Source organism: Manacus candei, unplaced genomic scaffold (genome assembly GCF_025592945.1).
Source record: "Manacus candei isolate 608988 ecotype Guabito, Panama unplaced genomic scaffold, ASM2559294v1 h1tg000052l, whole genome shotgun sequence".
NCBI classification, from domain to species: Eukaryota; Metazoa; Chordata; class Aves; order Passeriformes; family Pipridae; genus Manacus; species Manacus candei.
Window position 1 is genome coordinate 1,497,271 of NW_026138100.1, and position 202,948 is coordinate 1,700,218.

General features: G+C 38.3%; 3 protein-coding genes across 13 annotated transcripts; 1 reads left to right on the plus strand and 2 right to left on the minus strand.

Moving 5' to 3' along the window:
* Positions 1 to 3,946: 3,946 nt before the first annotated feature.
* On the minus strand, positions 3,947 to 158,774 carry TULP4 (TUB like protein 4). 8 transcript variants are annotated; one of them, XM_051801544.1, is made up of 18 exons: positions 147,158 to 147,970; positions 133,212 to 133,390; positions 132,784 to 132,926; positions 131,497 to 131,582; positions 127,504 to 129,786; positions 60,969 to 61,097; positions 60,522 to 60,683; positions 43,211 to 43,391; positions 40,832 to 40,966; positions 36,391 to 36,557; positions 26,943 to 27,167; positions 24,471 to 24,705; positions 23,839 to 23,983; positions 22,448 to 22,592; positions 21,202 to 21,295; positions 19,656 to 19,799; positions 13,556 to 16,137; positions 3,947 to 11,821 (listed from the first exon to the last, which is right to left on the minus strand). In XM_051801544.1, exons 5-18 carry the CDS (start codon positions 127,753 to 127,755, stop codon positions 11,705 to 11,707), a joined length of 4,713 nt encoding a protein of 1,570 aa, XP_051657504.1. In that variant the 5' UTR covers positions 127,756 to 129,786; positions 131,497 to 131,582; positions 132,784 to 132,926; positions 133,212 to 133,390; positions 147,158 to 147,970; the 3' UTR covers positions 3,947 to 11,704. The 8 variants fall into 8 exon arrangements, with proteins under 8 accessions (XP_051657504.1, XP_051657502.1, XP_051657505.1 ...); XM_051801542.1 differs by lacking the exon at positions 132,784 to 132,926 and having other exon boundaries at positions 131,497 to 131,576; positions 133,147 to 133,390; XM_051801545.1 differs by lacking the exon at positions 132,784 to 132,926 and having other exon boundaries at positions 147,158 to 147,969.
* Positions 158,775 to 170,137: 11,363 nt separating this feature from the next.
* On the minus strand, positions 170,138 to 173,377 carry GTF2H5 (general transcription factor IIH subunit 5). 2 transcript variants are annotated; one of them, XM_051801583.1, is made up of 3 exons: positions 173,272 to 173,377; positions 172,989 to 173,108; positions 170,138 to 172,298 (listed from the first exon to the last, which is right to left on the minus strand). In XM_051801583.1, the coding sequence occupies exons 2-3, from the start codon at positions 173,021 to 173,023 to the stop codon at positions 172,118 to 172,120; spliced, it is 216 nt and encodes a 71-aa protein (XP_051657543.1). In that variant the 5' UTR covers positions 173,024 to 173,108; positions 173,272 to 173,377; the 3' UTR covers positions 170,138 to 172,117. The 2 variants fall into 2 exon arrangements, with proteins under 2 accessions (XP_051657543.1, XP_051657542.1); XM_051801582.1 differs by having other exon boundaries at positions 173,254 to 173,325.
* Positions 173,373 to 200,883, plus strand: SERAC1 (serine active site containing 1). Of its 3 annotated transcripts, XM_051801558.1 has the most exons (18): positions 173,392 to 173,429; positions 176,818 to 176,906; positions 177,438 to 177,574; positions 178,260 to 178,296; positions 178,628 to 178,764; positions 179,072 to 179,161; positions 180,062 to 180,193; positions 182,134 to 182,255; positions 184,238 to 184,366; positions 185,710 to 185,823; positions 187,435 to 187,597; positions 190,338 to 190,488; positions 191,279 to 191,420; positions 192,186 to 192,286; positions 195,246 to 195,343; positions 195,883 to 196,065; positions 196,547 to 196,690; positions 198,546 to 200,883. In XM_051801558.1, the coding sequence occupies exons 3-18, from the start codon at positions 177,475 to 177,477 to the stop codon at positions 198,680 to 198,682; spliced, it is 1,980 nt and encodes a 659-aa protein (XP_051657518.1). In that variant the 5' UTR covers positions 173,392 to 173,429; positions 176,818 to 176,906; positions 177,438 to 177,474; the 3' UTR covers positions 198,683 to 200,883. The 3 variants fall into 3 exon arrangements, with proteins under 3 accessions (XP_051657521.1, XP_051657518.1, XP_051657520.1); XM_051801561.1 differs by lacking the exon at positions 177,438 to 177,574 and having other exon boundaries at positions 173,373 to 173,429; XM_051801560.1 differs by lacking the exon at positions 173,392 to 173,429 and having other exon boundaries at positions 177,397 to 177,574.
* The last annotated feature ends 2,065 nt before the right edge of the window (positions 200,884 to 202,948 follow it).

Genomic DNA, 202,948 nt, shown 5'->3' on the forward strand with positions numbered 1-202,948 from the left:
GTGGTCCCCCACCCTGCAACAGCTTCCCTGACTTCCAAGAAGCCTCTACTTTCTCAGTTACTACGGCCTTGCTCTTTGGAGAACTTTTTTATGACGCACATACTGCAGTATTCTGATGATACTCAGTCTGTGTCATTTTACTGTTGCTTGAGTTTTCCACAATCTTCAAAAGTGGAATCTAATTGTGGATTCTGGCAATTCTCCAAATGATGCTCTCTCAGTTTATGGCCTGAGGGGATGCTCTATCATCATCTGGGACTTCTGATGTTCATAGCAGAACTTCACAGTGTGAATTATATATATGCTATGAGTTTTGGAAAGAGATCTTCTCTCTTTTCACACTTGCTGATATGTTCTGTTGACACAAATCTACTAAAACCTGTTTATTTTTTAAACTGCAGATAAAATTATTAGCATCATATAAATAGGAATACTAGCAGTGGATTTATGAACAAAACTGGAATCTTGGTTTTAGTGGCTCTCTAAGCCATACAAATAAAGCCTGTCAAAATGAATGTTTGCCACCTCAGATTACACTAGCTCCCACACTAGCTCAAGCAGAAAAATCTTAAGGTATTTTCATAGATCTGATGAAAACAAGGTTGCTTCCCTCATTAGAAAACATCATAAATGAGATAGAGAAGCCACTTAAAAGTCAAATCGCAGTTACATGACTTCTACAGATCAAACTCTCCATTTGGCTGTCTCTGCGTGAGGCAACTAGAACACTCCCTGATGTTTAAATCATCTTTAGTATCTTCCCTTTGCTATAACTGCCTCATATAAACTCTTCTCTAAAATAAACATCTTTCAGATTACAAAAAATTTAAAAATACTTAAATGGCTTTGAAAGGAAAAGGAAGAAATTAATCTCACCTAAACCGTGCAACAAAGGGATCAAATAAACTCTTGTTTTAAGAGAGAGGACTATTACCACAGAGTGCTATGAGGAAGGAGAACAAAGAAGTTTTACTTCTGCAGTTCAAATCTAACTTTCCTCCTTATCTGTGGGGAAGTGATAAACGGAAGAAAATAATGTGGAACAGCTGGAAAGAATAAAACTGTCAGGAGGTGCAACAAAGCAAAATATTCCCCCAGAGGAACAGGTTTCCCTTTGATCATACAAAGATTGGAATTTTTTTCTGTTTTAAACAGAACAGAAAATGAGGATATGCAATAGACAGCTATAATGGATAGGAGTGAGACAAAAGGTCTGAGATGAATCGTGATTGGTATGATCACCCAGTTGGAGGTGACCCCCCCCCAGGTTGTTTTTTTTTTCTGATCTTGTACAACTCCCTCACCAAGAGGTAATTACCTAACTCCCTAACCCATTAAGATTGTATAATGAAAGCTGAGATGCTTTTGAAAAAATTAGTAGTAAGTAAAGATTGCCATTTTATTATTGATAGCTTTTTTGGTAGGAATGCCAATAAAAAAATGGAATATGTAATTGATGAGAGAACACCAACAGCAATAACCTGAAAAAGTTCATGATCTAGCCAGCAGTTATTAAATCATATATAGAAACCTAAATATATGTATAGTTGCTGTATTCCCTGCTTCTTTTTTAAAAGCCCCTGCTAAAATATTGTTCCCTCAGTGTCTGCACATGTCTACACCAGGCAACGCTGGGCAAAAATAGTCCTTGTGTTCATCCAAATCAAAAAAATAAGACTGTACTATTATCAACAAGATCACAATCATATATAAAAAAGAATAAGTAAATGCTATTAGTCCCTCTACAAGGCAAGAAAACAATTACAGGAACCTTTCTAGGATATCTTCCTAAAGATCTACATTTTAATTTGTTTACTGCAGCCCCTGTTAATTGATAAACTACGCATTTGCATCACCTGCCATTTCCAGGCAGGTGTGTTTCAGTAGTCATCTCCCCAAACCAGCCACCTCCCCATATCTGTTTGCTTCCTTTTATGCCTCCTCTCTCTCAAGAGCCAGTTAGAGCTCCAATGTTCTCCTTTACTCACAATTCTGTTCTGACATGTAGAGGAGAAGGTGATGCAACAGGCTTGAAGTTTATTTACAAACTACAAGTGACAGCATGTGCTAAACTTAACTGGTTGCACCCAGCAGAGAGGGACCTTCCAAAACCGATCTTCCAGAACAACAAACCAAACTGCATTTGCTCAGTTCCCTTGAGCAGCGCAGCCAGATAGTTACTGTGATTGAATCAATTACCAGTGCTGTAGCTGGCAGACCCCCAGTACTCATTCCTTGAGTTAGAAGAGGACTTTTCACAGTTGCATTGCAAAGCATTCAGACATTAGGTTGGGAGTCCTTCCTCTTCTCCTCATTCCCAGAGGTTGAAACTCCAGGTTTAAGCTTGGTTTAGAAATGCTGGTATACAAATGGTGACAATCGTTCACCGTGAGATTCCAGTTAAGCTCAGTGTTTCGTCTCCTACGATAGCCATTTGCAGATTCCTTGCGAAGAGTGAGAACAGAGCAAATTCATATGGTACTTCCCCTAACACTCTCCCAGTCTCTGACTATTTTCAGCTCAGAGAACTTTCTGCTCCTGTTGTAGCTTGTTTAATGCCCCAATAGATATCTCTTTCATATCCTTTTCCAGTCTTGCTTGAATTCTTGTAAACTCCTTGTATCAGAGCATCCTTTGGCAAAGTGGCTTTGGCTAGTCAGCTTGTTGAAGAACTGCCTCCTTTTGTTTGATTTCCCATTCCTCTAGTATTTCACTTTATTTTCATTTTATAGTTCCTAGTTTTTCTGTAGGAAGAGACAACAGTAATCCCTATCCACCCTTCAACACTACTCCTATTCTGGTGGGTCTCTAGCTATCTCTTTTCCAGGGTGAAGGGTCCTAAAGTTCACACTAATTCCTCATGTAGAAGTTGATTTGTGCCTTCTGTTGTGCTTCTGTGAATCTTCTCTAGATCTCTACCTTTTCTGAGACAAGGGGACCAGTACTGCACAGTACGTGAAGAGTGGTGAATTGAAATTTTATAAAGTGATTCTGCATTTTTTTGCTTTGCTGTCACTTCTTTTCATTACCAATATTTTATTTTCCTCTTTTGACTGCTGCTGAGCACCAATTTGATGTTTTCAGACAGCTAGCTATCAATCCATCAAAAGGTCTCCCTGGAATAGTGGAGATCACTACAGAGACCATTACTGCAAATGTGAAGTTAGGATTGTTTTTTTGACCCATGTATCACTTCACTTTTACCTACACTGAGTTTCACCTGCCATTTTATTGTCAAGTTTCACAAAGACTTTCTGAGATTCTTGATCTTGCTTCACTATTTTGAATAACTTCATATCATCAGCAAACCTTGTATGGTGAAGAGGTGAGGATCCATCACAGACTCTTGCACAATTCCAATGGCAAACTTGGAAGTCCATTATGGGGATCGATGCCAGGATTCTCTCATTTGTGCCATAGCTGGGATGTTTATTAGGCAAGTTAAGATACTTTATGACAGGTTTCATTTGTTTGTTTGTTTCCTCAGCTCCCAGAATACTTTTTGTTAAAAACCAAAGAATGAACACTGGCCATCATAGCATTTTATTCTTTTGTTAAAGATGACCGGACAGAGGAATCCCTTGGTAAGGTTTCCAGTATATCAATGACAAAATGAGAAGTACCAAAAACCCCAAAGGTGATTTCCTTAAAAATGAAAGCAAGCAGAGGAGAAATATCATAAGAATCAGTTGATATCCAGGCAGATAAGAACCTCATTACCACAAAATCCATGCCATCTATCCTCCCATATGAATGACTCAAAGTATGGTGGGCTGGTACACGCATCAGGTTCAGTGGAATTTGGGGACACAGTTATTGAAAAGAGAAAGCATAACAACATCTGGCTAATTATTATTCAGGTTGTTGCAGCACAGATTTGTCATCTGCTTTAGAAGTATTTAAGGTGCTTGGCAAAATGCAGAATGCAACAAAAACAAATCAGGAATTTTCTAGTCTGCAAAATTTTATTAAGCAACAGCTGGACAACTCTTACAACTCCAAATCATCAAGGAAAAATAGGGCAATCAGTCCATCTCTCAATCATGTAGACAGTAAAGAATCTGGACAAACCACATTTTTATAGGGAAACCAACAATACTTTCTAGGCACCTCCTGCAAAAACTATTACACAAGACACAAAAAGGCAGATCAGGGTAGTTTTTAAGTACAATGGAAACCAAGTATACCATGGTATATTGAGGAGAAAAAAACTCCAAAACTTGAGATTCAAAAAAATAGAATTAAAAAATTGTCTGGGTAAGTAAAGTAGACAACTGGTGTACCAAATTTTCAAAAGCCTTAAGTAAAACATGCTGGGCTTACTTGTTAAGAATGCATGCACTCTCATGACTCTGTGCTCATCAAATTAAAAAAAAAAGAAAAAAAAAGAAAAAAAAAAGAAAAATAAAGAAAAAAATCCCAATTCACGTTCAAAGTTACAGTACCAAAATAATGCATTTATAAACAAATGCAACTCCCCTTCTTTTCCAGGAAACACTACAGTGCCTTTTCAATCAAATGCATCCTCATGCTATTCCACAACACCACATATTTTATCTACAATAAACAACGAGATCTTGAACAGACACACCCTTCCGCAAACACACAACACACAAAGAGAAAAAGAAGCAGTGAATGCAGAAATAGTGAAATGGATGTGAAAAGCAACCTAAGGCAACACATGTATCAAGCAAACAAAAGTAACAAAGGGAAAGCAAGAAAATTTCTGAACAAATTGCTTGAAACAACACAGATAGGAATTACAAGCTGTGTTATTCCAGTGAAATACTTGAAACTCAGGTGTCTGCACACTGTTCAAAAATGTTTCTCTTTATTACTTTGACCTTAATCCATATCTTAAACCATCTACTTGGCCAGTAAGATAAACATTTCAAAAACAAACAACATTTGTCAGGATTCAGAATTCAGATCATATTTTCAAATTGTAAACTGGAGGGCAAGGATTAAGAACAGACTGGGAGGCTTTAGCATCATACCATCTAATTGTTTCATTGAACACTCTGGATAGGCAAGTATTTGGTGTTTTCATGTATTTAATTTTGTCTCACAAAATCATGTTGTTTTGAACCTGCAGTCAGCAAACCTGTGCACTTGCATAGTGCTCCCAATCAATCAATTTGCCTTAAAGCACAAATTTCTTGTTATAGATTCATTTGCAAAATCAAAAGTTGAAGGGTTAATTGCTTTTGTCTTAAAAATTTTCTAGATGCAGCAACAATCAAACTGCCCAAACAAACTCCTGATACATTTTCAGAGATATCAGGCAACAGGGAAAGCGGAGTCTTTTCATCTTAAAACATTTCAGTGGGATTTTTTAAGAAGAAAATTAAATCACAGATAAATACAAAGACAAAATAATTCACATAGCCTATTGTTCACTAGTAATAATTAACCTTATTCCTTTGAGAATGGTGTATGTAAATATCAATTCTGCAAAGAGGACCTGTGGTGCCTACCTGCAGACTACTCCTAAGGGTAGCAGGACTCTAAATTGGTATTTGCTAATGAAGGATTATGCCTTGAAGGTGAAGGGACTTGAAAACAAGAAAACTTCGTCTACTAGAATTTTTCCATTTTTGTAAGCAGTATAGCTGATTTGCTCTCTTATGGGAAAACCATTATGCCAGTCTCTAAGTAACATAGACAGCTTGCTCTCCTGTCCTGTGATGGAATCCTAGAAATGGGAATAAGAGTCAAAAATCTGAACTACTACTCTGTGGCCAGGATTTTACTTCTAGCATTCCTCAAAGGGGTTATATGGAACTGTCAACATAGCTGTTGGCTAAAATGCTTTAGAATTTTCTTAAGTGAATACGGGTCATACAAGTAATTTTTACCTTATAATCACACAGTAATGGGTAAATACATTTTGGATTGGATTCTGCTCCCTTATGTATCTTGGTGTAACCATGTAGTGAGGCTGGAAGTTGGTCCCCTGTCAGCATGCCATGCAAGTGTCTCATCTGTTACTAATCTCTAAGTCAGATTTAGTGGTCTGGAGTCAGTCAGGTCCTACAGAAATGTGCAATTTCCAGACAGTTGCTCTGGGAAACACGTTCTTAAAAGCTAGTGAAAATTTGTTCTGTCTTCTCTCCCTTTCTCTCCATCAAATCAGTTTTTGCACTTTCTGCTCTTTTCATATGAGGAATTAAAATGTTTCTGACAGGTAATGGCACCAAGATAACACAGGATCACACACGCCAGGCTGCAAAAAGCAAATGCACTGAAACTGTCTGAGGCAACCATCAGGCAAGCTCAAAAATCTGTTTGGAATTTCTGAGAGGACACTAAAAAGATATATCAAGGAAAGCCTGGACCTATGTAAAGTTTAGGCTCAAGCAAAGTCAGATATCCTTGTCTGACACCTGTAGACCCTCATGCATCTTTGTAAAAACAGAGTTTTACTTGTGGCTGCACCACAGAAAAATTTTCTAACTGAGATGAAACTGTGAGGATTTACCGACACTCAGGCAGCCCACAGCACATGTTACTGCTGCCTCTGGAACTGAGTGCAAAATTATTAATGTGATAATTCATTTTTTCCTCCTTCACCCCCCTCCTTCTCATAGTTTCTTAGGATGTTGCAGAAATGTGTTATTCTTACTGTTTCAAGCTAAAATTTGCCAATTCATGCATAGTGCAATTCATACCAGATTTTAAAGATAAATTTTTAGACTCTGTTAGGAGATCTATTTTGAGGATATCAGCTTTGTTTTTTCAAAAGAATTGGGCTTTCAGTTGCATCCCTTTGCAACTCCATCAAAGCAGATTCTGACTTCAAATGGCCACCATGGCCACTGACTGGCATCAAGGCTTTCTCTGCCCAAAGCTGCTGCAGCCAAACTCCACAGCAGCTTCATGCTGCTCTAGGAGCAGATTTAGAAGGGTGAGTGGAGGAACACCTGCTCCAATAGGTCTCCTATGGAGCATCCTGAAGAGGTAAAGCTGCTGCAGCCAATGTCAGGGCTCAGCTTCATCAGCTCTGTGCAGCACTAGCTCACCTGTCAGAAGCACTATGGCTGTGTTGGAACCAGCTGAACCCAGCTGAAAAAAGAGTGTTATTAGTCTGAGCAGAGGAAAATGCTTCTACTGCCACACACTTGTGCCTCAGCTTATTCCAAGCTCGCTTGCTTGTATCTCCATGTAGCACTGAATTACAGCACTGCCAAACCCTACTGAACTATGCAATGAACTTCTTACAAACTGAGCCTACATCATTATACACTCTTTTATCACGTAACCCACCTTATTTAATATCTCAAGAAAAAGCACTATACTAAGAAGAGGGAAAGCAAACGAAGACTTCTATTTTTTAAACCACTCCCAACTGAAATATAGGTAGAAACAAAAAAGAAGAGATTTCTGCAGGTCCCAAAGAAGTCACCTAGACTCTTCGTATTCTACACAGTTCTCCATAGCAAACTCACTGCATCTAGCTGCCAAAAAATATATTTGCCTGCCTGCATTATGAAATTTTTGTATATTATGCAGCAAAACCAGGTCTTCCTATATGCATTTTTAATTTCTTGCAGCAAAACATACCTGCTACCAAACAATTACTTACAAAGATGCTCTTTAAATATAAATAAGTGTGTGTAACTTACTGATACATAGTAATAAAATAATCCGTATATCACTTATTACATTATGCAAGAAAAATAATTTGTCTTTTGGACATTAGCAGGAAATCTACATTAAATTATCTTTAAAAAAACCACTCAAAACTTCCTAAAGAAAAATCAAACTCAAACTAAAACAAACAAAAAACAAACCCAACAGAAACAAAATAAACCCCCTAGACTGTTACAATTATTGCACAACTGGGAAAAAAAAGCTTTGGAAAAAATATCCTTTACTACCAGAAATTACTGCATGTAGAAAATAACTATGTATTTCTGAACACTTTGCTACATTCTTCCTAGAAGAATTTAGTTATCTACAGGAAAACTCTGTTTTACTAATGAAATAGAAAATGTAACATCTACCTTTTGGCTGAATGTGATAGCAAATCTTAAGGATTTAAGTGATTATTTGGGGGGTGTTCTTAAATTTGTTTCCTATATTGTATCTCAGTGGAAAATAAAACAACTTTCACTTGTTCTGTGTATAATTTAGAATCCAGTTGCACACCCAGACTTACATATTTCCCATTCCTTTCATTAAAATTCTATATATTTGAGAATAGTTTCTCTTTCTAATACTGGGTATTCTCTTTGCATTATAATCCTCAATTAAAGGGACTCTCTTAAATTATTTTCCAAAAGATAAAAGATTATCTTATTCTATAGAATTTCCTGACAAGTAAATGGAAAGAATGATGGAAACAGCATTTATTTTCCTATTTTTTTATAATTATTCCTTCTGCTTTGCTGGGGTAGAAACCAGGGCTCTTTCTTTGTCAAAGCTTTTTGTGAGTGCCATCAGAAGGATGCAATCATGACCCGGACCAATGAAGCCAACTAACTCTCCTAACTTGTTTTATGGGTTTTCATTTCTTGGTTCTCCATTAGCACAAAACTTCTGACAATCAGAAAAATTTGGCAACGAACCAAGTGAAAAGGAATACTGTTCCCTGGAATGTTAAAGAAACTGCATGCAGAAGTCCTTCTATTTAGATTAGATTTTCTTAAGAAAAGAACATTCCTGTAGTTTCCATGTACTAATAATTTTGGCTTAAAATTACAGGCAATGTTTCTTCCAGTTGAACATTTCTGACATGTGACTAAGTAGCTCTTCCCTCAGCAAGCAAGCAAGCCAGCCCTCATATATTTCTCCTCTTATGGTGTTCAGTGTGTGCCTGTTAAACTCTAATTAGGGTATGACTGGTTAGCACAGACCTTAGGGCAGGTGAGGATTCTCATCAGCCAACTTTCCTCCTTGTGTTTTGGGATCAGTGGACTAAGAATTCAACCTACTGCTTTTACAGTATATAACTCAATAGAGACAAAGGGCTTAATTGTGTTTCCTCCGCATAAAAAAACCCAAGTGAAACATTTCCATTGATTTTTAAGGGACCAGAACCAAATCAATTTTGGTTCCTCTCTTACACACACATAATACAGGCACTTAACCTGCTGAATAAATCATGCATGTGAAAAATAACACAAACAGGCCCAGACAATTAGTGGAAAAAAACCCTAATTAATTAAAGCAAACAAGATGCCAACGGGAATGTTGTGCCTGATCACTCCCATATACAAGCCTAAGCCGCTGAGCTTTGGGATACAAGCATGGTACCATCTACTTCCCTGCTCCTTTCTTTCCTACATCTGCTTCCTCTCCAATGAAACCATCTTGAAGGTGGTTTTTCCTGGACTTAACCCATGGGGCATTACCCAATCTGCTTTATCATCTCCCTTGGAAACCCTCTGAAACTCCTCTCTGACTGGCAGTGCTCCTCTGTGCTGTACAGCTCTAGTAGCCGCAGAAGACCAGAAGTTAGAAGCTCACTGCATATTATTAATATCTACTACAGCAAGGTATTACGTGATATGTTGCTTTAGAACAAATCAAATGCAACACACATCTGCCTTACTACTAGGATTCAAGAAAAAGAGAGGAAATCACACTTGTTCTCTTAAGTTATATCAACTTTTTCAAGTAAAGAAGTTAAACCATGGATGAAAGACAAAGTATCCACTGACATCTCAACTAGCACATCTTTCCCAGTGTGCCTTTAACTTCAAAAGATTAATTTCTGAAGAAAATCTGCAGTGATGTTTTGTAATCTAGCGCCCAAATAATTATATGAACAGTTCTGAGGTTTGTGTATTACTGGGTGAACTACTTCCGTATCAAAACATATTCCGTAGCAAAATGCTGACAAAGAGGAAAGAGAGAAAGCAAATAAATATGTGCACAATACAAGGACAACACAGAAACTCTTCCGTGCAAGCAACCCTTCTGAAATGCTCAACAGGTCTGCACATCCACCAGAAAGAGCTGCAGCCATGCTACTGTTATAAGCCTTCCTCTGTAACACTCTATGTAAACTTTGGCTTCCCGCTCTTATCTGGAGCATTATATTCTCAAAATACAGTCACAAAGGCTACTCAAGTAGTAAGGTGATAAAAGGCATCATTCTGTCCAATTTTTCCTTCCTCTTTCAACTAATTTGTTCTCCAGCCAGCCATGGTGTTGTTTCCAATAATTAATTTGCTTTCCTGATGAAACTGCTTCTTGTAATGACTTATTACACTTCTGTCTCCTTCCTAATTCAAGCACAGATACACTGTTGTAGAACTTGATTCATACTGATTGCTAAGACTGGGCCTTCTCATACTGGAAAGACTTTGTTTATAAGGTGTAAACACATTGAAACACGAGGAGCGTGCACAGGCACGGCCTCAGAGGTACATCTGATCACACTGTACCTCTCCCAACTACATGTCAAATCAGACAATACTGCTGACCAGTGAGAATAAAAAAGCAATGCTCATAATTTATTCGCTCCTCTATCTTTTGTCACCTACTGAGAGATGTTTATCCCCAATAACTGCACACAAAACAAGCAGACATCAACTTCTTTGATACAGTGGGTTTTTAAACCACTCTCCTGGTTTAGGCCAGGACACAGTTAAATTTTGCAGTAGCCAGGAGTGGGCATGGCTAGGCCCTGGAGGTTATTCCATACCACCTCAGAATAACCTCCTATACCACCTCATACCATTTTCCGACGGGGAAGGGGTCCCTACCAGGTCAGGTAGCACGGTGCCATGGTAGGGTATTGTCAGGGGTTTCCATGTGGTGAGCAATCACGTGTGAATAGCTTGCCTCTTGTACATTCTGTTATTAATATTGTTGCTGTTACTGTTCGCTTTCTTATTTCATTGCTGTTTCCAGTAAATTTTTCTTATCTCACTCCTTAATCTTTACCTTTTGTACCTCCGATTCTCCTCTCCAGCCTGCCGCATGGGAGGGGGAAGTGAGCGAGTGGCGAGGGGTTTGGAATGTTTCAGAGGGAACAATAAAATTGGGGAATACCATTCCTGAACCATGACAACCACTCACTGGCAACAATTTTTTCTCTTCTGAATGATACATCATTATTTATAAATTAAACATTGACCTACATATGTCTCCTTGGAACCTGTGGTGCTCAGTTACTAGCAGATCTCAGAGAAGAAACTTATGTGTTCAAGTATTATAGCTTCTTTTTTTCTATTTTTTTTGCTGCTATCATTGATGTTTTAGAAGTAGAGGAGGAGGAGGAGTACAAACTGGACCAGAAAAAAGTTATGTTCCCTGTTTTAAAAAGAACAGCATGATATAAGGCAGTCTATCAAAAAGAGCAGTCTGTTTTAATCCCCCCATGAGCTTACATCAGCTACTGTAGCACACGTGGCAGAACCACCACAACAAGCCAAAAGCCACACTTCTTCATGTAACATGGAATGGCTCTCAACCCTTTGCTCTTTCTGACACCCAGCACAACACTTAAAAAGAAAAAAAAATAGAAACAAAACAAGCTAACAAACAAATAAAACAGAAAACAGCCCCCCACCCTCCACCCCATGACTGATTAGAGTTAATGCCCTTCTGGCGGGCACCAAAATACTTTTCCAGTTTTACTGTCTTCTTCACTCCCAGGCATCTCTGCACACCTAAAGCAGGCTGCCCTGACATTTTCCGGTTTGGACTTTGTGAGAAGGTTAACATTTTCTTCTCTCCAGTCTCTGCTTGTTCACTTGAGACGTTGAGTCACATTAGCCAGAGCAACAGCAAAGGCTTGTACTGCAGAAAATGGATACTGAAAGTCCAAAATGTAAGCATTGCCATCAATTCTTCCAAACTGCATCACCTGGGAAGCAGGGGAAGAGGACAAGGGAAGGAAAAAGAGAAAAACGTCAAAAAAAGTGAACCACGGAAAAGGAATCAGAGAAGAATAAAAGCAAAATCTTTTTGGTCCTTTGTACGAACACCTCACCTACTGAGGTAATGTGAATGGAGCTACTCACAGAATGGGGTTTGGTGCTGAAGAAGAGTAAGAGCACTGTACTATGTCTGTATAGAGTATTTGACTGCAATATTTGACTCTACAGAGCAAACTGAACTTTAAAATATGTTAGACTGCATACAGCATTGGTGTAAGTAGATTGTCACCAATTACTTCAGCAGATGTGAGGTACACCAGTATCATGTTTCCTGCAGGAAACTACCATTCTCTCTCTTGTAAAAATCCTATCATCAACCCATCAGGAAAACAGATTCTGCTTTCAAAGAAAAGAGCTTCCAGGGAAGGGGAATAACCAATTTTATCACTGTAGCACTTCATAGGCAGTAAGCTGTGCATTCTTTGCAGTTCTGTTTCCTTTTGCATAAACTTCACTAGCACATAATTACACTGAGAAAGAATTAGCAAAGGGGTAGCGAGAGCTGCTTGAATGCAGGGCTAGTCAGGTTGTTCATTGTTCTTCTGCAGGGAATATCTGAAGTTTGGCCTATTATTACTGCTTTTTCATTCACTTCATCAGAAGCCCAGACTGTATTTGCTCAGCAGTGAAGCTCCTTGAGCTATAATGGAGACTGTCTGTGCAAGTCAAGTCAGGCTCTGTTCCCTCACCACCAACAAAACCTGTGGTTGGGTGATTTCGCACAGCTGCCCATGGGCATGTATCCATAGCCATTTAACTGAAGAAGAAAGTGGTATAAATGGCTCTGATCACTGCCTTTGAGCTTTTGTTACAGACAAGCAAAACCAAAAGACTACCTCTGGTCACGCATGTTGGATATTTAAGATATCTAACTCCCAAGTTAAATCAGAGGAAATTGAGAACCTTGATCTCTTTAATAAACCAAAAGTGACTTACAGCTGGACAAGGAACTAAATATGAGTCTCCTAAATCTCAGTCCAGTGTCCTGCTGATTGGCACCACTTAATAGGCTGGTGTACCATCCCACTTGGGCCACATTAAATGTTTTGATTTTTTGAACTACCTGTCGACCCTTCTACCCATGGGTGGTTCAAAAGTGGCCCACAAGCACTTTGTTCTGGGGAGGGTCAGTGCCTCCCTCCTCTAGCATTAAGAACCAGCCCCAGGGGCCTGGTAACCCACAAGGGGAAATTTTGGCATGGAGAGAACCAAAGTGACTGTCCATTGTCTCTTCCTTAGCTATCTACTGACTGGCTAACCTTTGTGAGCAGGGCAAGAAGGGAGCAGTGTTCACTAACTAGCTGCCATCCACAACCATCAATGATGGCAAATGCAGCTACTGTTGCAGAGATCTGTTGTGTTTATTACAACACTTTCAGTAGTGAAAGCCAGTGAGACTAAAGTTGGCCCTTATTCCCATGTCTGACTGCAGTAAGACTGAACATATTTTGTATATTTAGTTTACAATTGAACTTCACCCATCATGCTGAATCTAGACCTTTGACAGCTGTTTTTTATCAACCACATGGCAAAGCTTTTTCTCACAGAGCAGTTAAATCAAGCAGGAGGCATTCGGCAGCATGAGAGACAGAGCTTATTCCTAGCATGGCTTTCCCACACCCTGGCCCCCATTCCAACACATGTGCACCAACCCTTCCTACCTGACGTCCTTCCAGCTCAATCTGAAAGTTTTTTGCCGACTCCTGGGTCACCCGCCCTCCAAAGTCCAGCTGGTAGACTTGTGTCGCCTCGTTCCACAGTGGCTGCTTGTTGGCCATCACGTACACAAAGCCCTGGCTTCCCAGTCTCCCATCCTCCTTCTCGCTGGCCTTCCGGCACTTGAATTCATCCAGCTCACTGGCTGTTCTCAAACTCCTTTTGGTTTTCCAACCCTTTTTGCTGCCCTGGCTCTGGTTCATCAGTTCATCTCCACTGATAAAAAGCTCTGGCTCACTCTCCGAACTGTCCTGAAACTCATTCGTCTTGTTTAGCTTCTTGGACTTCATCTGATCTTTCTGGCTCTTGACCTTCTTCTTCTCCCTCCCCAGCCGAGGGCTGGATATTAGTGAATTGAAGTCAGTCAGTGTCCTTGCCTCCTTTTTGACCTTGCCCTCGGTGATAGCTTGCATGTTTCCTTCCTCAGCTCGACTGTCCAGGCGTTTCCGGCTCTTCTTGCCAAATTTGTCTGTCCTTTGAGGAACAGGGCTTTCTGTCAAGGAGAGCACCTCCTGGAAAGTGTCTGCTGTCTCCACCATCACCTCTGTGCCCACGTGGCCCTGCAGCTCTGCTGGTGGGGGAGACATCACTGGCTTCTCCACCACGAGGAGCGGCTTGGGGGGCAGGGTGCCCGGGGGGTTCTGTACGGGTGGGCAGGCGCTATAGGAACTCCATGGGTGCAAGGCGATCGGTGGCAGTTGTAAACTAGAGCAAGTGCTACTTCCCGGGTACATGGGTGGCAAAGGGCAATAGGAGAGGTTGGATGGATAACCCGGCTGAAGGACAACTGTGGGCTCCTGCTGTGCAAACTGTGTTGGGGCCAGAGCTTCTTTGGGGGAGCAGGGGGCCTGCATTCCCTGAAGGGGAGGGGCACTGTAGCTTCCTGGGTAAGGTACTCCAACCCCGTAACTTGTCTGGAAGGTGGCAGTGGGACTGGTTGGAGATTTGGGGGAAACGAATGGCACTCGAGACATATCCAGATGTTGAGCTTGACCAATGATGAGCGGAGCAGGTTTTAGAGGATTGGGCACTGAGCTCTGAGATGTCCTTTCCTGAGGAACCCATATCTCTTCACTCACCATAGGGTCCCACTGGTATGGTGGTGGCCGTTTTACAGTAAGGGTAGCCTCTGTCAAGGACACAGGCGCGTGCCGTATTGATTTCTCCACTGGGCAGTGCTGAGAAAGGGCCTCATCCTCTGTGAAGGCGGAGTTGATATAATCTGCTCGGTCACGGGAATTGTCAGGTGGGCTCAGCAAGCTGTAGGAGGACTGGGAGGCCAGAGGTGAAGTACTGACAGAGTGAGCAATCACAGAGCTGTGCTGGGAGCCACTCCCTGTGCTCAGATCAGGTCTCACGCCACCAATACTGGAAGTGCTGCTACTAGCACTGGCACTAGGGATGTTGCCCGCACCACCAGCACTTGCATTGCTGCTGCCAGCGCCACCACTGCTGCACTGGCTGCAGGTGTACAAGGCGGTGGGTACTCTCTGCTGGTACTGTGCTGTCACAATGCTGCTCTTGGGTTTTGGGGGAAGTTGCAAGGTGGCTCTCTGACCATCCATCAGCTGAGCCATTTTCAGGGCTGCCTCTCTGCTGTTCCTCCGCAGAGTAGCATGAATGATAGTGTTGTCCAGCCTCTGTGCCATGCTTCTGCCCTGGGACAGCTGGCTGGCAATGTCAGGGTAGGGCGGCGGGTCCCCGGTTGGGATGGAGTAACGGGGGACTGTGAGCCGGTTCAGCGTGGCGCTGGCACAGGGCTGCTGCATCTTCTTCTCAGCAGCTGTGATGCGCAAGGTGGCGGAGCTGCCGGGACCCGGCAGGGTGTAGGTGCTCTGTGCACAGAGCATCCTGGTGCGAGGCCGGCACACCTCTTCCACGTTTCCGCTGCTGTCGAACGTTGTTATCCGCTCATACCCCAGGGGTGTCTGGTAGTGCCCCGCCGGGTAGAGTGAGAACTCCCCCTTTTTGAGGCAGAGATCAAGGGGTGGCTGCGGGGGGCCAGGCGGGGGTGGAAGAGTTGGCGGGGCAGGGATGGTGCCGGGGTAGGGTGGGGGCGGGTTCATCTTGTTCAGCTGCAGCTCCTGAGTGGCCCCAAAGATGACGGCGTCCCCTTCTACCAGCTGTGGCCCTGGCCGTGGGGCCTTGGCCTTGGGTGGGGGCTCATGCTCCCGGTCACTGTGGTCCCGCAGTTCAGTCAGGGCGATGGCAGGGGGTGCAGGGGGCGGCGGGGCCAGTGGAGGTGGCGGCGGGGCCGGGCGGCCCAGCTCCCCCACAGCCAGCGCCCCTGCCCCTGGGCCGGGAAAGCGGCCTGGCGCTCCCGGGAAGGGTCCCGTCCCCTCGCCCCCCGCTTCCGCCGGTGGGTTTGCCAGCACATCCAGCTGCACGTTCTGGTTGGCCAGCAGCGACTGGACCAGGCCTATGCTCTGTGTAGGCGACATGGCCTGTGCGGAGCTGTGGATGGGGGCGATGGGGATGTTGACGGTGCATGGCGGGCTGCTGGCGGGAGCACCAGGGGCACCGGGCACTGCAAAGAACAACAAAGCGTGTCACCCACTGTCTAGGCCTCCTCTCCCCATCCCAGGAATCCCTCCCATGTGATGACAAGGTCTTTGCTGTGGGGCAGCCCCAGTCATGAAGGGACTTTTTAAACTAATTATTACCTTTGTGTACTTGCCTAAGCACTCTGTTGTATCTGGATGGAGTGCTATTGGTTCCCAAAACCAATGGATCAGACCTCAGTTTGAACATGTAAGCCAGCCCATCTCCCCGACTCCCATTGCACAAGAGCTACTTGTAACAGCTGCTGATCAACTTTAAAGCCACTTTTTGGGAGTGACGCTTCAGAGGTAAAGTTCTGAGCTTGCTTTCAGGTTACACTATAATCCCCATGGACTTTCATGGTCTGAATTACCACTCACTCATCTGGTTTTAACTACTTCTACTCAAATCAATAAAAGTTTTGCTAAATCAGGACTCACTGGTTTTCAGCAAACAAAAAAAAGAAGTGGAGGGTAAGAAAAAAAGTTGAAGACCTGCACTGCAGGCACTGTATAGTATCTTGTATAACGTTCCTAGATTCAATGAGCTTAGGAAAACTGGAGAATACAGACAACAGTTGGGAAAAGGGAAGTACTATAATCTCATGAGTCCAGTGTGTAACAAACCAACCCATAATACAAAACCAAGGAAGCAGAAAGGAATATGATGGAATGAAATGTGGACAAAACTTATAAAAGTTTTTAAAAGAAGATTGGTAAGGAAAAGATGTGAGGAAATAAGTGGGAGGCCAGATGGGAAATGTAAGGGGAAGATGTGAGGAAAGAGATGGGAAGCCAAAAAGATTCAACAGTGGGCACTGTAGTCAGAGTGACTTCAGCATCAATGCTTGGGCATGCTGCAATCCGAAATGTGAAAAGAAGTAAATGCATGTAGGAAAAATTTCCCACATGTGGTGGTGGCGAAAAAGGGGCAGTGTGGCAAGAAGCAACTCCCATGATTTTAAACAGAAGCATTGAGCATGCTCAATTGTTTGCAATCCTTTTGCAAAAAGTGGTGAGAGTGTTTCCAACAGGAACTACCACTGAATAGCTGAAGCAGGGAAATGAGGACACTGGACTCAAGTACAGGTGCAGAAGTCAAGATAAGAAGGAACACAATAGAATAATGAGGGGAAGCAGTAAAAACTATATTAGAACTCCCAAGAATATTGCAAGTTCTTTATCTTTCATTAATCTTCCTGTAAAAAACCACACAGAAAATTATAAGTGGTGTGTACCAGCAAGTTTGTGGAAGGAAAACGGATGAGATAAAGGATCCTTAAATCATATCCAGGATCCTTTAAGTTTGCCAAATTCTGTGGAGACCTCAGATTTGCAAGACCAGATCAGGCAAGAGATCCATTAGTCAGGACTCCTGCAGATGCTGCCCAGTTCCTAATTAAATTCTAATTAAAATTCTAGTCATCTACCTATGCCCTATAATATATTTTCAATAGCATTATGCTTTTATCAGCATCAGAGATGAATGTGGTAGGTGTACAGACAGGACTGTGGCTATGCTGGCAAATATTTATGGTAGTTCTGCTCGTTCCTTTAGAAGAAGATGGACAGCTAAACTTAAATGACCCTAAGGCAGTGTGGTTCTGTGCTTGGCCGGCAGGCCGTGCTTTCATCCTGAAATTGCAGTTTAGCAATTTAGCTGCCAGAGCTTGAGGTTTGATTGTTAGGTTGGCTTAAGCAATCATGAATGTTGCTGTCATGGGTATTAAGTGCATTATCAAACAAAATCTCATTTGTTGTGGTGCTGCTTAATATTCCAAAGTGTTTAAATCCAATGTTTTCTTCATTTCTCCAATGGTTTTTAATTGATTTGTTTGCATACTTTGTAAGTTAAATCAATTCACTGTGCATTTGTCTTTCCAAATCTTTACTGACTACATTAAGAAACATATGTCCCAAGGGTACCTCACTATGAACATTCCACTGCCCAAAAGCAGCTTTCTACTATGTTTTTTTTAATCTGCCATGTAATCATTATTTACACTGCAATATTTTTCCTTCATATGTAGACTTTAAGAAAAGATGTACCCAGAAATATTTTTGATTATTTAAGTAGCCACCATTTGCTAAGTCAGAAATGAATTTTCAGAAGAAACTAGAAAGGAAAAAGTGGACAAGAAAAGGAAAGCTATTATGAAAGGCAGGGTAGTATGATTCTTTTACTAGGCTTCTCAAAGAATTGTAACAAAACTCTCTAACAATTTTCTCTCTGTATGTGGTGTATCTGCAATTCTGACTACCATTTCATCTCTTCAATAAGATAAAAGGAATTTATATTCCAGATCCCATTCAATCTTCAGGAAGACATGCGAAAACTTTATATTAAATTTTTTCTTTTCTATTTAGTTTTTATATTACTTTCTGTCAGCTTGGACCATGTTTCATAATAGAGAATGTTGAGTGCTTCCTATTAATAGAATATATACAATCATCAATGTCTCTATTATTTCTTCAGAACCTACAGGTGAATATCATGTTGACAGAAATGAGGCAAGCCAAGTCTCCCAAATTGTGTAAAAATGGGCTTCATTTTAAACATACAAGTATTTCTTTAGAAGTCCAGAAGACTACTCTGATGCTTGGGTCGGACACAAGTTTAAGTGCTTTCAGTAGTTGAAACCCTGGTCTGAAATAATGGGAGCATTTCCATTTATTTCAATAGACTCTAGCACAGTAAAGACAACTTTAATTGCTCTGCAGTGCTCACACTCCTTCCTTCTCAAAGGGTACTGGCATGATGGCCACTTCTGTAGTTCCAAACACCTGTGATTTGGCAAAAGGAATCCCTCACTGATATGAAAATTCTGAAAATGTATTAATTTATCTTCTTGTCTATTATTTTTTAGTTTTACCAGCATGATTATTTTTTTGATCAGAGGAGGTCCTGAATTCTTCCAGTCCTTTTACCTGCCACATCACATCAACTACACGGCTTGAATCTTCTGCTACTTTAAATCTCAGTGAAATGAAAAGTTCTTCCTGATCCCACTTGTTGATCAGCTACTTCACTATTTTAGCCTCTTAATATTAATAAAAGTCCAAATAGGCATTTATCACTTCTCAAAGGGTGGCTAAGTATTATGGGAACCTGTCCCCCAACCCAAGCTCATCAGCAGGCTGTGGTTTGATGCCATCAGGACTCAAGAACCATCTGTTTGGGCTTCCAACACATTACAGTTCTGTCCTGTCAAGATGCAGAATGCAAGGCTTCAGTTTATGGAGAATTCTTAACAAAGATGAATCAGCAGATGACTACTTTTCCAGTGAACCTGAAACTTAGCAGCTCTACATGGATTATATTTTCCACATGTATCAGAAAACAATGCCTATAATATATATTAGCCTTATTCTAATTTGGTTTTACAGGATCCCATCAGACTAAGGGATTTTGATTTGTGTGTTTACCACAGGGGACCATAACACGAATGACCTGTCCTTCATCTAGCTTAACCCATAACATGGCAGACCTCCAGCTCTTCCTTACCTGGTAAATCATCTTCATCTTCGCTGAAAACATTTGGATTAAAGACAGGCATGTTAATGTAGTCCATTGAAATCTTCCGCACTTCTGGGAGATATATGGTCATTTGCCTGGGCTGCAGATGCAGCAAACTGGTTTTATATATTACTAGAGAAAGAGTATAGCAAGAAATAAAAAAAATCTGTTACACAAAGAGCATCTAAACCTAAGAAAGAATCAATTCAAAGCAGACAGAAGGGCTATGAATATTATTATTTACTATATACATGTGCATGTGTGAACCATTATTTGTCAAATTACTACGTAACACTTTGCATAAACGGGATAAAAGAGATTGTAACTTTCAGCTATTTCTCTTTAAATGGAAGCAGCATCTCTGTAGTTAAATAATACACAGAAATAATGAATTACTTTATCTTTTATTCACATCTATTTTTATGGAAGGAAAATGCTTTTTCCATTCTACTTTTGGAACTCTTCACCACAGGATGCTACTGACTTACATGACATCAGGGTAAAACTGGAAAGTCTTCAGGAGGGAAATCTTTTGAAGATTACTACATGCAAAGAAACCCCTCATGGCTCAAGAAGTCCCTCCAAACATTGGAGACTGGGAGAACATTTGAAGAAAGTATCACTATACACTTACACTACACTTACATCCTTCCCTACCTATCTGTCACTGACAATGAGAGAATTAGAATGACTTTTAGTCATTCTACTACTGATAGCAGTCAACATAGCCACAAAAAGCATCTATCTAATTCTGCATCCAGGGAATCATTATGTGCTCCTGATCTAACTATATAATACAACACAGGAAAACATAAGTTTTCCAAAGAGCTCATTAAACTGCTACACTTGCGTTAATATTTCAGTTCAGAGCTCAGTTCAACTAGGTGGTACCCTGCTCTTTTCTCAGACTTCTTCCTTCCAACAGAACTATCTGGGTAGGACTGGCCTACCCAAAACAAGGTTGATAGTCTAGACAACTGCTACTTTTAATGAAGGCTACCAGATTACTGATGCTCCAGCAGGTGAACCTACTCATGCTCCAGCAGGAGAACCCTACGATAAGGCTATGTACTGACCTGAAGAATCTTGAGCATGATGCTGTAAGAGCTTTTTTAACATTATTTTTGCATAATTTCTAGCTAAATTACTACAAAAATCTGACTATTAAAAATATTTCTATTACAGTAACTTAATACCCATGATTGTTATACTCCTCTTGCAAAAACTTTTTTTTATTTGTGTGGGTTTTGTTCAAATAAACTGTAAAAATAAAGGTCCGGGCTTGAATGTTAATTAATCAGTTTATTACAAGTGAGACTTTTAGCATTTTATTGATCATGTCATTATTGTATTTATAGATTTTGATCTCCTTTAGTTACAGTGAATTTCATAAAATCTAATTCCTATTGTCCACAGAAAATAACTGCTTTGTTAAAGAAGTCTTTTGATCACTTAAAAAGAATGTCATGGCATAAGTTTGTTGTTTGTTAGAAAGAATTTGACATGTAAAAAAATCAACAGAGTTCACTTTTACCTGCACCAAGGTTAGTTGGTAGGAAAGCAGCCAAACCCACAATTTTAAATTTGGTTCCCCAGATATTAGATGTGACCTGAGCAAGGTAGTTGTGCTGCAAAGCAAAAACAAGATCATTTTTACCTGATAAAATCTGTATCAAACTCTAAGAAAGAACTGCAGAGCAATCAAGCTATTGCACGTGATAATGCAATTTCAGCTTCTCTTGTTTTTATTGTATTGAAACAGCCTAATGTGCCTTTGTAGCAACTGAACAACACAATGTCTGCTCAGTGAGAGTAGGTCTGTTTTCAAATGCTTGCTTTTCTGTACAGCAAGAGCATGGCTGTTCTGTATTTCAGAAAGTAATACACCCTGCCCGTTGGTTCTATGCTTGAGTCACTTTACAAAACAATAAGGCACAAATTAATTACTCATAACAGCAAACATATTTTTCCCTGGAGCTCCTAAAGCAACTTTCCAAACCATTGCTGCCATGGTGAATATATTATGGGTCTGAAAGACCAAGAAATTTTTCTCAAAGGTCAGGAGTTATGCTGTCAATATTAAGAGCAGGATCTAAGCCTTGGGTCTCCTGCCCTATTCAAGGGACTTTTGGTCCTATCTCTGTGTAACTATCTAGAATTTTTCATAAAAAGGAAAAAGTGAAACAAGAGAGCAGAAAAAAACCAAAGCAAACCAAACCAAACTAAAAGAATGCAGGCTGTTATTAATCAAATATGTAATCCAGATAGTTCTACAGCCTGCTAAGTTTCATTTACCCTGAGGACATGAACACCACAAAGAGTACAAAGTGCCAAATCCTTGCCTGCCTTCCAGTTAAGACTGTTCCATGTAATTATGAAACAGAGAACATTGAAGCAGAGAACTCTGAAGCAAACATTTCCTTATCTCAGCAATCCCTAGCAAAGCAGAGAATTACGGTGGTATTACGACAGCTCTGAGAAACCAATGAAGCATTTTCACATTTTTACAAAGCCAACAATATCACTTGGAATAAAACTTCTCACATGGATTTGCATTGACAAAAATTAGTGGTGATGGGATTTCTCAAATAACACCTGATACTCCACTGGCACTTTTGAACATTAATATTTAACTGGAAGATGCAATTCTCTAGTTGTTCCTTCTAGTAACTGTAATTTGATGACATTTTTTTATTGGTGAACTTTGGATCTCTATCACAACTTGCTGCCTCTTGAAGAAAATCCATTTGAATCGGGTATGGTAACAATAGGCACAATACCTGGGTAATATCTTCTAAAGGAAACTCTCTTCGGGTCAGGCTTGGTGAACCAATAGAGGGTTTCCTTATTGGTAACCTTGGTGATCTTGATATCTCCTGTGCAGCTCGGGACATCTTTGGAGATTTGCGAGCTTCTATATTGATTCTGCAGATAAAGCAATAATGAGAATCATCGGTGGGCACAGAAAAATGCACAAAATTCATGTCTTTGAGAGTAAAGATGTAAGGAAGACAACTGGTGTGGTGTTCTCTAAGTGGCTAATAAAGAGTCTACAGGACAGAGAATTACGGGTTAAAATAAAACATGCAGAAGACCTGACACGCAGTAAGTCATATCTCCCTCTATGCAAAGGGGGTCAAGAATATGAGTTCAGCCACTTGAAAGAGCTCAGTCATAGAAAAAGTAACAAACAGAAGTTGCATTTCAAAAGTATGCTCTTAGAAAACCAAGGGTGCAAGACAGTTGTTTTTCCTGAGCCCATTCAGGTTTAGGCTCAGGAATTGATGGCTCTTTTGTCAAGTTTAGTTCTTTTGCCAAACTAAAACTTTGGTATTTCACACATGTGTTCACACATAAAAGGATGCATTTGCTCTCCGTGATACCAGGGCAAGCTCATAATACAGTCTTTGGAAAAGTGTCACCTGCAGCTAGAAGGCATCAGGGCCTTAATTCTGTAACATGAAGCTGGCATATAGAGGTCAGTGCCTATGAGAAACACCACAGACATCAGTAAGGCTTTGTGCAGGTTTGGGGATTCTATCTATGCACATAATGAATATAATGAAGAGCTGTCAGGAAAACAACTGGACAAATTAATAGCTTGGAAGCTTGGTTTGCATATTGTTACAGAACCTTGTCAACACTGTGTTTAGGAGGCTCTGTTTGTTAAGGCTCCCTCGAAAGGCCACCACAGCATCAGTGCCACTTGTCAGGATCTATGCCACCTATGCATGGACATATGACTGAAAATATCTCTGAGGAAATAAAGGTTTTAACTAGATCAGGGACTCTAAGCACTGAGGGGGTAAAAACACAGTCTGTTTGAAGGACAAATATATTCCACGGTGGCAAGAGTTCATATGTGGCAAAGGCAGAGGTGGGAGAGTTCATAAAATCTTTCTTTGAGGCCTAGGGAGAAGTGGTGTCCTATTGTTTCCCATTACATTTTGCCCCAGAATCTTCCACGAAGTCCAACTCTACACCAATCTCTGACATCATCCCATGACTGCACACTGAAGAAGACCCCAATCCTATGATTCCTATCTACCCAAAGGAGTCTGCTTTTAATTTTACAAGGGGTCAAGAGATAGAGAGATAGAGTGAAAGGGGAAAGAGACAAAGATAGAACGAACCCATGGGGAAGAAGAAGAAATATCCAAGAAATTATTACCTGGGGAGTTTAGGTGATTTGCTAGCTCGACTGATTTTTGGAGATTTCTTTGCTGCCCAGTCATCACTGAGTTCGATATCGCTGGAGTCAGAGCAGTTGCAGCTGTCAATCACAGTGGAAATCAAGCTGTTTCCATAGATTTCATCTATCAAGACAGGTCCCAGAAAATTTAAGTGCTACTTCAGAAAACTGGTATAAATTACAACTCTCAGTGACCAGAAGCATAAACCCAATTCACAAGCAGTAATTGAAATAAAACTAGGCAGAGAAAAAGTAAACATTCTTCACCCTGCCTAGTATAAACTCCATATTTGCAATATTTTGAACTCAAGTGAACATGATTCAGAGAGGTGAATAGCATTCACCTGACTTCAAAATTCAGACTAAAAAATATTTTCTTCTAATTAGCAGTCTATTTTCCATTACAAGAAGTTTTCTTTTGTAAAACAAAAGGCAGCCTGGTATAATTTCAGAGGCTTGAGTCTAGGTCATGCTAAAGGTTTTTTCACATAAGAAAAAATATCAGACGCCACCATTTATGTTGCATATATATATATTTTTAAACTCTTGAGGATTAAATATCAAAAGTATTTCTAAATAATTTTTTATACAGAACAACAACTCAATTCTACCTGCTTTTCCATCTGTTTTGGGATCCATGATGACAAACTCTGGCCGCAACTTGCTGATACGACGTCCTTTCAGGATAGGCACCAGTCCCCCAAGGTATTCCAAGTACAGGGTATAACATGGACCACCAACCTCTGGGTCATCTTCTGTCCGCTTCATTGTGCAGTGAAGCCGTTCATTGCCAGCTGTTGGGTAGCTGACAAAGTCTCTCATATTGTTTGGGTCTGGGATAGGAGGCTTAATTAAATGAAGGAAGGAAAGAGAAAGTTTCCTATAGGTTATTGGTTGCTTTTTTTCCTATGGTGACTTAATCCCAACAAAACTAACTGAATTTGAACCCAGCTCTAATTTGGTAGGTGAAGATTAGTACAGGTTACTCTTTGAGTTATGCAGGACCCACATGCAAGAAAGACAGTGTCTGTGTATTATTTGGTTGGATCAAAAGCAGTTGTACACAGAAAACTACAACTAGTTACATCAAAAAGGATGGTTGAACCTGTGGTCAAAGAACTGAATTAGAAAATAAACCTATCTTCAAGTTTTGGCTTGTATCATAGACGTCTTTTTGAACTTGGGTAATGTGGTCAAGTCAAATATCAGAGTATCTTGTCTCTTGTAGGCCCTCCAAGCGTATCTGGCCACTCAGATTCCCACTGCTGGTTAGTAATAGTACATGTAATGCCACTATGCTACAATGCTGTCAGCTCTGGAAGAAGCTTGTACTTCTTATATCACTTCCAAGCACATCTTTGCTGAGGGTCTATTTGTGTGCAATGTCAAGAAATGCAAGCACGTAGCTCAGGGTGGGTTACTTTGCCCTGCTTGCCAGCCACACTGTGTTAATCCATGAAAAACTTGGTTCTAAAGCAGTAGGACTGCTTTTGTGTAGGACAATATAGCCTGTATGACACAAATACTATTAATATGTATAAGTCAACACAGTTTCTTTCAAAATGAAAGCATGAGGAAAAAAAAGGTAGGGAAAAATAGGCTTTCTTAACCTTGCAAGATGGATATAGGCTGAGGAGTGACCTATAATGTAGTCTGTGAACTGGAGGGGGAAGAGGAACGTGTGCATGAAAGAGGGTGCCTTTGCAAACACTGAAGGCATGGCTGACAACGTAGGCTGAACATGTGGCTGGGTGAGAGCCCAGGGTAAAGTATAAATAAGTGCTGAGGAAGCTCCAGAAACACCCAAGAAAGAGCACAAGAAAGGCTTCTGGAAACCCTGCTTCAGCCTCTCAGCTTCAGTCTTGCAGCCCCACAACTGTTACCCATCCAGCATTGCCTCTGGGAGGTGACAGAAGGGTTTTTGGCAACAATGTGCCCCTGTACTGCCTCTGCCCCTCTGAGTTCCACCATGGCTCCCAGCCTTGCTACAGCCAACTGCTGTCTTCATCCCCTCCCCTCTCCTACCTTCCCTAACAGCCAAGCAAATGTCACTGCTGCTCTGTAGAGCTGCAGGGCTGGTTTGGAACAACATGGAAAGAGGCATCCTGGAGAGAAGGAGGCATTCGAGAAAGAAGTGAAGACCACTGGTTATTTAGATGCTCTGCATCTTTGGGGATGGAGGTCTTATGGTTACAGCAAGGCATTTATTCTTCTCTGACAAGTGAAATGTTTTACAGTTGCACAAACTGCCCTGATTAGCAGTAGCCAAATGGAATCATGTTGAATTATTATCTTTTAGGCAAAATTTGTTCTCATTTAAGCTAGGCCAGCCCCAGTGATTTCAAATTAGTTGTTCTAGCTCTGCAATGTTTTGACAAGAACCTGAAGCTGGCTCAAGAGAATGCTGTAGCACGTACACAAAAAAATCACAGAAAAGCGTGTTTGAATGTTGAGCATTTACCAGCTGATGCTCTGGATTATAGGCTGTGATAAAAAGTTTGGAAATCCAAAGATGTTACTGAGGGCAAAACCATGAAACAAACACGTTGTGCAGACGGTTCTGCTCGCGGTACAGGAAAAGGTGTAATATCTGGTTCATTTTTCCATAGCACTGTTGGAGCAGCAAGGTAAGCAGAACTCATTGTTAGCAGAAATACTTGGGAGCCCCAGGTCTTAAGTCTAATTTTCCTGGCAATATAAGCACTCGTGACATGCAGGGAGGCAATAGTTTTACCCCTGTGAATCTCTCCTTATAACCATGACACAGTATTATCATCAGCATGAGCTTCTTCACAAGTCTTTGTGAGTCACCAGCATATTTTACCCCTGCAATGTACTTGGAAAAGCCATCTCCATGGAATAATGCAGATCAGCATGTGTGAGCCTTCTTTTCAGATTTTTCATAGGCACCAAATGCATCACAGGGCTCTTGAAGAGGACAGGAATGACCCTTAATCAAGCTTCTAAAATGATAATTATAATAATATCTTATAATTTAGCCATCGTCACTTAGGAGCACCATGGGGGAGAAACCTAGTAACCCTTTCCTCCTCCTCCCAAGACACACATTTCTTTCCTTTTACCTTGATTGTTGGTATAAAGGCAGTGGTGAGGTACGAGCAGAGCCGAGGGGGCAGGGTGAGTTTGCTGATGTCCTTGTCATCCCGCAGGCAGCTAGCTATGGTCTGCTGGCACAGCAGCTGCAGGCTGGAGACCCTGTGCTCGACTCTGACTACATACAATGCAGGTCCGGAAGCCATCAGCAGGCGTGAATCCCTGTGACCCCAACAGATGGAGATGATGGGACGCTGCATGAAGAGCAAAAGGATACTACTTTAAAAGAATTTCTTAAAAGATCTTTTGCCAAGATAGCTGCACAGCAAGTGATCACATGAATTCAGCACCGATCACATTACCCTAAGTCTTGCAGAAACTTAAAAGTGCCTGCTACTGCCCACAAAAAGGGAGAAGAACGGGAACATCTGAAATCATCAATAACAGCAGCTGATGTTTACATAGTGCTTTTTACTCAGAAGGCTTCATCACACAAGAAATCATCTACCAAATTCAGTACCTAGATAAGTGACTTTAAAGTCACACAGTGTTAAAAAGTAGGATCTTTTGATGCCCTATTCAAACGATTTTTTCAGTCACCTAATCAAGCCTCATCCACTGGTAACATCTCACATTTTACAACTGAAAAGTTAAATTAAATGCCCAGAGACAGAAAATGAGTAGAGAAAATCCAATCAGCTTTCTTGTCTTGCACTGACTTTTCCACTGCACAGTGTCTCTTTTGAACTATTCCCAGAGGAAATGAACTGTGAAAGAGCACTAGGAACAAAATAGAGAACGGCCTTCTGTCTTCTGCTTTTCTACACTCAGAAATGTCTAAATCATGACAGTAAAACTAGAAAGAGTGAGGGGCAACTGATACTAGGTGTTACAATGCAGAATAAATTACTACTGTTTTAGACATTATTCCCTGTTTGCAAGGAACCCTCTAAACTTTCCTCCTAAATCCCATTTTTTTCATGTAAAGTACCAGTCTGTTGGGACCTCTTATAGCTCTATCACCATTACTTTTGCCCTTCATAAGTGTTAGTTGCATCCACCTGTCATCTCTTGCTTTCTGAGTTACAAAGCACCTGTATTTGCATATACGCACAAACCCCGTGGTATTTCAATCCCCTATCTGCTATCTCTTTACAAGTAAACATCATGGAGTAAAGATGAAACTCTCAGTCCATGAAGAATACTATACAAGAGGCTGCGATCAGCGAACTACAAAAGGTTTACTCCTTCCTGTGAAGGGCTTCCTTATTTTCACAATCTATGACACTCAAAAGTTTAAGCAACCATGTTTTTCATCTAAATAATGAACTGTATTTACTGAAAGGTCAGGGTATCTTTGGAATATCTTTTCATAACAGATGCACCAAACAAGAAGATAGAGTCAAGGCACCACCAGTAATAGCTTTTATCCACTCCTCTATTAGCAATATGGTACCCAGATAGCAGGGTTACATCAGCCCAGAAGTTACTAATCTAGTCTGGGGGAAAATCTTTCCTTTCAGTTACAGATTCAAGATGCTTAAAGGTGAGAAACTGGGAAAATATGTTTTGATATGAATGATATGAAGCAAAATGTAGCTGCACAGCACTACCATCAAGATAAAGCATTTGATGAAAAACTTCACAGAAAAGGTCTTCCCTACTACATCATCTTATCCTAGACTCAGATTTCAAGGAAAATATTGGTTTTAAAGTGGGAGAAATGAAGAAGCTTCATTTTAATTACATCTAGGCAACACCACACACACACACACACACACATTCTTCCACAAAGGCACAAATCTTCAGGCTGACTGATATGCAAATAAAAAGCAGTAACATGTGAACCTTGTAATTTTCACAGTAATTGCTAAAGGCATTTTGTAGTGGAGAACTTCAAAAGAATTGAGAAACCCTTTGTGTACCACTAGTAATTACTACATAGCTTGTCATAACCATAATCTGTGGGATACAGGCTTAAATTTAAGGAGAGATCACATAAAGTATCCCCTACTGATTGGTATTTTCATAATTTGTGAGTGTGGCTCAGCCCTCATACTGTCTGGCAGTAATGAGACAGTTCAAGCTGCTTGCAAAATAAATGCAATTGAAAAGGCACTGACACAAGTTAGGTACCAGCCATGTCTACTATATGACAGTCTGAGAATGGCACTAGTAGAAGTGACCTTGATTTCCCCCAAGGGCTAAATTCCAGCATGGGCAGAACTATTCACCTGACTGTTACAATGGGATCCAAACGTCATCCTTCTATTCACCTTGCATCAACTACTTCCCTAGCTTACCTATAAATATAGTGAGGGAACAAACAAGTATGTGACTTGGTACACAAATGTTTATTTATTGTGTAGACTTTGATGCCAAAAGAGAAGTCTGATATCCCAGCTATCATAATCCAATACAGCACACCCAGACAGCCCTACCACAGTATTGAGTATTGCAGCTATTATAACCCAATATATCACACCCACTGTGTGATACACACTGTTCATACAAATAAGAGTCAAATGAAACCACTTCTTTTCTCAGGTTACTCTGCATGCAGAGAACAGCAGAGATGCAGACAGTACCAGTGCGAGAACCTCTGCAATCTTAAACACAGTCTCAAGGAAAAGGTTTTTCAGAAGCTTTGAAGCACTGGGTGGGACCTCCAGCAACACAGCACCATGGAGCTCAGGAAGAGCAGAAAGTCAGAAGCTGAAAGACATTGCCTTCCTGCCTGGCTTTACCACAGTTTTCCAACGGGCAACCATAGTTCAGTCACCTTCTAAACTTCTGAATGTATGATGCCTTTACATTCTGTACTTTCATGCAAACAATATGTGAGTAGGTGCATGTTTAAGTAAAGACACAAACATACAACACCTACAAGTGTAGTACTGTTTGTAAATAGTGACATTTCTACTCTTCCCTTTGTACAGTTCATATCCCCACACAGCTCGTATGTTTTAATATTTTCAATCTCATCAAAGAGCGCTTGTACCACACTGGTTTGTCTTTGCTTACTGATTCACCAGACACACTTTGCCTTCCTTTTCTATGAAATGCTCAGACCCTTCGTACCCCTCAAGCCTAGTATTCAGTAACACTTCCTTTATGATTAAAGGCTAAGATTTAAGAGGAGATTCAGGGAAAATTAGCCTGTTGTTAGAGTCTTGGAGAAAGAAAAGATCACCCAAATGCCAGAGCTGACTTGACCTTTAAGTGTATTGCTCCAATAATATTTTTCAATAACTATGCTTCCCACTCTTCCCCTTGATGGACAGGGGATATGAATCAATTACTATCGCAAGTCAGTTATGAGCTGGCCACAGCTTTCCTTTCAACCTCTACTGAGAGAAAACAATTGAACTCCAACATCCAACACAAAAGTATTGCTCCTCATAAAGCATCCACTTATTTGCACTGTTTTAGCAAAAAAAAGGACAAAAGTTGTACCCAAATTGCACCTGTTACAAAGTGAACAAGCAGACTCTAGCACAGAAGAATTTTCTTTTCCATGTTTGCATAGTTGTTTTTTTTCTGCTAGGAACAAGGAAATGCAGCTACAAATATAACATGACAATTTCTAATCCCACTTTGCATATAAAAATCCCATCAGGTTTTGAAAAATCTCAGCACAAACTGTAAATACCTGAATGAATTCCAGGGTTTAAATACAAACATGTAGGAAAAATAATCATGGAAAACCCCTTGAACTTGATAGGTAGGATTCCGCTCTACCACAATTAAGTATTAGAAATAATTGGCAAAAGGACAAAAAAAAATAGATGCTTTATCAGGAGAAATATTGACTGAAAACACATCTTGGCAAGTGTCCAACAAGGAGCTCTTTTGCCATTTTTTTCAGAGTCAGTTTGAAACTCAGAAACATCTGCTCAAATCTGTACCCCAGCTGGGATGTTGGATCCCCTTAGAAAAACATGCAGGAATAGATATGCCTGCTCAAAGCTCTGTGGTCGCTTCTTGTAAGTCACTCATCTGTCTCTCCTACATGAGAGAACATAATTTATATACCTTCCATCACTTGTATGCAGTTCAGTCAATGAAAACACTGTTCAAGCTGGTTCTTGCTGCCTGCCTTGAGCTCAGAAATCCTGAGCCATGAGGCCTGCCTGCTGCTTGAACAAATCCCTTCTTTGCTGGCACTTGGACTCCCACTGGTAATGACACAAAAATGGTATTCTAGGGCAGAAAGCCCAGGAACTAGCAAGACTTTTCTCAGGAGAAAAAACACAACTGCAAAACAGTATCTAGTGAATGGCACGTGTAAATACGTTGCTAGCTTGCTTTCACTTGAGACTGCTGACGTGGTGATGCACAATTTTCCCTGTTTTTCTCAAGAGACAAGCTGAAAGGTGCAATGGCTGCAGTGCCCACCTGGCTCTTGGGAATTGTGCGTGCACATCTCTGTACTGCCACAGCATTCGTGGATGATTGCTGGAAAGGAACATAACTCCTTCATTCTTCTGTTCCCCATATTTACATGGGAAAAATATTAACTGTTAAGAACTGATGGTGATAAAAGTAATAAAGACTGTGACATGGTCAGAAAATACACTGCTGTGGCCTTACATGATTTTTCATATAATAAACTCTTATTTGACTTGCAAATGTTTCTTACATGCTCTCTATTTCTACGGTAATTTTTTTAAAAGAAGTAACTACAACAAGATTCAATTTTAGCAGAATGAGTCTTTGCTTAGACAAGTGTCTCCACTTTCCATTCCTGATCACAATTCATTTCTGCAGCAGTCAGAGATGATCTTATGGCCTGTATGAAAAATATCAAGGTCCTTGTTGATATCCTAACGCATGTTTCATCAGTTAGTTCTAAACTGTTGCTTTTGTTTCTGTAAGAAAATAAATTCTTCTTGAACCTTTGTTGTCATCCAATAACAACTAAATAGGATTGATTTCACGCAATATAAATGAAAGTCAACATGAACGCTCAGTCAACCTGAACGCTCTGTGTGAAATAAATGAAGATAAGCTCAGCTGAGTAACATAAAAAGAAGCCTCATCTCTCATAGACTTTTGATCTGAATTTAACCTAAAATTGCACCTTCCTTCTCAGGCCCGAGTAAAATAGCTTTCACAGAACTACAAGGTTTCTGTGGGATCACATAATCTTAAATCTATTCATTTAGATGCCGGGACATTTCCAGTGGAGAAGCAGCCTGTAAAATGCTGACAGCAGCAGGTCTATAGCAAGTGGGTCTTCTTCTCAAAGACTTCTGGAAACTTCTCCCATAAAGATTTAGTGTTTACTACACCACTTTGAATTAGGGTTTAAAGATATTACAAATACCATTTTTCTGCATTTAATCTTGCTGTCTATACAACATGTGAGGCTTAGTTCACTGTCCTCCTCCTTGTTCACTACCCTTGAGGTTTAACCTGTCCTTACACCAGTTACACAGTGATATAAAATCATAAGCTAATGTAAATTTACTGTAGAAGTAAAAGTGTATAGATAAGATCTGCATTTTAAATCTGCGCTCTTGTTCCCCTCCCTCTCTGGGACATATAAAAAATTACAAAAAGTGAAAAAGGAACCAAAATATAAGGTACAACTTTGAACCATCAGATGGAAAAAAATCACAAGTTTGTTAAAGTTGGAAGTTAGATAATTTTGTAGTGTAGGAAACTCCTGTTTAAAGTTCAAGATATGGGAGGATATGAAGCAGCTGTATCCACTCAGAAGTGACAGCAGGTACAGTTAGTTGATATAATAAAGACCTGTCTGCAAATTAGATGAGAAATTCTGAAGTGACAGAACCGGGTTGCGGCATTTCCACCAAACAATTTTAGCAAGACTCTAAAATAGTCTTAAATGAGTTGATCATTCTCATCCCTGCTTGATGCCAGTGAAAGATTTTTGAGACTTAACAAACAATGTAATAAATTAATATTCTTCCAGTAATAAAATTATGACCAGCACGGCAGCCTGCTGTTGTAATCATATTTTCAAATTTTGAAAAAGCAGGACCACGGAAAAAACTGCCAGCTAAAATAACTGGGTATATTTTTGGTACATCAGGTTGCTGTTCATGTGTACAAGGACAAGTCTAGTACAAGAAAAAATGTACAGAAATCGATAGTACATTTTTGAACAGTCATCAGCTGATCAACAGCTCTTAAGATACGCCCTTTGTATAAAGCAAATAACCAGTATCAACTCTGGATCACAATACGGACACAGTTTGGTCCGGTGTGATATTCTGAAGTTTCTTCCAAAATTTTTTCATCATTCTTTCAAAGTTCAAACCAGTTTTATTCTGCGTAGCAAAAATTCAACATTGGACCAGTCCTTACTGATGCTTGTTCAGTTCTTTCCACTACATTCTGCAAACACATTCTTGCAGTATGCCAGGGTGGCAGGCTGAAGCTCCAGAGCAGGGAACAGGAGACAGTGTTACACTATGTTTATACCACTCTGTTTATGAATGCTGTTTTTCATGCAAAGCTACTGCTTTCATTTCAATACTTCTAAACAAGTGTGATTTCTCTCTCTGGGGTTTTATAGTCAGCAAACTAAGTTTATGAACTATAAATTTCTACACTGAAGGTAAAAGCTTAAGAGAGTTAATCAAATGAGACAGAGGATGCCAAAATCATACTAAAGCTGGAGGAGAAGAGAGCATATAAAACACCTTGAAGGGATCCACGACAAGAGTCATCATCAAGATGAGTAACTTGCAGTTCCCAAATCTATTCTACCTTTGGGGTTTGCAGTGATTTTATGTTCAGTAACATTCCAGTCAAGTTGCATATTTTAGACTGAGTTCTGTTATAAACAATAAAATCTCCTGTTTCCTGAATATCCTACTGAAGACAGGACAGACAAACAGCAGAAACAAAAACAATTCAGTATATTTTACTGATAAAATTAATCTTCAGATAAAATTCATTTTCAGATATCTGCTTTACCAAAGAACTGGAACAGAGGACCATATGGAAAATCAGTTTTACACCTGTAATCCACCATCTTCTATGTTCATGGCTGTTTTACTTTTTCTGGCCTTTATGTTCAGAACAGTCATTTAGAATAAATGTGCCTTTCCGGTCACACATTTCTTCTTCAGAAGAAAAAGTTTTAGCAGAGGAGTTCAAGATGAGGAAATTCTTTTATTTTCTTCTTTTTTTTTTTTCCTTCAATAACCAGTAATGAATTTTATAAAATCACATTGAAAGGCTGACTGTCATGGTACAGAAAACTAATTAATCTACTCTGATGAATTTGTCATGAGACAAATTACTGGGACCACTGACTCACTCTGTCATTGTTGCATATACATCTTTGGAGCAGAGGCACAGCATAACAAAAGTTACTAGCAATTTTCTTTTGCAACAGCGTTTTTTTCTGGTTTTGTTAGTACACCGATGACTTAACAACGTTCTAGCATATCTGTCACTTAGCTGGTAATGCTGCTAGATTAGCATTCAAATACATAAAAGAATAAAGTCCACATGAGCAGATACAGGTGTCCTTCTGAAAAACCCCTCACTTCCTCCTGCAGCTGAGTAAATACGAATTTAAATGCACCAAATAAAGAGAATAAAAGCTAATTAATAAGAGAAGAGGAGTGACTCTAATTTTAGGTAGGTTTATACACATATATTTATGGTTTTTATTAAACATATCAGTTTGAATGTTATTTTTATCCCAGTTTCCAAAGGAAATGAGACTCCATGATTCTGTTATTAAGTGGTGATAGCCACCCCCCGACCCTCCCCATCCTTCACTTCCAACCCGGCTTACAACTTCCCAAGTTGTTGGCTTTTCATCTGCAGTTGACAATGTGGGAAGAAATCTCCATTACACTAAAATACTGCCATTTCCATGAAAACTAGCAGCTGGAAAGAGCTGAGAGTCTTACATTAGTACTTTTACAATGAGAAATACTGCAATATAAACTTGATAGTAACCTGTTCTGTCTGGCCTGTCAGTTGCCCTAGAAGTACTCATATAATGGTAGAATGATTAGCCCTCACATCAGCCACAGTATTTGCTTTCTCCCAGCTGATTAAGTAGAGGAGAAAGGAGAAGAGCTGAAAACATGAAGCTTTATATGGAAAACTAGAGGAGATTAAGGTATTTAAATTAAGGAGAATTTGAGATTACCAGGAACAAAGCAGTAAGAGAAGAGCCTGCACACACTCATACTTTAAAGGCAACCTGGCCTGATCTGATCATATGCTCAAACCACAGTATGATTTCACAGCTTAACACCAGTGTTACACTGGTTCAACAGCTAATGTGGACATACTGTATTCTGGTACTAAAGTAACAGAACAAGGTTTGCTTTTTACCTAGTCTGGGAAAAAGCAACACTGATATAAATGTTTTCTTCAGAACTGATCCAGAGAGGAGAGGGCTGTGCTACTTTGCTGGGCTATGTTTAAGACAATAAAGCTGTGTTTATGGGTAAGTCCTTTAGGTACCTACATCAGCATTAGATGTCACTGTACGTATTTAGGTTGGCTTTAAGAGATCATTATTTTACACATTACACAACTAAAGAATTCTACCTAAATTAGAGTGATAAAGTTAATAAGCACAGGTTAATGCTACATATAAGCAAACACAAAGGCTTAGCAGCTGGTTTACTATGTCATCCTTTTGTATCCATCCCAGATCAGGGTATACTGAAAAAAAAATAATACATGGTATCACAATTAAACATAATTAAGTTAATATATCTATAGCACTTTCCTTCACTTTTAGATTTTAATGCTATTATAAAGTTTCACTACTAACAGCCAGGAATCAGAACAGAGTCATCCCTATTCTGCAGAAAATTAAATAGAGATACATTCAGCTGAGCTCTGAAATATCAGTGAAGATCTATCAAGCATGTTGTGCTCCTGAGCAGCACACAAACCAAGTGTTGACATTTACTTGGCAAGTTACATGACCGAGGTTACAGTGAAAGTCTGTACAGAAGGTGGGAACAGAAACAAGACTTTCTGATTCATCCTTTTCCATCTGATGCCGTAAAAAGTAAAATACTGCATCAGACCAACTGATTGTACATTAGAAAACTACAGCAATAACAAAGACTGAAAAACGTTGTAGTTATGATACTGGAGTTGGAATATTTTTGTCCAGCTCTTGGCTCTGTTACAATATTAAGCAACTTATTTAGCTTTTTTCCTCCTCAGCCACTTATCCATAAAACAACAGAGGTGTTTTTTTCCTATCTGTCTGTTCATGGCCCAGTGATTTTGGGAAACAATACCTAGCACACTGGACCGTAGAATCAGACGCAATCTTTCATGTCTACCTTAATGCAAACAATCATTATTTATAGTGCATTTTTATCTACAATGTGTTTTAGAATGAATTCAGGACATTTTGCAACCTTTTCCACATTGCAGCTCTATACCAATGAGCTAATGTGGGAAAGACATGCCAGCAAAGCATTGAGAACAGACTTAAAAAGTACCTCCTACCTGTACAGGTGTCTCCAGAGTGTAGATATGTTCCCCACGCACGTTGTAGAACTTGACAAGTGCGCTTTTCAACAGAGAACCATTGCTGAGGTCAAACAGCTGGTTTTGCTTTTCCATGCCTGCTACTGCAAGTAGGTCTCCTTGTGTGCACCACTGTACCACCACATCTGAAAGCACAAAGACGGTTTGTAATAATCACTGATCAGAATCAATAGGAACAGCATTTCCAGATTATGCAAAGTAACTTGAACAGATAAAATATGCTCTCGAAAGTTACTGAAGTACTTAGAAACCTAAATCCTTTCACTGAAACAACAGAAAATACACCATAGATGCACTTTGGAGAATGACTCTCCCTACTCAGCACATTGCAAAACGTGTAAAACCCATTCATTCTTCTCTCTCTGTGGTAAGTCTATAATGTAATCAGTGGTTGCTCCTAAATACCTAAGGACAAGAATTTACTAGAGATGTGGAACTGATGTGGAAGATCCTACATATAGCTTTGCGATAAAAAAGTGGAATCAAGTTAATGTGCAGCTAAATAATCTCCCTAAGAGAGCAGCAAAGAGTATTTGTCTGGAAAGGCCTACAGTGAAAAAAAGCAGAATATCTGGCAATGCCTCATGTTCTCACTATCTGTGAATATTAACTTCTAGCATAACTCAAATAGAGTTATAACTTAGTGTAACATGAAATTAAAACGACTTGGACTTTTGTCCATAAATACATATGGCCTCCATGTCATATGTTTTCTTTTGCCACCATCATATAAAGATGATTAGCGGTCTGGAACATCTCTATTACAAGGAGAGGCTGAGGGAGCTGGGCCTGTTTAGTCTAGAGAAGAGAAGACTGAGAGGGGATCTCTTTAATGCATATAAATATCTCAAAGGTGGGTGCCAAGAGGATGGTGACAGACTCTTTTCAATGGTATCCAGTGACAGGACAAGGAGCAGTGGCCAGAAACTAAAACACAAGAAGTTTCACCTCAACATGAGGAAGAACTTCTTTATGTTGAGGGTGGCAGAGCACTGGAACAGGTTGCCCAGGGACATCCTGGAGTCTCCCTCTCCGGAGATATTCAAAACACACTTGGACATGTTCCTGTGTTGCCTGCTCTAGGGGACCCTGCCTTGGCAGGGGGATTGGACTGGATGATCTCCAGAGGTACCTTCCAACCCCAATAACCCTCTGATTCTGTGATTCTGACTTGTGAAAATCTACTCACCTGCTTAATAGGGGTTTGCCAGAATCACACAGGGCCTGCTTAGTCTCTCATATACACGGATATGAATACACATATCAGTTACTTCTCTTACAGGCACCTCATGATAAGGAATGCCCACAACTTAATTTGGGGATGATAATTTCAAACCCTTATATCCTCTAGCTCTTTGTCACACTACAAGAGCAGCTCTAAAACTGTATTTTGCATTTCTGCTTGTGTTTCAGAGGCAGATTTGCATGCGCAAAGAGTACTGAGCTAGTCTTTAAACCTTTTTACTATTTAAACCAAAGGTGAAAGGCAGCTATTTTGTGCTGAGACGAAGTGAAGGTAAAGACAAAATTTCTGTGCTCTGGGATGCTCAATCTGCCAAGAATCTTTTGAAGACACTTGTGGGCGAGAAGCTGTCTTCAAATGAAGAAGCAGAAGAGAAATGAGAGTTGGCAGGAAGGATCTCAAAATTGTTTCAAGTTGTCAACTTGTCATTTTCAGGGACTTTTATGTGCAATTTAAAATGGTTTTGTATTATTTCAACTTTCTTATATTTCTCATGGGAATTATGCTTCTATACATATCAGAGGCAAGATGCAAGTTCCTCAAGATAATTTTACCACAGCTGGCACGGTATGCTTCTTGTTTTCTCTTAGTTTTCAGCCCTCTAAGTAATCTACAATGGGATTTAATTCATCTTTCTCAGAGAGTAAAATGATAGGCAGGCTAAAAATAAATGAGGCAAGCTGATCAACTCCACTTTTGGTAACTAGATTAACTACACAACTACCAAAATGAAAAAACAGTCTCCTTTCGATACATGTCTTCAGGTAAAACTTTCAGCTGATCCCCATACCAAGAGGAAGAGGAGTGATTACTTTGTCCAGCAGTTTTCCCTCTCACAAACTCCTAGAAATAGGTTGCTGCAAAGGCAGCAAAGGGTTGGATGTGGGCTGCAGCATCCTCCCAGGACAGAGTGGCTCTATTGCATGCTTGCACTGCCAACAGGGTCTTCAACAACTATTGAACCTTTATATAAAATAGCTCAACTGATAACTAGGTTCTCAGCATAAGCACAGAGATTAAAAATCAGATGGAGGTTTTGTCTAGGGTAATGGTCTGCAAGTAAATCAGTGGATCAGTCATCCCTCAAAACTATTTACCAACCACTACAGGCATGTGTATCAGCAAATGCTGAAGAGAGAGCATTGCAAATTTGCAATACCTCAGCAGGCAACAGTTATAAATAACAAGTGCAACTAGCAGATGTAGTTCAGCAGTTCTGCAGGTACCAGTGCGCTGAGAATCACTGAGTTAAAAAGCATAAAAAAAAGAAAGGAGGATACATCTGAACAGTTTAGGACCTCCACTAGGACTGACAAAATCACCAGTACTGTTCAAGCTGGATGAAAAGAAGAACTTTTATTTGGGTAATCAAATTATCAAAGTTTTTCTCTATCAATTTCACTGAAATATTCCCAGTAAAACGACAGCTCTGCAAAGCTAGTTGAATGGCAAAAATATATTGTTACCGCTTGAAATAGTTTTATAGTTGACTGCTTTAAAAACATATTGAGTAGCCTTACAATGGCTCATAAAGGTAGGGGTATCTGCTGCACAGACCACAAAGCAATACTTTGAGATTTTAAACACAACCAGAGGAACAAGAATTTGCAGCCAATACTGAAGACCATCCACTCTCAGCAGAATACCAAGTGCCTGGACAGGATGGAGACCCTGAACTGGGTGGTTTTGCACATTCTTGCAGTAAAATTACAATCACTTGAAACAAAATATGATATGAAGACACAGAAAAACCAGACATCTATATAAAACTATATGTAAATACTTTCCACTGTACAGTGCTTCAAAACAACAGAGTGATATCCCAGTCACCTTTCTCTGCCTCACACACACTCCCAATCCAGCAAGGTGCTGCACATTTTTAGTCTACTGATGAAAACAATGTAGCCCAGTTTATAACTCATAAAAATATTCCTACTCTAGCTTGCACATTAATATTTCTCTACAGGAGGGTGACATAATTAAGGGATCTTTTTTCCACTAGTGAAAGTCAATGGGGAAAGAGAAACAGGACAGATACCCTCGGCAAGAAAGAGCTCTGCAACTCTAAACAGAGAATAAGCTGGGGTTTGTTTCTCTTACTGTTTCCAGTTGAAAGATGGACTAGATGACAACTCAAGACTACTAAGTTTTCCATACTTTAGGCATCCTTTTGGCTGACAAAGTTTTCTCAATCATAGGGTTGCCTCATGATGCTACACTTTGCCACTCGTGCGCTTCTTGTGGTGGCACAGATGAAGGAGTGAAAAAGAAACCTCAAAGGTGATTTTTTTTCTTTTACGTCATAAGACTACTCTATATAATGGATCACCCAAAAACTATGGGGCTGGTGTTCAAGCAACTTTTCACCAAAAACATCCCACTGCTCCAGAACAGCTAAGAGTCTGCTCCAACAGCCTCATTTTCTTTTCATCTAATTTAAAACTAATTTACCTGTGCAGGTGCAAAAACATATTTAAGTTTGTGCCTGTGTGCTGCAGTGAATTAAAATGTCTCTGCAGGCAAAACACGGTAAATTGTACTGAGAGTGCTGGCAAAGTAAGAGACTTTTTTAATAGGTAAGAACAGTAAAAATTTCAATGTGAGTTAAAGATTTTACATGGAATACTGATCGAACAAACATTCATGCACATCACTTAGCAAGATGTATAGTAATTAATCAATGGCATTTTCCTTCCCTCAGAATAACTTGCCTCTTGATAGTTAATAATTCTAGCAAGTTTTCAATATTTGTGAGAATCAAAGCAGCATTGCAATTCATACTGGGTTACCAAAAGCATGGAAAACTTTGTGAATTAAACATGCAAAGGCAGTGTTACGTAGCAGAGGCATTCACGCAAAAAAGCATAAACACATTAGTACATTCAGCTGGATAACTGCAAACAGATCGATTGTTCTACAAAATTGCCATGAAAACACGATCACAAAAGCATTTTGAAACATTTTCCAAACACAAAAACTCCATCAGCCAAGCGTTGCTCTTCCTCCAGCAGGTGTCACTGCTCGAAACAGCAATAACAGCGGCCGAGTGCTTCAGGGTTAAGGAGAGACAACCACAAAAACATAATCTATGCACACATCACTAAGAATACAAGAAAAACAGAGCATAGGAAGGGGTGAAATGGTTTCTTTTTGTACCTTTCAACCCTGAGCGGATGATAGTAGGAGACAAGTCATCATAATTGTTCATTAAACTGATGTCTCCCGACGTGAAGCTGACAGTAAGCAGTGGCTTGGTGTTCTGCACCGGGACTGGATACGCAGCTGGTCCATCTGCAAAACAAGGCTCTGGAGTGAGTAAAAGGTAAAACAACCAAAAGTAACTACACCTAGGCTGAAACACACAGTGCTTCAGCCTACCATCATCAGGAGTGGTTGGTTCCTAGTCTCAAACTCCACCTGCTTACTTCTGCAACATCTAAGGGCAAAAGCAAAGCAGGTTTAGCTACTTAAGCTTGTCTGTTTCTGACACCACTGTTTTTACTTTGTGAATTTTTACTGCAGCATATCCAAGTGATTTATTGCATATACTATTATGTTATATACTGGTGTTTTTCAATCTTTCTCCATTGCCAACTCCCTAAAGTGCCAAAAAATTGAAAACCAGTGCCTCGGAAGGCTTCCTTGAAACCCAAGTTGAAAACCAGTGTGATGAACCATATAATCACAAATAATTAAAAATTATTTGTTCGACATACTTTCTTCTTGGGCAAGTGCTGGGGACTCCTCCTTAAGTCACATAGAGACATCATAAGAACTTCTAAGAGAACAATCCGACCTTTCACAAATTACTCCATTCTAAACGTTAAGAGCTAGGTAGCAGCATGAAGTTACCTTCCATTCTGTGTAACAGGATCCAATGCACCCAAAGGTCTGAGTGAGCCCAAATGGAACATGTGCCTTAAAAACCATTTCTGCAAAGTCTCTGCTCCTCTGGGCTTGTTTTTCAGCATTCACTGAAACTCCTTTGTTTAAATACTTCACGACCAATATCACCATCTGTAGCATTTGCTGTTTAACTCTTTCTGTTTACAGTTTCTGAGAGGAGAGGCCACTGGTCCCTGATTAAGTGCCTCTCAAGGCCCAGCCAAGATCTTTTCAGTCAATAAAAATGGCAGAGCCAGTTTAGAGTAGTATTGCTTCTGACTTGTAAAAAAGCTGATCAGAAAGCATTTTGGAGAAAGATGTCTAGTAATTACCATCTCTGTGTGTATATAATTTAAAAAGAAAAACCCAACAAACTTCTAGTCCTTCCTACACATCTGTGTGAGTCAAAGGCTCATCACCTTTGAGAGATTTATGCTGCATCTGCTCTCAAGAAAACACATCATGTTTGGGTAATCATTAAAATGGGCTTGTAGGCTTGTAACGAGTTCACCCACCCCCTGACTGACTCAGAAAAAGCTAACACATTCAGATCATTTAAGTTCTCATCTGTGTATTCTGCAGCTTCACCATCCTCCAACTGGAACCTCAGTATTTAAAAACAAAAACAGCAAAAAACCAATTCAATGTTGTTGTCTGTCTTGTTTTAGAAGCTTGCTATGTTGAAGTTTGTTTCTTTTCTTCTAAGATATCTCACCCAGTACCAAAAGTGAGGAACGAAAGCCAAAATGAAACTCAATTTTAAAATATGCTAACATTTTACCAGATGATCAGACTATTTCTTTCATTATTTATCCATTGATTATAAACTAAGCAACCACATCAATAGGAAGTATTAGTATTACTTAAATAAGAAGAATGGGACTGACTGTGCATGGACACTTAGGCCTCATACGTTTTTGCTACTGATGATTTTTACAGTTTAAAAACAAAGCATTTCACCAAATGAGTTGTATTGAGACTTCAGGAGAGGGAAGGATTTCTTCCTGACCCTCAAACTGGCAATCTGCTCTGAAGCACGTGAATTAGTAACTCCAGACAGCTTTAGTCATCCTGCTTCTACCCCACATAATTGCAGGTAATACCTTCATTTTCGAGCCTTCTATAGTACTTATTGAACTCTTTATGTCAGGACTATCAGAGATGGGACCGAAATAATGAGTCTTACAGAAATCCTACAAAACAGAGATAAAATTACATATATAGTACTTCACACTATGTCTAGTACTGGTGTCTTTTCATGTGAACCTATATAGTAACACATTAACTTCTGTGACTGCACTCTGACTACCTGCATACATATGAACCATTGCAATACCTCATACCTGCTTATCAGTGAAACCTGACATGTCCCTATCTGGTGTTTTTCACTCACCCTCACTGAAAACTTTGAGCTTTGTGCTGTTATCTCATTTGTGCAGAGGCAGAGCAGCACAGATGAGGTACGACCTGCAGCCAGGCTGGTGGCAGAGCTGGGAACAAACCCACTCTCCCATACCAGCTCTCTGCTCTACCAGAGCTTGAAACTGTGCCCATCCTGCTGTTTTTGAACAGCATGAGAACTCCCTGTATTTAAGATATCTTCGTGAGCACTTGCAAAGCTGAAACAGAAGGACATGCACATAACACTACCTTGTGGTGGGGAATAGTCATCAGAGTCCGTGTCACTCTCGCTGCTGTCCTCCACCAGGAAGCTGGGGTAGTTCCAGGACATGTTGAGGATGCCATCTGACTCATGAAGGAGTACATGGGCCAGCATTCGGCCATGACAGTCCATGACGATAACCTGTCCATCAGCAGTGCCAAACAGTACCTGGAAATAACAGAACAGGCCTTAGTCTTGCCAAATGTCAGCCACCGAACTCTCCTTCAAATGCATCTTATAGTTAACTAGCTATGCTGGAAATTAATTGAAGGCAAAGCAGTCAGGGATGTGAAATGGTGCCAGAATAGGACATTGCAACAAAAGATTTTTGTAAAAAATGAAGTTAAAGCAGCAGAGTCTAGAGCTAAGATCATAAAAATCTGTGAGCAAGTAATGTCTTGTGGTGGGTGCGTTTTGTTCACTTTAATATGAGACATTACATTTTATTTGAACTTGGCCATTACTACAACTAAAGTGAGCAGGTAGAAGGGCTACCACAGATTCTGCAGTATTCTTGGATTATATAGAAACATCTAAAATTGGTGGAAGAAACCAAAGTATGCATCAGTCATAACAGTATCAAAAGAAAAGGCACTGCTGACAAAAGTGAGGTCTTTGCAGAGATTTCAAACAGCTTGTAAGAAATAGAAAACTGAATAGAGAAAGACAGGTTATTCAGTTGACAAGCTGAGAGCAGGTGGCAAAACAGAGGCAAAAGCAGTATGATCAGTCCAAGAGGAAGGCAATGTGCTACACATTCAGGGAGATGAAGAAGAGCTTCCACCGACCATTTCAAAAACAAAATGGATAACCCGAGTTTTTTTCTCGCCCCTAAACAACTCCATAGCCATTGTGCACAGACTGAGGTCAGTCTGACTGGAACCTGCAATTTCTTTTTTTATAAGCATTTTCCGTTTTAAGGCTTCAAGCAAGTTAAGATCCTGCATATTTGATGAATTTTAGTAAACCATCAGGAAATAAGGATGAATAAATCTTAAAACTATAAATGCATTAGCCAAGGCCATTGCTGCTATCATGTAATTCCATAAGAGGTGAATACATTTTAAAGCAAGTTTAAAGGCACTCATCAATTTGAAATCTGGTCAGCATTAAAAATGCAGCTAAAAGGAAGGCCTATCTTATACTTGCTCTTCAGTCTGCCACCTACTTCCAATACTTGTAAATTTAAGTTACTAACAATTATATGCTCAGATCAAAAATTCACCTAGCCTTGTATCTTACCTTTAAGAGTGGTCAAGTGTTTGGTGAAGAGTAAAAGAACAGGACGCACTGAGCAGGCATCTCCCCTACACACACATGTAGCTTTCAGCAAAAAATATTCCCTCTTCTTTGATAATTGATAATTTCAGTTGGTAACCTTTAGCTCTTAATACTAAAAGAAATACAGAATAATTGTTCCCTACTTACATTCTCAACATCAGTCACAATTTTATAGACCTCTATTATCTAATCTGCTAGTCATCTCTTTTCCAAGTTGAAGAATCATAGCCTACTTAGGATCTCCCGGTACAATTGTTGTTCAAAGACTGCAATCACCCTTGCTGTCCTCTGCTGTCAGAGGTCTTCTTTTCCATCTTCCTTCTGAGGTGTAGTGTCAGACTTGCAGCATTCAAAGTGTGTATTGTATCAGACTTGTACAACAGCCCTCTCCTAGGAAGCAATTGTCATGGTTGCACTTTTGGATGTTTCAGAAAGCGAGCGTGGCTTCTTAAGTCTTAGTCAATAAAAAACAGGTACTAAAATTTCTTCAGTGATCAATATAATGATCAATGAAGGTTGTAAACTAGAATGGCAATTTAACAAAAGAACTCCAGTGAAGTCATTGAAATCTTAAGAAAAACAATGGAGTTGTTTCACATTATCAAAAGTATTGAAAAATCAGTATCTGGATGCCTTAACTATAATCATTACATGTTATGAATATTTTTGTGTTAAACAGTTGCTGGGTTAAAACAGCAGCTAAAGTTTGCTACAAGCCTCAGATTACTATTCTTAGATATAAAAGCAAGAACTCCAGTTTTGTTCATCTCACACCACTTTCTTTCATGATTCTTTATTCTTCTTTCACTTATATCATCTCATCTCCTTTCACACTGTTCATTATTTCAACTGTTCTCACGTGTATAATCAGTGCACAGCCACTTTCACTATTTACTTTCAAAACACAGCCACTCTCCTTCAGATCTCTACAAAATAAACTTCTACAAAGTCAAAATCCTACTAGCTTTTCACACCACTTTCATTCTACTCTATAGATTAGTTTGTTACCAGTTTCCTAGAAGTTTTATAACTTCAAATACCTAGACAGAGGAGGTGAAACTCTCTGTTGTTTCTGACAATAGTAGCAATTTTAGTGCTTCCTAAAATCCAGTAGAATCATTTTATAATTGGGTACGAATGCTTGCACTCATCACCCAGAGTTCAGTCCCATCTCAATCTAAAGCTAATTCTTTTGAGTAGCTATGCCCCCAAATCATTCAAAATTATGAAGTCCTCAGTAATTTCCAATTCAGATCAGAACAGTTGCATGTCAGTATCTTAATTCTTCACTGGAACCTCAGAGATCTTTAGCAACCCAGAAATGTCAGAGGGTACCCTTCATCTCTTTAGTCAGGTTGTAGGTTGCAAGAAGCAGCTAAGATTTGGGGTTATTGTAGCAATACAACCTTTAAAATGAAAGCATTTATCAGGCTGATAGCCCTGCTGGCTGAACTCCTGCTGAAGCTGTAAAAATGTCTAATGGTGTTATCATCCATAACATTACTCAAGTTATAAATGCCACACTTAAGCTACTCATGTCAGATGAATAAAACTCTCTTGACCTTCAGACAAAAGGTTGAGCTACAGGGTATGCCTGAAGGATCTAACAGAGAAATTTAAAAAGTTGCATTTTAGCTGCCTAAATTAATATTTTTTTGGTTATTTGCAGATCTAGGAGGTCAGAGGGAATACTGGAAAAAGGTAATGAACAAGTAATAGTGTTTTGTTACAAAAGCTAAATGATAATAATAGTAATTAAAAAAACCAAACCCAAGTACTTATTTTGAAGTGGTTCTTTGGCCCCTTGTTCTGTTCTTAACTCATTTCCCTTTCCTTCATACTGTTCATTATTTCAACTGACTTTACATGCATAACCACTTGTAGAATTGCATTTGTAGAATATGCATAATCTGATAACCAAATACCTAAAATCACCCAATACATTCAAAGTGTGAGTCAGTACCACAACAAAAATACACTATGTCTTTACAAAACATATCAAAAGTAACAAAGCCCATGCTACAGTGAAGCTGTAGTTGATTAAAGGTCACACAAATGCAGGGCTCCTGTAATGCCTACATGTTACATGCTTTGAAGGAAAAACTGCGGTAAACAGCATTAGGACAGTTTTCTAAGTCTACCAAGAGCTGAAAGTTTGGTTCAGTTCTGAAACACACATGTCCCGGTTCTCCATGAAATCCAAGCTTGGGGTGATTCCTATCTATTATAACAAATTTGAATCACCCTTCTCTTAAGTCTGCTGACCTCTTAAGTCTCTGGGATAAGTTTCATAATCTAGTTTTGGTAAATGAAAAGATTTTTCATCTAAAGATTTTTAAGCTATCATCCATGAAACTTATCATTCAAGACTGCAATCCCCTTAAATGCCCCAAGATATCAAAAACTCTTCAATAAACAGTCTGAAATATACCAATTTCTGAAAGACATATGGTAAGCAAAAGATGGGGTATTCTGCTCTGAAGTATTCATCTCATGAGAAGATGACAATTAGAATAGCCAAGAAGCTACAAAATTATTTTCAAGAGGAACAACTTGAATCTGTTTGGTGACTGTCACTGTTCCTGTAAGATCTGTCATGATGCATCTGGACCAGACAGAGTACTAGCAGAAAATGGTTTGACAGCACAGAGATCAACAAAGCTACAATGGAATGGCCAAAGACCTAGTGTTCAGCTCAGGAGGCTCACCACTTCGTAAGAGAAGTATAATTTTCCAACAGTGATGTTCTTTTTGCATTTTGTTGCTATTTAATTTGGTTTAATGTAAATTGAACTCATCAACAGTAAGAATACTCAAGCTTTATGTTAATTTGAATATACCAGCATTAGAAAACGGGGAGATCCTGCCATCTCACCATATCTGATTATATGCAGTACCTGAGGAAATTAAGTTGTTATGATTTTAGACTTAAGCCTATGAAACTGTCCTGACTTAAATCTGCAGAGAACCTAGCCATGGTCCATTCCTGCATCTTTGCCTGTCCTCATTGTCAAAGAAGCTTTCCAGAACTGCAGTCACTTTGACTCTTATAATAAGCAAGGATAATCCAATCCCAGTAATAATGTATTAAATGACTTGATGTATATATGTGGGATAAAAGAAAAAATTGTTTCCAGTCTCAGGTTTTGGTTGTTCAAACTGAACAGTCAATACTGTTACAGCAAGATATTGATAAAACAAGATGCCTCTCTTCATGACATTTAGTACCAACAGTAAAGGTTTCTAATGTTGCTGGTTAAACAAAACTCCCAGGAAATCTGATCAATACATTTTAAGAACTTGGGCTGTCATTCTGCATCAAGGAAACAACCGAGCCTTTGACTGAAGCCGAAGTATTAGAAGCTGGATTTGCTATTGCTAGTGGAAGAAATACAAAGCCTCTCGAGGCTACTTTAGGGTAGCACTTCTAAAGTGAGGGGTTCCAGTATCGTGATGCTAGAATGTGGTAAAGAGAACATGTATCTGCTTTACTTCTGTCGGCCCAGGATTTTTAAAAGATCCCCTCTGACTTTTTACAATTAACATAAATCTGACAACTCACAAAAGCAAAACAACTTGCAGACTTCACTAATTAAAACAGAATTTAGTAAACTCCATCCTAGTACAATTTCACTGTTTAAAACCCCAAATTTCCCCATAAAGACAGAACTTGCCTTGTAGGACTATGCAAGGTACATGAACAGATTGCCTTTAAATTCCTGGATACAATGAAATGTTCTGAAAATTAATGTCATCTGTCATGAAACTTCGAGTGCTCTAATCTTCCCTCAGCTATGGCTAAGTTGTCAATAACTCCACTGAGCAACTTCTCAAGTTATGGATCTTCCTTCTCCCATAAGACAGCTGGTAGCTGGAAGGACAAAGTGACCACACAAAGTTTTTCCAGAAAGCAAATGATCACATTAGAAAAGCAAAGACTTAGATATGTCCTAGAAGATGTTTACTGGGACACTCCAGCACACTGAGCTTTACTGGACATGAAATAATCATTCAACAGCCCTACAGTATTACAAAAAACTGTACTTAACCTGTAAATATTGGTATCCCACAACAGTAAACATTTTAAATAGCAGTATTTTAAAATTAAGAAACAATTTAAAACAGGGTATGACATAAAGGCAAACCCACTGTCTCCATTTTTAAAGTGGAAATTGACTCCTCAGTCTTCCCCTTTATGGATTGATTCCTGGCCAGTTCTTCTCCCTGCCCTGCTAATCCATCCAAACATAGTAAGTACAGTATGTATTGTTATAATTTGCTGGGGTTTCTATACCTGCCAAATCCTTCATGCACAGGATGAAGGAGACTATGAGACTAAGCCAAAGCACAGTATTTCTGTCAGGAAATCCTAAGGAGTGGGCTACTTGCATTGGAATGTGTTGACTTTTCAGAACTAAATACATAATTTCTGCTATTTTTTTTGTAGACATTACTTTTACTGACACATGCAAAGACGTCTGTGAGACTAGTGAATCATGATCTCCCTCTGGAAGAAACATCCTACTTAGGTCTTTTCAGACAAGTTTACAGTTGTTTTGTTATTCCATGTTCAGTTTTTGCTTTAACCAGTTGTGAGGTGCAGATGTAAACCTTATTTATACATCTCTTGAATGTTCCTAAACCCTTTTCTAAATGTATTGCAGCAAAATAGTGTTGCCTTTCAAGACTTAGGACACAGACAAGATGATTTCTGCTAGCAGCTATATTGTTCTTATTCAAGATCTTTCGTAATATTTGGATGTATCAGTCAGACAGAGGGACTTGCTGCATTTCAAACTACCCTGTTCTAGGATTCTCTTTTAATTTCCTCAGCCTCAGTTACGAGTCTCTGTAACAGTGAAGTAGTAGCTCAAGGCAGAAAACTCATCAGCATCTTGTGACCAAGCAAATCACAAATGACCTCACAAAACCTCTAGATTTTTGGTTTTTAACATTCTCCAGGGTTAACTTCTAAAGTTTGAAGAATTCCTCTTGCACCTACCCAATTTGCAAACCTTGCACTTTCAGCATTTTGTTTTACTCTCTGCCTCTGTGTGTGCCTGTTTGGCACACACATCTGCTAAAACCTTGGTACCATCAAACCAGGTAGTACGAATGCTGCCATTAACAACTTACTCTGCACAGCTCTGCATTTGCAGCTGCCTTCTTCAGTGTTCTGCTTCACTGACACTCCCTTTTTCAAAATTTAGACCTGTCTTAATGTTTTCTTTCCATCAGCCTCCTCCCTTACTTCCCCCCATAGGAAAAGCAGGCATTGTACCTCAGAAACTACATTCTGCAAAAATGCTAATAAAGCCAACTGCATTTGCACTGTCAGAAGATGCTGAGCAGTTCAAGAAAGCTGAATTAGTTCTGTTTGCCCTGATTTAGTCATCTGGACAAACATTAGTATTTATGATAGGAAAAGCCTTCAGAGTTGTCACCATAATGGCATCATACTAATAGAGATAAATCTATTTTGCTGATTCAAAATTAACTGAACTATAAAGTGATTAATATACAAAATGATTTATCAGCCTTCTGTTTATGCAGGTAGGCCTAGTAACATAGGAAATACTAGGAAAATTATTGCCTTTAATTATTTTCATTCATTAGCCTAATGAAAGAATGCTGGTCTTGCAAAGGCTTAGTTACCGCATTTTGCATTTATAGTATTAGCATTTTCCATTCCTTGGGTTCTTCTTGTTTACTGCTTCTCCATCACAAAGCAAGAGACAGTGCAGCAGTTGCTTCTTAGAATACATTACAAAGTGAAAGTTTGTTTTGCCTCAGTGTGATATTTTTGGCTTTCCTTTTTTTTACCTCAAAATGTAGAGAGAAAGAAAGAAGCAGAGTGAGGGAGACAGCTGGTCTCCTGCTGCATGCTTTTTATTTCCATTAAAAATTCAGTCACTGTAAAGCGGTTTCTTGAACTGACACAAAAAGAGACATCACCACAATTCACACACAAGCTCAGAGGGAAAGCGCTAGGTTTTCTTTGACTGCCTTTATGTCCAAAAAAAACTGAGAAGAGTTTTTGTTTCCTCAGACATGGGGAATTACCAGCTCCACACATGGATGGTACACCCAGGATCATTCAGTTAACTGCATATATACAAATAGCAGTGAAATTCTCATTTGAGGCAATTAACGCTTTCAAAAGCAGCACTGGTTTAGTTACCTACTTTCAGGACTCTCTTCTACAGAGTCCATAGGGCTATTACAAAGCCCTATTACAAAATGAGAAAACAAAGTAAATCCACTGGAGATCTCAGTGACAAATCCATTTAAAAAATAAGAAGTACTAAAACCTGGAGATTCAAACTGCACTGGCTTTATTTCTTTCTAAAATAGAATAACATAGCTGAATGACTGCAAATGAGATACAGCCTTGAATGCCAGTTCAGGAGTCAAAAATGTAAGTATTCTTAAAACCAGGATCTCAAGCCATACAACTACTGTGGACATGTGGGGATAGAAGTAATTGTCCAGGCAGAGATAATGTTATTTGAAAGCATTCTGGCAAATCACAGAACGACTGATTATTATATGTCTCTGTAATTATATCTGGACCAATTCTGACCTGTGTATTCTAGGAATACACATTTCTATATTCTTTATTGACTGTGGAAATATTTTTCAAGGAAGCATCCTATTGCAATTACATTTTTAATTGAAAAGAGTTGTCCTCTACTGTATTAACAATATGCCTTAGTTTACTTAAGATGTGGACAAGAGTTGTACTTTTTTCAAAGGTGTGTCATGTTTCAAATCACATTTGAAGTAGCATGCAAAATGAACAAAAAACCAACAGCTGAACACCTTCTAAAGAACATCTTCTTTAGATGGCAATTTACTCAGACAGGACTCTGAGCCTGGACCACTGAGCTCCCACAGCAGAAGTAGTCTGGAATGCTCTTTAAGCAGCACTGTTTTCTGATTTCTAACTAAACTCTGAAAGGAAAGCGCACACATGTCTATGAAAACACACATTTTTCATATATATCCAATTATATATAGCAACAAAAACAACATTTGGTGGGAAAACGCAATTAGTTTTACCAACAACTACTCAATCAGGCAAAGAAGTCAACTGATAATCTTGGCAGTTTCCCACATTATTTCCAAGCCAGGTTTTAGTTATTTCCTGAAAGATATGTTGACTGCTGAAGCCAAAATCTCCTTCAGAGTTTTAGAAGTCTGAGAGCTTCTGCTGGGGTTTTGTGGTTTTTTGTCCTAATTGAAAACGGTATTACTTAGAAAAAAGGATGACAATGTCTTTGCTGTTTTGAATTTCATCATATAAAATCAAGAAGCCTCTGGAAGTTACTCCCCTAACTTCTGCACTCTCCTTCTAGATCTTAGGTAACTCGGCATGGTCAGGAAATACATTGAATGGCTGAGGTCAAGTGTAACTGAGTCAACACGGAATCAGGCTGAGTAATAAACTGTTACTGAATGAGGCTCTGAAGAAGAATGACTATTCTTCTAAAACCAAGGAAAGCAGGGAAGGATTAATCTCTTTTCTGTTGATGCAGTCACCAACAATCCCTCAATGTCTGAACACTGACAAGAAACTGGCTCCTGGACAAAGCAGAGAGCTCCAGTTGAATCCATGCAGGATGAAACATTGATAGAAAAGGTTTTGGAGAATAAAGAGATGCTGCTCCCACTTCCCATTGGCATACTATCTTTTTTTGTCAAATCGATGGAAAGACTACATGATATCACCTTCCAAAAATAACACCTTTCATCTCCCATTTACTATGAAACTTGGTCCTTCTCTCCCAGACAAGACCTAGTGCAAAAATCTGCAAATATCTTCCTCCAGATTCAGTCACTCTAATCCTCCTCTCCTGCACCAAGGTTTCAGACTATTCGCAGGCTTGAAGACATCTGACCCAAGTTCAAGACCCCATTTGGCTCCTGGTCTTCTTATTAACTTCTAAAACATTGATGGATAAGTGATGATAAAGTTCACATCAACCATGCTGCCAGTTACATTTCTTTTGAACCGAAAAGAGCACAAAGCTCTGGATGAACCAAAGGGATCCTGGGGCCGAAGCATTCTCCGCCAAGTGGCTTTGGCAATGGAATAATGGACTGTTTCTGAAAAATGCTGTAAAACCTTGACAGTTTGGAGAGTTTTTCCTCTGTAAGAATTCCACTTTCACTCACATGCCCTCTTCTGACCAGTTCAAAATCTGAACACAGCAATTTTCCTACCTTACATATGACTTCTCCTTAGAAAGAGGGCACCTTCCCACAGAAGGTTTCATTTTTTCCCTGCAGTGCCTAAAAAGCAGCATAGGTATATGCTGCTCCCTTGCAGAGGTCTGCTGCAAAACCTCATTCTTACTATTTGCCCCACAGCTGAGCATAGCACAGAGCTTTTGAAAAAGACAAGTTCAAGTAAGCACTCCCTGTCCTAAAGAACTGAAGACTTCAGGCTATATAAGCAAAATCTTTCTGTACAAATGCCAGCAAGGTGAGAGGAGAGGTAAACAACTTCTTTCTTCCTGACGCTTCCCACACATCGACTGGTTGTGTTTCTATTTGCGCTCATCTTTACTTTGCTGACTCAAACACTTTTGCTTCAAAAATGTAAAACAGCACTGGGTAGAAAAAAGCTAAGTGGACACATTAACTGAATAGCATGACAAGTCTTCAGCTCTCCCTCCATCTCTAGTTTGTCACTGCCATCGACATCCTTGTGTTGATGCCATGTCACTGCCATTGACACGGTAGAATGTGCAGAGCTTAACAAACTCCAGATTCCAGTCAACTAAAATAGCAATATTGTGACCTGAGTGTCATAGGGAAATATTTCCAAGGTACACTGTTAAGTGTACAGCCTAGTACACTGTGCATCCAAAGGGATGTAGAAATCCATTCAGCCAATCGCTTTTTGCAGTAACAAACATCAAATACCCTGTCTACAATGATGAGCAAAACATTAAAAAAGTTGTATTACTCCTTTCAGGCAGAGTCATTAGGGGGAAAATTTCCTTGCAAGACTCATCTGAAACAGTGTTGACATGAAACACTGCAGGAGCTACTGAGAAAACATGAGCCATGATGCCATCAGTCCATAAATATCCCCCATGTTACAGCCCTCATGACTAGAACAAACAGCACCATCTTGTTAGCTCTCTCAGCGCCTTGCCTCCACAGGCTGGATGAAGAGCATCAAGGGAAAGATTAGGCAAGGCACAGATGAAGTGAGTGGGAAGAAGAAAGCACACTGAAGCATCACCTTATTGCTCTGTTCCTTCAATTACCCACTCAATAAATGTGCAGTACAGGCTAGGGTTTCTGGCAGGAAAAATCTTGTCTGGAATAAACTCACAGAGAGATGCCACAGCTCCTGAAACTGTAGATGAGCTCTGGAGGCTCCAAAGAGAACATCCTTGTTGTCTACCCTCACCAAAACTCAAGGCAAACCCTATAAAGTCCTCATCTGAGTACCGAAATTTGCAGTGTAGCTGCTCATTGCAGTGAGAAAAGGAGAGTGCAACTAAAAAAAGGTACAGTGCACCAAGCTATCTAACTCTTCTCCCTCCTTCTTTTTGGAAGCTGTATTTTCAGCAGAATGATGCATGCAAACCTACTCTGAGACAAAAACGCAAAGGAAAGACAATGTTAATACAACTACGCACTGATAGCAGAAAAAAGCAGGGAAGAAAAGAGAAATCCATAATTTAGGAAATAGCTGCATAATGCAGCTTGAAAACAACATAATAAAAAGAGATGGGAGAAAGAAAGGCAAAATAGCACTTAAAATTCACATTTCTTTTTCACACAAAATCTGTCGCTATTATGTACCATCATAAAAATCAAGTCCCCAAGCAAAGAGCAAAACCAAAGTGTTACTGAATTCCAGCGTGTATAAATACATAAAACAAGAATACAAAGTCTCCCCAAAAACATTTAAACCTTTTAAGTATAGATAAAACCCCCACATATTTTGTCTATGAGAGGCTGCAGTAGTATAGTAAACATTCATAGGCCCCTCAGCACAAGCAAGCAGAAATCATTAATTTTAATAGCAAGTTTGCCACAAAGGTTTGAAATGCTTCTAAAATCAGCCCAAAATATTAAAGACAGTTAAGCTGTGGTAGGTTTTGTTTATCTGGTTTTTTTATTTACCAAACAGATTTATCTTGAAAGACAACTGAACTTGCCTTCCCCTGCATTTTCCTTTTTTTACACTTTAATGCTGCTGCTCAATTATGCAGCATGCAAAGCAAAAACCTTTATACATGACTTAACCATTGTCTGCAGTCCTTGTGGCTTGAATAAACTGCCTACTTAATTAATGACACTTCTTCAATGCTATAAAAAGCCTCTAGCCATTTTCCCCAGTAATCTGAGTAATTCATCCATCTATGAAAATAAGACTTTCAGTTCTTTGTCAAAGTCTGTATCTTATGGTGCAATTCTGAGCGGCCCTAGTCATTGTAAACATGTATGTGGGGTCATTTGATAGTCTCTACATCCAGAACTGATGGGAGAAAAGATATATCTTTGTATGTTAAAACACAAAAATATAGTTATTCCCCAGCATTTTAAAGGCTCAATTATGTGAACCAGTAAAAATCCTTAATAGGGACAAGAAATATTCTAATAAAGACCAAAATAATTGCTTACACTTTCAAATTGTACAGGTTCCTTCTCTTCATTCATAATAATTAAGGTAAACAGCTACCTTCCCTGTACTGCCCCAGCTGCCTGTTTGTAGCTCCCTTTCATCATTCTGTCAACTCACTAAAAGGTGTCTTCAAGATTTTTTTCCACACAGCTAGATGTCTGAGAATAATTAAACTTGAACAGTGTGACTAGCACAATAGCAAGGACTGCCTGAATAAGATGTGTGCTACAGCACCTGAATACAATCAAAGAAGTAGGGTGCACAAACTCCTCATTCCAAGGTAAACGTAGGTGAGAAGATGACAGCAGGGCCCAAACAGATACAATATTTTCAAACACTTACAAAGTCCTTAGTTGTAAGCTGTGTTCTGGAAGCTAGGTAAGGCTGCTACCCCTCCTCCCAGCTTAGGAGCTGTTCAGAACAACATTTCCCTGAAAAGGTAGTAGCAAATGCAAGTTCACAGATGAAAATGAGAGGTCCAAAAGCAGACTCTACTAAAGTGGACCTAGGTAAATTCCTGCCAGGGACTAAAGTCATACCAAAATCAAGAAGCCTGAGAGACAAGCTCATGAAACACCCAGTGCCACCAGTAACCATTTGACAGCGCTTCTCATTAATCAGTTCCTACCTCCTATGAGAACTGTGGCTACCACATGGCAGCTTCTTGGCACAGCACAGCACTGATACTATTTAGGGACACGTAGGGCACCACCAGTTGTACTAGCACACAGATCCCACCCAGCTACACTGCTGGACCCAGAAATAACAAGCATCCCCTTCTTCATGTGAAGCTCCATTCTGACTCCTGGGCTCCACCCTGAAGCACTGCAGGCAAGGGGAAGGAGGTGAAGCTTGCCCCTGCCTCCTGCTTGTCACTGAAAAAAGATGCTGAAGCGTCTGTTGTTGCCATGGGAATAGAGATGGCGAGCACTGGGAGCAGGAGTACCAGCATAGAAACTGCCTTCTTGCACAGCTACTGCAAGCTGCAAGAGTTTTTTTAAAAAAACAACGTACAGAGCTCCCACACCCTGCGTTTTGAGACAAAGCTGTTCATCTACTACTGGTCTCATTGTTTGCTTCCAGTGCATTGTAAGACCCTTCAGTGCACAAGGTATCTCTTCCTAATGCAGTGTTGCTTTTCTGTTTCACCAAGAGCATAATTTTGTCTCACTAGAAACAGGAGAGGCTGAATCTTGAGGCCTGTACTTACACATTCTTAGCACTAATGCATGTTGCACTGCAATGAAGCCACATACAACAGTGTTCCCAGCAGGATGCAAATCAAATTAGCTAACTGCTTGTATACCTGTTTTCAAAGAAAACAGGAGGAAAAGCTGACAAAGTTCACACATACCTGTAGTCTGTCACATCCTGGCCAGCAAATACTGGCCAGTCCCCGAATTTCCACAAGTTAAAGTTTACAGCTGGAAAAGGGGAGGGGGGAGAAATAGAAATAGGCACTTAAAGCTGTGGGAAAAGTCTAATAATTTATACTAGCAGAGATGCAAGGAATAAATATGGATTACTAGCACCTCTTGGGATAACCTTGAATTAAAATATATTAATTTTCATCACAGCCTTCCTCTATTGGAGAGTGATTTCCTTCTGGTTCCCTTCTCACACACAGAAACAGCAACAGAAACAACCCCAGGAAGTCCAAGAAGTTACACTACATTGCTATAAGCAAAATGATAATTAGACCCCTCTACAGTTCTTAGTTCTCTGACACTGTGTCTTTCTCCATCCTGAAGAGAGATAATTTTTTTAATGGGTAAAATCTGTGAGGAGAGGGACAATGGCACCCAAAGGTGGCAGAAGTTGATAGATTAAAAAATGTCACTAGGAGCTGAGCAAACACAAAGGAAGGGAGATGAAGCACTGGAAAGATGTTTCATATAACTTGTGGGCTTAGAAAAAATCCTCAATTACTTACTGACATTGCTTCTATAATTATAAAAAAACCCTTTGACTAGACAAAAGTCAAGTTTTTCTCACTTAGAAGTCATTCAATCTGCTTGGTATGTACACTCCCTCTTCGCAAAACAAGTGTGGTATGACACCACAGAACTGTCTCAACACAGGGTAGAGCATTTTCTGATATTTCAAATTTACTTTTCATCTCAAATATACTTTCCGTCCTTACATGACCCTAGGTGAGCCTTCTCACCAGAAAAATATTCCACATGACTCCTACAGTCTCTTGTAGCCCTTAAAAACAGTGAAAAGAAGGTCTCACTCCTAAGTAATTCTATCCATCCAAGTTTAATCCAAGCATGGCACTCTGCTTGAGATACAGATGACCCAGGCTTGTAAAGTCTTCCTTTTGCATATCCCCAAGAGGCCAGTAGGGTTCTGCCTTGTCCAGGTGTCTGCTCTAGTTATAATGTACAGGAGAAAATGCCTAAATAAGCAGGACTACAGACATACAGTGAAGTGAGAAAATTAACTTCTAGTCCTCTACAATAAACATGCAGAATCACAATCAAAAGGCCTATGTATTGAATTAGTTGAAGAAGGCCATAGTTCAAAGTTCAGACTCAAGATCTGGGTGTGAACCACAGCAGAAATCTGCCAATGACCTTAATGAGAAGTTCATCTGAGACATACGATGCTGAGAAAAAGCACTGCAGTCATCCATATGACTCACAGTAAGTTTGTCCCCAAAAGACAAGGAGAAATCCTGAAAAAAACAGTCACAAGAATGATACCACTCTCTTCCTAAAAGAAAACGCAGAACAGTTTCATCTAGTATTAATAAAATCAGCCAATAACTTAATCAGGGCAGAGTACCTAACAAATAAGTTAAAAGATACAATTATATCAATCTCAGCAGGACTGTACTTCATCCTGGTCACCTCTATTGCTCTCATTCTATCTCCATGCTTTCAAAAGACTTGAGAAAGCATTAACTATGGAGTTTCATCTATGGGTGACATTAGCCACTACCTCACAGGTGCTTTTCTTCAAGCCTGTGTCAACACCAAGGACACAAACCCAGAGGCCACACACACTCTGACAAACAAGACGATGGTTGGCAATACTGCAGAATCCAACCATTTCTTGCCTCCAACAGAAAGATGGTGGTAGGAAATTATCCTCCTCTTGTAGAGTTGCCACAGAGTTGTAGTGAGGAGTGACAGAGGTGACAGTCTGCTGGTGCTGAATAGACAGATAGGAGAAAAGATGGAGGAGATAGCAGAAAAGAGGAGGATGGGTGCAGAAGGGAGTGAAGGAGAAAGTTAAGAGAACTGAAGGGTGAGGTGAACAGACATACTAAATTAAGCAATTTTTTATCAGGACAATGGAAAATTGATACTGAACAATACAATCCCCTTGGAAATTTAACTTTCAAAGATAATTGTGTTAAACTCATGGGACCATGGAGTGTAATGTTTTCCAAGAACACATTCATTAGCAACCCTCACGGCACCAGAGCGTTGACAAAAAGAACAATAGGAAAATATAAATTTAAATGTTGACATTTATCTTTCACTCACTCTACTGACGAATAGACTACATTAAGCAATAGGGAAGATGCTGGAGCTATTCTAGACCAGAGTGATATTTTGTTCTCATTTGCACAGATACAAATCAGAAGAGAAATTAGGTAAAGAAATAAGCTAGTAAGGGTATTCATTTCCATACGCACTTATTTGTGTGTAATAGATGCAATGTCCTTCCCTCTAGTTTGCTATTTTTAGTTTGAACTGAGCATAGTCTCTTGCCTAGTACCTCTGTGATTCATATCTCTTTGTGCCTCCAGAGACAAATACATCTAAATATATTTTAGAAGATCACTTCTTTCCACCAGCTCTGGAGAACAGTAAAAAGATCCATCATCACTTAACATGAAAATCCCTGCAAACCACATAGTTAGGAGAACTGTGCAGAGCAATATCAAGCTTGTGGCTGGTTTGGGTCTCTATTTTCAGTGAGTTTGTCAGCAGTAGAGTCTATAAGTCAAGCAAGTGATTTTCACATAGCTGGAATTAGCCATTATGTTCGAAAGCATTTATCTGGATGCTAAACAAGTGTTTGTTTCCTGGAATAACCACTTATGGAGCATCCAGATTAGAAAGTACAAACATATTGGCTAAATTGAATTAAAGGCAGTCAGCCACTCCAAATTAAACACTCAAATGAAGATACTTCCAAATACAGCAGTAATAACTGAGCATCACACAAATGGGGTAGCCTCACACTCAAAACACAGGACTGAGAGCTATTAGATCTACTTCTGCTGCTTGTCTCTTCCTCTTGATCTCAAGTAAATTATTCATTGTCAAGATTTACATTTCCCCAGATTCAAAAAGAGGCAGTTAGACACACTGGCTTTAAAAAGCAATGTTGCAATAATTAATTCATTATTCTTTGCAGAGCCCTCTAAAATTATTAGATGCTGCTGCAGAAATGCATATTATTAGTGCTATTATATTCCACTAGAAATTCCCAAAATAACTCTATCTTGGATGAATTTATAGTATTCTAAATTTAGTGGTACCTTGAGTCTTGAACCAGCATCTTTTCAGGGAGGTGTAAAATGAAGGGAGGAAAACAATCCAGCTGTGATCATAATAGAGTTACTCTTTGCACTATTCTATGCCCATCATTTCTTTCAGCACTGTATTATACACACATACACAGCCATAATGACAGCAAGCATGTGGAGGGAAAGACCAATCCAGTAAGCTCAGTAGTAAATGGCAAGGTGCCATTGTAAATTCTGCAGATGAAACCAGTGGCCTAGCTCAAGCCACACTATAAATGGTGATGGGTCCAATATCACATAATTCTTTAGAAAATAGTAAAGACGATTTTTTTAAACTGGCTTTTTCAATGCTTAGCAAGATTTGAACTCAATGGTTGGAAAAATGGCCTTCTTTTAAATTATGTTGTCTGCATAATGTCTTCGACACTCAGTTAATTGGGTCCATTTGCTTATATGAAGGTAAAACATAACTATATCTGCAGCTGGAACTGCTTTTGCTGCAAGTGCAGACTGGACAGATCTACACAAAAATGACCAGTCAGATGCTTAATAGTCCAGGCTGTACCTCTGCTCAAATGCATTTTCAAGACACCTGTACCAACAAATTAAAGGTACAATTACAGATTCCTGTCTCAAACAACTGAATAAGATTGTGTGTGAATCAGAGTGAAAAGTGATGATAGGTAACTTGGTACATTTTCATATTTGCCTAATGAGAACAACAGGATGAATTAAATTTTCTTTATTGGGGGGAGTAGCAATTTCGAGGGAAACTGATCTTACCAAGTGACCATTTTACTTAACAATGTTTTAAAAGGTGTAGTCTACAACATATCAATGCAACTCAATTGACACCTCTAAATGCCCCATTCATTACCTGTTGGTCATCTGGAGTCCATATTCCACAGGTGATCTGACTCTCCAAGTTTATTTCTGAAGACCAGTGTCTTTGTCCACTGACTGAACCGACCAGCACAAATCCATCTCTGTAGGAGATAAGTGCTTGAGTCCCATCATGGCTCCATGTAAAGTCGCTTACCTTGACATATCAAAGACAAGAAAACAGATATATGGGCCATGTAGGAATATAGGCAACACTGCACAGAACGAGACAGGGCACCTATTAACCCGGTTGTAGCACTGTCATGCCTATTAGAGAAAGTAACTGTGCTTTTGTGACAATTCTTGCATGTTCTCTTCAACAAAGAAATGTTTCATTTTCTCCTGTGCTTTTTGAAAGGTATAAAGCATCATTGATTGTCCTCTTCATTTTGCCTCTCAGGATGTGATCACTCTCAACTGCAGAGAAAACATGCATACCAACCTGTGCCCCACGATCATTCACAAGCTCCACAGACCATCTGCCTTCGTATTGTATCCAAACAAATATTCCTCCATCTGCATCACAGGTTGCTAATTTCTGGAATGGTTCGTTCCATCTCACCAGCACAACCTTAAAAGATTGCAAACAAATACAGCATTACCAAAACTGCATGTTGTGCTAACAGTTATTTAACAAGAACTGGTTAAACAATACTGCCAGATAAACATCATCGCATTTACATCCTAAAGATGTACAAAATAGCAATTTTCAGCACAGCATTAGGCGTCTCTCAAGAACAGCTGGAATTGTTTTTTCATGGTTGTCAGGAAACGCACAATCTCTCATTGTCAGACCTTTTTGGAAGGCACTGCACGCTTCCAATAAAATCATACTGTACACTGGAACGCAGCACTCCATTACAGAAGCAGCAAACAGGAGGCTCTGCACAGACCATCCAACAGTCCTTCAAGTTATTCCCCCCACTGTAATCTCAGAGACGTCAAATCATCACTTCTTGGTGACTTCAAATGAAGTTGCATGCACCGGTATCAGAGAGTAAATTTAAATACTCCTATTGAATACTCATATTCAAAAAAAACCCCAAAGGTCCCATATTATTAAAAACTAGAAATTTCATAGGAAAGTTGCTTTGGTACTGCATGAAGAAGGAATACAAAACAGCTTTAGGCTCTTCTCTCCACATTAGAGTTATCTGGGCTTTTCTGAAGAATCTAATGAAGTCTAAACCTACCAAATTGCTCTCTCATTTTTAATTAATATCAATTTAACAAATACACTATCTCTTGAGACTTCACTATAAAACAGAAAAAAGCATGTCATCCCAGTGCTTGAAGCAAAATTAGCAGTAAAACCATTTACCTTCTGTTAGTGACTTTTTCTTAAAAACTTTTTTCCCAAAACTGGTTGTATTTCAAAAATATGTTGATATATATGGGATGCTTACATTCATACACAAGTAAATTCCCCTCCAGCTATTCTACTGAGACACAGTGTATGCAAATGAAGTAAACATATACTAAATACTCAATCAGTAGTGTCATTTTAACTACTTACTAAGCATCCAGCTCTAATGACACTTTTTCATAAAACTATATAGAGAATTAATCATCTAAAAGAGACGGACAAGTTTTCCTGAAATATATTTTGCTGTTTACAGAGAGGGACTGATCTTCCTAAAGATTCCAGCCCTAAAATGAGCTCTAAGTAGAGAGACTCTTTATGCTTCACACCAAAATTAGCAGTCGCTTTCAGAATTAGGATATAAATACACATATATACCTAAAACCTAAACTTGACAGCTGAGGGATGATCTTACACTTATTTACTGAGTGCTACACTTATTCAGAGCGTCAGAACTTCAGAACATGTCTATCAGGGAAGCTCACCAGCCCAAAGCATCAACCCTTGAATGGTTAAATAACCACAAGAAAAGCGTTTCTTTGTTCATATGCAAAGATTATGAGGAGAAGCAAGTATGACAAACTACCTCTCTGTTTATGCATCTTAGAAGAATCCCATTTGAGATTTTGCAGAAAAACACTTGCTTCTACTTGACCATAACCTTGCAGCTGCACTCCAAGTCACTAGTACCATTTCCAGTCAGGCAGATTATACCATGCCCCTGGATGGACTATAGCACACACAGTTTTTAAAAATATTCTTTTATTGGAAGGGCAATAAATAAAATATTTCATCATAGCAACGCAAGTAGATGTACTTTGTTGGAGGTTTTGCTCTGTCCCTTCCATCTAAATAAGAATAGCACAGATTTGTCAAAATTTTGTTTTCTTTTTGGTATAAGTCCTATGCAAAGAGCCATAAAATTTCATCCACCCTGAGGCAAAATGCAACAGTGACATAACTGTACTTGCCAGCTATGCCTAACAGTATTATGAAAGGACTGAAGAAAAACCCAAGGATAACACTGAAAAATTTTCTTTAAAGGTTGGGAGCTGCCAAGGCTAATGATGACTATTAATGAGCAGAAGGTACTTACCACTGCTAAAAAACCAGACCTTTAAATGCTTAGGCACTGCTCACATTGGATATTTCATAGATCATACAGAACGAATTGCAAGACAAAATTTAGGAACAAAAAGAAAACTAATTGTTCAACTAATATGGATTTTTTAGCTAACACCATTGAAATTTTTAGCTAACACCTTAAAATCGCCAGACAAAACAGGGTAAAGATTTGAGAAGAGCATACAATTTTACAGATTAGACATACCAGTTGACCAGTAATATGAATTACGGGCAAAGTGACAACAGTTACTTTGTTGCAGTTTGTTTCTTTTCTATTTTAAATAGGAATTTTGTTAAAACTTGAAAATTTTTATTCAAATTCTGTACAACCTGTCTTTTGTTTAGACTTGATAAAACATTCAAGGTACGTCTGAATGTAAACAAGATTAGCTATAGCCTCCCTCTATTGCAATTAGATACAAATTAGTAACTTCCAAAATAAACTTACTGTTTTATATTCAGAAAAGTGAGAAAATGATTTGATATGCCTTCTGATAACAGTCTCATAAGGAAACAAATTTGTAATTTGAAAATTCAAGTCCTTCAAGCACAGAGCAAATGCTACCATTCTATGAGGTCATTTTAAAGATGCTGCCATAATTTACATTTAACATCTGACTACAGGTGCTGAGTCCACAACTGCTTTGAGTATTTCCAGTTTCATTTTAGACACTTAGCATACTGAAGAAGAGATAAAGAAAGGAAGGATTGCCTTTTGGCTTCTACATTGGCTAAAATGTAAAGCATATGAAAACATGTCCCATTGATAGCACACTTAAATAAAGCATAAGTTGGAATTACCCCTCTGCAAAGAGGAATTTTATTGCTAATCCATAAATGCAAAGATATCATTACTTTCACTAACAGCTTCAACTCACAGAGGACCAATTTTTACTTCTGCCTTTATGGTCTCTGCTTCCTACTTAACATCTTCACACAGGTACTGAAGGACTGAACAGTTATATCTTGTATTCAAAGGAGTTAGAATGCTGGTGCACAAAAGTAAGTTGTCTGTGGACAATTTGTGGTCCACACAGCCTTCTTATATTGTCTAATTATTTTTATTTTTGTTTGTTGCTCGGCTATGGGTTTTTTTAAATTCTACAAGAATTGCAAATTGTGTTCATTCTGAGAGCTCTTGTTATTCCTAATTTCATTACAGTTTTTGAAAGAGGTGACGGAAAATATGATACCAGTCAATCTTCCAAGAGCAGAAGTCCTTAATCTAGAATACCATATAACAGTCATTACTGAAATCTTACTTATGTACATACAGTACATAACTGTTACAAAAGCAAGGGACAAACATCTACAAAAAAATAAAACGGGTAAGTAACTAGGGCAATTAGTTCCTAGAGTTCCTTACCAAATTCAGATAGATTTTATTACAGATACACTGTAGTGAGTCACAGTGACTCATTTATTCAAATCTCTGATCCTCCATCCATTTTACTGGGGAACAAGCATATGCTCTAAAGATAGAGGTCTTCTCCAGCATTCATTTTCACACACACTATGGAGACATGCTTGCAGATGGACTATCGCAGCAATAGAGCAGAGAATACTTGATGCCAATATTTGATTACAGCAGAGTTTGCTACACCTGGAGGGCCACATTCCTTTATGTGGCAGGAGCATTTCTGAAATGACAAGTAGATATCTTTACAGGGTGCACAGGATGTGATGCATTATAACTCCATTGTGCATATGGAATTCCTGGCCTTTCCCCCCAAATAAATCATACTACATTTCCAGTGCTATTGAAGGTGCTGAAATAATTCCATGTTCCAAGCAGCAACAGCAGAAGGCCTAACTGTTCCTAGGACAGAATAATAAAGGAGATTAGTCTATTGCCTACACTAGCAGAGTACAGAACTCAGCCCATCTAAAGGCATCTTTCAATCCTGTGCTTTTAGGAAAGTACTTAAGCTTTCAAAGGAACATCTATCGGTTGAAAGAAAGCATTGACAAAAGGAACTCGACAATCTACCTAGAATCACTGAGCATCACCTATTTGCTCTATCAAGCAGTCCTATTATGCAATTCCCTAGTGAGTATATTGACCTTCACTCATGGTTACAGGTATAGAAAAATGTGTGCATATAGTACAGGCAACATACTAGTACATATTATGGTTTATTAACAGCCACAGAGCTGAAAAAATGTTTAAGTATATTTATCAAAGAAAAAGGATAAGTGAACAGTGGGGAATAGAAATGAAACACAGAAGTACAAGAACCAGAGAAAGCAACAGCCACTTTCACATGCTACTAACAGTTCGGTGCCTCTCTCTCCATAATACAGAGAGATACAGATATATGTATATACATGTATAATGTGTATACACATTACATAAATATAATACGGGTATGTGCATTAATACACATCCCTACTAAATCCTTGAAGGAACCTGTGCCAACCTTGCACATTTGTTAGTTAACTAATTGAAGTTAGTTAACTGAAGTGGATTTTTATAACTAGAAAATAATTTGAAAGTTACAACGAGTGCCCAGAATAAGCAGTAGGGTTGTAGTTAAAGAGCTGTTCCTTCTCATTATACTTTATTTATAACCAATATTTGGTTATAAATGGTTCTATATATGTTTAGTTCAGCAAAATGTTTAAGTGTCTTAAATATTAGTATAAAGGTTATCTAAGTTCTCTCTCTCCTAATTTCTCATGCTGCAAACAGACTGTTTGCAATTGTTCTTACTTTCACCTTCACTTACGACCTTCATTTCTTGCCATGACAACATCAAGATAATTCTCTCCATTCAAACTAATTCAATCACGCAAAGAGCATCACATAAATATTTTTCCTCCTAATAAGCCTAGACAAAAAAGAAGCAGATGTGGTAGACAGCTAGTTGGCATCACCCATCTTTCGTATCCTCCTTGTCTTATATTGCATTCTCTAATGATACACTCCCTATCTCTCCCACACCTGCAGAGCTTTGACTTTTTGTTTCCAGCGACATTACACCTGGGTGGAAGTGCTTCGTTTGTATATGGAGCTGTCACTTTCCAAGGTATGATACCCATCATGGAATTATTACTCCTGCTATTAATAACAAACATTGTGCTGCAGCTAAAGAATGGCAAATTTATAATAGTGTTTACAATTCTTGAGAAAAACTGCCAATTCATAATAGGGGCTGCAGGTTACTCAGTGGGTAAATGAATAGCAAATGAGTTCTGGGAGACAGAAAACACCATCCCAAATTTTTTGTGTTTCTTTAGCCTAAATAATGAAAAAATGAGCTCTCCTCTAGAAGGACTGGAGTAGCCTCCAGATATCTCAGGGATGGATGTCATTTAATACCCCTTACCCCTGCCACAGGAGAAGCTGTGGTCTGCAGTGATGTGCACTGAGGGCACAGCAGCCGCTCACAGCCCCTGGGGATTCGGCTGCTGCCACTCACAGAGCTGCCCATTGCCACTCGTAAGTTAGAGGTTTGACACTTTATCCCAGGATCCTACATTTTCATTGAAAAAAAAGTGTATTACTCTGCCAGCTGCTGTCATCTTGCTTATTCTGCTCTTTGAAAAGGAGTTTCAATTTTTGCAAATAATATTTAAATAAATATAACAACATTCTTGTATTGTAAAAATAAAGAAATACAAAAAACCCCAACATTCAAGGACCAAATTTGAACAGCTTTTTTTTTTTTTTTAAACTGACAATCTGATTTCATGGTATAACATTATCAATAAGCTAAGTTTGTGAGCTGGGGACCTAACCTTGCACTAACTGAAATCAGAGGTAAGGCTGGACCAGCAATAAGGTGCTGACCACAATGAAGATGAAAGGTCCAGGCACAACCCTGTACCTTCTTCTGACCACAGACTTCTCTGTGGCCTTCATATGAAAACCGAATCCAAAGCAAATACATCCCTAACTCAAAAACCTCAGGTAAGGCTCTGAAGTTAAGTACCGTGTAGGCATACATCAGAAGCTCCATGCCATTTTGTTGAATACCTGCTCTAATTTTTTCCCCTTTATCTTTGGCATTTGTTCTCATAATGCTCAGAGCACACACCAGGCTGACAAAGACTCAGATCACCTGTGCAGCTGCAGAAAGAGAAATGGCCAGGCAGGAGCAATGCAGTTCACCAGCAATAACCCCCTGAGTAAGCACAGAGGAGGTAACCATTCACCCAGCACTCATTCACTCTATGTGTGAATGGCTGGTCCCCCCTGCAACTAATAGTGTGGTTACTCACCCGCTGGGAAGAATGTTGATGCTCCCCAGCAAGTTTTGTTTATTTGCTTTACAGATGAATGCCACTCATGCCTATTTTTAAAAGGTGTCTTGGGGTTGGCATCCAAACCACCACATATACCTATTTTTGAAAGGTATCATGTGCTTGGCATCCAACCCCAGTGGAAGACAGTCTGACCTTTAAAAGCTTGAGGCAATGATTTTGGCAAATAGGCAATAGCAACAAAAATTTGTTTTGATAGCTACTTTGAAGAAGGAATGCCTTTAATGTAAGATGTTGTCTTAAAAATACCTAGACTGTCAATATCTCACTGAATACATTTAGGTGCCTTTGTAATAAACTGCCAAGATGAGGACTTGGAAAGGCTCTAAGGCTTTACAAATCTCCTTACATTCCTTAAATCATACACTTCATTTTAAGAAATACACCCTCAAACTCTATTATTAGTCCCAAGGATTTGCCACATAACCATTTTATATGTTGACAGAACATAAAATGTGCTATCTTATCACTTACTTTAGAAGAGGAAAGCATCCCCAAGACCACTCACAGGTACCAGACAAGAAGTATAATGCTCCTATAAATGAAGTGGCTCATGGAGCCAGTTTCAAAGGAATTACTCTTTTCACTTTGAACTCACCATGTTTAATTGTGGCCTCAAAGAATCACGGTTGTGGGAGACATTAAAAAAAACAACCCACAAATAAACAAACAAACAAAAAACCAAACAAAAAACCAAAACAACAACAACAAAACAACCAAAAAAACCAAAACACAAGCACTGACAGAAATTAGCTTATCCAAAGTATATCCAACAAATATGTTTGGGGACCAGAAGGTTTGACAGGTCACTTGTCAGAATGGAAAGTTCATGTGAGAAAGAGAAATAACAGTTGATATGAATCTAACATGGATGACAAGATGTTGGTATCTGGCTATCAGTTCTCATTTGAGTAAGTTTGTTAACTATTCTTTCAAGGGCTGTTAGAGCAAATAGTTGGTTATAACCCAAAGTAAAATAATTAAGGCATGAAAAAAGTGAAGACTTGAACTGAATCACCCATCTGCACAAGACATCTGCCCACTACTACGTTTTTGTAAGGGGAACAGGTGGAGGTCTGTTCATCTCCCATCTTGCAGACGACAGAGTGACAGTGATAAAGTCTATGATCTGCTTTTGACTCCCTTCCCTCCACAAGGATTCACAAGTCCCAAAAGCTCTTTCACAGAAAAGATAGCTGTTTCCACAGAAGAATCATTTTAAAGTTATGCCACACTCACCTCCAGTGAGGGAAACTCCTTTACAGCATGCACATTACTACCACAGTCCCTTATCAATGGTCATCCTGTACTCACACATTCCATAAGATACTTCTGTTTAATTGCTCATACATATTTTGTACAAATGCAGAGACAAGTTCAAGCTAAATAAAAATAAATCAAAACTCAATGTAAGTAAGGATGAGCAAAGGATAACTTTGTTCTAGTTTCCATACAGATAAAACACCATAATAAAGAGAGACAACTGTTCTAGCTAATGATGAACAACCATTTTGCTTTAAGATCAAAATACTGAGAACAATATAGTTCCCACTCTTTCTAGCCAATCACTGCGGAGCACCATTCCAGCTAAAAGTAAGGCACATGCAGTAACTGTGCAGAGCTGGCAACTCCTTAGGTTTGAGCATCTACGGTGAAATATTTTCCCACAAGAAAAAAAGCACTAGATCTAAAAGCCTCTGGTATTTAGCCTATGTTAAATTAAAAGTACATGAGCCTAATGCTCATTTCACTAACATCTGGCAAAATCACATTACAGACGGTATAAATCAGGACCATTTCAAAAACCTCCACATTTACATTCACTTTTGGGCTGTGCACAAGAAGCTCATTGTAAATGAACCTCAGGCTTTAACAACAAAAATAACACTCACTGACATCCACCTATGCATTGTCAATGCTATATGAATTCAGAGACCACGCACAACTCTGTTAGAAGTTTCGAGGGGGTAAAAAAACCCAGCCAAAACACCCCAAATGTAAAACAGATTTAAAGTACTGTCTTTTTTTCCCTGGCTAAAAATAAAGAGAATACTGAACGCAGAGCATACGGTTTTCTTGTGTCTCTTCTTCTTAAAAATATGCAATCAAGGATAAAATAGTTTGGAACTGTGTATTATAACCAAAATGATGGAACACCAAATAATTACATTAAAAAAACCCAACATCCTTCCCCCCCACCCCTCCAAAAAAACCCAAAACCAACAAAACAGAGGAGACAGGATAACAATGAACACTATTGAAAACCATTCCTACTTAAAATGAGCTAGCTCTACTCTGCTTTCTCAACAACAGCTACTTAGGAATTCCTATACTATCTTCCCACCTGGTAAATGCTATCTTCTGTAGGAATACATCTAGGGTAATGATCTGCTGGAAAAAGCCAGTGAAGTGACTGTGACACACGCGCTCTCCCTCATACTCAATCTTTCCCATTTGGTGGCTAAAAATTCCTGATCAAGTGTTCATATAATAGTGAAATATAATTTAAAAATTTTACATGTATATATTCATGCACAAAAATATTATTCAAGAAAAAAAATTGATGTTTCCACTACTAGGAAAATTTAAAGAAAACTCTTAAAAATGTAATAAAAAAGCTGTTATATAAAACTGTGTTAATTAACAGGAGGAAGGAGGTAACACAAGTTCTTCACTTTCTGGAGTCTATTCCGAGAGGTGCCAGAAAAATAATGGTGTCTCACGACCACATATGGAAAATCTCCCCATATCAAATATACTAAGTCTGTCTATATCAAATATACTAAGGTGACAGATAATTTTTTGCTCATCGGATATTCAAACTCATACAGCACAGCAATTAAGTAACATTATTCCAGTTTTCTGAATACCATCATTAGCACTTGTGGTGGAGATTTTTTAATCAGAAGCCAGCCAATTACTCTCTTGATGATTTTACAGGTTAGACTATAACTCAGCTTGCAACCGCTTAGCTGAAATCATCGTAACAGTCCACCAAACAAGTTTATATGGAACATGACTGCAGCACAAGCTTTGTGCAAGCCCTCTCCAAGGAGACGAACCTCACCCTTTAAGAACTACAGTAAAAACTTGATTTTTGTCAGCCATGTAAACAGGAAAGACCTTAAAATTCACAAAGAAAATATCAAAAAGTGTTGTCCAAGTGTGATTATTTCAAGCAGCTACAATACTTCAACCCTAAGTATTTTTTTTCAAACACAAGGAACTAAAAATAATCTAAACTTCAGTAGAAGCACAGATCAGCTCTTCAAATCTTCAAATCTATTAACATCTCCCAGGTGAAACAGCTGTGCACTAATCTAATTAAGATGAGTTATAAGGTGGATTGGAGACAGATGGTATAGCTGGGCATTTCACTGGTGAAGTGGGACTAGTTTACTACCTGAAATACCCAACTATCGTTATCCTGATCATCAAGTCCAACCATAATGACCTCTGCCTGAGTCACAAAAAATTGTAGAACATTTCTGGCCATCTGAGGAATACTGGTGACCTTAAATTAGTCACAGATGCATTTGTATAATCTTTATTGGACTGCCTGGAATGTCCTTGTGTGATTCACAGAGACTGTGCCTCCCTAATAATTTGAGAGATTGATGAAATTCCACCATGTTACTTTGCAAAGGTAGGACACCTGCTTTAACTTCCACCAAAAGGCCACCACCTGAACCCCCCACCTGCTGGCTGCCCCTGAATGGGGTTATTTATATGATTTTCAGCTAGTGGCATTTAGGACAGCTATTGAGGTGACTGTACAATTGCTGGGACAGACACAGAAAACAGAGTGGAAAATTAAATAGTGTCTACTTCCAAAGAGGGCAATGCAAGAGAGGGAGCAGACAATTAAACAGGCAATGAAGGAAGGACAGAACAGCCATTCGGCACCCACACCTCTCAGGACAGAAAGGTACAAAAAGGAGAAATGAGATTAACAATAGCAAGAACTAAAAATCACAATATTTACATGCATGCAAAACATTCAACTTAGCCTATTAAAATAAATAAGACAACAGACGCCTATCAAGAATTACTTTGTTTATATATATATATCTATAAAATATATATATATTTATATATATATATATATTATATATATATATATATATATATATATATATATAAACTCCATGGAGGCTCTGATTCAGGCTTGAGACACACTGGCCCACCTAATTTGCAAACTGTACAACACAAACTTCTGACAATGTGAATACCAGATAAAGAAATGCCATAGCCTAAGAAATGCCAAATAGCATTTGGAAATAGATTTGGAAAATGCCATCCTTGCTTCAGCTGGCCTGCAATTCTGCACAGACTGTGTTAAGAGCAAACCCCTGTAAGAAGTTTTATCTGCATTTGTTATTTCTTCACGAAACAAAAGCTATACCATGATGCAGGTGGCCAAGTGACCAATAATTTTACTTGTTTGACCTCCCAGAGAATGCAAGGGAGCTATAAATAGGAGGTTCAATCAGTTACTCAGACAGAAGGACTGCGGCAGGCAAAGTGAAAAACCCCAGAAAGCACAAATCTATGCTATTCTTTTTTACTGCTGTGGCATCAAGAAGTCTCTACTAGAATTGACCCTCATGTTGTTGGCACTGCACAGTTTATGGACAAGTACAGTCTTTGGAGTTTTTAGCCTTGAAGACAATGCAAAAGCAGGCCAGGGAAGCTCTGCAGAGAGGGTTAGCTCTACAGAACTCTAAAATGACGATATCTGCTCAACACACTTGAGAGAGCTGAACTACAGTAAAATCCTTAAGAAAGTTGCACCAGGCAAAATGAGCAGATGTTTTCTGTCCCAAGTCACTGGCTTGTTGATGAGTATCTGGAATATTTAATGTTTAAAATGTTTAAAATACATTGTTAGGATCATTATCAGTGGCACAGAGTCTAATTGGAAGCCTGTCACTAGTGGTGTCCTCCAAGGTTCAATACTGGTCCCAAAATTGTTTAACTTACTCATCAATGACTTGGATGAAGAGACAGAGTGCCACCTCTGCAAGTTCACTGGGAGGAGTGGCCAATACCCCAGAGTGCTGTGCAGCCCTTCAGAAGGGCCTTGGCATGTTGGAGAGATGGACAGAGAAGAACCGTCTGAAGTTCAACGAAGGCCAGTGCAGGGTCCTGCACCTGGGCAAGAATAACCCCCTTAACCAGCACAGGCTGGGGACTGACCTGTTGGAAAGCAGCTCTGCGGAGAAGGACCTGGGGATCCTGGTGGACGACAAGCTGTCCACAAGCCGACAGTGTGTCCTTGTGGCCAAGAGGGCCAATGGTATCCTGGGATGCATCAGGAAGAGCATTATGAGGAGGTCTTTGAGTGGTACAGTTCACTGAAGTTCAAATTCAAAAGCAGAACACACTTACCAAGCATCCATAGCATTACTTCAGACTGGGCTGAAGAAAATACTTCCCTTCATTCTATGCACAATCTGGTTTCTATATGATACTTTACAGATTCCTAAAGTAAGTTTTATCCTTCTTAAAAGAGTTTAAAAAGCACATAAAGTAATCCAAGTTTTGAGACATTATATTAGAGACAAATAATAAAACAAAAAATGTATACTGGCATAATGGAGTCATGCAAAGGGTCAGCAAGTACTGGAATGACATGAAAAACCAAGGAAGGTAAGATATTATTAAATATTACTGTAAGTAATAGGACGATATGCAGGAAACTATATTTTAGGTTAAATATCAAGTAAAGCTTTCAGAAATGAAAAAAATAGTTTAACAGTCTTCTAAAAGAAAAGGTGCAATGAAGCCAACCTTTGGAAACACTTCATACAAATTTTCACATAGCGTAAGAAGGTATATTGCAGGGACTTAATTTTTTTGGTGTTAACTGACTACACATTGTTATTGCATTTCAGTGGTTCTGTTATTAAAACATCATTTTCTTATTCACTATCTGAGATTTAAGAAAAATTATTGTATTTTATTAATAAACACAATAAATTATTTTAATTTTCTAATGTTTTTATAGAACAGTATCACTTTAAAGCTCAGTTGAGTGAAGAAGTATTGTACATATAAGGAATCAAGGCATATTATTTCGGGATAAGTATGTGCTAAGAAGAAAGTCCTATTCTATACAGAACAGTCCTATTCTACATAGGAGGCTGAAGGGGAATGATCTGTGTCTTTATGTAGCTACGATTAAATCATATTGTTGTGTCTGTCTATAGGCTGGGAGTATAGGTGATGGCTGTCTAGATGGTCTGCCAGCCATTTTCATGTCTGCAAGCAATCAGTCATTCCAGTAAGTTTTGCTCTGTGTGTGCTCTTGCTACTCTTCGAAATGTTAGTTTGCTAGCATTTCCAGAGTACCACATTTCCTAAGGAACAACAGAGTGAAACAGTTCAGGAAACATTAACTTTTTCAGAAACCTTTAGTAATTCAGCAGTGACATCACCAGCATGATGATCAAACAGCTCCATTTGGAAATTGTTCATATTAAGCAGCTAGTGGTCTTGGGAGGGAGGCTAATTGTATGGGTGGTTCTGAGTGCATATATCATAACAGAGAAATCAGAGGGTCTCCCTTCTCTCCGAAAAAAAGGGAGATGGAGCGTTAGGGCCACAGAGCAAAAGCATGGAATCAAAAATGGGACCCTAGATCCAACAGAGAGTGATTTTCACAAAAGTCCTCTACGCAGTAGCAAAGCATTCTGTGTTGGACTCAAGGATACTACAAGAACCATCTACAAGTACCATAATGTTTAAATGCAGGAGTGAAGGAGTCTCAGTAAGTTGACTCGTGAGCAAGCTCAGCTATCAAAGGGCTAAGCATCCTTAAACAGTGGAGTAAAGGGATGCCACAACCGCAGCTCTCAATCATTAGCTTATTCCATCACCCATTGTCCCAGAGCTTCAGTTGGAAGGTGGATATGCAGCTTATGGCAACCACTGCCTCCTCCTGCTCCGCCATCCCAGCCCATGAGCCAGAAGTATTTCAGCAAACCTCCATGTCAGCACCAACCACATCCTTGCAGTTATATCCTACTTGGCTACCATTACGATATGGTAATTCCTTCGAAGTATGTTTCTGTAGAAAATACCAACAAAAATGACAAAAATGTGCCTGGACATCCATGATGCCCACAGCCGCCTACTGCTTTATATGATCCATGGCAGGGGCATCCTGTCTAGCCTGCAACAGCATTCCCAACCCTCCTGACAATGCATGCATCACCAAAACTCAAACTCAGTATCAGAAGAATGATTTTGCTCCTAACATGCCGTTTGCCAAAGCTGACACCTTTGTCAAGGTGAATGAGCACAAGTCAGGGAGCCCTGGGCAGTGTGTCCCAGCAGAGAGTGAGGGTGTGCAGAAGAGGTAGCTACTGAGCAACCCCGGTGCCCAGCTTCACATGAGCTTGAAATATTAGATTTATCAGTACTAAAAATAAAACCATGTGATGCAGACTCATGCACTGGAGAGTCTGTTGTTATGCAGTGAAACCACGACAGCTGAGATACTGTAACCATGAGTCAGTCATCTAGAGTTAGTAGTTTTATCTGCATTTATGATCCAGTTAGTTTACACTATTTATCAGAAATCATGCTAACCTTCTTAATGTTTTTTAAATTCTGTTATTATTACTGTATAGGTATGTGCACATACATATTACGCACTGATTCCCCCAAGCTCTCAAGTAGGGTGGTTTTTTTCATACCATTTTACTTACTCCAATCAGCAGATTTGCATTATGCTTGTCATTTGAAGGCCAAATATCAGGATTTTTCATTAACATTTTGTAATTACCTTACCTTCTGGCAATTAAGCAGAGATTAAGTTTCTTTTTTTGCATATATAGCTTTCCTTTCTCAAGAGGATTTGATTTCCAAGGTCTTCTCAAATATCCTTCTCATGTCTTTAAAATCTGTATACAACATCATTAATTATTGTCTGGAATTTTTTGAATTATCCTAAAATATCATGTCACCTATAACGAGGTACAACTCAGCACTGAGATGAATGTAAGACTGCAAGTACAATTCCTGAGGAGGTTACTATTGGGTAAAGTGGCATGACTACGAACTGACTGATTGATGTCTGGCAAGTATCTGAGTCACATTCAAACACACACAAATATAATTTAATACAACCAAAAATAATGAACTGCTCATTACCATGTACTCACATACATATCCATGAAACCATGTGTGCTGGAGCTGCTCTAAGGAGATGTGCTTTTGTAGGCAAACAAAAATTTTCTTAGTTTAGGTTTGCTTATTTAGTTTGACAGTTTAACTGAAGACCAGGTAAAGACAGTGGTTGCTTACATCATGCCTTCCAGTCACTGCAAATGAAATGAACTCCAGAACACAAGTGAAGAAAGATCTCTTGCTTTAAAGGCATTTTAAGTGATGAAAATCTTTTACTCATACACATAATGCATGTGACCCAAAAAAGGCAACTCAACATCTTCTACCAAAATTTACAATGAGATCGGTTCCTGATCTCATTACATTTCTGGAATTCTGTACCTGCACCCTTCTGTTTAGCCACAGATCTTGGTGATTTCAAGATATGTTGGGAACAACCCTTACCTGGGATACTCTCTTCAGCCAGTGCCTGAAAACAGACCGTGCCACTCTGAATTCAGGCACCACCCACAAAGAGGTGCTCTTCAGCATGTTACTGAGAATCAGAACTAACTTCACAGCTTGTATACAAATGTTATACGGATTATATCACTAACCTAACACTTTAGGTTAAGAAGAACGACAAAACAGAAAGTTTTGTGACTATCTCTAGTCACTAGAGATAGTCTTAAAAACTCAAGTTTAATATTGCCTTCAAAATTGGTCAACATGGATTATGGCAGCTGTAAATATTTCTGATATCCATTAAAGTAACCTTTTAAAACCTTGCTAAATTCCTCAGCACAACACCTTACTGCTGTTACAATTTTCAGAACTTAATCAGAGATCTGAACAAGAATTTCCTTTTATAAGTTTTGGAATTTGCAACCTTCTGATTCTTTTGAATATTCATTTACTTTCATGCTTTACGACAAGGCAAACAGAAACTACCCCAATCTACCTTCTCCATTACCATTTGCTGGTTTACACAGTTTTAGCACGCCTCTTCTCTGACTCATCTTTCTAAGGTAAGCAGTCACAATTTTCTTCGGTTACTCTCCACAACTGAGATTTCCCCAATTCTTTTAAAGCTTCATCTTATGTTCCCGGAACTTCCACTAACTCTTGAATGCTATTTTGAGGTGATACAAGGGTGTTCTTGATACATCGGTTTTCACTTCTGGTAACATTCTCCATGCTCTTCTTTATTACTTTTCCTGTTCTTAACGGTATGTTTTCAAAATTACTGGGATTTTTTCTATTACTTCTGTATTTTTCAAGTCAGCTGCACACCAAAGAAGAGCTTGCTATTCTCAGGTCCAGGTCTTCCTATGCGGAGGTCTCTGTGGAGGGGTGTAGGACTTGACAGCCTCACAGCAATCAGTGCTCAGGGATCAGACACCATTTAGACAGTTCCCAATTCTGCCTTTCAGCGGGGCTAATGTGGCAGGCAGAATCACACAACAGTGCTGCTTCAAGCCTCTAAGAACAGAACGGTCCCCACCAGTTTAAAGTGGGAATTTATCAGTATACTACTGTAAGAAGGTCTAACTGGTTAATGTGCCTTTTGCTTCTGTGTTCAATACAGGTCTTGAGTCATGCCAGCAAACTGACTCTTATCCTAGCCATACCATAAGCATTTGTGAAGGACAACAAAACTTTCTAAAAGCTTTTATCAGTTGAATCAAATGATTTTGCATATCCCAAAACTGCTTCCACCCCTTCAGTTTGGCATCATTTTCTTCTGTGCAATCCCGATGCCTGCAACCTATGAATTGTAACCTGTCAGTAACTATTATTTCAGCTAATTTGCCAACTACCAGTATAAGCTTAGTGGGCTTTAATTCTCCAGGTGTTTTCTAGAGCATTCTAACATGTTTTGTTCCACATTCTTATAATTTCTAATAAAACTCTAGATATATTTTGTCCAACAGCTCAGTCACCTCATACTTGAACTCTCTCAGTAAAACTGGACACAAATCTGCAGTGAGGATTAGTACTAATAAATAATTTAACATCTTTGCAATATTCTGCTTTCTTGAATTGTTCCCTTTGTGCATGGCAATCCACCCAGCAGGCCCGTAAGTTCTCTCACCTACTTCAAGCTTCTCATTCATTTAAACCATTCTCTGTTCCTTTTTTTCCTTCAGCTGTGTGCTCCACTGCCAGCATTTCAGTCTTTTGGGGTCCATTTTTATCTGCCATAGGATTACCTTATGGGTTTACTTTCCTTTGAGAGTCCTAGAGCTGAGCACCTTGTGAAGACAGTGGTTCTCTTCTCTTCATGCAAGGTGCACACAAAAAACAGCCAGTTCTTGTATTCCAGCTGCAGTATCTCATGGCAGAGATACTGCCCAGGATCTGCTGTGGATGAAAGAACAGACTCTCTCTCTCCCTTCGCTGCTTCTCCCACTTACAGAACTACAGGGAAAAATGCTCTTGGTGTGTAAGCTTGTGTAAGGAATCAATTTTGCCATACCTTTCTCCCTGCTTGTTAGATCTCAAAACACAACAGAAGGTTACAAAGTAATTTCATTTACAGTTTAACAAAAAAAAAAATCAAGTATTTTAATGCGGTCATCAGGAGTAGAATCACGAACATTAACAGTTCAACAGACAAAAAGATGAAAAAGTTTAATATTTTAAAGTTAAATTTGTAAATTTTGGGTCTGAGACATGACTTTTGAATACTTGTGTAAACAAATGCTATAGGGATTTACTAAGAAACTTAAGACAATTAACGAGATGATCTCCTATAGACCATATCTCTTATCCTATAGACTCTTATCTTTTCTTATGAGATAAGGAGAGTTAATAGCTCTACAACAGATTCAGACTGAATCACTGTGTCTTACTCTTTGCCCTACTCATCACATTTATATAGTGTCTCTATGTATGGTACTCCAAACATAAGATAGTATCTCCTCACAGCCTCTAGCAGCCACAAAAGAAAACGAGTATGTTAAAAGTACAACATGTACTAAAAAAAAAAAAGGCCCATTGTTTGATCCTTTCACTCTTCTCAAGCATAACATGCCTTTATGTTCTGTGTTACCTAGGCTGAACTGTAACCAGGCTCAAAATAAATAACATTTGACTTGCTTTAAAAACACAGGGTATTGCTTTCCCTTAAAAGTAACCTGAGCTGACAGCTGCAGTATGCAATACTCCCGTTTTCTAAACAACAAGGCTGTGACTCTTCAAGTACTTCCTACCATAGTACCAAACAGAATGAACATGGTACAGTTGTAAGCAAAACAAGAAATGTGTGAAATGGTATGACTTGATGCATGCTTGCAATAAAAAGTTAATGCTGTTGAATAGTGCCCGCGCAGTGTTTAGGATCTACACAAACCCTCCCAGGTTGGTTGAGAGAGCTCTTCCAAGCATCATTCTTTGTGGGAGACTCAGGAAGAGCTGCTGTATAAATTTTCTTCAGTGGGCAAGGCTCCCAGTTCAGCTGCTTGTTCTCACTCCTGGTTCCCATCTTACTGTTCCTTCATTTGTTTCAATGCAATTGTGTGAGTGGCCACAAAATACTTCAGATTGCAGAAACAATCCCTCGCAACTATTAAGTTGTTGCTGAACTACGGTGAAGGAAAATAAACTTTTTGAATAAGTTGTGACACCACAAGGCTGTCCATGAAACTGCATTCATGCCCCTTTGGTACCACGGCAGTGACAGAAGCAGGTTGGCTGTACAGCAGAGCATATTCATCTGATGGCAGTGGCCTCTGCTGCCCAACACAGCTCAACTTCTACACTGAGTTCCACCTTGTTGAATCCCAGACCAAAGAAAGGCTACAGTCCTCCAGAGCTCCAAAACCTCAGTGCCTTCTGGAGGAGCTTTCAGCAGGCCTTGCCCCCAGCCAAGATGAAGCCTGATGATGATGTATGGCCCACGGCAGCACCAAGCACTGGAGAACAAAACCAGAGATTTCAGTTTGTTTTTTCAGCCCGGTAACCTTGACAATACCTAAACATAGAGGTCACCTCTGGCCATTAAAGGCTATTCAAAACAACAGGAAGACATTCATGAGTTAAAAGAGGATGATCTGCTCTTCTCATCATGAGGTTGATGCATGCTTCAAGACTCTCTGCTTTGCTTCCTAACTATACTTTGAGAACATATTCAGATCATGAGTGAGACTGGCAAATTTTGGGGGATTTTAACACTTCTATTTTGGGTGCAAAATTATTGGCATCTTGCCCCAAACTGGCATCACAGCCCAAAACAGAATTCATGATTGAAAGGTTTATTTTTCTTTCTTCCACAGTACTCCATCTCCCACACTTGCTATAAATAATGCACAACTCTCATGTGAACTGAATTAAAAAAGGTTGAAGGCCAGAAATACATACTGCACAAGCAGGTCCTAAAAAAACCTTTCTTTTCGGGCAGCTATGTGTTCCAGGCTAACTTACTTACCCACTCACCATGTACCCAAATCCAGAGGATATGATAATTCATCCACAGTAAAGATATTTTCTTCCAAATTGGTGTTTTGTGAGCTAAATCCATGCTGTTCTAAGACTCAAGCTGTGCATACTCTCACTATTCAACAAAACTCTGATTTGAGACTCATCCTGGTTTATACAGCCCTACCATTTGATGTCTACATAATACTTTCGACCATTTCTGGTGACTCTCAGAGTCCAAAACCTGACTCTCTGGATGTGAGATATAAGTAATTCTCATTTTTACCACTATCCAGCAAAATGGGAACCAAGCTCTAGAAATAAGGGTAAAATTAACAACAGTCACTTTTTCTAAAGAGCTGCTACTTAATGTACAGTCACTATGGGGACAGCAATGCTATTCTTAAGAATGGAGAGGAAGATTAAAAGGCTCTCATAGACCACAGACTAAGATTACTTTCTTAACCTTTTTGATTTTTTCGTCCTTTTGCTAAAACAAATCCAATGCAGTTAAATCATCTTTTCTAATTATAATCTCTATTCCTGAAGCATACACTAACTAGATTTTGGTGTCCACTTTACATCACCACTACATGATATTATCCACAGCCAACAGTACTGTATTTTGTTCACTAGTCAAGGTATCTCATGACTAATAATGGCAGATATTGGAGGTACTTATTCTAGGACAGAAGTTCTCAACTTGTGAGTCATAATTACATTCAGGAATTACAGCTACACTCTTTTCTGAAAGTAGATGAAAGGTTATCCAAAGAAAATGTTTTTGTAATGAGAGGTCAGTGTACAAAGAAGACTGTTCTACAGTACTGTACTGAACAATTTGGAGTGGCTTAGGGACTACTTTCAACCTGCAATGCATGGAGGCAAATATTATCACAACAGATAAGTATGACAAGAGCAAGCACATCAACTTGCCAGGGAATTTTTAAAGACTCTTAAGCATAACTGCAGGCACCTTGTAAGAAATGGGTTCAGCCACAGAGCCAGGCTTGTAAGGAAGAACTGTGTCATACAGCACAAACACAACAGATCTCTCAAGGTAATGCTATGCTATATGGAAATGCAATATAAAATGTAGATTTACTTCATATATTTCCAATATAATGTTTTATGGAAGTTTCTTTTTACTGAAAAAAAATTCAGCATCTGTACCTCTTCACTCAAATTTGAGACAAAAGAATGTCAAAATATTTTTATCCAAGTCTTGGCATGTGTTACCTTACAAGGACAGGTTAAAGATGAGGAGCTAGGAGAGAAACAACTAAAGAAAGAGATTGAAAGGAATATTGCAGTTGAGAAAGATATCAGCCTCTAAAGTTCACAAGCATTTCATTCTTCAAAACCAGTTGAATCGGGCTTGTTCCTGAAAAGAACATTTAAGCACTTAAATCTGCTCTCGTACCAACTTCCCAGCAGGGTTTGGAGGCTTGGTTGAGGACCAAGCTTGCAAAAACTTCTGGGACCAAAGCAGCAGCACAGATTCTGGGCTGCAGAGCCAGTCTACAGCCTGCTGGCTTCCAGCTGGGCTCACTCTCAAGAAGACAGAATCAAAGAATCTTAGAATGATTTGGAGGTTGAAAGGAACCTTGAAGGCCATCTAGTTTCGTCCCCCCTGCCATAGGCATGGACACATTCCACTAGATCAGGCTGCTCAAAGCTCCATCCAACCTGGCCTTGAACACTTCTAGGACTGGGGCATCCACAACTTCTCTGGGCAATCTGTTCCAGTGCCTCACCACCCCCATAGTAAAGAATTTCTTGCTATTATCTAATCTAAACCACTCTCTTTCAATTTAAAGCCATTCCCTCTTGTCCTATCACTATATGCCCCTGTAAAAAGTCATTAAATCTCAAGAACAAAAAGAACAATAAAAAACAGCAGGACAGAAGGAAAGATTCTAATCTAATAGGAGAAGTGGTGGTACTGCAAGATCTTAAAAGAACTAACTCTGCACTTTTCTCAGCCTTTTAAGCCTGACTATTTTCACGGACTCCCGTGGATTAGGCAATGCACTGATTGATACTTCAAAAACCAGTAGTAAATAAGACATTTTCTTGATGTCTATGTCACATATGATAGCATCTTCTCCTCTAACAAAAGGGCATACCAAAAGCTTTCTGACCTGAGTGTGTTCCTCAATTGCAATTTCAACAAAATGACAAGGGTCAGAGATATGCATAACAGTTGCGCTAAATATAACACATAAACAACTAAAATGCAGTTGCTTCTCAATGCTAGATACCTATGACATTGACACAGATTCTCATTTGAATTCAAATCCAAATTCATACATACAGATATATACTGTAGATCAGCATGTGAATCATCTACAGCACAGCACTGAGGTGCCTTCTCGGCTCAAAGAGAACTACAAGTCATAAGAAGAGCACAAATAAACATGAAATAAAAAAGCTACCTCATTCAAAGGAAGGGGAGCTGCATAAAGTTCTTCAAACATTCATGTAACAATGTATGACAATAAAATGCTATTCTGCAGTTTCTTCCTTCCTAGTCCTGTCTCTCACCTTGCCACGTTCCTGTGGCGCTGCCTGATCCCACAGCCCACAAGATCACAGCACAAGCAGCACTATCACAACAGCCACAAAACGAGTACTCAGTGCCAGGGTCCACATTGCTCACAATTACTTAATAGGGCCAGATTCTTCAAAATGATTTCACATAAACTGAGTGCCATTGGGGAGGTCTGTATGTCTTTGAAATTACTCCCTATGAAAAGTTTGAGCCAGTCCAGCCTGCAGACACAAATGCATCCAGTTTTGGCCGAGCAGTGAGTCTGGATAATAAGACAGAAAGTTGTCCCTGTTACACTATACCTATTATTCCCAGCAGTTTCTTTCTTTCTTCTCAATTTCTGTCCGACCACAGTCACACAATGGTCCAAAGAGAAAAAGGAAACAGCAACCAGTTAGATAGAAAGAAATTGACCTTAATAACACAAGCAGCATTTCTCAGCTCCGCTGTGAACTGTGGCGTTCATGAGCTCAATGGCCTTTACAGAGGGTGGTGAGAAATCATTATCCCCAAATTACTGATGGGGAAAATAAAGCATACAAAGGTGAATTAACTAGTCTAAGATCATACAGCCTGTGAGTGGCCAATTTGGGATTAAACCTAATCTAGAGTCCCAAGCCATCTCTAACAGGGTGGCAGGTTCCTACCTTAACTATACAGCGAGAATAAGGAGGATCTGACACTGCTGAAGAGTAACAGAGGGCAAATGCTGACCTTTCAATAGCACAAAGTAGATAAAGTGGTCATAATTCTGCTGATACTTTCAGGTTCTTCTCATTGGGTCAAAAGAACCACCTAAATTCTTCCAACACAATGTTAGCAGCCTGCTGTTCCCCTAGTTCCCCACATCTACACAGTGCTGAGAGATTTTACTGGTGGGCTTCACAGATATTTGCTGACAGCAGTGACTCATGAATGTTGCTTATCACAGCAACACCAGGCCATGGTGTTTAAAACTGTTTTCTTCCTTCTCATGCCATGCTTAAATTTCCTTAGCCCCTTTATATCCAAACCGTCCTTGGGTCCCATGCTATTTCTTCTACACCACCAGAACCTTGTCAAATCTCATTCTAGTCTCCCTTCCTCTGCTTCCTCATGTCCTTGTGAAGAACCATCCCTTAACCATTTCCTCTATTTCCCCCTTAACTTTCCCACTCCCAGTCTCCTCAGTGGGCTTTCCATTTCAAACCCCTCTTTAGCTATGCCTTCCCTCACCTTCCAGTATTCTTTTCCAGACAAATTCACTTGTCTTCCCCCACCACAGCTCTTGAACTCTGCTCTCCCTTCCCACCCATTCCTGCCTTCACAATGTAAAATCACTTTTATCTCATCAGTGCTGTCTGTTTTCCCTATTCCCACTCTCAGCTTGTTTGTCTCAATGCAGAAGCAACAGAAGAAGAAACAGTCTGATCTCATCCCTGGAGCATCAGATACCATCGCATTGAGCCATCCATCTGTGGGATGGATGCATGTGCAGTTTGACCAGCACAAGGAAAGATTTAACCGCTAAAATTTAAATTGCTTCTCTCAGATTTCAAGGAGTTATAGATTGGTCTGAAAGCAGACCCGGGGAATATGGAGACAAAAATCCCTATTCCTCCATACAGAGATAATAGAAGCATTCAAAGGAAAAAGAGGTATCTTCAAGCTAGACAAACAACTAATAAAAATTTCAGCCCAAGTGGTTCCAGCTGACAAACCTGTAGGCACTGGAAAACACAGCCTCCCAACAAGAGATGTCAGGCCAACTCAGTAACAGGCAAGCCTTTTAGGTTTTCCTAAGAGAGTACCTTGCTGCTTTACCCAGGATGCTAAGATAAAATTCCCCTCCCAGCAAAATATATGCTGTTAACTCAACCTGTACTTATTCCAAGGAGCAGTAGAGGACATGTCTGCTGCACCCGCTCCTCTCTGTGATTCAAACACTATACCTTACAACATCAGGTATGCTTTGCTCCTGAAATACATCCTCTGCACAGAAAATTCACAATATGGATTTTTCAAGCTAACTGCAACTGTACCAAAGCAGATCTCTCTGTATTATATTCAGTGAAGTTTCCATAGCCGTATGGGTATCTGGTTTACAGACTATTACTGTACAACTGTTTGTCTTTAGATAGATTAATTTTAAAACTGCCTAATGATAAATCTGAAATTAAAATTATTTAGCTTTGCTTTCCAGACAGTGTAACAACCACACCTTGGGAAGAAGAGGCAAAGACCCTTGTTTGCTGGCAAAAGTTTGGTGGAGAGAAAGAAACACTTTTAAAAAATCAGTGTAATGATCCCAATGCAGTTTAAGTATTCGATGTAGTCACATCACCTATTGTATTCTTTCTCTAGGCTGTGTTCCTGCCAAGAATCAAGAAATCAGAGACTTTGAATCCTGCTCACATTCTTCCCCAGCAGTTTCTCTCTAGTAAGCAGCCAAAAACACCATATACCAAAATAATTCAAGAAAATTTTGTTCCTGAGAACTCAGTAACTATGTACATGACAAAAACCACCTTGTAAAGCAGTCCTACTCCTGTCATATTCCTGCTGTAAATCAGCTAAAAATAAACAAGAAGGAAAAAAAGTATTGCTTGGATTTGTACATATGTATGTAAAGATGTTTGCTTCCAATTCAATATAACTTTTTTCCATTATGAATAATCCATTTAACTAATCAACATCTGAATTACTCTAAGGAACACTTCATTCAATGTAAAATTAAATATAAAAAGAGAGCAAAAAGTAATTAAAGGAGGACATTATTAAGCTGTTGATTTACTCATTGCTTTTTGCTAGCATAACTATTAAGTTCCAGCATTTTCTGGTTGTATATCAAAAATTAAAACTATGCCAAAAAATATTAAGAGTTCTCAATTTACCAGTTCAGTGCAAATGAATTACTTTCAAAGACAGTATTACAGAAGGGTCTTTCTGGTGTTAAATTATAGGCTATGTTTTGCTCTTAGAAACTCTCAGAATGAAAAAGTACGTAAAAAAAAGAAGACACACTGATGAAGTTAGTAGAGGGGCTTGGGATTTACACCATGCAAATAAAAACAATGCTGGATTCTTTCTTTCCAAAACTAAGCAAATAACCGTATGTGTGCTTTTTTTGCTGAACTATTGAGGCATTGGTAGTCGTTCATTCAACAATATGCCTAAAAAAATAAACACACAAATCCAGCAATCATTCAAGTGAGAGGCTGTTCTTTCAGGTACCAAAAATACACTGAGCAATACTGCCTTGACTAATAAGACAGTACACCGGGGTTACTATAGGACAGCCCACAAACAAGTTCAAAGAGGAGAAACCTTGCTGACCTGCAGAAGTCCTGCTTGACCACCAGCATTACTGTTAGAAATACAGAATACCTCCTAAGGGAACAGCAAGAACAGCAGCTGCTTTCCTTCCTCAACACCCACTCTCTCCACATTGATTTTGAGCCAAAGAGCAAAGACATATTTGGCAAAGGTGCATAACTACAAGGCATGCTTCTATTTTCTTCCAAGCTAGCACCAAATGACAAGACAAAGACAAGGAGCATATCAAAACACAACCACATAACATAGTCATCCAAACATCTAAGAAACACCAGGAGATGGGATGTCTCTAAAATTTGCTAAATGTTTAGCAATACATAGGTGCAAAAATAAACCTGGTATTGTAAGTTTAGCATTTCAGTCAGAATGGTTATGACAAACATTATTCTACTCTATTTTAAAATTTATTTTAAAATCTCACCATCTTAAAGACCTGTCCACACTACAGTTTAACTGAAGGATCCCATCAAAGGTCAATCTTACCCCTGAAGGATTAAAGAGCTATGCATGACTCTTCACGTTTCCATTGTGTGTTTATAGCTCAGGGTGACAATACACTTTTCAGGGTTTTTTTTTTCTTCCAATTATTGTGATGGTTCCTTGCAAAGAGGGAATTATAATTAGCTCTACTTAAGTTAAGACAATGGCAAATAAAAAGATTAAAAACAGTAATATAAGAATTACTCCCTTCAAAGTGTAAAGGGCAAACCTACTGAATTCAATCACGTAGCTATGCAAAGACACCAGTTTCTTCATGCAATGACTCCTGTGAGACCCCTGGAAACCAGCTTTGGAGTTTTAACAGTCTTCAGTCCGTCAGTTAAAACCTGGTATCCTTAATTACAAAAGTTTACTATATAAAAGTGCATCACCTGCTGCTCTGGCCATATGTTAATACAGTCAAAAGTGACTCATCATTATATCAGAAAAGCTCCAACATCACAGACTGGGAAACTAAGCCTACAATGGGATCACGGTTTTTAATTGCCATCACATGAGAAGCAACAGGCTCAGATCTATGACTCTCAGGAAAATGATCAAGGACAAAGGGCAAACAGTTTAAAAGAAGAAGAAGGCAAAAAAGGACAATCATACCAACCCCTTTTCACCATGAAGTTGTCTATGGAGAGTCACATCTAGATTAATTCAAGAGTCAGCAATGCATACTTCAGTCTTGGTTTATGCATCTGTATGAAGCTGCTGAACTGACTGCTCACAAGGTCCAGAGCATGAAAAGGCACTAACCAGAGACTTTTGTGTTTCCTTAGCAGGTGAGAACCACAGTTTTCCTCTACATTAAATTAACAGTTTAGTAACAGTTTAATCAAGTAGAGAAAATCACCTACCAAAAAGGCAGCCTACTGCCTTACAGGAAATCTAGCCAAAGGGATCCTAGTATTTCCAAAAAGTGACACTATAACATTGTTTCACTGCTACAATCTAAGACCAGAGACTTTCTTGTGAAATGACTCCTCAGCCATCGGGGACATCAACTTCCAGCAACTTGTGAGCTACTCCATACAGGCTAGGAGGAACACCCTGATTACCCAGATAAGTGTGAGGTTTCTCTCTTTAACACTGCTCACATTTTTTGTGTCTAAGGTATATATTATACATTGTATTGTAAAATAAGAACTTTATAAATAACCTGACTTTATGAGAATTTCAAAGCAATTTAAAGGAACAATGTGAAGGGAGGTAGCAGACAATATCTCAACACATTTTCCAGGGAATTCCAGGAAGGTGGTTCATAGAATAAGCCACTGTAAATTCCTCACATGCAACCATGATTAGGAAAGTACCATGGCATTCAAAATACTTGGGAAAACACCTTCATTTCCAAAGGGTGTAACAGGCAACACATCCTTTTATTAAAAATAACAGCATATAAATTCAGAGGAAGAGTGAGTCATTCCTCAGTCCATTACTAGCAGACCAAGCAGATTACTCTCGAGTTACAACAGAGTTCTTCTTCCAGCTATAAAGTACAACCCTGATATTATAATATAAACTGATATTAATTTAAAATTCAAGTTTCTACATCATGGGTATTTTCCTCACCTTTGTTCATCTACTTCACACCCCTGACACTTCATCTCTTTAATCAGTGTATGTCTCTATCAATTCTGTACTCCTGCCTTTCCTCCCTGTATATTTTCCTTCTTGCAATGATTTCAGTGGTTTACTTGCTTTTCAGCACCATATGATTAACTACAAAATAATTTCTTTTTGTTATCTGTGCCTATTTCAAAGCTCTAAAATAGCAAGCCTAGTCAAAGCTGATGAAAGGACCAGATGGATGGCAGTCCCTCTGCCAAGCTCTGGGCGAGTGACCAATGGGGCATGAACCACATGGTGGGATGCGGACACGGGGGTCTCTGCTGAGCACAGCCCAGGAGCACAACCTCAGAGCCATAAAGCTCTCTGGAATCAGTTGCTTACAAACACATTTTTAGGAGATTTAAAGGAAAAACAAAATCTGCAGTCCCTTTGTTTTCACTCTAATATCTTATTCCATTACTCAGAAGTAATCACCCTCATGCTTCAGCCCCATCTCTACAGGTTGGTGGGTGTATTTTTCTGTATCTTCTACACACATGACACAGTGTACTGTTCATATGGATATCTGGCTTTCTGGGTTGGTAAGCAAATAAGAAATATATATGAGAGAGAACTAAAGCTCTTACAGACTAGGAAAAGGATGAACAAAGTGAGCTTACGCCTTGCTACAGGGCAGGCTTTGCTCTCTGTATTTGGTCTCCTTCAGGAAATCCCGAACATCAGATCCTGGAAATACTACTTGTAATACCACTGGAAAAGTGAGGTTTGAGAGCTGAGAACAAGTGGAAGAGCAGTGTCCTGCAGTTGAAAGAAGGGCTCTTCTATTCTCCATACTTTTGTTTCCTTCTTGAAACCAAGGCCACTTCTGCCTTTGGTTGCTAAAGGCTAGGAAGCTTATGTTCAAAGTTAAGTTAGTGCAAAACTGTATCAAATTTAAAAGGTAAATCTTATTGACATTGAAATCAAATAAAGTTTCTGCATCTAAAATTTTTTTCTTTCTGTAAATTCTGATATTATGTCATTAAAAAAAAAAGTGGATTGCCCATGATAACTAATAAAGATCAGTTTGCTACATACTCCTCTCTTCCAACAACTGCCAAAACACACAGTTGGGTTAATGAAAAGTTAACTTCAGCATCTAGATTTTGCAAATTCAGGCACTTTAGCAAATATGTATTTTGCTTAGCATTTGAAAAATGTGGATTTCAAATAATAATCACCACTTCCACTGTAAAGGTGCTGGAGTTAATGTAATTTTCTTTTATAGGCTTACTACAGTTGGGCACACATTCATGGAAGGTGTTCTCCAAAGCCTGACTGCAAGTCTGAGTCAACTGTCTCAATCAACTGGCCCTTGAGGATTAACATTATCTAACTGGCCATGTACTAAAAACTGAAAGAGGTGAAAAGAGTGAAGAAACAGGTGGAAAGCCACTGATGGCCTGGAGAAAATGTATACTGAAATGCATTCAGGGGAAAAGCCTTCCTATATGGGAAATTAGCTTAAAAGTGTGATGTAGAAGAGTGACAGACAATAAACACACAAGATGGAATATAACATATACACAGCTGTAAAATTACTCAATTTCAGAGAGTTTTTTAGCATTTTTAAACCATGGAGCCATATTAGAGAACTAATTGAACTCTCAAGAATTAGATTATAGTAGAAGCCAACTAGAAGAACAAACTTTTCAAGCAGACAATTCAATTGGGTTACCAATATTGTAGTTACAACAGACAAAATTAGACCCTTTAATACCAAGATAAAAGTGCAGTTAATGAGGTGAATAGAAGATGATTTTTCACACACTACATAGGTTTGAATTTCATGCATCATCTGATTCACCGTTAAGAAACACTGATGTACCTTCAGCATCTCTTCCAGCTAATGACTTAAGGGGAATCCTAATCCAAAAAGTCTTTCCATGGAAAAGCACTGTTTATAGTCATTAAGCGCAGCATACCAACACCAGTATTTGTGTAAATGTGCCTAATCTTACACATATGGGCACTGTGTAGGCACTGACAGATATAGTATACTTTGCATTTAGAGCTCTGTCCATGAGGAATCATGGTCGGTAGGTGTTTGCGGCCCTCCCAGCGTACCACATGCTGACGTTGAGTGCAGAGTTAGAAACAAGTCTCAGGTTTATCCTACAAATTCAGTAACTGCAGTGGAATTTCAATATGTTTGTTGGGTTTTTTTTTAAATTTCCTTTCATCTCAATTAAAAGTAACATCCAGCCACAGGCTCCTACTCAAGAAGGGACACTGTGAAACCTGATAAATATTATGTTAGTTACTCTGGTGTCCCAGTTCTGACATTCAATGCCATGGGGGATATATCTTTCTTTGTTTTTAACTATTCGTAAAATCTTCAAGGAAGTAGTGAACCACTTCTACATAAACAGGGTGTGGTGAATTTTTTCCATTCCAGGGGAAAATTTTCTGTATGATATTGAAAAGGCTGGAGAAGAGAGCACCATTTGTTACCCTTTTTATCCTATTTAGAGGTTCTCAATAAACTGCTCTTTCTAACCAAAGTCCTGGCCACAAGGCCATTTGATTTCATTAGGAATAAATGGAATGCTATATATAAACTGCTTCATCTGTTTTTCTAAAGAGGTCTGCCTGTGGCTGCCCTGGAAGCGGACACAGTGAATGCCATCAGCAAAAGAGATTAAAGCATCCCACATGACAGCTTGAGAAGCAATGCTTCGGAAAAATAATTTAAGAATGACAAGATTATTGCACAGGCCTGCTGCAGCCTTATTACTCTTTCAAAGGCTTTATGTAAAGGGTTTATGGCATAAAAAAAATATTACTGCACACATTATAAATAAATGACACCTCTTCATATGCAAGCATAATAAATTCCTACAGTTCTATGTAATAGTATAGTAATAAAAATGAAAACATACTCCTAGTCAACAGCAGTAAAACTGACCAAAGCCCATAGGGTTACACAGTTGTACCTGGATCCCAAACATAGCACTTTCCACTAGCATTAGGAAAATAAAAGGGCATGAAGACAGCAGAACTGGCAATTGTCCATCTGATTTCTGTGATTGAATACTAACCAGGTTTAATATCTGTAAAGAATAACAAAGGCACCATTACATGAAAACAAACACACTAATGACTCTAGCTCAGTACTGCACTTAAATCCAAACATAAGCTGTGCTTACTGTAGTAAGACTGAAGTACGTAATTTAATGCTTCCATGGAGTGTAGACCATAAAACTTGGCTCTTCATCTTACTTCCTTTCCCATACTAAATATTTCATACCACATACTGTGCTATTTGGACTCAGGGAAGTTGTAGAGTCACAGTTCTTGGAGACGCTCAAAATCCAACTGGACACAGTACTAGTCTGCCCCAGGTGACACTGCTTTGGCACAGGGGTTGGACTAGACAATCTCCAGAGGTCCCTTTAAACTCCATCATTCTGTGATTCTGTATAGTTAGAGATTCGGGTAAACTTAGGTGAATGAGGCTTTATCCCATTCAAATATTGGTGTAAGAGCTTTTTTTCAGAAATATAATCAGACACAAAGAAAACCACTGAGGTCACTCTGCTCCATTATGGCCCCATACATAACTAGACATCTCATGTTCATGCACACAAATATGAAGGAGTTTGATTCTGGCTTTTTTTTTGGGGGGGGGGGTTGGTGTTCATTGTTAAAACATCCAATGCCTTTTTATATCAGAACTGCCAAGCCCTCTATACCACTATAAAAGATATACCCACATAAGAGCACCAGACACTGAAAAGATCTGAAAAGGAAAGATATTTTTTTCTTTCAGTGTATAAACCTCTTCATTATTTATTTCCAACAAGGCGCAGTCAAATACAGGCTGGACAGAGAAAATCCTTCTTTGTTAAATGTTTCACGCAATTTCTACTTTTCATGAAAGTTTGAGAGAGCACCAATTACCCGGTTCTCTAATGCAATCAATAAGTAAACGGAGGACAAACAAGATTATGTATGTCAAAAAATATTCTTAAATATGGGGGACTTCAGAATATACACCAAAAAAATGGCAATAATCTATTTTCTTTTCTCCTACCTTATCTTCAAAAGTATGTCAAACTCAGGTTAATAGCTTCCTCAGAAAAAGTCTAGTTACAGAACAGCCTTTAACATGATGGTGTTACTAAACCTCCTAATGCTGATGTGTCTGTAGAAGCACACATAATTTTAACGAAACACTTTGTGAGACAAGATGGGAAATCCCCAAAGCACTTTTCCCGTTTTTCCTTCCAATTCCTGATGTGTAAGATCAGAATGCCAGAGGCAGAAGGACATTTCTGACCTTGTGCTGACCTAACCTTTTCTCCTCTCATCACGCCCATGTCAGTCACACAACCCCAGTGCATCAACTGCCTGTACCCATCACATGTATTATTCAGGAGGTGTTATCAACTCATGTGCGTGCCAACATCAATCCTGTAACTTCAGTGGCTGTGCATTTTCCACACTAACAATGTACTCCTACAGCAATGCCCTACTATGGTAATATTCTGCATTCTAAATTTAATATTATAAAGCCAAAACATCTAAGTCTAAACAGAACTCTCCAAAAATACAGATTTTTCAAGCCTCTGCTACAAGATGAAATTTTTAACTATATTGTTCCTAGTTAGATTCTTAGTTACCAGGCTTCATGATGTCCCCTTAGATCTGAATAACACAGTCGAGCCCATCTAACTGCAGGCTACTCCTGAATGGAACTGTTCCTGTCCAACCTTTTCTCCTAGCACTCACATAATCCCTACTTCAAGGGCTAAACTGGTAGGAAAAGGAAAGATAAATAAAGAAAAAAAAAAAAAGAGAAAATAATTGGAGGAGGGACAGGAATCTGCTTTTTGCCAGTAATCAGCCACTAAATTGGCATCACTGTACTGGAGACCATATCTTGTCTTACAGTCACAACTGCCATCATCACTCTTGACCACATCTCTTCTACCAAGCCTTGGAATTATGTGACTGACCATAAAAATACTAAGGACTTATGGAACTATGTATCTACCTCTTAAACTTAATTTTCCTGAAAGTATTTTGTAACCCATTACTTAATCCTAAATGTATGCTTTATTTTGTCATACTTTGTCCTCAAGCTTTTTATTTCAACATCCATATACACTAGCAAAATCCATCACCAGCTAAATCATCAGCAAGAAAATCAGTAGGAGGAGATGATGATAATTATGGGCTAAACTACAGTCGATCTATCAAGCTCCTAATAACAATATATAATCCATGTCTAAGCTCATTAATACAATAATTGAAAGATGCCCCAAGGCCTAGAGTATAGAAGACATGACTGAATGTTTACAATGGTCCTTTCTAACCTCAACAAGCCTGTGCACCTCTGGCCAAGAAACAATCCAAAAGAAAATACAACCTCAAAGTCATAGTTCATGCCCGATGACTTCATGAGCCTACAGAGGGACGAGATAAGTTGTGTTGAAGAGAGAACTGTAACAGGTCGTGTTCCCAGCCCACCAATGGGTCCATCTTTTCCACTGGTAAGCCTCTACCACCAGCTGCCCTGCAGACCTGGCTTCCCCAGTCACTCTGCTGCCTAGAGGTACCTGTCAGGGGAACAGAAGGTACTGTTTCTGCTGCCATCCTGCCTCTCAGGCTTTCCAGAAGGGAAAAGGAAAGAAAAATAATTTAAAAACCCCTCGACCTTTGGTCATTAAGGCAATGCTAAAACAACCTTTCACTTGGATGAAACCACTGATTGGTACGTGGAAAATTCCAGCCATGGACAATCTGGCACCAATTCTTCATTTTCAAAACCTTTAAGCAGCTGCTGATTTACTCGATCAACTCCTGTATTACATCTGGTTTGTACTACTCCTAAAATGATCATTATTATTGATAACATCCTTGTCACATCCATTCCCTAGCTAGTTTTGGGCTCCTTGTTCTGCCTTTTGATTACTTACTAGCAGTACTATTTCTACAGTTGTTCTGGAAACGTTTTGCAAAAACATCTATGGTCATGATCTGCCAACATTTTCTAAGCTGCCCTTAGATAAGCCCAGCTCTCTTTTCAGTCACAATCTGTGCATGTCTCACCACTTTTAGCACTCCTTACTAAAAGATATCCCAGCACAGAATTGAGGTGGGAAGGGATCTCTGGAGATGACCTTGTCCAACCCCCTGCTCAGAGCAAGGTCAGCTGGAGCCCCTGCTCCAGCTCAGGGCTGTGTCCAGTCAAGTTTTGAGTATCTCCAAGAATGGTGACTACACAGCCTCTCTGGGCAATATCTTCCAGTGTTTGATGACCCAAGTGACAATGGAAACACAAAATTGTGCTGCAGTATCCAGAGGGCTAACTTAATAGTGCGGAGGAACAGTAGGTACTGATGGCAGTTATTAAACAGCAGTAGGTGGGCATGTTCATTAAAAATGTTATTCCTAGCCTAGACGGACTCCAAATACTCTGCATGCACGGTGTTGCTTTTTACGTGTCAGGCATTTCATCCTGCAAACAATTCAGCATATTTCAGCTTTGAGCCTCTAAAGTCTCACTGAAATAAAAGGTACACGATCCTCCTGCTTATCTTTTTCTTGCCAGCATCATTCCTAAATTATTTTACAAAAATCTTTACACACTACAGAAAAGCATAATACAGAAAAATGTAAAGGACATCCAGCCTTTTAACCCAAACCATGGGGGTTTTGTTACCCTTCTGAACAGTAGACATTAACTAGTTTCTATTTTCAGTTCTAAATTTGAAAGGCAGGAAAGAATATAAATACATTGGTTTTACCTTTACTGCTGCTCATCATTATGCTGAGGCATATTGTTATTTGCCAGAAGGTAAAAGGAAAGATGAAATTAGTGGGAAACAAGTCACATAAATGGAAAGAGATAACAGACTGTGAAGCACACTAGCCAAACTATACACATAGCACGCTTTCTTTCTCCAAGACAATAATTTTCAGATGACCTTTCTCAAATTTATACCAAGTGCTACAGATCAATAATCATTTAACTTAAAGGGATCAGCAAAACATATGGGCTATGCAAAAAGCATGTCCAGAGATTGACTATTGCAAGTACTGCATGGGAAGCTCTACAAATTCTATTTATTAAACAGATTAAGTGTGGTTAAGAGCAAAAAAAGGTTGACTGCAAGTTTAAGCTAATGTATAATAATGCAAGTACTAGGAGATGCCAACCCCTTAAAAGTTCTTGGCATTTGCTTAATTACATATTTTCAGTATTCTGTGCCATAAGACAAAATAGTCCAATGCATCCAAAAATTATTGCACGTAACCTCTCTCTCAACATTTCATTTCAGAACATCAGATTTAACTTATAAAAGTTACATGAATTCAGGAAAAAAAAATTGCTAAACTGAAAGAATGTAACATTTCCTGGCTGAGGAAAAATGTGCCTTTGGAACAGCAGGACTGAGTGCGTCCGTGCCTTCTCCTGGTTGGCCTGCCCCCACAGGCACTAAAGGGTTCTTGCCCAAAATGGCATAAAGCATTTGGAGGCACACCACTGGACCCATCAAAGTCAGTAAATGTCTTAACTTTTCTTTCTTAGCCTGCACCACTCAAAATGTGTCCTGCTGGAAGCAAAGGACCCAAAACCCTATGAAATATACTGTCTGTAATCCGATATCCATACCATATAGGAAGAAGAAAATTTGAGGAAGACTAACAGCTTTAGTTCTAACATTACTTCTCAATTTTTTCATTTCATATCCTTACTTTCTTTTCAAATAAGCAGTTCTGTGTTCCTTCATTTTTGTTTCCTTAATTTTTCTTGCTACAGAAAAATAGAGAGCTCTTCTTCTTTCTTGAGTAACCAGGACAGCAGACCTGAGTCTGTATAATTTTAGGTATGGACAGAATGCAATGTAAAGCCTACAGAGCCAGGTGTGTAAACTTATTGAGGTACATTCCCATAACACCAAGCTTCTAAATGACAACTCCAGTATGGACTCAGTTAACAGAGCCTAAGCTTCAGATAACTCAATAGAGCAGTACAGCTACCACAAAATTGAAATATGCAAATAACTATTTGCAGGTTTGTCTGAAATCTTAGTCTCTAAGACAGTTTCTTCTTTTTTTTTCTCCCCCTCCTCTTTTTTTCCCTCAGTTTTCTGCAGGAAAAGGACCTGGACCCAAGCTAGAAAAAAAAATCTTTCCACAAAATATTTCCATTCATTTGGGTAATGTTTATTCACAGGTAAACAGCAACGTTTAGTAGCAAAAATGCAGGCATCTATCACTTGATTTTCTAGGCACTGATATTTTCTAGGAAATATAAGTCTTTATATGATTAAATTCATATAGGACCATTAGCCTCAGCAATGGCAGATGCAGTGCTTTGTTCTCCCAAGGCACTCAGCTTGCTTTTTTCAACTGCAGATTTTTTTTCAGATAACCCCTAGCATGTACATCACGATTTAGCCACAGCACTAACCTGTGTATTTCATCAAATGTTTTTCATCCCTTACTCTTCCATATTAAAAGATCTTAAGGATCAAATTCAGGAACAAAGACAGTACATCTACATACAAATGAGCAGTATTCTAATCCAGTAGCTTCATTGTCTGACTCCTCTGGATAATTCAGATGCTATTTTTATTTCTGCAGCAGATTATCTCCATCTTTCAAATAAGTAGATATATTGAAGGTCTGCCCAGGTGCTTCCCTAACAGATTTTATTCACCAGACAACTTATATTTTAGCTCAGCTGGAGATCATGCCTTTAAAAGTAAGAAATGAGGATGATAATGAAGTGAGACAAAATCTGAATGGCAAATTTATGAACTGAGATTATAAAAAGGGCTAATAATCAGAAAATGAAGTATTTACTACCATGTTTTGTCTCAGCAGGCATTAACCAGTTAGTTAGTATTTCAAGATTTGTCTATAACAACACAATTATGGGGGGGGAGGGTGGAGAACACCTATATCTATCTTCAAGAACAAATTTCAAGTTTTGATTTTTCTGATGCTGCAGAAATACCAACTACCATTTTTATATGTTCCAAGTACACCAAAGATCCAGTGACAGTTACATACAAATAATATTGTATGCACCGACATCAGCAAGTGCAATACTTGCAAGAAAATGCAGAAATTAAAAGCAGATTACTAAAATGTTGAAAATCTTGCTTTAAATCATTCCTGTTTCCCAAGGGATCTTCGTGCAGGGTTCTCACACATACCATAAAAGCTTCCTGAAATCTCATGCATCATTCAAAAATTCTGACTATTTATCTGTTTAAGGATTAATGTCCATGTCATCTTCCCCCACTCCTTCTAAATTAACAGGAACTGATGACTTTTGCTCTGTAGCAGAAAATTCCATTAAGAACCATAGTGCAAAGGGATGGCCACATCCCAGTGCACCTGAAGGAATAGTGATGCAATCTGGCTTTAGGAAAGATGACAGCTCCTTTCTTTCAAATCACCTTCTCCATAAGGGAAAAAATATGTCAGATGGAAAGGCTTTGCTAATCAACCTGTAAGGTTTTCGTTTTGTTCTCTGGCTATAAACTAGGGGGGGGGGGGGGGGAATTGACAGAAAGTATAGACCAACGTGTTTGAATTAATGAGCTTTCTCTGAACTGGAATACAACACTATTATTCAACAGAGCACTATTATTCACTAAAGCACATCACAGAAGACTAGTAGCTCCTGCATTTTAACTATGTATTTCTGAGCTTAGAAGAAAGGCAAATACATTAAATTTAACATTATTTACAGAACTTTTCATGTTTGGGGGTTTCTCTCCTTGATGTCAGGCTGTATTGTTCCCAGTCTTTATGACATTTTTGTAAATTCACCTAAATTAATTGCATACATTCTGAACACAACTTTCATCTTAATGAAGGTTTACACTGGGAATATATGGTTGAAAAATTAACTCCCTCATAAATTTAACTTTTGTTCTGTTGAGTTCATATGATAACAATTTCCTGATTAAAGCCTTCAGCAGTCTGGGGGGTCTTATGCTAAGTACCGACCTAAAGAGCTCTCTTACTTGTCATAAGGTTTGGGATCATCCATAGGGAATGGAGTTTATTATTTCTGCCACTACTTATGATACTGCTCTAAGGCTTCAGCTAAGACAAGGCTCCCACAGTGCTAGATTTTGTACAAATATGCTACCATAAAGAATCCCAAAAAAGTTTAACATCTACATATGAACAAAAGGGAGCTAAAAGGGAACTGTTACTCACATATTATAATGGGAAAATCAATCCAGAAAAAGATTAAATGACTGGCCAAAACAGTCACAAAAGACTGTACAGTTGGAGCTGGCACCAAATCGCCAGCTACTGCTTACTGAAAAGACTTTTTCGCAAGTTTTTATAGAGAATGTTGAGGAACACCAGAGGTGCTGAGAACTTGTGGTTAAGTTCTATATGGGAAGAAGCTTTCTTAGTCATAAAGGGGCTTTCAGAGTGCCTAAATGAACCCAAATCTTTTATCCCCACATAAACCTACCTGTGAATGAAATGAGCAGAAACAATTTACTGCAAGAAAATGACCAAGAAAATGCCTCAATCTAAAAGACATTAAAATTGAGACTGGAAAAAGTGAAGTTTCTCCATTCCCTCTAAAAGCCAAATTTGCTCAGTTGAGCTGACACCTAAGATGCAGCTCAGACAAGAGCACCTAAATCAACAAAAGTTTATTCTGAATCTTGTTTACCACAGCCATCAAATAACCAGTACCTAATGCATTTATTATTTTGGTTTTAGAAGAGCTCCTCAGCCAGTTATTTTGCTACCACATCTCAGAAACAATGTCACTGGTCCTAAGACAACTCTAATGCATACAAGCCTCATCTATTCTATGATTACATGGGTTTAAATCAACAATTCTACTATCTCATTTAGCAATTTAGTTTATTGGCTAACTGCCCTTGTATCTTTATTCCCTGCATCCTTAAAGTTCATTTTTCTAGGCTGCAGCAACACAGGTTCATTATTTCTTTTACCCTGAACAGCCAGAACAAGCAAGATCCCAACTCATATAACTGCTTTCCACACAGAACCTTCCTTCAGTTCCTTTCCTACTTTTCTCTAAAATATATGATAATTTTGTGTTTCTCTTCCCTCCTCTAATAGCATTCAGAACTAAATACAGGCCATGTTAAAACTCAATCATTGCCACATAAAACCCACATGAGGAGCTTTGCAGGTTAATCTTTACAGTGTACAAGACTGAAGTGCCCACAAACTGCCAAGCACAACCCACAGAGAGAAAGAAATAGTGAACAGCTCATATACACAATAATCCTAACACATAAAATGGACAGCCAACTCAGAAAAGGAAGAAATGGTACTAATTCCTCCACAGAATTAGTTTTGTGGGGTCTCAACCAGTTCAGTTGACCCTCCCTCCAGCAGTAGGTCTGATGCAGTCTGATGAGAGCACAAGTGCTTTCTTGCCCCTTAAGATCATTTTACCTTTAGTGTCCGAGAACAGTACTCAAGACCCAATGACTTCAGTCACTAAGTTCAATGAGCTTACACAAATCATCTAATATTTGCTGCAAGCTAAGATCACGCACACAGAAAACGACCATAAATCAGTGTGATGCACAGCAACTCTTTATTTTCCCTAATCTGCTCTTGTGTCGAAGCCTGTGCAAACACTCACCACATTGCACCATTTAGGGAATACAGCTACAGCCCAGTCACTGGTTCCAGGAAAGAGATCATAGCAAGTATCTTCAAAACTAAGTCAACTGTGAGATTAAAGCCTATTCTTGACCTATTATTATATTATTATTTTATCATAATAATTATATTGTATATAAAACATTATTTTGTATTATTTTATATTATATTATACATTATACGTAGTGTATATAATGTATAATACATATAACACAAGAATATTTTATATTAATATATTATAGTATACATGCATTATATCTTATAATGCATTACTTTCTATTACATTATTGTATTTTCATTATCATTATGAAACTGTTATTATACTCTATTACTACCAGTGCTATTCTAACCCTTCAACACTTACTTAGGTTGATTCTTCACGTTAGCCTGTACTTACATTCTTTTAATATATGTTTCTCTAAGTATAACACAGGGTAGAAAACACAATTGTTTCAGTTTGATATGTGAAATGGGCATGGTTCTCTGTAGTTACAAATCTCCTGACATAAATTTCTGTGCTTATGTGCCACAACTCTACTAACTTTTAAACTTTGTTAACAAACCCCTTAGTGCATGCCAATCAGGGATTTAAACATTAATTTTTAAACAATTTGCCAGGAATTCTAAAATATCATAAGCAACTGGTAGTGACTTTAACATTTAACACAGGTTGGTACTTTTCCTGCACAGAGTTTTCGAGGTCTTTTTACTTTTGAGCACCAACTATTATCACAAACAATAATGCCAAGCTGGTTTTGGAGGCTTCCAGAGCAAATGCAAGCAAACCAGATATTCTGCTGTATGGAAGAGAGGAAATCCCACTGTATGGTTGCATAAAGACTTGTTCATGAAACCTGTGCATAAAGTAGAGAACTTGTGTCACATAGCCAAATGTAATTCAGGAATTTTGTAACATTTGGGCACTCAGTGTTTCATCTGCTATAGTGTTCTTTCACACTTTTTAAAATATATTGTACCCACTCATTTCAACACTAGAACAGGTGCAACACGCCAAGCAATAGCCTAGTACAATCCCATTTTAGATAAAATGAAAGCATTTAATGACTGAGAAGCAGGCATACCAGCACAGATGCTTTCTACTTCAATACACCAATTACTTTTGGGCATTGGACTTTCCTCTCAGTTAGAATAAAAGATAACCAAGACACAAAAAAGCAGCTCATTCCAGAGCTGCTGCTTCAGTAGTAATATAATTAGTGACAACAGCCATCTGTCATTAATATGCTATATGCAATAGAAGATTATATAATAATATAGCAATATTTCTTTTTTAAACTAGCTCATCTTCCTGAAGAAAAATCATAATATACAACAACTGTTACACATGATAATTTTTAAGGCTATGCATCTTTTCACAAATACATTATTTATTGTAAAGCTAAACCCATGACTGATTCTATTGTAATCAAAAGAGAATTTTAATTGTTTACAGTGGGCATCTGGAGGGTTGACATACTTCCTGTGCTTCTGAGGCCAATTTTTGTGTCTTGCTTGAGCACTATATGTTAAGAAAGGGAGAAAAATAATGCAATTCTTTCTCTTATCTGTAGCAACTGTCACCGCACAGACTGTGCAGAAGTGGCCAGTTTAGCACGGCCCAAAAGGAGATGTGGACAGTTAACTTGATTTACAGAACTATTAAGCAGCCTTCAATCCAAGTGGCTTCACTGATGTGGCTGCAGTTTTCCTGAGAGCAAAATTTGGCTCTCTTTCTCAGAGCCTGCCTGCCCAGGACTGCAGGAGCTGGAACTGCTACAGAACTGCACTGTCACTCTTCTGCTTGAAAACGAACCAGTGGTGACAGGCTCTGAAGTTAAGTCCTAGCCTAATGCTAGAGTGAGAAAGAAAAAAGAACAACCAATCCATAAGAGACAGTAATAGAAATGCATAGAAATGCTGTCAAGTTAACACTCAAAAATTAATAACTTATTTTACACTATTAAAATGCATGGTAGTACTGTTCCCCTACAGGCAAAATACAAATCAAGTTTAAGAAGGATGACCAAAACTAAATAGATTTTCACTGAGCTCCACACAAATGAGCTCTCTGCTTAGATTTTATTATTTATTTTCTTTCTTTATAAAGTGCCTTAAAGCCTAAAAATATTGTAGGTGACAATCTCTTTACCTGTTCTGAGCTAAAAAAAAAAGGGCAACATATAAAACAAATCAACCAACCAATTCACGCAAGTATATACTTCCAAGAACAACCATTATGCAAACAAGTTTTTTCTTTATCATAGCCCAACCTGAATGCATTAGTTTTCTAGGAACTTAAGATAACTTAAGTGATTTTCACACAGTATGTTGAAAAGATATAACTCAGCTGCATTGCACTTGTATTTTGATTTCTCCACAGTCCATATACAAGTCAAAACAGATACCATCTGTTGAGAAGTCTTCTCATATAAAGGACTGGTTTGGGGTTCTTTTGGTAGCAATTCAGCAATCACATGAAACACTACTTCAATTTCCCTTTGCCCAAAGGAAAAGACTGAAATAATTGATTTTGTGAAATATCTGCAGTGTTCCATTAGAACAATGACAGACACTTAAAAATACTTCTGACAGTACGAGGAAGACAATACTGGGAGTTGAGCATTGGTTATCTTTGCACACAGCCATGAGCAGACCGCCTTCAGGTCTCATTAATTCCTACCAATTAATCTGTCTCAAGTAGCCCTCTGCATTTCTCTTGACAACTACATATGAGAGAGTTAGTATTCCAATAGTACTTTGAAGCAATTAAAGATTATTGATGATGTTGCCACTAGATATTTACTTAGAGGCAAGAAAAAATACCACAAGGACTTATAATTTTCATTTTCTCAATTAAATAGAAACTTGCAACTTCCAAGAGAAAAGGAATGGAAATTTTTCAACTGCAAGAGAAAATTTTTATCTGATACAAGTTGTGTGACCAATGTTCAAGTTACTGAATTCTGCAGTGAGCTTGGGATTAAAGTTTGCAACCTACTGGTGGCCAAATTAGATGGTGCACTGGTCCACTGTTTCCTACAGATTTGAAGATTTTAATTCTTGTAATTCACAATGTAAACACTGACACAAGGATTAAAAGAACTCATCATCATTGTTTGCACTGACACGCTAATAGCTGGAAATAAATACTAGTACCAAATTAATTTTGTTTTGATGTAAATGACAACCTGCAGAGTACATCTACATTATTCCTCTAGGAAACCACATAAGCCCATTGACTTCCATAGCTTTCAATCTTTCTTTACTTTTTTTCAACAATTTCTCTAATGTTTGCCAAAAAACAGAGTTCCTTATTTGTTTGTTCCCTACTGGACTCCTAGAAAATAACATTCAAAAACAGTACTCTACAAATACTGACAGAATTGAGTAGTGCTGGCCATCACAAATCTTCCAAGAAAATTAAAACCTAGTGTTAAGCCTATTAACCACCAAACAGCTTGGTCTCCTGACTAGAAGTTATTGCAGCTTCAAGTCATCAACCAATTAAAAAAAAAATAAATTAAAAAAACAGACAAACAAAACTTTTGAAACAACTGAGCAGAAGTTTCCAAACACATGGAAAATGCGAGTACTGAAAGACAATTCATACGAAAAACAACCTACTTTTCTCCAGTGAACTAAAAAAGTAAAGCATGATAAATAAGTCTTAACAAAAATAGTATCTGCCTATAAAAAGAAACATCCAGTCCCAGTCATGAGCAGATCTATTTACTAACTATTGGAAATTCCTGGAAGACATCTGCTGAAAAGAAAGGCCATTCCCTGCTCGGGTTCAAACACTACTTTTTAACACCATCAAATGGCAGGAGGGACAAAAAGAACAAGGGTCTTGCTGAATATTTTCTCTCTCATTATTATTACAGTGCTTTGATCTTTCTTCCTCTGCTCCTATTCTTCCATCTCATTTCTTTCACCGCACTCAGAACACTGTTGCAATTGCACAGCAGCCAGAAACAGTATCCTGTATGCTCCCCGAGCAAGTCAAACTACATGATGCTTGCTACCAGACTTCTGAAGTTCCCGCTGTTAATAGCTTCCACTAATGGACGCTATTATTATCACAATTTTTTTTTCCAAGCAAACATATGTTAGACTCTCCAGAAACACTTCTTTTTTTCCACTCACTGAAGCAATCTAACTCCAACTGACTGGTTTCACTTGCACTTAACTTTTTGAATCTTTTCCATTTATGAAACAGTACAGAATTGATAATTGAATGGCTTCACTTTTAAAAACTGTAGACAGCATCTTTTCCCATAAATGCTGAAATCCAAATGGGTCAACTAAATAGTAACCAAGATCTTGCTAAATCCAATGGAAAGCTAAATATTCTTTCCTTGTTTGTTTGGGTTTGGGTTTGTTTTTTTTCAAATACTAAGATCTCCTTCAGCTTCAAAGGCATTTCCTTTCTTTCAAAGAGACTTACAAAGGCAAAATCTGGTTTCTTGGACAGCAAAAAGCAATATTCATTTCATAAGCTTAAACATTCTTTCTTATTAAAGTATTATTTCAAGTTGCTCCATAAAAATAAAATTTAGCCTGTAACGTGCAGCAAGACAGCTGAACTGCATATGGATTTGCATTCATCAGTTACAGTGATATGGAGAGGTAGTATAAGAAGCAAAATCCAGTATCTTGAAAAACAATAACTTCTATATCAAAGCAAAGATGCAATCTAAATTTCATTAAGCTTCACAGTCACAGAAGACTCAAGTGTTATGTAAATCTCTGATATGGAGAATGAGATACAATATATTTGATTACTGATGTGTCACATGTGAGGGAACTAAGATAGCATTTCATATTAGGTATGTGGCTTTGGGTTTTTTTCAAGCAATAAAAAGATACTTCTGGCAATTCAGAAAAAAGTAAAGAAATATTAAAATTCAGATTTAAACACTGGGAAACAATTTGAACCTTTGAACACTATCAAAAACAGGAGAAAACTAACTAAAATGTGAATGTATCCGTTAAGGAAACCAGCACTACCAAGAGTCATTAAGTGATTCTGAGAAAAATGATGAAAAATTCAGCCTTGCTCTCAGCTAAGTCACCTATCCCAAGTAACACAAGCTGTAGATATGAAGATAAAGGGAAATCACAGGGAGTGTGGAATTGGAGCACAAATTCATGCAAGTAAATAAATTAAGAGCAGTGGTCCAAAGATATAGCACTTTGCTCTTGCGTAGCTTCTTTCATATTCAAAGCACTGAAAACATGAATTAACTAAAATAAATACTGTGCCATTAAAAAAGCTACATTGAAAATTACAAATGCAAGTGATAGAATGAAGTTCAAAGAAGCAGACACAAAATTTCCTTTGACTGGAAGTTACTCTCTGCTTTTCCAGCCAAACTTCACAGAAAATGTGGTAAGGTCAGCCAATTGAGTTGTAACTGTCTTGGATCATACAGACTGTTCTGTGTCTTTGAAAGCAGGCTTTTCCTCTACAGTCCTCTCCAAAGTGCTTTACCTTGTCTAACTTTGTATGCCTGATACGTTTCTGTCCCTCAGTAAACCTTCAATCAGTATTTTTTCATATCCCTTATCAAAAGCAAATAACATTCTCCCCAGCCTGCAGCTCAGACTGAAGGATTGATTTTAAAACAGTATTTCTTCCTAAAGTGACTCATCTTAAAATGCCAGTGCTTCACATTTTAGTATCAATGTCATCATAATTTTAGACCAAAAGCTAGTGTCAATGGATTTATACGTGAAACCCTGCCAAATAATCATATTTGGATGGCAATTAATCTCTCATTAATTTTGCACTTCTACTTTAAAAAAATAATTTCTTGAACAAAAGGATTTAGATCTCACCCTAAGAATACATTAGTAAGCATCCCAGTGAGTCATGAACACCAAATACTCAGTGCTGCTAACAAGGCCCCACCAAGGTTGTTTCCATACATTATCTTCCATAATGAGATGTTTTATCAACAGTGCTATGCAAAACCTCCATTTTGCAGCTAGAGGATATAGAGCCCCAAATTCACACTGTGGTCTGAAGTTTCCCTTTTGCCCTGTCTTATCACGGAAATATAACAGTTTTAAACATTTATTTGGTTGTAAGGCTCATTTTAATGTCTGAAAGTGAATACATATTTTTACAAGTGTCCACTACGTTGGCTGAGCTGTTTACATTATCTGGTCCAAGCCCATGCTCAAGCAGAGTCATAGCTTGAGTTGGTTGCCCAGGACCAAGTCCAGGTGGCTTTTTCAGTATTTCCAAGGGAGGTGACTCCACAACCTTGCTGGGCAACCTCGCAGAGCTCAGTCATCCTCAAAGTGAAAAAGCATTTCCTGATGTTCAGATGGAACCTCCTATCTTTCCATTCATGCCCATCATCTCTGAGCCTGTCACTGGGCAAAACTCAGCACTCTACTCAGACAAAAAATAAAAATTAAAAAATCAGAATTTACAAATTCTTAAGGGACAGTGAAAACAAGTGCCTCTGACATTTTAAAGAACATTTACGTAATAATTAAGGCTGTGAGAACTTCATTTATGCTAATGTCTGCATTCCCTTGCTGAATTTTGTTTTCCATTTCCCAGTACAATGACTCTGTTACAGACTTTAGCTACCATTGTGTCCTAGCTTTTTTTCTGTTCTTTCCAAGTCTTTATCTTATGAAAATTTTGTTCCTTCATACATTTGCTCTAGTTTGTAGGTGCCTACGTCCTTCACCTACTCTTTGCATGTTAATATATTCTCAAGAGAACATGCTTATTATGTTGCATCATTTCCATATATTTGTTTTGCTGCATTCAACAATACTGATACTAGACATTTAATATCTTCCTCACTAAAACTTTCAAGACAACTTTAAAAAATGTTCCCTATTTTCAAGGTGGACAAATGTTACTGAATTAACTAACCTGCTAGCTGAAATTAGAGTAAGCACTATATGCAGTATGATCAAAGCCAGGAAGGTGGACACCTCTAATAAGACCCATAAGTCTTTTCCTCAATGCATGAAATCTTTCTGAGAAATGCAACAACAAAACCTAGTTGACAGAAAACAGATTAACACTTCAATACATCAGTATTACCAAGGACCAAACCTAGCAAAATAATACATACCTATTACCCGGCCAAAGAGACAAATCAAATATACTGCCTACATACACAAATTTTTAAATGTTCACATTTTAAAAGAAATAAAGATGATCTTATTTCTCATTACAAAAGTACAAGATATGGATAACTGATTATATGACAACTTTAAATACATAAAGGCTACAGATGCCAGAAAGAAGAATCTCTCAACATTTCAAACACATTTATTTCCCTTAACTCAGAAGGTGAACAGCTGCTTTGAATTGACAACTGTATAACAAGAAAACCCCTGATCTTCTAGCCAACAGGTAAGTAACTACTCCTCAGCTTCAAGGCTTGATGCCATTTTAAAAGATTTCTCCAAGATATGTAGGATGGCCTTCCTGACCACAGGCACAGGATCTCCTGTGATCCCCTCATCACAAATTCCAGTCAGAATTAGGTGCCTGGGAGGGCTTATTCTGGAGGAATGAGGGATCACACTCTGCATCCTGCTCACTTTGTGCTTTCCTAGCATAACTCCCCTACATGGAAAAGTTGCCTCTGTTCCTCTGTTGGCTTCTCTGCAGAGCTTTTACAGCATGAGCAAAGGTACAACAGCGACAGCAGCTCACCTGCCTGCTCGCCCCTCATGTGAAGTCCTGGTGCAGTGAGTGGCTCAGGAGGACCCCAGGAGCAGGGCCAGGGCTGCAAAGGTGGCTGGTGCCCCAGAGAGGACATAGTGCACGAAGGCTGCACATCTCCAAGAGGCAAATACAGTTTGCAGGAAAAAAAAAAAAGAAAAAATTCAAGAAGATATTTAGGGCAAGCTTCTTACAAGGCATGTGAAGATGCGGTCACAGCAAAGCCAGCCAGCTGCTCTCTGTGGTAGTCTTGTCAAAACAAGCTCCCTTCACCCCCATGAACAAACAGATCTCACTTTCAGGTCCCATCTGTACATACAAGACTGCAGGTCTGCCAATGTGATTTTGACAGACTCACTGACACAGCTTTTGAAGCTGTTCAACTTCTTTTATCTGCATGTGTGCATGCTGAATGCAGCCATCCTTCATGATGAAAAAAATAAATACGTATCATCACTCATCACCACTGTTATGACAAATATTACACGGAACAAAGAAGCAGGAATTGTACTGGGAGCCCATGTCAAGTCCTCTATCCATCACCAGTTAAAATGTTCCCCACTAGGCTTTCTTTCAAAGAAACACATCACCCCTAACTATAACAAGTGGCAACTGTCATTATTACATTGGTCTCCATCTGCAACTGTAAGGACGTGGGGGAGAAAGGAAAAACAGAGACCAACAATATGCCACAGTATGGGTTTTCATTTCTATTAAATGTAGTTCTTGTTCCTCTAACCTCAAAATGAATATAAGGCAACTCCAAAACACACTGAGAACAGGGAAAAAACAAGATGACTCAGATGTATGGATAGACTGGATTCTATATGTGCACTATTCAAATCAGGAAAATAAATCACTATAAAGAGATATCATATGGGTCTATTAAATCAGGAGTGGCATGGAGGCAACAACTGTTACTGTCATTTCCAGTGCAGAAAAAAAAAGAAGGAAATCAGAAGTATGGATATTCAAACAACAAAAGAACACACTTTTTCCACACAACTCATAGGTAAGTTGTACAATTCACTATACAGAACAGGTCAAAATTTTACAGAGATGCAAAAAGCAATTGGATAAATTCACAGAAGAAAGTCATAAAGACACAAATTCACAGAAGAAGTCATAAGGACACAAAGCCTGTGTACCTGTCCCAGAATGCTCCTGAGCTTCAGACTGCTGGATCTGTATCAGAAAAATGTGAATATAAGCTTACTGGTGCTTAAACTCTTTCTTATGTGTTGATTACCAGCCACTGCCAGAGACAGGACACTGTGCCATCCGGACATTTGATTTGATACTCCATGGATGCTCTTAACCACTGTGGACAAAGCCTTTAATATGTAAAATTTCATGCTGTCCTGTCTCAAACTAGAGACAAATTAATCTTAAAAATTGCCAGTGCCAGCAGTAACCTTTTTTCTCGCTCTCTACCTCTGGTAAAGTCTGTCCTGTATTTCTTTTTCACTCCTCAAAAGATCAATATTTGAAGTTTTAAGTGTCTTTTTTTTCTCATCACATCAAAAAGTTCTATTGTATAATTAAGTTAAAATCCTGACACGGGACATTTTAAGAACACTGAGTAGAATATCCAGAAAGGTCTGAAGACTGGAGTATGTTTTATCACAACCATAAAACCAGTACTATAGTAATAGTTTCCAGAAGTCTCACAGTATACTACCAGTGAAGAACAGGAATTGAGAAATGCTAAACAGAAGATTATGTACAAGGGTCTAAAACTCCTTTCATCACGCTCCTTTTACCTCCATCCCTGCATATCGGGGCATAGCATCCATCTGAGTGTCCATTCAATGCTACAACAAAGAGGATGCGGCTTCATGTGGGTATGACAAGTTTGGACTTACAAAGTCAACTGCAGTGTCTAAGAAAGCTTCAAGAGTCAGAGCTCTGCTTGATGAGACACAAATTACTACTGTACATTTTTTTTAGCTAATTCAATTAAATGAATTTTAAATTAAAACAGCCATTCTATTTTTAACTTACAAATACCAAACACATTTCAGTAAGGAGGAACTGAAATTTGCAATGTCCCACTACTTTTTAAACCTCCAGCCATACTGTATATAACATCTCTTCAATACTGGTTATAAACTGGCAGGGTCAAAATTCTCCAATTTATACAAGACTGTAAATAAGAATTCGTAGCATCTTCCTAGTCACCTGCAGACTGTCTTTGGTTACACTTTTAAAACAGAACAATAATGAGTGAAATCTTCCAGTCAGAAGACAATTATACATGTGCTCCTCATCCTGATTTATAGGAGATTCTGCATAGGAGGCACCTCAACATCAGCACTGGGGATTGCACCAGGACTGCTGGCAACAGGTGAGTATAAGGTCGAAAGAATTCTTACAACTGTCGCATTTTTCCATATCCACTCTGACTGGTATCTCTCTGATTATCCTCCAGAACAGTCAACTTCTAGCTTTCAAAAGCACTGATTTCACATAAAGAGATTCAAAATTAATAAAGGGTAAAATATGGTAACTTTATTATTAAGATATTTTTATGCAAAAGGGTGAGACTGCAAGAGGGCAGGGAGAGAAACCACAGGAATACTACTTCCGAAAAAGCAGTAGTAAAATTAAAGATATATTTTAATATTATTATTTTTATTTAATTATTTGTGCAGTTTAAACAAATACCTAAATGGGCTTGGTAGAAAAAATAACCATCGATAAGAATTCCATGAAGTGCAGCTATGCAAAGCAGAAATCACCTACAGGTTGCCAGAAGGTATAATAAAAGAGCAGTAAAATGTTCAGGGAGTGTTGTTTTGAAATTCAGAGCTGAGGGCAAGGATGTACTCTACCAAAGTACAAAGTAACATGACAGACTTTTCTTCTGCCCTCAATAATTTAACCTGTTTGCAGACAATAATTTGGCACAAGTAAAAGACAATTCAGATAACACACATGGCAGCAACACAGATTTCATTTAAATGATTTTATAACAAGTAACGTCCCCTTATGGAGAAATCTATTAAAAAGGGCATGTTAAAGATAAGCCCTTGTAGTCGATCTCCATTTGCCTATAGCATTCTGATGGCTACAAAAGGTGAGAAAGATAAGAAGAAATCACCCAGACCAGTAACATCCGTCAAAAGGATGCATTTTTTTACAACTTCTAGGCTTCATCCTACAAAACTTGGGTCTTCTGTGGTTAATGGGTGGATGAGGGCCCTAATAGTGTGATTACAACCAAAGCAAGCAAACTTGTGTTTCAGAAAAGCAGATTTCCCACTTGTATCAGCATTGCCATTTCCTTTCTTGCAGCTGGCCATCCATGGGCAGGTTGAAAAGGCCAGGCAAACCAAACTCAGACGGTAGTCTATGTGTCAGCAAAGCCCTCTGCCTGTTGCAGATCAGATCCTAGCCCAGGACACCCCATTGCACCATGACTTCCACTACTGTATAACAACTCACATTTTTGTGTTACCACTTCAGCATGCACTTCTGTTCTTGCCCTTTTCTGGCTGGCTCTACTGCAAGACTTGTTTATTTCAACTTAGCTATTTTTATCTATTTTGGGTCCCCTCCCTTTGCTCTTTTGTCTGCTACTCATGTTTTTTCCATTCTTTTGAGTAACAGGGAACTAATTCCTTTGTGGGTAGTTTCCAAGAGGTCTGGTGGGCTTGTGCCTGATTATTTATTTATAATCTTGCCTGGCTATATATTTTATTTGGCAGTTTTACGTAGAGATTTGGCTTCAGTGTTTTGTATCTGTTTTAATTCAGGCCATAGAGGCCTCACAATAGGAAACTTAATAAATGAGCTAAAATAAATAAAGAAGATATTCAAATAGTTTCACACCACACATGGGCAAGAATAGAGTTCTTGCAATAAAGCATTTCAGTGATAAATGAATTCACAGGCTCAGACAAGAAGTAAGCATCTAAAGGTGCCGTTATCTAATGCCTTTCATCTGAAAGGACTCTGGATGACTTTATTATATAGCTTTATTTATAAAAGGGAAATCATAAAATAGATTAATAATTTTAAAAGATCCAGCATGCTATTTGTAACTAGTTTCTCATATACTTAGAAGTTTTAACAGCTTTTTGATGTCAGATGGTTTGGCATCCTTGTGACTGAGATATCCTGCCTCGGTCTTTTATGCTTGACTTGGTCACTTACTGCTGGGATCCTTCACTGACAAAAACCCTGCAGAATGGAGGAAGCAAACAACGAGCTTCTGCTACAACTCAGCTTCAGGAATAGCCTGTCTCCAGGGACAGATCAACTCCAGCTATCGCCAACACAGAGTGCTACCACTATAGACATGCAGTGGCTCTTGCAGCTATGTAAGGCATAACAATTTATCAGGGCTGGCAGCAACAACTCAAAGGAGACAGGCAGCCAGATCTCATTCCTTAGCATGGCTCATTCCTTGGTACCTGGGCTCCACATACGTACCACTCTGAGCAAAGCACAGTAATGAGTGTATTCTACAGCTGCTGCTCAGGTAACTGAGGGACAAATATAAGCCACTGGTACAAGCTACCTGTTTATTTTACTAGTTCTGACAGTAGTGCCCCACACAAAGTCCAGTCGTGGCAGAGTAGGAGCCAAAGCACTCAACTTCCTCTTAACACTTGAATAAGACATTAGTTCATCTGAGTAGAAATGTTGGCCATCGCTGGTCTAGATACACTGCACTTCTCACCAGTACCTCTGAGAAATGTGGTATAAAATGCCAGGATAATCCCTTGGAAAGACACCCACTGCTTCCAGAGACAATGACAAGAAGTGACAGGAAATTTCAAAACAGCATCCAGAATTATTAGCTTGCTAATAACCACCCAAAAATGAATACAAATTGGTGAGCAGCCTTCCATCAAACAATTATGTGATTGTCATGACTGGAGACGTTCCAAAAATTTTCAGCTAATCAAAAATCCTCAAAAACAAGTTTCTTATTTTCAACTTAAACTATTACTGGCTCACAGAAATAGAAAATCTGTGTCTTCAATTTTATCTGAAGTATTTTCAAGGTTTCCCCCCTTACTTATCCGAAGTAGCAAATGAAGAAAGCAGCAGACTACTTTCTTTCATTAGAAATACAAAAAGACGAAGAAGAGTGAGCAAAATGGCTTTTGAAAACTGTATTTTAGGTGAAAAGTTCAAATACTCTAGATCTGTTAAAAAAAATCAAACAACATAAACACAACAAAAAATCACATACCAAATAGAAAGCTGTCATTATAAACACACTAGCTTAATATTTTACATAATCTAACATGTTCCACTAAAAGCAGTACCATCCTCACGAATATTTTAAAAATAATAACCCAACTTTCTCTATTAATGAAAATTTTGATTTCAAAAGAATAGTAGCAAATCTATACTGACTGAAGTTACCCATGAGTGCCACAGCACAGTATGATGAAATTGTTATTGCTAAAGACACTTGTAAAAATAATTTAGAAAATCAGCCATCAACACATAGGACAGTGAACCCAAAAAAGCATTCTCTGCAACCAACTGGAAGTATAAAAGTTATTTAGAAAGACATTTTAGCCCCCTTTTTAAAGCCTCCTGTACATTTCATGCACCTTCTGTTGAGTATTTTATGGGCCTCTGCCTCATTCTGGCAATGTAAGGGCTTTAAAATGCAGCCTTAAGGGTGATTTATTTAACAGTAGCAACTGTTTACTCAATAAATTTGCTCCCCATGTGTATTCAAAACTCACCTTCAGTGACATTCAAGATGAAAAGTTAACACCTCAGAGTTATCACTATAAAGAGAAAAGATAACATACTTTTTACTGCTTTCAGAACAAAAGGAATATCTTTACTCATAAATGCAACAGTTTTTTCCACTAAACTCACTTAGACCTGCTGGAAATACCATGTTGGACAGATGATATAGGAGAGCAAACCTACATTAATCTACCTTGATTACTCATGAGGATTAAAAGCTCAACTCGATTTTTCAGACCGCAGTGGTATTTGCAGTACTGGTGAGAATACAGTAAGTTGGCTGATAAACTGCATTTCTCAAGCAATTCTGGAGTTAATTGACAATAAGAAGCTTCACTCCATTCACTATCTGACTTCCTTCTAGCTTTCACACCTACCCAAGGGAGTCACACTACCATGTTTCAGATTCAATTAAATGCCTGTGATTCTCAGTCTTAATAATTGCTGCCGCATATAAGTACCTCACAGAATTTTTTTAGAGCACTTTAAAAAGTCAAGCTCAAAAGGACAAGTTAGATCTGACATCTCTAATGTTACCATCAACAACACTGAACTTAATTATTAAAGCCTTCCATTAACAGGAATTATGTTATACATCCTCTGGGCATAATCCACATCCTTACAATTGTTCTGAAGCTCCAAACGGGTGATTTCTTAGCTCATAAATTGACTGAATCACAGAGAGCTGGATGTAAAACCTAGCTAAAAATCTCCTTACTCCAACTGTTATACACCTAAGTTTTGAGCTTTGGAGGTAGCTATGCTGTTCATCGAGGAATCCCTCAAGATCAGCTAGATATATACCAAAAAACCCCACTATATTGATGCCCATGTGCTGTGGGGTCAAATGATCATGATCAAACTCTGAAGATGAGTCATGAAAATTTATTTTTAAATTGGCTTGTGAAACCAGATTCCCAGAAGAACATCAATATTAGACTGACATGGGTAAATGCCAAGAAATGCTGTCTACCTCTGTAGAATTATAGCAACTGATCTTTTAATGAAAATTAATTGATTCATCTTCACAGTTCCAAAGATAATAAAATGATAACCACCATTAATAAGAAAATGAGAAATACATCCCGGTTATGGTGAAAAGCTATGCTAAAAAAACCCCAATTCTCCACAGCAACATTCAGCTGCCTAACCATGAGACTTTACTTTCCTTCATGCCATTCACTGCATACTTATTGCCTTCCAAAAAAAAGTAATATAGAACTTATTTGGGTAACTTTCCCTCATCCATAGGCACTGAACAGATGAGAATTCCAAGGAGCCAAAAAGGGGGAAAAAAAGTATGTACTTGGGTAATTGAAAACTGAATCAAAATACGTATGCACTGACACATTCAAAGAAATGAACCGGCATGGTAAATCAATTGCAGCTAATGCTGACATTTCATAACGTCCGATAGCTTAATCTTTCTATGTGATACTTAATGGCTGTCTGACAAATTGCTCAAGTTTTACAAAAGAAATACAAAAAACCTATGTGTTGCTCATGACATCCACCATCACTCCATAAAACGATGAGCAGGACTGATATCTACTATCTACATTTAACCAGGAGCTATTGAAGTTGTCATCTCTGGTTTGGATCACTACAGAGGATGAAGCTATTTTGACCACATCTGATAGCTGTTTATGAATTCAGGACATCAGAACCATAGGTCCAATCTCAAAGCCTGGCAGAAAGTCACACAGAAAAGCAGCAGGCAGGCTTGCTCTCTCTGCCTCCTATCCCCTTGAGGTACTCCTGTATCTTGCATCCAAACAGTCCCAAATTCCCACCCTACCTACCCTTCAGGCTTATACCCATTTCTAACTAAATTCTGAGCTGTTTCCCTATTCTCATGAAGGTTGCTATCAATTAACATGCAATTAATTACATATTAGAAGCCTACATCAAATTAGTAAAACCTTCGGCTTGAACAAATGCCAATAAAAATAATAATGGATGCTCACCATGTAAAACTACCTATTTTTCAGCAGCACAATAATAATATTGGAAAGCTTACAATTTCTAGAGAGTGAGTAGAAATAATACTAGAAATCCAGGTGCTACTAGTATTTGCACTAGTAATTTAAATATAAAATTTTAATAGCAAGGTATTTCTAATACTACTAGCAGTATTACAAAAGAATCTAAGAAACTAGAGTGACTTCAGTATTAAAAAGTTTTCAGATTTTTGTCCTGAAGATTACAAATGTAAAGGCCACAAGAAACTTAAAAACAAGAACTGCCCAAAACCATCAAGTTTAAAATCTTTTAACTCTTTGTCTTATTATTTTCAAACAGGAGACACACTTGCAACTAAACCTCAGTGTATTTCAGTATAAAAATCCCATGCTCAGAAACTACCTTGAAAAACTATCTCAAATTAAGTAATAAAATGCCTAGTGCATAGCAAGAATTTTTATTCTGTGTATATGTAACAAAAAAGTGCTTCTAGTTTCGTTTCAGTTATTGTCATTAATTCTTCATGCACCAAAAAAGGGGAATTTGTAGGAAAGAAACACTGAAAGCACTGAACAGCCACAGTAAAATCAGATATCATTTCCTTCAAAACAAAACAGATGAACAGGCAAAAAATTAGGACAAAAAGCTTACTCCTTCAATTAGTTTGTGAATCATGCCTATTCACAACAGATTTGAAAAACTGTTAACCAGAAAATAGGAATATTCAAAGGTCACTAAAAAAAATGCTATGCTCTCATTTAAAATAGTATCCTAAGTTATGGCATGTCTCATCTATTTGCACTTTTATCAAGCTTCATATGAATTTTTAGCTCAATAGAGAACATTTGTTTTATACTTTATTAAGTTAACTGAAACTAAAGCATGAAACATTAGAAGACTGTAAGAGGTCCCTAAATCAAATGGTTTAATTTCTTGTTAGTGTACTTTTCTGTGGAACAGAACTTTTCTATGGTCGTTATTTTTTCAACAGCTTTACTTACATGATTTTTTTTTTAATCTCACAATATATTACAGCTCTTATATATATGTAAGTAAAATAGAATTCTAGATGGTTTAGGTTGGAAGGGACCTTTAAAGGTGTTCTGCCTGTCATGGGCAGGGGCACCTTCCACTAGACCAGGTTCCTCAAAGCTCCATCCGACCTGGCCTTGAACACTTCCAGGGCTGGAGCATCTGTAACTTCTCTGGGCAACCTGTTCCAGAGCCTCACCACCCTCACAAAGGAATTTCTTCCTAATATCTAATCTAAACCTGCCCTCTTTCAGCTTAAATCCATTACCCCTTGTCCTATCACTATATGTCCTCATAAGAAGTCCCTCTCCAGTTTTCCCTCTTCTTTCTTTAGGTACTGGAACGCTGCTATAAGGTCTACCCAGAGACTTGACTTCTCCAGGTTCAACAGCCCTCTGACCATTTTTGTGGCCCTCCTCTGGATCTGCTTCAACAGCTCCATGTCATTCCTAAAACATGTAGAGATGTAAAATTCAACTTCTTTGTATTATGTTTTCTAGTCTTATGAACATGCTGAAGTTCTTCCAATCTGACAAACATGTTCTGATTATTGTTACAATTATGCAAAGCTGCAGAAAGAGTAATTAAAATAAGAACAAGACATTACGAAAATATTCTGTATGTACAGAATCAAAATTACATGTATTTGTCCCAAATGGTAGTTTAGGATCATCTGTTTTTAGAGAAGGCATCTCCCTCTCCCATTTCAGGGATTAAATGGCTCATTTTAGTTGTTAGCAGCAACTCAAGAACTTCAGGATGGAAAAGTGACCTACCCCTGTAATTACTGACACCTGCTTGCATGCATTAAACATAGTCATCTCCCTGGCCAGTGTAATCACAACTACATATCACTTCTTCATTCTGAGGCAACTAGGGGAAGCTGGCTGAGGGAGACAATTATTACACATACTCAGTGACCACAGAGACTAGAACTGTTACCACAATTAACCCAATGAAATTCCAGCCTCAGGCAGGGCCTTTAATAATACATAATAACATTGTGTCAAAACCTAATTTGAATCTGTTTATTCGACAGAATGACTTTATGGCAGCCATAAGACATAATAACAAGGTATAATTGGTTGCATAAGTAGTACGTATTAAAATGACAATATTCTAATCTAATTTGTTAACCTCCCTGCTGGATTTGCTTCTTCTGGAGAAAGAACTTGGAGCAGGACAAATTTTGTCATTATGAACAACTCTTAATTTGAAGCACTGCTTCAAAAGACTTCTGATTTCCCTCAAACAAGAACATCTATGTCTATGCCAATACATATTTCTCAATAAACAAGTTTGCATTTTTATAACTTGCATAAATATTGCTAATGTTCAAGAAAGCTTATGACATGCAGACTCTCATGTGGAGTGTGGAGTCTGGAATCTCTAAAGAAGATCTGAAGAAAGTATTGGGGGTATTATTCTAGATATTGGAATAAGTAAGAATGCTGGAAATGTAATGAAGTTTAAATGAAACATGTAGATGATGATGATGATTTCTCATAAGAAAACAGTAATTCCTACTCTAATATCTATGATCAATGGGGTCTCTCGTGGGCAAAAGCTGCATTGCTAAGATGACATGTAAAAAAGCATTTATTTTATGCACCAATAAACATAACTTAATGACTCACTTTGTACAGTAAAGCAATCTGAGCCTGTAACCATAACATCAAATGTTCTTCCATTTCATACACTTTATTCAGTATTGGTCCCATTTAGGTCATGAAGTATATGCCTAACATATTACCAGAACAAGAAGTGACATGTAGCGTCAAAATGCAGCCTTTCTCAGCCACTTAGTCCTCTGCATACTTTTAAGACACCTTATTTCAAGGAACTAAACATTTTGATCATCCATTCCTTACAACACCCTTTATTAACTAACCAGGCATTTAACATTCTCACTTCTCTGCAGCATCGTATGCTCCCAGAATACTGCTCAACTAAGGAGCAAGATATTTGTCTATTATCAGGCTCAAAAAACACTGCACAGGACCAAATTAGAATTAGGGGAAGGAAAAGAAGAAACACCTTTTCCTTATGATAATTCTAATAGAACTGCCTTGTCATATGCCTTATAAACTAAGCTCTCTAGTATGCAATCAATACTCCTTTTACCAAAAGCAGAGCATCAGAAAGCAGTTTCTTTGTATCCTTGACTGAGCCTTCTGGGATATCTTCACATGTGCATACTTTACAGATAAGGTCATTCCTCAAGGAAGGTCCTCATAAGGGTAGCTAGAAATTATTAATACCTCCATTTTTAGTATTTTGTAATCAAATAATCAAGACTATTTGATTCTCCTTCATACCTCTTTTTTTCCACTGACATAATTTTCTATTGTGTCTCTACCTGAAGAATGACCGTGATATTCCTTTTGGGGAAATCCTTTTTTCTGTGAAACTCAATCTCCCCTAAGTCTTTCAGGTTCAAGGCTTGAGAGCTGTCTCTTCCCTGGGTGGGAGAACTCTTCTGTCATTTTTTTCGCTTTACTCAGAGGATGGATTTCTTCTTCAACAGATTGAAATACTCCCTCTTTCTCAACTTCTCCAGGACCTCTTGCAGGTCCTTATGTTTGGCCCCCTCTTCAGGACACCACTCAAGACACTAACTTCAGGATGTCACCATACTGCTGATAATCAGCTGTCTGCTGCTGGCCATTGTCCTCTCTGGAAACTACATCTGTGGTACTGATTGCTGCCTTCTGCTGGCAGTGAAGGTCAGATCCTCCGCACATTTGCTCAGCTTCACAAAAGCCAGTGTCATTCTCTGCTTGAACAACATTTCCGAGACTGATTGTACTCCAGCTACACCTGTTCCTCCTGCACATATTCAGGTACATACTTATCGTAGTGTGCATCTGCTGCTGCAGGTTTCTTCATAGTTTTGCCTTATCTGTCCTCAATGAAACAGTTACTTGCCATTCTCTCATTTTATAAGCAGATGAGCCAACTCAATAATTAGGCCACTGCTACTTTGTGATTCAATTTCCTCCAGAAGTCTCATTTTTCATTGTCTACATTTAGCATTTTTTATCACTTTGTTCTAAGTAGGGCTGTAGATTTCTATAGTTTACAAGAGACTTATGCTCTGCAGCTGCTTCTAAAACTTTTCCAGCCGCATGGTTTGTGCCACCTAAACAGTTCGTTCTCTTCTTCAGATCAATGACAATTTTCCTTCCTAAATTCTGTTTCTCTTGTGAAGTTACCCTCACATGCAACAGCTTCGACTTTCTTCTGCATTTTAATTACCTCTGCCTTCTTACTTCAAGAGGATTTTGACTATGCTCTCCAACTGCTTGACTACTTGGAAAATCATCTGGATTTCTCCTCAGAAAAGAAGCTTTCTCCTTCCTCTAGCACATCAGCTTGTTCTTTCATTTTAGCCAAGCTTGAATGCCTTCTCTACACACTTTTGTATATTCAGCACTTCCTGCCTGCCTTCAAGAGCTGTTTTTTTGCTATTGCTTCACCAATCCAGGTGCAAAGAATTTCACTTAGATTTACAAATAGATTTCACAGAGTCACAGAGTGGTTGGGGATGAACCTCTGGAAGGTTCAAGCTCCCTGCTCCAGAAAGGGCACAGAAATGCTTGCCCAGGACTACGTTCAGATGGCTTTTGAATAATTCCAAGGATGGAGACTCCACAACCTCTCTAAGCTACCTGAGCCAGCTGCCCTCACAGGGAAAAAATATTTCCTGGTGTTCACAGGGAACCTCCCACTGTTTAGTTTGTGCCCTTTTCCTCTGTCATCAGGAACTGTTAAGAAGAGCCTGGCTCCATCTTTTTGCACCCTCCTTTCAGGTATTTATATACATTAATAAGATCTTACTGAGCCTTCTCTTTGGCTGAACAGTCCCAGCTCTCTCAGCCTTTCCTCAGCAGTGAGGTGCTTCAGTCCTTTAATCATCTTTGTGGCCCTTCATTAATCTCTGTCGTACTGGGAACCCCACCACCACCTCTCCCAGAACCAGATACAGTCCTCCAGGTGTGGCCTCACTAGTGCTGTGCAGAGGGGAAGCATCTCGTCCTTCAGCCTGCTGACAATATTTCTCCTAATGTCACCAAGGACACCACTTGCCTTCTTTGCTGTAAGGGTTACATTGCTTGCTCATGTTCAGCATTCTGATTAGGGTAAACAAAACCATATTTTCTTCATTACTAAAGTCATCTATGTACATATCATTTCCTTAAAATGCATATAAGGATACTATTTTTCAGCATACTAGTTTGTCAAATATTTCCAGAACTGAGACATCACAATAAACTAGTACTTCTTTTTGAAAATTCACAAAACTTTCCCCAATTTAACTTTATTTTCATTACTTCCCATAACATTTTTATTACACAAGTGGATTACTTCCCTTTAAAGAAGTTCCTAATGCAAAGAGAATACTGAGAACTCCCTCAGAAATTCACACATGTTCATAAAAGATTGCTATCAGAGCAGAGATGGTGGTTGCCCAAGGATAAGTGCCTACAAAATTTCTTTTGTCTGTCCTACTACATTCTAGCTGTAGTTGACAAGCAATTACTTGGTACTCTACGTTCCATTATATTGTGAAATGTTTATGGTTTGTAATGGGTATCTTATCTGTTCAGACTATCTGTAACCTGATGAATTCCTTTGGGAACGGTTTAAACCAAGGCAGTGTCCTTAATGATTATTATGCCTCAGAAATGCCACCATAAAACACAATTTCTCCACCATTCAGATGCTCAGTATGTATGTATGCCTATACAAAGCCTTCAGAATTACACACTGAGCTCCTGATTCAGCACCTCACTGTGAAAATGCTCATATTCCAAGTTTAGGTATCAACTGTCTAACTGGTGAGTAATCTCACCTATTCAGTGCATCAATAGGTCCACATCATTAAACTTTTCTTAAAGAAAATGCATTTATTTTCCTTGAACATAGAAATTATCATGCTGAACAATTGCTTCTATCCAGAGCAATAGAGTATCTTCACCCTAATTCAAAAACAAGAAATGCCCCTCAGGTGTATCATTATCTTAAAATATGCATGTTGTTATCTTTCATCAGTTTAACATGAATAAAAGCTTAGGGCTAATTTCTGATAAAGGTGAGCTTGATTACACTTCAAACTTTAGAGTAGAATTACAGAACAACAAATCTGTAGCAACTTGTTATGGCAGGGTAAACTTTAAAACTGCATTGATGGCCCACTTACAAATATAATTGACTCTGTTTAAAAGCTGACAACACTGGTTTCATGTCATATATTCCTTTTTTGCCCAAGTTCGAGGGTGATTTTCTAGATGCTTATTAGCACAAACCAGAAAAATTCTCATCTGAAAATTTCCAAGCTGATGATCCTTTGCAGTAAACAAACTGTGTTGCATGACCTACAAAAATAACTTTCAAGAAGCACATCAATGAAGCATTACCAACTCTCATTACTCAACAATTGTAGCAATATTGGATGGTTTGCTTCAAAGTCACACGACTGCATAAGAACAAATATAATCCCGTACCTTATTAAAAAGAGACTGCACTGAGCAGTCAATGCCCCCTGAATTTGAGAGCTCCTACAGAGGCTCGAACTCTGAGGCCATTGAGGTGGATAGTCAGACAGAAAGAGCCAATTCTTTGTGAAAGTAGAAGCTGAGTGTGGCTGGAAAAAAACAGTATCACAAAGAAATAAGATACACTGAAAGTGGTCGCACTTCTTAGAGTGAAAAAACTATGCAGAAGGTGTACTGGAACAGTTTAGGCCATACTTTGGCATTTGCATACCGATATAGGGCTTGGAAATGGGAAGCAGCAGGTCTGCTATTTGTCATTTAAGGGGAAAGGATCAATCCTTTCCAGCTTACTGCTTCATTTATTTTCTTTGCTAATTCTCTTAAGAGAAGGCTATAAAAGGCACTTTTGCATGCCATAGGACATGTGTAAGCTTCATCAAAAGTTGAAAAGATTGGTAAAAGACTAACAACAAGGTTTAAAATGCCTTTTGGCTCTTTTAATACTTACTTTAAGAAATTAAAGCACTCGAGCACCCAGACCAAGTGCAGAGCAGACAGTTCATGAGGGTATAATAAGGAACCTACATGAAATCCCAATGTTTGTCCTTTCTGAAAATATGTAGTCAGAAAAGTCTGGCAATACTAGTCACAATACAAATAGAACAGAGCCAGCACAGTTAGGCACAGGACCTATTGTCCTACAAGTCACTTCCGACTAATTCTGCCTCTCTCTGTAGCACTATTTTTCTGTAGCCATAATAGTTTAAGGACAGAGGAAGGGCATGGTTTGTAGACAGATTTAGCATTGTCTCTGATAGGAGGGTTGTAAAAACTAGTGAAGCTTTCAGAAGACAAGTCCTTCTTCAGAACCGTGTATGCCCAAAAGCTTGCCTGTCTTTTCCAATTACACCTAGCTTGCTTTAACAAAGAGATTGTATTTCTGCCAACAAATATCCTGTCTTCTGTGTACAGTGACAGAAAAACAGAAAAGAGGATCTGCAGTACCACTGCAGTTTACATCAGTGTATGTCTTGTACCACTGAGGCTTCTACAGCCAAAAGGCATCATCGTGGTATCACTCTGCCTCAAGCAGATATTTACACTGTTCACCAGTAACAACTGTTACAGGTGGGTCTGAAGGTAACAGTTGATACAATAGACCCATGCTGTCAAAACTCACATGCTGACTTGATTTTTCTGTCCAGGAATCATAATAAAAATTACATTTAAGTTTCAAATGCAAGTTACATTAAAACAAAGTTTAAACAAACAGAAAAAGTTTTCCAGTACTGTTTTTCTGTATTATCACCAGTGACCTACAAAGCAAGAAACACTACTGAAAAGGTTATTTTTTTTTGTTTGGTTTTTTTTTTAAATTTATTTCCCACACAAGCAATAGACTTCTGGAAAGAATCTGCTTTGCCAGATACATACAAGCTCAAAGAGATGGGACAGCATAAAGAAAAGCTTTCTTTTTAAAACATGAAAAACAATTCGTAAGCTCCTTCCACTCTAAAACAAAACCAAACCAAACCAAGAACTGTGCAGACTTCCATAACTAATGCAGTATGAACAGCAACATATACTGAATATTTTTAAAGGACAGCATTCCTTTAAAAAGGTGTAACTAATTCATTTGACAGTCCAGCTGAGATATGTTTACATCCCTATCTATTTCTAAATCCTGTGCTAAATGAAATGGTGGTTTTTTTGCAGGAGTAGACACGCACTTGGAACACTCAAATAATGACAAATGTAAATAAATTAGCAGTTTACTTTATGTTTACAGTAAAAAATGTTATATATACTCAATAATATATTCAGTATGTTACTTAATTCACTGCATCTGAATTTGCATATTCTTGGAATACTTTTCAATGCTTCAGTCCAGCAATTAGCATACTGAATCTTATTAAATATATCAAAGATGTCTTTTCAGTTAGCACAGTCAAAAGAACATGTATACGTGCAAAACATTTTTTTAAACACTAATAATTTAAGAAACATTAAGTGCCATAGAAATTGTTACCATCTTAATACACTAGACACAACAGAAATCATTAAAAAATACCTACAACAGCACCATCCAAACGATTTGATTTGCAGACATTTTACAACTATTTCACTGGAAAGGAAGATCCCTATAAGGGCCATAAAGATAAGTTTGGGCTATTTTCTAATTATCCTTTACAGATCCCCTTGAAAATCTCTCCCCAGAAAACTCAAGATGGATCAGATGCTGAAAGCTGGTGTCTCTGCCATACTACAAAAATTATTCAGCCTGGCACTACTAGTCACTCTAGGTAAAATACTGGCCCTGCTGAAGTGACCAGCTATTTTTCATTTTATATCTAATTTATTACACAAATAATAAGTCATAAAAGGAATGTGCTCTATTCCTTTTCAACAGTTTCCCAGTGCAGCCAAGGAAAGCCAAGTTAGGTCAAAATCAAAGAATTCAAAATTTCACTCTTTAATTTCGACAAAGAACTGCATTTACCATGCAGGGGAAGGGAAGGTATTTTAGATCACCAGGCCTCTGCTCCTTGACTGCTAATTCACACATTGTGGTACAATGGCACATCTTCCTGCCTTGTAACCTTTCTGCCAGAAGAAAACCCACAAAATGCCAGCTTCTGTCAGTTTGTTCTTCTGGAATAAATGGAAAGCTCCAAAGCCAGACTGAACGATGTGCCTCTGCAGTCATTCACATCTGCTCCATCCACTACCTACCCTCACATAGAGATGCTTTTTATCCCATGGTCAGAGATGCAAAGTATTCCACCTCCTACATGTAAAACACACAGTAGCTGCACAATTGCTACATAACACACACCTCCCCTTCCTTCTGCATCGAAGTTTCTTCTGCCTTTGATATGTGCACATTTAAGTTTTCATTTTTTCAGAATGCTGACCCTTATGTAAATGAGATCCAGGATTGTAAACGCAGTGCCAAAGTTAAAAGAAAGATCTATCAAAAAGTGCATTTTTTTCACCTCTTGCCACAAAATAAAGGGAATATGCTTATTTTAACTCCTGTAATTCTTCTTAGTAACTACAAAAAAAGAAATGAGGTTGTTGCAAACTCTAAAAACCAACCTTGAAGCAATGTAAAAACGTAAGTGTGGCTCACACTACAGCACTTTTAATTCTCAATTATTGTTCGACATGATGAGTCATTCAAATCCACCACTATAATATGCGTGTCAGTAATTCAGTCCTGGGGATTCTTCATTCTTGTTTATTCTGATATGCTACAGATATGTTATTACAGTCAAAAAAGTGTCCCAAAAGAAGGTTTCAGCGAATCTCTTCAGCAATCATAAAAACATTGCAAAAATACATCACTAGCATTCACCTTCTTGACGCACTTAAAAATAGTTTCACATTCTTGCCAAAAGCACAGTGCTGCCACATTACATCTTCCAGATTTTCACCCTAAAACTGAAATACAATATATGTACAATAAATGAAGCACAAGCTCAGCCCATGGCTTGCCGTTAGTTACACTCCAAATAGAAAGCATTCAGATTTTGTATTTTCACTCTTCCGCTCTGTTCATTTTGGCATTTTATACTTTATAATCAAATGCATACTGATATCGAAGTAGCATTGTATGACTGAAAAGCAATAAACTTGACTTGCCATCCTAGCTTTATCCCAGAGAAAAATATATATAGGTATAAATCACCACTTCTAGAAACCACACAATATAATATTCTTCTAGAAATGGTCAGTGAATCAAACAGGCTCTTAAAGTTTTAGGTCAATCACATTCCTTTGGGCACATTCTGTACAACCACATGGCTTTAATCAGACACATATACCAGGATATGCTTTCAAAATTAGCATTTTACATTACGTAGCGTGGTACACAGAAGAGACAAGGTTGCTGTTGGCTTGCTTTTCAACACTAGAACGAGAAAACAAAACATTTACTACTTCTTATGCAAATATGAGCAATAAATGCTGCTGTTCAATATTTTCTTCCAAGAATCTTTCAGCAGATGGACTTAGAAGGAAAGGTGTTTTCAAAAGAAAATAATCTTGCTGTCCGTTCAACTACATACCTTTAACAAGTAACAAATCTTGTATTACAGTTTCATTCCTACTCAAATCAGTAGGATCCTCCTATAAAAGGAGAAGCCTGGTGAAGAGTGTTGTATAACACATCATCTTGTAAGAATGAACTTTCACTTAAAATGATGCTCAAAAAAACATGCCAGCAGGAAAATCTGATGGCAGCCACAGACTCATCAGGGAAAGCTACTTGCACCAGAGCCACTTCTCTCTTCCTTCAGTAAGATCCCACCATTATCAGTTTAGTAGGGCCGTAGAGAGAAATAAATTGGCAGTCTCCCCTCTGGTCATTCACGTATTTTCTGCTATTAGGAAGATTACTTACAGAAACACAACTCTATTAATGACAAGCTTGACCCAGCATATTTTAAGGGCCCAAACAACAACAAAAAGATTCAAAAAGAACATCTTCCTTTCATTTGAGAGTCTCTCTCATGCCAATCACTGCTAGGTGAAAAGATGCACAAACAGCACAGCTCAATCTGCACAGCAATGATGCAGTGACCCAGAAAGAGAATCTAATGGTGAACTGAGTAAATGAAGCAAAACTCACCAAAAACAAAGGGCAGCATGCATATGGACACGCTTAACTGCCTACTTAACTGGGAACATACTTAAACTTATTCTCATATTTCCACATTCTGCAACAAGAATTCACATTCCCATAAACAGCACTTCCTTCATTGTTTCCAAAACATCTATTATGCAAAAGAAGAAAAACAAGTGCCCAGGTTCACAGAAAAGTTAGAGAACAAAATACCGAGAAACAAAAACTGATTACTCTATCACACATTTAAAAAATAAAATGAAATTTGTAATTGATAGTTATACTGACAACTAGGTATGGTTCAAACCAAAATGCTGGATTCAAACATCATTCTTCCTGAAAACATGGCTGTAAATTTTTGAATGAACCTGGTAAAAATATATACACGAATCTGTCTCTCATCTATACACACAAGTCTACATAATTTACCATACACTCACACACCTCCATACAAACAAAGCAATTATTTCAGACTAAGTATTTATCTTCTGCTCCCTTTTTCATTAAAAAGAGGATTGTTATTAATATTACACAAGAACCAAAACCACACACTTCTGAATCTTTGGTGCAGCTTATGTCAAAAGGGCAACATATATCAAAGGGGCCACCCAAGAAGTAGCACAAAGGACAAGAAAAAAAACCACATTGTATCTTTCATTTTCATTTCAGTACATACAATGTCATTCGACCCACTAACCCAACAGCAAAGCTTTTCAAATTCAGATTCTTTCCAAAGAGCACATCCAAACACAACTAAAAAGCAGAAACAAAGTTTCACACTTGCCCAAGACACTCAGTATGCCACTGGGCATCACTTGCACTTTCCATAAAGCATTATACAGAAAAAGAGATGAGTGCCAAGAAGATGATAAAGCACAGTTGAAATATCAGTTTATACCAACAGATTTATTCCTTTCAGAAAACACAAATGGAAAAGTTTTTGTGACATTGTAGTCAGAGCAATGCCTTGCACTCTGAAGTTACAGCATTTTACTGTAGGGCATCTCAGCATTTTTCTGAGAAGTCTCACTTGGCCCTTTTTCTAACAAAATTAAACATTTTCCTAGAGATGACAGCTATCTCCTGCCACAGGCCATTGCAGTTTACAGCTTCTGAAAAACCAGCAGACTTCAATTCAGCTCTTCTCCCACTCACCTGCCTTTCCATTAGTCTTCCAGGTCAAACTTTAGTACCGTGTAAAAGCAGTCAACTATCACAATTTTTAACTCTCTTAACATGCATTTATTGAATCCGCCTGGAAACTGGGAGGCATTGGGGAATGAATAGGCCAAACCAAAACCAAAACCATTTTCAGAGAACTTCTCCACAATCAGTGTCATATGCTTGAATTTACTAGAAAGACTCCAATAAGCCCCAATCACATTTGGATTAGTCTTAAGGTCTTAAGCCTCCATCATACCACTCTGTCAAATTTCAACCAGAAATACTAAAAAAATAAAAAAAAATTAAAAAAAATAATAAAAAAAAATCTATAATTTCCTTTAAAGTGTAACACACATTTTGCTTACCTCACTGTTGTGGCCCCTCAAATTGAAGTTGATTCTCTGAGGGGTGTTCCGGTCCCTCCTGCAATGGCTGGAAGTAAAAGTGACGCCTACAACTCCTCTGCCATTGCCTGTTGCCAACCAGCCTTCCTCATAGTACCGCCTCCTGCACACTGGTTTCTCCTTCTCACTTTTGGGGACTCTCCCTTTCCAGGAGAGGCAGAGGATGTTGGAATCGCTGCAAAGAACAGGCCCATGTTCCACTGCTGCATACATGCTTTTAAAATATTTTATTTTTTGACATACGAAAGTAATATGTCTAGTGCACAAAATTTAAATCAATTTTTTTTTTTTATTGATAAGACTGACCTGGGATAGATCATTGAAAGGGAGGAGGATGGGGTCAGTGTTTATAAATATCCACCAAATGCATAGTGAAAAATTCCTCTATAAAAGATGATGGCAGTTGGCTAAGAAAAAGTAACACTTAAAAAAAAATTCAGGTTCATTTTTGTTTTCCAGTCTGTAGAGTGAGGGTGCACTTATCCTTTGGAGAAACAGCTACTTCATAAGAGGCGCTCAAGAAATGGTTAAGTCATCTTTTTGCTCAACTTGATATAATCTTTATACAGCCTGAGATTCCAGTTTAGTGTAATGCAATTCCAGAGACAAAGAGTTGCAAATGTGTAGGTTTCAAGTAACTTAAGGCTTTTAGAATTTCCTCCAGTCAGATTTTCTTCAAAAGTTCAGTTGCAGAAATTGAAACACACGCACATACATATATATGTATATATATGACATTCCTCGTTTCCAAGCTGCCCTCTGGCATATCTTTTCCATCTGATGTATTTCTGCTGCTAAAGCTGAAAGAGATTGCATAAAGGGAAAAAAAGGCACACAAACCGTGTGAAACAACAGACCCGAACTTGTGCAGGCACTGGTGTGCCAGGCCAGTTGGGAAATCCCTCTTGATTCTGAACCGCTTGTTGGACTCAAAAGTTTTTGCAATCCAAAGCCAATCCAATTTTCATTGCAGCACTTTTTTTCCACCAGAGACCCAACACAGCCTGAACTGTTTATCACGCTATCTTGCCTGCTTTCCCACTTTTTGCTGCCACACACGAATGAAAAAGAACCCCCTCTTCATTTATAGCAGAATCAAAAATGCTATAAAGCTTTTAGCATTCAAAGTAGATAAGTTTGCCTCAGGTGAACCATGAAGTTCTCTCTCCTCTGAAACAGGCTAAAATGTCAAGCTGGCTTTCCTTTACTTTTCCCTTTTTTTCTGCTACAAGGAATCAAAGACTTTTCATTCTACCATAAAAAACAAATGCCAGAGTTAAAGCACATCAAGTAAGCACTCTTTCAAAATCTTCTAAAATTCAAGGAAGGAACAAATATAACCATCTAAAAAAGAAAGAGAAGCAGCATTAAAACTCTGACTTCCTGGGTTCACTATTTCTCTAGGTATTTTCCTTGCTTGTTTGATCGGATCTTTCCTTCTTGATGCTTGTCTACAGCACAGATTCATAGTTCCAGACACAACATTTGCAGCTGTACAAGAAGGAAACATATGAAGTATTCCAATCGTTTTATTTGAATAACATTTATGAGCTCAATTAATTAGTATTTATATCACACTAAGTGAAAAGGAAAAAGGAGAGGGAAAAAGAATATGCAAGTTTGATGACCTGGTTAACTCAAGAAGGGCAGTAAGGTTTGCTCAGTTCAATGCCCAGGCTTGTCCCATAGTTCCTCAACTTATTTACTTCTAGTCATCATTATTCAACATAAGGTCACGGTTTATTAGTCCATTCACAAACTATTGAGCCCAAAGCAAAACGTGCCAAAGACCATACATTACTCCTCCGCTAGAACAAAACCAGTTTCCTCTGCCCACTGTATTCTTCTGTTTCCCTCACAGCTATTGATTTAGATTGTGGAGGTTATTTATTACGCTTTTTCTGTGCAGAGGGTGTTTTTTCTTCCTCTTCTTGCAAACTTTTTTCACCCGTGAAGACCATGTGGAAAGTTGAACATTACTGGCAGGTGTCTTTCCATGGATTACTGATTCCTGCGCTGTAAAGGTGCTCCATCTGGTTCTCAAATTAATTTTCATCAATTGCAAAGCTCTCAGGAATATGCCAGAGCAAGTCTATGTGATGACAAAAACATGTGCGTTTTCATGTACATGCAGTGCACACAGCAATCTGGTACTCAGAGCTGCATCTGCCTTTTCAGTTTAGCTGTGGTAATCTTGTAAGATGCCCATTACTCAAAACTTGAAATCCCTGGATTCTTCCAACTCTGCAAGGTAAAACACACGCACACACACAAAAAAAAAAAAAAGGAAAAAAGTGAATAAAATAAGTCATAAAACAACCTAAAGATTAAAGGACTACTGTTATAGTAATCAAAACATGACTAAGGATTTTATATTGGACTCCTATAAAGTATCTATATTTCATATAGGTAAAGACATTATTCAGAAACACGCATATGTACTTGATATACACACGAAGACAAACTACAAAATTTTCTTTTCCACTTCCAAAATTCCCAAAACTTTGACATGTATAACTAATAAAATGTATCTAGGAAGGATACATTAGGAGGGAAAAAACCCCACAACTTTCTTTTGGTCACAGTCTTTGGGCCAAACTCTTGAAGATTTCACAACTTTGGAGTGAGGATAGGCAAGGGAGATGTTAATGACAAAGCAGGCACAGAGTTAGAACCTGACGCACACAAACAGAGTCACAGAATGGTTGAGGTTTGAAGGGACTTCTGGACATTATCTGGTCTAATCACCCTGCTCAAGCAGGGTCACTAAGTCAGTTGCCCAGGACTGTATTCAGGCAGCTTCTGAATATCTCCAAAGATGAACACTTATGAACTCTGGGGAACCTGTGCCAGTGCTCAGTCATCCTCACAGTAAAGAAGTGTTTCCTGATGTTCAAAGGGAACCGCTTGTGTTTCAGTTTGTGCTTATTTCCTCTGGTCCTGCCACTGGACACCACCATGGAGAGCCTGTCTCTCTCATTTAATTTCCCCCCATCAAGTATCTGTCACATTGAAAAGATCTCCCTGAGCTTTCTATTCTCCAGGCTGAAGAGTCTCAGGTCTCAGACTTTCCTCATATAAAAGATGCTCCAAACCATGAAAGTACAGTGCTAAACTTATCAGTCTCAAAGAGACTAGGAAGATTCCTCCAGGGCTTAAACTACTACTTTAAAGAGATCTAAGGTACTTCAAAATTAAATCTTAGAAGTTTGAATAAATACAGATGAATTCTAAAGACTATTCAAATCCTGCATAAGTCTCCATTTGAAAAAGGGGAAAAAAATTCCCCAAAGTCAGTTTTATACAGAAGAGTGTAAATAAAGTAGGAGAGATCAAGAAAAAGGCTATTGAGGATATTCCAGAAGTTGTATCTTAAGTGCACACATATGCACAGTTATTGGATCTATACAGTTACTGCTAAAGAGAGGTCATTTAAATTAAGAACTGCATTCATAACATTCATCAAAGATGTATCTATATTACATACAGCACTATACCTCATATTTCGTGTAATCAGGTACTTATTTCGGTGTAGCACTGATGCACCAATAAGATTTTTTTTTTAAAGGGAAAAGATAAGAAAACAAATTTATAGACATAAAGGCAAAAAAGTAGTTTACAACACTATGCAGTTAGATTACTTATCAGAAACACTGAGGTTTGGTGAGCCACTGCCAGACCTTTTCAGCAAACAAACCAGTTTACAACAAACTGAAGTTTTAAAATCATGGCTGCTATTAATTTCTTTTTCATCACAGCATGATGAAGATATGAGAAATGTCACCTAGACTTTACAAATTTCTGGTGCTTCTTGATTACAGACCAAAGAAAGTTCTTATAAAGGAAAAGATGCAAAAACTTTCAGAACACAATGGTTTGAAGACAAACTTCTGCACTTATCCCATATGCAAACTTGATCCTCTGAAGGATCAGTGCCATTAGTTCCATACTCACTCGCGTCTTCCTAAAAGACATCTGCATTCAAGAGTTGACATTTTATATTAGTATCATGTGTATTATGATGCAAGCCTTTACTAATCCTACAGAGAAACAAACAAACAAAAATGTTTACTGAGAAAGCAGAGTCTCTGAAACATCAGTTAAGAGCAGCACGAGGTAAGCATGAAACAGAATTGTTTGAACTGTGCAAGAACCATGACTTTACAAGTGAATTATAAAATACAGGTAACTATACGTGCAGTGGCTTTGCATAAAATCTGTATGCAATTTCTGTCCTTATTCACTGCGTATAAAATTAACTATTATTATTATTATTCACTGCATATAATTATTGCATATATAATGCATATATATTCACTGCATTACTAGTAGTAGTATTCACTGCATATAAAATTAACAAGTTTGAGAAAAGGATTTGTGTGTATCTTGACCAATAACCCTCTCTCACCTAAATTTCATTTACCATCACTTTCAAGATTAGACAAAACAAAGGCTTCTCCTCTTAAAAGTACTCTGACTGCATAAGAAATGCTGGACAGGAAGAGATGAAAATCTAAAATAACTACAAAAGGAATAAAGTCAGTCATTATTCAAACACCTTTCTCAATATGATATAACCTTCAAGAATATTCCACCTTTAAATCACTGAGGGTCAACACTTCCTTTATGGTGTACTTATATTCAGACACAAGAAAAAAAACACTTTTAAGACTGCAGTGTCAAACACTCAAAATACATATGTTATATATTAAGACTTAACTCCTTCCATTTCCCTCTCCTTCATTTCCACCCACTCTGTATTTCCTAAGAAATAACCTAATTAAAAGATACCAATGCTAGTGTTCCCTCAAGAAAATCAGTAATTTAGACTCCCCTTCTTGTGTCATTACAGCCATCCCACAGTTCTGCTCCTTTCCATATGTTGAAATCAAGCTTCTTGTCTTGTTTTTCCCCCACCAAGAAACACCATGTCTTCTAACTCTATTGTAAAGCAGGTGTAAGAGCAGAGGATAAAAAGCAATATAGAAGAACTAGGTGTTACTTGCACAATCTTACCACTACTGCAAATTCAGTTCGGGTTCCCCATAATAAAAAGAACTTGGTCTTCCAGTGGCAACTCATCCAAACTAAATTTTTAACTGCAGATTTTTTTATAACCAAACTTTATGCATCTTTCCTTTCAGAGCAATGCAAGGGCTAATCACAGAAGTACAATGTTTTCTGGTAATTTTTTTCTAACGCTATTTGGACACTAAATATCAATACATCGTAGTTACCTACCTTTACTCTCACTTAAAGGGTAACTAAAAACACCTTTGCTCTGGATTCTCCCTTCAACAAAGGGAGATGATATTTGAACTCATCCTCTAATACTGTGTTTAGTCTATGCCTAGTGATATAAAACTCTTCTTAAGTACAGACACCTAATGAGACAAAAACATTAGACCTGTAACACAGGAAAGTAGGATCCACGAGTATTTTATCTCATTTTGCTTTAAAAGCATAGCTCTTCGCCAATGCAAAACCCAGCAGCAAGTTATGTTTCTGCAGTACAGAAAATTTAGGTATTAATTTTTAAAAATTAGCTTTCACACTGTAATGTCAATATTTAACTCATCATTTTTATCTCCTGTTTCCATTAACTTATATAAAAAGTGTGTTAAGCCACTGTTGGAGAACCAGAAAAATATTTGCTTGATCGCTTGCACCTTTCATTGGGGTGTCTCTTTTGTTGACAGAAGGAAGTCATGCATAGCCAAATGTACCAATACCTCAGCAAGATCTTCAGCATTTTATGTTTATTCAAAACATAAATATTTTTTAATAGCTCAAGTTTCAATAGTTCAAGGCTCCAGAGCAAGTATGTGAAGGTAAGGATAAAAGGGGCCTGGGAAGGGAAGGAAAGCAAAGAAGGAAAACTGAAGTGAGTTCACACTATTTCTACATTATTATCTTAAAAAAGTCAAACCAAAAAAGAACTCACAGTCTGCTTTTGGAAGATTCTGACTGCCCAAACTCCTTAAGGAAACAAATATAAGCTGAAGAGTCTTTGAAAATATTTCAGGACTTTTCAGCATAACCAGATTTCCTTCCTGTCAAACCTGCACGAGGTCAAGGGAAACTGTAGTTTTCCCTCCCTTTATAGTCTAAGAAGAAAAAAGTGCACACCAGTATCCCTGAAGATAGCAAGAGGTTTTAAAAGTGCTGGTCACAATTGGTTCAGCACAAGCTGATGGCAGATGATCCCACCAGCTATCAAATGGTGACTGTGGAAGCAACCATCAAGGTTACTACTGAAAACTACATTACAAAATTGGCACACTATGTAATATAGTTACTATATTACAGGCTAAATACTATAGAGCTAGAAGCTGATAAGATGATACAATTTCTTGTTTATTTAGTCCAACTTATAAAGTAACATAAATTATTAAATAATCCTATCCAAAAAGAAAAAAAATTATTTAACAAAACTAAATACTTAATTCCTAAAAAGCCTGAAGATAACTCATTTGGAGGTAAAAGATTTTTTTTCCATTAAAAACAGGCTAATTCCATAGGGAGAAAATGTAATTTTGACCTGAATAGGTACTAGTTTTCCTCTTCTTTCATTCATATCTTCTATTTATCTTTGGTTTATTCACCTTCCATTGTGGCATAACTCTTTGAGGTCAACACATTTCTTGCACATTACACAGCAAGACAAAATTAATTTGGAGGACGTGATTGTAAATAAACACCAATAAGCTAAATAATGGATGTAAAAAATGTTCTTTACTCCAAGAAAAAAATGAAGGAAGAGTGGAGAGGAAAAAGAAGTTAGAAGATGCTTGATTTTTGTTCCGTTTTTCTTTAATCATTTTCTCTCTACAATATTTGTCCTTGTGTAATTCTAGAAGCTCTTTCCCTACTTGGGGACAGCTGCATGGCCTGGGCAAGACAGTCAGTCAGTCGTTAATCAGAGATGTAAAAAGACCTGTAACTGCAGCATAGCTGCCCAGAAACAAATAAGCAGCAAAGGTGTAATGCCAAGCACTGTGATGTTAACTGCCAGCCCATTAATACAGACACTGTAATGTTAGTTATGTGAACCTATATATCCTTAAGCAAATAAAACTGACAAAAATTATTTGCTGGCATATTGAAAGAAGTGAAGCTTGTATCAGTGGCTGTTCAGCAGACATTCATTGTGAGTATTGACAAAATTTATCTCATTGCAATACTCTGACAAACTTAAAACCATCTCCTCCCCAAATTACACTCTCTGAGAAGTGAAAATAAAAAAGAGTAGTAGCTGATTGGCATTTCTGATGTGCTGAATGACTCTCCTGGGTCCTTGTAATAGCAGAGAAGGCAATATATGCATGTAGCATACATTGTTTAAAGTGCAAGATCTTTTTCATGTATAGTTCTTATACGAAAAATAAAGGAAATATTTGTATGATTTCTAGAACTATTATATATACTGCACTTTCAATTCTTGACGCTACACCATCAGATTAAATGGTAGTTAAATTAAAAAGTATTTAGAAGTAATATGCAATAAACAATTTTAAAATGCCTTCAGGAAAATATTTTTCAAGAAAAACAACAAAGGTCTTTAAGCAAACTGTAAGAAACCATTAATTGTGAGTTGCCAAATTTATATACATTCTCCAAAAGGCGGAGGCCTGAAGACATGAAATACAGCAGATTGTTAAACACCCTGTCTATGGAAGAAGTGAGGTAAATAGTTACACTGTTCACAGGGAAAAGAAGTTAGAAAAAGTAAAACAGATTCAGCCTCAAATCTAAGGATATTTGAGATACCAGAACTTGCAAAAGCATGCAAGAGAGAACAACATCCAATTTGTTGTTGTTGTGTTTTGGTTTTGTTTTGAAACCCTTTCTCTAACAACAATATACTTTTTGATGAATAAATAATATATCCACTTGTGGAAGAACTGATGCAAGTCCCTTTAATCAGTTACTGGTCAAACATGCTCATGGGAAATTTCTGAGTCAAATAATGCTAGATCTGTTATGCTTATATGGCAGGGAAGCAAACCAGAAAAATAACTGAAGGCTAGACTTCAAAATACAAAGCTTTCAGCTGTAAGACAAAGCAGAAGCTCCCATAGCTCTGATCATTTCTTCCTCAACCCCGAACACAGCACACTATGCCCTTCACTTAAGCCAGAATGATCACTCAAGGTGCTACAGTCTGAACTACATCAGAGAAATTGTCCAAATAAAAATTTTAGAAACAAAGATTTGTAACAGCTTAACCAATATATATCTGGTTTGCTAGATCAGCCACACTCTCAGCTTCCCTTGTGACAAACCATACCCTCTAGCCCCTTCTAACACAAGGTACCAGCACTCTTTCAATCGTGCAGTTCAGGAAGCTCATCTTGCCAAAAAACTTAAATTTGCCTCCAAATTGCCTCTAAAAACAGCAACTGATTTTAAGAGAGTTTCCCTTAGTGAACTCACCATGCATATGCAACAACACTATTGCCAATGCAAGAAAGGGGTTGGGAGGTGTGGCTGGAGATTTTAATCAGTTTGAACTGTGCCCAAAACCTTTTGGTTTTTTATTTTGAATCAACCCCTGACACAGCCCCAGTGCTGTCCCACATTCAGCTGCACTGGCAAATTGGAAAAGGAGGAGCTGTACAATGCAAGTGAGAAACAGAAGGAACAAGTACCTGCAACTAGTATTGCCACCTGAAGGTTACTGATGACAAAGTCTGGGTACAGAATATTTCTGGACTCAGGGGTTTGTCCTCAGAAAAGAAGGAAGCAAAGTTTTTCTCTTGAGGATGAATTTGAGATGACTACCAAAATGTCCTGGAGCCAAAGCCACCCATCAGCCATGAAAATACGCCTCATTTTCAAATAAACAGAGGTGAGCAGAAATACTTCAGACAGATTTTGAAAGGCCTGTCTCGGAAAATAAAATATACGATTATCATATACTAGTCTTTTAAACAAATTAGAGATTCACACCACTGAAACTTTAGAGATTCAAAGAAATGTGAAGTGTGACCAAGAAATTCCTTTCACTTGAAAGTGTCAATCTTCTCTCGCAAGAAAGGGTTGCAATCCTCACAGCACAGAGAACACTTAGACAATGTATACTTCACCAGACACTTCCTTAAAAAGCGGCAACAACTGTGCCTCTCTAATGACATGCAAAGTTCTTCAAGGGAGGGAGCCCCAGGTTTCACCATCTCTTTTCCATCGAACTGATTGCACTGACCTTGCCTGTAATTACAGAGCGATTTCTTCCCCGTAGGAACATTCTGCAGCCTGCAAACATCCCTCGAGCCTGCAGTTCCAGCTAGTTCCTAATTATCTCCAATATCTACCCATAGGCTCTTTGAATACTTTCTTATGAACACACACTGATGTTTCGATATTCTCCTCCAAAATTCCAATATACCTTTGTATGTCATACAGGCACTGCCACACTGGAAAAAAACCAATAAAATAAAAAAAGGAGGGGAAGATGTAGGGAGAAAACAACAGAAGTTACCAGTTTTTAAAATTCCTAAAAGCCTCATAAACAATTATTTCTGTTGGACAGCAAGACACATTTAAATCAGAAATCTGATAATTGCTGAGAAGCAGTTTGTTGCAGCAGGGAAGGACGCTGCATCAGCCTGCAGGGAGGGAGCTCTTGGTGATGCCTCCAAGCTGCACCACAGCTGGGAAGAGGACTGTGGGTATGTGCAGTCCTATGCTCACCACAGGCTGCTTGGCTAGAGCTATGAAGCAAGGCACTTCTCACAAAGACCTTCAGTGGGCTGGACATATGTGTCTGTATGTATTTTTTTAAAATATAAAAAGACAAGAGTTGCATTTTGCAAAGAAGTTGGGTTTCTCAGTCTTTGGCTTTGGGATCAAGAACTTAACTCGTCCTGACTGTCCTCAAATGTGCCACAACTGAAGATCTCAGTCTGCGTTAGAGGACCTCCACTCACCTCACAACCACTGCTTAGAGGTCTAGATGCAGTGCACGCATACTCCTGCCCTTGCAATAAAGAAGTGCAAAGCTAAAGAACAGCTTCATCTCCTCCCCATACCTTTTGTCCCCTTTTGCTTCAAGTTACGCGTTTGTTTCCTCAAGGTTCTGGAAGTTTGTGCCAAGGTCTCTGGGTTAAAGGAGGCATACAATGTAATGGAAACATACTAACTCAAGGAGTGGCCACTTTAGAGGTAACCTTGATAAGAGAGAATCACTGCAAAAGCCTTTGTAAAAGCCAGGAGCTTTAAATGAATGCTTGGAGCACAGCAAAGACTTCTGTACAGAAATGAGTTGTTTCACTACCACAATTCAGAAGGCATGAGATCAGCTGCATACACGTCTTGTTGGTAAATGAAGTTTTCAGTCTGCTCTGTCTGCAAAATCATGCCAAGTGTTGACTGGCCACCTGTCCAGACAGAAGCAAGGAGGCCAGCAAGACACAGGTGTCCTCTAGGCACAGTCATGTTCTGGTGGGTGAGTTGAAGGCAGGAAGGCATATCTGCACCTATGCAAATTCACAGAGCAGTCTTGTGTCCAAGTAGTATTACTCTGTAGAGGCCTTCACAATTCTGATTCTCTCTTCATATGAAATACCTAGGTAGATAAAATGTAAAATTTTGAAGTGGGGATAAGAAACAGCAGTATGCTGTAGTCGCCAATAGCTCAATCCCTCCTCATGCATGACTGTGACACTACTACCTTTCTAGTAAGAAGTCTGTAATAGGTAAAAATCGCCAATTACAGACGTATGTGGTGGAAGGATGGCTATCAATGACCGTGTCTTCTACTTTCTTAAGCATGAAAAATAAATATGTGTTAAAATGATCATAGATGAAAATGAATTAATAGAAGGAGTTTCAGAAACACTAGAAAAGTACATTCAAAGAAAAACAGGAGTTAATTTAAGTAGGAATTCTGAAGATTTCACTTTAATACTCTCTGTACAACTACCAGATAGTGCTTGCTTCTAACTTTAATCTCTACAAAGTTATGAAAATGCTCTTCCATTGAACAAATATTCAGGTTTCATCAAGAAAGTACGCAAATGTTAAAAATTTCTGTGGGGTGTTTTTACGTCAAAGTAATATTCTCATTACTTGCTAGCTGGGTGCTATAATTTTATTCCTTTTTTTTGCCCCAGGAAGTTATATAAGTGCAGCAACTGTTAAGCTACTTGGACCCAATTGTTTCTCTTCCTCAATAGAAAACTCTCAATGCCTCTTTAAATACACCTTTACCTAACCTATGCTTATCAGATTTTTTTTTGAAGCTCAGATTCAGAATCTACCAACAGAAGAATCAAAAGGAAAGATTCATCATCACAGTTAAATCTGTATCTTTTAGATATATCCTCACACAGAGGTAATGCATTCACATATAATCAAAGCTAAAGCTATGCATGACTAAACAGGAGGAAAAAACATTCTTTCTTCAGATTTTCTTCTTTTCCATTGCCAAGTTTCACCTTACTGCCTTTTCCAAGGAGCATGTGGATCTTCAGATGAAGAGGGTAAACTTCTCAAAACAGCCATAGAAAATACTGATTTGGTTGAAGAATGTCAGCTTCAAACATTTTCTATTTCATTTTGAAAACTTGGATTTGGGGAAGTAATATGATTGCACTTAGTAGATGCTGTGCTACTTAGCAGACAGCTTCTGCTAAATCTGACAAATATAGGTCATAGTCCTGCAATCATGCTTTGCTCAAGCACGCTTTGCCTTTCCTAGACAAAAGTAATAATAAGAAGATAAAAGCAATCTGAGGTCATTTCATAAGTAATTTTGACCTAAAATTTTATAGCTATCTCACCTAGCCACTCTTTTCCTTCTATGCCTAAATTAGATAAGCTTGTTTTAGTAAAATATTTTTTTTTATTAAATAAGTACTTCACGAAGTACCTCCAGAGGCACAAAAAAGCCTCATGTTTACTACAGTATGAGCTACTTCTGTATGTCTATGTGAAGGGGTGAAAAAGCAGAACAGTTAGAGAAAAGAAACAACATATAATCCACCTTGATAATTCCCTTTGTAAAACTCAACACCTGTACTGAAGGTTCCTATTCTGTATTAAAAAAGCTTGCTTGCAAACTATTAAAGGAAAATTCTACTGCTTTTTCTGGTAAGCAGCTTGGCAAGGTAACATCATAATCTTGCAGTATCAGTCGTCCCCTTGAGCTTGCAAAGTCTGTTAAAACAAATTACATGAAAACATCTTTTTCAGGATTTCAATTCAGTAGCTTAAGAGGATCAGTATATTCCAGTTTCTTCTTAGATTCAAGGAACATAAGACAATATAGTACTTCAGTGTCTAAGGCTGCACTGACACCTTAATACTTTCTCCATTAACTGTGTATTATGCAGAAACCACATAATAGGAGGTTACTGTGAGAAAACTATATACTTTCTTGTTACCTTTATTAACTAGATTGTATGAAATCAACAGTTCAGCATCTGCTGAAACAGAAATTACATTTGATCTGTAGCAGACGGATGTACAAAACAAAGATTATTTAGAGAAAAAGGTAACAATACACTACTTCGTAAAGCTGATACAAGGCTTCTGAAATTAAATACCTCAAGAACATTTTAAAAAAATTCTACCCAAATAAGTAAAATCATATATTACTTTTCATTTACTCTTCTACTGAATGACAGCATGAAACAAAGACAGATGATGAACATACACAAATTACAATGTCAGAATACAAAAATTCTATTCCTAACTATTAAAAGAATTAAATATCTAAATTAATATGGGAAAATCTATTACTCAGTGACTCTAAAACCTCAAATAATATCTGACACAGCTGCTGATCTAATTGAATTGTCAACCCACCAACTCAATATTAGGCTGCTTGATGTAAGATATAAAACAAAAAAAATCTATTATACTTCATCTATAATCCAAAGATTATATGTTTGCCTGAAATCAGCCTATTTCTTTATAAAAAGATACAAACCAAGACATTATATGTAAATATACTGCCTTGTTTATAACTGCAGACCATCACAACACAGTTGTTTTACTGTCACTGCTATTTCTCCTTGCATCTATATTGTAATGTATTTCTCTTGTACAAGGGGCTGTGTAATGCTTGTGTCACTGGTCAAAATAGAATACAGAAAGTTGCTAGGATTACCTGGGAGAAAAAAAAAAAGAATAACCCACTCATTGCATTCCCAGGATGAGCAATTCAGTGCATTAATAAAACTGCAAAGCCAGCGTAAGGAGGTGCCATAAACTGTTCCAAGTATGTTAAATAACTGAAACATAGAATCAAATGGATAAATGTTCCACAATACGCTTGCAAAAAAGCAAACCTCTAAAGACAATTATCATATAGAACAAATAATTTCACAAATTAAGGCACCTGAGAGATATGTAATATGCCAGTTTTATCTTCCAAATACTCCCCACACCGTCGATCCTACAGTAATCCTTCCAAAATCTATCACTAAGAATGGGAATAAATAACATTTTACTGATGGATAACCACAAAACCCATAAAACACATATTCCATCCTTTCCTGTCCATCCCTACTGGACACAAAGTCCTTAAGTAATTGAACTGCAAAAGATCCTACACATACATGACATTTAACAGACCTGCTAACAAAACCAAGTTTTCTTCCCCTTGCTCTAGAGAATGACCAAAGTATAGCATTAGGTTTAAGAACTCTCTAGAACATCTTTCCTGTTTCCATCCATGTAGAGGGAGATATTCAACCCTTAGTATTCCAAGACAGCTACAAATTATCTGCAAAGCCTTTTTGGTCTGTTGAATTATCTTGCCTTTTTTTTTTTTTGTTATTTCTATTGGGTATGTAGGTAGGAGACAATATTTACAAGTTTTATGGACTTTCCCCTCCCTTTGGGGGCAAAATGTCTATAAAATAATACAATATCCAATCTATATGATTTTATCTGCTTAACTACAGTTAGCATCTGAAGCAAAGTACCTTCTGGAGTCTTATAACGAGTGTAATCAAAAAAGGCTAGAAAGCTGTATTATGTCGATTAAAGCTTGAGAAGTTAAAGCTCACATTCACAAAATAGTTAAATTGGTATATCAGTTGACTGAAACCAGTAACAAGGCTTTTTATAGATATAACTCACGAGCTTTATTTTGCACTTGTTATGTTTACCAATTTTCATTTCAGATGAAGAAATCCATCTCACAGAAGGCAATATGAACCATAAAATAAAGCAAGACAGTGCTAGATTCTTGACAGACACATTAGAGCAACACAAAGCTACAGGGATCTGATTACAGACTATCTTCTGCTAGGCAGTCAGTCTCCTGCTGGGATGGGGAGCACATACGCTGGGATGTTCTACAACAAAGCAGTGTTTGTTTCCTATATAGAGCCTTACAGATGTCACAGGATTATTCCCTCTCAATGCTTCAACGTTTTATCAAAATTTTTAAGCAGAGCATAGCAAGGCACTTACTGTTTAATAACATTACCCCATGCAATGTGTTCTGTGATTCTTGGATCTGTTGCTCTCCTTGCAAGAGCCAAAAGCCAAAGCACAAAGCAACTGCTCTGGGTTGATAAGGAATGCCCTTTATTGCTGATTCTCAGAACAGTACCCAGAATATCAAGAGTTCTAACAGACTAAAAGCAAATCCAAGTCTATCTTCTGGAATGTCACATGCAGATGCAGACAAAATCAGGTGCATGCAGGTCATCTGCTCTGTTCAACACTTGTTATTGGTTTTTTGCTCAGAAGCAGAGCTACAAGTAACTGACACCTTATCCATTTTCAAATGAAGCTTCTATAATTACATTGCTATGCCCTACGGAAACACTACTGGGTTTCTCATAGCAACCTTCAATGATTCAAACACATAGCTCCGCTCTAACCACAAAATTACTAATACTAAGAGAGCTTCATCATTCTTCAACAGAAGAGTCAACATGTGACTGGCAGTTACCAATGTCAGTGGTAATCCAACAGCTTTATCCAAGTCTTGTCTCCTGAGAAATAAAGCTTTATGGAAAAAGTAGTAGTAAATTCAGTATACAGTAGGGTAGGATTGCTTCTATAAGATCTTTATCACTACTTGCAATGCCTTGAATGCCAAACTACAAAGTCTTTTTAGCAACTCTGTCAGATAGGTAAGTATGATTCCTTCCTAAAGGTACAGGCCCACAAGACAAGCAAAGCATTCAAAGCAGCCTATGCCACAGAAAGACTTCTTAATCTCTACCACCCCAATGGTCCACTCCAATTTCCCTTCCTAGATCTGGTTGGCCCTCATCCCCCTTTTCATTGCTGGGTGCCTGTCTGTCACGTCCTTGGGCAGACTCAGTTTCCTAAAACATCAGAAAATAAATATTAAAAAAAAAGTGAGAAATACTCTGTGGCCTTGGGGAGCTGGATTAAAACACTGATGGGTCAGACGAGTGTTGGAGTTGAAGTTAAGGAGCAGGCACAAGACTTAGGTGCAGGGAGACATTTCAGAAACAGAAAGATGTTAGCTCAGCTGCACCATGGAACTTCCTCCACAGGACAGAGCTGGAGCACCTTTTTTAATACTGAAGGGAAAGACAGCATCAAATATGAAGGCAGAATTTACCATTACTGTCTTCCAGCCTATGCTACCATCCTATCACCATTGAGTGTAGCTCATCTGCTATTTTCCTGTCAATTTCTATCTTGTTTCAAAACTTCATTGTCCACTTCTATCTTTCATTCAAAAAAAAGAGTGGTTAAATGTTCCTTCTCATTTTCTGGACCAGATGTTCTCCAAACTGCCATCTGTGCCCCACAGACACACTGTATCTGCATACATAACACTGCAAGTACTCAAGGTACTCTGAAGTGTTGTAAGACCCAGCTTAGAACAAGAAATACCACTGACAACAGTCCAAAATCCAGTGTCAACAATGTTGCTGGGGATAACAAAACAAACCAAAACCAAAACCAAACAAAAAAAACCCGCCAAAGTATTTTAAAGGATTGCATTTCAGGATTATCTTCCAAAACTCAGAACCGTATAAAGTTACTTTCAAAGGAAACTAGAATTCCATTTACAGATATCCAAGTTTTACAAGATTTAGAGAATGTTACTAATAAAATTACAGTAGATTTTTGGACTCATATGCCTCTATTAATCATGTTTTTCACTGAAAATTGAACTATTTATTTTAAATAAAACAAAGAATTATCATTAGTTTGTGTACTGGGGTGACTTTCTAGACGCTGCATCACTTCATCAGTAGAAATAGCTGATCTCAACATCACATTTCAATTTTATTACATTGTGTAGGAAGAAAACAACCCTTTTCAGTTTCTCCTTGAAAAAAAAAAATGGACAAACTATACTGAAATAAACACAGAATTTTTCATCTATGAAGAAAATCTGTTGCAGGCTGATCTGCCCCTTCAGCAAACTGAATCCAACTATTTACTCAACAACTTCCCTCACTTTAGTGGTCTGATACACTTTTAAAACTTCAGCAAAAACATTTAACCAATACATATGCAGATTATTTATCAGCAAAGATATTTTATTTAAATTTGACAACACTATAGGCTAAATTTACTGTAATAGACTAAGATTAAAAGTTACACCTAAAAACAGTATCTTTTCATATCCATTTTTAGCCACCCTGTAAGTGCTCTCTGACATATAGTAAAAAAAGACTTCTGGCAATGGTATTGTCAGAAAGGCTTCTCCTCCATCAGGGACCCACGATTTTGCATGTCCATCACAACACAAAAAGGTCCCAAATCTCAGTTTAAAAGCTGATAATGAAGATAATACCAAGCCAAAAAGCCAAATTCTAACATAAACTGCATGAGGTACAGGCACACATTCTCTTCTAATCATCCAGCAGTAGACTGGCGACAGTCTCTACCAGGTATAGCAGGAGAAGACATAGCAAACTGACAAGGTCAGACTTTGTCAGTCTGACATTTTGTCTGCTTTACAGACTAAAAAAGCAGACAAAAAATAGACGTATTAGTTTTACTTATTTAAAACTTCAGGAAAATACAGTCTTTATAATTCCAATCTCAACATCTACAAGATTTCAGATGGATGAATATGGCATGAACAATGCATATGTCCAGTTCATAACAGAGGTGCTATGCAGAAATTGGTATTTCTACTTCCCCTCATTCAAAGCCATCTACATATGCACACGTGACAAGAAAAATTGTAATGGTTATTTGCCAAATCCTGCAGTCATATGCAGCAGTGGGTCAATCTTTCAAAGCTGGTTCCAATCTGACCGGTGACTGATCTGCTCCCTTCCAGCTGAGGCATCAGGTCACGACAAACATTATCCCAGTCATGCAGCTAACGGCAGAGCTGGAGGGAATCCCTCTAAGAGGAAAGTAGAGACACAAGGAACAAGTTTCCTTCTGGGAAAATGGGATGAACTAAAGCTAAGGATGACGCAGGTGGTTCACAGGGTAAAAAGAGCACTAGATCAACATGTGGAATTCATGTAGTTTTATTTTGAAGCCACGATGCTACAGCTCTTGGGCAAAAAGCCCAAATCAGATTTCAGGCATGGTATTAATTTCCTGGACTGAGTAAACAGGTCAAGAGCCTTACATACATACTAGAGTGTCATCTGCCATCTAGTACAAGGGATGCTTAATTAGCTTAGTAAAGATACAGGGTTTGGGGAGGAGAGAGGTGGCAGAATCTGTATCCTTCAGACTAGTAATAGCATTTGTAGGACACATGCAAAAAAAAATTTAAAAAGGAAACAAAACCAAAGTTATTGAAGCATTTTTTTTATTAGCACATCAATTAAATGCTCAATTATTTGACACCAGAAATTACATGTTCATAAAATCCACTATGCAAGACAATCCTGTCTCAATAAGTTAGACAGCAGTGTTATTAAAAAAAAATGTGCACTCAGCAATTAAGCAAAACAGACACAAAATGCTGATGAAAAAATTAGGAAGGCAGTGATTCCCTTCAAATTATTCCCGTAAAGACCTAACTGATAGAAATATACAATATGTGTCTGCCTTAAAAAATTAATGCAGATTGCAAACTCCTGAGAGGAGAGAGTGTTATCCTCATGCTGGACTGTTCACAGACATATTTTTGGCTACTACTGTAATCACATAACATGACAGGGGCTGGGGGAACAGAACACGACGTGGAAAAATACCTCCTTGATAACCACTATACTTGTCTCAACCCAAAAGCTGTGTAGCTTTGCTTCATTTTTGTTTCTGTGTGACAGAAATATGCAACAAAAACAGTGGAAAGCAGGAAGCAATCTTTTCAGCAGATCAAGGCATAGGTTCAGCAAAATATGCTTTTATATTCTCAAGCTACAAACACACTATGAAACCTTGCTGATTGTGGGTATAACCACAAAGAGTCAAGGCATTTGACCCAAGGATGTTATGACTATGCTATATACAATCAATTTCTATGATACTAAGGATCTAACAAGCCCCTGACAATAAACAGTGCTTTTCTAGATGAGAAAGCAAGCTGCTGCATGGCAGCATTTTCAGGCTTTCCACTGACATCATGCTAAGAAAGAGGTAATTGTCCCAAGGCAGATTTTGACTTATCACCAGCATGAGGGAATGCCTTGTTTACAATCCTTAAAGATTTTGAATCTAGAGGAAAAAGAAAAAAAAGAAATCAAACACAGACTACACAAACCTATCAGAAAAAATTTAAACTTTTGTCCACTTAGTTTCTAAACACCAGAAAAATTCTGCAGAAGATACTCCATGTGAATGGGTGCTAGGGCAAATAACTCACAACTTGAAGTATCACATTTATTAAGCCTTTGATCCTTCAAATAGTAGAGTATGGCACACCTCTATATTAAATAGTCTGACAACCTTAACATAAGAAGAGAGACTATAGGTTTCGGAGCAGTAGCCATTTTTTGTCTAAATAGTGTTTTGACCAGAGTTCTGAAATTTTCCAAAATAGTGAACAAAAGCCTGTCAGTTCACAGCAAGAGTGCTGCAAAGTGCACTAGATAGCCTAATGCTGCCAAACAAGCTGCACACTTCTTTGAATCCAGCATCTCTCGCAACTCTTCCCTCCCTGTTATCGCTTATTCATACTTTGAAATATCCTGCAAGAAAAGCTTGAAAGAGAAGGTCTGACTACCTATGGTACAGGCCACCTAACAAACATCAGAGTTTAGAGAGCAAAAACCTTAACGGTCTCACTATGAGGAACTGTGCACAGTATCAATCACACAGCCACAGGAGCCTGTCCTGAAAGAAAAACTCAAAAATGCGGAGGGAAAAGAGAAGAAACATGACAGTGTTATCATCTTTTGATGAATTTAAATCCCTGAGAGACCCCTGAATTCACTCAGGTACTCAAAGAAGGCAAGTAAATCTGTGAAGACAAAGTATAAGCCCTTCAAAAAGTAGAAAGAAAAAAAGATAGGTGAACAAGACATGTTACAAAGAGAGGTGGCAAGCAGCTCAAGATGAGACACCCAGGGAGCTTCACACCACAATTTGAGAAACCTAGTGAAGAAAATTATTACAAAAGCATGCAATTTTGCTCACTGCATTTTTCATGGCATGTTTCATTTTTTTGGTTTAATTTGTTCAGAATAAACATTTGCACCAGAACACTAATAAGCCTCAAAACAAGGACCTTCTTGAGTTTTCTTACCCCACTCTCTGACCTAAGAAATTTTATATTCACCTTTTTATCTGGAAGTACAATTCTCTTCTTCACAGCGTCTCTACCTATATCCAGATACAAGAAATAACGGTCCTATTACCAGTTAACTGCTAACTGTACTGCTGCAGTTAACTGTTAACTGTAAATGATTAACAGTTTGTGAGAGCAAACTTCATACCTGCATCGTGAATTTAAGTCTCACTTTCTCAGAAAAAACCACTAGTTTAATGTAAGCACCCAACTTCACTTATAATGCAAAGACAGTGCTGTGCAGAAGTTTAGGCACATAACCTTAATGTTTAATTTTCATCCTAACATCAACATCAATAAATTGTATTTGGTATATTATATACTACACTGTTCAAAAATAAATCTGGGGCATCGTAGCTGAGTTAATCATTAAAGAAAAATGTTATAGGAATTAGTAATCTGTCCTCCAGAAACAATCCCAAGCAGGTAGGATAAGACTTTCCAGCAAAAGAGCAACCCTGCTTTATTTGTACTGCTTCAATAAACACAAACATTGCTGTGAAAATGAAAACTCCCACAACCTTACATAAATATCTGCAGCCAAAAAGCATCTCTGTGGATAAAGCTGAATACTCTGCAGATGTATTTTCTAATACGCAGGGGAGATAGAAATGCACTAGCTTTTCATCACAAATACACTCTGACCAATGAATGAATGATCTCATTGCTAACTCCCAACACACCATACTCTAATCTAGTGACACTGTGGACTCCTTCCATGATTCCCTATCCAGTACAAGCACGTGCAGGAATCCTTCAATACAAGACTGCTTCAGTGGATATGTCCAAATACATGCCCTATGTGGATACCTCATCCAGGTAGGCACTTTTGTCATTCTTATGGTTTTAAAGTATTGTAACCTTAGCATTGTTTCTGCGTCTGATGGTTTACAACATTAAGTGACAAGCCAAGAGTTTATAGCCTCAAGAATCAACTAGAACACCAGGAAATAAAGAGTTGCATACCTGTATTTATAGCTTAGCCTGTCCTGTTTCAGTCCCCTCTCTTTCTGGAACATTTTTAGTTTAACTGGTACCCAGCCTAATCACTCTCAATTGAGTGAACATTTGACTCAATTCAAACTACACCATGATTTCTTTTAACATGAGCCTGAAATTTTGAACCTTTTATCCAATGTCCTAGGAGTGCTTTACCAGCCTCAGTGAATCCTACAAGAAGTAGGAAAATAGCATTATTCTCATTATACTGCTGAGTAAAAGAAAATTAAGCATCTCAAGGCAATACAGAAGCTTATGGTAGAATTGAGAGAGTACAGAAGTTCTGACTCCCAGCCTGCTGCTGTAATCCTCAACTAATCCACAAGAAAAATAAAATCAAAATTTAACTGTTACTTTAGACTGATACAGGTTGGTTTTGTTTTTTTTAAATCACCATTTCATCAGAACACTCATCTACATCAGGTTGCAGTTGCCTTTTAATTTGCTGTACTTATATGGCAGCAGCGTCCTACAGCCTCCTTCACCTTTCCAACCACAAGACCCGCCAGAGTAAACACCAAACAGAGGCAGAACTTCAAACACACTAGGAATTACTGGAATACCTGGGGTTATCTGAAGATAAGCATGGCCTCCCTCACACAAATGATTCTGAAATCTGATCCAGAGGATGCATTCATTTATCTATAACGAAGGACTGGAAAAGATGTCAAAATTCATTAGGATGTCTCAAATGAAGGAAAAACTCTGGATCACTAAAATTAAGCAAAAACAAGACAGAAACCTTTTTTAAAAATAGATCTTGCTGTGCAGCCAAGTATGCCTGCATGCAATTGTTATTTATTTTTAAATTGGGGCAATTTTTCAGGTAAATTTTTAGATCAGCTAACACAATGAGGTGCTTTAAAACTAAACAACAAAAAAAAAACCAAACAAGATTTATCTCCTGATGATACTTGTCAAAACTGTGACTACACAGCCAGAGGAAAATCAGTATGATCCAAAACCTCACGACATATCTGTCCCATTATATCTTCCTTAAAGATGATGGACAACTAGTAGCAGATCTACTCCTGAAGACACTATAAAAATCCTATTGCTATTTCCAACGCAAAGGTCATTTGATCGTTTTAGGAGGATTTTGATTAAAGCAAATGCTGGCTAATTCTTGGTTTCCCCGTGAATCCTTGGATGACAAGGATGGACACAAATTCAAATCCAATTCAGGGATCAAAGTTTTCCTAGTATTTCTGAAGCTTCAATGAGCAATGCTATTTTAAAATTCAGAATCACAGAATCAGAACCACAGAATATCCTGAGTTGGAAGGGACCCGCAAGGATCCAACTCTTAACTGCAAGAGCTTGTTCTGGCACTACAGCACTGGACAATTAAATCACAAATATTTTCTCTCCAAACCAGCTAGAAGTTTCCTCGCACTAGAAATATTTAAAGCAAACTCCAAAGGGAGAAGGGGAAGACAATTAACTATCCAACCGTTGGAATATAACCTCCCTATGACAGGGACAAAAGGTTTTACTGTTGCATCTCATGGAAATAGGAGGCAATCTTTTGTGAGATCTTTCAGCATTACTGGTCACTTTTAGCCCAGAACAACCACTATTCAGGTCATCTGTTTTCTGTATTAATAATGACTGCAAAACCCACCAGTATAGTACTGAAAATGAAACTGTATTATAAGAATTTTCCATATAATCTTCTTCCTCATCTCCCTAGCTACATCATCACTATCTAATCAGTGGTCTTTCATTTAAATCCTTGGAAGAGAGAGCAATTTCCAATTCCTTTGTTAATAAAAATAAGTACTAGTTTGGTTTTGGTTTTTTCCCATTATTAACTTCTTGTCCATAACAATTAAGAAAACAAAGTCCTCTATAACTCCTTAATAAGATTTAGAAGATACCATGCAAAAGTCACCGAAGCCAGACTCTAAAATCCTTCCTTTAAAAAGCCATTGTGAATCCTGCCTCTAAGAGTCAACATGGTTATTAAATCCTCACACTGCTTCATGTCAGCCCCGTCCATGTGTCTTCACTGGCTTCACCATCTCTCTGTCATTCAGGTATTGGATATTTATCCATTGGATATGGGTATTTTTTGACTGAACATGTTTCCCTAATGAGGACAGTCAGCAATTTGCTACTAGGAAGTACATAATACACAATTCTTGTGAACTACTTACATTATGTGGATGAAATGTGTCTGTATGCATCATCTTTGCTCTGTTTCCCTTATGTCCTCACTCCATGTCCATTTCCTCTGCAGAAGAGCAGACTGGCATCTTGCTAGTAAGACTTACAGCATGTAAGCTTAGGCATTTTCCAGGAGATGCTGTCAACGCATTTACCCAGCATGAGCCCCTGATGCTTCTGGGAGGAGGGACTAATACTGTACAGCCATCATACTCCTAGCACTAGTATTGAGCTCAAATTATACTTTTTTTATACAGTACACTTTTCTCAATCTCATTACAGCTCCAGTGAACAGACTTTCAAATTCAAAAATTCTCTTTGCAACACTAGGAAATAACTTATATTGGATTTAATACATGTTCCACAGGGTTATTCTGCTGGTATAAAGGAAGAGAGAATGTCTCCTCAGTGGGCTGGCAAAATCTGGTAGGAATCCACCTCTGGAAGGTCTGTAACTCAAAGGAAGAGGACTTAACCACTTAATCTTGTGATTTGTATTTGCTTTTAATAGAACCCTGTCGATACATGAAAGTTTTTTTTTGTTGAGAGAACAGACTAATTCCTGCTCATAGTGGTTTATTACAGTTCCAAATAAGATGATATAAATATCCTTAGAAGAACCATGTCCCTTCCTCCACTGCTCTAATCTTTTTTTAATCTTTTTTATATCTTTATCTCCATTTTGGAAAAATGGCTCCAAAGTGCATACCTGTAACACGAGCTGGTATAATTTTATCACCTGATTATTCATGCAAGATAGCAGATTTCCACTGCATAGCTTCCCATGTCATTATAAAATTCAAATACATTTATTTAAATCTCTCCTAGAATCAACCACTTTCACTGTTTCAGTTAATTGAATTAATAAACAGCTAATGGACAATGGAAGTTGTGGCCCCATTTTCTGTTCTGACAAATTAAAAAAAAAATATTTGCCATAAAGGATCCTTTGCCTTAGACATCATTAAACATCATTAAAGATCTGCTAACAAATCCTAACATTTAAGAGAAGGAAGTAGGAATCCAAACCAGGGATAAGTTCATATCAAACTGCAGAAGTACTCAACAGACTCCAGAGCAATCCAAGTCCGGAAATGCCGGACATTTGATTTATATCATTGTTTCCTCACAGATTAAGTGAAAATTTGGGTATTGACCATCTCATCTCATTGCTAGGCTTCGCAAATGAAGATTTGGAAAGGGCTCTACCCACATTTGCTACAAGCGCGCTGGTGGCTAAAGAGGCAAACGCGAGGTAGACAAGTCCAGTGGCAAAAGGCACAGCAGAAAGACTCCTTAGATGGTATCGGCGAGACACAATTCTTTCTGCATTGTCTTTTCTCCTCTCAGTTATTGACCATAGGAAAGAGCCATTTCATTAACATAGTGTTCTGTTTCCAAATTATTCAGGAATGCCTTACTTTTCTCTTGAATGACCATATGACAAATACAGATATGTGTCCTCTGCTACTCAATTACAGAAAGTTCACACCAAAATCTCCATCAAAACTTCCTTTATTCTTGTAAAAAATTACAAACTTGGCAACTACTTTTCAAAGGCCAGCTTTTTATAGGTAGAATTCATATAAAGATGTGAACACCATGGTCTTTACAAAAAGACACATTGCTAAGAGCAAAACTGGCTATAAGCAGTTCTCAGGTTCCATGTTAAGATAAATGCAAGGTGTAAATAAACTGGACTTTACTGGAAGTGAGATTTTATGAAGACTTCTTTTTTTGTATTTCTCAGTAAATGAGAGTTCGCACACAGGGCCTCACATTCCATATGTACACATCAACAACTCAACTTTATCCATTAAAGTTTCATATAAAATTTTACAAATTAAAAACAACTGCATTTTACACCATATAAAATGAAAGGAGTGGAGGACTGTAACTCTTACAGTGGCAACAGTCTAACTAAAAATGGACACTTTAAACTTCTGTCATTCTTGTGTCATAGGATGTAGTAGATGCTAAAGCTAACGCAGGTTCAAAAAAAAGATGCATAAATTCTTAACTATTACAACCCATGTGATTAATTACCAAACCATCTGCCCAGAGACCCCTAAACTGCATCCTGTTAGAAATCAGTGATATTTCCCTTCAGACACTCAGCTATTTGCACACCCTATGATACTCTTCCCTGGGCATTTGCTATCATTCACTGTTAAAAACAAGATACTAATGTAGAAACATCTCTGGTCTGAGCTGATATACCATTCTTAGGTCCATATTTTTGTGCCTGGGAAAAAGGAAGGTACAATATCTAAAGCTGGTTCAACACCTACACTGTTCAAGTCCCTCATTTCCAAACACTATGTAGGGCACTTGTATGGCAGCCAAGATATTTATATAGTAACAGTTCTTAATATACTTACATGACTCGTGAGAGCTGGGAAAGACACCACAAATATAAAACTCTTCCTCCTTCTCCCTTAGCTGAATTCACTCCCCCTTAAAAGTTTTACTTAACACTTAAAACAGCTTTATGAGTAACATTTTTTTATATTTTTATACAACATTAACTATTATCCACACCTCCTATGATCTGCAAGACAGGATTTATGTTAGTCAATCTCTCTTCCGGGTATTTTATTCAGATTTTAGACAGGCAGATCTCTAGGGTTCTGTTTTATTTTTTAGGTATTTACAACTGAAAGGATTTCCTAAAAGTCATCCCACCTTTTCCTTAGAATAGAGAGATCTGTTCTTTAAAAAGCACAGGTAGCGATAACATTGCTACTAATGCTTGGATGCCCAACAGATATGGGTTCCCACCGTACTAAATACTGCACCCAAATGAGAATAAAAGTGAGAGTGCTTTCTCCCTCTCACAACTTAAGAATTTTGTTAGTTATGGTCTTTCGACAACTAAAGAGCCTCCTGTGGACTGTGATCCATTACGATCACAGCAGGCAGTCAACCTTTGCTTTTTACAATAACTTTATTTGCTACTTATCTTCAAAAATACTGCTCTTCTATCATATTCTTACTATACATGCAGAAAGATTCTCTTTTCATATTGTGTCCAACATTCATGGCTCCTTTCTATGTTTTTGTCTGCTTAAATGGCACCAGGTACCACTGGTAAAGTATTTGCACGAATTTTCTTTAAATGGTTGTGTGAATGGATTTGGTCTTCTTTGAAATTTTACATTGTGATTACCGTCCAAACTAGTCAAACAATAGATACATGAAGACTTTATTTAGAAAGCAGTTAAGCTGCAAGATATTTGCTTCAACAAGTATTTAGTGAAAAGACTGTCTTCAAAGGAGAGGAATCTATTCCACTGCACATACAAAGCAGAGGAAGAACTGATTGGATGGATTGATATGACTATTGAGAAATGCTAGATCTTTATATTCTAATGGGAGAATCATTCTTCAAGTAAATGTTTTGCAAAAAGTATTTTGCACTAGACAAGGATGTTGGAGACTGTTTACACCCAGGGAAGTGTATGACTACCAGTTGGGTCTGCTAGCTTTCAAACTATGCAGAAAGCAACAAAGGACCTCCACACTACACAAACAGCCCAGCTTTCCAGTGGGAGATTCCTAAGACCAGCTTTGATATAGCTATCAATGGTATGGCACGTAGCTGAATAATACTAAGGTCTTTCATAGGTATAAGCACAAAGTGAAAACTATTATCACAGATCATTTAAAACATACTGAAGTTTTTAAGTACTGCAAAATAATGTAAACAACAGCATTAGTTAAAAATGACACAACATAGAAGTAATGGATCAAATACAAAATAATGGTTCAGTACAAAGAGTCATACAAAAATGAACACAGCAATAGGTAGTTTCTTGAAACTGGACTTCTCAAAACATTTCCTCCATGTGCCTGAGAGTATCATTCAAAGGCTTCTTGAACTCTGTCAGGTTTGGTGCTGTGACCACTTCCCTGGGGAACCTGTTCCAGTGACCAACCACCCTCTGGGTGAAGAACCTTTTTCTAATATCCAACCTAAACCTCCCCTGACACAACTTCAGGCCATTCTCTTGGTTCCTGTCACTGGTCACCACAGAGAAGAGATCAGTGTCTGCCCCTTCTTTTCCCCTCACAAGGAAGTTGTAAACTGCAACAAGGTCTCCCCTCAGTCTCCCCTTCTCCAGGCTGAACAGACCAAGTGACCTCAGCTGCTCCTCATACAGCTTCCCCTCGAGGCCCTTCACCATCTTCATGCCCTCCTTTGGATGCTTTCTAACAGCTTAATATCTTTCTTATATTGTGGTGCCCAAAACTGCACACCATATTCAAGGTGAGGCCGCACCAGTGCAGAGCAGAGCAAGACAATCCTCTCCCTCAACTGGTTGGCGATGCTTTGCCTGATGTCCCCGGGACACAGTTGGCCCTCCTGGCTGCCAGGGCACTGCTGACTCATATTCAACTCGCCATCAACCAGGACCCCCAGGTTCCTTTCCATGGCACTGCTTTCTAGCACCTCATTCCCCAGTCTGTACGTACATCTGGGGTTGCCCCATTCCAGGTGCAGAATCCAGCACTTTCCCCTGTTAAACTTCATATGGTTGGTGACTGCCCAGTCTTCTGATTTGTCAAGGTCTCTCTGCAGGGCCTTCCTGCCTCTGAGAGTCAACAGCTCCTCCCAGTTTTGTGTCATCTGCAGACTTGCTCAGTATCCCTTCCAGTCCTGCATCCAAGTCATTTATGAAGACGTTGAAGAGCACAGGGCCTAAGACGGAGCCCTGTGGAACCCCACTAGTGACAGGTCACCTGTCTGAGGTTACCCATTCTCTATTACCCTCTGTGCTTGACCATGAGCCAATTGCTCACCCACTGCATGATGTGTTTATCCATCATGTTTATCCATGTGTTTTGTCCAGCTGTGTGCTAGACATTTTGTCCAGAAGGATCCTGTGAGAGACAGTATAGAAAGCTTTAATGAAATCCAAAAACATGACATCGACTGCCTTCCCTTGACCAGCTAGGTGGGCTATCTTGTCGTAAAAGGAAATTAGGTTTGATAAGCAGGACTTTCCTCTCATAGTTCCCAAGCTATAATCCTTCTCTTATCAAACCTTTCATACATTTCCTAACTTGTATATTATCCCCAAATAGCAATGATTTAATGTATTGTCTTGAACTTAAAAAAAGACTTTTCATCCTATTTTGCAAAATAGCAACTGAGTAGAAGACCTCAAGACCTAAACTAAACTATTTACATGCACCAATAATATAATTAGTAATAATCATCTGTGCGCCCCAGCTGATAGAGGTAGTTGGAAAACAACTTAAGGGTGTGTACTTCACACCTCTAGCATCAGAAGTTTGTTCTGCTACCAGAGCATTACAAAAATGGAACACTGATCGTGACTGGAACTGGTGGTTCCAGTCAAAAAAATGAAATGTAAGATTCTGTACTATTTCTACCAGCTCTGCGTGGTGGAGATGAAGGAAGGAGAAGAATGAAGGAGAAGAAGACATGAGGATACTGGCCATGTAACCTCACATATTCACGCACACTTTTCTTCCTGATAGATATCAAGAGACATATATACTAACTCTCTTAGCAGTCAAGCTCACTGGTAACTGAACTAGAGGCGTGCACCATTACTACTTCGATCACCTTAACAGGAACTGTCCTGAATAATTTTCTAACTCATCAATGAATTTGGTTAAGCCTTCAGCAAAGTCTCTTCTAACACTAAGAAGAGAAGTCTGTTATACGTAAAGCACAGGCTTAGCTTCCAACACTGGCATGGAAGGTACAGTATGAAATTACCTCAGTCTTCATAAAATGAAATAAAAATGCTGCAACAGAAAACTGTACAAAACAGAAAGGCGAGTTTGTGGGGGTTTAGTGTAAAAAAAGGATTAAACAAAAAAATCTGATTTTATTATTAGACCTTCTTATAGAGTTTCTTATAGCAATCACAGGCAGACAATGATCTCTTTATGAGCACTAGATAAGATGATAATAATTACCCTAAGATAAGAAGAGAATAATTACACTGAATTCTTTTGCAAGGTGCTTTGAGACCTAATAATGAAAAGCACTGCTAAAAGCTGTGTATTATAAGTATGCTTAATAATTACATAAAACAAGTACAACTTTTTCTAGAGGCTAGTTATAAACAAAATTGATTTTATTTGAAAGTTCAGCTGAATAAATCTTTTTTTGTAATAAAAAGGAATCAGGTGCACTAAAGAGCTTTCTTAGTGCAAGGTTATAACAGAACCATTTAAAGCTATTCATCACCTTACTGAGGGAAATATATTGAATATTTTAAACAGCCCATCATGAGCTCAGTATAGTTCAACATGAGCAGGGTTTTCATAGAATAATGAAACATGTTAAGGGTTTTACAATAAACATCTGTTGACTAGGTGAGAATTCTACAGTTGTTAGAAGTGATGTACAAAAAAAAATAATCATCGTTCTATGAAAATCATTTATAACACTTATAGTTGTCAGTTTTGTAAGCTATTTTTAATCTTATATATCTATCTATACACACACACCAACCCACTATCTCCTTTCAGCCCCCAAGAAACTGATAATGACCTTCTTATAAAATTCCACCGGGGGCGTGGGGGAATATGCAGTTTTTTGAAATAGCTCTACTTTGCTTGACATTCATATTGCCTGTGAAAAATGAGGCCCACTTGTGCGAATGTTCCTTATAAGAGCAATCTTAGGAATTACTGGCATGAAGCTATTTCTTGAATTAGGATTGCAAGATCAAGTTGATAGCTAGCATCCCTAGGAATCACTATGCTTTTGCTACTGTGGAAACATCTGTGATGGTATTATTGCAATTATTTTACCAGAAGTCTTGATGTAATAAGAAAACAAGTTAACCCTTTAAGCTTAAGTATAAATAGTTAAATGTTAGGGGTTCATATAATCATCTTCAAAGCTGTCAATACTGTGTTTCTGGTAAAACACCTGATATTTTGACACAGCTCTTACTATACTTAATTTTATTAAACAGTTATTTTTAGTGTTAAGATTTACATTTTGCAAATTATTTGTAAAGGCAGACATTAAAAAACAATTTTTTTATTTACAGTTTCCATATGTGTAGAAAATATCCACTGCAAATATCCCTTACCTATTCAAAACACAGGATGTTGCTCATGAATCAGTAATCCCTGGACAGGCAAATGTAATATAGGCAAAATGAAACTACCTATGACAATAACATGATCACAATTATATTTTTTTTAAGAAAAAAACTTTTCTATATAGAGGCCTTTGTCTTGCTCTTTTTTGAAAACGTGTATATATAAGTTATGGAAGAAAAAGGACTCAAATACTAAAACATCACATTTGACTCAGGCAGTCCCTTAACCTCAAATTGCTGGAGGCCTGGCTCTTTTCCCAAAGATTCACAGCACGCTCACCCTGTTGTTATGGTGTTTCCTAAACATCTGCTACGTGCCACTTGCAGAAACGGGAATCCAAACAAGGCGGACCTTTAATCTAACCCCATACAGCTGTTTTAATTGTATGTTCTAATGTCTACGTCAAATTTAAGCACTGAATAGGCACTTTTTTCGGAAACCTTTAGGAAGCCAATGTGCTGGAACACGTTCGCACACAGACACTTATTGAAAGGCACGATGAGAAAACACAACACGAAAGAATGCGAAGGAGTTGCGCTCCTTGGGCGAATTTTACCATATCGTGGGGCACATTTCTTAACCGTGTGCCCCCAGACCTTCCCGCTCCCCTCCCCGTAAGGGGGTCTGGAGAGACGTCGCAGAAAAAAAAAAGAAAATAAGAGAATAATAAGATGGAAAAGACAATAATGTTTACACATCGCGGCAGTACGGGCGGTGCGCGGAGAGTCACAGGTGCTGCCGGAGCCAGCGCTCCCCTCGCCGCCGCCCGCGGCTCCCGGACCCCCGCCCGCTCCCGAGTCTCTGAGAGAGGGCGGAGACCCCCCCAGCTCCCCCGCCCAAAGCCGTAGGTGCGAGGGAAGGCCGGGGGCTCCAGGCTACCCCTCGCCCGCCGTTCCCGGGGCTCATCCCGGCCGGTGCCCGCCGGGCGCGGGGAGCCGCCGCGGGAAGGACGCGGCTCGCGGCACACGACGGACGCGCCCGTCCCGGCGGCGCTCCGGGACCCCCCCGCCCCCAGAGAGCGGACCGCCCTGCCGGCCGCCGGCGCCCACCGGAACAAAAGGAAAACAGCCCCGGAGCCGCCCGCGGCCCCGCACAGCGCCCGGCCCATCGCGCCCCCCCACCCGCACTCACCTCGGCGCGGCGGCAGCGGCGGAGCGGGCGGCGGCCACTCGCGCCCGCGGGCTCCCTCCCCCCCAACACTCCCTGCTTCCCTCCCTCCTTCCCTGCCCGCCCTCCCGGCTCCGTCTCTCACCGCTCCCGGAACGGCGGCGGCGGCTGGGCCCGGCTCCCCCGCCACGTGACCCCCGCCACGTGACCGCCACACTGCCCCGGCCGGCTCCGCCCCCGCCGGGCCGGGGCTGCCCCGAAGCCGCCCCGCGGGACCCGGCGGAGGGCACGGCGGAGGAACGGCGGGCACACTGCGGGGCGGCGCGGTAACAGCGCGTCTGACAAGGGGAAACAGCCGCCACTGTCTCCCCGCAGCCCCTCACCCCCCTCTGAAACAGGAGTCACAATGGCCTGTACGAAATAGGGGTTATTTGACAACAAAGCACCTACGGCTGACTTATCCCTCCTGCCTTTAGGGCCGAGAAAGAAGGAAAAGAAGTTGGTGCATTGTATCTGGGGCATTGAGCCTCGTCACGTACCTCACACTCCTCCCTGCAAAAATCACAAACGCTGACGCCACTATATTCCTGAATTTTTGCTCAACCCAAAAGCTACAGTGAGTGAAAGTTAGCTGTGCTGACCAGTGTCCCATGCTAAGTGTAACCTTTGCTCCGAGAAAATCATGCTTACAGTAACGGGTCAAGGGGGTGTCTTGCAGGAGAGAATGCCTCTGTCCTCAGAATTCAGAATACAATCTAGAGATATCAACACTACAAGACCTGGGGGAGCCTCAGTAAAAAGGGGACTGGTGTTGGAAACAAATTTTGATGCTGTATTCTGGTATCACATTCAGTGCACATTCACTTTCTTCAGAAAGGACCAACAAAATGCCCAAACAAAAGAAGTGTGGAGCACTTAGTAGTTTAAGGAAACCAGGAACAAACTGTAATTATCAGCTCTAGAAAAGCCATCCAAAAAATAGTACACGGAGAGCAGGAAGTGAAAAGGCCCAATACCCTGCTGGCTTTAGGAATTACAACTTATTGAACATTTGAGAAACTAAAAGGGTAAATATTTTTCACACCATTCCCCACAGTTCCATAAGAATTTTTTATTACAACCTACAGCAATAACGAGCCAAACTTTTGACAAGGGCCAGCTAGGTATGTGAAAATCTGGATGACTTGAAGCCTGAGATAAGGTATTAGAGTTAGGCATAAATTTCATCTGTTAATATAATCTTCATTTAGAAAAAAAAAAGTTGCTTTTTTATTGAAGATTTTCAGTTACCGTACACAGACTAAACCCTGGGGCAACTCTTAACAGATCCTATAGCTAAAGTGCAGTAAAAAGTTATCAGGGAGTTAGGGCTCCATTTCTGGGTGCATTACAGCAGTTGTTCTCAACTGGTGAGCTGTGGAGACCAGGGTCCCTGAATTACCCACTAGATATCTGCAAAAGGCAACCACCACCCCCAGTAGGCCTACATTTCATATATTTTAATTACTTCTTCAGCAGAAAATTTTAAGGAGCCAAAACAGTTAAAATCACTGTATCACTCAGTTCCTGTGTTTAACTTAGCTCGATTCCTAATTTACAGGCCATCATATCATAAGAATTTAATTTCAGTACTAAAGCAAAAAATATCAGAGAGAGGTGTGCAAAACACCTCTGCTGCTTTAAACTCCTTTGTAACCCTGTCCTTTCCACCCAGGTACATTAAGTATGGTGCAACAGTATTGCCTACTAGACCCTTCTCTCAGTTGCATTGGAAGTTGTATCTGGGTTCATAATCACAAAAGAAAACTATGTGTCCCAGTTGTTCACCAGCCTTTGCAAACTATGATCATGACTGAGTGATACCTTGCAGGAGTCCCACTAATTCTGCCCTGTTACCTGGTGAGGACTAAATAAAAATGCACAGAAAAATGCACGTTTACTATTGCTGCAGCTCACTCTATCAACATAATACGTTTATGGTCTTGTATCTCTCAGGTGTAATCATTAGCAGGTAAGCAGAAACATATTTAATGTTGGCATGTGGTTAAATCTGCACAAGGCTGACTATTACAAAAACTTGACAACACCTTAGGGTTCCACAAGCTCAATTCAGCTACGTATGCTATACAACTGAGAAGCCTAAAATTGCCTTTAAATGTTGTAAAAAAAAAAAAAAAGAGACACAGAGTTCCCCTTGCAGAACACTCTCCCACAGGACCTAAATTAGAATAGGTACTGAAGTGTCTTGTGTTACAATGCAACAACTGCTTTTGTAGATGCCTCCGTTATTCTACTTTCCTTCTTCACCTCTCTCTGAATTTACAGCATAAATGACTACCCCATTTTTAATGCATTGGAGAGTTTCACATGCAAACTTACTCATTTTTTCCCATGCAAATCTATTCACTTGTACTTCTTCCACATACACACTTAACTAATTTTTGTTAGCTTTATATGCTCAAATGATTCCAAAAGGCATTTCCTTTTGATGTACCTCACCTTTCAATTTTCTTCCACCACAGAGGAATACATCAGAGAAAGAGAAACAAAGCTTGCTTGGGCAGATTCCCCAATAGAGCAAGGATATCCTCAGTAGCTGAGGAGAATAGCCAGGCTGAATGAGGATTAACTAAACCCTCTAGTGGACTGGCTGTTCACCCCAGCTGTCCTCCTGCCTCATTTTGTCATGGAAGCAGCTCCAATCTTCCATATATATTTTTGCCCTGCTTCTTCGAGGAGCTTAATGCAACCTGAACAGGGAAAACAAGATGTCATCCCAGGATACAAAAAGAACTGACATATTAAAAGCACCAATAATCTTTTTAAGTCTATCAACTCTAGCATATAAAAGAGAAGAGACTGTACCTGTATTCAACGAAGGGAACAATAAGGGTAAGCTCAGAATTATCCATCTGGTGTGAATGACACATAAGGATTTGAAAAACATTTTTAGAAAAGAACAAAAGCACTTTGGTAAATGGGAAAATGGGGCAATATAGACTAAGTTGAATAGAAATGCATTTTTCTTCATCAAATGACTGATATCCTAAACAAGGGAAATATATTCATGTGGGTTTGTTTTTTGCTTTTTTAACTTGACATAGTATTTCACATTATGCCACGGAAGATATTAAGATGAAGAAATGAGGATTAGTACAGATGGCAAGGGATGGGAACTAAAGTGTGGCAGTGGATGGTGCTCCAAAGAAAACAAACTGAGGAGATACAGTAAATGGAGTCCCTGAACAATCAGCCATGATACTTGCCTTTTCAATATTTTTGTTAGGTGACCTTAAAACAAAAACATGAGTGTGGTAATAAAGTTTGCTGACAACACAAACTTGAGAATCAACAATACAGCCTAGAATCAAAATAGATATATCATTCAGAAAAGAATGGATGACCCATGGAAGCAGACCACTAAAAAGAATAGGATTAAATATGATAGTACAAAGTTAAAAGTGATGAATTGAAGGACTTACAAATGTTCATTTTCAACTGAAGACATCAAGTAAAAAGAGAGGAGGAGAAAAATCTGTATCTTTCAGTCAGCAAGAGAATACCCACAAGGCATCAATTTGATGAGATCCTGAAAGAAGTTAATATTCCCAGAATTTCAAAGAGAGATCTGAAATGTAAAAGTGTTGCAGTGGTATTAGGAAGACTTCACCCAGAGTTCTGCATACAATTGTGATCAATTACATTAAAGCATGGTAAATTAAACTTGAAATGGGCACTGAGGAGGGCCAGGAGAGAAAGACGTGACTGTCTATATGTTACTCTATTAAACAAACACAGTAATTTTTGCCTATTTTATTTGGTGCATTGGGGTAGGGTCCCTTCTTATGCATTTCATAAAAAGTTTAGCATTATAAAACCCTAGTTGTTCAAAGTGAGACCTTTGAATATGTCTACAATATTAAAAAAATCAATTAATATAACTTGCTCAACAAAGACCACATTAGAATATTAAAATAAATAGCAGCTGGTGGAAATACTTCCAAAGTCCTGAGGCTTTTCAGACAGGTGCGTTAATGGCTGAGATACAAATTTATATCGTTTTTAGCTTAAATCTACAGAGACCCCTGCCATATGTCCTTTCTTCAAAGCCTTTTATCATTTCTAAGTGTGGTCTCATGAGGAGTTTAAGTAAGAGGACAGCACAGCAAAGCTTAAGCAGTCCTTTTTTGTTGTTGTTGTTGTTGCAAAGTTCAATGGAGACAACATTCAAATATAGAGTTCTTGAAAAATGTGAAAGAATAAGGGAAAATCCATCAAAATATTCAAGGTCTTAAACACAATTTATCACTAGAGTCCCAAATTACTTCCATGCTATCACCCTCCATAATAAAAAATACAACAGAGGTTGCTGCAAGATCAAATGTTAATTCTTAAAAAGAAAAAAAACAAACAAAATAACAAAAACAAAACCAATATAATTACAGCATAATGCCTCCATTACTGTGTGTAGTTCTATAAAGGAACATGATCAAATATTTAAGTCCTTTTACTCCACTGAAAAAATAATTTCAACCTAGACTTAAGTATAGAAAAATACACTGCAAGAATATTACGAATATACTGAGGGGTTTTTCTTTTTTCCTTATGGTTTTCACGAAATATAATACAATGATACAATGCAGCTCTAGGTCCAAATAAAATAATTTCAAAAACATCCCGTACTTTAACAAATACCTGATTAGGGATCTCACTGATCATTTTAATCCTAGTTTTAGAAGGACACAAAATGAATTCCAGATGTGAAAGGTCTGGTTAGCCTTATTAGCACCCTGGTTTCCTATGTTTGTTCCCCCTTGAAATCCCCACCACCTGCTTGAGGCTTATAATGCTACTCAGCATAAGGACTCCAAAACATCCCTTTATTCTGTAAATTGTAAGAAATATTGTTGGGCAATGAAGAGTATCTTTCTCCCAAAAGGTGAGCATACTGTAGAATCATACAATCATTAAGGTTGAAAAGGACCTCTCAGATCATCAAGTCCAACTGTTAACCCAGCACTGTCATATTAACCATTAAACCATGTTTCCCAGCTTCCACGTCCACATGCCTTTTCATGCCTTTTGAACACTTCAAGGGATGGTGATTTGACCACTTACCTGGACAGACTGTTTCAGTATGCCTGACGACCCTTTTGGTGAAGAAATTTTTCCCAAGATCCAACCTAAACTTCCCCTGGCACAACTGAAGGCCATTTCCTCTTGTCCTATTGCTTGTTACTTGGGAGAAGAGACCAACCCCCAACTCACCACAACCTCCTTTCAGGTAGTTATAGAGAGTAATAGGTTCTTCCCTGAGCCTCCTTTTCTCCAGGCTGAACAACCCCAGCTCCCTCAGCTGCTCCTCATAAGACTTGTGCTCCATTCTGTTCACCAGCTCTGTTGCCCTTCCCTGGACACGCCCCTCAATGACTTTCTTGTCGTGAGGGACCCAAAATTGTGCACAGTATTCGAGATGTGGCCTCACTAGTGTTGAGTACAGAGGTACAGTCACTTCCCTGCTCTGGCTGACCACAGCATTGCTCATACAAGCCAGGATGCCATTGGCTTTCTTTGGTACCTGGGCACACTGCTCATGTTCCTGCTGGCTGTAACATCTCCAGGTCCTTTTCTTCTGGGCCACTTTCCAGCCACTCATCCCCCAGCTTGTAGTGCTGCATGGGTTATTGCGAGCCAAGTGCAGAACCTGGTACGCCTCACTGAACCTCATACAGTTGGCCTCAGCCCATCAATCCAGCCTGTCCAGATCACTGTAGACCCTTCCTGCCCTCCAACAGATCGACACTGCTGCCAAACTTGGTGTCACCCACAAATTGACTGAGGGTGTCCTCAATCCACTTGTACATATCATTGATGGAGATATTAAGCAGGACTGGCCCCAACACTGAGCCCTGGGGATCACCATTTCGGACCAGCTGCCAGCTGGATGTAACTGTTCACCACCCACTCTGGGCCCAGCCATCCAGCCAGGATTTTACTTGGCGAACACTGCACTCAGCCAAGCCATAAGCAGCCAGTTTCTCCAGAAGAATGCTATGATAGTGTCATAGGCTTAACTAAAGTCCAGGTAGACAACATCCATAGTCTTCTCTATTTGTTTTTATGACTTACTTTGATTATGATATTCATGTAACTGCGAAGATGATGAAAATTGCACTCCTTCTCTATTTCAAATTTAGAGGTGTAGTGGGTTTTGTCTTGTTAGCAATTCAACCAATAAAAGTTCTTTATATGACCTTCAGAGTTCCCTTTGTTTTGTAGTACGTTAAAAAAATGAGCTACATGTTGAAAAGGCAATCTCAGCTTGGTCTAATTTTTCATATTTGTAGCAAACAACTTCAGGAACCAACTTCTGAGACACATACACCCTCAGAAATCCTTCCTTCCCACTCCATACAGCTCATTCTGACACACGACGAGCTAAAGCGGCAGAAATAGCTTTAAAAAATGCTACTCAAAGCCAAAAGGGGAAACATTTACTAATTCCAAGGCATCAGGTTCTCGGGGCAACATGACAGAATTGTTCAGATGCTTAGCTTTGCCCACACATCTTCCCTATTCTGTTTCTCCCCTTAAATGCTGTTTGCAGCTCCTTCTGCCCAAATGCTGACCTGGCCAGTAGCAGAAAGCTGTCACAGTCCTCTATCACACTGACCTTGTCATGGCTGTGCTTAACAATATCCATTCCAAATATTCCTTAAGAAACCACGCCTCTTTTGTCTTCAGTTTTATACTGACTTTATAACTTTCCTAAAATGAAAACATAATGTTTGTTTTGACCAAAAGCAAAATCAAATAGAGGGAGCATGCTTCATTTTACAGCTGAAGAGAGATTTTTCTTTTGTATTTTAATTTCAAGCTTTTTGATGATACAGAAGGCCATAATTATTCCAGGGTTACTCATCCCTGCTGAATCTCTAGCTTCTGGAATATGTGTATATCTAATGATATACATACAACACACGTGCAAAACACATTTTATGCTCAGTAGAGTTGCCAGTGTTGGAGAATGCAAAGATTAAAAGGAAGTAAAACTACACTATCATTGCATGTGAAAAAGTGGTCCCATCCAGGACAGGTAAAATAATAGGCATAAAATTAAGAAAACTTGCTCTCCCAGTCCTTGTGTTACATTGGCTCTGATGATAAATACAGGACCTTCTGTAAACCAATTAAGTTCTAGTTAATTGTAAGTCTATTTTTGGATACAAAATTAAAATTAATTTGGTGTAATCTCTTAGTCTTTATGCTCCTTCTGATTTTGTTCAATTTCAGAATTAACAGGAAATAATAGTTGCAATCCTAAAACACTCTTCCCCTCTTTCCTGCCTTCTTGCATTTTCATCCTCTGATCTCACCCCTCTAGCTTTAATATATCAGGAACACAACACACAAAATGGTGACAGATCATAGGGCCTTGTTTGGTATGTGCATCTCTCACTACTAACAGTGTATCACCTATGCCAGCATTGTAGAAATGCAGAATACTTCCTTATCTGCGAGTGATCTCTTCACAGCTGCAAGTGTACCCAATGTTCTGCGTGTCCTGTAATTTACAATGGGGTCCATCTTTTCTGTAATAGAAAAATGAACAACTGTATAGCTCTGACAGACAAATCCTTCAATCTATAGTCATCCAGCAATTTTGCTTGCTGTTTCTTTCCTGAGGGGCTAGTTATGTGGCTAATCAAATATCTGTCAGTTTTGATGTTGGATGGATTTTCTTTGGTGTGTTCAGGCACATTCCTGCATGGATATTATGAGTCTGCTTTTATTTTGGAAAAAGAAAAATATTCATTTGAAAATGACCTTTCAAGAACCTTATACTTGTTACTAACAGGTAAAATTGTTCAAGTACAAAAAGCTAAAAGCTTACAGTAATACTCTAAAATTTTCACTTTTAAAATTTGTTCACTGACAGCAATGTTATAATCTGTTTCTATTCTGTAGTTAATTTTCTTATTACTGCTATGCAATCAGAAGTGAGAAAATTACTTTTTCTGTTTATGTGAGAAATACAATCACTAATATTCAAAGTCTTGAGGGTTTTTTCCCCTTCTTATTAAAACTTAATTGGTATGTGTTGTGGGGGTATTTGTTTGTTTGTTTAGAGAACATACTGAATTTTACATTTATATAGGTGTAAACCAATAAAACTATTCATTTTGGGGGGAGGCAATGAGGGAAAAACTTTCCATGTGTCTCATCTCCATGTAGTGATAGGGATAGGGATCCCAAATTTTCGTTCGTGAAGCCTAGCCATGATGATGAGGGATAGGGATGCAGAAATCCCCAGCGCAGACTGAAATACAGTAAGATTGAATGTTGTATATGTCTTCCATACAGTATGGTGCTTGTGCTCTGAGTAACAGGTACGCTGCAATCACACGCATTTTGTATTGTGAAGAAATAAAGAGGGACAAAAATGCATAAATGTTACTTCTTATAAACAACATCTTCTTTTGATTTGCACCCACTAAAAATTATTTAACTTAGAACAATTCCTAAAGTAGGATCTTGGTGTGGAGATACACAGACCTACCAGTTAACATTTGAAGGGAAGACCATACTTCAGACTCATCCTTTTAATGTAACATGACTGTGTACCTAAGCACAGAAAGAAAAAATTGGATAACTAAACATCTAAGAAATTTCTGAGCTAAAAATACTACATTCCAAAATCTCCTACAGCAAATAACTTTTTAGAAGGTTCCTTTGAAGTTGAATGTTCATCTCTAGCTGAATGCCTATCTAATGCTCCAAAGCACCATAAGTCTTTGACTCACTGCAGCCCAGGCTGCAATTTTTTTAATAGCAGCTTAAAATGTTGGTAAGAGCTCCCCTTACTGGTCTGTCTTCAAATTGTCAACTGTTCAGTTCTGAAAACCTGAAACAGCAATGTGTAGAATACTATTTCTATTCCACATAAAAACACCCCAAACCAAACAAAAAACCCCAAACAAACAAAAACCCAACCCCCCCCCAAAAACCCGCAAAACAAAAAAACCCAGCTCCACATCATATTTCTGTCAGATATCCTATATTTTAAAGTTCTTATTAGTTGTTAAGTCATAAGACCAAAGATAATGACTTAGTTTAGGAAGAATTTGTTCTTCCATCACCATGACTTTCAATTTATTGAATCCTTAATTTTGTATAATCTAATTTTGTAGGTCTTGCCACAGTCTGAATTACAAAACACACACAAGACACCCAATTCTGACATATTGAGTAATGCCTCATTTTACAGTAACCACTACCAGCTTTAACAGGATCATTTGTGGGATAATGAAGGAGTCAGGGTGGAAATTTGTGTGGAACTTGGAACTGCAAAAAAATTTATTACAAAACTTTACTGTTTTCTTCAATTGCCTGATTGGAAGAGCAAAATATACCTCTCAGACTGTGTTGGTTTATATGATGAAAGACTTGTTGATTTATATATATATATAAACATATACACATACACATGACATACATTTATATATGCTTTTTAGAGTCCTACTTTTGCAAGTTCAGCCTAGGGGCTGACTGAAATTGGACAGTTTTATGGTGATGATGCCAACTAAGAAAGGTTAACACAAGTCACTTAAATGATACCATGAAATACCATTATCTTCAATTCAAAGTAAACAATCCTGTTAATGCATAAAATACATGTTCTCTAGATTGTTCTTGCATATGTGAGGTGGCCCTGCAGAGCTGAGTGAGAAAAAACAGTAAAAACTGTTGTTATGGCACATTAGGAAAAAAAAAGAGACTCAGAAGATATGCTTTTGAATGCACCCTATAAACCTGGAAAGACTGTAAAATAGGATTTCTTAATGTACAACAGCACTTGGAGAAGGTTTAGTGTAGCACATCACGCAGCCACCTAGATCTTTTTGTGCTAAATAGCAAAAAAACCCCAAACTACCATTATAAGCACATTAAACAAATAAACAAAACCACTGTAATTTCAAATGGATTCAGATGCCTCCCATTTTCTGAAGCAACACTGGCAGTTTAGATACAAAATCAAATCCACTCAGTCTGGGTTCTCTCAGATAAACTGGTAGAATTCCCTGAAGCATTCTCCATTTTCTTTCAATACAGTTTTCTTTCTTGATGCAACATCCACTGTTGGTTATTGTTGGTTATTTCCTCCTTTAGTTCACTGGACAATTATTCTTCCTGGGCTAGTTGTTGTACCAGAGAGAAGGAGAGGGGATTTATGAATTCGGCACAAGTAAACTAAGTTATTATAATCCCTATCTATACCAACTAACCAGGATCATATTCATTGTGCTGCCAAAACCCATGCTAAAATAACTCTCTCCACAATTAGCTGATCCCATAATTTGTCTAAGTATCTAAATATATGGCAGCATTTAGGCTTGTTTGCTTTTTACACGGCTTTCTTTGAAGCCCGTTAATAAACTTCAAAAAAAAAAATATCTAAGACTTGAACAAAAAACTCAGAATGCTCAATAGTATAATTTTCAATAAAAATGAGGTGCTTTAACAGGAAGCTGTATTTTCAGTTTCCACCTTTTCTTCCCATATAACATACTTTGTTTGAATTATTCAAATTCTCTTACCTTGCTTTAGAGATCTCTCATCTTTCTGTCAAATATTAGTCTTTAGCTTCTGTATTTGTGTTAAGGAAAGCAGTACTTATGACCATGTTCAAGTTACAGTAACTACCCAAGTGCAACTTGGCTTACATCACAAAAGGCAAATAAATGAACTCGCAATCTTTTTTAGATTTAAGTATAAATAAGTAGCAAGTAATAAACTAAGTTCAAATAAGTGCCCTTTAGGTAATTGTTCTAACCAAGCTCTTCTTCCAGTAGACAAGATATTTTCAACTCAGACTGAAAGCAGAAAGTGAGATAAAATTTGGTGCTTTAACAAGCAGCAACAAGAAGTCTGTTGTTCGAGTTCTCTTTTCATTGCTCAAGCAAAAGCTGAGCAGAGCGAAGTTCCTGTGCTAGATATTAGCAAAAAAGTGAGCTTATTAGTAATGGATACAGATGTCAATTTAACATAAAATATTCAAATAGAGTGAGAGCCAATTTTCTCACAATATCAACTCTATAACCAAAACATGTATATACTAACAAAGATCTCCCTCAGTTTTTTATTCTCAAATGCTTCGTCTTTCAAATGTATTCTTAACATGTTTCACTCCAAGCTCTACTCATCAAAATTTCACACCTAAATGAAAAAGTGTAAATGGTGACTACCTCAAAATGTCTTGATATTTTCAACACTCGTATCTACTTTTCTCCCATCGGAGCAATATAGATACATATTTTTTAAATTATTCTTTGTTGTTAAAGCATGCAACTTCCAGGCTTATATGCATTTTAAAAAAACCAAAACCTTTCAGAGGTCCAAGTTTATTCAAATAGCAGAAACCGTTAGGTGTTTTGTTTGTTTAATTCATATACTTACTCAAGTTTCCTCATTGGATTTCCTTCACCATCCTATGTGATTTAAGACCCTTTTTTCCCTAGGGACTACAAAGAACTCAGTCCCTTAGACCACATACAATGATACCGATTTGCTTCTTTACATCATTTGTTTATTCTTACAGTACAGAATCAATTAGGCCTTGTTAGGTTGCAGAAAGGATCAAATTATTGACAGGTTTAGAAGTTAAAAGTCCATCAACTTGTTTGCTCAAAATAAGAAAAAAAAAAGTTACAAGCAGAGTATAAGAATGCATGCTTATTTAGTTTATACAGTTTGGAATTTCTATCCGTCTGTATTACATAAGCCATTATCAACTGTAAATGTAAGCCAAAACACAGGTAATGCAACAGCAAAGCTGTGCAATTAACCAGGAGAAAAACCCAAGAACTGCAAGAAGTTTATTATAGACCTAAAAGGAAAATCATAACAGAAATGGAGCACTAGACATGCTAAATATAGAGAAGCTTAAGAGGTCGAATTCCACACATGACTTTTCAAATGCTGTCATTTGAAGGAAGAGTGGGGGATGATTTACCTTTCAGCAAAATCTGGATGGAAAACAAACAAGGATTCCAAAGAAAGGAAACAGAAATTACACGATGCTATATTCTACAAGCCTATTTGCTCATCCACATGAGCCTGAATATATGCAATTCTACAGAACTTTCTTTGGACAGCTTTTTGATTAAAAATATCTAGTGAAACTTTCTCCTGAAGCTTCCCTATTCCTGAGGGGAAAAAAACAAACCAAAATAACCCCCCCCACACACCGCCCCCCAAACCAATGAGCAACCCAAACAAACAACAAAAACAAACCCACCAACTAATCTGATAGCTACTGGACAAGAAAAAAAAGCAGCAGTGGGAGAGTCAGCAAGGAAAACTGTTCCTTACAAAAGCTTTTCAATTTATACTTGTTTTTTCCCCGAAGATAAAAACGTGTCTGATGTACATGAGAAGCTCTGAAAACCAAGTTTCCCTTTGATGTAATATCCCAGAATATCAATGATTACTTATAGATCCAATAATTTTTACTATTTTGAGTAGGAAGTAGGATAAGAGAAAAAGTAATACATATTATTCTTCTTGTTTCTGTAATCTGTATGTGCCTGACCTGCAAAAAGGAATCTTCACAGATTCCATCATCATACACTAGCTCATTTACTAAATAAGCCAGTGTCTGAACTAGAGTTACAAATACAATGTGAAAACTAAAAACAAAAACAAAGCAAAAAAACCAAAACAAAAACCAAAAGACTATGAAACTACGAAACTTTTCCTTTGCAGCAAAAAGCAATAGGGGAGGAAGAGCTAAGCTGAAGGAAAAAACACAACACTCAAAAAAAAAAAATCCCAAACCAGCTTTCCTCTTTGCAGGTAGAGCACGTGAATCTCCTTCCTGATCACATAGCTTACTGTGACCAAAGCAATTATATATAGGATTGGTCTCCCATTTCTGTTACCCCTTTAATTTGTGATTTGGTAAAAGTAGGCAAGTAGTATGGGGCATTTGTTAAACTTTTGGAAAACAAAACAAAACCACAACAATAAAACAGTCGCACTGACTTTCATTCTGGTGCATAAAACCCCTTAAGTTAAAGCACTACCTGGCCATGCCTTCAACTTACAGAGATGTTCCAACAAGTACAGATCATACTTTAACAGATATGCTTTACTTTCTTTCAGTCACACTATAATCAGAGTCAAACAATTCTACAGAAACATAGCATGTCAGAGGAGTCCATATAGCATTTCAATGCATAAACACTAATTTTTGGGTCACACCATTTTGCAAGATAAAAATCCTAAAGGAAAAACACAGAGCATGCATCAAAAATTCTTTAGGCAAGTCCTCAACTGTAGAATTTTAAGGATTTTAGTAAAGATACCATAATCTTTCAAAATAAGAAACAAAATCCAGTTCCAGAGTATTTTGTCTATGAAAATGATGCATTTTTCAGAGTAGCCACTTCTATGTAGAACTTACAAATCACAGTGTTATCTATTAAAACAACCCATGCTATTGAAATTCACTTTCCTTCCAGTAATCCCATTTCTCTTGTCTTTTCACTTCTGAGTAATAGGAAATGAGTTCTGATCCATTAACTCGCCTACTCTCTCCTGGAGGAAGTTAACCAATTCAGCTAATACAAAGACATGAGTTTCATCCAGGTCTTGTATGATGAACTTCTTTCCCAAAGCATTTGACTCATCCAAGTAGAGCAGAAACTGCTTCATTGCTGGGTCACTGTAGAGACAAACATACATCAGATCTCACCCCAGTGTAATAAGATACAGTTACAAACAAAAAGAAGAAAACACCATTTGAAGACACTCCCAAAGATTTTAGGGAAATGATTACTAATCTCAAGAGTCACTCACAAGTTAAATACAGTATATGAAGCTTTTGAAAACGTTGTTTCTTTCACAGTACTAATTTTAGAGACAAAAATAAACTGATAAAGTCTAATGACTAGAACCAGGTGCTTGATTAGCAGAGAAGTTCCCCTATGCTGCTGCTAAAGCATCTTAAAAAAACCCACAAACAACTAAAAACCAAAAATCCAACCCTTAATAAACTAAGCTTGAACTTACATTTTTGTCTTCAGCAATAGTACTATGAAAACATGTTTTCTTAAAGCATACTTTTGTTTAAGGATAACCAAAACCCAGGAGAACACAGTTCTTACTCAAAGTAATATGGCATGGAGAAAAATTCAAGTATGAATTGTACATTTATCACACCCTAACTGAACAGTCACGATGTCACCTCTTAAGTTAAATATTTAGAAGAAAACGTTTCGGAATTATGGAAATTACAGGTAACTTAAACAGTTGCATCACAACAATTCCTTTTGTCCAGACTCTTAAGTTACTTAAGGTCTGGAGAAATAAGCAGGTTTTGACACAAGGGAAGGCGGTAAGCGCTGTCACTCACCACTCAATCAGAACACCTTTCAGAACATTCACCATCTTCTCGGTTCTCTTGCAAACGCCGGGAGGGAGAGGCCGCAAAAACAACCCCTTGCTTCGGGTCGCACACGCGAATGGAGCAAACCTGCAAGCACCAAAAACAAACAAACAAACAAACAACGCTTTGGTTAAACTCGTAAATTCTTTAGACAACTCACCTCCCCGGACCAGCAGCGCTGCTGGTCCCGCCCGCCTGGGACAGAGGGGCTCCCAGAAGCTCCGGTCCCTGCCTTGCCCCCGCCTCACACCGTGCGACTCCCGCAGGCCGCGACCCTCCAACTCCGCCGCTCCCGGACGGCGGAAGCGCCCTTTCCGCGCACGCGCGGCGCCGCTCCCGGCAGCGCCCGCGGGTTGGCGTCACCGGGCGCGCGGGCGCCGCCATCGGGAGCGGCGGCGGAGGCGGAAGGTGGGAACTGCGCTGCTGGAGCGGGGTGGGGGCATGGCGGCCGGGACACGGGGACGGGGCGGGACACGGGGGGCGTCTCAGGGTAGCAGGTTGTTTTGTTTCTGAACCCCTTCGGAAAGAGGCACAGAGCCACTCCTGTGTACGTGTTTCATCGCCTAAAATTGCGATGATGTTTGTTGTGGTTTTTTTTTTTGGTGTTTTGGTTTTTTTTGGTTTTTTTGTTTTTTTTTTAAATAAGCCGCGGTGGCGCAGTCCTGAGTTAGCGGCGCCCCTGCCCCACGGTGGGTTCGTGACAGGCAGGTGGGCACCGCACCCGCGGGTGCGGGAGGGGGCCTGCAGCTGTCCGGACCGGCTGTGAAACGGGCTGCAAAATGGGTCCTTTCGCGTTATGTTTGCGTATATCCCTAAACATAAAATCCTCAATATGAGCCGGCAGTGTGCGCCCACAGCTCAGAAAGCCAACCCAAATCCTGGGCTGCATCAAAAGGAGTGTGGCCAGCAGGGCAAGGGAAATGATTCTGCCCCTCTACTCTGCTCCGGTGAGACCCCACCTGTAGTGCTGCATCCAGCTCTGGGGCCCCCAGCGTAGGAAGGACATGGACCTTCTGGAGCCGGTCCAGAGGAGGGCTGCGAATTTGATAAGAGTACTGGAGCACCTCCCCTGGAGCCTGTGAAGACAGGCTGAGAAAGCTGGGGCTGTTCAGCTTGGAGAAGAGAAGGTTCCGTGGAGATCTCATAGCAGCCTTAAAGGATTTGAAGGGGCCTGCAGGGAGGCTCTCCATCAGGAACTGCAGTGATAGGACAGGGAATAATGGGTACAAGAGGAAAAGGAGAAATTTAGTTTAGATATTAGAAAGAAATTCTTTACTCTGAGGGTGGTGAGGCCCTGCAACTGGTTGCCCAGGGAGGTTGTGGCTGCCCCAACCTTGGCAGCATTCAAAGCCAGCTTGGAAAAGGCTTGAGCAACCTGGTCTAGTGGGAGGTGTCCCTGCCCATGGCAGGGGGGTTGAGAATAGATGATCTTTAAGGTCTAATCCATGATTCTATGTGTGCTCTTGGACCTGAACAGAGGCTCCTGGCAGCAGAGAAATGGCACTCATTTTGGCCTCCTGTGTTTGCAGGTGCTTGTTTCAGATTGAAGTAATTGTGGCACCTGCTGTCACTGAACCACATGTTTATTACAGTTATAGACTGTGGCTAGGGAGAAGAATAAATGCATGTGATTCTGTAAATAAAAGTAGTAAAGGAACTGCCATCAGACAGAGTTTGGAGGCGGGAGAGGTGTCTCTAGAGGACTGATTATCAGTGTCTTCAAAGTGTATCAGTGTTGTGTACTCTGCTGAAGTGAATGGATAAGCACAATGTTGAAATGACAGAAGTCAAAAAGTAGTCTCCTGGCAGTGATTGTGGGAGTGCTGGGGTAATACTGACGTTTTTCAAAAATGCCCCAAACACAAGCAAGAGACAAGTGAAAAATCAAAACTTTTGGGGAAATGAGAAAAGAGGAAGACACGTTAATGGAAGGAAACAAACAGAAACCCCTTGTTTAGAGGAATTGGACATTGACAATAAAAGTGATATAAGTGTTTTTCTTGGTCTTAAATTCAAGGAGCTTATCAGGCTCCCGTGTTTCAAGATCAGATTTACACAAGGGACATATTAACATTTTGAGTTAATTGTGATTGTGGTGATAGAGACTTAATTTGTTATTTAATAAGAATGACTATGTTTCCAACATAAGAATTTGATTGATATGGGAGAGATATTGGGGTGGTTTTAAATCCACTTAAACACATTAACTCAATATTTCAGTTAGTATAAATGCATCAACACAGACACTAAAATTTCACTTATAAAATACAAGTTTCATGTCACTGCTGCAGTGTATGCAAAAATGGTTTTTTTGCGTATTTTTGTGATTATTACGTTTCATATTCTTTCTGGGTTTTTCCATAATGCTTGTGCTAAAAATACTATATGTTCTATCAACTAAGACTTGAGAAGAGGTCTTCGTCAGAAATAACATGCAGAACTTTGTTGTTATGGGTTGCCAAAGCCAGTTTTTAAATTTTCCTAATTTAGACAAGTTGTTCTTATATAAAGAAAGTAACTTCTTATATAAAGGCAGTAACTTTTGCTAATACATAAAATGGTAAGTATGTGTGAGTGGTAGGAACAGGAATTGGTGCTTTTGCTTGGCCTAAATTGACTTGGTTTTCTGTGCTTGACTAATGTAACTATATTTTCTTTTAACTTCCTTGTGCAGAGGTTAAGATACAGCCTTGATCAGTGGGCTAAAGTGCATAGTCCTTCATGAATAGTCCCACTTGTTACAAGAGTCAAGGTAATATCTAGAAAGTGTATGGAAGTTACAGCAAATTTTTCTTTACTCATCTTCCTGCCTATAAAACCAGGAAAATTGAGTGCCTAATCATATATATTAGAAGAATAAATCTTTTCATAATTCTGAAGGACTCTCATATTACCTTCATGAAGACTGCTACTGTCAAGAAAATTCATGCTTGCATTGGCTTGCCTGTACATTCAGAACTTTGATAGTTCTAATATATGTATGTTTGTGACTTCGAAAAAAAATCTGGTTTTATTTCAGCATTCAATGAATACAGTGCAGTTATTCTGTTGTTATCTTGTGACTTCATAATGTTGAATTGCTAAGGTCTTAATTTTAGAAAGGGTTCTCTTCTTCGTGACTCAGGCTACATTCTCGTTCTTTTGCACATGTTAGAACCTTTTCAGAATGAGATGCATGTTTTACCTGTAAGCATGCCCTGTGAGTTTCATGAGCCCATTAAGTCAGAGCATTTGAGAAACAGTACTAATTTTTAATAACTGCAGAGGTTTCACATTCTTTAAATATTAGTTAGATTTGCCATTTAAAACCAAAAATATGTAGTAGTTCCTTGAGCCTTATTAATCAAAATGAAAGACTTACTTGCAAACACGATCAGTTATAAACTTTAAAAGCAGTTGGTTGCTGAGTTGTATTAAAGCCCATGTCATATAGAGTAATGTCTTGATGGAGACATGAGCATATCTGGTATTTTAGGGGGAGTTACTAAGAAGTAGAAAAGGAAATTTAGAAGCAGAGAAGTTAATTGGACATACGTGCTTACTAAAATCAACAGTAACACATAATTGATGAAAAACTGCTTTAAACTTTTCTTGTAATTGAAATGCAGCCCATTAAATTAAGGAGTTTATAGACTTTTTTAATTGGAGCACTTTATAGGGAGTAAAAGGACACAAGTATGGTTTATTGGGACATTTGCTATCATGACCTTTTCTGTAAAAAGACAGGACAATCTGCTGCAGGTTTTCTGCTGTAACTGTCAAATCAATCATTGCTTTTTTTTTTTTTAATACGCAGAATGTCAGTGTCTGCTTACTGTATATTTTGCTACAGACAAATAGGAACCTCAGGTTCAGCCACGAAAACACACCTACCCTGGAATATCAGTAAGTACAGTTCACTATGTATTGATCTGAAGTGTTAATAAAAAGGAATGGTATGATATCATACATTATTTAGAACTAAAGTTCTAAATCCCTGAAGACTTTGTGATTAAAAGCTCCTATTAACCTAAAGTGCCTATCTGCGTCTGACCTTGCTTTTCATAGTGATCTGTAAAAATGACACCAGCAGATTATTTGGGAACAGATACAAACATGATGGGAGGTCCTCTCCTCACTAAATGTGGTCTCATTGAACTATCTTAAACCTCACTTGTATCTGATTTTTTTGGTAACTTCTAGAGCCATGAAATAATTACATCAATAAATGGGGAATAAAGTTTGTTTCTATTATTTATTTTATATCGTGTTGTTAATTCTGCAGTCTTTCTTGCTTAGTCCCTGCTTTCTTTGGTGCTTTCTGCATAGAATGACGATTCTTGCAAATTTTATTTCTGAGCATTAAAGATAGGATATTTCAATTTCTACTCTACAGAAAGCATTGCATTTTTTTTCTTTTTCAAACTTCTCTGCCAGTTATTTCTTCAACATGTAGCTGCTGCCTCTTGTCTGCATGCCAAATTCTTATGGTCTCACAAAGACGGAAGCTGGTAGCAGTGGTTGTGGGGCAAATCTCCCAATTCATGCTGAGGAAAAGAAATTATTCATGATAGGTGAGATGGGTTCCATTGGGTTTGCTGCTACTGGTAATGATAAAGAGTTTCTCTGTATAGAGATCCTTATATTCAGATAATCAGATCAATGTGGTAGGGACAAAATAGCTGAGATCTGACAGGAATTATTAGACTTAAAAGGAAAATTGTTGCAAGTAGTATGTGTTTATTAGCTCTTTGCTTTATAAATTAGATTCAATGGAATTATTTTTAAAAATAATTTTCTTATGGAGACTGCAGGACTTTTCAAAGAATGTACATACTCCTGTATGTAATAATATACGTTGAAGATATAGCTACACCATGTAAGAAAAAATTAACTTCTTAAAATAATTTAGAGTTCAAAATGATTGCTAGTGATACAGGCAGAGAAAGTTTACTGTTGATTCCTGCAGCTGAGCAATGAATGCAATTGAGAGGTAGCAATACTCAAAGTAAATAGCAGTGGCAGGATACATGTTTTATCATCTTGCTTAGGAGAGCAGGAAATTCTAATCAAGTAATGTTTTCTCTGGTTGTAAATTTTGGTTAATGATTTCCTGAAAGGTGGAGAGCAATAGAAAAATTTTTAAAAGCTTATTCTTAGTGACTGGTGTTCTTACTGTTTGATAATCACATGGTAATTATGTTAATATTGAGGTGATGCACACAACTTTGTTTGACATGAGTTTTTCATTTTTTCAAGGAAAAATTGGAAAGGTAACTGGATCACTTATACTAGGGTAAGTTGTAACTGACAAGCATATAAGTAATTTATGTACACAGTTAAAAGTTTAATATGTGTGTCTCTCAAAAAATGTGACAATATCAGAGGATATTGTCCATTTCACCACAATAGACATGGTGGAATATAGCTGGGAAGCATAATTTCTGATAGTCATTACTTATTTCAAGTATTTTATAGCCTTTTCTCTACTTTGTGAAATGAAAATAATTTGCAGACTATTATGTATGTGGTAAAATCTGGATTATTTATAGCAAAGTGATTGTTAACTTTTTTTGCCATCATATTTTTTTAGTTAATATTCATATGCAGTTCTCTTTCCTTTAAAGAGGTTTTGTATTCATTACGTATGAAGTCCTGTCCTTAAATAAGTTGCTGCAAATTGATACTCAAGCTCTACATCAAGAAAAACTTAAATCGTATGTATACGTACGTACAGCTTCTCTAAATCCAAGTGAATATCAAGGTAAGGTGCATAATTGTTTGCGTTTTAAAAACAGAATTTTAAGAGAATAGAATGTTTCTGGAAGTCACCCTTATATAGTAAAGAAAGTTATATTTCCTGAGATCTGTGATCAAAAAATGTCACCAAATTTATTTTAAGCTGGTGACTGATTATTTTTTTTTAAGATTGTTCCTTCTATACATAGTTCTCTATATATGAGATAATTTTCTTTATATATGTCCATATGTATATGTGTGTGTATTTTTTTTCATGTATTTACAAGGGAACTGTCTTTCAGACTTCCAGTAATACAAAAATACTCTTGTAGGGATCACATACAAAGCCAGAAAAGAAATCCATAAAGCAGTGAGGAAAATTCTAGAAACTGAAGCTAAAATATTCCGGAGACCTTTTAATGGTAGGTATTGAAAGTATGACTTTATCTATTATTATTGTTTTTTAACAGTGAGAAGTAAGACTTTTAGAAAGTAAAATATTTTTTCTCACAAACTTAACATGTTCTTTTCTGTTTGAAACAGTGATAATATAATTTATAATTTCTATATTAATATGGATTATCGGTTGTCTATTTTCTATGTATTAAAACCATTCTTTTTCTTAAAGTAAACAAAAGCAGAGGTTAAGAGGGGATTTGAGGTTTGTTTTGTTCCTGTTTCAGAAGAGATTTAAAGCTTAAGATACCGGGCTAATATTTGATACCAGTTTTGTGTACAGAAGGTATTTGTGGGATGAAATACTCTCAAAATCTGATTATAGAAAAGTATGTTATGTTTTCATCAGAATTGATAATATTAACTGAAAGCAGCACAGTCTATTTGTAACAGTGTCACTGCTTTTTAGAGTAATTTACAATAAGAACTTCAATTTGTATAAGAAACTCTGTTTCTGAGGCATACTGTCTATTCTCATTTAACTGTCTGTTAAATAATTATAACAATATGCACCTCCTATGAAATGTCATGTCATCCTATGAAATTAATTGCTCAAGGTCAGAGCCTCAAAAGTTGCTGGTAATTCTGGTTGATAAGTGCCAGCCAGGGGTTGTCACATATATTTGAAACATCAACTTGGTGCCACTAAAATGAATTAAACGCACCATTTAAGGATCAGCATTTTACTGATGTCATTCTGTGATTGTTTATTGTACTAATTTAATATTAAAACATTACACTCTAAATTACTGTTAACAACTAATATTCAGATATTAAAAGAAATGTATTTCCTTACTCAACAAATAGCAACGTGACTGTTAAAATGCTCATTAATAATAACATGTTTCATTGTTTCTTGTTAAAAGAACAATTCAGTACATTTGATGGAGAAGAGCATGAGTGTGCCTTATGGCTTCTCTTAAAGAGAACTCAGTCAGAAGACAAAATGGTCCGACTGCAGGCTGTACAAGACCTGGCAAGCAACAATCACTGGCGTGGTAATGTGTGCTGATGTAGCCTAATTCATCCCAGAAACGCAACAAAGTCTCAGTTAGCTGTTCCAAGTCTGCTGCCAACATGAAGAAAAGCTTGTAGCTGCAAGAAGCATAAATATGCTCTGAAATTTGGTCTAAAATGTGGGGGAGTTATTTACATTTCAAGTAGCTGTTCTTTCCTAACACCCTGACACAGAGTGTGTGTCTGCAGTGCAGGCCTGTGTCTGTTTCCCACCAGAGCATTCCAACCATTGCTGTGTTGTGGGAGAGCAGTTCATACTCCTTATTCCTAGGGTTTTCTGTTGGGACTGCTAACACAGTCACAAGTTCTGACAGTGATTTTTTTATAAGGCTCTGTAGGAGTGAGTTTAAAGCCATGGTTAAGTTGATAAAAATTGGTTAGGAGCTGATATGTAGTAATGACAAACCAGAGGTAAAGGACTTGTATGTGTAAACATGATTTGTAAGCCATTTTTTGTCCTAATTATTATTTAGTAGTAATAAGTTCACCCTGTTGCTCTAGCAGCAAATATCCTTGAAACACCAAGGGGAGGTGTGTGCGTATGTGAATATGCGTGTCCTTCTCCTCGCTCCATCACTAGACCACATAAACTAGGTGACATTCTGTTCTGGATTCTCATTAGTCTGGTAATTCAGTCAGTTGAGGATCTTTCACTCTTCCAATGCAACTCCAAGCCATGGGATTTATTTTGTTTCAAATCACCTCTTTAAAAATCTAATTAATTTCCATGGGGAATTTACATCAACAAATTGTGTTTGAAAACATTTGAAAGCTAGGATGTACCAAAACTGAAGCTTTGTGTACTAGTTTAGTGTAACTGTCTGGTGTTTGTAGGAGAATACTATCTGTTAGCGGGTGGTCTCAGGATCTCAGAGCACAGGGTGTCCAGTATTAGGAATTTAGTTGCTTTTTGTTATCTCTCTTTCTCTGTAGTGCTCATTGTTGTAGTATTTGGACGTTTCACAAACACTTATTGTTCTTGCCAACTGCCTTATGAGGGAAACAGGCTTTTTTTTAACCTAATACTTCAAAATGGAGTCCAAGAAAATTTAAGATTGAAAGTATATGCTTACTTTTCACAACTAGAACCAAAGTGTTCAGCTTGTCCAAAGCACAGCTCCAGTGAATTCAGTTTGCAGATGTAAGTGATCTACACTGAAGAAAAAATATGGCCAGTCTGTGACTGTGAAAATTATATTTTAAATGGCTTGTCAGTTTTGTTCTAGAATTGAATAACAGTAACAAGAATAGAAGCAAATTTTTATTTTCTTTCCCTTCAGTTTGCCACTGAATTTCAGTATGTAATTTTTATTTTTTCCAGCTTAAAGTAAGTAGGTTTTGGAAAGGGAGAGTAGTTGCTCTTTAAGTCTGCTTTCCCTTCAGAAGAGTAACTGAAAGTCTCTCTTGTATTTTCATTAAGGAAGGGCTACTTAAAACTGTACTGTGCTATCAATTTTATTGAAACGTGGCTTTTTGTTTCATTTGAAATTTGGGGTGATCTCTTTGCAGTATTTGGATTTAAGGCTCTGGTTTTTAATAATGTATGCAGAAGAGCACGCACGATGCCTTTTAAATTTTAACTCAAACTTCGGTTTGTAGTTCTTGTATTCCTTTCACAGTGGCAATACTGAACATTTGCTTTTGCTTATGCTCAAATTATATCTGAGGACCTATGTCAAACTGGTCTATAATGAACAGTTAGTGCCCAGGTGTATTTCAGTTCAGCATAGTGCTGATCTAACATCTGCAGTTTTTAACTTCTGGAATTTGTGGTTTCAAAATCAGAACTTGTTTAAGTAGATTGCAGAGAGGTGGTTCTTTTTTCAAGTGTATTTACAAAGTAGATCAGAAACTTAATTTAAAACCAAATGAAATGTTTAAGGTTAGTTTTAACCCTAACATTGAAATTCTCGTGTGACAGATTATCAATATGGTACAGTTGCTCAAACCTGTGATCAAAGGACTGCTATAGGTTTGGCTCGATCTAAAGGTATTGACCTTCGCTTTTTCCTGCCTCCACCACCATTGCCAAAAATAAAGACTGTAAGTAAATGAAAAGTAGGTATTAGATGATTCTTAGTTGCTTATTTGTTTTTACTGCTTTTGTTATTGTTGTTTGTTGTTTAAAGTAGAGTTCTTCTAAAGTAACTAACTAGTAGTAAAATTAAGACTAAAATACAAAACTGTAAGATATGATATACCCCTGGGGTATATCTGCATTAGCGAATGGCATGATGGAAAGAAGTAAGGTTGAACACATTGCTCAATTACTGTATATCCACAGTATATATTTACCAGCAGTGAAGTCTGAACCAGTTACCAGTATGATACACACACTGCTTGTCTGTACCTAATGGGCAATGCGAAGAATTGCCTTGTTGATCCTGACAAAATCCTACATATAGGTAGTGTTCCTGGAGGCCTTTGCATCCTCAGTGCTAGTGTGGTGCTCTGCTCTAGACCCACCTCTTCATTGCCAGGTTTTGGTTGTCAACAAATCCTTATTGGATAAATTTGGCCTTGGTTTTTCTTTCTAAGGTAATTTTTAAGGGTGTGTATATATATTATATACATGATGGTCAGAGCAGTCATGCCATCATCAACTTCTTCAATAAACAGAATTGGCACACAAAGCATAATATATGAGGTGTTTTGTAATGCTGATAGAATGAATACTGGCAGAAGTCCCTGTCAAAGACTACCTGTCAGAAACTACCTGTATATGTTAACCAACAAAACTCTGAAACACCAACTTAGATTCATGGTGTTATGCTCAGTTTTTCCTTTCTTATCTTAGGTTATACTAGTATATGGTTGTGTATATATTTCTACAGGAGTATGATTACTAGGTGATTGAAGCTAGGAGTTCCCAATCTACTACTTAGCAAATTGAAGCAAATCATTGTGGCAGTTCTAATCATCACAAAAGTCTCCATGTCGGATTGCAGCCAGGATTAGAATAACACTGAACTCCATGACTGTGGGCAAATAAACTTTGTTATTCAACTTCGTTGAATCTATCAATTGATCTACGGATTGTTAAATGAACACCTGTATGAATATTTTGAATATAAAAGCTTAAAAGAAATGTTGTCTTTATTTTTTACTAGTAATTTATACATTCATTTTAATGGAGTGTCACCAAAAGCACAGCATTATGAGCTAGTTGAGGAGGGTGATTGTTGCGCTCTACTCTGAGCTGGTGCGGCCCCACCTGAAGTACTGTGTGCAGTTTTGGACACAGCAACATAAAAAAGATATAAAGCTATTAGAGAGCGTCCAAAGGAGGGCAACAAAGATGGTGAAGGGCCTTGAGAGGAAGCCTTATGAGGAGTGGGTGAGGTCACTTGGTCTGTTCAGCTGGAGAAGAGGAGACTGAGGGGAGACCTCATTGCAGTCTACAATTTCGTTGTGAGGGGAAGAGGAGGGACAGGCACTGATCTCTTCTCTGTGGGGACCAGTGACAGGACCAAACGGAATAGCCTGAAATTGTGTAGGGGGTGGGTTAGGTTGGATATTAAAAAAAGACCTTCACCCAGAGGGTGGTTGGGCACTGGAACAGGCTCCCCAAGGATGTGGTCACAGCACCAAGCCTGATGGAGTTCAAGAAGTGTTCGAACAGAGCTCTCAGGCACACAGTGTGATTTGTGGGGTGGTCCTGTGCAGGGCTAGGAGTTGGACTTCAATGATCCTTGTAGGTCACTTCCAATGTAGGATATTCTATGATTCTAGGAAAATTACTGTGTAGTTAAGGGTGAACTTTTAAACTTCCTGTGCCAAGAGGAACATACCAAAGTATGAAGTGTAAAGTATGAAGCTTTTCATCACTTATTTGGTGGTTTTAGAATTACCAGTTTTCAGAGCCTTTACAAATATAACTACTAAAGAGTTGCACTTAAGTCCAGGGTTCATAGTTTATGGCCTCATTAGTATGACTGATTCCATTACGTCAAATATTTATTTTCTCTGTGTTTTGCTTCATGCTTTGAACAAAACTAGAAGCTATTTGTGCTTACTTCTTGCAGGATTATCCCATAGAAGATGAGCTTCGCTTGTTGTTAGTATCTTTACCTCAGACTGGTCTTGATCCATGTGTCCAGTACTTCACATCTCTTGCTTTACGTGAAAGTAGCCAGACTCTTGCTGCACAAAGGGTGAGTTCCCATCTGCAAAGTAGAACTGTTTGGGTTCTTTGTTCCTGCAGAGCTCAAAGATATAAACCTATTTCCACATTTTTGAGCATTGTAAGAGGAAGAGAAATACAGAGACTTTGTGACCACAGAACATAAGCAAAATCTCTTCTAAATACAGACGGTCTGCTTGAAAGCTTGTTTGTGTTTCCCAGCTGTATTAGTGGAAAGATCTAGTGAAAGATTGTATCCTTCAAATCTTCCCATTAAGCAGATATTTCAACATTTTATCCAAAACATTCCTTTCCCTTGTAGTGCTCATAAAGTGATTTTTCACATTTTATCTTACTGTTGTTTGAATTTTCACTTACTGCAGGGATGATTAAACCTCTGTTAAGTCTTACTAGCAAACTAGTAGTTGTTAGCACACCTCAAATAGTAAAATCTGTTATATCACGTGGAAATTCCTCACTGTTACCAAACCAGAAATGGAATAGTCTAGTGGTCTGTCTGAACTTGGAAACGAGGGGTTCTTCAACAGTGCAACAGCATCTTTAGTGGCTTTAGGAACATCATTTAAAGTGCCATTATTGCTTAAAAATAATAATTGTAATGCCGCTTTCATCCACTCTTTCTTGTGAATTTTATTTTTTATTTAAAAGTTGTGACTTCTTTAATGAGTGATTATTATTTTTTATAAGATGCAATAGCAAACATGAATTCATTTTAATAGTGATGCTTGTCAGCCTACATTTGGAGATTTCTAAGTACAATAACTCTATAGTTCCTCTAACAGAGTTATGTGTATTATTTTTATGCTATCACTCCTTTATTTTTTTCACAACCAGAGCTCTTGGTACGAAGTGAGCTTTGGTAAGACACTGCGCTTGTAGGAATTTTGATTTTTGTTGAGGTTATGCTGGTCTTTCTGCTCTGTGATTGAGAGACTGGTTGTCAGAGGCTATGCCACATATTGGAGACCTTTTTTCCTCCTATTTTTAGTTTTGCAACTATGGAAGTCTAAATTTGGTTTGAGTCTTGCTTTTCACACTTATACAAATGATCTTAAAAGAAGACGTTCATTAACAAAATGAAAATCCTACATTTTTTCCTTTTATTTATGTTTTGAAGTTAATAGACTATGGAGACTACTGACTGAAAATCTAATTAATATTTTCAGTTAAAAACAGTAAATATTTTTATGGTGTACTGTTGTGTAGTTTGTACATTTTGAAAAGTGTATGCATGCTGTGCACTCTTTAAAGCCATTTCTATAGATCATTACACACTTAACGGTTCAGTTTAGACATCCTTGTTTTATGTAGCCATTTGAAGTGTGTTATGATTTTTACTGTTTCTCATTTCAGGGAGGCTTATGGTGTTTTGGAGGAAACGGACTTCCATATTGTGAGACATTGAGTAAAATCCCTTCAGAAACAGTGGAACTCTTTTGCTTGCAGGCTTTAGTACAGCATTCTAAGGTAATTTGTCCTTTAAACTATCACTGAAAAACTACATTTATAAACATTCCTTTTTAATGCTCTCTCATGTTTTGGGAAGGAGTTGCCATTTCTTTGTCTCCTGCCCCTCACTCCTTCTGTAAGGGTGTTCAGACAACCGAGACTGGCGTGAAACAAAGGCAGTGTAACAAGCTAATTTTTTTTTCTCATGGGGAAGTGTATGTAAGTTCTGTTCTTGTTTCTAATTAGCCCTTACAAATTCTCCTGTAGTATACCTGTGTGTATCTTTCAAGAAGTAAAAGGGCAGCTCTGAGACAGAAAAGCAGGAGAGAATGCCTGAGGTCCGGGTGGCTTAAATGATTTCATCCTATGTGGGGTTACTTCCCACTGACAGCTAAAGTCATTGGAGATGGATATCATGAGGCAACAGTGTTTCCACTCTGCAGCTTCTCAGTAATCGAGATACTGATGATGTGAAATTCTCAATGCAAAGTATGTGGATTTGTGTGAGTGTACATCAGTTCAGAAAGCTTACAAGCAGGTCTCTTCTTGCGGCTCTTAATTCGACTCTAGTGCCCGGTTTTCACAAAGTAAAGTAGCCTGATGAATTCAAACCTTATCTATTCAAAAAACTCCCTCCTTCAGGGACCACTGCCTTTGGGCAGACTACTGCACAGCAAGCATCTAATACAGTGGCCTCCCAGGACCAGTCTGTTCTTTGCAGACACAGATGAAGAGTATGGAAGACTTTTTGTAACAGTGCTTCTTCTTGTTTCCTGTTGCTGCACTCTTCTGTGTGCACTTCATTGCTCAGAAGCTAAGCCACTGAGAAACAGTGTTGAGAACACCAAATTGTTATTGATAGTAGGGGTGGATAAAGTGCAGTTTGCTGGTATTTCTTTCACATCTTCCATATACATAGAAGTTCTGACTTAGTCTGGAATGTGTTATATTCCAGATTTTCAGTTTAAGCAAGTTGTGACTGTACTTGTTCGCACAAGTTGTGACTGTTGAAAGCCACAGACTTGAGGATATCAGCAGTTCGGTAGCTGCCATGCATTTTTAAGCACTGTAGACAGTCTGTTCAAATCATAAGCATTTGGCCAATATTGGTAGTTGACACAACTAATTAGCACATATTCATCTGCTTAGACTAAAATCTGTTGTTGCCCTTAGGATCAATAATGATAGCGGTACTATTTGGAAGTAGAAATACCTTTGCATTTCAGTGCATTTTAGATGGTGGACAGGAAGACAAGTGGCTCTGGTTGAGATAATGCTCTAACAAATGCAGAATATTGGCCTGTTTCAGACTCTTGAACTTAAGTTGAAATTTGATCATGCCAAGTGGAGAGCAATCTCATCTCCCTAAGATCTGGAGGAGAGTAAAGTGATGGTACTCAGTGTTTTCCAGGTTGTCAATTCATAGGAATCATGCATTTATCATATTAAAATATTTACTTCCTCTTTAACTATGGCATAATAAATTCTAGATTAATAATAATTTCCATGTAATAAGCGCTCTTCATTATATCGGCTCCTTGAAACTCCCTAATCTGTGACTTAACAGCATCTAAAGAACCTTTTGCAGAATATCTAATTATTATCACTGTATTTACTGTATAATGCTAGATTTCTTCTCACTGTGATAAAATTGAAGCTAAAGGAGGCCTTCAGCTACTACAGAGGATATACCAGCTACGTAAAGATTCAGCAAAGATACAGAGGAACATAATTCGCATTATTGGAAATATGGCTTTGGATGAACATCTTCATTCGTCCATAGTACGTGCAGGTAAAAGGAAAGCAAGTGCGAGTAGTCTGAATGTCAGATTTCTGTTCTGAAAATTTCTGAGGATTTGGTGCTTATATAAAATGAAGAGGACCATGGTAGTGGTGTGGGTTTTATATTTGCGGGGCTGGGGAGGTGTTGTTCGGATTTTTTAACACAAAAAGTTTAGACTGTTTAGATGGTTTTGATTAAGAACTCTTGTTTGCTGTCTAACCAATGTATGTCAATGAGATCTGTCCAAAGTCTGATGGATGGTGAAAATTTGGATTTGTTGATGTTCGGTTCACATTACTGGCAAAAATCTTTTTTGAGTTTCCTGCTCTTACAGATCATCTACCTTGTACATTTTTTTTTTTTAATTTACTGTGTTTTAGTCTTGTATGGGAACAGTCCAACTTGCAATCCTCACCTTTTGGAACAAAGTGAAACGTGATGCCTTTCCCTTCCTTGTTTTCCTACTAACTTCTGCTAAGCTTTTCTCTCATACCCCTTTTTTAATACCCTCTAAATATCACAATGAAAGTTCTGTACCAAATAAATAAATCTCAATGTTTTATTAGAAAATAAATAAATAGAAAATATCAATTTGCTGTTGTATAGGTCCAAGCTGGACCTTTTAAACACTGTGCATTTTTAATCTCTGTTACACAAGGGAGGACTAGCAAAGGCACAGGAAAACACTGTGAGGATGATGAAAAATTTGAAATGGCTGTGATGTAAAGAACAAATAACTAAACTGAGATGTTTAGTATGGAAAAAAGCGACTGAAAGAGAATACAATGAAGAGTTGTAAAATTCTCTTCGCTGGCATAGAGAAGGCAAAGAGGGAATGGTCATCTGCTCTTTGTTGTGATGCAAGATCAAAGGTTCTTGCACATTAAATTATGAAGAGACAGAACAAATAAATACAAATTTTTCAATATATTGCATGACCAAACTAAAAATTGCCTTAAAACATGGTGATAGTTGAAGATTTACAAAGCTTCAAAAAGTGATTAGACAAATTCATTAAAAGAAAAATCCATAAAGTTCTACCCATGGAAACCAAACTGACTGCAGAAAACCAGAGGGTATAGAGTAGATTCAGCACTGTACAATTGTCCTTTTACTGCTCTATTCTTCTATTGTTCTGCAACTTCCACACTGCTCACTTCTGAAGAAAGGCAGCTGGACTACAAAGGCCTTTGTTCTGAGTTGTAGCACCATTCCTAAATTCTTATGATTGTTAAAAGCATATATGTAGAGGAAGAGATTGAAACAGGAGAGTCAGCAGCTCCCTGGGACAGAGCTCTTAGTACAAAAGGAATTTTAGACAGTGAACCAAACTCCAGAGATGAGCAGTCGGATACTGCTGATCCAGAGTTGATAAAGCTTCTCTTTTGTTGCTGGATGATGCATAAGAAGGAAGAACCTCTAAGGCTCTTTTACATGCAAAAACTGCTGGCACAGGAAGAGGAAGAAAAAGTGATGCCTTTTGTAGTAGCTGTGATGGGGTATCTGGAAACAGAAGGATTCTGAACACTATTTTTGACTCTTCGTCTTGGCTCATTTAAGAGAAATGCAGAACTGAAGTCTGCGCTAGTTTTAGTCAAACTGGCTTGGCAGTCTCCGTTGTACTCGGAGAACTGAAAGTAGACTTTAGGTAGTATTCTTTTGAAGGAGAACATGCACAATGGTCAACATATATTCTTCTTAGAAATGTAATTTAAATACATAATTCTTTTTAAAAAATTTGTTTGTTTAAATCAAAATTCAAATGTCAGTTCATTCTCTTCCTCAGTCTACAGTGAACTATCCTGAATTAGCAACTTACTGAGTATACTAGTAGTAACATAATGTACATGATTTTGAAACAATGCTCATGAGATATATTCTTTTTTTAAACCAACCTCCATTTGATAATCTCTCTTCAAGGTTTTCCTTTTGAACTTGACTGTAATGTAATTGTGATTTATAGGCCACTTTTGCTAGCAGCAACAAGATTTATCCGGATTTGAAAGAGACATATATATTTGCGTGTACACATAAAAGATATTCCTTTGAATTTTTCAGTAGTCTATGAACATCCCCATCCATGTTTAAGACAATTTTACACTTTAGGTAGAGTATTATAAAGTGTTTGTAAGTCATGGTAGCTATGAATTAAAATTTTATTGACAATTGTATCAAATCTAATTATTATATGTTTCTGTGGTATAAATAGTATAGTATTTTTAGAATAGCAGGGATATTTTGATTCTATAATGAGTTTTTCATACATTGGATTTTAAAATAGAAATGGTTGTACTACTCTTACAGGGAACATCAATTTTTTTCACCTACCATTGCTCCTGTAGGTTGTTTTTTATGCCTCTCTTGTGCTTTAAGATTCATTTTCACCATCTTCCTTGCATTTTACCTGCAAAAAGAGACCTGAGATCTGTTCTCTCTCTGACAACTGTATTGACCTGCAGATACACTTCCTTTTTCTTTTGAGAAGATGTCCTCCTTCAGATCATAAGCTGAACAGTAGTAAAATACATTGCCTCTTTGCTCTCTGAATTTTTGAATTTTGGAGATTCCACTTATCTATCTTTGGCTTTTCTGAAGTAAAGAGTGGATTGAAATAATTTATTTTGATGTTACCCTTCTTAAGTTTTAACATCTGTTTTCACAAGTATAGTTTAAAGGGTGATGTTTCTGAATTCTTTCATTTGGGTGATGTTTCTATTAGTTAACCTGCTGCTTTATTTTCTCAATGTAGGTTGGGTTTCTGTACTTGCTGAAGTAATGAAATCCCCACATATCATTCAGTCTTCTCATGCATCCAGAGCTTTGGCTAATCTAGACAGGGACACGGTGGAAGAAAAATATCCAGATGGTGTTTATGTCTTACATCCACAGTATCGTAGCAGGTAAAGCAGAAGGAGACATTGTAAATGCTGTACTTCGAGTTTTTTACGCTGTTCAGTTACAAAACCTTGGAAGAGTTGAAATCAGAGTGCTGCTGTAGTGTTATCACCTGCTCCTCCTGTTTTTTGGTGGGTTGAAAGGACTGAATTTACATTCTCAAGTAGAAGAACAACAGGAGTGGTTGGAGTAGTCCATAACCATGAAAAGGGTATTACTGTAATGCATGGAAAATCTGAACACAAAACATGAGATTAATTACTGCTTTGCATGTGTTGCAACCCTTTAACCTTTGCACTGCATGTCTTGGATACCATGCCTTGTAATTATTCTACTGGCATCAGCACGTGTTGGCCTAAGATGCAGTAAATTTTCATCTTAACCTCTTTAAATAGCAGTTGTGGATCTGGGACCGAAGCAGTCTCCAGCGTGCTATGTCACTTAGTAGCAACTATTCCCTGGGCTCATTGGTATTACTCAGATTGCAGTGAAGATCTAATTAGATGATAAAGCTGCATTAATAGTAGCTGGAGGGAAAGCTGGTTTTCATTATAGAAAATTACGATTTGTGAGGTGGGTACTTTCCATACCTCTTTTTATATCTCTTCTAGGTGTATCCCTGGTTTTTGTCTTGATCTGAGTGTACTCTTGGAAATACCATGATATACTGTCCACAAGATAAGAAATCACATGTAGTGTTAAGAGAAGTGTTTTGGCATCCCTTAGGTTAAAAGTTCTAATTTGCTAAAAGAATATGTAACACATATCTCTTAAAAATTCCTTTTTCTTTGTCAGTCAGCCCATCAGAGCAGACATCCTTTTTGTTCACGGTCTTTTGGGAGCAGCATTTAAAACCTGGCGACAGCAAGACATTGACAGGCATTTGGATAAAAAGGTCTCAGAAGGCGAAGAGGACTATAGTCAGTGCTGGCCAAAGGTAAAAAGGCAGTAACATTTTTACACATGGCTGCTGTTTTCTCATTAGTGAGAGCTGTCCAGAGCATCTAGCATCTGTCTGGCAGATGTCTTTTTTGAATCACATTAGTTGTAATATGTTATACAAGTAGCACTTTCCAAGTTCCTGATAGATTTTTTTTTAGTGAATTGTTTGTTGTTTGTGCAAGGAAAAATCTCTGCTAAGTTTAATGCTTTCAACATAATTCACGTGCTAGTGAAATAGAAGGCCATGGCTGCTTTCCTTATGCTCTTATTTTTTTTTTAATGGAATGTTATTGCTGAGGAAAAGATATATAAAATTACATTTTAAATTAAGTACCTTCTCTTACATAGGTGTCTGAGTATGTGCAGATTGCTATTTAAGTATTGTCGGTGAATAAGTGGTTACTGCTTCAAGTGACTCACACTGGTATAGCCACTGAAGTATCTCAGAAAAACTTGAACTGATCAGTCCTGTTGATAATCTTAGTCTTGTTTCACCCAGGAGAGGGAGCCAGGAACGCACGAGTTAGAGATCAGTTTTCATCCTTTGCTTACTTTGTGGCTGGGGAACAGCCTAGAGTTCCCCAGCATATCATAAGAATAATAATCCAGGTGTAAAATGTATTTGGGGATTAATTGATGAGTAAAAGTCTTGCTTGATATTGTCCCCATAGTAACATCTTTGCTTCATTGCTGGTAAGTTGCTTGCAAGAGTTTAAGTACCCCAATTATAAGGTCTGATTTTGCTTTTCTTTTAATTTAGACATGGCTGGCTTCAGACTGTCCTTCCCTTAGAATCCTGTCTGTAGAATATGACACCCATTTGAGTGACTGGAAAGCAAAATGTCCTGTTGAGGCTCACAGGTAACAAATATAGCATCTGCAGTTTAGAGGGGGGGCAGGAGGGAGACCTGTAAAGCTGATCCTTGGGATCTCCTAGTGTGAAACAGTGAATTTATGTTGTGTGGCATTGGAAAATCAAATTTGGAAAAAATTAATTATAGTCATGATATGCTTGATTTTTTTTAGCCTCATGAATTACTTCTGGCAATTTCATGAATTCTTACAGGCCATTCTACTCATGTTTAGGGGAGACTAAACTATGCTATTAGTTAATGCAAATCTTAAAGGGGATATTTCTTGAAGTGACCCTATAATGCTTCATAAGCACAGCAAAAAAATCACTGTACTGTGGCTTTGAACTCCTGATAAAATGAAGCATATATTTTCATAGAATTGTTTAGGTTGGAAAAGACTCTTCAGATCATTGAGTCCAACCATTAACCCAGCACTGCCAAGTCCACCACTAAACCATGTCCCTAAGTCACATCTACACATCTTTTTAGTGCCTCCAGGGATGGGGACTCAACCACTTCCTGGGCAGCCTGTTTCAGTGTTTGACAACCCTTTTGATGAAGAAATTTTTCTGATATCCAATCTAAACCTCCTCTGGTGCAACTTGAGGTTGTTTCCTCTCATCCTGTCATTTGTTACCTGGGCCAAGAGACCAACCCCACAACTGGCTGCACCCTCCTTTCCGGTAGTCATAGAGATAAGGTCACCCCCATGAGCCTCCTTTTCTCCAGGTTAAACAACCCCAGCTCCTTCAGCTGTTCCTCATAGGACTTGTTCTCCAGATCCTTCACTGGCTCTGTTGCCCTTCTCTGAATGTGTTCCAGTGCCTCAAAATGTAGTGAGGAGCCCAAAACTGAACACAGGATTCAAGGCATTGCCTCATCAGTCACTTCTCTCCTCCTACTGGCCACATTATTTCTGATACAAAGATACTTTGTTCAAAAAGTGTTACTTTGACCCATAAAATACAGCAACTGTATCTGATTTGGTCAGATAGTGTAATTGTCAGAGGAGTTGCATTTTTGCTGTTGGTGAACTGGATAGGTCAAAGGAAGATGCAACCATCAAGCATTTTCTTCCTGAAAAATAAAAATACTTTGAGCCTGTAAGGGTTCTTTGGCTTGAATGAATTTTAGACTTAGTAATTGTGATCTTTAAATCAGAACCTAAGTCCTTCAAACACTTATGCAGATACTTTAGCATGTTACTAGTACTGTAGATTCAACTTGTGTACTTCAGTGGAGGTATGTGCATGACTGCTCACAGGTTAGGAATTTGAAAGTGGATTATGTTTCGTGCAGGGAAGAAAAAATTTCAGCATGTGTGTAATAGACTGGGAACTTGCTACTTGTTCATTCCCTCCTCCTGGTTGTATGAAAGCTCAATGCAATTATTGCATTAAAGAAGACATATAAGCAGGGAAAAAATAAGGAATGTATGACTGTTAATATGCCTATTTGAAATGAGGCAGAAAAATGACAGTAAGAAGCATGTAGGTCCAAAGAAAACTAGAAATGGCTTTAAGTTGTACCAGGGAAGGTTTAGATTGGATAATAGGAAAAAATTCTTCACTGAAAGGGTTGTCAAACCCTGGAAGAGACTGCCCAGGGAAGTGGTTGTCTCCCCATCTCTGGAGGTGATATGAAAATGTGCAGATATGGCCCTTAAGGACATGGTTTTGTGGTAGACTTGGCAGTGCTGGGTTAATGGTTGGACTCTATGATCTTAAGGGTCTTTTTCAACCTAAATGATTCTGTGATTCTAAGAAAACTCTTTTCCATGTCTGTCTGAAGTATGTTTAAAGAAATAAACATGTCTTTCTTTCACTAAGATTAATGTCTTTTTCATTACAAAATGGAAAATTAATTACCTGCTATTTATGGTCACCCAAGCATAGTATTTGATTATTTTATAATTTTATATGTTTAATAATAAATGAAAAATATCGAAGATATTTTTAACTACCAGGAACAAAGATGTGGCAATAAAATCATAAACTTGGTTTGCTTTTAAGTGTATGGTCTCATTCACTGTTTCAAAAGTGAATTGTTATGCCTCTCTGCTAGCCTAAAGCCTATTGTTCAGCTGAAAAGACACACTTGAGTATCCTTTTCATATGTGTTATAAAGCAATTTCTAGTGAGAATGCTGAGACCAATAGAGATGAAGTGAATTATTTTGCACAGTGGTTGCCCCAGTATCCTGATGCTTTCATTATCCAAAGACTTTCTGTGTTTGATTCTTGTTACACTGCAAGGCATAATGATGTTGCACTTTCAAGCTTGGATTGAGAATTGGGGTTGGTTTTGTTTTGGTTGTACCACAGATTCATTTTCAGCCTCTAAAGTGTAGCTTATCTTTTCCAGAGTTCAGTCTTTTCATTTATAAAGTGGAGATTATTATGCTTTCATACTATTCCAGCACAAAGCATTTGGAGATTTTTGTCTGGAAAGTCTAGCAGACATTAGCTGTGATTTTTTTTAATGTGTTGGTTGATCATGCACTTAGTTGTTAAGTTTCTGTACATTGCTCCGCATTTGGAGCATTATTTAGCAAAATACATTTTTGTCAGACACTAGGTATGTTCCTGTTGCAAGGGATAAAGTTCATTATGTGTTGATGTTGCTTTCGTAAAACGAAAACATCATTTTGTTTCAGTGCGCAAATGAAATTATTTAAAACTCCATAAAACAATTTGTCAAGCTAAGGGAAATGATTGGTAAGTGAAATTAAAATAAAACTTTCTTGCAAGAGCAAGAAACTGAATTTAGCTCAATTTCTTTTGTCCTTGTGAAGCCAACCTTAAAAGGTTTTTGGCATTTTTCACTGTAGCAACAATAATTAAATAATTAATGTTTCTGTAGCTAATTCACTTCCATAAACACACAGCACTGAAAATTCATTGTGTTTTAACATTGCTTTTTAACCTATCATGCTTCATTATGCCTGTGTTCATGTTTCCTTTGCAGGAAATCTATTGCTTACCGGAGCAGTGAGCTGCTTGACAAGCTCAAAGCTGCTGGGATTGGAGACAGACCTCTGGTGTGGGTATCTCATAGCATGGGTGGTAAGCATGTTGCCTGTTTGATATAAAGTATTTGTTTGACTTTTTATTTCAGAATAAGCTGTTAAACAAATTCAGATTGAAATACAATTATTCAGAATAGTTTATTTTAAAATTTTGCAAAGACCTAAAAATGAAAAACAAATTTCTGTTTTCTTAATGTGTTATACTCAATAGCATATACATTTTGAAACGATTTTTATTGCTGTTTGGTTTTACATGTTGATTTAAAAACTCAGTGAGTTGAAATTCATGTAAATAGAAATCCAGAGGCAAAATTTTCTCCATGATCGGGCGTATAGTAAATGTCATTAGCAACACTTAAAACAAACCAAAATTGGATTTGCATCATTCATTGACATTTTGTATTAATGCCTTCTCAGGTTTGGTTTGGTTTTTCTTCAGCTTAATCTTATATATTTGACTGTCGAAGGACTAATCAATGAGGCAAGAATACGGTTAATTGTTTCATGGATAATATAGCATGATCATTATTTTCACAGTGGTTTAAATCCCTGCATTAATTCAGTTTCTGTTGCCAGGTCTTCTAGTCAAAAAGATGCTGGTGGATGCTTCCAAGAATCCAGAAATGGATAAAATTGTAAACAACACCAGAGGAATCATATTTTATAGTGTACCTCACCATGGTTCCCAGCTGGCTGAATATTCTATAAATGCCAGATATCTTCTCTTTCCGTCTGTGGAGGTTAAAGAACTCAGCAAGGGTACGTTCACTTTGCTACCATCTAACAACAGGGAACTCTGCTAATGTGTTCACAGAGCTTTGTTTTTTCCATCATGTTGTCAGAAGAAGCTAGGTAAAAACAACAAACCCCCTTTTTATGTTTTGGGTCGTGTGTTGAATTATTGCAAGTGATTCTGAGTAGCTGTTTCATTGATTGCAGAGGTGAGGAGAAAAGGGGGAGTCAAAACAAGTTTAAAGAGTAGTTTGGGTCATTCAGCAAAGTAATAATTAACATGTACCAGACCTTGGACTCTTATCTTCCAAACTAATTCTGTGCTATGCAGAATTAAACAATTGTTGTGTATGGTAACTGGAAAAAAGGGATTACAGACTAAATGCTACTCCTTTTCCTGTCATATTAATTTTTCAAAACCAACTCTTTAGCAATGCAGTCTTGTCAGACAAATGCTATAATCTTATGTTCCGGATAACACTGCAAAAATGATGTTGCTCTTTCTTAGATTCTCCTGCACTTAAAGAGCTGAATGATGACTTCTTGTCTTTTGCCAAAGACAAGAAATTTTCAGTGCTGAGTTTTGCAGAAACCTTACCCACGCACATAGGCAGCATGTTAAAACTGCATGTCGTACCTTTGGAATCAGCAGGTAAGTCAAATAGCCATTTAATTTATTTAATTTTGTATATATTCATGTAAACATCGATAATGAGAAAGGCTTATAAATGTTGTGGTAGAAAGACCTAGAAAAATGCATCTGTTATGTTGTGGGGTATTTCACTTAAACTTTTGTCTGAGTTTAAACTGCAGTTTCCCTGCTGAGATCTGAAGCAGCTACATTTAGATCTTAGAACAGCAGTTGATTGTTTTGGTTTTTCTAAATGCAAGTAACATTTGCTTGTTGAAAAAAGAAGGATAAAACCTGGTCTAATGTTACACTGTTGGAGTCCTTTCCTTTGGAATTATGACTAATTGTGGTTTATATTTGTATAGATAGGCTGGATAGTGTTTCAGATGCTTCCACAAATTCTAACTATTTCCTCCTCTAAGAAAATAAGACAGAAAATTAGTAAACTGCTAATGGAGAAAAAAAATTCACAAAACTGGGTTTCAGTGTTAGGAATCTTTTAGCGCATCTTGGATACTCAAGCCAGTAGAGTTTTCTTCTTGAAGAGTTTCCTCCATCTTTTTGCCTTTTGTAGGAGGAAGGAAGACCAGACAGTTTTTTCCCTTGCTTTTTTTTGTGGGTGCTCAACTTAGAGAATTGTTTTAAGTCTTACATTTTTGGGTTTTCATGAAGCAAAACCTTCTTTTGCTCTACTCAAAGTATCTGTAAGGCCCTGAACAGAAACCATTGCTTTGTTGGGTTTCATATCAGGCTTTCCACCAGCTAAATCCACTACCTTAAGTCCAAGGTCAGTTGCTCTGAAGAAGGTGAGCTATACATCCCTGTTTTTCTGAATCAATATTTAGCAGTATTTTTACAGTATGTCTTTTTGAGCAGCAATTGTTTGCAAAAATGTTGCTGATGCAATTTGATTAGCAAGGACTGAAAAACAGGACTTTGGTTGGTTTTTTTTTTTTTGATTTAGCAAAATAAAATTAAAGAGAGGGCTGAATGACAGAGCCCAAATTAATACTGTGTGTGCACTTATAATTTTGTAGCATTTCTCCTCTTCTAGAGATGATATACAATGTGAGCACTCTTGCAAACCTTTAGAGGGTACATGACAGTTCGGCGGCACAGCACTTGTTCTGTTCAAAATGCAAGCTGATGAGCAGTACACTCCATGTTTCTTGCATGTGTGCTTGAACACACAAAAGCAAAGCTTCATTCTGCTCTAGTGTAATTTTACATGGTTAAAGATACAGAGTTCAAAGCAATGTGAAGGATTTTGAGTTTGCTGAGTGAATAGATAATAAACCGGAATGTGGCAGTCATGGCATCTTAACTGGAAAGAAAGAATAAATGCCATAGTGTTAATATTTCATTTGCTCAAAAATGTGTGTGGTGATTGTGGCATATTTCAGGTTAATTCTAGTCCAATTTTTAATCTCCACATCAAAGCATTTTTGTGAGGAATATGGGCAATTAGTGGTGATCAGATTCAAGATACTCTGGATTAAACCCTATCCCTGATCATATCAGTGCTTAAACCTCAGTCACAACTGTGCTGTCCGTCAGGTGCTGGTAAATGACGTTTTGTGTCATCAGAGTTGTCTATGTGAAAAAAAAAGTACATTCGTGTATCTCAAACAAACATGGTAGAACTCTGGCCTAATGGTTTACTAGTGTGGATTTTTGGCAGTGTATAGCTCTGTCTGACTGTATCAGTGTGCACTGATGTTTCTAGCACATTAAAAAATAATGAGGACCAAACAGTTACACTGAAGACAGAAGTTGCTTTTGAGAGAGAAATTGCTAATACAAGATGTGCTTTTCAGTCTAAGTCATCTTATGAACTTTAGTAGTTTTTTCTTCTTTTTTTTTTTCCCTCTCCCAGACTTAGGAATTGGAGACCTTATTCCAGTGGATGTTAATCATCTAAATATTTGTAAGCCAAAGAAGAAGGATGCTTTCCTGTACCAACGTACACTGAAGTTCATTCAGGATGTTTTAGCCCAAGAACTTAGAGATTGAGTATTTGCTATCCTTGGCTATTTGTGTCCTCCATTTGGTGTGACACAGAAAGTTCTTATTTGTTAGGGGATCTGCAGAGCTACACGAGTACTATGTCAATAGTATCTGCAGCTGAATAATTTTCAGTACATCTCCAACTTAGACACCTCTGCAGTTTATTTCTAAAATACATTCAAAACAAATACAGACCTGGCAAAAAGAAAATGTGTGCCCAGGATATCTTCTTTTAGCAAAAAGAGACAACCTTGCTTTGGAGACAGGTAAATATACATCTGGGACAAAGTCTTATAGAGAGGATTAGAAACAATCACTAATTAAGATTAGAAACAATTAGAAACAATCACTAATTAAGGTGATTATTTATTGTGACAAAAAGGCAAAGAAGCTGCCGCAAAGTGTTGGTTTACTGTCCATGCTAAGTAGTCTGACTGGAGCCTGGAGAAACAATATCCAAATAAATGAAGGTAACATTTTTGTCTAGTGGCCCAGTTACAGGAGATTTTGTCATTTACCTTTTCATTTAATAGAACACCCAGATTTGTCAGCAAATATGGCATCTGTTTTCTGCATGAGAAAGAGATGGGTTGGTAGGTTGTCTTGCTTAGACAACTGTCATGGTTTTTACCTTGTCTGTATTAATGAAAACAAAAGAAAAGAAATATTCACCTTCTTGTACATTTCTCTCCTAATCTTAGCAACGTATGAGATTCTTTCTTTAGGACAGCGTGTCTCTGGTCAGACACAGGGCAGTTCTGTGCCTGTTCACAAGGAAGATACAGAACAGAGGCTTAGCTCTTCTGCTTTACTCTTGGGATGTTCTGAGAAGATGGTATACGTTCAAATCCCTGGCTCCTGTTTCTCGTACAGAACCTTTTCTTTAGCTGATTTAAAGAAGAGCATTGAAAATGCTCAGGTGGATTAAGAAAAATGTAGGCCCTGACAAAAAAGACCGATGTTTTAGTAGAGAAAAGTAAAGCAGGAAAAAATTCGGATGATCATAAGGCACCCCTGGAAATGCGGATCACCACAGATGTTTTGGTTTCTTGGGGCCCAAGTATATTTATTGGTGTAGATACAGAGAAAACCAGCAGTGTTGTCTTATTTGAGTTTGTTTATGTTTAGGGTACCTTAACAGTACTGATGAGAAATCAGTATTTTTAGACAAAAAAATGGCAGTGCACAGTCACTTTTTGAAGTCTTAGATAGTTTGCACTGTAGTTAAAAGCAGCCTGATCTAATTGTGGTCTCTTTCCTTCCTTTCTTTACACCCCCAACCCTCTTGAAAACAAGCATAGGCTATGATAAAGCTGTATTACCTTTGCTGACCATTTGTTAAGTAAGGCCTGTACTGATGACAGGCCTGGGGTGTCTCCTAACATCACTTATGTGAGATGGATCTAATGTTACTGACCTTAAAATTATGGCTAGGAAAGCTACCAGAGAGGTGGGATGCACCTCGTGGTTCTGTGTGGGCTTGGTTCTGGTGCCAGTGGGCGCTGCAGTCCTGCCAGTCCTGAGGCCACCTCGTCTGTTCCCACTTCAGAGCACTCCAGCCCAGAAAGACACTGCATCTTAAAATACACTTTTAGAAGTTGAGCCTTGACATGAGGGGGTCTGATACTAGAATTCACAAGAGCAGTACAGAGAATGTACAGCACTACACTGGCAAAAAGAGCATTTCCCCCCCAACCAAGATGTAGGTAAGAATGCTGCACTGCAGTATTTCATGTAGAAAATGTAACAGACCTGTTGTAATTTCTAAACAGCTTTATCCTTTTTACACTGTGGTTTGACTTCAGAGTCTAAATATATTAGTACACTTTGTATTCACAAAGAAGAGAGTATGTGGAATTCATTGTGAATAGACAAGAGTTCTAATAATTGACTGCTTGTTTAGTGTGACAAATCTATTGATTTTAATAGACTTCTTTGGCTTACAGGGATTCAGATCAATGAGACTAAACATTAATCTTAGTAAATACATCTATGTTTTGTTACTGGAACTGGAATTCCTAAGGCAATGTTTTGCTTTTTGTAACTATTTATATATGTGTAACTTTTAAAACTAATATTTGGCAGGGGGGGTGTTGGATTTGCGTTTTTTGTTGGGTTTTTTTTGGAATACAGTAATAAAATGTGATTTAAAAAATGTCTTAGATACATCACAAAATGTATTAAAGGTTAATGATATGCCAAATGAATGCTCTGGATCATGTTCACTTTTGTTAAAGTTCTGCATTATGGTTTAGTGATTGTGTCATGCTGGAACAATGTAATGTTCATCTTCGGTACTGAGGGGCAGCTGATCAGTGATACTTTGCCAAACTGATTAGTTTTTCAGTTTTGCTTTTGTATTTGCAGTAGTGCCTCCTGAAGCATTTACAGACATTGGTTCAAGTGCCAGCAGGTCTGTTTTCGTAGCATTCATGTTTGCTTCCCATTAGGAACTTTATGTTTTTTGCTTCCTGGTGTCACATTAATTAAGAGCAGTGCCTTTATGTAAACTCTTAGATCTCAAACTGCGCCCTTAATCCCATCTAGCCTGGGCCCCAGCTGCAGGTGTGGTTAGCGGATGTGTGTGAGTTGTCTGAGAAGATGGTGTTTCATCTGCATTGTGGCATCCAGGAGTAAAACAGTAAGACAGGAAGGGAGGGCTAATAGGGATTGGTCAGTCCTCTTGCACTTGTTGTCCAGTACTCTTGTATGACTGTACTGGTATTTCTAGTAGCAACAGTCATCGAGTTTTTAATGGCTGTGATTACAGTAGTGTGAACTGGCTTTCACTGTGATTTGTGCTTCATGGTGCCAGGTGGAGCAGCAGGCAAGAAATGAGAAATTCTCCATCTGGTGAAAAAGGCAATTCCAGACAAAAAGGAGAAAAGCAAAAATCTTGTTTGGTCATGGTGAAAGTTCCCAGTAATATTTTAATTTTGGTTCTCTTCCTTTTTGTTTGTTTCAGTGATCACTCACCTGAAAAAACTAAATCAGGCAGTTGCTATACCAAGGAGAACCACTTCCTCACCCCAAAGCAGGATGCTTGCTGCAGCTTGAAGTTGCAGTGTAGTGTTAGTCTACTCTTCCCAAAATCTCTCATTATATAAACATGCAGACACTTGTATACTTGCACCTGGTAAATTATTCATACCTGGCTTTGCTGTCAACAGGTTTTAGATTCCCAAGTGCTGGGTTCATGACATGAAAAATGTCATGGAATAGCCATTCCCTCCCACCCATTATATGGCCCTGAAGACTGCCAGCTGTCACTGACAACAGGAGTTTCCATTGATAATGTCTGAATGAGGATGAGCAGCGGATCTGAGGATAGCTGTGGACATTAGATAACCATGGTTCAGGTTACTTGAACTCTTTTCTCATGGTGCTGGGGCCTGGCTTAATTCTGAATAAGAAGGAATGAATCGCTGCTTCCTGCAGTCTAGTTTTCTGTGGGAGTTTCCCAAACACAGAGCAAGTCTGGCCCTCCTTTGCTTCCCCTGACCATTGAAACTAGAACCCAGGTCACAAGTACCTGCCTCTGAGAAAACACTTGGCTGGGACGTTGGGCACCAGTGTGGAAGATAATTTATTGAGACAGGAGATTCCTCATTCTGCACTGTAACCTTTTCGGCTGGACTGTCTGTCCCTTTCCCTTGATTTGCTGCGATCGAACAGTATATGCTGTCACTGACAGCATAAACCAGGCTAGCTGCTGGGATTCATACTTTACTGGGCAGCTTGCCACATACATAGACATAAGATATAATGCTAAAGGCCACATCCGTCTCTTATTCAAGGAGGGTAATAAAGCAGATTTTATTTGACTTGTATAAATCCAGTTTAATTGGCTTTCCTGCTAACACTTTCATTAACATGTAAATTAGCTGTCCTAGAGCTGTTAATTATCTTTGCAGAAAATGTTGGATATGGTCATATAACGTACTCTTTCTTTTTTACTGCTCGTAATGTTTTATACTGAGGTGTGCCCATAAATATTCACTGTATTTTTTTTTGTTTTAAGGAGGACAAAGAGGCAAAGGCTCTGTGTCATCTTGTAGGGAAACGATTATCTTACTTAAGCATTATTCACCAGCCTGCTGCCATGTTAAACTGACACTCACGTAAGAAGCTTAGCACTGGGTTTTATGGGCTTGGCCTTTGAAGGTTTGGGGGATTTCTTTTTAAGTGTCTGGCAAACGAGAGAGCAGAGGAGGATGACAGGTACTCAGACAAAGGTAGCATCCTCTCTTGCAGGATGCCTTGTGTTCAAAA

Bases quoted from the DNA above. Each gene is read 5' to 3' on its own strand.
- TULP4 (XM_051801546.1), bottom strand. From the start codon at position 127,755: ATGTATGCAGCAGTGGAACATGGGCCTGTTCTTTGCAGCGATTCCAAC. The intron at 43,392-60,521 runs GTAATGAATGGG...TGTTATTTCCAG, and splicing joins GGACTCCAGATGACCAACAG to GTACTGTTTGGCACTGCTGA. The intron at 24,706-26,942 runs GTAAAAGGAAAG...CATTTAATTAAG, and splicing joins CCTTTATACCAACAATCAAG to CCTCCTATCCCAGACCCAAA.
- GTF2H5 (XM_051801583.1), bottom strand. From the start codon at position 173,023: ATGGTGAATGTTCTGAAAGGTGTTCTGATTGAGTG. The intron at 172,299-172,988 runs GTGAGTGACAGC...TTGTCTCTACAG, and splicing joins AAAGGTGTTCTGATTGAGTG to TGACCCAGCAATGAAGCAGT.
- SERAC1 (XM_051801558.1), top strand. From the start codon at position 177,475: ATGCCAAATTCTTATGGTCTCACAAAGACGGAAGCTGGTAGCAGTGGT. The intron at 179,162-180,061 runs GTAGGTATTGAA...TCTTGTTAAAAG, and splicing joins ATTCCGGAGACCTTTTAATG to AACAATTCAGTACATTTGAT. The intron at 192,287-195,245 runs GTAACAAATATA...TTTCCTTTGCAG, and splicing joins TGTCCTGTTGAGGCTCACAG to GAAATCTATTGCTTACCGGA.